Here is a 252,114-nt window from a genome sequence, read left to right as displayed (position 1 = left end):
AATAATATAACAAGAGAAGGGAAAAAGCGCGATTTTGAATGAGAACACAGAGAGCTCAGGTGCACCAGGTCAGGCTGCAAGTCTTTATAGAGATTACTGAAATCTGAAAAATTACAAAATGACAATAAAGATTTAGAAAAAGAAAAAAAAAAGATGGTATTTTTTAAGTGTCAAAGTATACTGGGTATACTGGTATATGGGTATACTGGGTACTATACTGGATATAGAACAAATACTATTCCAATTATCAGTAAAATGTGTTCCACAGACCCGTTCAGTACAGGTTTAGTTCTTAAACATCATTTAAAAGTGTACATTATCTTGTCTAGAACATTCAAGACCTTCCATCAATTCCTAAACCTTCAACCTCCAGAAAAAAAAACACCTTCAATTTAAGTAGTTTATACAGTAGGCCGGCTTGTTTCAAGATATTCAACCCATTCAGATCAACTGATCCTATAAAAGTATATTATTTCTACAGGGTGGAACCAATATTTAAATCCATAGGCGTTATATTCAATTTAGCTTTTCCTTTTTATTTTAGACCCAAGATGGCTTCTAAACGTACAACAGAAGATGGAACAGAACCAGGCCCAATGCCACCCGACCTCTCTCTTTTTACGTCAGTAGTCTATCAGAATCGTCTCAGAACGATCTCATACATTAATAAACCTTCATTGTTCTTGTATTCAATGCATGAACTTGTGCAGAAAAAGTAATTCTATTGTATTTATTGTTGCTACTCTTTGAGACCTTCACCCCTTTACCACGCACGCTCATGAAGCTCCAGTGCCCTGTACAGTAGAGTGACTATAAAATGAATTATATGGGGGCACACATTGGAATAATGCTCTACAAATCTTCCAGGTTTTTTTTGTAAAAGTCTGGAATATTAAAAACGGACAACTGCACCTTTAATGGATGTAAAGTATGTCAGTGGAGCTACCAAAAATTATTTAAAAAAAGGTTTTCTATGAGCCAACTGTATGATTTACATCATATATAATATATTATCTGATTAAATATATTAATAATAACTTTGATTAAACAAGGTTGTTGTTACCACAAAAAGACCTAAATAATACAAAAAGACAATCAGACACCATGCTGTGCTTCACAGAACTTCTAGGGGGTCCTTGGATTTCATTTTGAGAACCATTATACTAAGATATGAATAGTAAGAAATCGATATCGAAATACTTTCCGTTTCAGCGTTGTAATTACTATGGCAAAACTTATTAATCTATTTTTCTTTTCAAAATCATGGGATGATGCAAAATTTTTCACTTACAAATATTTTGCTAAATTTAGCTTTTCAAAGAAGGTACTATTACAACAATATTACCACAAAAGTAATATTTTCTCCTCAGACAATGTGAAGCAAAATAAATTTATTATTATGAAATTTAAAAAACCAACAACTAAAAACATCTTATAGTAACATCTTATCTTATATATACATAATATATTCTCAACTTTTAGTAATTGAATTACTTTAAGTAAATTAAGTAGAGTAATTTGATGCTTAATACATTATTATAAAATAATTATAAATGCTTAGAATACAATACATTTATTTGAACTTTTGACCATTGTTTGAATAAAAAAAGTTAATAAAAATGAGCTAAGGCTTATGCAGTGTTTTAAATGTAAAAATAATTATGCAGTGTATTAAATGTAAAAATAATAGTTATGTGGAAAGGATGAGACCAGGATGATACAAGCAGTAAGAAAGTGAAAAAGTGCAGGTGTTTATTGGCTATGCAACAATTACTACTATGACTATTACTACTACTACTACTACTACTACTACTACTACTAATAATAATAATAATAATAATTATTATGATTATGATTATTTTTATTATTGATAGAGAGCTATTTAATTTGACGTGAAGTTTCCTAATATTATTTGGACTGGACTACAGTAACAGTGTTGGAGTCTCACAGCTCTAGGCTCAGTGATTTGAGCTCTGAGCTCAGGTCATTTTAGATGTTCAAATATCGTAAGATTAAATATTATATTGTCCTGAGCTTGAACATATTATTTTGTTTTTTATACATTGTTTTCATCCAATCTACTTGTTCCAGAGTGGTTCATGGCCTCAGACAACTCCAAACCCATGAAGTTGGATTACAGTGCAAAATCTTTGGCCGTGTCAAGCAACATGAATTAAAATTAAAATAACAAACATACACAATATCATATAAAGTGAAATAGAAAGATTTTACTACAATAAAAATATTGCACTAGAGAATACAATTAAACTAAAGAGAGAATTTGCAATAAAATAAAAATTAAGTATAAAAAATATAAAAAATAGAACCATATATACTGTACATTAAACATGAGCAGAATGCACAATATGAAAGTATAAACTTTGTGGTGTAAAAATATAAAAATTTTAAAGTATAAAAGGGTAAAAAAAATGGTTTGTGGGAATGACAGTAAAAGTACAATTAACTCATAGAGTATGAAATGATATGTGAAGTAATAATCTAGAATGGATTCATTGTCCAACACATATATGCAGCTTAAACAAGGGGACATTGGTCAGGTGCTACAAGGTCCAGCCAGGGCCGACTGCAGCCCAAGGTGCAACAAACAAGCCCCGATGTTGCATTTTTGCACCTGGGCCTGATGAAGCCGAATGCGATTAGACACATGCAAAACAAATGCTTTTGTTCAGCCAGGACAAAACCTTTCCCCACTTCTCGACTCATTTTCCTCCAACACTGTTGCCATTGTTTCCTCTCCACTGCCTCTCGTCACTCTCTACTTGTTGGAGTGTTAATGAGGACAACGAGCTTTTCTCACTCCAGCAGCTTTCTAACACCTCCTAATGAGCAAGGATGGACATGGAGAGAGAGGAGAGTGGGTAAGTGGGAGAGGTAGATATCACTGGGAAGTGGAAAAGGGAATAGGGAAAGTTAAATAAGGAAAAGAGAAAGGGATGAGGCAAAGGAGATATCATATGCAAAACAGAAAAACATGAAGATTGTGAGAACGGGTGAAAACGAGGAACAGGGATATTTAGATTTGAAAAATCAAGAAGAATATAAAGAATAAAAAAATCTATATAAAAACAATAAAAATTATGTAAAATGTAAATGTAGGGTAAAAAGAATACACAAATAAAAATGAAAGGAGATGGGGTATGTGGATGGAAAAAAAATAAAGTTCAAAAATGAAACAAAAGGTTTAATGAAAATATACAGAAAAAAAGAAATGGAAATCTTCGCCTTTCTTGGTAGGAAAGGGAATAAAAAATTAACTGAAACAAAGATAGTAAATTTGAGAATGTTATTTAAACGGAGCAGTAATACATACTAAAAAGTGTCCTTCTGGTGATGCCTCCAGTTTAAAGTAGTTATGATATTTAACTGGAGGTCAGGGGAATGATGGGAAAGCTGAAACAGGTGCCCTCATCCTCTAAGCTTGGCTGCTCCTGGTAATTGGTGTTCAGCACCTTTTCTAATGAAGGTCAAGTTTTTTTCTCCTTCTCATTCTTTAGAGCCACTGAGGAGCATTATATAGCCAACTAATTGTAATGACTGCATCCTGTCAGAAAACACTAACCACAGACACCACAACACTGACATGGAAAGATGTTTGTAATGACTTATTTAGAGGATCACTGGTGTTGCTGAACTCCAGCAAATTGAAAGGATTAATCTCCCCACATACTGAGACCCAAACAAGGCCTGGATAAGAAACAGCTAAAAGGACATGCTTTAAATAGTGGTAATTTGACATCACAGTTTCGCTACAAAAGAAAATAACAATATAAAAAAAGATATTATAATAATATATATAGTATAGAACTGCGAATAAAGCGGTTTGCGAGTGTTCTGCAAGACAAGCAAAGATTTTTTTAAATAAATTTTGACTTGGAAAAACAAACAAGTCTTGGTTTACGAGTACCGAGTACCATGTATCACGCATGCGCTTCTTGTTTTGACGCTAAGTGTCACATGATCACAACTGAGCCAACAGTTTCTCTCCCTCTTGTGCTGCGGAATTGTGGGTAATCATCTCCCCTGCTGGGTCTCCCCTGCGCATCTCTTACTGGTATAATAAACATCCGTGTACGCGTGTACTGTTTACTATAACACTGTGACCACGTGTGTGTGTATAAAACATCTTTTATTTTGTGTCCGTATGTGTGTGTGTACAGCGTGCATGTAAAGCAAAAGCAAGTCTCATAAGAGAGGTTAAAGATCAATTTTCTCTCTCTGCTCAAGGGTCAGCCTGCTCTTTATGCATACACACACAGACCCCTCCTACTTTCGCCTTTACAGACACACAAAGACACACACACTCTTTCTCTCTGCTCTACACAGAAACACTGCTCTGGCGCGATTCTTTTCAGAAGTAAAGTGCAGGTGAATTTGTTTTATTTTAACCTAATATTTTGTGTTAAATATATTTATGTATTTATTATTTTCGCTGTGAAATGAATATTTTCCATTATTTCTTTTGGGAAACTTTAATTTGGTTTACAAGTGTTTTGGAATACGAGCCCGCTTCCGGAACGAATTATGCTCGTAATTTAAGGTTCTACTTATGATATACAGTAATGTGCAAAAGGGCTAAGGACTGAAGGACTATTTCTGTATAAATGTATGTGGTTGTATAGATACATGTATAAAAAACATCTAACTTAAGGCATGAACCAGTGTGCAGATAATGTCACATGATCAGGCTGGTGATAAGTATTTTTTTGATGCTGATTGCTGAGTGGTTGGAACAGATGAGAGGGAAAATGAGGTTGCTGCTGAGGTTGTTACATAAACAGTCAATTTTAAATGGTATCTTCAGTCACATTGAAACGTGTCCGAGTAAAACATTTCTTCCCATTTCTTTAATTTAGTCTACATCATTTAATGTTATTTTAGTATAAAAAAAAGTGATGGGTGTCTCAAGACCTTTGCACAATACTGTATATATAACCTTACCTATTAATACCTGTTCAGTTTCTGTAAAACTGAAGCTATGCTTCATGTCAATTATTAAGTTTCTTGAATTTTTTTTATAGTCATTAGATTTTTTTTAATACTGCAGAATTCAGATTTCCGTATCTAAATATTTTGTTTTATTCTCATAAACGTGGACACATTAACATTTTTTCCCATAAGACTTTGTCATTTTATGAAGACGTTGAGATGCTTTGAAGGAAATTTAAACCGATTACATTTGACTTTCAATACTTGCTAGTAAATGTACAGCATAATGTCTGTAATAAAAATACAATCCAAACAGCCTCTGGTCATCCATGCAGGGCATCGACAGAGACACGTTTTCTCAGTGCTCGGAGTCAGTGTATCACCAGGAGTAGTGGTGCCAAGCGACCCAGTACCCTCGCTGCCCAAGTTAGGGTGGAGGAGCACTGAGCCTAAGCTAACTCCCTCCAGGTGTGCACAGGCCTGCAAACAAAGAGCCTTTTCAATTTCCTGCATGAGAATGAAGAGGCCTTGGGTTTGGCACAAAATATTCATGGTAAAAAAGCAACACTGCTTGAGCAGGTGGTAATATTCTGTTACAGTGGTGCAGCCACCTTTGAGCCTCAATTAAGTCAGTTCCTTTGTTTTGGTGGCAAAAACAGGGACATTAATTAAAGCACCCGCAAAACTTATACAGGGCTATGAACACTCGTTTATAGTGTTTTGCCAGTTCCTCTACCCACTTAAAGAATGTTGGACCAGATTGGCACGATTATTGGTGAGTGTTTGATTTTTGGCCTCAAGTAGAGTACATGGAGAATAGTTACATTTATAACCAGACCACACACAGGGGCCTTTTAAGAACGCTGGATAATTTATATTAAATCTTATAATAATAATAATAATAATAATAATAATAATAATAAGTTAATCATTAAAAGCTTTTTACCTAAGACCACAAACTGAATAGAAAATTAACAATTTATTTTGGTCCATTATAGATAATTACAGTATATAACAGTTCATTCATTCAATAATTCATTCATTCATTCATTATCTGGAGCTTATCCCAGGGCACTTTAGATACAAGACAGAATACATACACCCCAGCATGAGGTGCCAACCCATCTCAGGGGACAAGCACACATACAAACTCACACACCATGGCCAATTTGGAAACACCTGCAAACACAGCATGTCTTTGGACTGTGGAGTGAAACCCACCAAGCATGGGGAAAACATGCACACAGACCATAAGCAAGATTTAAACTCCCCACCCTGGAGGTGCAAGGTGACAGAGCGAACCAATAAGCTGCCTATATAAGTAAATTTTTTGAAAGATTACGTTTTTATTTTCAGCTTTCTTTTAAATTGATCTATTTAAACCTTTTAAAGTCTGGTCATTTTTATTATCCATTACAAAATTATTTGCTTTAGGTAAGACAACTGTATAAACATTTTTATTCATTTATTTAGTAATTTTTGGAAATAATTTAACCCTTTTAAATCCCAGCTAATTATTTAGATTTAATTTGCAGCTAGTCATTAGATTTTATCTTTTAGTAATTTACAGTAAAACGAAATAGGAAACGTGTACAATTACAAAATGTCAAAATATCTCCCATGGTCAGATCCTGAGAGCTTGATTGGCTAAATGACTTAAAAGTGTGAAAACCTTCAGTAAGCATTACAGATAAAAAGCTTTTCCCTTATGGCTTATTCCCTCTTATTATTCATGTTTTTAATGACTTTTTGTGGGCTGCACAATGGTGTAATGGTTAGCACAAAGCCCTCCCAGCCCCCTGGGTTGAGGGTTCAAGTCCCATCTTTGGGTGTGTGCGTGGAGTTTGTATTTAATCTTCCTGCTTGGTAGGTTTTGCGGTTTCCTCCCACAGTCCAAAGACATGCAGATTATGTGACTTGGTGTTTCCAAATTGTCTGCAGTGTGTGAGTGACTGTACAGTATGTATGTGTGGTGTTGTGCCCTCTGATAGATTGGCACTCTGTACCTGACCCAAGTCCCCTGTAATGGGCTCCAGGCCTCTCGCAACCCTGTACAGGTATCGAGACAAGAAGGTGTTGAGATAAAAAGAACTCATTCAAACTGTAATTATGTAAATCAAAAGAAACCCCATACCACCTTTCCTGTGTGTGATTCAAATTTTTTAATGACATGCAATGTTTGCATCTGATCTAATAACAGTGTTCATTTTTGAGACAGGTTTAAAGTTCACTAAACAATTGAAGTGATGTTTAGATACGGTATGTTATTTTGTGTTTTCCTGTTTTGCGTTTTTGAGGACTTGTTGTAAAATTGACCTCAGTTTCCAGCATCCTTTTCTTATTCCTGTACTTCCTCCGTTGTGTCAGTTTCATGGTTTTTAGTTGTTTTTGTGGAGTGTTAAATGATGTCATGCATTATGTGCCGTTATACAGTAGTTATATGTAAGATGCTGGGTTTTCTTGTTTTGTATCGCTTAGCTTTAGTATAGTGCGATGCTCATGCTGTCTTGATTCATTGTCTGTTGCCTGGTAATGTTTTTTATTATACTTCTAATAAAAATTTTTTTTGGTTTTATTTTTTTTTGTTTTACAGTTTAATTAACCAAGCATCTATTTGTGTTCCTGATTCTTGTGTTGACCCTTTGCTTGCTTTTGGAACTTCAATGTTGTCTTTGCCCTCTCACTGATGTTTGCACATTGACTGAACTTGTTTGTTACAGGGGTAGCTCAGTGGTTGAGGCATTGGATTAATGCTTGGAAGGTCCCAAGTTCAAACACCCAAGTTGCCACTGCTGGCTTCTTAAAGCAAAGCCCTTTGCCCTTAAATGTATAATGAGATGAAAGTATAAGTTTGACGAATGCTGAATATGTATGGTGTGGGGTTCAGGGGTAGATCTGTGCTTAAGTTATGGAATAGCCTTCCAAATAATGTTTGGGACTCAGACACAGTCTCAGTGTTTAAGTCCAGTCTAAAAACCTATTTATTTAATCAAGCATTTTTGTAAATAGATTTTCCTTAGGTAAAGGAGCAGATCTAGGGAACTCATGGACGTAGAGTATTATGGTGAACTGGTTTGTTTAGATGCTGTCTTCCTCACTCTCATTAATCATTCAGGTTTGCTGACGGTGAGGTGATTGTTTGCTTTACATTTTAGGAAGCCCTCATGTCTGTGTTTCCTTCTGGCTCTCCCCTTTTAGTTATGCTGTCATAGTTAGTCCTACCTGAGTCTCTGCTTGCACTCTACACTAAATATACATTCACATTATACATGTGACCTAACTGTTAACTCTTCTCTTCTGTTCTCTCCCCCCCTCTTTCTTTCCCTCTGTGTCGTTCCTGAGCTGCCAGTGATCCAGACTCCCTCTGCCCTCCGGACCTGTCTGACCCATCCTGGTGCCCCGCTTCTGCTTGGAGATCTCGTCACATGTATACCCCATGTGTTTCTTTGGGATGCGTCTGGTGTCTGGGGATGATTCTCTCTACCTAGAAGACGGTTCTGGCCTTGACTGGTGTTGGCAGCTGTTTCTTTGCGGATTTGACAGTTCGATAGATCAGAACTGGAACTTCCTACAAGTCTACCTGGGTTTTCAATAACTACCTGGACTCCATATTAACATCAATTAACATCAACTGTTATGCTGAACTGCCTGCCACCTAACAAACTGTATGAATGCAGATCAATTCCTGCTCTCTGTTTCACCCTAATGAGAATGGGTTCCCTGTTGAGTCTGGTTCCACTCAAGGTTTCTTCCTATTGCCATCTCAGGGAGTTTTTTCTTGCCACTGTCGCCCTCGGCTTGCTCATCAGGGACTATCTGACCATTTTAATTCATACACATTCACATTCCATACAAACTTAAATAATTCTTTTGATTGTGTAAAGCTGCTTTGCGACAATGACAATTGAAAGCGCTATATAAATAAAATTGAAATGAATTGAATTAAGGCACTGTACAATGTTCTGGAAGGTCCCAGGTTTAAACCCCACCACCAAGTTCCCCTTGTTAGGCCCTTAAACAAGGCCATTAATCCTCAACTGCTCAGATGTATAACTGCCAAATGCTGTAAATGTGTTTGTACTGTGCCCTTTAAATGCCATTTTGTATTTATTTATCTGTGATCTTCTTTAAAACCCATGATAATTGCATTCATCTCTTTCCTACATTCATCATCCTAGGAGTTGAGATCCCCCAGCTCCCAACTTTAAACCTGGTAAGTTTTTTACTCTTCCTCTTTTCATTGCAGGGGTGCTTGCTATTACTCTTGCCTACCTTTTGGCCACATGGTTGGAAAAATGAAGCGGATAGGCTGGACACAAACAAGTCTCACACCGGGGCAAGGGGAATGTTAAACTTTGCTTGCCAATTACCTAGTTTCAAGAAAGCCAACCGTTTTATTATGTTTTATAACAGTTTGTAATGTAAAAAGATTTTTTTTTTTTGGGGGGGGTTTACAGGCTTGGTTAAATAATTAGAGGGTTATAAGCCACATTCTCCCTCTGTAAATTACGTCTATCTCTGATACTGTACATATACATTACGTTTCTCCATAAAAAACAAAAACATTTCAAGTGAATACAGTGTCCAGAAATATAAAATTGTTCATATACTAGTTACCATAAGCCTTAATGGCAGGTGAATGATTGGAAGTATTTTACTGTAATCCTAAAAAAATTTTTTTTTTTTAGCATTTTCAGGGGAGTAGGGAAATATTATCAATCTAACACTATCCCGAGCACAGAGATGCCCATGTTTACATAATGATGCCAGTTTTGCTCTCTTGGGCACAGAGATAGTTGTCACACCTTCAGGATTTTAACTTTCAACCTTCAGCTAATGTGTATTTATTTTGAAAACATCCAACATAAAGCCCAAATCTGCCATCAATTATCACTGGTGTCCTCACATACATTCTACAGTTAATTTATTGTGAGGTGAAATATGAATATATTTAATAACATTAAGCACTCATTACATTTTCATTCATGTTGTCCAGACGTAATTTAGATGTAAAAAAAAAAAAAAAAAAAGAGCAATAATCAATCTTTCAAGCTGTTTGTGGTGTTGTTAAGGTAAGAGTAAGCAGGAACCTGGAAAAGAGCAGGACACAAAATGTTAAACAGAAAATTTGAAAGACATTCACAAAACCAGAAAACACTGGAAACCACCACTTTTGTTACTTGAGGTCAATCAAACTCGCATTAAAATTCCTTTTCTGTTCATTCCAGTGCAAACGTATACACACTCATTTCTTTATACTTGAACAGTATACTGCTTTACTGTAACTCACTTTGAATAAAAGTTCTTGTTAAATTAGTAAATGTAATATATTTGTTTATAACAGCCATTAGAAGCCAGGGATGAGCTCACTGACCACATGGCGAAAGCTCTGGATGAGTAAAGTATGACTAAAGAGCTTTGTTGTGTATTATGAATAATGATAAGAAGATGCTCCTATTTTGCTTCTCTCACTCACTCTCTCACTCTCTCTCTCCCCCCTTTTTTTTTATCTGTTTGACATTGGCTGGGCTTTATCCTAGACCTTGATGAATTCTTTGGTGAGTCACAGCCAGCTGTGTCTTATTCACTAACCTTGAGCAAAACTTACTCAGACTTCACTTTCATTCTTGCACCTTTAGACAAATTCTTTTCTAAAGACAATAAAGTTGGAACAAGGATATACAGTGGATATAAAACGTACATATATATATATAAAACACACCTGTTAAAATTTCAAGTTTTGTGAAGTAAAATATAAGACCAAGATAATCTATTTCACCTAGAAGCTATACAGCTCAACTTTTATTTTTGTTACACCACTTAGTCTTTTTGGGTAGAAGCATGGTAGATCTTGACTTGCCAAAATTTTCCCACTCTTCTTCGTAAAAACGCTTTAAATCTGTCAGATTATGGAGGCATCTGCTGTGCACAGCCATCTTCAGATTGCCCCACATTTTCAATCGGACTCAGGTCTGGGCTCTGGCTGGGCAATTCCAAAACTTTTATCTTCTTCTGGTGTTGTTGATTTGGATGTTTGCTTTGGGTCATTGTCATGCTGAAAGAAGAAGTTCCTCTTTACCTATTCAGCTTTCTAGCAGTTCAACCAAGATTACCCCCCCCCCCCCCAAAAAAAAAAGAAAAACAGCCAAAAAGCATGTGCTGCCACCGCCATGCTTTACTGCCAGTATGGTGTCCTTGTGTTAGTGATGTGCAGTGCTGTTTTCCAAAATTTTCCACCTTGGTTTCATCAGACCATAACACAATTTTTTACATGCTTTTGGGAGAATTCAGTGTGTTTTGGCAAAATTTAGCCAGGCATGGATATTTTTCATCACCTTACCCCATAGCCCAGACATACGAAAAATACAGGCGATCGTTGCCACATGTACTACACAGCTATTTGCCAGAAATTCCTGCAGCTCCTTTAATGATACAACCTCTCTGAACAGTTTTCTTTTAAACTTTTCATCAATTTTTGGTCGGATGTTCAGTTGTTGGTAATGTCACTGTTGCCATATGCCACATGTTCTCCACTAATGATGACTGTCTTCACTGTGTTCCATGTTATACAGTATCTAATGCTTTGGAAATTCTCCTGAGTGACACCTTTTAACATTGAGATCCATTTTGCTATAAGATGTAACCAAGAAAATGTCAGGAAAAGCTCTCTAGAACAGATGAACTTTTTGGGAACTCTTTGGGGTTAAGTGGAGACACTTTAAATGATGACAAGTGATGACATAGTAAACTTTATTTCTGCAGCAGAGTTAAGTTTCGGTCTTGCTTTTCTGGGAAGGTCTTCAAGAGGGCCGCTTTCATCATACTTGATGGGTTTTGCAAATGCACTTGACTATACTGTTCTTGCAAGAACTATTTCAGAACAGCTGATTTTCATGTTGTATACAACTGACTGCTGTTGTAGTTCTTGTCACTTAATTACCTAATTTCATACATGTTATTGCATATTTTTGAAATATGAAATATCTGTACCTAATATCATGTATACAAATGTATGTAAATATGTATATTTGTATACATCCGTGAATGATGATCCCGGCCAAAGTGATTGGAGGCCACTCCAGGCATTCCCGTGAACATTGCAGTAAGCGGAATGACTGATGCTGGAAAATCGATGGATAACTTGTTGTGCACCCGACAACAATGCATATGTGTTGCTTAAAGACTTTTCCACATGTTTGGACCAAAGGAATTCCTGGGAGGCCAGTGTTTCAGACATAAAGCAGGCAGTTCAATTGTGCCTCTGGCATACTGAGAAAATTTTCTACCCTGATGGTATCCAAGCACTAGTGAAACACTGGGATATGTACATTAGTGTAGCAGGGGATTATATAGAGAAATGAAGGTAGTTTTTACTCTCATAACTGTGTTGTTATTTTGCACAATTAAAGTCTCAGTTTGAGTTTGTGCACAGATGCGACTATATTATAAGCATCTGTTTACTCACATAACTACAACACCTGTGAGACCACCTGACCTTGTGCCTCTCAACAACTTGTTCTCACTCTGAATCACTAGACATCTAAATTGAATCATTATGAAGCCATACAAAGCAGAAATGTCAAGAATACAAGTGAACAACAATAAAGGCTTTTTACTTTCACTGTGAAAATCTCATCATTTTGTTCAGTTTTTGATGCAACCCATTTCCCTTTAGGAAAGTGCAGACAGTCTGATTTCACCACAGTTTGATAAGATAACTTTTACAGTAAACCATTCCACTTTCATTTTGTCATCCACATTACAAGAAAACTCACTTATTCCAGTGCTCATGGAAACTGCAGCAGATAAAAATTTCACAGATATCAGCATAATCCACCATCTGCGGATTCGTGTGCATTCTTTGAAGGACATTTGGCAAGGAAGTCATCAGCCATCAGTCCTTCGTCATACATATTGCCACCAGTGCCATGCACGGTCAATCAATAGATCCCCAAAGTATCACATTGCATCCAGGAGCATAAGGCAGTGATTTCAAGGATTGAACAAATTTTATGGCCAAATATTATGTTCCATGGTGAATGTACAGTACTGTACTGTAGATCTCTCACAGGTGTAATGAACCTTTTAAACAAATTCACAACTTGCGAGAGCGAGTGAGAGAGTTCTTTTCATAAGTTCTAAAGTATGGCTAGATCAGATCTTTTACCTCACCAGCTTTTGTTCAACACTAAATTCCCAATCACACTTCCTTCCTCCCCACTACCACCTGCCCTTAAACAGATTAGAATCACTCTTCATACTTTATTAGTTCTTTGTAGTGCCGCAACCTTATCAGAATTGGATGAATATGACATTTAGTGACGCCTATGCATATTTGGTTATGCCATTAAGTCTGGTCAATGCTTCCTTTGTGTCTCAAGTATTAGTTAACTTCCTATGAGACATGTTTGACATGTTTGGTATCGTGTACATGGATGACTTTGTGACAGCTCTCTAGAACAACTTATACTAAATGTACAAACAATTAGAGACCACAGGTCTTTTTCAGGTTCAAATAGAAGAATGTGAGTTTCACATACCTACTTGCATTCCCATGTTCAAACAGTAATAAATGACTAAGCCATCAAAGCATCACAGACCAGATCATTTGTTACTTTGTTGCACGTTTTCATGTCTTGATCTAAAAACTTGTCTGAAATGCCCAAACCAATCATGACTTTCTGACTATCTCAAGGAAATTCTATTCCAATCCTAAATTATCCTGATTCCAGTTAATGTTGTAGCCATTCCCCCTGAGTACCAGCATTCACCACCCAAAATGTACAGTATCTCATCATCTTTTTCTCCTAAAATTTAATACACTTAAAGAGAAAGGATGTTTGGTGGATCATAAGAGCAGCTTTAGAAGAATGGCATCAATGGTGGCAGAAAGCTGAACACCAGTTGATAATATACATGGACCATAAGAACAGACTGCTTTGCTTGTCTTGGGCTATTTAACTTAAATTGTATTGCAACACTCTGATTGCATGTACAGTAATGACAAAGTAAGATGAATCTGTTAAAAGTTTTTGTGTTATGTTGTTAACTGGACAAAAAAAATATGTGGGTCAATGTTCAAGATGAACTGGGACATGTGATGAAATGTTTCATGAATGAAGGTGATTGTTTTTTTAATTGAAGTTCACTGTTCACTGATTGATAAGCACAGTACGTGATGAGAATATTAGCCGCAGGAAAATGTAAATTGAGCTATTGAGGTGACTAGCCTGTCTAAATGTCTCAGACTCCACTGCATTTATTCCTGTGAACATTCAGCAAGTAGAGCATCTGCAGTAGTGAGGCATCTGTCTGTGGGAACTGTACACACAATCACCCATGAACACTACTTGCACATTACCACATGTTTGGGCCACATGTTTGGGCAACTGTTCCTGAGTTCCTGGGAGGCCAGGGTTTCAAATGTGAAGCAGGCAATACAATCATAGATCGGTAACTTTGATGGTATCCAAGCACTAGGGAAACACTGGGATATGTGCCCAATTGTGGCAGGAAATTAAACAGAGAAATAAGGGAGGTTTTGTGTGCATAACTGTGTTGTTATTCTGCAATTTAAAAGTCCTGGTTTGACTCGAACACCCCTTGTATTTGGCTATTAAATTTAAATATGTAGGTGGCACGGTGGTGTAATGGTTAGCACTGTCCCCTTGCACTTCCAGGGTCCGGGTTCCTGGCCAGGCTGGATTCCAGTCTTTGTGTGCATGGAGTTTGCATGTTCTCTTCGTGCTTGGTGGGTTTCCTCCAGGTACTCCAGTTTCCTCCCACAGTCTAAAGACATGTACTGTAGATTTGGCTAATTGATGTTCCTAAATTGCTCATAGTGTGTGAAAAAGTGGGGGAGTGTACGTGTGTGTGCCCTGCGATGGATTGGCACCCCATCCAGGGTGTATCCCGCCTTGTGCCCTAAGACACCTGGGATAGGCTCCAGGTCCCCGCGACCCCCGAATACAGGATAAAGCGGTATGAGTGAGTGTAAATATGTACTGGTGTAGAATTCCATTAAATAATAAAACATTGCAGAATTTTCTTAGAAACAACAACAATGAATGTATGCAGCCTTCCTCTAACCCCAAAGGTATTGAACAGCCAAGTTTGCCTCTTTTTTTTTAACCAAGCCAAGCCAAGACTCATTGAAATTGCAATTACGGTTAGAGTACAGTTGGCATATAAAGGAAATGTTGATAAGATGTTTCCTGTGATCATGTTATGCTCTAGGCACAGTCTTGTAGTTTGTGCCAAATCTCTTAGAACCTGATATTATCATAAATAATGTATGCGGTCTTACCTAATAAACCAGGATTTGTAATGAGTCCTGTATCCCTGTTGGAATATCATTTTAGCAAAACACTCTAATTTATTATTCACAGTCTTCTGACAAATGTTAGTACTTTGGTGTGTTTTACAAAGTGTATGTATATGTTTGTTGAGCAGACTTGATTGTGTGTGAAAGATTCCACATTTCAAGCTTGGTTTATACTGTATCAGTGTCTGATCCTGTCCTCTGTGTCTCATCTGTCGCTTTGAAGTCAGCCCGGTCTCGCAACCCTCGCCTTTCTCACCAGTCCCTATTATCATCATGATTATCATGATCATCATAATCATCTCCGCACAGTTAGATGCTTGGCTGCGGGAGTGAGAGCGTTCTTTGTGTTTAAGATCTGAGCAATTTGCAAGCTCATTGAGGAAACCTGTTGCACAAAAGAAGCTTAGATATAGAATCTGTCAGCACTGTTTCTCACTGGCAACGTATTGACTTTCATACCCGATGAAATGGGCTGCTTGTGGACAGTTTGGGGGACAATTACTCTGCAAAATCTCAAGTTTAGCTTGAGTTCACGAAGCCAAGCTAGAGGAAAGGAGGTGTATTTGATGTACCTCTTAATAGTGATTTTATTTTTTCTTTGTGGTTTCTGTCTACACTCAAAAGGGAACATTACTGCTTTTGGACTCCTGTTTAACTCCTATTATAAGAACTTTTTTTTTATTTCTTTACCTTCTCACTCATTAAGAAAGCAAACAATTGCTGAAATTTTACTCCTCGTTTGGACATTTATGGCATTTGTCAGACGTCACAATATACATCATATCCGAGCACTTGAAGGTTAAGGGGCTTGCACAAGTGGCAGGTTGGTGGTATTGGGGTAAAACCTGTAGCCTCCCAATCTGTAGTTCAACATCTTAACTGCTGATCTACCCTTCATAACTGCCAGAGCCAATGTGAAGCACCAGTATACCATCTGCAGTACCTTTAGCACAAGTATGCATACTCGGAGCTTCCAACATTATCAACTGCCATACAGATAAGATTCTCTTTTCAAGATTCCTATCTATTCTCTTAATGCACCTTTTTACCCTGGTGGATTAAAGGTATCCTGTCCTCCAAATCTGGATATTGTCTCATCCCATTTTATTTTTCCAAATATTGTAACAACTAGATAATTATTACATCTTGTGGCTAATGCATTGCTAGCTTGTTTATTGGTGCTCCTTTGATGTACAATGCATTCTATGTGTATTGCTAAGCTTTATAATTTAGCTGCATGTATCCTTATTTGTAGCAGTTTGGTTTTATGTGTGTGGGTGACTGGGGGACACAAAAAACAAGGGTATGTGATACAACGTGCAACAATGCTACAAGACTTTCGCTCTTGCATCTTGTGTCTCAATCTCTTAAACGGTAAGGATAATTACAAGCTACATGCTCACAGCTTCAAAACTAACCATCTCAAGATAGTGTCTGGCTCAGACATCAGTTGGCAATGCCAAGGTTGACAAATTGTGCTCAGCTGGCAGATTTTAACCTTAGGTCAGAATCTAATCTGGCACAAAAAAATCAGTCCAAACAACTTCCTAGTTGTAATTACTCGGGCCTGGAGAAGAACAAAAGGCAGTCCAGAAATCAGGGACCAGACATCCTCCTTGCCCCTTATCAGAGGAGCTTCCTGTAGGTTCCTAATGTACTATGAGTTGAGGCACAATTTTCAACTCTGGTCTCAGGTCCAGTTTTGAACAGGAGCACAGGAGGTTCTACTTCTATGAGCTCATAAGTGTCTTTAAAATGCTGCATGCTTGCTGTGACAGCCAGTGTGAAAGTAGGTTTAACTTCTTCATTTAGGTCACTTCTTCACAGCTTCATACATTTCTTTAAAAAAAAAAAAACATTTCAGTATTTTACTGCCTGAAATTGAACGTCCCAGAACAATAAATCAAATATGCTCTTTCAGAGATGCTGTGTTTAGGAAGTAAAGATAGATGTTTAGAAGTATTAATTACAGAGAATCCCTGCTTGTCTGAGCTGCTGTCCATATTGTTATCATGAACCTTGACAACCCAGTCTGCTACATTTTTACCTGGAAGATTTAGCATCAAACATCTCCCTGCTAAAACCCCACAGCACTGGATATCAGTCAGTTTGCATTGCATTGGCGGAAGCTCATGTTCATGTTAAGTAGCAGTAAGAAAACTTCAAAACACAACACGTACAGGTCAGAGGCAGTTCAGAATGACTTAGAAGCAGTTAATATTGAGACAGTGTTGTTTAAGATGATGTAACTTTAGCAGATGTCTTTTCTTGCTGAAAGTGCTACCGTGACTGGTTTTGAATGTGGGTTTTGGCGAGCAGCTGCTCTCCCCTCTTTCCCATACTACCACTGAATCTTATAGTGGTACACAGTACCGGACTGCACTGGCTTATTTTCACCCATGGCTGCAGAGGAATTTAGGGATGGATGGTGTAATGCAACCCACAACATCAAATGCCTTCTGACACATGGTGCATAAGCTGGCAGGGTTTTCTTTACCGGTGTGGAAGGATTTTTTAAATAAAATTCTGATCAACTGTAAATTTCTTTTAATACCGCTGTAAATTTGTTAGTTGTGTTGCTGTAGATGTATTTGTAAATGTATTTCATGCTGCTCCACTCTTCTACTTGTACCATGAGTTTTACATTCAATTTTAAGCATTAATTTGCTTTATCAGAGAAAACTTCTGATAGAAACAGAAAGTTACATGTCTACTCTTTTGCAAATAACATGTGGATGTGGACCAAATGAAAATCATAATGTTAGTTTAATTTATAAATGCTGTGCAATATGGATCTATTCATAAACATTTACTGGACATTGCTTCAGTTAATCAATCAGGGTCAAGGCAATGACTAAGAGGTTTAAGAGAAATAAGTAAAAGTGGAAAAAGCGAAACTTGTTACCTTATTATGAAATCTTAGAAGGTCTAGGACGAAGATTAGTTATTATATCAGGGAAAATATATAAAAAAAATCAATCATCTCTAATGCTTATCCTGTACCATAGGAAAATACATATGCAAGGCAGCATACATCCTGGACAGGGTTTTCAATCCATCACAGGGCACACATTCACACACTACAGGCAATTTGGGAACACTAATCAGCATGTTTCTGGACTGTTGGAGGATACCAAAGTACCCCGCAGAAACCCACCAAGCATAGGGAGAACATGCAGACATGCTATGGTGGGACTCAAACCCTTGACCCTGGATGTGCGAAGCCACAGTGCTAACCATTAAGCCAACATGCTTAACAGACACCAGATCTACAGAGACCCTGATCAAGTGGTTACTAAAGGCAAAATGCTGCAGAAGAGCAAACTCATGTAAACCATCTCACACTCTATAACATGAACAAATATTCAGTAAATCTAAAATCTAATCTAACTGCTTAAATGTGTAACTAATGAATGTTTGAAGGTTTTTCAGCATTCAGGCTAATCTATTCTGTCCATCATGCTGCTGTCTTTGGTTTTACTCATTTATTAGCAGAACTTCATTCATTTTATTTATGCTGGAAGATTATGGAAAACATTGAAATCTGTGAGGTGATACAAGATGATTAATGTGGTTTGGTTTTTTTTACATGAAGGAGAAAAGAGATAAATGTTCAAGATAAAAGTTATCTTTGGGGATAAATGTTAAGGAATGTTACAAGAAACTTCATCCATATCTTGTACAATAGAGCATACTAGAAGAAGAGTAAAAAGTATTTTTTTCTATTTTCATGCTAGATCGGAAAGATACAAATGTTAAGGTAAATGAGGCACACGCACCCAGTCACCCACACGATGTACAAGAAAACATTTTACATTGCTTCATGGTCTAGTTCTGATGTTTATGTGACCATTGTAGGAGCTTTTAGCAGTGAAGGGGGGGTCAGCATGGGCACTCTGTGATTAGGCAGCGCCATATACATCAAGGTGCGATGCATTGCAATGCACCTTCATATCTATCTACCCAGAAATAACTTTTTCAGCAAATTGTGCTATAGTAAATGAAATTTACTTTCATTGCAACTGAGGCTGATGAGGAAATTACCAGTTTATAGCTGGTATGATAAAGTGATTACAGAAACTAATGTTGGTCCACAACATAAAAAAAATACTATAAATAGTTAAAAATCAAAATAGAAAAATGAATGGAATCATTGACAAATCATTGGGGTCAGGGGTAGCTCAGTGGTTAAGGCATTGGACTACGGTTCGGAAGATCCCAGGTTCAAACCCCACAACCACCAAGTTGCCACTGTTGGGCCCTTGAGCAAGGCCCTTAACCCCCAACTGCTCAGATGTGTAAGAGATAAAAATGTAAGTCGCTCTGGATAAAAGCGTCAGCCAAATGCCTAAATGTAAATCACTTTGGAGCAAGATGAGTAAAATAACTGGGATGGTTTTCCTCATTACGTAACATATTAAAATAGACGTCAATAACTTTTTTATTCAGTTATACGATATCTTGTTTGAAATTCCTCCATCTTTTAACTCTAGCCATCTAATTACTGGTTTAATCTTTGTACAAATGTGCTAAATGTCATTCTGGTGAACACAAGCCTTCATGAAAAGAACCTACCATTAAATAACATGGTCATCTCTATAACCCTTGACGTTACTCTGTCCATGTGGCCACAGTGGGCAACTGTTGGGGTGAAATATAGCCTGTTGGATTACATGTCACTTGGGGATGTAGGGTACACCAGCACCCCATTCACAGGGCTAAGGGAGTAGGCTTTATTGTGACTGCATGCTAAGGCTCCTTGTCAAAAGTGCTGCTCTAATGTAGCGTATTGAATGACTGAACACTGTTTACATCTCGCTTTTCGCCCTGAGAAGCTTGTAAGTGAGGGGCACCAGGAGAGAGCAGCCGTTTCTGAGCCACAACGTCAATGTCAGCTATTGTTCTTGCTGAAAGTGCCTTGTCTGCACAAACGATGTGTACATGATTACGATGGCATGACAAGGATAGCCGCTGTAATCGGGCCGACATTTATTATTCCCCGAAGCATAATGAGAAGGTAACTGACAGATAAAACGTGTTATTAAAGAGGAGAAAATAAATGGGGAGCAGTCTGTCTTTATGTATGATGAAAACCAAGCCTCCCATTGTCAGATTTAAGGTTTTTAATAAACCGTGCAGATGGGCAGGCTGGCATGTGTTGCATTCTGCTAGACTTTTAGTCTTGATGCCCACACGTGTTTATAATGATAAAGAATGAACAACTTGTTTTTTGTAATTGCAATGATCTGATTTTATTGGAAGAACAGTCCATGGATAAAAACGTCAGAATTAACATTAACCCACAATGTCATGCCATAACTGATCCACACCGTAAAACAAAGCAGGACCTCAAGTTTTATGTACAAGGGTACCTAGTTTGCCTAATATATTTCTTGATAGCAGGCTGTAATGAAATCACCCTTTCCTTAAAAAAACAGGCAGGATTCCAACTGGAAGTCCACTGGACCTATTTTGGAAGGCCTTTTTCTGAATCACTACTCTCTTGTGTGGGGAAACTCGAACCGGCCCTCTCGTTCTCTGGACCTCCATTGAGAGTGGCCAGTCCGTTTAGACAGCTCTCTGCATGAGTGCCTAACCCGGCTAAGCACAGAGTTCTCTCCTTCCCTCTTTTTCTTTCTAGCTTTCCATCTCTCTCTCTGTTATCCTTTCGATCCCTGGTCATGAAACCCATCCAGTCCCTCCTCGTGTTCATGCCCTGACTTAGTTATTGCTTTAGACCTGTGCTCCTTTGGTTCCCTGATGAAACATGTTCTCAGCTGGCCCTGTCAACCTCAAAGCCTGACTCAAGCTTTCATTCACACTGGTCAAATGATGGTGTGACTTGATATATTGTCAGCACATAGAGCCAAAAGACAAAACAAAATGTCATTTGCAAAAGGAGACAGAGAGAACAGACATCCGGCACTCATAACTTAGGGGTGATGAGGTAAATCTTGTTTCTGAATGAAGATCACTTGGAAAAACTTTTTTATAATCAAATAGAAAGCAATGTGTGTGATGGGAATAAGATGGCAGGAAGCATTTGAAAAAGTCCGACCACTACCGGTGGGAAATCTTGCAATTATTTGCCTGGCAAACACAGTTATTATAAAGGAGATGAGATAGTGGGAAAGTTGGCATTGGGCATCAGGCTTGACATGAATTCAGACAGTGTAGCCTTGATAATCAACCATGTTTGAAAGTCTGGGCAAGTATGAACACCTACTGTACCTTTTCACACTTATATTTCGGTTTACTTCCTCTGACAAGAAAACATTGTGTCGAACAAACGAGCAGACAAAATGGTTTGCATGTTGAAAGTTGCCTGAAGGAAGAAAAGCTTCAGTTTCTTGGCTCAGAAGAGGTGATCTGTTGAATTAAATTTTTATAATAACCCAAACTTGGAACCTGAACTGGATTGATGGGATGTGTTATTTTGTAACATCACTTTAATTTTTCACTGTTCATCTACCAGAGTAATAAGGAGTGCTATGGATTAAAATGCAGATGGGGTGTTGGGAGACGACTTCAGCACAGTTTTATTGAATTGTTCATCTTTGTCAATTTCCCATCCTTTGAAGAAATGAAATATTTCTTCTGGCATTGTGATTTAGCTGAGGTTCTCAGATCTTAGATTATCCTGGAGGTTTAGCAATATTCTATTAGATTTAGACTGAAAACCTTATAAAACACGAAATTGATAAATAAAACCATAGAGTTGTCACATTTAAATTCTAAAACTGTAAGACCATGGAACTGTCTCATTCCAAAAACGCTAAATGATTGACAAATTAGCAAGAGCTGAGGAGAAAAAAAGCACAGATAAAACATTGTTTTATTTCAGCCTGGAGATAAATTAAGTCACTAAATCTCAGTCCCTGATAAATATTTCCTTTTAGAATATTAATAAAAGGAGATGAGTCAAACAATGCTGGACATTTCCCTGAAATCATTGCAACACAAAGCTGAACAAGGGTCATAACTTAGCCCACGCTAGAAATCGTGTATCACTAAGGACATGTGGGACATGTACAACTGGTATGTTTCACTTTTTTTTTTTTTTTTTTTGCTTATTTAATGCAGTAATGACACCAACAGCAAACTAATACTGTTTAGATTTTTGCTGGGGTTTAAATCATAAACTAGCATAGTTTGGCTAACAATGAACAACAGAAACACTGAGCACATGTAAAATATTTCAGTATTAAACATTTCTAGGGATACTGCATAATGCATCAGTTAGTAATCTTATATTTTGTTGAGGTGATTGAAAAATTGAGTAAAATTTTTATAAAATTTTTAATATTTTTCTCCTTGCAAACTTTTAGTGTACATTTTATTTTAGTGTAATTTTATTCTAATGTCGAGTCTGTTTAATTTTATTTTTTAAACTATTTTATTTTCTGTTCACTGACATAAATCAAGCATTACAATACTTTTTATAGTTGTGTGTGTGATTAGAATTAGATTTTTCTATGGCAAATAGGCTACTGCTAATAATAATATGTGTTAAATGATTATATTTGTTTTTATACAATGTTATAATTTAGTGTGTATTTAAAAAAATGGAAAAGCTCTCCAGTTAGTAAAAAATGCAGCAGCTTGTCTTTTAACCCATCATACCTGTTCTTTACTCTCTCTGTTGCCTCCCAGTGCATTTTAGAATCCATTTTAAGATTTTATTGTCTGTTCTTAAGGTGTTAAATGGACTTGTTTTAAGTTGTTAAATGGACACTAGTCTATTTGACTGATCGTTTGACTATGCAAAATTGATACAGATGCTAAAGGTCTTCTGGACAGTGCTGTCTAGAGTTGCCCAGGTCAAGGTGTAAGCGTTGGGGTAATTAAGCATTTGCTGTGGTTTGCACCAAAATTGTGGAACTCACTTCCACCAGATTTACGGATAATAACAGACCTGGCCCTCTTTACATCTAGAGTCAGTAAACATGTTTTTACATGTTCGCTCTTGCATATCATTCCCACTAGATCCGGTTTTATTATAGGTTTTATTCATAATTTTTTATGTTTTACTTTTAAGCTTGTATAGCAACTTTGGGCAAGTACTAGTTGTTTTAAACTGCTATATAAATAATGTTTTGATTTGATTTAAATAATATAGTACTATCAATTTACTAAGCATACAGCTTTCTAGAAAAAAAAGAATTCATCCTAATTGACTTTGATTTGATTTTAATAATTTATATGTGACCTCAAATGGCATCCCAGGTTTATTTATTAATGAACATCCGAGTTGACTATCTTCTTTCATTTTTCTTTTTGGTTTGTTTTTCACTTTGTTAAACATTGGTGTCTGATATTAGTGATAGTGGGATGAGCGCTAGCTATATATATATATATATATATATATATATATATATATATATATCAGCTGGATCTGTTTAAGCAGAATGTATAGTACATATGAGTAACTGAGAGAGCTGGATGAACAGAATTAAAGCATTGCTGCATCAAAAAAACTTCATCATTCATGCAAATACTACGGCCAACACAGTTGCACGTGCACATTGCTAACCAGGTGAACAAATTGCCATGAAAATCAACAAAACATATAAAAAATGTTTCAATATAAACATACAGTATTTACATGGTTTGGTTTAAGTGACCTTTAACTATACAGTAGTTCGTAGTATAGACTCTGCTTGGGCAAAGTTCAGATATATCAGTCCTCTCATAACGCTCTCTCTCTGCCTTTCCAAGTTTCCCTTGTTGGTTAATGGTGCACCTGTCCGGTTCTCCTTCCATTAGTCCCACCGTATTGCAGTAGTGGATACACAAAGGCAAACAGTGTCCATGTCTCCAGCTCTCCTCTCTTGAGGTCTTTTATTCCTCTGTCCCAGCAGGAGGGAATTCCTACTGTGGCCTTTCACTCCGTTCTGCTCCAGCACGTCCTGCATCTGGCAAAGAGCACGAGCCCCCAGCCAAGGCTTTCACTCCCCAAATGAAGAACTGCTAAAAACGTTAGGGGAACAGGTGATTATGATAGGCCAACCAAAAGAAAAAGCAGCAGAAGGGTCACTTTTGTGTTTATGCAAGGGTGAGCCATACTAACCTATGAAAAGATTGGGATGCAGAGAAGTGAGAGTGACAAAGAAAATTGTAGTAACTATAGTATAGTGTTCCATTGACTCATGGACACATGTAGAAATGGTTTTATTATTATAAGTAATGTCTTTTTGATTATTATCTGTCTTACATGATCTTTATTGCTATACTACGTGCAAGTTAATATGGTCATGCCAATCAAATCGAGAGAGAGAGAGAGAGAGAGATGTTATCATGGTCATGGTATGTTTTTCGTCAGAAAGGTAATATTTCTGTCATCAATAACTGTTTTTGAGGAACACTGTGCTTAGCTAGATGAGATCCAACATCAATTACCACATACCTTATTAAGTTAAACAGCAATTTAGATGAGAATTAATGATTTTAGATACTTTAAGAGAGTGTTGAGTTTTCAGTGTTCCCCGAGAAGTAATGTTTAAGAAGTTATTTGACTGATTGATTCGAAACCACATCAAAGCAACCACTGAAACAGGTGGGCTGTTTGTAAAGGCTCAGGGAAAAGAGTATGTTAAAACCACAAGTCAGCTTTATACATTGATTTTGCTCATTTGATATATTCTTTTATTTGGCGTGACGTACTGTACAAAGAAGGTTGAGATAAAAGATCACTGGTGCTGTAAATCTCTTCAACCAATTTTTTTCTTTTAAATATACTTGCTAAATCATATTTGTGAGTTTCATGTTTAAATTAATTAAGTTCTTTATTCTAATAAGGGCTGAGGTGGATCTGCAGAGAAAAAATATTCTTGTCAAACATTGGTTTTATACACCATTTAAAAAATATAGCAACATTTACAAATTGCTGGTAAATCAGCTACTTATTGGGTAAACAGCATGATGGTTTTTTTGATAGCAAGATTTTTTTGTTGTAAGCATCAACTCTAAATTGGTCCAAGGTGTGACAGAGTGTGTGAATGTCCATGCGCATGGTGCCTTTTGATTAACTGGTGTCTTTTCCTTTACCTGGTATATTATTATTATTATTATTATTATTATTATTATTTCATTAGCATTGGCAAATCATAGCTCCAAGGGGTCTGGTTTGATCCTGAGCTTGGATTTTTATCTCTGCTGAGTGTTTGCTGAGATCTCCGGTTTCCTTCTGCCTGTCTAAAATATGCATTGCTCACTAGACATAACACTGATAAGATTTGCATGAAAAACTTATCATAAAAATGTACAATCGGGAGTGGAGATAAAACTGTAATTTTTAAGGAAGTAATAGGATTAATTAATTTATTCATCAGATCTATGAAAATGTGACCACTTATACTACACACCAGGCAGCATTATTATTATTATTATTATTATTATTATTATTATTATTATATGGTTTAGTCTTTAAATCCTATTTTGATTGCACAAGACTGCACCCAACAAACATTTCCCAAGTAATGTCAAATATACTGCATGTTTGCTATTCTGTATATCTGTAATATGTAAATAATTAACTTACATTTTGCATATTGGCCTGCATTCTTCCTGAAAGTTTACAGGATCAGATATTAAACTTGTGCAGTCAGGGAGACACTTTGCAAGTAAATGAGTTCAAATGTCAGATCTATAATGCAGTAACCAACATTAAGCAATTACATGTAAATACATACAACACACAGATCAGGTGACCATAGGCTACTGTTACATTTGACTCTTATTTGACTATACAGTACTATGTAAAATTTTTAGGCACATGCAAAAAAAAAAAATGCTGTAAAAACATCTTTAAAAACAATGAAATACTAAATCTGTGTCAGTACATTTGAATATCTATTTTTGTACTGTTCACATAGGGCCAGGTTGGTTCAAACAAGAGGAAATACCACATCAGTTAAAAAGTACTAAGAACCTGCTCTGCTGTAAAATGTACAGAAGTACAAGTAGTCCACAGAAAAAAAGAAGAGGATTTTTCTGGCTATCTATCTGACTGAGTTACTGATGAACAGTATTGTAAAGTATTTTAAAAACAACTACGGTTGACTCCGCTAATGAAAAAAATGATAACTGTGAGATTGTTAAGTTACTGAAGTGAACAGAAATGAGGCCCTGGACATGACTTGTTGTTAGTGGACCTGAGGCAAAAGGATTTGTTGATAGTGACACGATTTGACACTATTTAAACAAATGGCAAGCAGCCCCGTTATGGCTTTTTATTAAATAAACTAGCTAGTTGCTACCATTACTATCCTCTATACTACAATTAGTCTACGCAATTAAACATGGGCATATTGCATGTACAGAGATTACAATAAAGTTGAAGAACACTCCAAAATCTTATAAGCTTGTTAGAAAAAAAAGATGTTGTCATCGTTCTGTTCACAATTGTTTTGCTCAGTATGTTAGCAGGTTAAGCTAACATATAAGCTATATATGTTAGCTAAACCACGTTTCATCTTACCTCAGAAATCAATTACTTTGGTGCGCTAACCTATCAGTGCTGTCATAATGACCTGCCAAACATTTCTGTAAACTAGGATTAGTGTTGTACACACCTGGGATGCTGGTCTTCCATTAGTTATGCTGGTTCACCCAGCTAAACCAGCACCAGACCAGCATTAATCAGCAAGACCAATGCTGGTGGTAAGGTTCCATCAGCGTAGATATGCTGGTCGTTCATCAGTTATGCTGGTCCACCCAGCTAAACCAGCATCAGACAAGCACTAACCAGTATCACCCAGCATATAAATCATGGCCGAATTTTTCAGCAGGGATAGTTTAGGTCAGTGTATAGTGTAAGTGACAGCATGAATGCTTATGTTTAAATTGGAAAATCTATACACTTTTGTGGGATCGTCATCTAAAAAGACTCAAGTAAAAGCGAGTACAAATCTCTATTTAAACAGTAGTGAGAAAAGGTACAGATTTGTACAAAGAATGTAGTGAAGTAGAAGTAAAAAGTATTATTACATTCTGATCATTCTCCAAATAAAGTACAAATACAGTAAGAAATTACTAACTACACACACACATCACATATACAGTATATGTACTGTACAAAGGTTATACTTAAAAAAAGGATTCTAAAAATGTTTTTCAGTGTAATTATGATTTAAGTTTAATGTCATTTAAATACATCATAGATTTTTACATATTTTTTAAAGTTTCCCTTTCCCTTCCCTAAAACCTGGCCATGTAGTGATCATATCTTGAACTTGAATGAATGACAATGTGTAGCATTTTTTCCTGCTCTGTGATAAAGTCTGCTTTGCATACTCCTCTGCATGGACGTGCTGCACTGATTTAGCTTCATCAGACTCAGGCTTGATTGTCTCAACCTTTCCTTTTCCACAGAGATACAGACCTATGGACTGGGAGTTTCCCCTACGCTCATGGAAGCCCTGTGGTTTCTAGCGTGGCTCAGGATGCCGTCTCTACTCCCACAATAGGCACATTGTACTCTGGAAACATGGACCACAGAGAGATGCCATTGTTTTATCAGGTAATGTTACCTGCGATTTGATCGACGATAGCGCCTTGTGTATTTGTAAGAAGAATCCACAAATATATCAGCGCCTGGTCTTAGGCCACCTTGACTTCCCGAGGCCTGGCAGTGGCCCACTTAAGCGCCAACTTAAAGAAAGCAGAGAGGCTTTTCATTTAAGAAATGCATTCCTGGGAACTACAGTGAGAAAGAAAAAGAGAGAAAAGAGGAGAGGACATGGAAGAGCTTTGCACGAAACCCTGCCCGTGTTAAGGTGATACATGGCGTCTGCAGGAAAAGGACTGATGTCGTGCCAAGGCATGTCATTTAAGGTGTCTCTCCTACAGAAGCACATATGATGCCACAGAGCTCAGCATAGCAGGGGTGGGAATTTTTTTTTTCTCAAGTTCTGCCAGGACTTTGAGGAGGGCTGCTTACAATATAGAGACCTGTGAAAGAGACGACAACAGCAAAGAGGCATGATATGCATGAAACTTAATCACCTCCAGTGGCAGATTGACTCTTTCAGCATTCATTTTGAGATCTCTTGAGAAGTAAATGTAAATTACTTTAAAGAAGCTCGAGCAACAGTTGTACAGAGCAGAACCTGGTATGACCCCTAGCAAGGATATACAGTGGTGGCCAACAATACTGAGACAACATACAGTATATGGAATACCGTATTTGTATATAAATGTTATTTCCGAAAGACATTGCATGACTGGTGATAATAGACGGTAACAACAGGTATTGTTCTGTGTCCCAGGTTGTTCTAATAACCATTAATTACACTAACAGTTGTTCACAGCATGGGTGAAAATAGGTTGCTAAGGTCTGCAGTACTGAGGAAAGAGCAGCTGCCTACCAAAACCCACATTCCAAACCAGTCATGGATGAAGTTTCAGCAAGAAAACACATCTGATAACGTTGTCATCTTAAACATCACTTTGTCTCATTAATAATTGCTTCTAAGTTTTTCCGAATAGTCTCTGAACCATTTTGTTGTTTTATTACGCCTAACGTGAGCTACAAAGCTAACTAACTTCTAACAAAAGGCTAAATCCCTCTAATCCCTCAAATTCCTCTCTAACCTCTAATTCAGAGAACTACTTAGTGTTCGGGACAAGTGATTGTACATTCTAGCTTTTCCATTTTCATTTTCCATTTAGTGCTTTTTGGAATTCAAAACGGAACTCCAAAGTTAATGTAGCTGATATCCTAAAGTGGCAAAAGAGGCTTTACTCTCCTGACCTTTTGTCTACATACTGTAGCACCAGCAACAATTTAAAACAGCCTTCACCCGTTAATTACAGTCAGTCCGTCAGTCACCAGCTCCGCCAGTCACTGAAGGATATGTGTGCAGAGCAAAAGAACTGGTTAAATAAATCATAATCTGTTGATAATAAATGTGTTTATAAGCAGTTGTTTAAAAGCAATATCACATTTGAGGTCATGTTGCTGTGATGCCTACAGCACTGTGCACTCATCAGCTATGCTGATATTCATCACAACAGCACTACCTCTTGTGTGCTATTGCTTAATTAATAGTTCTCCCTGTGCACAAAACAGGTGATTTCACTAATTAGCCTACTGTATGCCTCTAATTCTTAGTTCATGAATGTCTACTTAAATTTTGAGCACTGGCAACTTTTACCTGGGAAGGCTCTGTTGTTAAAAAGGATAAACCAACATTAAGACCAGACAGCTGTCTTTGAGAAATGCAAACTATGTTAATACTAAAAAAAGAGGGAAAATAAAAGTCATTTCATAAGCCAATATTCCAGTAGGTAAGGCCTGAAAAAGAACAAAACCATGAATAACTAAGGAATTAAAGGGGTCCGCTAAGGAACCCCCAAAACAATAGTTAGTGACATTAGACATTTTAGACTTTAAAAGCAGAAATATATACCATAAGATGCTAACCAATCAACAGAAGCAAGAAATTCGGCGATTGGAATTTGTAAGGAAATTCAGAAAGAGCTATAAAAGTTCTGGAACAAAGTTTAACCTCTACCACGGAGATAAAAATAGGAACGTGTAGAGTAACAAAAGATCTGCTTATGGACAAGAACATACAAGCTCATCAGTCAAGCATTGGTGGAATTAGTGGCATGGTTTGGGCTTGAATGGCTGCTAATGGAGCAGACTCACTTATATTAATTAATGACATAAACTCATGATGGTAGCAGAAGGTTGATTTCAGAAGGCTACAGAAATTTGTTCAATCCAACTCCTCCGAATTGGATCGGATATATTTCTTTGTAAATGACAAATATAATGTTTTTAAATGGTTATCTTAAGCATGTATTTCACCTCCTAAGGAAACTGAAGAAAGAAACCTGTAAAAAGAAACAAAGACTGAAAAAAGCTGAAACTTTAAGTAGGTCACCTATTTGATTCTATTATTGCAAAGGGATATGAACCTAAATATTAAATATTGTTTGCTTTGAGACAGATATTTCATGTTTTAGTTGTTTAACATATATATAGATGTCAAATTACAGGAACGGAATACTGAAATGCTGTTTCATGGTAATCTTTTGATCTTAAGCCTGTTAAAAGCCTGAAAATGGTCTTTCCATTACAATCATTTTGGAGTGTAATGTGTTTGCAAGAATGTCTTTTATAAATTAATTCAGTTGGAATCTAAAACCTGGTCAGTACCTGTTTCAGGGAAAAAAAAAATGTTTTTTGTAAATCATAAAAAAAAAAAAAAAAGGTCATGAACCCATGGGAAACAGTGATTAGTGATTAGTATACTGGTGATGCTGAATAGTTGGAACAGATGAGAGGGGAAATGAGGTTGCTGCTGAGATTGCTGCATAAACAGCCAATTTTTAAAAATTTTATCTTTAGGCACATTGAAACCTGTCACAGTACATAATTTGTTCCCATTTCTTTAATTTAGTCTACATAATTTAATTTAATATAAAGAAGTAAGGGATGCTTCAAGACATTTGCACAGTACTGTACATCTGGAGATGGTTAGAAGACTTATTTACAATTTATACTCTTCTGCAATATCAGTATTGCTAAAGCCAATATCAACAATAATTTTATATATAGAGTAGTGTGCAAATATCTTGAGCCACCCCTTATTTATTCATTTATTCATGTCAAATTGAATTTAATTAAGTAAATCAAATTAGAGAAATAGGAACAAATGTTTTTGCCAAAAACGTGTCACAAATGAGAGCCAAAAAATCCTTTAGGAAACCTGGAGAATTATTCCTCAAGACTACATTTAAAAAAACAAGAATAATTGAACTTTGGAAGCAAAATATAAAGAAATGAGGGGCAGTGTCAGACTTTTGCACAATACTGTATATTGAAGCAAGCATACCACCTACTGAAGAAAAATAAAATCCTTAGCACCCTGAGCAAATATTTATTAAAATTTCAGGAGTCAAAAATAACTAAAAAAAAAAAAAAAAAAACACCCAAAACACAAATACTAGTTAAATATAATTAAAAATTAAACAAGGACATTATGATAATCATTTATTCACACAATACAATTTTGGGCCAGGCAAACAGCAGTTTATGTACATTCAGTAGTTGTTGTGGTGCATGGCGTGGAAGACGTTGAAACTATTTGAATCTGGAATAAGTGCTTTCCCGAAAAACACACCAGCACTTCAAAACTAAATGCACACATTTACACATACTGTAAACAAAATTTTAGAGACAACGCTGCCAAAATAAAAATAAATGGACTTAAATGAAACTGTTTAAAACCTGGATATACAGATCAAGATCGAAAGCATTCTTCGTTAATTCTTGTATTTAGAGTAAGATGAACAGCTCGGCATTACTTAAGGAAGAAATTTCAGTTGAGCTCTGCAAAAAATACAATAACCTCTTTTTATTTAAATAAATGGTCATTTTATTAATACATAGCTGAATAAAAATAAACACATCATCCAGCTATATACACTTCGTTTTAAATTTATTTAAACTTAAGTTCTGATTTACAACTGCATCACCTCTGAAATTGAGGGACTGTCCATGTTTACTCCCTCTTTAAATGTGTAATGAAAAAGAAGAATTATAAGGGACTGCCCTTTAAAAAGAATGCATGGCTGTCAATATTTTGAGCTTTCTGGGGTATTCTTATTTCAATATATTAGCATAACTGATTCTAATTACCAAATAAATGCTTGTGTCTATTCAATACTGGGAAAACCTTTTAAAATCTGGTGCATCTTAAAGAAAACGATGATGAACTAAAACTTAATTGAAAAAGTGACATCCCAGAGAAAAATGTGCAAGATGTTGAGCAACCCAACATTCCACCCATGTGAAAGGCACAAATGAATACTGTGGGCTTTAAACAGTGAGCGCAAATTTTTTTTCCTGCCATGTGCCAACTTCCAAAAGAACAATTATAGATAAATCTGATTGAGGGGAAATTTTTAATCAAACTGCCACAATTTCACTAATTGATCCCAATTAGTTTGTCAATGCATTTCAATTCTAAAAGTGATACAAAACAAATATTAAGACTTAAAAAAAAAAAGCACACATCAAAAAAAAAAAAAAAAAAACCTTAACACTTTATGATACAAGAGGTCATAGCTTAAATAATTCTAGAAAAATATCTGCTGTACATATGAGACAATTATATACATAGTGTAGAGTCCTTGTTAATGAGAGCGGAATCATGAGAAAACCAAAACTTCAAGTTGGAAAACTGAGGAGAACTTCAAATCACAGTTTTAATGCTTGTTTCACAAGTCAAATATTTTGTATTGAATGTGACTGCTAACTTGGTGTGCCTTCGAAATGTGCTGAATTGTTAATAGTTTAGGGTAAATAAGTAGAAGGTGCACAATTTCATTTTGTATGGAAGCTTAAATTCCACTCATCCTAAACAAAAGGGTCAGTAAGTTAGGTAAAAAAAAAAAAAAAAAAAAATTTTTTTTTTTTTTTCATCTACTATAACTTGAAAAATGGGGTGTAATGCGTTATCAGTCAGTGTGCCGGTGCAGCCTGATAAGAAAACCTGATTGATGTTTTGCAACTGATCACAAAAAATGCTTTTCCGATCACAAAAAATGTGGAGGCGTATATGAAATATGGAGGCATACATGAAATATGCATGTGAAATTAGTATTTTAAAATTGTTTTGGGGCATCTGCAAACTATCAGCTTAAATGCTTTTTTTTCTTCAAATTTTTATAGTCATATAATTTAATAATATTTAATAACACATCAAAAGTCATGATACTAGTTTAATATTAAGATCATCATAACATCAGCTTTTGACATCATCTTTAATTCCAACCTAATACTAGTACTGAAACTTTGCTCAAATAAAGAAATGAGAAACAAAAGCTGTGCTTCAGTGTCCATGACAAGTAGTTTGGCTATATTTTCAGATTAAATGACTAAAAAACATCACACACTGTTATAGAAAACAATGCGAGAACTGAAAAAAAAATGAGATGTTGCATAGTCTTAATTAGAGAATCTGTTCCTGTGCTGATGCCTGGAGTTTTTCAGGCCTCTGTCAGACATTGTCAAACTTGTGTTTTAAGTAGTCCTTCATCACCTTGGCAATAGGCAAGTCCTCCAGAAACTTTAAGCTTTGAAGACCTATGCACTGACGAATCTTTATCCGACACATGTCCTGCAAAGTCCTGGGTTGGCCTGGTAAAAGAGAAAACATTTAGTAGGGCCATTATTATATCTAGTACTTGCTTATACTTTATACTTGGGAAAGATCGGGATAAAAAAAATAAAATACTGTGAAATTACAGTTACTGATATAAATCTACATAGCCAGTCCACCTATACTCATGTTTTTTGTGAGGTCACTTTTAGTGCCACTTGAAGAGAAAAAAAAATTCCTATGTTATTAATAGAAGCAGCATCCCTTAAATTATTTTACTCTATTCTATTCTTAAATGTTAAGTACATACAGTACAACTGCACAAACTGGAGTGCTGTCTGTTTGCCATCATTTAAGAATGAAATGATTAGTGGCAACATTATCTGATGACATTTAACTTTCAACAGTTTCTTGGTACTGTGCCATGAGGGGTTGTACAGAGTTAGCACCTTTAAGATGAGAGATTAGATTTAGGTTTAAGCCTCACAGTACAAGCACAGCTTTAGAACCAGATTAACTGGATAACCTTTTTTATTATTACTATTATTACTACTAGTAGTAGCAGCAGTATTACAACTGTTTATTTAAATTTAACTCAGCCACATGTCTTCACTTTAGAGGACCACAAGTTGCCTTTCTCAGCCTCTGATTCCTGTCCAAAAAAGATCAGAGGAATCAAGGCCACTGGCTCTGTCCCTCCCTCTATCTGTTGTCTTAAAGATGTGAAGGAAGTCAACAAACGAGTTCCAGGAATCCAGCACACGCACTTTATCAGTTCTAATAGCTGAGCTCGTCCTGCCCCCACTCTGTGGCACAGACACAAACAGAGGCAGCTGGGAAAACCACTACAAAGGCCTGGATAGGACCATCTGCAGATGCTGTGTACTGTCACTCACAGGAGCTTAGAGAAAAAAAATCAGCAAACAAACTATTCAAAAATCCTGCCTGTCAGGCCTCAATAAAAGTGTTTTTTTTCTAATCGATAACCAGGTTGAAACATGATCCTGCTGACGGTTGGGCTTGAATAGACCCCACAGTGCATGTGGGGTTGAGACGGGCAGCTTTGATATGGTGATATCAAAGTTGAAGCAGAGCGCGGGAATGTGGCCATTGTTGCCTACTAGATCATTAGTGCTTCAGGGGATACAGCTCAGTTTTCTCACACGCTGGATTGTTCGCACACGGCAATGGGGCTTGCTTTGGCCTTGCTGAGACCACTGTTACTGTTGAGCTGGTCTTCGTTCTACTTATCAACAGTGCTTTCATTCTTTTATTCTATTTCTTTAAAGCAAGACAAACCAGGGGTACAATATATGCGTTTCTAGATTAATATAGACCTTAAATCATTACTATTAGTGTTAAACAACAAAGGTATTAACATCTAAAAGATTCAAAATCCATTGAGGATTTAGATAACTATAGAACTCAAACATTATAGAACATCCATTCCACCTGTTTTTTTATATTAATAATAATAATTACTACTATTAACTATTTTTTTCAAGGACATTTTTTGGGAATTGTCAATTTACAACACAGCCAGGTTTCTGGCAAAATGGCAAAATTGATAATGAGGAAAAACAATTAAAAGCGTTTTATTGAATGTTGTTCAGAAATACCCAAATGATTTCCCAAATAAATTTAGTGCAGTATAACAATCACAGCACACTATATAGGAGGATAATCACTCAGGGCTCAGATGTACAGCATCACTGTCATTTGTAAAAATAAATCAATCATATATCAATACAGCAGACAGTCTTATTAAAATGTTCTATAGGAAAGCAACCATTAAATGCTAAAATTTGCTAGCAGCCACTAATCATTAAAAGAATATACTTTTTGTACATGTGATCTCTTCATCTGTGTTGTGAACTATGAGTCATTGACCTACGGCTCAACTATAAAATAAGAAACTCAACACTGTACATACGTGTAACCTCCTGTAGGAAGTCGAGGCAGGGCCGGCTAGTGCGGGACATGCTGGCTGACACAGCGGCCGGTGTCTGGCCCTCATAGTTGCGCGTGTTTGTGTCCGCTCCATAGGCGTAGAGAAGCTGCGCACAGAGCACGTCGTCACGCAGAGCTGAGAGGTGAAGTGGCGTCTGACCGTCCTCCACACGTCCAAGGTTGGTGTCTGCCCCACGCTGTAGGAACATGCGGCAGTACGCGTGGTTACCCTTGATGACGGCGTAGCGCAGCAGGAAGCCATTCTGCACGTCGATGTTGGCGTGGTGGTCGAGCAGCAGCCGTACGCAGCTCGAGCGCTCTCTGATGATGGCCAGCTGCAATGGCGTAGTACCTTTGTCGCTCAGTGGGTCTACATCAGCATGGAATTCCAAGAGCAGGCGCACAAATGAGTCACGTCCATAGTGTGCGGCCACATGCAGTGGAGTCCAACCGTCGTTGCTCTTGGCATTAATGATGTCGCTGCGATGCTCCGATTCCAGCATAAGGCGAGCAATGCGTGCACGTCCGTGCATGGCAGCATAGTGCAGTGCCGTGAAACCCCCAATAAAGTCCTTTACGGTCGGGTCAGCTGTATTTTGTTGTACACACAAAAACAAATAACTTAATTCAAAGGACATGTTTACTTGCCCCTTAAGGCTTTAAGAGACTAGAAAACTAGGGATAGGAATCACCAGGGACCACATAATACAATATCAAGATACTCAGATGTCGATTTGATCTGTATGGCGATTCTGTAAGTATAATTTTTTAAAGATTTTATTACAATTACAATAAACTTGCCAAATAATTTGCTCCTAGAAATGTTTAAATAGTTTAGAGCATGCCACCTGTAGGATTATAGAGAAACAGCAACATTTTACCACCTCAAATGCAAACATTTATAAATAAAAATTAAATAAATGAATAATATTGATTTTGGAAATCAAGATGAATTTTCATACAAAAGAATTATGATAAGTAACTGACTTGATGACTTTTCCTTTATCTCTATTAGGACGAGATTAACTGTTTAAAAGCATGTTCTTTAACTAAAAAAAAATCAAGACTTATGGAGCGTTTATTTAACGCAGTAATGGTATAGCTTAATATTATAGCATGAAATTTTAAACATAATGATATAGCTTTTTTTTTTAAAAAAAAAGGAGCTGTGTCCTAATTTGTAACAAAAAGGCTTGACCTATAACAACTTTCAAAAATACAATGTATGAATATTTCACATTTTTACTTTACATTATACTTTTAAAGCAGTGGTCCATATACTGTCACTATTGCATACAGATTGTTTCCTCCTGTATTGCTTACAAATCCAGTTTCACAGCACCATCTAGCGTTTGGCCTAAATACCTGCACCCATAATAATCACAGTACATCAGTGTACATTTGATTCTTACGGAAAAAAAAACAAAAAAACATCATTTAACAATTCAGTTGGACTGTTTTCTAGAAGACCAGTTTCTACCCACCCAAAAACAAACAAACAAACAAAAGCCTACCTCCATGCTCGAGGAAGACACGGACACAGCGTTCCTTGCCCTTGGCGGCAGAGAAGTGTAGCAGTGTCCAGCCGTTGGCGTCCCTGATTTTGGGCGAGTAGCCCTGCTCCAGCATCTTGCGTACGGTGTAGACATCGCCAGCTGCCACCGCCGCCTGGATCTGCAGCTCCTCCTGCAGGTCCGGGTTCCTTCTGAAGTGATGGTTCAGCATCCTATCACATCGCGCAGCCACTCCTGCGTCCCTGGACACGGAAATACGAAGAAAGATACAAAAGCACATTAGGGGACAACACTGAATATCACTGAACACTGGAGAACACAGAACAGAATCAGACAGATTAGATAAAGACTAAAAGACAAGCTATGAAGACAGGTAGATGTAATCATGCAGGCTGAGAGATTTATAGACTGACGAATGCAGAAGCAGGCATAAAGGCAAGCAGACAGACAGAAAGATAGACAGAGGCACATATACACAGGTGGATATAAAGCAACCAGGCAGCTGGATAGATGCATAATTCATCCTGTAATAGAATACTGAGTCATTTCCTCAGGCAAACAACACAGTGTATCACAGTCGCATATAGCTAATAGAAAATAGCATCAGACAAAGAAGAAGCAAAAAATAATCTTTTAAGTGTGATATGCGGACAGAACACAGAGTCTCAAAACCGAACATGAGCAGATACTTGCTGACTTCTCTGTTAATGTGCTACAAACAGTCTCAGAAGAGCATAATGACTACAGATTACACACTCATTTAAGTCTGTTTTTCACTCACCAAAATAGCACTTTACTCTTCAGCCTAGACAATTATGCTTCCCGCCAACCAAAACAATGGGAATGGACAGCACATTAAATCGTCTGCTTGTCCCATGGGCTAGCTAATGGATTTATGATCTCCTTTCCATATTATGCTTTTTATATCATTCAAATGACTCAACCAACATGCACTGAAAAATTTACTAAAATTCAATATATTGCGATAAATAACATCAAAACATGTATTGCTTAATTTTAGAAAATGTAAAAAAGTCAAACAGAATTTATCTTCTCCCTTGTCTCTGATTTGCTCAGGTTTATGACATATTTTCACTCCATGCTATGTTGTGCAAGAAAATGAGGGTACTCTTTCAATGAGAGAGAAAGAGAAAAAACACAACACAGACTTTAAGGAAGATTTTAATCAATATTAGAGCATTTAAAAATACATCTAAAGCTACAAGGAGAAATCTTGATCAGCCGAAACATTAAAGCCAAATATCTTACTATAAAATTTTTATTACCTTTATTATATCTTATGTATATATTTTTATATTTATTTAATGATTTTGAGACATTTATTTGCACATTAGTGCATATTAGCTTGTTTTCATATATTCTTTTAAACCAGTGCCAGAAAACAAGATATAAAGCTCAAATATTCTGCAATTATACTAAACTTCCAATTGCATCATGATCAAATTAAAGAGTAAGCACTATGTCATAATAAATAAACAAAAAAAAATCATAATCAAGAAACAATTTCAATCCAATTCATGAGCGTTCAAAAATGTTGCCTGTAATGTAAGTGAAAAATTTACCCCTAATTAATGCCCAGCAGTTCGTAAAGGGCCTTTGTGTTTCGGGCACATTTTTCAGTCCAGCCCAACTGGCATCAAAGTTCTTCAAACCTCATCAAACTTTGAAAAAACCTGAAAACAAAAGAACAAGATTAAAGTTATTTAAAAAAAAAGGGAAAAAAGGAAACAACCCTTACTCTGATCATTACATTGTGATACAACAGCTCACAAAGCATTATTGTTTCTAAATTGCATTAAAGGGTCCTAACTTTAATTCAAGAAGCACAGGAGTCACCAGGTGTTGAAAGTTCTTCTGGGAATGGGTTTAATATATGAAGCTTAAGGTATGCAGAAGGGAAGAATGTTCATTACAAGGGAATGTACAGGTTGTTCACATGGCTCGACTTTCATTCATTAACCTTCAGTTACTGCTTTATCCTGGTCCAAGTCACAGGAGTTTAATTGACATTTTTCTTGTTTTCATCCAACTGTGATTGTTTAATAAATAACTGAATAAAATAAACAGGCAAGTACAACAATAATAAAAACTGCAGAAGCAGAGGAACATTTTAAAGAGCTAGAGTTGGATTAAACACTTTGTACAGCATGTGATAAAATGGTAAACTAAAGTGCCAATAGGAAACAAAACAAACTTAAAGTCATTAGGTAATCAGAGGGTAACTAGAGATGATGAGACAAGTCTTTAGAAGGGAAATTTTGCTTTATTTCCTAATCACTAAACTCTCTGGCTGCCTTCCATTCCACAGCATACTTTAAAATGTGTTCCCTACTCCCTGTGGAAGTAATGTCAGTTAAGAGAAGTTGCCTTGACAAAATTCCACCATTCAAAACACCAGTGCAGACACATCGGTACTTTGCACATGTCAAAAAAATGTTCCTGATTAAATGCTTTCATAATATTAACTCACATCTTAGCGGTTCAGCGTCAATGCAAACTGCCAAGTTGAAATCTTTAATTGGAATGATTTCAATCGGATTAGGATATATACAGAAATGTAAACGTAGCTACTGAGGTGGATATTTAATCTTATTACTACTGGAATATTGGGGTCCATGTAGACATAGGCACTGATATGGTATGTATTTATATATTTTTTTACTCTTGTAGGCTTAGTCACGCTAGTTTTGTTAGTGTTTATTAGTCACATACTCTAAGCATCATTTATGTTGTAGTAGATGGGGGAAAGAAAAACATTCAGTTTTGAATTGCAAATCACGATTCACATATCGGCACACCAACTTCTAAATAAATAGATAGCTAGATAGCTAGGTAGAATAGTGATGAACTGGTTGTTCATCTAGTTTCTAGAATTGGCTGGATTTCAGTTGAATTGGCCATGACCGGTGATCGGCCGATCTGCCTCAGATATAAAGCTGTATTAAGCGTTGAATCTTCCAAGTGGCCCAACACATTTAATGGTGTTACATTATTAAAAATCACGCACATTAAATGTCTTTAAGCTGCCTTTTTCTACTTACACTGTGAGCAAATTAGTCTAAAACCTACTCATTTCACCAGTCTCAAATCATAGCAAAGGCTAACTAGTCAAAAATTGTGTGGGTTAGAAGCACTGAATGCTCGCAACCACTCAACCCACACGGTCATAGTCAAGTTAAGTTTTGAGAATTTGGAGGCATTTGAGTAGGTAAACGTCACCATTTCTTTATAATCTTATAGGGTATCGACTCTGAACTATTTACACATTTTCATACATTGCAGCAGGAGTAAATTATTTCTGGTGGTTGACATGAGAAAATGTTAAAATTTGGAATTGTTTAAATGCTGGCATATAATTTTTTTAAGTTTATAGAATGGTAGTTTTAACTGAATCATGATATTGTATTGGGTGACTGGTGATTCCCATCCATACATCTTGCCCATTTACAGTAAATAATATGGACTCTTACATTTTGCTTAAATTAAAACTAAAGGGCAGTAATGACCTACATATTGTAGTGCTGACTCGGTTTTGCCTTTATTAACCAGAGCAGGACAGGTTAATCTAGAAAAAACCGAGTGTTCACATTCAGTATCAAGAGCTGCACTGTGTAACACTTGTAAACAGAAATGATATTAGGATTACAGAATGATAGTTTTTGGTGTCTTGGTTCCCCTCAGAAGATGTTTTTACAATAACCTTTCGGTAAATTAATCTAAATGGAAACCCTGCTTGTTAGCGATGCTCTTCCTGTCCTGTCTTAGCAAAACATACCGACCGGGTCATTTTATATCCGATTTATTTGTTAGTGTCATTTTGATTTAAGCGGAATAGCTTTCTATTTGAACATCCGAATATCGCTGGTCATTTAGGACATTTTGTTTCTCATTCAAACGTCATTTATGTCAAGAAGTAAAACCTTTGTTGCGCAATAAAAGGCTCAGATTAACGACTATAACGGCCAAACATCGAAGAAAGCCAAGATAGCAAACGCCGCTAGTCAGTGGCTGTTATGAATCAGGAGACGTTATGATATCTACTGCTATTTCCAACTACAAATCTGTCACTTTGTAAAGACAAATCTGACTAGAAGACGCCGCTTGAGCCGTTCGCTGTCATTGTAAGTTACAAAGACACTTCAGTTAGCTAGCTAGCTCCATCACAACCCAGCTAACAATAATGCAAACCCACCAGGCTAGTTGGCTAAATTAGCTTCATACTCAGAAGATGCTGAATAATATCCACAGGTGCGTGGCAGATCATTTAGAAACAAAAAATTGTGCTCGTACCTAACTGTATCTGGTGCGTTGTGGCAGCAGGGCCTGAAAAGAAAACGATATAAAAACTATTCAAAGCTTCATACTTGGAACAAAATGCAGCTAGCCAATTAGCCGTCCACTGTGGTGGTATAGGGTGCATGTAGCCAATCAGGAACGAAGAGGCGAGCCGTCAAACCTGCCTAACTGCTGCAAACAGCGTCGTATATTTGCGACCGTTGAAGACTAAACTGACTAAAAAACAGGTCTACATAGCACTTTAACATTTTAGAAAAAAAAAACATCTCATGTATATATTTTCTCGCGACACAAAATGTAACCTGGCAAAACAACACTCATTAAATATTATTAAAAAACAATCTAATACTAGTCACGCTAATTGTATTTGAAGTCAAGTGCAGGAAGGGAAATTCACTTCCGGAACTGCTACTGACGTCATCATGTGCGACTGTTTTCATTGCTCATGCTTTACAACTGTAGGGAAGAAAAATGTTTAGTATGATAATCTTTGTTAATCTGTAATTTAAACAACGGAAGTGAGAAGCAGGTCTTTACATTCGGATTAACTCCAGCTCTGCGATTTAGTCCTCGTTTATTTATTCACTTGAGTTGGACTTGAGTTCTCACTTTTTGTAAAACAATAGTGAAGTTCTGTTGAATGTTAAAATAGGGAGTAGAATCAGGGTGAAAGTGAGATCATTATGGACTTGACACTGGATATAGAAAGGTCACTCACTGCCAATTAATTTTATGCATGGCGTATTGTTAACTGGTGATCAGTTCAATGCCTTACACATGGACATGGATGGACAATATTTATCCATGGAGGCGGTGTTCACAGATTTACAGTCTGGCCTCGTTCCTGCTATGAGCACCGAGGAGCTCGCAAGTCAGATTTCAGCAGCCGTAAACCATTCTTTAAACATTTTGCTACAATCTCCACAAAGCATAACAAATAAGGACATAGAAGTGACTGGCATGTTCCTTACACTCGCTGGAAAAATCATCTGCATGCTGTCTTCAAAAAATCTGCTACGAGATGTCAGCATGTTCTGTGAAGAGGTCCTGAAGAGACTCTTTGGAGCCTCTAATATGGTGGCTCACCTTGTGAGTGAGAGCTTCCACAGCTGCTGGAAGTGTCTTCCATTTTTTTTTCCTGTTTCTTTGTACAGGCTTCATATTTAAAATTTTATTTGAGATGAGCATTCTTGTTGTGTTGGTGCAGTCAAGTTATATGGCCCTCTATAATATTTTATTTTCTTATTGTTGTAGGTACGTCTGATGAACTGCCAGGACAGGATGTTGTCTCATTTAGCTGCCAAATGTATGGCTTCGTTTGTCATATATGATGTCAGTAACAATGTAAGAACTTAACTCACATACATCTTGCATGTAAAATATTACGTGTGGATTCCGTGTAGAAGATCTGTATTCTGCAGCTCACATAGATAGATAGATAGATGTACATGAATTCAGGAATGTACTTTTTCCAAAAAGTACATAAAAGTAAAAAATATACAAGATACACCATATTAGCTCAATCTAGCTGCTGTCCATGCCTGTGCAACACATTGTAAGCAGGCAATAGATAAAGAAAAATTTGAATACTTTTTATGCTCCTCTAATGATTCGTCTGTTTTAAATGATTACTGTTGGTATTGGTTCGGGTCATTTATTTATGACCCCCAGGAGAATTGGACTGTTGAAAGAGAAGTCTAGTATGTTAGACACAAAGTGGACTATGCAGAAGTCATATTGGTACAGTTAGTGAAGTGAATGGTTTTGCACATTCTTTTGAAACTTTAGAGACATTTGTGTTTGTATGAAAATCCCGGACGTTTAAAAAAGAAAGAAAAAAAATTCTTATACTAATATTTGATGTAAATTTTAACGAAAGTTCTTGACCTTTATCTACAACATGATCGGCTGATCGGATAATTGTATAAACATGCTGGACTACATAGGTGTAAAGATGTTCCTAATGAAGTGTAAATTAGTTGTTTATAATAATTAAAACAATAATACATTCCTTGTTAATTTTCGTTTATTGCAGATTGGTAGCAACCACATGTGGAAGACTGCTTTCACAGAAACATTTCAGAGTACGGCTCCGAGCAGTGCCCTAGACACACACCTCTGGGCCCTAACGGAAATAATTAAGGGGATACTGAAGTTAGACTACGTTAACAAGCGAGGTACTGTAGCAACTAAAATGTTCATGTAATTTTACAGTTGTAGGTAACTTCAGATAACTCCGGGAAGTTTTTTAATAGAAAAACCTTTTTTGTTGCTTTTTTTTTCTGATTGAATACATTCCGATTTTGACACATTTTTGACAACTAATTTGTAAATAATGAAATTTTTTTTAAACTCCTTCTGTACCACCGTGGCAGCACGATGGCTTAGTGGTTAGCACTGTCATCTTGCACGTTCAGGGTCCGGGTTTAATTCCCACCTCGGGTCTGTATGCGTAGAGCTTACATGTTTTCCCCGTGCTGGGTGGGTTTCCTCTCACAGTCCAAAGACTAGGATTAGGCTTGTTGGTGTTTCCAAATTACCCGTAGTGTGATCATTACAATTGAGCGTTGAGCTAGCATCCCGACCACTATAATATGTTTTGTTTTTCTTTAATCCATAAATCAAATGTGATTTAAATATTTTTTTGCTCTTTTTATTGTTGCTTTTTCCTGCAGAAATTTTGATGAAACTTCTTGCTGATTTGGAGTCATCCATCTCTTCTTTGTATCCCAGACTGCTCTTCCAAGTTAATCCTAAACAAACTTATGTTTCAAGAAATGACACAGTCGAGTTAGAACTGAGTGTATGTGCACTTCTGGACCTTGTCGAAGTCCTCAATGCGGCGAGGTTGTGGCATGGCCTGTGCTCATTCATTCAGAGACTGGCGTTCCTTCAAACTTCAGCACTCCTCCACGTGACGCTCTCTGACATGAAGGAATTTGTAAAGAAGCGAGCATTGCTTTTACTAAAGCGGATTCTCATTCAGAAAGCAGGGGAAGAATGGGGTTTTGGCGAAAGTCACTCTAAAGAGCGTGATGAGGAGTATTCCACTGACTTGCTCATGATGGCTAATGCTGTGCTCCAGGAAGTGGAAGCTGGTTGGCTTCGTAAGTTCCATATCAAAACTCGAGCGAGTTTCTTTGGTGGGAACAAGGTGAATGTTTCTGATGGAGAAATGACCGATGCTGTGATGCTCAGGGCTGTGAGCCTGATTCTGATCAAGAGCCTGGAGATTAAAACTCGGCATGGTTCTACTCAAGGTGAATTAAATGTGATTTGACCAACCCCCTTATGTTTTTGTTATATACTACATAATATTATATATATATAGTATGTTTACCTCACTGTATGTATAATTAGGTAATAATGGTTCAGCAATCTTGTAGGAAATAGTGCTGGAAAAGCATCAATGTTGTATGAAAATATCATGGGATATTTTGAACAGTCACCAAACACAGTATTGTGTAAGGGTCACGAATCACTGGCAGAAAGTGAATTAATTGGTTTGTTCAGGCAATGCTGGGATTTATACTGTAAAGCAATTTGTTCATATAAGGTCAGACTGCTTGCCATTTCATGGTATGTTCTCCTTGTACTTGTGGGTTTCCTGCTGGTACTTTGGTTTAGTAAGTCCAAAGATTTGGCATTTCCAAAGTGCCTGTAGTGCGAGAGTGTGTTCGTGTATGTGTGTTTGCTTGTGTTCCCTGCACTTCGTCCAGTTTGTACCTCGCCTTATGCCCCAAGTTACCTGGGATAGGCTCCAGGCTTCCTGCGACCTTGTGCAGAATAAGTGGTGTAGATAATGAGTGAGAGAGAGTGCATGCCCTCTACATTATGATTGTGTTTTAATTTTAAGTCAAATTTGAAGGGTTATTGATTGGTTGGGTGAGTGACTGAGTGAGTGACTGAGTGAGTGACTGAGTGAGTGACTGAGTGAGTGACTGAGTGAGTGACTGAGTGACTGACTGAGTGACTGGGTGAGTGACTGGGTGAGTGACTGGGTGAGTGACTGAGTGACTGACTGGGTGAGTGACTGACTGAGTGACTGACTGAGTGACTGACTGAGTGACTGACTGAGTGACTGGGTGAGTGACTGGGTGAGTAAGAGACTGACTGAGTGGGTGGTTGAAGGGTAGATTGATAGAGTGAGTGACAGTGAGTGACTGAGGGAGTAAGTACTGTAAGTGACTTATCTTAGTAATTGGGTAAAAGGTAGATTGGTTGAGTGAGTGACTTGTAACCTAATGGCTAATAATTGATTAAGTTATTAAATACTCACTACAATACAATACAATACAATACAATACAAATACTGTTGTTCTGTACCCACCACTAACCAATGTAAGCCTGTAGGCTAATTGTCTACAAAGTTAGCATAATAATTACAGGACACATTTATAAAAATGAGTCATAAATGTAAGAAAGTGTCTTCTTTTTGGAGACTACAGTATATAAAGGATTTTGTCTTCAAGTGCCTGAAATGAATAATATTGAAAGCATGTTTAAGATCTTTGGGTTGTACAGTACTTCCATCCTCTTTGGTTTGTTTCACTTAACCCATAAATAAAGGAGGAGCCCTTAAAGATTATGTGGAGCCACTGATCTACTACTGAATGTTCCTTTCAAATAAACATTTCAATTAGAGCTAGTGTAACAAAGTAAAAACAACTTTATTAACCTACTGTAAAATATGGCACCTATTGGGCATTTGACGAAATGCAGTTTCCGACTTCCGGCAGAAGATGGCACTCTTACCATGTTACTCAAGCTCTTGTGCTTGCTGATGTTTCAGGAGCTCACCGTGCCCTTGATGTTTATCCTTACCTGAAGGAACTGCTGGGTTTTCTCCAGCAGCACGTGCTTCACAGGAAGGTGGACACGCATCCCTGCTCCTGGATCTTAGTAGTGTTTGTGGATCAGGATGATGACCTGATAGAATCAGCCAAGGTTTTGATTACCTTGTATTTACATCAGAGAAGGTGGGATATCTGGTGTATATTGATGTTTATGTGAATTTTAATATTTCTTTAATAATCATTCTTTATTTTTCTAGTTTAAGTTCCTCAGAGCCTGCAGCATGTGAGTGGGGCTGTAACCCTCACTGTCACTTTACGCTCCTACTCCGAAGTCTCTCCTTCGACCACACTGTCCTGCTGGATTTCCTCATTTCGGATGAAACCTGCTTCTTGGAGTACTGCGTCCTCTACCTGAAGCACTTACGTGACCATTGGCAAGACCTCTGTAATGCATGTTGTCGTATCGAAAGCTCTGAGGCAGAGACACATGTGATTCCAGTAGTATCGCAACGTTTTGATTGCCCTCAGTCTAAAATTGCTGGATTAAGGCCAAGTCTAGTGGATTATGAGTGCTCCGAGGATTCTGAGGATGAAGAAAGAAGCATGCCAAACTTCCAGATGAGAAAGAATGCAGAGGAACAAGAAGCAGAGATCAACATGAGAAAAGCAGAACTGACTGCGTCTAGAGCAGCAGATACGCTGGAGAAAATGAGCATGTTATTCACAGAGGGTCTTTCAGGGAAGGTCATATTGTGCCTTACTGAGTTAAGGACTGTTATCAGCCGACTTCACAGCAGAGGGCTATTCCCCTACAACCCTAGTTCTCTTCTTAAATTACTGCTTGCTGTTGAGAGTAAAGGTCAATTGGAAAACCCAACATCACTACAACTTAAATAATTAAAGTGTTTTCATGATGTACAGCAAAACATTAACTTCAAAGAAGATGAACTTCCTGCATAAAAACCCTGTTAACCAGAACAATTGTTATACACTTTTTTGTATTTCATGAAATTAATGTTTTCCAATGTTGTTTGAGACATATTTAAGAAATATTTTTATAATAAATATTTTAATTAATTGTACTCCGATTTCTTCCCACAGTCCAAAGACATGCAGATTAGGCTAATTGTTGTTCCCAATTTGCCCATAGTGTGTGAATGAGTGTGCAATGGATAGGCACCTGTCCAGGTTGTACCCCGCCTCGTGCCCAAGTCTCCTGGTCCTAGCGAGAGCGTATACAAAATAAAGCAGTACAGACAATGGCTGAGTGATCACAAGGTTATGTTTGTGTAATAGAAGGTAACTTAGAGTGCTGATGGAAAGTTTTTAAAACGGTATGTTTCACACTCATCTTAAAATGGATTTAAATCTATTTTCACTCTGACATTCACCATCTACTGTGTGATCTTATCCTATATACTGTAGACATGTTTGCCTTTCCTAATTATGTCCAACTAATTAATTTAGGCAAAGATTGATCCACTCAAGTTGTAGAAGCAAGTTGTAGATCTCGAGGACTATTTATAGGAGTATAATGCACCGGAGCTCAACTGCAACTGTCATAAGAAACGATCTGAATACTTAAATAGGATATTCCAATCTTTATTTTTTAAATAAAATAACAAAACACTTTAAACATCTCTGTGGAAAATTGCATGCTGAATGATAAGGAGGGGAAAAAGGATTTTAATTCATTTTAAGATGAGTACGAAACATAAAATGTGGAAAACTTGTCTGTGAACTTTACATCAGAACTGTATGTAATTGTATTTCAACCACCAAATGGAACCTACGAGGAATAGCCTCCATGTCGGCTGAAAGGGTACCTGTCACACTAGTCACACTAGGTGACCCAGGTTGAGATGGTGGTTAATTTCAGAATTCAGAAATGCCCTGATGCTGCATTTTGCCTGGCATTAAGGGACAACACTCACTATACAGAGAATGAGAATCACTCGCGGTTAATACTCCTCTATTGTGGATGAGAATCACTTTGGTATACCACTAGGCACATGGCTTGTAGGGAAGCATCTGCTTTATAAATTGACATTCCACTTTGTGCCACCCAGAAGGTAGACATGGCATGTGTCAAAATGCAGTTACTATAAATGGGCACTTGACCGTTGAAGGTAAACTGATGGACTAAACATGTGAATTGGTGACTACATTTATTAAAGAAGTCTTCTTTGTCATTTCCTTGTAACAATAATATGTGGATGAAGGCAGCATCAGGGTGCTGTTTATTTGAGTAAATCCATATATCATCATTAGAGTCTATAGAAGGATCAGGCACAGGCAGGCAGAAATAATCAAGGCATGTCCATAAGCACAATGAGGGAAAACAGATGAGGGCCTAATCCAGGAAGTACGCAGCCCAAGTAATTCTGGCTTGGGCTTAATGATACGAGAAGCATGATAGGACTTTGTAAAGACGCAAAAACAACAGAAGATATAAATACACAAACTAATCAAGGCAGAAGAGAGAACAGGTAAGTACTGGGATATCCACCGATCACAAGACACAAATAGGTCCAAAGGCACACTTGATTTGCAAAGAAACACATGACAGGAGAATCAACACAAAACATTTACCCATATGCAATTTTTGTTGCAACAACCACTGTAAGCAAGCTGAGGGGAAGTTTTCCAACACAGTAAAGTCATCTTTCTTTACTTTACGGACTTATGTGGTTTTGGACAGAGTAACCTCTTTATCACTTCCACCTAATGCTTCAGGGCTCTTTATGGACTTTGGGCTAGCCTGGGAACATGCATATAGTAGGTTGCTGCTCTATTTGGCCCTTGAGAAAGACCCTTTACCCCTTTCTGCTCCAAGGGAATGGTATCGTCCCCGAGCTTGCGCTCTGATTCCAAATTCTTAACTAGACAAAAAATGTGGAGAGAAAAATGTATTTAATTGGACTGTAATGTACTGTATACTGATTAGTCATAACATTAAAAACACCTGCCATAGAATATTATGTAGGTCCCTCTTTCGCTGCCCAAACCCCTTGAGGCTTGGTCTTCACAAGACCTCTAAAGGTGTGCTTTGGAATCTGGCACCAAGATGTTATCAGCAGATTATTTAAGTACTGTATGGAGAGATGCGAGGAGAGGTCTCAATCGATTGGATGTAGTCCAGCATATCCTGCAGATGGTCATTGGGATTCAGATCTGGGGAATTTGGATGCCAAGTCAAAACTAATTTTCATGCTCCTTAAACCATCCCTGAACATTTTTTGGTGTAGCAAAATGCATTATCCAGCTGAAAGAGGGTCTTGGTATTAGAAAATACTTCTTTAATGAAGTGGTGTACTTAGTCTCCAACAATGTTTAGGTAGGTGGTACTGTACGAGGTAAGGTTACATCCATATGAATGCCAAGAAGTTAAGTTGGCTTTTATAACCGAAACAGAACAGTGTGCCTCTATGACCAAGGTGCTACAGTACATACATGCAACATGAATTAACAGAAACTAACTAGCTAACTAGGACAGCTGACTATCTAAAAACCAAGGTTTCCTAGCAGAACATTGCTCAGAGCATCATGCTCTCTCTGCTTGTATAGTGCAACCTGGCACCATCTTTTTCCCAGGTAAGTTGCAAGTCACCTATTCATCTGTTATTCTTCCTTGGACCCCTTTTTTATGGGTAATAAGCACTGGATACAAGAAACACCACAATCATGATATGGTTCCGGTCAAATCACCCATTTTTTTGCATATTTGACACTCTTAAATGATTCAGATCATCAACAAATCTTTAGATTACACAAAATAGTAAATACAAAATGTAGTTTTTAAATGATGACTTCATTTATTAAGAGGAAAAAGCTGTCCAAACCTTCATGGCCCTATGTGAAAAAGTAATTGCTCCCTAAACCTAATAACTGCTTAACCTAATATCAAAAACAACTACAATCAACCATTTGTGATAACTGGCAGTGAGTCTTTCACATCACTGTGGAGGAATTTTAGCCCACTCTTCTTTGCAGAATTGTTTTAATTCAGCCACATTGGAAGGTTTAACCTGTTTAAGGTCATGCCACATCATTACAATCTGATTTAAGTACAGGCATTGACTAGCTCTCCAAAACCTTAATTTTTATTTAAAACTTTTTTTTTTTTAGCCATTCAGATGTGGACTTGTTGGTGTGTTTAAGATCATTGGCTTGTTGCATGGTTTAATCAACTGAAGTTTTTATCAATTATAGCATGTCATTTTGTTCCTGAAGCTGCAAAGCAGCCCTCGGATCATCACACTTACGACCACCATGTTTAACTGTTGGTATGATATTGTTTTTTTATAAAATCATGTGTTTGTGTGAACTTTTGAACTTTAGAACTTTTGTTTCATCAGTACACAGAATATTTGTCCAAAAGTCTTGGAGATATTCAAGATGTGTTTTGTTAAATGTCAGACAAACCTTTTTGGTCAGCAGTGGCTTTCATCTTGGAATTCTTTGAGGATGCCATTTTTCACTTTTATATTGTTTAATTATGATCACTGACTTTACCTGAAGCAAGTGAGGATAATAATTTGCTAAAGTCCCAAAGCCTCAGAAATGGCTTTATAACCCGTTCCAGACTGATACATGTCAATTAATTTGTTTTCCCATCTGTTTTTAAATTTATTTTAAAAAATATTTTGCATGCTTTACTTAGTCAGACGGGTTCTTTTTAAATGATTTCTTGATTTCTGGCAAGGGGGGAATTTTTTATATATATATATATATATATATATATATATATTAGTCAACTGAGCATTTTTATATATCACACAGGACCCTGTACATTAATTATTGAATACTCAACCTTGCAATGATTACGTCTGTGCTCATTATGTTTTTCCATTTATTCATTCAGTTTGTAGTATTAAATTTGCTAACAGCTTGTTACCAAGAATACATTTTATATTAGCAAAAGTGCACAGTAACAGTAGCCTGAGATTTGTGGTAGATTGGCTTATCTTTAATAAAAAATAATTTTAAAGATTTATTCATAACTTGTATTATTAATGGCGGCACAGTGGTGTAGTGGTTAGCAATGTCACCTTGCACCTCTAGGGTCCGGGTTTGATTCCCATCAGTGTGTGCATGGAGTTTGCATGTTCTCCCCGTGCTTGGTAGGTTTCCTCCGGGTACTCCGGTTTCCTCCCATGGTCCAAAGATATGCAGATTAGGCTAATTGGCATTCCCAAATTGCCCATAGCACGTGTTTGTGTGTGTGGATTGGCACCCTGTCCAGGGTGTACCCTGCCTCATGCCCTTAGCCTCCTGGGATATAGGCTCCAGTTCCCCGCGACCCTAAATACAGGATAAGGCGGTATAGAAGATGAGAAAGTGAGTAAGAGTGTATTATTAACACCAAAACCAGATATACAGATATTTAGCAAAATTTAAGAAAACTGTATACGGCACATTAATACTCTTAATTTTATTTAAGGAAAAAAAACTACTGTTAAAGAATGGGGAGTCTTTATGCAACTATAATCATTAAATGTTAATCATTAACATTTCCTGCCAATTTATTTGCATCAGCTGGAGCTTTCACTTTGGGTTTAGGGGACACCGCTATGCCTGTATACAGGATACATTCTTTATTTTAATGTTATGTTGAGCTTTTCCTTTAATTCTGCAGCACAGTGTTTCTTTTCTTAAAGTTATAAAATATAGTAATAAAAATTAAGCATAAAATGTCAGATTAAGATAACATGGTGAAAAGTTTAATACAGTTAAGCTATCAGCTTATCATTGTTCTTCATTGTTTTTTTTATAGTAAAATATATTTTATAATATTTCTTCTTGTTATTTTTAAAAAGCATTTAAAGATTGATACATGATATTAGGTATCATTTAGGTACTAATAATAATAACCTTTAATGTAAAATTTATTACATTTATTACACACCAGCTTATTATCCAGTTATTCATGTTAAAGTATCCAATAATTATAATTATAATCATAATCATACCAAAGAATACTCTGCATTTTATATTATTAAAAATATTTTTTATAACAATATGTATAAATATATATAATATATTATATAAAATATTTAAAATAAATAAAATATAAATTAAAATAATATAAATAAAAATATAATAAAATATTTTTTATATTTAACTTGATTAGAACCAAAATATGAACTAATTATTTTACATATTTTTAAAATTAAAATTATTACAAATATATATGTATTTTTATATAACTTTTGATATTTTTATAAAGAATTTAATAATCATGATACATGATATTATCTATGTATTAGGCAGTAATAACCTTTAATGTAAATCTAAATAATAAAAGCCCCAAAATTAATCTAAAATAATAATTTATTTGTAATGTAAATTGTGTAAAAGTAAAATAGAATTTTTTTTCATAGAAATAAAAATTAAGGAACTCAACATACACTGTCCATGTATCTTAAACACTAATTTTTTTAAATCAGTTTATTAACATTTTCTACAGAAATTTACAACCCGTAAATTGTATAGGCAAAGCTGTTCTATGTCTTATTAAAGTTTGTGAGATTTGCAGGAAAAAAAACTGTACACATGTACTTTATTTTAATTGAGTATAGCATATAGAAATGAAAATGTGGTTAATAATTCATTTAAACTTTAATCTACAATTTATATAAAATAAATAATAAAACGGTCATTATTTTTGCCTGCTACCTTGTGATTTTAGAAAACTTGAGTGATACGGAGTGTTATGATTTAAAAGTTGCTCTTTTAGTTGCTCTTTTTTTTTTGTGCCAGCAGACAAATTAGGACACATCACTCAGTTAAACCTGACAAAAAAACAACACAGAGGTTTCCTTTAGCCCATTTGGCTTCTTCCCATCAAAGACATTATTTGAATGTGTACCTTTTGTAGACATCCATACAGAACTTAGCATTCATAAATCAACATGCTTTCTATCAGTTTTTAGAGAATTTGGAACAGACATATTTAACTTTACAGTTTGAAGAAAAACAATTAAAAAAAGGTTTGTGAAGTTTATGTTGTTGAGGTGGTGTAAAGCATTATAGCTAAATAGTGAACATCACCATGGCATTGCTAATTCATTATAAAATACTTAATGTATAAGAAAATAGTAAACTCTGGGGTATTAGTGGCATCTTAATACCCCTGATGTACAAATAAAAAAAGTAATAGAGTTTGTTGCCAAAATTCCTGATATTTTAGCAAGACAGTGAACAACCTAGTCTAAGACTAATTCTCACATGGTGGATTAGCAAACTGTTTCCCCTAAGGGAAGCCTTTTATGGAAACAAGCTCCAGCTACAATTGGTCAATGCGTAAACAATGCTGCTCCTTTAATTAGCCTTTACAGGCAAACAAAGACCAGAACTGATGACTTCAGGCAGTCTTCTGAAAGCCTGGTCACAGACCAATAGCATGCTATGTGCTGGTGTAAATCATCATTGTTTAATATTATCATACAAACCAGATAGATGTGTTTGTAACCCCTTATTGCTCCAGCTAATTGTTCAGTTATTCACATTAAAGCATATAATAATAATAATAATAATAATAATAATAATAAATTAATAAATACCCTCATATTTAGTAACTAGATTGAAACTAATCAGAAAGGTATGTAATAATAAGAAAAAGAAATCTAAGTTCAGACTCACTGATGCCTTCTGGCAGTTTAAAAGTCAACTTATTAAACATTAATAGGTTGAATGAGGTTAATCAGTAATTGAGTGTGATGTCATAACATGAGTATGGATCTGCGACTCCTCTTAGAACAACACAACTCAGGTCCTTAATACCATATCAGTCAGTCATTGTAATGTCAGTGCTGTTAATTATTGGATTAGAAAATTTACACAGAAAAGACATACTGTAAAGACAAACACTGTTCTAGTAAACACCCTTACATTTCTCTATTCTTCATATAAGAAAAAAAAAACTTGCATAAAGACATGATGTCCTGTCCATATCCCAGGATACTTATCTTCACTCATACTAAACTCATCATACATAAAGATGCTGCACTGTTTGGCTTTAGTTGTATAAAGGTCTAATAAGAAATTTATAATCCCATTATCTGGTGCCATCCAGAAGAGGGCGGGTTGTTGAGGCTGTTTCTTACGAAACGCTCTTCCTCGTGTAATTTAAAGGAGTGTTTCCCTGCCACTTTCATCTCTGGCTTGCTCGTTTTCATGACTCAGTTAATTTGTAAAAGTGCTATACAAGCAGTCTAAAGTATACACACATACAAATACATCTGAGTTGAATTGAAACAGAAATGAGATTGCGCAATCTAGACTAGACCTTTGGGTACTGTATGTTTTTAATTATTATTATAATAATTATTAATATTATTATTGTGCAGCAACAGTACACAAACATTAGTGTGTGTGCGTGCATGCGTGCATGCATGTGTGTTTGTCTGTGTGTGAGTCAGCCAACATATCATCGCTTACCTGGGGAAGGTAGGGCCAGGAGGAGGAGCAGTAAGAGGGAGGAGGAAAAGAAGTCAAAGAGTTGTAACTAAGCTGGGTGTGCCTGTGAGGAATTCTAAGTGTGTGCGTTTCTGTGTGTTCAGAGCTGTGTACTTCTGTCATGCTCAGTTCACTCAGCGACCCGGCCTTCTAGACATACACACACACACACATGCTGAAGTGAAGACAGAGGAGAAGTATACTTCTCACAGTCTAGTGCTGCTCAGGCCAGGTAATAGTGTTTTTGGGCTTTCTCTTATTTAAAGCTGTCCCTTCTATCATCTTAAACCTTAATTTTATTTTAGGAAAAGGGACAAATGACAATAAAGGTAGACTGCAAGAGAGATTTTGTACTTTTCCCCCTCTTTTTCTAGGTGGAGAAGTTGTTTTATTTGATGCGATGGATTCTGGAGGACTGCTTGTTTTGCTAAACTTTTAAACCGACTTCCTGGATCTTGCACAAGAACTCGATATTTGGGTGCGTGTTTTTTTTTCATTCTCTTATTTACCTTCTGTTAGTGCTTAATGTCAGAGGTGATAACACCTACTTTCATGGTCAACCCCCTATAATTCCTCCTGTACAGGATTTTAATTATAGCATTCTCAGCCAGCTTTAATACCACTTCACAAAGCAACATTTGTGTGCCATCGGAGTTCTCCTGGGATCAATTTGGCACTGACAAAGCTCGAATGAAATATTTGATCTCATGTGGGTCAGCAAGAGGCCACACTTTGTCCTTAGCCTGTAGTTTAGGAATACACCAATTTATAAGAAGTCATACAAGGTGCTTCACTTTTCAAGATCATATGGATTTGTTCTCCTTTTACATTTTCATGCAGTACCTTTGTGTCTAAGTATGTGCGAATTGCTTTAACACTCAGACTGCATGTCTTTTAACCGGATTATTTAAACTGTACTTAAACTGCTCTTTGTCGTGTTCATTACGGCTGCTCATCGTTATCCTATCCTGCACAGAACCCAAATTCAAGGCAGAACGGTTCTCAGGATAATGGTTACTGAAAGGGAGGTAGGGTTGACCCGCATGTGTACACGTGGATCTACATGTGTTTAAACAGTTCGTACTCTTTGCTTTGAAAACTGTGTGCAGACAAACATGTCAATAGGCTGTTCCCTGTTGTGCAATCAAACATCCTGAAAGAGGAATCATTTTCCTCTGGGTGTTTTGCGTGTCTTAGGGATGTTCTGTTGTTCATAGCTGGTTTGGTTAATCTGATATCTGATTACACAAGTGTGATAATATTGTTTATCATGGTACATAACCTTTGTGTGTTCTATAGTTGATTCATGTGACGAAATACCAACCCATTGCTGTAACGCTATCTTTTCGGCTATCTTCCTGCCCTACCAGTTAAATGGGATTAGCGTCATTTAAATATTCACACGCTTTCAGCTATAATTAGGTTCAGCATGGATTTGGTGTAGTATTGCAGAACTGACCTTACTACTGATAGCGCCATCGACACACCTGGGTGTATTAAATTGTCCATTAAGTTTTGACCCTCCCTAAACACATGTAAATGCATGTAGGAGTTGGAGCCGTTCCTCAGCAAGCATGATGGAGGCTGGTATATGTATGTTTGTGTAATAATATGTGCTTATAGTTTTGCCTCAGAACAACCTGCATCACCCACTATCCATTTTGTTTTGGATTACAACAAACCTTTTGTTTTCTTTTTTTCCTTCAGTCAGCGGATTCTGAGAAGGTGTTGCCTTGAATAGCATTCTGAGAGTGTTTCGTTTGACCTAAACCATGACCTGAACTATTCGAATATTAACTCCTTTAGAGCCCCAGCCTCATTATCATGCCTGTAGGCGGTTGCTAGGATCCATGCTGTGTGATCATTGAAGGGGAAACTGCAGGGGAGTCTGTCCAAATATTTACACTGGAAATAAGAAGAAACTCCTAAGCTCAAGGCTGTAGATGTCAGCAGGCTGATGGGCTTGCATTCGGTGGATGTTTTATACAAAATAACTTACAAATCAACCCAATACAATTATGATAAAGGAGTTAAAATCGATATCAATATGTAATAAAACATCACAGGGTATGCTGTTAATGGAAAAAATTTTTTTCCATACCTCACAACATGATTAGATTTGTTTATTTATTAATACTGTACTTAGTGGCAATTATTTCTTTGGAAAAAGGCAGCACAAAGGGTTCATTCCTGGTATCACTGATATTATAGTATCTGTGAATATTATACATTCCCTTAACAGAAGCTACGTTTTTTTTCTTTTCCAAAATTAGGGGGGGGGGGAAGCTTGTCATTTAAATAGACCTATAGTAGAAAACCTTTTGACTTTTACAAAACACTGGAGAATCCATCTACAAGTGATTCCATTGCTAAATGCGGAGTCACATCCTTACAGCAATATAAGCCATAATTTACACTATTGCCACAAACCTTGTATACAGTATACATCCTAACCACTTACCACATAGTGACCTTTTTCCATGAGTATGTTATATGTCTCTTTACTTTGTCACTGTCAGTTTATGACCACATCATCGATGGAGATTTTTTAACTTGGTTCTCAACCAAGGAGTGACATTCAGATATTTAAAAACCTTTACAACTTGTTTTATCATGCGTACATCCACATCAGTGTCAGTGCTGTACTGAGAATGGTCCACGACTCAAATAACATCTTGTATTTACCTTTCTATAGTGGTCCCTATTCATTAATGTCTGAGGCAGTGAGGGCCTGACTGACTGGCTGGGCATAAAACAAATGGACTACAATCTAAAAATAGACCTACCAGATATATGGGCTTGGCTCCGTAAAATGACTAATGAATGTCTGTGCTTTTTAAAGCTTTTGTGTATAAACGTCTGATCACATCAGTTTTTTGACGCACATTCAACTTTCTCGTAGTAACAGTAACTAAGGACCAGTTACTGGTGTGCTAGATAAAAAGTAGATTACATCTTATGCCTAATGAATAACCCATAATGCATGTGTGGAATCTCTGATGGACAGATACTAATGCAAATTCTTTTTTCCTCCAGTGTAAGCGGGATGATTGGGACCATTGGCGAATGGTTTTGGTGGGACCGCCTCTGGCTGCCCGTCAACCTGACATGGGCAGATCTTGAAGACAATGATGGCAGGGTCTACACTAAAGTGTCACACTTATACATCACCTTGCCTTACTCAATAGGTTTCCTCATTGTGCGCTACATCTTTGAAAGGTGAGTTCAAAAGCAACTAGATGATAGATAAAGCCACAAGCAATTCCAGGAACTGTATTTATGTAAATTGTACTTTAAGGTAAACGTACAACTCTAGTTTTTTAAAGACAAGCTACACAAGAATAGCTGACTGTGCAACCTTGAGGCGACAAGATGGAGGGTTTGCTTTTGCAAAGCTTATGCTAATTAAAATTGTGAGCTAATTAAGAAATTCTCTTTATAACTACAATGAAGTTTTTCGCTAAACACACTTTCCTAAAAAACACAGCTTATTACAACAGGACTGTTGTTTGAAAATAATTGACCCAATTTACCCATTTCATAATCTTATTATACTGATAAACTATACTAAATCACCAAACTGCCTTCCTGATACTGTACCTCAATACATAAAAGCTTTAATGCCTCGTCTAGCTATTTTATAAATAAGGAAAGAAATTTAATATAAATAAAAAAATATCCGAATGTATTTTAAAATAGATAAACATCTATATCTTACCAAGTAGAATACAGTATTTTACAGTCTAACTTGTATATTGTAAAGTAATGCTAATTTTGTTGCTAAAGCAAATGTTAGCACTTAAGTGGACAGTAGTTGTGCTTCAAAAATTACATAGTGGTCTATATATAAAATTTGTGAAATGTTCATCAGTTACAGTACACTGAACTGTATTAACACCTGTGTAAATCTACTGTTTATCTACCATGTGTTACCTCAGACCTAAAGTAAGAGCAGCTTGTTAGCTAGTGACTAGCATGCTAGCTGCCATATACTTTATCTTGCTAGATAAGCAAAAATAAACTAATAATTAAATAATTACTAAGAAATACAAAGAATTTCTTTATGAGTTTGACATGTAAATTGACTTTCTCTCTCACTTTTTTTTTTTTTTTTTTACCATATGTATGTATGTATCTTAAATGCATGTACTGGAAGATTTTCATGTAACATGCAGTCAGCTAATAATTATGAAGATAATCTGATAATGAACATTTAGGAGCAACTTTTTACTTAAAGGCCCAAAATATTTCCTTATTCAACCTGTGGTCACAAAATACTCAATAGACTATTAGGCTACTCAGAATAGGGATCATTACTTCATGAGTAGTGATTGTCTGAGTTGCTATGGTTCTGAAAAGAATACTGCATATAATTGATGAGTGGTAAATATATTTAAAGTGAAATGGTTACCGTTAATAGTGTATTAACTGTTAGTCATATACTTTAGCAGCTACAGTAGTAATAACAAGCTGGCAACCTAACATGGATAGCAGAACGCTTCTTACTCTACATGTCAGCTAGCTAGTTACAGTAGCAACTACCCAGTTTGTAGGCTATATCCTGAGACATAAATTGTTTCACGTATGACAGTAAAATGATTTGTTTGCATGTCAGTTTAAAAATTTTTGAGCCCGTGGTGGGACAGGAGACTGCTTAGAGTGCTTATAGCAAGAATATCTCTGTTTATATCACAGAGCTGATTAATTGACAAAGCTGGTTGGTCAGAAGATGTTGATTAATGATCCATAATATGGAAAGTAGGGCCCGCTGATGCGTAGAAGATTATATTAATGTATTTGTTCTAATAATTTACTATTAATAATACTAATATTTATATTGGACTACTATTACTACATTTGTTCTAATAATTTACTGTTAATAATACTATTATTAATAATAGAATAATGTTCTAATAATATACTATAATTACTAATAATTTGAACTCTATAGCAGATGCATACAGTTGCATATAATTGTTGATATGGTGAATTTTTTTTTTCGATGAAGATGTCCATTTAGCATTTTTGAGAAGCTCTTCTCTATAGTTATCTCTATACCTCTTATCCTGGAGGTCTGGGGCCTATCCCAGGAGACTCAGGGTACAAGGACGGGTAGGTACACCCTGGACGGGGTGCCAGTTCATTGCAGAGAACAAGCACTCGCACCCTCCTTCTACCCATGAGTTCCCTGGGATTGGCCTTCAGAATAAGAGGTATAGAGAATGAGTTAGTGAGTGAGCATAATATCATGTTGTGATATTGGGTTTGTATAACTATCGGTTTTATTTAAAATTGTTTGTTCTTATGAGTGAGCATTTTTTTATACAAAAAATATTTCTTTTCAGGTTCGTAGCCACACCATTTGCAACTGCCCTTGGTGTGACAGAAAGGAACAGACAAAAAGTCCAGTACAATCCTGTTCTGGAAAATTATTTCAACTCCTGTTCCAAAACCCCAGGCCTGGTAAAGCACAGAAATTTTTTACTATAAACATCAATTATTATTATTTTTTAATAAAAGCATACAGCATTCTTCTTATAGTCAAAATAATGGTTAACGTCAAGATTCTCTTGACAGGTTAAATAGTTAAAAAGTTTAAGAGATGCAGCAGGTGGATTTCTTATCTCAGCAATAATGTGTCATTCTCACACATACATACTACTTTAAATTTGTGAAGAGCTTGTCTTGTCACCTATATCGGACTTTTTAAACTTTAATTTTTTATACAAATTTGCAAATATGTTTGGTATGCAGAACATAACTTTGCAAAAGAATCTAGGTGCTGCGTTCTTTGTTGTCATACTAGACATCTGATTGTAGTTGATGACAGACACACAATGACATCCAAAAGGATTATAATAACATTATTGAAAAAAATAATTAAAAAGTAAAATATTAATTTAAAATATTGTAATGCATATTTAAATATTCTATAAAATATTTATCTGAAATATTCACATGGATTTCAACAGAAGCGATTAGGCATGATCTAGTGATAAATCTAATATTTTGAAAAAATCAGTGCACAAGATTAAAATCACATACAAACGTGCCTACATGTAAATAAGGACATAATACATGATCATGAAATATTAAAATATGAATCATTTATGTTTTTTAAAACCTGTTCTGTTGGTTTCCGATAAAAAAAAAAACCAAACTCAGTTCTTAGAATGAACAAAGCTGCAGGTTTTTACTTGTTCAGTCATGTTCTGATTAAAGACAAAGGAACAATCAGTTCTGATTAACACGCTCCATTCCAGCAACATTTCAGCTGACTGTACACTTTTACTTTTAAACAAACTCACATTGTACATACCAACTTCTGATGCAGGCACAACTATTGAGCTGCTTGTTCATGCATATATATAATTAGCCAATTATATGGTAACAACTCAATGTATCTAGGCATGTAGTCATGTAGACTGGTCAAGACAAATTATTAACATGCAAACTGAGCACCTGAACGGGGAAGGAAGGTGATGTAAGTTATTAAGTTCTGTAAGTAGCATGGTTGTTGGTTCCCGATAGGCTGGTGTGATTATTTCTGAAACTGCTGAACTACTGGGATGTTCACACACAACCATCTCTAGGGTTTACAGAAAATTATTTAAAAAGGGAAAATATCCAGTAAATTGCAGTTCTCTGGGTGAAAATGCCTTGCTAATGCCAGAGGTCAGAGGAGAATGGCCAGACTTGTTCGTGCTGATAGAAAGAACAGAGTAACTAAAATAACATCTTGTTACAGCCGAGGTATGCCATAGAGCATCTCTGAACACACAACACATTAAACCTTGAAGCAGATTGGCTATAGCAGCGGAAGCCTACACCAGGTGCCCATCCCCCCAGCTAAGATCAAGAAACAGAGGCTACAAATTACATGGGCTAACTAAAATTAGGCAATAGAAGAAAAAGTAAAAAAGTCTGATGAGTCTGCTGCAACATTTAATTAGTATGAAAAAGAACCACGTATGTGTTTTATATGGTCTATTTGAAATACCTTATTTTACAAAACCCAGTAGTGAGTAGAATCTTGTATACTAAGACTAAGTGTGAATTCTGTTTTTTTTTTCCTTTTTTAGGCAGATGTTCAAGGCTTGTCAAAAAAATGTAGCATCTCCAGTAAACAGGTGGAGCACTGGTTCAGGAGAAGACGCAACCAGGAGCGTCCAGGGCTCCTGAAAAAGTTCAGAGAGGCCAGGTAAGTCTATGAGTGCATTCATTACTTTTTAAAACTTAAAATAAAAGAATATTAAACATGGAAGGATTTTGATAGAGTTGTGGGATTGATAGACAGTTTTCATAGTCACTATCAACACTAATATAGCAAGTTCTTTTTTAATTTATAGAAATGAATAATTAGCTTTTTTTTCAGTGGGATTGGAATGAAATCTTTAAATCCAATTGTCTCCCTTTTTACTTATTGAGATACCCAGGTTGGAAAATACTGTTTTTATTTAAAAATAATATATTTTCATGTGTCTTACTAAATAATTTTTTTAAATAATTTTTTTAAAAATGGAAAGCCTGTAGTTTTAAGGAGAATTAAATGTTAAACTTTTATGTGAGAGTTTTGCCCTGCCTATAGGCGTCAAGAAAGAATGCATAAGTATGTATGATGTGCAAATTTTGAGAAAACAGAAATCCTTTCGCAGCTAAATGCATGGGTACATTTTTATGGTGTGTCAGCTACAGATATTTGTAATTTGAAAAGTTGTTGCTAATTTAATTAGCAGACCACTGTACAGTATGTCTGAATAGATGAGAAGTGATAGGATGGATTCTGGTACTGTAATACTTGATGGCAATAATGTATTTTAGCGTGAATTCTTATCGCTGTGAAACTACTGCTGTATATGTACAGTTATATTAGACTCTTATTTTATAATTATATTTGAAGCTTAAAAAGGCCTTAATTTTTTTTAATCAAAGAATACCTATCCGCATGTTTGCTGGCTAACTTTCATGTCAGACATCAACATAGCTCTATTTCACATCAATGCCTCAATAACAGAGAAAAGCTCAAATGAACACATCAGTGCAGCCACAACTAGGGAAAAGACTTTTAATTCACCACAACCAAATTCATGTGAATGTCATAGAAACATTTATTGACAATGGGCAGAGTGAGGGATCTTACAGCAGGGTGTGGTGAGCAAATAAATAAATATACAGTGTTTTTAAAGCGTGAGTCTAATCGGTAATCTGGAAAATCTTTTAAGTAAAATTGAAAATAAGTAAAAAAAAAAAAAAGTTTTTGAATTTTAAAATATTTCCCAATACAAAGAAAGTCAATATTTGGTTAAGGTACTGTTTTAGAATGTGGTACAGAAGGTCCTAGGTTCAAACCCCATGACCACCAAGTTACCCCTGTGGGGCTCTTGAGCAAGACCCTTAACCCTCAACTGCTCAGATGTAGAATGAGAAAAATAAAAGTTGCTCTGGATAAGGGTGCCTGCCAAATGCCATAAATGTAAAGTAACGTCAATATTTAAATGTAAGCAAATTTGTGATATTGACCATGATAACAGCTTTGTAAAACAAGTCAGATTTTTAATTAGGTAATTAATTCTTAATTACGTCAATCTCATCAGATGACCCTCTGATGTGTTTTTAAATGGTTAAATGTATGTGTTCAAAGATCCAATATTACAATATTATTAAAAAATCCCAAGAAATTCCAAGAGATAAATAGCAGCCCAATCATGGATTCACATCAATGACTTGCTGTACTGCTTCCTTAAGTTTCTTCAGCAGTGAACAACTACCAAAGCTAGAAGACATATAATTAATTTTATGTGCACTACTGTCAAAGTGTTTTATCATGCGAAAAGACAGAAATTCTTAATTGATGGTGATGGGACAAAGGCCCTTAAAGAAACGAAGCTATTCTCCATGATGTAAAGTTAAATTGCATCTTTTAAAGTAGAGAGAAAAAAACACAGTTTCTCCAGGGATGAGAATGCTTAAAATGTTCAGTAAAAGTTAGTTGGTTTTATGCCTTTATCACGAGAAATTTCATACATCTATGAAGTCTGAGAAGTCCATACTGTACATTTATGAATGTCAAGAAAGCTGAGGTGGCTTGAAACCCACTGCAGTTGTTCTCATGAACATATAATACTCAACATTCTACATACACTAGACCTAGGTCCCTCTTTGCAGGTACTGTAAGCAAATTTGTGGTATTGACCATGTTAACCACTTTGTATAACAGGTTGGATTTTCCTTATTCATAATGTCATTTACATAAACATGTCCAGATAACATTCTGATAGATTTGATCTAAAATGGAACATCAGATTTTTATTAGTATGAGTGCACAATTTGATTGAAGATACAAAAATTAAAATTGTTATGGGGCATTTTTTAAATATTTGAATGTTGAGTAAAACTAGAAAGGACAAAATAGAAGCATTTCACTAGCTGTCTCAGACTTTTGGATCTCATTGTATGTGTGTAAAAAAACAAAAACAAACACATTTTAAACACAGGCAGCGTGTCCTTTACAACTTTTGCAAGTTTCAGATTAATTGCTTTACAATAATATTATTAACTTAATGATATACTATTATTTACCATTAATAATTCCACAGCACTTAAAACAGCAATTGTGCATGTTACACAAATCTAAGCTTTGGGTTATTCATTAAAATACTTCCGAAATATTTATGCATTAATCTGTAAATCTATTAAACATATCATGCTTAAAACAACTATTCATTGTCATGAGTCATCCATGACAAATTATTTAAAAAGTATTGAAATATTTTATATTAAATTATATTGTGTGTTCCACAATATACATCTGGTCCCATGTTACATAAAAATATTTACCCCACTCAACAAGTCAGTGTGGTTTTTTTCTAAATTCATAGGAAAAAACAATTGTCCTGTACTTTTTTATTTCTTCAAAAAAAAATTTACAGATATCAAAGTATAGCAAAGGTAAAAAAAATCTATGGTAAAAAAATAAAATTAAGAGAGTTTTATTGAATAACCCTTGTAAAAAATGAGTTTTATGTTTTTTATGATTTCATGATATGTTTTTTTTTAAATGGTTGAATGTACTTTTTTAAAATAAATTTAATGTTATAAATGTTTATTAAAAAACATAAGAAGTTCTAATATCCAAATAGCAGCCTAATCATGGGCTCACTCTAATGACAGTCTTTGTTTTTCCCTACTGCAGTTCCTTTCTCAAGTTTCTTCAGTAGTGAACAAGCTAGAAGACATATAATTAATTTCATGTGCACTGCTGTCAAGGTGTCTTATCATGGAAAGACAGAAATGTTTAATTGAAGGTGATAGTACAAAGGCCCTTAAAGAAATTAATCTGTCCCTGATGTAGAGTTAAATTACATCTTTTGAAAGAGAGAGAGAGAGAGAGGGGGAAGGAGGCTGATGAAGGACAGATTTGCTTAGTGGATGTAGTACTATATATAGAAGCTTTACGTATTGTAAAGCTATGGCAAGCTACAGTATCTACATCTACAATAAAGTAAATGCACCTTTAATCACAACTCCCTGAAAGCTCATACTGACCTTCTGCATTTGTTTTTCTACAGCTGGAGATTTGTTTTTTACTTAGGAGCCTTTATTGGTGGCCTTGTAGCCCTGTATGATGTAAGTATTTGGAGCTTCTTCTCACTTCATCCATTTATAGTGTCAACATTGCTGTAGATTGTTAGGCATTTCCTTTATTGTAAACAGACATGCATTTTATAGATGTTGAATAGACAACATCATGAATCGAGGTTTCTTTTCTTTGTTTAAATGACTAAAACAAAAGCAGTGTGGCTGGAAGCCAGGAGAGACATTGCAACCTGTGGCATCAACATTGGTGTCCTTTTAGGTTGTTGTAATTCACTAAATATAAAGGATGTCTTTTTCAGGGAGCACAAAAACAAATCCAAACTGACAAATGACACATCATGAAATGCAGTGATTGTAAAAGCTGGCTATTGTGAGTATAGAAAAATGATCATTGTTGAAACAGGAAACATATATACATACAGTATACTGCTTAAAGGATCCAGTTATTGGGGTGTAACACAAAGGCATTCGAATCCAAAGTGGGTGTGGCCTAAACTTGATAATCCTTTTTTTTTTGCCCCCTACTACTAAGCACCTCATACATAGAAAAACACCAGGGAAAGCCCAGGGATTGAAATGTCAGCAAGGTGTGTCTGGGACTGCATTATTTATTTAAATAAGCTTGCATAATTATTTTTGTTTGTACAGTACATGCCCACAAACATGGTTTTATTTTATGAAAATATAAACAAACCACTTGCATATTTTAACCACTGTGACGATGACCAGGAAGGTCAGTCACTCATCTTCTATCCGGCTTTATCCTGTATTTAGGGTTGTGGGGCCTGGAACCTATCCCAGGACATTTTGGGGCGAGGCGGGGTACACCCTGGACAGGGTGCCAATCCATTGCAGGGCACACATATACACAAACTCATTCACACACTATGGCAATTTGGGTACGCTAATTAGCCTGCATGTCTTTGGACTGTGGAAGGAAACCGGAGTACCCGGAGGAAACACACTAAGCATGTGGAGAACATGCAATCTCCATGCACAAAGAGACAGGAATCGAACCTGGCTGGTAATCGAACCCGGACCCTGGAGGTGCAAGGCAACAGTCCTAACCACTACACCACTGTGCCGCCTGACCTGAAAGCTAACATGTATAATCTAAATACCCAGCTAGTGTAAATTATATTATCAATCTTGAAACTGTTAAAGGTTTTATACAGTATCTCACTTTTATGATCGATTGCCCCTACATGCAAGTTTATAAAATGTGGCACATGTCTAGTCTTCACTAGATGCCATGCAAACCTTTTTGGAAATATTTAGAACATATTTGTTACGAACACATTATCTGTTCATTTAGAATAATGCATCACACTGAAAGCGTTCAAGTCAAACCGAAACTTGTGTTGAAATTTGTTATGAATGAAAGCGTGATACTGATTGACCTTTACAGAAAGAAGACTTCGATCACAGTATCCAGATGAGACTTATAGCAGCAGTAAAACATTTGAACGTTTTAAATAAGGCTGTATTTTTATGAAAAACAATTGGACAACTTGCAGAAAAGATGGGTCTGTCTTTGGCAACTGTGATTACAATCATTCACAAATGCCACTTGCAATTAGAGAGAGAGGGAGAGAGAGAGAGAGAGAGAGAGACAAAGAGAGGGGGGGGGTTGATGTTCTATGTTAGTTCTAATAGTCATTGGTGTTGTTACAGTCTGACAGGCAGATTAGGATTGTCACCACTATAGGATACTACTGTAAATGCGTACAAGAGCTTCATTTATGATACATCTGGCCAAAGATCTAATAATCTCACATCCAAATACACTTGGAGGCAATCAGTGAAGAAATGCATATTTTTATATGGAGCCACAGCTGGTCAAAATATTTAAGCATTTCAAGTCAATAATTAGGCTAAGACTCTTCCGAATAGCATGCATAGTGTACAGTAAAGCTTTACATGCTGATAGCCAACTTTTTTGTTCGAACCACACAACATGTAGCTCAGTCATCTGTTCATTTTCAGAATTTGTAATTTGACAGGACAATGTTTGATTAGTTTTTCCTCCAAAGGCATTTTGACAAATCAATAGTCAAGAATGTAATGCATCCCCTTAAAGCTTATTATTCTTGCTCTTGTATTTCACATACGTTCGCTTCCTTAATCACTGCCGATGATATTGTACAGTTTTGTTGGCGAATCAGGGTTAAGGGTTAAGTCCCAGTGCAAACGAAATTTAGGGTGTTTTATCATGTGTCATTTCTTTATATGATATTTCATGACTCTGGGGTGTAAAGAACTCAGTCCAAGCCTAGCTTTAAAGTGCTTTTTGTATTTTTACCTATCAAGAATGTTGGTACTGTTGTTCTTGGTTCCAAAAAAATAAAAAGGAATGCACTTTAAACCTATAAATAAGAAAAGAAGGGCTTTCTGTTTACTAGCTCGTTTATATAAAATTATAGTCAACCTAAAGAGAAGTAAACTAAAATACACCTGCGATTATTTGACATCTCTACAGCTAGTAAATGTAAGGTTATAAATTCAAATCCCACAATTTATGTACATTATTAACTTTTTTATAAATACAACATGCTGACTTTTTTAACATTTCCACATGCAAACAAAAATAACCCACATAAATTCCTGAGAAATGAAAAAGTAGCACAACAAGTCAAACAAGTGCAATGGAAATGAAAAATAAGAAAGAATATAAAAAGAAAAGAAAAGGAAATTGGCCCCAAAACAAGCTGAGAATGGTTGACAAATTTTTTAGCAGTTAATTTAATTAACAGAGCTACATTCTCAGGCTTTTGTGTCTGCATGTTAACACTTGTTGTCCTAAGCTCCCTCTTTGTCCTAAGGAAATCTGTAGGTCCCCAAGCCCTATGTTTTTGTCCTATGTTGCCAAATATGGCTATAGATATAGATATAATAGATATAGAATAAAATATATTTCTATTAGAAAACTAATATACACTGATTATCCATAACATTAACATCAAAACCACATATATGTTTGATAAGGAATCGTGTACATTGATACTACAAAATGTAGAGAAGTAATTAAAAATCACATGCTGTAAATGTATGCTATTACTGTATATTCTATTTAGTGTGGCTATTTTGCAGTACTATGTGACGTGGTTAAGTATAGCTTTTTGTAGAAATCAGTATACTTGGTTAAAGCCTGATGCAAAGCACAGAAAGATATCATACAAAATTATAAACTCTGAGTATATACTTCAGATTGTTTACTAATTTGGTTAATTCTTTAACAGCATAGCTGCTCCAGTACAGTTGTGCTAACTACAAGGCACTACAGGTGTGAACCTTACATGGTCAAAGGTTTGCAGCACTTGATCATCACATCCATATTTGGTTTATCCCCAACCCAAATTTTATAGAATGTCTTGGTATGCTGCAGCATTAACGTTTTCCTTTAGTGCAACAAAGCAGCCCAACCCTGCTCCAGTATGACAATGCCCCTGTGACATTCTCATAGACATGAGTTGCCAAGGTTCAGGAGGAAGAAGTGACCTGAATCACAATTAACACTTTGGGATCGCCTAAAATGTAGGCTGCACCCCAAGTTTCTGACTTCACTAATGCTCTTGATGGCTGAATGAGCACAAATCTCCAAAGTCATGCTCCAAAATCTACTGAGAGAGCACCTCAGGAGAGTAAGGGTTATTATTACAGCAAATTTTCAGGGGTGGAGATAACTGTTCATTTACCTCATTATTTTTACTTAGGTAGTTTTCATGTTCTGTTCTGTATATGTACTTTACTTAAATAGTGGATATGTTTTACTTTTACTCCACTACATCCTACATTAAACAGCTGTACTTTCTACCTTACTACATATGTACATTGTGTTATTTAATGCTAGTGGTTTGTAATATTTGTAGTGGTAATATTCCCATTGTTTAAAGAGAGAGATTTTACCATGACTTGAAAGCTACAGTGAGCTGATAAAAGCTTGATCATTTTGATACTTTGGAACTCAACTACTACTACTTTTTCTCAAGTAGAAATGTATAGAGAGGACTTCTACTTCTATCTGAGTAATATTTTATCTAGTTTAGCTAGACTTTAACGAAAGTACAGATCTGTATACTTTGACCACCACTATTCATTTTGCACCACATTACATCATGTAATCTGTAATTATTTTCCTAGAACAGCATATTCTTTGTATAGTAATACTGACTTAATTAAGCCTGCAACCTTAATATTTACAAGGTGGATAAAATTCATTTATACTAGAAATGGCTCCATACCAACTTTATGTAGGGCCAGGGGTAGCTCAGTGGTTAAGGCATTGGGCTACGGTTCGGAAGATCCCAGGTTCAAACCCCACAACCACCAAGTTTCCACTGTTGGGCCCCTGAGCAAGGCCCTTAACCCTCAACTGCTCAGATGTGTAATAAGATAAAAATGTAAGTCGCTCTGGATAAGAGCGTCTGCCAAATGCCCAAATGTAAATGTAGCCATTTCTCATTGTCAATTCTCACTAATGCAGTTTTTCACTCAACGTAATGTTATTTTCTTACTAATGTATACTCACATATTAGGTAGTACAATATCACCAGTAAGAGAATCGCATAAGCCTGTTGGTAATTACCAAATAATAAGATTTCTTGTTGAAAAGCAAGCTATTTGTCTTAACAAGGCAGGGATTTGCAGCATCTGGAACAATAGTGCTGATAAAATTTCATTTCCTTCAAATGACAAAACAAACAGAGGTCTGTCTTGGTTACTGTGGTCTTAAAAGGGTTTCAGATGATCAATGCTCAGTGCTTTTGTCCATGAACAATGTGTTACAGGGTAGGGCAGACATTTGATCACATCCTTGTTGTATTGTTCTACATACAAAGAGAAGTAATGAAAGGTACAATCTCTCTGGTTTCTCTTAACTGTTGACTATTTGTTTTTTTTTTCTTTCTTGATTTTCTTTTATAGAAACCCTGGTTTTACAATTTGCGAGAAGTGTGGATTGCTTATCCAAAACAGGTGGTTTTTTTTTTTATTAATGAATAAAATCAATTACATAATTTTGATTTTCTGTGTTTTGCATGAGAATTTAAGACATTAACATGCGTGCACAACCAATGGCACAAATAAAAACAAAACACATATAATTTTAATATTATATTTAATATCGAGCCAGAACCATATAGATGTTTATGTGATATCCAAATTTACAACCTCCTTATAAATAAACTCTATTGAAACTTCTTTTCAGGTCCAAACACAACATAACTGCAAAGTATATTTAGATGACAATAAAACAATGAACTTGGCATAGTTTAGTTAACTCTAAAGTCAGTGCCAGTGACTGACATCATTATTATTGACCACCTTAATATCACATGAGACCAATCTCATGCTGGACTGTCTATCATTTATAGTTATTGTAATAAAAGATCTTTTATTGGCCATATTTTGAACTTTCTATGAATTACGCATTATTACTATTATTATTATTATTATTATTATTATTAAGAATGACTTATTGCTCTGGTTATTTTCCCAAGGCAATGTTGGATTCTCAGTACTGGTACTACATCCTGGAGATGAGCTTTTACTGGTCTCTTCTTTTCAGCATCACATTCGACGTGAAACGAAAAGTAAGTTTCAAGCATGAAGGACATGATTCTTCTTTTACTTCCCCTCTTGCACTATATGAGAGTGATATATGACTATATAACTATGTCAAATAATAACTATGCCAAAGGGATCAGCTGATTACGACTGTTATTGTGTGGATAAACAATAGGGTAGGACACAGTGTGATGTAATTTTTGAAAGTAATACTGTTTGATCTGGACACGGTAACGTAAGGAGTCATCTAAGACATTATTCTGTGTGTTTGGCAATGACATGAGGTTGTTTGGATTTTAGACGATTGGTACTTTAAAAAAAATGAATGTTATAATACAGTTTATGCATATTTAACAATTGTATTATACTGTTTAGTGTAGTTAAATGAGATTATCTGAGGTAAATGAAGACTTAGGCATGTATTTATAAAAACATTTTTATTTATATCATATTAACTATAAGACCAAATGTAAACTAAAGGAGCATTGTATTTTTTTATATATATATATATATATATATATATATATATATATATATATATATATATATATATTTGCAGGACTTTAAGGAGCAGATAATTCACCACTTAGCCACTTTGACGCTGCTGGCATTTTCCTGGTGTGGAAACTATATACGAGTAGGAACATTGGTCATGCTCGTGCATGATGCTTCTGATGTGTTTTTAGAAGTGAGTGATACAGGCTAGTAAAGTCTTTTTTAATTATTATTAAAATAACTTATTCACAAACACTACAAATACTGAATTATTACTCTGTCTATTTGTTTATTATGTATAAGTACATCATATAAACAAAAGTATTTGACCAAACCTGCAATGACATTGTATCCAAATATACATATACAGTACTTAATATGGAGTCAGTGCCCCTTTTGCAGCTTCCACTCTTCTTGGAAGGCTGTCCAAATTTTGGAGTGTTTCTGTGGGAATTTGCACTCATTCATTCATTGCTCTCAATCCCTGTGAAGTTCATCTCAAGGTGCTCGATGGGGTTGAGGTCAGGGCTCTGTGCGGGTCAGTCAAGTTTTTTTACACTGAATTCACCAAACCATGTCTTTATAGTCGTTTCTTTTTGCACTGGGGCACAGTCATGTTGTAATAGAAAAGGGACTTCTTTAAACCGATGCCACAAAGTTGGAAGCAGAGCCTGTCTAAAACACCTGAATTCAATAATTAACAGGTTTGGCCAAATATTTTGTCCATATTGTGTATGTAGATAATTTTTGGTCTTAATGAACTATCTTTATCTGTCCAGTCTGCCAAGATTTTTAACTACGCCAAATGGGAGAAAACTTGCAATGGCATTTTCGTCCTGTTTGCAGTTGTGTTCATGGTGACAAGACTTGTTATCTTTCCATTTTGGTAAGATGCTACTTTAGCTGATGTGCCATATAATATATTGATATATGTATGTTAAAGGTTTTGAGAATACTGGTTGGTCAATACTTTCCAGTAGTTTAAATAAACGTTGCAATATCAGTGCTGTTTTACGATTATAGCATCTCTAAAATATCTTTGTTTTATTATTTTTAGGATCATCCACTGCACGTGGGTCTATCCACCTGACTACTACCCTGTTTTTTTTGGGTATTACTTCTTTAATGCTATGCTTGTCATCTTATTAATGCTTCACATATTCTGGGCCTACCTTATCCTCCGTATGGTGAAGAAATTTCTCTTTGGAAGTGTAAGTACTGCAGTTTTTATTTAATTGTTTAAAATTTACAGTATATACCCAAGATCAAGATAAGTTAAGATAAGATAAGAGAAGATAAAATTTTATTAACCAAAGAAGAATTTCTTGTAAAAAATGTAGTGCTCAGAATAAAAATTTAATACTTTAAAACCTGGCAACCTCAGACCTGTTAACTGCACACAGTTTATTACATTAATCAAGTTAATCCCGCGAATAGCAATAGCTCTTAAGCTTGAAAGTGAATCCATGCTTTACTTGAATGACAAATGCCTTCAGAATTTCTCTTAAGTGAAAGCAGCCATGCAGCTTCTTCGAACAACCGATGCAATTTTTACTGTATGTTTCAAGTTTCCCAGTACATTCGCAAAATTGATAGTAAATGGTGTAAAGGGGTTTGCAGATATAAGGATGGCCTTGATTTAAACAGGCATAAATAAGTTCTTATTTTTGGAAATGGTATTTAGTTCAACACTTTTAAGGAATGATTATTTTTACTTCCATTTGGCACTCATTTGAATAAAATAACCCTTCTATCTACTTAACTGCTTCCTACTGCTTGCATTGTTACTGGTTCCACCACTTTAAACAGACTTGTAATGAGAGATGTTGTCATCAAGACACCATGCACACAGCAAATAAGCAAAGCTGCACTGATCCACATGGACCATTAACCCTGCAAATGAATGCAAACATTTTGTGCAATGAGGTTCAGAATTTCCCAATTTTTAGACCACTATATTGCATTATTCTCGAATTTATCACAGCACCAGACATTTGGCAGACATCCTTATCCAGAGCCACTTACAGTACATTTTTATCACTTTATTTATCTGAGCACTTGAAGGTTAAGGGCCCTGCTCAAGGGCCCAACAGTGGCAATTTTGTGGTGATGGGGTTTGAACCTGGGACCTTCCGATCACTAGTCCAATGACTTAACCACTTTTTGCTTTAATGACAGTGTTCACTTGAGCTGGCATGGACTCCACAAGCTTGTACAAAATATGATCCATTTGGGATCAAATCCATCAGTATGTTGTCTGAACACATGGATCAGTAGAAGAGATGAGGCATGAGGCACATCTAATGTCTTGTACAAAGCACATGATATGGTCAATATCACAAGTTAGGTTAAATTTGGCCTCGCGTCTCCAGGGTTGAGAATTTGATTCCTGTCTTGGGTCTGTGTTTGTTGAGTTTATTCGTTCTACTTGTGTTTGGTGGGTTTCCAGCCCACGGAATAGACTCTAGACTTCCCATGACCGTGTACGGGATATGCGGTATAGGAAATTAGTGAGAGTGAGTGATTTATTGGTTACATTTTCTTACACATCCCATATTGTACTATTACTTTAGGTAAGAAGGTCCCCAAAAAGTGTGTATGTATGCTCCAAAATAAAAAAAACCTTGGATGATGTAATTTTATACCTTCATGTTTTTCTGTTTTACCTTCTTTCAAATGCTTTGTTTCAGTGTCTAGGTAAGTAAGTTACTACCCAACCAATGAGTGCACAGGCCAGGTTAGGGTATCTTATAATATGAGGTCACATTATGGAAAATTCTAATTGGTTTGTGTGTGTGTGTGTGTGTGTGTGTGTGTGTGTGTGTGTGTGTAATTTCATGTCTATAAATGACTAAATAGTAAATTTTGATAACTATGTCAAAATATTTTGATAAATATCTAAATTCCTATTTGCATGGGATTAGTATTATCTGGGGACCTTGTGTCATTTAGAAATTACACCGTACTGTACATTTCAATTTTGTGTGGCGCATTCGAACGGAAGCAAAGCCTGCGATTTTACTCAAATTTACTGACTTCATGTCAAAATGATCATTCATTTACATTTAGGCATTTGGCAGACATTCTTATCCAGAATGACTTACAAAAAGTGTAATTCAATTCAATCACTCTGCACATTGTATTGTTGTATGGTGTGTAGCGATATGACCCAGCACCCAAAATACCTTCAAAGCACTCCAACGCAGCCTCCATTCTTTGGTGAATAAGAATGCGTGCAGAAACCAGAAACCTTGAAAAAATGATGTACGACCCCACCAAATGCTGGCCAAATCACAGAAATGCTGATTTGCACATAGTATGGCCATGGCCAATTCACATGGGATTAAGATCACAGACAACCTCTGCAATTATTACAAATGACTAGAGGTCCAGAGATGATAATAATCCCATGCGGAAGAGCCTTTTGTTTATTTCCAGTTTTAAATAAAATGTGAAATTGCCAGATTTTGGATGTGATCTCAGTCTTTTGGACCCCATTCTACACAGAAGATGTTTTTCATTATATTACGGTATTATAAGGGCTGAGACTGTTTACATAATTATTATTATTTTTTCAATCACTGATTCATTTTGTCACTATCTCAAAATGCATTTTCTGTTAAAATAATGGTTCCTATTTTTCATGGCATGGCTGTGAATTTTAACTCCAATCCCTGTACTGAATGTTATAGTATGCAGTTTGCAGTTAATCAGCTGAACATGAAGATGAGATTTCATGCTCATGTTCCATTTCATTGTCTCTTATTAGTTTACCACATGTGTCTTTTTTTCCCTCTGAGAAATTTTGTAAAATCTTAGTAATTGGGATGGAAATACAAATCTGCCAAAAGCACTTCCTTGACATTTGTCTTAGTCATAACCTGATAATGATGTGTTATTGTTTTTTGTACTGTAATACAGGGACTGAAATCTTGTATAAACATGTCTGCCAGAGGTGCTGGCCTAAATTTTTTGTGGTTTTTCTATAACAGGAAATACATATTTGAAAAGAATTAAGGAGGATAAGATTAGTTACATCTTTAAAAAAGTAGTCTGAATGGTTGAAGATTTTTGCTCTGGTGATCAGACTTGGACAAAGTACAGTACAACTGATCATTTAACTCTCAGTTTTTAAGTTCAGTGCTTGATTGGATTAGGCTTTATAAAAATAAATGACACATAAGAAGTCTCATTGGGTTTTATATTTTACAGGTAGCTTTTAAAGGTTTCTCCCTTTTTTATGAGACCATGAAGCCAAATCTCACTGTGCCATTTATAATAAATAATCTATTTACAGTAGAGAATCCATTTTAGTAGGTGGCTACTATTTTTTGATGGCTTCTTATGCACAATAAGTATGGTGGGGGAAAAATCTCTTTGGAATGTCTGTTGTAGAGAATGATGAGTGATGCAGTGGTGCAACCTGAGGTAAAGTAGGGTTCACCCAAAGTTGTTTATGCTTCTGATTGTCCAGTAGTTAAGGTTATATAAGCTGCATGCTGGTGTGGCTTTGATAGTGTTTTTTTTCTGTTCTCATTTGGAAAAAGGTTTAAGATAAAAGTTTTTAAAAATGAGCCCTGAGTCACCACTGCCCATGTTCTGATAACAGTTTGTTTTTATTCCTTGTTAATATTTTTTTTTATTTGTTACTTACTAATATATTTTTTACCTATTTATAAAAAAAAATGTTGTAAAACCTTCATAAGACAAGTTAGTTCTTGCTATTACTTATGTTATAGCAGGTATATTTTTTTATTTCTTCTTATTATTTTTCTTAATAATAAACTCGCATATTTTATGAATATTTTAATATTAATATTATATAATTATATGATGACATAATTATATTATATATTAATATTAGGCTCCGACAATGTAAAGCATCCAGCATACAATAGAACTAGTTGTTAGAACAGACGCAACCATTTATTAGGTGTTAAAACAAGGACATTAATGTAATAATCTGATTTGAACTGCAACTGGCATGCCTGTCAAAGCTGCTATTTTAGACAATTAATCAACACTCGCTGACCAATCCGGATTGAGAATTGAGAACAGTGATGTGGTTATATTGTGGTTAATTAGTCTCTTAACCACTAAAACCTGATACGCATTTAGCAAACATTTCTGTTGACTATTATAGTCTGCCCTGTAATTGTTTTGACCAATGAAATCAGAAATTTGTAATAATATCCACGTATTTTTTCCTTTTCACCCTTTCAGGTGAAAATGCTATTAAACAGTGCCAGCTCATTTCCTGGCCTCTTGTTTTCTTTGCTGAGTCATTTTCGTGTGTGTGTGTGTGTGTGTGTGTGTGTGTGTGTGTGTGTGTGTGTGCATGTGAGTGAGTTTGGTTAACAGACTGCCTAGGTGCTCAGTCCCCGATACAGTAACCGGATATTTTTAAGTTCATTCCTCAAGGCTGTTTTGATTTGTATTTTATCAGTTTTCATGATGGATGGTAAAGTGATTTCCATATCAGGTCTAACTGAGTTTGTTTTTTTGTGAGTATTCCTGCTGGAAATGTATTTAGTTCAGTTATTATATTACAGTGAAAAAAGTTAGCTCACAGTTTTAAAGCAAACAATACGGCATTTATTATATCTTAATTATTTTCATAGTTGGCAGGTATTTTTTTTTTGTTTATTTTCCTATGTAAATTATATATATATTGGATTGTTTGCCAAAGGCCTCAACCTAGAGTACCATTCAAAAGTTTAGTCACACCAGTCAAAAATTTTGACACACATTTGGATTTATTTTTTACTTTCTAGAACAATACTGGATTTTTTTCAAAACTATAAAATAACACATATGGCATTGGGTAATGAAGTAACAACAGTGACAGACAGTTGTTATCTTAAGAAATGAAGGTTAGCTGTTCTGGAACAGTTCTTGCAAGAACAGTTTTGTCAAGTGCATTTAAAAAACCCATCAAGCACCATGATGAAACTGGCTCTCATAAAGACCACCCCAGGCAAAAACTTCTGCTGAAGAGGAGAAGTACATTTAGAATTAGAATAACCAAAATCGCCAGCTAACAGCACCTCAGATTAGAGCCGTAAAAAGAGCTCGACACAGCATAAGTAGAAGACACATCCGAATCTCACCTGTTGCATATTTTGGCTGCCTTCAGCATTGTTTACAATGTAGAAATAAATAAAAACCATGGAATTAGAAGGTTTTTCCAACTTTTGACTGGTGGTTTATGTTTTGTTATTTTGCTCTAGATCATGATATACGTGGAATGAGAATTTGGACTGATTTGAGGGTATCCAGTTAAAACAACTTTCAGAAGATTGACAATCTTCATTTTGCCAGATAAAATTGCACGCCTGTCTGTGCCTACATTACTGCTTATCCATGGGAATGAATTTTTCAGCTTGTGCACCAGTGACATTCAGTGTTTCAGACTCTATGTTAATGACAGGACAGTTGTGAGCTCAAATCCCAGTGCTGTCAGAATCACTTTTTATGAAGTCATTTCAGTTTCACCTCCTCTGCTCTGTGCTCGGATTGGATTTTGTCACACAAATTAGTCACTTGGCATGAAATGTCCTAGAATTAATAATAAAAATAAATGTGAACATGTGATGATGGATAACACTTCGACAGCTTAATGATTGTTCTTAAAAACTACACTCAGGTATCATTCATTATATTGTGGATTCTTTAACTTTGTCTGAATATTATAGACTATTATATAAAAGATATGAAGGCTACAGGGAAAGTAATGCCAAAGTGGGCAAAAAAATTTCATAATCTGACATAGGTCATTCAAATTTCGCAAAAGAAACTCCCATGCACTTCCCCCATTCATCATCATGAACAGCATAGTGGCAGCAATAGAGTCATTCTGGTTCCTGGTCACCATGACCATCTCTCAGGACCTGAAGTGGGATGATCACATTGATTGACTCCATTGATAAAAAGCCCCAGCAAAGGTTTTATTTCCTTTGCCAGCTGAGGAAGTTCATCCTGCCACATGAGCTCCTCACACAGTTCTCCACGGCCGTCATTTGGTTCTGTCCAGAGCACTTCAATCACTGTCTGGTTTGGCTTAGCTGCAAAATCGGACATCAGAAGATTACAAAGGACGGGTCGGACTGCTGAAAGGATTATCAGTGCGCCGCTGCCCACCCTTTAAGAACTGTATAAATCCAGAGTAAAGAAAATGGTTCAGAAAATCACAGTCGGAGACAAGAACAGTTTTTTCCCATGCAATTTACCTCATAAACACTTAAATGTTTTTCCTATTGTGCAATTACAATATGTGCAAGAGGAGCAATTCTGTGCAGTTATATTTATTTGATAATACCCCACCTCCCTTTCCATTTGTTGTTCTTTTTTTTTGTTGAGAATTTTATGTGTTGCTGTCATTTCCGGAACCTTCTGTCACAAAAAAAGTGCAAGTGTATGGATTGTACTTGGCAATAAACCTTTCTCGGATTCTGATGTTGGTAGAATAACTCTTCCTCTAGAAAATTGGACTACGTTTGACTTCACTGCTGGTTCCCCCTACTTTAAGTGTCTTATATCATCTGTGCACATTCTCTTGTCAATGGTGTCATCTCTGTAAATATTCTGTAGCCTTCTGTGGATGTCGGACAGCCAGAAGCTGAACAGTTTTTGGTAGTGGATTGTGATTTTTAGACCCAGTCCATCCTGTGCCTTGTATAGCCAATGCATTTGTTGTATTTATGCAAAAGTTCATCCAGTTCAGTCAGTCTGATATTATCCAGGTCTGCAGTTTGGCATCTTTGGCCCTCTCTCTTTCTCTAGATGCTATTAAAATAAACAGTGCCAGGTCGTTTCCCTGTCCTGTTGTTCTATCTGCAATGAAATGGGTGAATCATAATGTGTGCGATCATACTGGCAAGAAGCTTGATCCCTGATGATTACAGTGGGCAATGTGTGCCAAGTTGAATGACCTCACCTTGTAAATGCACCAAAATCCTGTTGCTCTTAAAGTGGTAATTAGGTGTGATTGAATGCTCATCAAACTGTATACAGTTGTGTTGCTGGAGTTACTGGTTATTCCCTTAGTCTGGTTTCTAAAAGACACTTACATTAATTATTCAAGGCTGTTTTGATACAGTGCACTTGAGGTCTGTTTTATATGATGAATGGAAATAGAAATAAATTGGATAAGAAAACTTTTTTCCCTTAAGTTTCCACCTACCCTCAAATGTAACTGATTACCCAAGACCTTTTAAAATGTCCCCATCAGGACAGACCTTTGCACCTTTCATTTTGGACTAAAGTTTCAAGGATAGAGTTGTCATGAAATCTCACTTAAAAGCCCTCTTTGGAAATATGCTTTACACCACAACTGGTTGTTTAAGCAATTTACATGAACTTGCTGGTGTGATTTCATAGGATTGATATGACATTAGGGACTGCAGGTGTGAATTGGTCTGAAACCACCAGGGCAAACATGCCAGGGCATGTAAGTGCAATCTAGTGAGGAGCTCATCAAGTCCCAGTTAATTAGTTGTATGATCAATTAAACACGCTGCATAAGTCCCACGCCAATCAAACATAGTTTGCTTCAAGTTGCTCCTAAATTATATTTCAAGCCTTCCTTATCTTTACCAAATCATCTTCAAAAGATGTTCAGGCAACTAAGTCTTGACCTGAGGAGTATAATTTCTTCTCAGGTGAAAGAAAATCTGATAGACAAATTAGCGGTGGCATTTGCTATTTAAGTGGCGGTACACTGACAGGCCTTGATCTGAGGAGTACCGATCCACTTTCAGCTATAGATAGACTTCTAAAAATTGATCTAATGTTTTAAGTGTAAATAGACGACAGAATCTGTAAGTGGATGGATGGATATTTCTTTCTTTCTTTCTTTCTTTCTTTCTTCAATATCAATAGTATAGACTATTTGATTAATAGATTGCAAACTTGGAAATTAGGAAAAAGTAAAAAAAAAAAAAGCAGTAAAAGCCAAAAAAAATGTAGAAAGAAAAGACACTCAGAGGGAGAAACTGAATGGGCTGTAAATAAATAGGACACTAAATTTTGATGCTCTATCAGCGTCACAGTTATAGGTTCCTGCCGATTCTTGACCTGGAAAGTGCCCTAAGCTGGAGATAGATCATTGAGACTGACTGAGTGAGAACTTAGATAGTGCCTGGGATAAGGTTAAGGTGAAAATTCAACATGAAATAGTACTTGTATATACATTACATGTGACACATGCAATCTAGTGTATGCATTGTCTGCTTCTAAATATAATATGTGCAACAGAGGTCTCCCCATGCTTGAATTGTATATTTTGTAATGGTGCTGCACAATACAGGTAATAATGTGCTAAAGGGTAACTCTCCTATGTAGTCAAGCATGTTCAGATATTTTAGCAAGTTGTAAAGGTTAATTTAAACAAGGATTAGTCAGCACATTACTTATGTAACATTACTTAACTAGTTAAAATATAGTTTTTGTAAATTGTTCCTCCTTTTTTTGACAGTTAACCAAAGATGAGAGAAGTGACAATGAAGAAGAAGAAGAAGAGGAAGATGAGGAAGATGAACGAGAAGATGAAGGACAAAAGAGGATACTTGGGGACCATGATGGACACTCAAAAGTCACCAATGGTTGTGGAGCCAACCATCACTAACTGGACAGTTCTGCAGTTTTTCTTGCTGCTGATGACTGAAGGAACCTAATGAAGTTTGTTTTTATTTTTTAGAAGAAAAAATAGACTCCCATGGTGTTTGTCCTCAACTTACTTCATATTATGTGAGAAACATTGATTTATTACCATCATAAAAGTGCCAGAGACCTGAGCAGAAACACACTTGTATCTTTCAGCAATACAAATCCAAACAAGTGCTTGTTTCTTTTTCCTTAGTGCCAATAGAGACTGATTGCCTTGGCTCCTCCATTGTGACCACACTCACTACATGAACCACAAACTTAGCAAGAATAAAAACATCCCAAAAGGGGAAAAAAATCAATTGTGCCTAATCTAATCCTCATTGTTCATTGGAACACAATGCAACAGACTGACCTGGAGGCTGCTGTGGCTCCTCTGCTGTTTTACATCAGTAAGATGAAATCACAGATTTTTTTTTTACCTTGCTTGAAGACACTATAACATCAAATCGTCATAGTTCAACATCCTCAAAGCTCATAATGTGAGGTCCAAATCTTGTGTTTAAAATTTGCATTGTAAAAAAAAAAGCAAAAAGTTTGCTTGTTCAGCTTCATGGAAGAAAACCAAGGCTAATGTTGCTAACGAGTAAGTGAATCTAAATTATAATAAGTTTAACATGTGCAAATGCAATGTGTAAATATTCACCCATTTGCCTAATTGTAGCTCTATCTCGGTTTGAAGTTTCTTACTTAATATACTGTTGATAAGTGAGAGTGTATAAGAGAGCTGAGAACAAATTAATGCTAAAGGAGAACAAGTAAAAGTAATTGAGATGTGTTAGACCTGAATTACACTGCCTGGCCAAAAACAAACGAAAAAAAAAAAAAAAACCTAATATTTCATTCAGCCACCCACCTTTAGCTTTGATAACGGCAGGTAATTTTTTTATGTGTAAAAATAATTTTTCATGCTCCCACAACCATCAGGGAACAAATATATCCATTGATGGGATAACCCAGGCATTTACATAATAAGCTGACTTCATTTTATTGCCTTATACTGTAATGTTGGTGAGTCTAGACCTGGCCAACTGAAGCAACCCCAGATCATAACACTGCCTCCAGAGGCTTGTACAGTGGCTATTATATATGATGGAGGCATCGCTTCTTGTGCCTTCCTTCTTACTCTGATGCACCAATTGCTCTGGTATTGGGTCAGTCTTGAGCTCTTCAGAGCACATGACCTTTTGCTCTAAAGTCCCATCTTTATGCCCCTTGCCAATTGAACTCCCACCTTTTTTTAAATAAGAGTCTTCTTAACAAGTGGTTTTCTTATGGCCATAGCTGTTTAGGTACAATTCTAATTCGATTTGTATGTGGAAATGCTCTCACTTTAACTATTAAACATGCTTGATGAACACCAATAATTTGACCCTTCTAAAAGGCTTTTTTTTTTCTTTTGGCCGTGCAGTGTTTTAGTTGTTTTTAATGTTGATGTTACAAATATTGAAACACATGTATGCTTTGACATTTGAAAAAAGTGGTCACAAGAAAGATTTTATCTTTGAAATTGTGACATTTTGACTACAAAGTATTTTGTTTTAATAAGAAACATGTTTCATTAAAGAAATTGTTAGGGGATTAATTTTATCTTAAATTTACTCACTTGATGTAAAATCAAAACAAGCAGTTTAATGGAGATAAATCATGTAAATCATGTCAAGAATAGAAATAACATTATTTGCTGAGGAGCCTTAAAACAACCTTTGGGTGATTTGTGTCACTTACTTGGGGGCAGCCTAGTATTCAGTATTAGTATAGTATATTCAGTATTCATTACTACAGTATATTCAGTATTCAGTAATTCATTATTATTATTATTATTATTATTATTATTATTATTATTATTATAAAACTAAAGCTTTAGAAGGAGACCTATGTGAACATGAAGACACTCCATACAGACATTACCCTGAACTCAAAATGCTCTGTGAACCCTAAAGGTATAGGGCAGAAGAACTATGTTAAAAGTGGGACAGTTTGCGGCACATTTCAGATTGATCATTTGTGCTGTGACAAGGGTTGGAAGAGTGAGTTTACATTTCAATATGGGCATAAAGCCAGTTTAACAAACCCTACAAACCTTGATTACTCAGCTGTATTATTGGATTTTCTTCTGCCCCACTTGTAAGTCCCTTTGGATGAAGAAATCTACCACAGGCATAAACTGAGAAATAAAATCAGACCATGAAGTGTGTCTCTAGACCTCTAGAGGGAGCAATTCACCACAATAACTGTAAAATCAAGGTGACAGAAGAATGCTTCTGAATTTGTTCTTGCTGTAGATTAAGGTTCCCTTAGACATTTCCCTTGTCTTGGGGTAAGATAAGCTGTTTGTGGTACTGTAGGTGGCGTTGGGTATCTCTTCCCAAAGTGTGACCTATTCAGAAATCTTTTGCCTGATTGGACAGATTTATTTTAGTGTCCTTCATCAGCAACATTTGAAAAAAAGACAGCTCTAAGAAAGATTCAAGGACTATAGATGGACTCCTGAAAGTCATTAATGGCTGTTGTGCAATGATTACTGTACATTATAGCCTACCATTGTCATGATTACTTTTGTTTTAATTTTAAGAAGTTCCCCTGATTGGTTACATAAATGTACTATCGTTTATACAAACATGTTTAAATTATGTTGCAACGTGTCAGTCTGACAGACCTTTTCTGTGTGTGGTACATGGACAGGCCTTTATTTGCTATGATTTAGACAATCAGTGTGGGAGCTGAACTCTTAAGCTGGACACTTCTGCCAAGCTTCTCTCTTATAATGGCCAACTCATTCATGCCAGCTGCTTTTCTGGCTCTCAGACATAGTTAAAGGTCTCCATGGCAGCTCTGCCAATTAAAAAGAAAAAACAGAGTGCTCCAAACAGGATTCAAACCCTCCGACCCACTTTACAATCAGCCAGGGTTCTGTTCTTCACCAATTTTCCCAATCTGTACAATATAAGGGCTCATAGGTTAAAGAATCTAAGAGGTATTTTGTCTTTTTTAAGTGGTAAACCTTATACAGTATATTGAACAAAACTAATGTGTCAATGTTTTATACTTGCAAGTCTCCACGTTGTCTCAAAGTGCAGCTTATCCATAACACTTTTCCTGTTTTAAATCTAATTTTTATCTTAGGCTCATTGATACCTCAGGCTTTCTACCAAATTTTTTTTTAATTAAAATTAAAATGTCAGGGTCAGAGGTGAAGTGAAGATAGTTGGACCCAACTTATTATAAAGTTTTATAATCCAAAATACTGGGGCTGTTGGCACTAAAAAATAATATCCTGTTCTGTGTTCGTTTTATGCAGTTTTCTCCCCCTAGATATTGAATGACATCATAAAAATGAGTTGATGTGTTGAATGATGTGTGTGTTAGACTGTCAGTAAATGTGATAAAACGGTCATCAAGTCTAACAAACATTGATGGCTTGTTATGTATAAGTGCCTATTTTACCACCTCTATATTTAACTCAGGCGCCTCAAAAGCCTCAAATAGCAACGCTCCCATGCCTTTGTGGTTTTACAGCCTTTTCTTTTGATTTTATTCTCATTGGTGCTGTAATCTAAACGTCTGCATGTGAACGCAGAGTTCTTTGGAGTAGGGTCAGAGCGGGATTAGTCCTGTTTTGAGTGGCTTTGATTTCTCTTTTTTTCTTCACTTGCACAGCTGCCAAAGAGCCCTGGCAGCTGCTGTGAATGAGCTGGCCACGATAAGAGAGCAGCTTGGCAAAAGCGTCCAGGTTGAGAGTATTTGATAGCTAGTGATTTGACATGACTTGACAGATGAGCCATGGCAGGTAGATGCTGCTGTCCATTCATGTTAATGATTTTTTAATATAGTGTAATAGGAATATGTAATAGAAATGTCATTTCTTGTGTTTCTGTCTTATCTGACTTTAAGAGTTTGACCAAAAGCTGGAAAAATGCATACATACTTAAAAAGATATTTATTCATATACACTAGATGTTCCTATATTTGATATTCACATTATATCCTGATTACTGATACACTATATGGAAAAAAGTATTTGGAAAACCTGTTAATGGCTGAATTCATTTGTTTCAATCACCACTTGAACAAGTCAACTTGGACAATGATATGCTTCCAACTTTGTGCCAACAGTTTTGGGGAGGCGCTTTTCTATTCCAACATGACTGTGCCTCAGTGCACAAAGCATGCACTATAAAGACATGGTTTAATAAGTTTGGTGTGAAAGAACTTGACTGGCTTGCACAGAACCCTGACCTCAACCCCATCAAGCACCTTTGGGTTGAACTGGAGCGGAGATTGTGAGCCAGGCCTTCTCATCCAACATCAATCCCTGCCCTCATAAATGCTCTACAGAATGAATGGGCATAAATTCCCACAGAAACACTCCAAAATCTTTTGGATGGCCTGCCTACAGAAAAAGAGTGGAAGCTGTTATAGCTGCAGAGGTGGGACCAACTCCATATTGAAGTCTATGTATTAGGATAAAATGTCATTGTAGGTTTAGCCAAATACTTTTGTCTGTACAGTGTATGTTTAAATGATCACGAAGGTGGACATTTATCATGCAAATAAGTCTGAAGTATGGCTTTTTCACATGAAGTGAGAGAGCCTGTGGTATACTTATAGTTATTGTATATCGATATACAGTGTAGGCTATACACCGTATAACTGAAGATCTACCTGTAGCCTGAACCTCATCAACACCTTTCGTCAACACTCTACCTGTCCATTATTGGAAAAAGAAAAGAAAAAAAAAACACACACACATACACATGACAAGCACTGACTATATTATCTTGATTTTGGTCTTTTCCCAACATTGTGTATTTATCAGGTATTGTTTACCATAGACTTATATGTGAGTGACACGGCAAGGAAGATCAAACTGCATACTGTATTAAGACAAAAGAAACATACTCAAAAGCAAAAAAAAAAACCCTGCTTAAGCCTCCTCCTGCGGATTAAAACATCTGCTTTCACTACTTCGACTGTAACTGCAGCGTGGAAACCACGTGTACGCGTTCCGCCCACCGCTGGAAGTGATCGCACCTTTGTCCAATCAGCTCTCAGGAGTCTGTTTGCATAAACCTCACTGGCCAATCCCGTGTCGATGGGCGTGTCCTCCCGTTCGGTTTTCTCGGCTTGCTGCGGCGAGTCCTTTCTCCCAAAACTTTGCCTGACTTCTGCTCAGTTTGCTCTCGCTTCTCCGGCAGTGATGTGTAGCTACAGAGCTTCTGCGCTTCTGCTGCCACTTTTCCTGCTTTCTGTTGGACTGAAGGCGACATTAGGTAAGAACGTTGCAACTGCTTTTTTTTTGCGCCTTGCTGCAGAACGTCAGATTTGCTGGAGCACTGCATTCTGCAGCACCTTCTTCTAATGTGTCAAGCGTCTGCATGGAGCGACATCTTCCTTCTGTTCGAACATCTGCAAGGATATGTTTATCTAATGCATTTGCACAAGTTTCTCCATGAAGAGCTTTAGGCAGTGTTTTTGCATGCACAATTCAACTCCAATTGCCTGTATAGAATAATCTCCTTCTCTATCTACACCTTCTTTCAATTCCTCTCGATATAAAAAAAAAAAATCCTACTCACCTACACTCAATCCTTATGCCTCCATAATGAATCTCCTATGTTCCCTTACTACCTCTACAATAATACCTTCCTGCCCCCCTTCTGCTCACTCCTGTGCTCAGTGCTCCTGCCTACAGATCCTCTTCTATTCACTCATATTGCCTCTATAATCACACCTACTACCTCCTGTCTGATTCCACTCTGCTCATTCCTCCTGCCCTATACTCACTCCTCCTGTCTCTCTAATAATGCAGAACAGTTGCCTTTATATCACTCCTACTGCCCCCCCCCTTTACTGCTTTTCTGCGGCTATAATATTCCTTCTGCCTGCACATTAATCCCATCCTGCCTCAATTTACTCCATGCTATTGTCTCTATAATCAATCCCCTCTGTTGCCTCTTTATTCCTACTACCTCTGTAATAATGCCTTCCTGCTCCCTCTCTGTTCACTCCTACTGCCATGTACAAGTGAACCTACTGCCCCTACTGCTTCCCTAATAATCCAGAACATGCCCCTTCTCTGATTCTTCTCCCGCATCCTGCCTTTGTAATCACTCCTACTGCCTACTGTATAACTACAGTTTTTGCTCATTTTGTTAATTCCTATTGGCTCTGTAAATGTCCTTGTGCTCGTTTTTTACTCAGTACTCATTCACTTACTCATTCATTGCCTACACCACTTCATTGTGTATACAGGGTCGTGGGGGGCATGGAGCTTAGGGCCTAGGGCATGAGGCGGTATTCACACACTACGGGCAATTTAGGAACGCCAGTTAGCCTAGTCTGCATGTCTTTGGACTCTTGGAGGAAACCGGAGTACCAGGAGGAAACCCACCACTCACGTGCTGAACTGGCTAACAGTGCTGACCACTACGCCAGCGTGCCATCCTGCTCAGTACTGTTGCCTTTATAATCCTCTAAGCCCTTCAACAAATGCTAATTTTGCTTCTATAGTTGCTCCTGCTGCCTCTATGCAATAATCTGCTGCCACTTCACCAGTCGCTGCCTTATTGGTATAACATTTTATCAATCTCCTATTCTCTACTCATCTGTATTGCCTATTTATACACTATCTGGATAATAATGATAATGCACCTGTAAACTGGTTTTCTCTACCCAATATACTGATTCATTCATACTGTAGTCCATTTATACTTACCACTACTGACTCTAAAATATTCATATGTTGTCTGTACTCACCTACTTCCTTGATACCTACTTTTATTGCTTCTCTAATAGGCTACTACTGTTGCCTCAATAATAATAATAATAATAATAATAATCGCATTCACAATTATATTGTCTTTATATTCATCTCACCACTAATCTTTCACTCACTAGTGCCTCTACACTGTTGCCTCCTGATTCCATAACAATACACTTCTGCTCACTCTGTGCACATTCTTGCTGTTTATACTCTATACTCAGCCCTTTTCTCGATGCACTTGCTCCTACTGCTTCTCCTATTTTCGGTATTCTACTCTGCCTTTCATTATTCACTCCTACTTGCTCTATACTCCCTTCTGCTGCCTCTGTAATAATGTTCTCCTGCTCCCTCTTTTTCATAGTAGTCCACTCTTATACTCTCTGTACTCATTTCTGGTCATACTGTATTCATACAAAATTTGATATCCAACAACATCTGATAAATGTTATTTATATGGTAATTAGAATTTCTTAACATCAACAGCAAAAAAGCCAGCATAAGACATTTTTATAACGTGACAAGGGTGTCATGGTGGCATACTGTAGTGGTTAAAACTGTGGTCTTACACCTCCGGGGCAAGGGTTTGAATACCACCTTTAGGTGTTGGCATGTTTTCCTAGTGCTTGGTGGGTTTGCTCCTTGTACTCTGGTTTTCCTCTTACAGTCCAAAGACAAGCAGATTAGGCTAGTTGATGTTTCCAGATTGCATGGAGTGTGTGTGCGAGCTTGTGCCCTGTGAAGCACTGGCACCTTGTCCTGTCTAATGTTCCAAGTTCGCTGGGATAGGCTCCAGGCTCCAGCAACCCTATACAGGATAAGCAGTGTAGAGAATGAGTGAGTGAGTGAATAATGTGACTGTAATTTTTTTTATCTGATATATACATCATAGCACATGATTGTGTTGTGTGGCTTAGTGGTTAGCACCTCCAGGGTCCGGGCTCGATTCCTGCCTCAGGTCTTTGTGCATGGAGTTTGCATGTTCTCCCTGGGTTTTCCTCCGGATGCTCTGGTTTCCTTCCAAAGTCCAAAGACATGCAGATTAGGCTAATTGGTGTTCCCAAATTGGCCTGTAGTGTGTGAATGTGTGTGCCCTTCTATGGATTGGCACCCCATCTAGGGTGTTCCCCGCCTCATGCCCTAAGTCTCCTGGGATAGGCTCCAGGCCCCCCACAAACTACTATACAGGATAAAGCAGTATAGACAATAAGTGATATATACTGTAGGCCAGATCTTGATGTCTCCTGGGTCGTGCATTTGTTTAAATTTTAATCCTGACTATACCATGGTTGTCCATACTATAGCAAAATCATTTACACAATTTGGTAAATTCTCCACTATTTCTTATTTTATACATGCAAGTAGTAGGTATAAACCAACACAATAGAAGTAAAAATTATTATCGTCTTTAGAACATTATTGTTCTTATATTTGTATTTAGATAGTTAGGAGGCTAGGCTCAGATGTGTGCTAAGCTATGACATCACACCCCTGGAGCAGAAGGGTTTAAGGCAGTTTCTCAAAGAATTAACAAGGGCAGACTTGGCATGTCCAGGGCTTAAAATGACAAACCTCATCATTCAGTCACCTAAGCCACCATTTCCCAGTTATTATTATATATCACCATTGACGTTTCCAATTATTATTACTACACCCACCAATTTGGTGCAGGATTTAAGCTTTAGAGATAAACGTATTTAGAACATATAACAAAGACAGTGGTCGTCTTACAAAGACAGCTAAAGTCCGTTATGCCATTAAAGGAATGACCTTTTCAGGCTGGGCAAACACATAAACGTACTTCCTTTTAAAGGATGTTAGTTGCAGGAAACTGTGAAAAGCCTGGCACATACAACTGCCCTTCATGAGAAAAAAAATAATGTTATTTACAGCTTTATAATAGTATTGCAGCTACTGCAGTATGAAAAATATTATGCTGTTATAACTGTTATCACTGATCAGGTACTACGTTTCTGAACAATGTGCATAGATGGTTCACCAATAACTGTCAACCCCACAGTCAAGAAATTGAGAATAGTGCTGAGTTTTAACATCTCATAACAGTGCTGTCCCAAACTGAAGTCCTCTTTCCCTTGTCCTCAGCACGCTCTGTAGAGTACGAGACAGATGTAGTAGTGCCCTCTAAACTGCAGCAGGAGCAGGTGGAACTGATTTGGGAAACATCCCGGTGGAGCAGAGGGCGCAGGAGGCGCTCCGAGTCCCAGCATGGTCACCTGTTCGTGTCATTGCCTGCTTTTAGCCGAGAGCTTTACCTGGAGCTCCAGAAGGATGAGGCTTTTCTCGCTGAGGCCTTCATGGTCGAGGAGAGAAGGCCGAAAGAGAACGTCCAGTACGAACCAGCTTTTAAAGGACGGGTCTGTTTCTACACTGGCACTGTTTTCAATCATACAGACTCGTTTGCCTCGCTGGATACTTGCGGCGGCCTGGTAAGTAAAAAATGCTTTGGGTTACTGGTTCGCCTCTTTTTGAGGGAACGTTGTAGACATTAACGCATTTATGTTTTATTGTTGTTCTTTGTGGAGAGTTTTAGTCATGCTGGTTAGATTTTATAATAATAACGGGTTACTTAAATTTATGGTCAATATCAGTCAAAATTTCAACCACATAACTGTTAAGCATGATGGATATTTTCCTTAATGATGAGAAATGTTTTTTTTTTCTAAAAACGTTCTATCACAGCACACCCTGTGGGGGCACGGTGTTTTAGTGGCTAGCACCGTCGCCTTGCACCTCCAGGGTCCGGGTTTGATTTCTGCCTTGGGTTTGTGCATATAGTTTGCATGTTGCTTTTTGTGTTTCCTCTAGTTACTCCGGTTTCCTCCCACAGTCTTAAAACATGCAGATTAGGCTAATTGGCGTTTCCAAATTGTCTGTAGTGTGTAAATGAGCGTTTGAGTATGTGCATGTGTGTGTGCCCTGCTATGGATTGGCACCCCGTTCAGGGTGTACAGTACCTCGCCTTGTGCCCTAAGACTCCTGGGATAGGCTCAAGGCCCCCCACGACATCGAAAATATGATAAGGCGGTATAGATGATAGGTGAGAGTAAGTAAGTACATCCTGCCATGTTTTATTCCTGACGTATTTGAAGTATATATTTTTATTTAATTGTGAACTTAAATCAGGGAAATTTCTGCTTTACTTGAAAGAGGTCATGCTAAGTGTGTTTACTAGCTGCTTCTATATGAACATCTTCTTTTGTCATATTCAGTAGATGTGTATTTCAGCATGTGGATGTTAAATTAGTCATTTATCATTTTCTGTAGTTCCTAGTCATTTGGAGAAGTGGCTACACTTCACAGCTATTTTGCGATTTTATTAGTATAACGATTTTATAAATATCACAATTAAATATTGTGTTTTTCCCTGATCTTGTTTCAATTTTAAACTTTTAAAAAGTTTAATGTAGCATGCTCCCTATAACATTAGTTGTTTTACTTAAAATCAATGGGCAGCATTTACACGATACAAATTAACTTTAAGAGTTTAACAGTTAACCGAGCAGCACGTATCTCTGTCATCCCCCATAATTTAGCAAATAATTGATTCCTACCACACAAGATGAAAATAGCAAATAGTAGTGTACGTCCTGTAGAATTATAAACAAATTGTGACATTTTACCTCATCAAATGCCTTTGAAGTCTCAAAAAAACTAGACAGTGATCGCGTGCGGCTTCTAACGCGGTCATGCTGGGCTTCTAATGTGTACGATTTTAGACTAATTTGCGCTCGCTGTGTTTTGAGAATTGTGTAAGCTGTATAATGAGGGGATTTAAGACTAATTTCCTCACAGGGTTTGGAGAAAAATGCAGATTAGAGGCTTTTAATGTGTGCAATTTTTAATTATGTAAAGCCAAAAAAAAAAGTGTTTGTGTTGCACTACTTTGAAAGCTTGGAACAGCGCTTGGTACAGAATCGGTTATATGTGAGGCTGATCAGCTGATTTGAAAACCAGCCAATTCTTGTCACTTGTCGATTGACTGGTTCATCTCTATTATAAACGTAAATAAAAACAAAAAAATATATATTTTGAAGTAAATCAATTTTTTTCTCATTTCTAGTAATCAGAATAGAACTTTTTTGACATTAGCGACATTAGCAGTTCTGCCCATTGTGATGCATTTAATCTGCTGAAAATATAACAGAAGATGAAGTATTTTTATCCAATTTGAAAGTTACATTTGGCTCTCCACTTCTTTTCTACTAAATCCCCCCTTTCTTCTTTATGTTTGGTTACAAAAATTCAGTTCCGTCTATGACTGGTTAAATGTCACACATATAAAATGGGGAGACAGGCAGTGCTCCTTCCTCAGCCAGAGACCTGATCAGGTCAGATTCTTCCAATTAAGGTGTTTACATGATGCATTTCTGTTCTGATTGGGAAATTATTCACATTATTAGTGGAATATTAGGATCCATGTAAACACTCCTACTTGTAAAACATCTTTGCCAGCTGGAAGCCAAAAATCATTTGTGTATAACCGTTACTAATGCTGCTTTGTAAGGAACAATTATGTTTAACATTTAAACATGCACCTATCGGTGTAGTCATGTAATAAGGAACCAGGAGCGCATCTTAGTAGCAATAGGGGGAATCCTGCTGAGTGACACTGAGTGTACAAATTTCATAGAGTGTAGACTCTCAGGTACATGGAGCCTTTTGGCTAAGTTGAGAAAAACCCCAGTGCTTGATTTACGTAACTATCGCTTAATACTTCCTAAAGTCTTATAGTGTTTTGTTTTTTTGTTGTTTGTTGGGGGCGGGTTTGCGTGCCATTTAGAGTTTAGCATGTTTGTAAGGTAGAACTGTGTGCCACTTGTTGTATTTGTCATGTAGGAGACAACTTCCTGGCTTAGGTCCAGTAAAAGCCAGTTCTCTCAATAGAATGAAGTGCCATCAGCCTGACGACTGAATGGGACGAGTAGCACCATTGTGACAGGCTGTAGCTCGATTTTTGGCTGGGCCTAAAGGTCACTCTCACAACTCCAGCTCAGCTCGCAATAATTTTCCCTCCACCCCCCACCCCGCTACTGCCCAGGCTTAGTCTGAATGCTTAGACACTGAAAAAAGAAAGATAAAAGAAGCGAAAATAGCGGATGGTGTGTGTAAGTGCAGTGAGCGGCAATTGAGAAAGACGTGCATGGTTTTAAGATTGCAGAGTGTGCTCTGGAAACATTCTTAGCTAGATGCTCTTCACCTCTCTGACTCTGCTCTAACTGTCTCACTCACTTCTAACCCCTGCTGTACACTCCATATTGGGCCATTGTAATACAGTCACTCTGGATCCTACAACAGTGACAAACTTGGCTTTCTCCGCACGCTGTTTGCATTTTCCCTCACCATATAAGCTCTGTCAACCCTGCACTTTTGGAAAATGAGGTCATTGTCGTAACAGGCAATAGAGGCTCAAGCTTTTCTGACACTCTCTGCATGGTTTGACGAGGAGCAGATCAGCTGGAGATCAGCTGGATGTTTTGACTCTCGGTTCCAGATGGAACTCGCTTCTTCCAGACCAGCAGGTAGTTGGCAGATGGAAAATGCAGGTCACCATTTGGGATACGCATGGATGTCTGAGTGACAACAATGATCAATTACAACAACACAACAGTGCATGAATGGACATTGGGGTTGGATTAATAATTGTCTTAATACCAGGATCCTTCTTTGTTTCTCATTACACATCTCATTTAATTCAAGAGCAGGAGAATGTGCTGCCGTTGTAATCCAGTAACCGTGTGTTTCTGGGAAAAGAGAAGAAACATTATTGAAAAATTGGAAGTGAATTCATCAAGTAAAGAATAAACGTGTAAACAAAGTTTTATTAGTAATGCTTGTTATATTAATGTCAACGTAAATAATTATACAGTATATAAGATTTATAAAAAATGTAAATGTAAATATAAGATAAGATGTATAAGGTTTAATTGAGTAACGCTGCTTGTCAAAACATGCCAGTGTCACATTTTGCATAAAGCATGCTTATTATAATCTTGTCATGCTCATCTCATTTTACTTTTGTGATTATATATATATATATATATATATATATATATATATATATATATTTTTTTTTTTTTTTTTTTTTTTTTTAGTTGCTTTTAGATACAGGGAAAACTTGCCATGACTATATACAGTAACAATGAGGCAATATTGATGGTTTATCTTGTGAGTTTGTGAGGGCACAATGTGCTCCTGGTACCTCTGATATGATTGTTTTGTACTATATACAGTATTTGGGGTGCCATGGATCACAAAACCCCCAGATTTAGATTGTATAACTGGCTTTGGTCACCGATCAAATCATTTTTTATATCAGAAAAAAAAGGGAGTGGCAAATATAATTTTCTAGAAGAGTGATTAAAGCAAGAAATTCTTTATCTTAAATTAAAACAACATTTGATATGTCCAATTTTTAAATAGAATTAATAACAATTCTCAATAATTTAATTATAGTGCAATATGAGACATGTTTTTTTCTTTTACTTTTATTTAATAATGCGGAAACAGCCTTTTTTCTATTTACTGTTGTTCAAAGAAAGAAGGTCAGTACCTTCAATAATTATAATAGTACGTTCATTACATTTGTAACAACATGTTAGGCTAATTTTGGTCAAACAGATGTGCTACAGTGTGTGGTACAGCTAGCAGGGCTATAAGTATGAGTTCTAGTACAGATGTTTTTATTTAGACTAGTTTTTACTGAAGTGTGAAGGTTTGCATGAAGCACTGCATGGGAAACTTCATCACATGATCTGGCAACCCTGACCTGTACAAAACAAATGGACGAAAACGAGAGTTTGAGCAAGTGAAAATAGAATTTGTGTGTGTGTGCAGAAATCGGAGGGTTTTTTTGCTCAGGAATGGGCCCAAATATAACATACAGTGGCAGGGGAAAAAATTAGATACCAGTTAACTGGTGATGGGCTTATTTATGCCTTATCATCAAACTCCTCAGAACGCAATCGAACATACTGTATGTGGGATGCACTGGACAAACATGTCTAATTCATGAAGGTCTTACTCCGCAATCACATGCACACAAAGGATCTGCTCTTAACCTTCGGACACCACAGCACACCCTATGCACTCAGTAAGTGTGGCCCAGAGTCTTACATCACATAGGATTTGGGAGATCATAGACAGTTCATTCACCTTAATACTAAGTCCAGGCTTGTTTATCGTAAAAGTACTAAGAGTACTGCTGTTTAATAATAATAACAACATATACCTTTTTTCACCATTCTATTATTTATATATCAAAAATGAAACCAAAAAAAACAAAAAAAAAACAAAGATGGGTGATACTAAGTACCTTCATAGTTAGTACTTATTGTACCTCTGATTGCTCAGAGAAATACGACAAAAACAAAACAAAACCAAGTGTTACTTCTCAGACTCTACAGGTTTCACTGAGCATGTTAAATATTAAAGACCATGACAGCACAATTAGAAGAAGACTGAACAAGTGCGGTGTGTATTGAAGGTTTGCCAGGAAGCATGGCGGAGGCTTGCAAAACTGCATCTAAACAATGCACAAGACTTCTGGATGTCCTATGGACAGGTGAGACCAGTGCTATGTTTGACGAAAACTGAACAGCATTTTAGCGGAAACCCCTCATACTGATTATCAAGCAAGGCTGTGGAGGATGATGATTTGGGCTTGTTTTGCAGCAGGAAATGAGTACTTTAAGTTATTAGTGTTAAAGGTGGGTCTACAAGCTATTGAATCATGGGGGCACGTACAGTATGCGTAGCATTACCCACAAATTTTTGGCTTCATTTTTGTTAAATAATAATTGCACAGTGGAAAAAAATATGTTGTTGTTAATCTGAGGTTGTATTCGCCTAATACTAAGACATGCTCCTATTCGATGATTTTTTATTATGTGTTTTACAAAAAAAATTAAAAGGAGGGGTATTACTTTTAGATTATGACTTGCTTACTTATCGGGTAAAAAATTTTAACTTACTCAAAGTCACTGTTGATGACATGTTGCAGCTCCATTTTAGACCATGCTTTTCATATTTTTGTTCATTTCTGTCTTCAATCAAAAGTAATGGTCCCTTAATAGCAGGTGGTACAGAATCCTTGGGTTTGACCTGACTGAAAATCTGTGGTTAATACCTGTACCAGGGACAAGGCTTATTTCAGTTACACACTGTCAAACCAAATCTCTTTGCTTATCTGGGCACAAAAACATCCGGCAACTTGACACTACCCGGTGAGAGATTAGCAATAACCTGGCCTAGGACATTTAACCTTTTGCTTTTGAGGTAGAGGAGTTTATAGCTGGCTGTGAAAAGGCTAACTTACCAAGTGTAGTACAGACCCGTATAACAAAAAAAAAAAAAATGGAATTCTCACATAAATGGAGCAATAACTGTTATTTATTGTGCAGGTCTGGCTTATAAATTTCTTCTGGCTCATATAGTCCACTCTGAAGATCCACCAATTGATTGGCCAGCTTGCTCAAACATAACCAGTGTGGTGCAATAATAAAACATTCATACTGTCCTCCGGAGATCGCATGTTTGAAACTCACTACAGCCATCCGGGGTGCGCTCTCCCATCAATCCTAGCCAATCATGTGTGTCTACATTATTTCCACTCTTTACAGTCTGCTCAGACCAGTAACCTGGAGAAAGGCCTACTGTATATCCTGTGCAGTTTGGGAGAAAATGTATGATTTATTCAATAATTATTGTGTTTTATTGTAAAGATTAAACTCGGATTTTAAGATTTTAACATTAAATTGTAATTTAATTGAATTTTTTTTCATTGAAGAAAATTCCAGTGTATGCTGTAAATGATCATCTTTGGGATAAAAGGAAACAGAATTGATATAAATCTGTGCTGGCAGGTCAGACTTAAAAAATAAAAAACGGAACTCTGTATTGGCCAAGAAAATTGCACATTTCTAGTGTACAATCTGATTCGGTGAAAATGGAACTTTATTTCGTTGCTCTCACTATGAGTAAATAAATATATAATACTTGTTTTCAAATTATTTGTATTAGACATCGTTACCTCGTTATCTAGGCTCAAAGGTTACGTTCACATTAGAAGCCATATTTTTTTATTCTGATTTTTTTGGTTTAATTGAATTTACATGCCATAATGGTTCACATTCATAATACAGAATCAGAATCGGGTTTTATTCACCAGGTGTGTTGACGCATACAAGGAATTTGATCCCGGAGTACGTAACAGACGTACATAAAGTGTACATAAATGAATGTGGTGGTGCAAGTAACTGGAGTGTCCATCAGATATAATAAGTAGTGCAAATAGCAGGAGTGTAGAAGTAAGAAGTTTTTTAAAAAGCATGTTGGTGCTTTTATAGAGCGGATTGCATATAGTCCAGTTTAACTGTTTATGCGGGTGATAACATGAGCAAAGACATTGATATGTTTTTGCTCATGTTACTGTACCTGTCTTTTTAGTCTGGTAATATGAACATAGCCATGAAGACATGATTAAATCCTTCATTATTCTCTTATTCATCTCTTAATGATAGCACAGTTATACAGCGAAACAATCGCTCACAACTGTCTATACCTGGAGACTATCCCAGGAGACTATCTCAGGAGACTTAAGGCATGAGGCGGGATACACTCTGGAAGAAGTGGCATTATATTGCAGAGGACACACACATACGCACACTATGGGCAATTTGGGAAGGCCAGTTAGCCTAATCTGCATGTCTTTGGACTGTGGGAGGAAGCCAGGGTACCCGCAGGAAACCCACCAAGCATGGGGAGAACATGCAAACTCCATGCACACAGACCCGTGGTGGGAATCAAACCTGGACCCTGGAGGTGGGAGGCGATAGTGCTAACCACAAAACCACTGTGTGGCCTATAGAGAAACAATTACTGTTTGCTGAGAAATAGTTTTTCCCTCAAATATAACAGACAGGTCAGATTTCGCTCGTAGCTAGATTATTCAGTAATGTAAAACAACCTTTCAAAGAGAAACCAGCATAGAAATAGTAAAGAGAGTGAACTCACACATAATATGTGTTAATATAATGATATCTAATGCATCAGCAATGTCAATTTTAAGCTGCTGTTCAGGACATTCTTTTTGCTACTATGCTCATGATACAGTATGTGATTTTTAGCTGAGATCTAAGGGTATGTTCGAGACTCATAAATATCCCCTGCGAGAACAGAAATCAGTTGCTGCACTTCAAGTTGCCACAAGCATTATCCGAAGCCCTCGAGTGTCAGTGTGGCTGGAGGAAAAGAGAAAAGAATCCTGCTCTGCTAATGTCATTTGCACTGCTCTCCCTCCACAGAGACGGCCATATTGCTATATATATATATAAATAAATAAATATATATATATATATTCTACCTGGAACCCATGCTTGGTGTGTGTGGGGTTTGTCTGTACCTGTCGGGGATAAAAGCGCATGCTTTACAACCCTTTTTCACCTTGCCTTGTCAGCACTCCTGTCTTCTTTTTCCTCTCCTCCTCCCTCCCGCTTCACACCCGCCTCGAGGCTCCATCGTTCATTCCTCGTCCTTCCTTTCCATTATCCGTTCATCTTTTCTCTTTGCTGTCTTCAGATAAATGGATCCCATAAGGTGGTGGGCAAGGCCACGTCATTTAACAGGCAGCAGTTTTGATGCTGACATGCTGACTCAGGGGTTTGGGCCCAATGTGAGTTTTTGGTTGAAGATGATCTTTGAAGACCAGGGGATTTTATTAGTCCCAATCCTTACCAAGAGAATTGCATTGTGACCTGGATGTAACACAATCCCATATAAGATTCCTTAAAACATAGCATTGTTAGTGATAAAGTTTGGAGAGGCTGCAGATGGAGGGATGCACCACTATTCTTGTGCAAAAAATGGCTTGTTTCCAGCTAATACAGTTAGATACGAGACATACAGAGATACGAGGCTGTATACTGTCTGTGATATCAGGGACTGTGTGTGTGTGTGTGTGTGTGAGTCGAAGGGACGGAGCTTGGATCACTCGCTGCAGGCGTCCCTCCCCCTGCATGTGAATCTCATAGAGAATGTATCCAGCATAAACATCAAAGTCAACGACACTCCTGTGGTTGTTCTACTAATATCAGAGGAACCGTAGATAATAGAGCTTTCTTGGATTTCTTGGATGTTATGGGATGTAAAGTTTCATGTGTGTATTTCAAAAGACAGACAAAGTGCAGGACAGCAGTTTGTGCAACATGGTCCAAAAGCATTTTTTCACTGCATGTACATTCCCCGATGGCGCCCCTATTAATAATGCCTGAATGACAGCTCGTGGTTATATTCTGACTTCAATAAAAGGTTGTGCTGTGCTGCAATTTATATGATAAAGATTTCTGCATTAGCATTTTTAATTAGCTTATTTGTTATATGCCCATTTGGTAGTGTATTCATGGTAAATGTGGTACTCGAGCACATACAGCGCTTATTACTTTATACCCAGAAGTGAAAGTAAACTATAAGTATGCTACTAGCTCATCCAGGTTTAATTGGCATTGCCATATCTACAGTGATCAGACAAACAAAAGTACTTATAATGTAATTCCACGTCTGCTTTTTTTCCTGAACAAGATATTAGGATTGTTTGAACAACATAAGGTCTTCAACGTTAAAGTATACTGCTTTAATATCATATTCTGTACATGAAATGCTCCTCCATGGTTTAACTCCCTTCTGTCTTGTGTGTTTCAGACTGGCCTGGTTCAAATGGGAGATGAGACTCTTTTTATAAAGCCCGTGCACAAGGGACTCGAGTCTTTCTCTGGTGGTGAGCACAAAGTCGTCAGACAAAAGCGTTCTTCTGACACACCGTCTGCACACGGCAGCCCAAAACACTGCCAAATCGTCCAAGGTGAGCGGCCTTTTGGGATGGCTTTTTCTGTTTTTAACTGAAAAATCTTTGTAGTCACGCGAGTGTCCATGTTGTTTTCACATTCCAACTCAGGAAATGAGACCGTCTGATGAACGTGTGAATGCTATAATTACAATTGCTCTAACGGTCTAGTGTTAGCTCGCTAAGCTGAACATGCTTAAATGACAGTGCCTGAAGCTAAACGTTCAAAGGCTAAAGTGTGGCCGTATTTTACAACAAAGGATTCCGACACAGCGACATGCAACAAATGTCTTTCAAAAATTGGATGTAAAGCGGGAAACACGTCAAACCTAATGAACCATTTAAGGACACACGGGAAGTTAAAAGCACAGGCATCAGCTGGCGGTGTGTGCGTCCCCGGCCCGAGTCAGACCAGACTTGCAAAGTCACGGGAGGTGTTGGGTTTTGCCAGATGAGGAAAATGTGTTCATACTTTTGCTAAAGAATTGCTGAAATTTAAAGCTGGTTTGTAGCATACCAAGAATACCAACTACTTTGCTTATTGGTGATAAATTATTGTAGTTGAGTTAGGTAGTATGTAAATTTGTTGTGTTTGTATTTACGAAATTACTCATTTAATTGTTTCAATAAAAAGCCGTTCTTTAATGTTGTCCAGCATTTCGTTTGTCCCAGATGACCATTTTCAGAAATTGGTTCTTTGAAACTTTTAAAAACAGTTGCCAAACTTCAGGAAACATACTGAACTTTTAAGCCCTGCATCGAGCACAAATCTCAGAAGTGAAAGCACAATTAAAGCACAATGATTAAGCTACTGTAGCTTTACCTCCTGATCCAAGTAAAGTGTATTTCTATTGCTCTCTTTTTGTTCAGGGTTGTCAGTACACATTTACATTACATTTACATTTAGGCATTTGGCAGACGCTCTTATCCAGAGCGACTTACATTTTTATCTTATTACACATCTGAGCAGTTGAGGGTTAAGGGCCTTGCTCAAGGGCCCAACAGTGGCAACTTGGTGGTTGTGGGGTTTGAACCTGGGATCTTCCGAACCGTAGTCCAATGCCTTAACCACTGAGCTACCCCTGGCCGATGTGTCAATCCAAAACGCAAACACACAATCCAGACAATTTGTAAATGCCAGTTAGACTAACCTGCATGTCTTTGGACTGTGGGAGGAAACTGGAGTACCCGGAGGAAACCCATCAATCATGTAAGAACATGCAATCTCCACAAACACGGACCTGAGGTGGGACTCAAAACCTTAACCCTGGAAGTGCGAGACCACAGCATGAACCACTATACCACCATGCCACCATAAAATGCTGCAGTGCTTTGTGTTTTATTCACCATAAATAAGAGCGTGAGAGTCAGAGAGGTGAGAGGTGGTAATATACTGTATATTCAAGCTATGGCAGATGTAAAGCTAAATATGTAGGCTTACCGGTTCAAATTCCTCTGGTAGTGACGAGACTGGGTATGGGACACACCTGAGTGAATTTTAGTGTTTCCAGTCTGATTGTACCAGCATGATTCTTGACAACAGGGGGGCAGAAAACCTATAGGAACCTCACGCGTACAAAAGGAAAACATGCGGAACTCCATGCAGAGAGTAACCTGAGCTCTGGAGCTCTGAGGCAGCGACACTACCTGCTGCACCAGCATTTCATACAGTAGACAGAATATTTTAAATTACATAGTAGACATGGACATTTCAGTTTTTTGAGGAGCGCAAACAGGAACAGTAAACAACTTGGGTACAATAACCCGAATGTTCAGTTTCGCATCAGCACATATTATTGGTCCCTTAAAAAAGTGTCAAATTTAAGCGCGACATCACTTTCTCTTTTTCACTCTTTGGCTTTTATTTAGTCGACCATGTGGCCACCATAAACTGCACCCTCAATGCTGCAAAACCAGGTCCTAATTCTCACAGAAACAACCACCTGAAGGGGCAACAATCACCTAAATGTTGGCAACATGTTTGAATAGATTGCTTCCATATGTCCGTATCAGGTACAGACTAAAAACAGGTACCCAGACTCTTAAAAAGAGATGGAAATTAAAGGAATAAAAGAAAGAAAGAAAGAAGGAAGGGATCAGAGCCAGTTGTGTGGTTGAGTGGGGTCTGTTTGATTGTGTGCAAATGTGGTTGGACTTAACAACTCCGCAGTGAAACTCCAGGTGCTTTAGTAATTCCGCTCTAACCAGCACCTGGCATCTAAAGAGAGGCACCAGAAGACAAAATTTGGTGTGTGTGTGTGTGTGTGGGGATTATTTCCTCTGCTTCCTTGTATGTTCCAGGCTGTTTCAAGATCTCCTCCCTGTCTCTCTTTCTTTTTCTCTCTCTCTCATCTGCTTATTTGTTGAAAAGTTGTGAGAGAACTTCATCGCTAAAACCCCCACCACTACCAAACCACACCGTCCCTGGAGAAAGATACCGACTGAGACAGACTGTATATCCATTAAACTTTGTTTCCTTAGTACTTCAGAGGCTTTCCGATGCATACGCGCGCACACACACACACACACGCGCACACACACACACGCACACAGTCTGGATGTGTAGAGGAAGCTCATGTTACACCGAGGACAGAGTGGGAGTGTTAAAAGCAACAGAAGGAGGCGATCTGCGGCTCTTGCCTTCTCCTCTCGCAATCTCTTCCATCTGTGCCGGTGAAATACGGCCGCATTGAAACACCGGTCGCATTGGAACGCCGTTATGCAATCTGTGGAAAGGGGTGCGCTCGAGCCGTGAGCACACACATGCAAGTCAAGCAGCAGCATAAATCTGAAAACATCTCAAGTAAAATGCCAGTCCGTTTATTTACATTTTTCATCCACTTGCCAGATGCTTTCATCCTAAGCAGTGTATACATAAAGCAGGATGTGATCCAAGCATGAAGTCCGACTGGGGGGTAAAGATCTTGCTCAAAAGCCCAAAAAGCCTCCCAGGCAGATGTGGGATTTGAAGTCCCGACTATTGTTGTCACTAGTGACGATATACCCTCCATATACTTATTTGCCTGTGGTGTTATGATACTCCCACTCTGAATGGAATAGGAGGAGGCAGGTCATTTAAACAAAGTGAAAGCCTGACTGGAAGGACATGCCGACTGGGATCAAAAAGGAAGAGAGGGGTGTGGTGTTGCCCCAGCAGACCCAAGAGAAGCAGCGGACTCGTTTTTCGCCTGAAGGAGATAGCAGGCGAGGGAGTGGACCTTGCATAATTAGGTGTGTCTGCTTTAGTCACAAACTCTGTCCACTCGGTTTGAATTGCACTACATACACAAAGGGTTCTTGGTTTATTCTGCTTACATTTACAAGCCCGAATCTGAATCCTACTTCATATGAAAGTACAGCTTAAAAGGTTCAAAATAAGGAGAATGCTTTGAGGCAGCTGAAAAGAGGAGTGTGGTTTTTGGTGCAAGAATCACTCATTCATTGTCAATACTGCTTATCATATACAGGGTTGAAGGAGGAACATAACCAGGGAACCGGGGGCACGAGGCAGGTTACACCCTTTACAGGGGTGCTCGTTCTTTACTGGGTATTAAAACACATACTCGCATATGCCGGGCAATTTGGAAACAATGATTGAGCTAGCTTCACTTTGTGACACCAGTAAAATAGATTGTCAAACTGCACTCAGTATCTATACTGCTCAACTTGCTCAGGGGACAATTTGGAAACACCAGTTAACCTAACCTGCATCTTTGGACTGTGCGATGAATAGGGATGGGAATTGAAAACCGGTTCTTGTTGAGAACCGGTTCCTAGTGTTTCAATTCCTCGGATTCGTTTGCAAAATTTGCAAACAATTCCCTTAACGATTCCAGTGGGCACGAATGACGTCATCACGCGCATTGCGTAACTTACGCACGTTGCGTAGCTTACGCTCAGTCAATAGTAAGCATGGCGCCTAAGCGGAAACAAACGCTCAAAAGTCTTCCAAATGAGAATCGATAATGGAATTGGAATCGTAAAAATCTTATCAATTCCCATCCCTAGCGATGAAACCAGAGTGTCCGGAAGAAACCCACCAAGCACGAGGAGAACATAAAAACTTTGAGACCCAAGGTGGGATTTAAACCCTCAACCCTTGTGATACAGGGCCATAATGGCTTAAACCTACACCACTGTGATGCGGGTGCAAAACTAAAAGAAGCAAAGATGGAGAGAATGGTGATCAGATGGACACAAAAGGAAAAAAAGAAACCTTAGAAAGGTTTAGATGTAGAAATTATATTGTATTTTTTTTTATCTGACAAGTGACTTGACAAGTGATGGACACTCCAGTCAAAGTCAAATTTAAAGCCAAAGAGTTCAGGGTCTTTGGAAGGCTTAGGAGTTGAGCGATCACTGGCTAAGATTACAGCGAGAGAAGCAGTACGAACAGTCAAATGCTGAAGAGAATAGAGGCTTCTGTTTCATTTCTTCAACATCTTTCCAACAAAAAGGTTTTAGTCATGGCCAATTCCCACCCTGTTGTATTTGTCTACTCTATCCCTTCTACCAGGCTGAGTGAATGACGGCTAACACGTCAGGCCTGATGTTAGCCTGATCTATCAAGAAGCTTCATAGGACAGCTAACTGTGGCGGTTGAGACTGTTCTATTCTGTTTACACATGGATGTCATGTTCAGAAATGAATCAAGGATGGGTCTACAGGATAATGTATTATGGGGGTACCTAGTATTTCCCATTTTTCTTCCCTTTGGCTTTATTTTTTGTTAAATAAATAATGGCACGGTGAAAAAGGTTATATTTTGTTGTTTTGTCTGAGGTTACGATGAGATGTTTTCAACATGACATCCATAGTTGGCTAGCTTCTTATTAAAGAAAGAAGAGAAGGAAAATAAGTCCTGCCCAGGAAGTAAGGCCGGTTAAAGTTCTCCTGTGCTTGGATGTCTGTGGTAATCTCCTGATGATTGCATGAAATTTTAGACAACTTCATCATTAGGTAGACCATGTCAGCATAACAGGACTCAACTGTCTAATGTATCAGGGCCAAATCTGTGAATGATTGTTTGAAAAGCGTATTGGTCCACTTGGCGGACAGAATCACAGGAATGTCTGGTGGCATGACTAGTTTGGAACTGTTGTTAGATTGAGGCGAGCAGAGTCAAGTATTAGGATTTTTTTTTTCTCGTCCAGGGATCTTATTCACAGATCAGATGTGCTCCATTTCTTTCTTCCACCGAGTGGCTTAAAGTAAAAAGTCCAGTGTTGGCAGCATTATTTAAATTTTTATTGCTGCTTCTATGAAGCATGGAGACTTTTGTGGTTTTTACATGCCATAAGTGCATTAAATCACCTTCTGAACTGAAGTGAAGTTAAAAACCGAATTCAAGAGAAAGTGCATCTCAAAGATTTGTTGTAAACATACTTTGCTACACTCATCTCTGAAATTCATCATTGTTTTTATCTGGCATACAGATATCTATCTTGTGTAGTCACAGCTGTGGGTAATAGAGCCAACATATTTGTGATGGAGGTGGAGGCTGGGTTTTGTGATTTGAATCACTATGAGCTGCGGTCTGCCTCCGAACCAGACGGAATCCCAAAAATGTTGGAACTTTTTCTGCGACTTACCCTCATGAAAATCTAGAACAACTTCCAATTCATCGCCGCCCATTCCTTTCCTTTCAGCTAGCTCTCTGTCTTCACGCCGACTTGGACATTTTTATTCCACTCACTGGCTTTTTGGCCTTCAAATAGTAGACACGTACAAACACACACACACACACACACACACACACACACACACATACACACACACACATACACACACGCACTCGCACAGACACACGTTATGGAAGCTGGAGCAGGACTACGGTATGAAGTGCACATTGCTCATTTTGTGCATACCTGTAAGTCTGTTTTAGAGCAAGGTTCTTGGGTTTAGTTTTTTCCTACTTTAAGTACACCTGATCAACTAATTATAGTGTTTTTATGCATTGGATCAGGTTGGGGGAAAAATATGCAAGGCGATGTGTCCACAGGACACACAGGTAAGAACGCCTGATTTAGACTCATGCACTCAGTTTAGCTTCCAGACCAAGGACTCATATGAACACAGACATCTAATAAGACACATTCCAACACACACCATGTATTTCACATTCTCAGCTTTCTCAAAATTCTTTTTATAATTCATTCTCTATACTAATATCCTGTACATGGTCACGGGAGGCCTAGAGCCTATACCAGGGGACTTAGGGCACGAGGCAGGGTACACTCTGGACAGGGTGTCAATCTATCACAGGGCACACAAGCACACACTATAGGAAATTTGGAAATGTCAGTTAGCCTGATCTGATTGTCTTTTAATTGTGGGAGGAAACCAGGGTACTTGTTAGAAACCCAGCAAGCACAGTGAGAACATGAGTGCTAACCATTACGCCAGAACACAATTTTGACCTTACGAAATTCACTTAAAAATGGGATATTGTTGCACAGAGGCAAGGCAGGAAAAATATTAACATGTTCAGAAATCTAAATTTCAAATTCAACATATTTTCATACTCCATACTAAATTTTTGTTTGTTTTATGTTTTAGTTAAAATGATATTCATGGTCTCTGTACTACAGAAATCATAAGACCTTAAATGCAATATGTGTAAAAAAAAAAAAAAAACTTTAAAAGGGATTTTCTATTGCAAATAAATAATTTAAAAGAGCCAGCACTATCCGAACACAGCCTCATTAGATGTTTGTCGTGAATGTCAGCATGCATTTAATGTCATAAAAACAAGGTGACTATGACTATGAATAGAAAATGAACAGCATTTCTGCAAATAAATTGCTTTAATACAGTGACTTCTGTTGATCCAGTATACTGTTAATATAGCTGTCCTCGTATCACAGCGCCGCCTGGGACAAGTAGATTTTGTGTCCGAGCTCTAATTTCAGTTAGAAGGCAATTTCTTTTTTTCTTTTTTTTACTTTATATTTTGTATAAATAATTTTTATAGTAATATTTTTGTTGTGGAACGAATCATTGGAGTTTCCATAATTTCTTATGGGAAATTCAATTTGATATACGAGTGATTTGATATACAAGCATGCCTCTGGAACAAATTATGCTCGCAATCCAAGGTTTAACTGTAATTACACGGACAGGCAGCACAGCATTCTGTGCAGTAGGAGTGAATTAGGTGTGAAGTTTGTCTATAGTTGTAACAAAATGGAGAATAAAATATGTACTGAATGAGGATATTTATAAAATTTTATAGTAAACAAATTCCATTGGTGCCTAGGTATGTGCTAATATTTTATTTTATTTGTTTATATATGTTTGCAATCTGTCGGATGGTATTATGAGTTATACAGTACTGTGGAAAGTCTTGAACCACCCTGTATATCTCTAGCTTTGCTTCCAAAGAGCAAGGTTTTTTTTTAATATGTAGTCCAGGATAGTTCTACTGGATTCCTGGAGGTCCTTTCTGGATCTCAATGGCTCTTTAATTTTCAGTCCAATGCCTGTACCTGACCGGTCTCAGAGGAAAATCTTTGTTTGTTAAGCCGCACAGTAACCTATAAATTATTCAAGCATGAAAAAAAATCAAACTTATAGCTTGAAGCAGTGAAAAACAGGTGCAGATGATGACAGATGATCAGGCCGGTCATTAGTACTGTATACTGCTAATGCTAACTGCTGAGTGGTTGGAACAGACGAGAGTGGAAATGAGGTTCCTGCTGAGGTTGTACATAAATAACCACTTTTAAAATTCTGTCTTTGGGCACTTTGCAGCCTGTCACAGTAAAACATTTTATCCTATTTCATTTAATTATTTGATTTAATTTAATGGAAAGCAATGAGGGGTGACTCTGTACTTCTGCACAGTATTCTACATGTGTATTTTATTCCTCAGAAGATAAGGTGATTGGTTATCCCATGAGCCATTTAATGATGTTTATTAACGCCTACCCATTTTTAGGGAAGCGTAAGGATCGGCGTTCCAAAAGCGCAGAGGATGCCCGTGGGAGGAGAAATGCCATCAGGATGAGCGGCGATTACACTGTAGAGACGGTGATGGTGGCCGACGCAGACATGGTGCAGTACCACGGAGCCGAGGCAGCACAGCGCTTTCTCCTTACTGTGATGAACATGGTGCGTTCCACACGCTTAAACACACTAATAATAACTAATTTATATGTTACTTTACACTTATTGATGGCTATACTGTAGATTTCTACGTTATTTATTTCATTGGAACAAACCAATTGAGGCAAGCCTAAAACAAGGAAAAATTATTCTGATGATAACATTTTAATACTTTAAGATACGGAATTAAGTTATTGATTAGGTTGATGCGATGATAATAAGTTTTGACCTGAGATACAGCTGTTCAACTTTTTTTTAAAGCAATATGTTTTGTGTAAAAGTAAGAAAACAACAATCAGATAAAGACTTTTCAAACTAAAAATCATGAAACTAGTTATGATAAACTGGTTAATACACTTTTAATGTACCAATGTATTTTCTTGCTGTTGCTTGTTGGGATTTAAATAGTATATATACTCTGTGGTGTTTGGACAGAGCTTTCTGTAGTCACAGATATACAGATCAGATTCAAAATTTACTGCTGTGGATGAGATCGTGTCCGAACAGTTGGTTTGTGTTTCAAATCCCAGGCCTGAACAAAGCTCATGAATGATGACCCAAGACCCTTTATGGTTGGAGGAGTTGCACAAGCAAATCCAGATTTTAAAGCACATGTTTATAAATAGTCGATAAATCTGTATAATCTTGAATCTTTGTTCTTTACTACACAAATCACGATGAAATAAGGTAAAGTCACACACGCTTCCTCACGGCACATTATTCTCAGAGGCTGCTTTTTTCAGTACATTGAAAAGCGGAACTGCTCTACCCTCATACACCGGCCATATGTCGAAACCCCAATGATATACAGTACCGTGAACATTGCACTATACCATTATGCTGAACAATGAAATTACTGCAACAGTGAACTCATAGCGTATTATTCATGTAGCAAAATCTTTATTTAATGATTTAAAAGTATTTATTCATATTTCTGCAAATCTGGAATTGGAAAGCAATGCAATAATAAGAGAAAAAGCTTAGTATCAGTGTAACTTTACCAATGCTTTGTATCCCACCTAAATTTTGCTGCTACATCATATTTACAGTCATTGTGCCACATAAACATTAATAGAGGTGACAGTGGCATGGAAAAACTCCCTGAGACAACATGATGGAGAAACCTTGAGATGATCCAGAATCAGAATATACTCTTCTGAGTGGCACAGGGTAGTGAAAGTGTAAATCATTATTCTGTGTAGGTATTTAGTCAGTACTGAGTTTGTTGAAAGGATGTTTAGTATGTGCATAGTGTGAATAAAAGGCTTGGAGTGAGTACAGAATATTCTTTACAGGGCTCCAGACGGTGGATGAAATGGTCACCAATGTGCCTAATGCTTTTATTTTGCGACTAGTCTTATCCAGACACTGATGATAATTAGTAATGATTATGTTAACACACGGAGGTCAGCAGCTCTGGAAGATCAGAATTTTCAAGTGCATTTGCAAAACAAATGTGTGTATCAAGCACCATGATGAAACAGGCTCCCATGATGACCGTTCCAGGAAAGCAAGATTTAAACTTACCTCTGCTGCAGAGGAGAAGGTCATTTAGAGTTACCAGTAACAAAGATCACCAATTAAAAGAACCTCAGATTAAAGCTGTTATGAACTGTTAGAACTATGGAATGTTTCAACCTCTGACTGGTAATTTAGCTTAGCTGGCCAAAGTTAGTCAAGCTTTCTGACCAACTTTCTAACAACTGACAAGAAAACTAAATGGCCAGATAAAGAATAATCTGACTTTTTTTTCTCGTTCAAACCCTGGGTCCTCTTCATTAAATCCTAATCGATACAGAGGCTGGTTGGAGCAGGTGCATTGGTTGCTCAGTGGTAGAGTTCTCGCCTACCATGCAGTTTCATTCCCAGCCAATACACAAACCCAAGCTACTGGATGCAACGTCGGTCCCAAGCCCGGATAAAATGCAAGGATTGCGTCAGAAAGGGCATCCGGTGTAAAACCTGTGCCAAGTTGTGCGGATCAGTTGGTCCGCTGTGATGCCCCCTTAATGGGAGCAGCTGAAAGACTAACAACAACAGAGACTGATTTGGGCATTAAAAGTTTGCAGGTACAGCCATCTCTGCTAGACTCCGCCATCATTATTAGATAATTCTAACAAAGCACAGCCAAGTTTCCAGTATCCATGGCTCCAGTTTAAATCAGCGTGGGTACATGAATTCACTTGTTTGTAATGTTAAATTTTGGCTCCTTAACATTTTATTTTGCCCCTAAATATTTCAGGTCTTAAATAAAAGGCTCCATAAGTCTAGGTTCACTGTCCTTATAACTATCCTTATCCAGTAAAGCAAGATGAAACTCATGCGACTATTTAAAAGAAATGCAAATAATTAACGCATCAATGTGGGACCATGTAAAGCAGAATAAAGTGAGAAACTCCTGCTGCTGTGGATGGTCCCACATACATAGTTGCACATCTAGGTAGTGTATTATATACTGCGGTGTTTGTCTGGCTTGTTGTAAATGTCACGATGAACTGTGCCAACTTGCACTGAGTGGATCAGTAACACCTAAGCTTAAGCACATCTAAGCTTATCTTAACGTAATCTGCTTTCCCATGAACACACACCTGCAGCGCTGGCCAGATGAAGTGCCTTTGAAAGCGGTGTGATGATGGCGTGAGAACAGAGAGAGAGTGAGTTTCAGGGTTTCTACATCACACACTTTTTACAACTACCTTGGCAAGCGGTTTATCTGAGTTAGAGCTCAGCTTCCTTTTTGCATGCGCGCACGCTGGCACGCACGCACACACACACACACACAGATTATACTCTCAATGGCATAATGGCTTCAAGGTTCATGAGGGAATTGAATAATAGATTCTTTTTTCATGTCCTTGAAAGTGGACGAGACCTTAAACTGGTTGAATTTCCACAAGCCATTAATCACTTTGGAATTGATTTGGTTTAATGTAAACATTTTAACGGCAGCACTTTATCCTCATAAAATTTGTCAGATGAGGAAATATTGTATGTAATGTTGGACAAATTCAAATGATGAGCAAGTCTAAATAGTGGTTAAGCTACTTCAGCAGGAGTAATGTTGGATTCTGGTAAAATAATAACTTTTGGTCTTCAGTGTGTGTATGGCACACTTTTAGTAGACAATGTACTTTAAAACTTCATCTCTTGAACTATACTGAATATGAAAGAATGCTTTATTATTTTTTTATACTAAACTGTAATATAAATAGTGATCATTTTTGTTGACTGCCTGACCTTTTGCCTGATTACGGTTTCTAACTTTTACGATAATTCTTTTCGCTTGCCCATGCTACATTTTCAATTTGAACAACGTTAGTTTGTGTCCTATGGATATTTATTACAATAATTATCTTATCTATTACACTTTTATGATATAAGCATATATCTTGCATGAATTAACCTGAATAATTGCAGTTGCACAATTGATAAATAACTGAGCCAGGCCTATTTTTCTATAATAATAATAATAATAAAAATAATAATAGCAGCTGTAAAAATGTAAATATTTATAATAAACCTGTTAAAGTATTTTATACTTATGCATATTATTTATGCTTATCCTTGAACGATGACACTACTGAGTTCCCCTCGAATCACATTCCTCTGCAACAACTTGCTTGATTATTAGATATAAAACCATTACACCTAACCTCATGGCAATGTAGTGTAGGTGCTAACATCTATGTCAGAATCTTAGTATCACAGCACCTGCATACATTGATTAGCCACAACATTAAAACCAATAACATGAAACTACCGAGGTTTTGGGTTCCCCCTTGTGCCACCGGTGCAGCTCTGGTTCCTCCAGCATGGCTCCACAGAGCACCAGGATGTTGGCAGCGGATCTTTCGGGTGCTGTGGGTTGCAGAGTGAGATTAGATTGGACTGGTCTGTCCTATGGTTTATAGTTCAGATTGTGATCTGGGGAGTCTGGAGGCTACAGTATGTCAGCAGCCTTGGGCTCTTTGCCTGTTAAGCCACATACAGTACAGTATGCAGCAGGCTGTGATCCTTGGGAGCCTGTGAGGTTGTCACCAGTTGGGTGGTGTGTAGTTTGTAATCAGTGTTGGTAAAGTCACCTGGTGGTGGTGTTGATGTTATGTCTGATCGATGTACGGTACACTACAGTCTGCTTCATGTAATTGATACTCATGTACTGAGGCTTTGACTACACTATGTGTTCCAGAATCCCACACTTCCATGGCACACTTAGTGACTCTTTCCATAAATTTGTATAGTGCCTTATAAGATTATTCCCTACACATCAAAAACTGGGTTACATTTTACTCTACATAATGCATGAACACCAAGATTGTACAAAAGCACTTGTTTGTCCATTACTATCTGAATATGATAGCAAAACAAACACGGATATCTCACCTACTGGATATCTCAGTTAGTTCAAAGCTTTGGCAATTACAATCCAACTGTTCTTCTCACGAGTTTCCATTGTTCTCGAGAGAACGTATTTATTTTTTGTTTTGTTATTAATGCTCTAATGCTCAAAATGAATTCAGGCTGAGTAGTGCTTAGAGTCACATGGGAATTGTAACTTTAATGTTTATTTACAGTACAGTACCAGTCTATGGTTTAGACACAAGTTTGAATTTATTTTCTACATTATAGAACAATATTGGAAATGTTTTAACAATGAACTATGAAATAACACATATGGCATTAGGTAATTAAGTAATAACAACAGCAACAACGACAGTCATTTGTTACTTTAAGACACAGAGGTCAGCTGTTCTGGAATAGGTCTTGCAAGAACATGTTTGTCAAGTGCATTTACATAATCCATCAAGCACCATGATGTAACTGGCTCTCACGAAGACCATCCCAGGAAAGCAAGACCAAAACCTATCTCTGCTGCAGAGGAGACGTTCATTTAGAGTTACCAGCCTCAGAAATCACCAATTAGCTTCAGCTCTGATAAGAGCCGTTATGAAGGCTTTACAGAGCATAAGTACAGTAGCAGATGCATCTTATCTCTGCATGTAGCCTTTATCATTGTTTTACAATGTAAAAAAGAACTAAAAAACAAAACAAAAAAAAAAACAGGAATTAGAAAGTGTGTCCAAACTTTTGACTGGTAGTATACTTTTGTCATGTTCTACACTTTTTATAAATAGGCTATATTAAAGGGGATCTCATTCAAACTTCAGCAGGCTGGCCAAAAAAACTGTCAAGATACAAGAAATTAGTATTAGTGGCCATTGCACAGTTCTGTGCCAACTGTCTAGTTTTAGATTTTTCTATAATCAGGACAAAAAAACGTTTAGATAACTATGGCTTCTCTTGTCAGATTATTAGATAAAAAATATGTATACCTGACTATGTGTGATGGAAAATTGGAGCAGTGTAGCATCCATGCAGTCATTCATTTATCTTCCGTGACAGTTATATCAGAATATTCTGATAACACTGGAAGTGTTGTGGGAATACATTCTGGGGAGGCTGCCAGTCCACTACAGAGCACTGTACATTTACAAATTCACACACAGATTTTGAGTCATGAGTCCACCTACTGTACGTGCATTGTGGGATTGGGAAGAAATGAGAAAAACCCACACAGAACACAGGGAGAACGTGATCGATCCAGGGACTCTGGAGGACTGCCGTCTGCACCACCATGCTGTCCTGTACCATGCAAAAACTAAATTGCTACATCTGAGTCTTCAGTTCCAGTACATATGGGTGTAATGATGTCATTTTTTTTAGAATCATTAAAATAACCCCTATAGATTAGGAGCATAGCAGGTCTTTCATACTCATATGCAACGAACACACGATGATGCACTGCATTGCAGTAAATCTGTATAATCTCAAATCTTTCGGTTCCATACAGAAAAGTATCTTTGTTTTAGTCTCCTTGTAAAGATATTCCACTGTTATAATAATAAATACAGCTAACTGATGCCATGACTCAACCCATACTTAACCCCAACCTGACCTCAGTACCTGAAAACTTGTTAGATTTTTAAATAAAAGCTTAAGTTTTGGTTTTAAAAAAGCATGCTTTTTTTCCCTCAAATGTATCTTCAGAGCTGTCAGCTATTCATCAAGTAATAAAAACATGCAACACCAGCTTTTGACAAAGTTTTCTCCCCCTGACACAAAGCCAAAATATCTCTCATTCATGTTTAATTCGATTGAATTCAGCTTCGAAACTTAATCTGGAACACTACGTTACTCTGACAACCATTCATCAGATGGAGGGGAATGCCATGCCACAGGACTCATCATTTCCTCAAGAGTTCCTCTCTTTCCAGCACCGCCTTGTCTCCTCAAGGCCTCCTCCGTAGCTCAGGCATTGTTCTCACGTCTCAGCCAAACGAGGACGAGGCAGGATATGATTTAGCTCAGACCTTCACTCGTCCTTCCTCAGCTCTTTCACTCCTCATTGTTCGAGAGCAATGAGGACACCATTGCGGAAAATATTCGTCTTTTACATGTAAATGCACTGATTTAAACTTTCTCCTCAAGGTCCTTTTTCCCAGATGTTAATTCTTTATTCTGTCCACTCATGCTACTTATTTGACCTTATAAATGTAACCGGCTGTGTCTTTTTTATCTAGAACCGTCGTAATGTTTTTTTAATCTAATTCGTCTGTCATCGTGTAAGAAGGATATCTTTCTCTTCTCTTGTCCTCTTTTTTTCTTTTTCTACCTTCTCCTCTTTTCTCCTCTCTTCTCTTTTCCTTTGTTCTCTTCACTTCTCTTCTTCTCTTTTCTCCTCTCTTCCCTTTTCCTCTCTTCTTTTCTTCTATTTTCTCATCTCTTCTCTTCTTTTCTCATCTCTTTTCTTTTGTTCTTTTTGCTTCTCCTCTTTTTTCTTCTCTTCTCTTCTCTTCTTTTCTCCTTTTATTTCTTCTCCTCTTATCTCTTCTCTTCTCATTTTGATTAAAAAGATTCCTACTAAAAGTCCTACTTCTTTATGACACTTAACATTACCCCACCTCTTTCTCTCTCAGGTATATAACATGTTTCAGCACCAGAGTCTGGGAGTAAAGCTGAACGTTCGACTCACCAAACTTGTCCTACTGCACTCCCGCCCAGTAAGTGTGACCTCTATCACCCCTCCTGACAGACTTGAACTTGTGAGCTTGTCATGCTCAATAAATCTTTCCATTACTGCAATCCACTTTTCTTCCTGATTTAATCGTGTCTCAGGCCTTACTTTGGGGTTTGCTTGCTTTTTGTGTGCTTCTTCCCCTCTTGCTTTTTGATTGCTTTTCAGGCTAAAGGTTTTAAAAATAATACTGAAGACTAGAAAGGCTGAATGTTGCATCACTGTCAATAATAGTGCACAACCAATAGCATAAAAGAAGGTTTTTCCAGTATAGATTATTCCCATTAACGGCTACCAATCACGGATATCAAAGAATATCACATAAATCCTTCCATAAACTTTCTACTCATGTGAAGTCTTGGAACAGCTGATCATGCTTTTATATAAATATGTTAAGATATTCTTATGAGTATTGCCAATGTTAATGCTTATTATGTTCCACCTACCACATATTAGTGTGTCATGTTGATTGAGTTGAGGATTGAAAGAACAAGGTGAGAAATTATGTTTGAGTTCGTGCTGCATCGGCCATGTTGATGACATTTTTTCCAGTGTTATTGGGTTCTTAAGTTCTAACTAAAAGATATTTGGTTCTACTGAGACGTGTCACCAGCCAGAGGTTCTGTATCCATAAGCCAACAGTAGGTTACAAGCCATGGGACAGATTAAAGCCATCTTTTCCTCTTGGAGCACAGGGTCAGTTATTCTCTGGCTTCTCATGGATTTGAACTCATGATCATCTGACAATTGGGAGAAACCTTAGACAGATGGATGACTTGGAAGCCTCAGACATCATCCTTAAAGTTAAAGCCTCTCTCTTTTTTTAAGCTTGAATTCTTGGGACCAAATGAGTAGTGGGCAGCTTTTCAGTACTCTTTGTAGCATGGACGTGTCAAGGTTCTCTCGCCTTTTCACGTCAATAGAATCCTTGTTGACACTTTAACGGCTGTTTCAATATTTCGTTCATCTCAAGGAAAGTTTGTTAGATGATTCCTTGGAGGAATCAAAGGAAATGCAAAGAGACAAGGAAATTTCTTTGACTACATCGTTCTGGCATTATGTGCATTCTAACTGAAGCATGTGCTGTTAATTACGTTGCTATTATGGTTGACATGATTGATACCATAAGAGAGTGTCGAAGGTGAGAGACAAGAATTACAATACAATATAGATAAGAAAAGTGGAGTCAAGATTTGCCGAGATGAATCCTTTCTTAGTAAGTCATCAATAACTGGTACCTTGCCATATGAATGCCTTACCTTAAGAACTTAAGAAAATATTGCAAGAAACTTTCCTCGGCATGCTAAACATTTTTGGGATATGAGCGACTGAGTTGCACCGGTTGCATGTACATCCGGAAGTCGTTCAAAACTTGTTTGCGCCAGTGGAAAGCCAATTTTAAAAATATTTTGTAAAGACATAGCACCATGGCTTCCAAGAATCTTATCCAGGCCAGCATCAAGAATAAAAAAGAGCCACTTTCAGTTTAGTTGGAAATTGGTCATATTGGTAATATTCTCTTGGATGGCTGGAACGGATTATCTGCATTTGCATTTTTTTTTGTGTGAAAATGCAGTTTGCAGTACGAAATTCTGCCTTAAGAACTTGCCTCTTTAACTGATTTAATTCATTGCCGGGGTACCACTGTACTGTATAAGGTTAGTTATTTCATTAGCAAAACGAGAAGAAAATAATTTTGGTCATTGTTTTCCAGGATAGCAGGATGTGTTATTAGGTAGTCTTATGCTGCACATATGCTGCAAATGCAAACAAATCAATCCAATTCATGTGCATTATTTGTATGAACTCAAAGTAAAGAACAATGTCTCTGCCCAATTCCATCTTTAGAAGAGGCTGAAGGTCGGCCATCACGGAGAGAAAACACTTGAGAGCTTCTGCCATTGGCAGCATGAAGAATTCGGAGGGGCTCGATATTTAGGAAATAATCATGTCCCAGGAGGCAGAGATGATCCACCACCCATAGACATCGCAGTTCTGGTCACAAGGTATGAATCATTTTTTTTTTTTTTTTCATTTCTGCTGAAGTTTACGTCTGCATTTTGTATGACATTTCTCATTTTTCCCTGACGCGCTTTTACTTTCCTTCATCATTTCACTCCTTTGATACTCGGCCTCTGTCAACACTGAGATGCATTTAAAGGATTAGGACACTTTTTTTCCCCCAGTTTATTAAGCCCTGACAAAATTCAGCCCCTTCAGTGGGTCAGTCATTATGGTACCTAATGCGCCTTTTAATTAGTAGTCCGTCAGCGAGGCAGGTTTGTTCTCAATCTTCCTCCTTTACCGCTCCAGCCAGTCGCTTCTGGCAGCCAAAATAGTTTGCTCTTGGTGTCCCTGTGCTCTGATAATAATCACAAGGTAATAATGCAGAAAAGAATTCTTTTGTTAAGAACGGGGCAGTCATGTTAGCCTGTCATGTTAGACTATCCATCTTCCTGGACATAAGGATCTAGCTTTTGCAGACGGCAGTGATAGACAGAGGGGGCTTTTGTTTCTAACATTGCGGGGTTAAATATGATCCACTGTGTCCAGCATAAGGGCCTCGCTGTGAGAGGATGCAGCGTGCAGGATCAACATCTGTCAGAGATCTAATGCCAAGATACTTTGGGCGGCAGGAATACAGGCGAATTACAGTGTGTCAAGGTGCACCGTCACTTTTTTTCTCCCCTGCAGCAAACTGTCTGCAGTCATTACTGATGAAAATCCTCACAACTAATTATTATAGCGTTGTAAGTCATAATCAATATTGTTTTTTACTGTTCGGAACAATATAATTAGACTTTGAGAAAAGATAGTTTGATTAGGCTAAAACAGTGTAATTCGAACCGTAGAGTTCATTTTTGTGTGTAATTACCTCAGTGCAGCCTGTCATTCGAAATCAGAGATAATAATTGAAATATGCAGTACAGATGGACGAAGGGGGCACACCTACACTAATTTAGCCCAGATTTCTGGCTAAATAGTGAAAAACCCAAACAACAGGGTTAGTTTAGTACAGTACATTTAAAAGACTATGTCTTCCAAAAAAATCTTAGACATACATAACTAATTTAAATCATGGTGCAGATTTATGCCAGATGAACCACAAAGAACAAATGAAAATGAAAATGCCTTCAAAAATTGATTTGTTAAGTACACCACAACACATTTGTGGTGGTCTTTAGCTGGCAAAAGTATGACATGTACGGTATGTTTCCAGTGATTCAGTCATTCGTCTCTGAGATTGATGCTGTGTAACTGGAGATTGGCGGAAGTGTCTTTGATTAAGTCTGAGACTGAAGGATGTGTCTTTGAGTCTAAAGGAACCCAAAAGAAACATCATTTCAAAGCTTCTAAAAAAGGAAAAGACCCTTGTTGTCAATGTTGGCTTATGTTGTGGAGATGGCTAAAATTCCGGGTAATTCGGTTTTTCTCGCACGGTTCAAAGACATGTACTGTAGAGTAGGCTAATTTGCATTTGTGTGTCCTGAGATGGATTGAAAACCTGTCCAGGGTGTACCCTGCTTCATGGCCAGAGACCCCTGGGATAACCTCCAGGCCCACCACACCCCTGTACAGGATAAACTGTATAGAGAATGAGTGAGAGAGGGGATGTACAGTAGCCCCAATTAGTGTTAACACACTCTTATGTAAGATCATTACTCACTCACTCACTCACTCATCGTCTATACTGCTTTATTCTGTATACAGGGTCGCGGGGGGCCTGGAGCCTATCCCAGAAGACTTAGGGCACAAGGCAGGGTACACCCTGGGCCAATCCATCGCAGGGCCCACACACACACACATACACTCACTCCCACACTACAGGCAATTTGGAAAAGTCTGTGGAAGAAAACCAGAGTACCCAGAGGAAATAAGATGATTTATGTAATACAGTGTATTTTTTTTATACAGTGTATGTAAAAGGGTGATAATAGTGAATATTTTTCTCCAAAACTTGGGTAGATTCCTATCCGCCACACACGAGACCCAGCTGACAAAGAGCCGGAGGCTGTCATCTTGGCCTCAAGCTCCCCAGATCCCAGTACGATCGAGCACACTTTGGATGCACCAGACAAACAAGTCTGATCCATGGTACCACCCAAAGTATTGGCTGCCAATGTCCTGGTGCCAGACACCACAGCACACACTCGGAGGCCCCGCAGAGCAAAGGGAAACGCAAAAACGAAGTGCTTTTGATGTTAATGGATTAAATGTCATCGCTGATCAATGTGCGAGTCGTACCTTTATCATTGCATTTGTTTCCTTAATATTTGCCTCTTATAGATTCAGTTAAATTGAGATGAGAATCTTGGGAATCCTCGTTTTCAGCACAACTTCATGGACCTCATCACCTGTTAGTCCATCCAACATCAGAGCTCAAAATAAGATTTTGGTTAAGTTAAATTACAGTGTTAGGGTTTACCACTACTGCCCACTTGCAGCATGACCCTGCCAAGAGGAATTAGAAGGGGAAGCAGAGTAGACGGATTTAGCTTTGCACCATCTGTGGCTCTGCACTCATTGGTGCTGGTGAATGGAATATAAATGTCCAAGGCATGCGAGCGCTTTTCATCCACCTCCTCCTCCTCACAGTATCTTCTCATACTCACTGATTGTAGTGTTTGAAGCGAATTTAAATCATGCTAATCTTTTTAGTATGTTCTGTGCGAATGTTTCAGTGAGCAAGGTAGAAAAGAGGAAGAGCAAACCTCGGTGGAGACTTAATGCGTGTTGGAGTAATGTCCTGACTGCTGGTGAGAAGGAAAACAGCAGATTTTACGAGCATCTCAGATGTCAAATGTTTTCGAGAGGGAGATGCGCAGTCTGGTATTGATTTGGCAACTCAAAGCGATACAGCCTTTGGATCTGTTTGAAAGCTGTCTAATGGATGACAGGAGTTAAGGGGGTGAGGGGCCATCGCTCTCTTCTTAGAAAGTTTCTGGATTGTATCCAGACCTGGCCTTGGTCCCGGTAGAGGTGCCTGTCTATGGCTCAAATGTTCTTTCTCTCTTTCTAGTTCTATCACTTTTCGTGTCTGCGTATCTTGCCCGCTGGCCTGTTTGCGGTCATGTGTCGTTTCAAAAAGATGACATGAAGCTATTGACACCTTGCTAGGTCATGGAGCAGCAGGTCGTGGGAAAATGGTGCCTTCAGGACTGTCCGCTTTTCACATTTCAGAGAATTAAGCTGATTTTCAGCCTAAAGACTTTGGCTTTACAGGACCACCATGCTAGCATGAAAAAAGTGGTGGGAAAATGAGTTCCAACTTTCAAGTATGATATTTATTTGAGATATTTTAAAGGTATTTCATGGATGTTAAACAATCAAGTCTGGTGGTACAGACGGTACAGAAATAGTTGGAAAATTAGTTGCTCTGTTTTGCTGGGTGGTTGATTTGTCTTTTTTTACCGGCCTAAAAATCTCACTTACTTACATATAATATTGAACAAAAATGTAAATATGATGTTACAGTAGCGTAGTAGTTAGCACTGTGGCCTCCCACCTCCAGGGTTAAAGGGTTTGATTCCTGCCTCGGCTCTGTGTGTGTTCTTGGTGAGTTTTCTCCGGGTACTCCGGTTTCCTCCCACAGTCCAAAGACATGTCGAGTAGGGACAAATGACTGAGTTTCAATTGGATGCCTCAAACAGAAAATGAAAATTCATACTGATTTAATAATTCTTACTATATTACTGAGGATATGGAAATGTTCAAGAAATCACACAAGTGGGTCCCTTAGTTAAAAAAACACACCTTTTTAACTACAGTGTATAACATGGGGTTAAGAAACATACCCGCTGTCATGCTTCACACATTTCTGTCCTTCAGTCTGTTGAAAAATATGTTAACATAATGTCTGTTTTTGTCTCTTTTTTGTATTTTTTAGGACAGATTTTTGTGTCCACAAAGATGAACCTTGTGACACTGTTGGTGAGTAACTGCATTACATGATTCTTGTACTGTATTTACAGCTTGAATGACGCAGTGCTAAGATTTCAAGCTCCTTCTGTTCTAAAATGGCAAAAATCAACACTGGTGTGGCGTCAACTCGCAAATTCTTCTGCTTTCTTTTAAGAAGAAGTTTTTTCTTCTTATTCGTTCTTATTCAAGTGCAAAGCCGGACATATGAGTTTAGGAGGATGGATAACCAGTGGACAACTCATACATTTCTTAAGTAAGCAAAATCTGATATACGCTGCCCAGTCCAGTGTTTTCGATTACCTGAAAATTGAATTGTCCATACATAAAATTGATAGCTAGCATGTAACATGTATGTCTAACTAGTTAGATAGTTAGTGCATAAATACAAAGAAATATACTGTATGATCATGTAGCATGTCGTGTTTGCACCGTTGATTAAAAAAACAGCAAGATTTTGGCCAAAGTTCTGGCTGGTTAATGTGTTCTTTAATCTACACATCACACCAGTTGATTTGTTTAACCTACTTTTATGCTGGGAAAATCTGAATTAAAACAACAAAAATCCCAGACATAAAGTCTGGGCTACTAATTTTTCCATTCTTGTAGACATAATGCTGAGCTTTCATGACAACCATGCTTTTTATGCATGTGTGGTGAGCAGTGGAAAAAAAAAATCATCTTTGTTATCTTTACACTCAAGTCGTCCTGTTAGAGCTTTATAGAGTACATTGTGTTACGCCGACAAGACAGCCATCTATAGAAAATCAGTCTCACATCAAGGAGTCTTCATTTTAAACATGTGCTCCAGTTGCACCCCTTAACAATCTGTACTTAGGTTCTGGTTTCATCACCATAAAGGTTCAGGATTTATGACCAGATTAGACTAAGCTACTCCCCAGCAGGAATTTTTAGTTAACAAAATGTTGTGGTTACATTCATTTGGCGACATTACAGGGGTTGGGTCAATGCCGGTATTAGGTTGTATTTAAACATTAAGTTGATTAAATGACATTGGAACAACAGTGACTACATGATGATGCATTAACTTTGAATAAATGGCCCTAACACAGTGTTGCAAAAAAACGATTTTGAGACTATATTAATACCATACTGATAGCCTGACTCTAAACACTGCAATAATAACATTGCATGCTTACTACTGAACCGCAAAGAAGAAATAGGCTGTTGATGCTAGTAACTACATACATCCCAGGAAGCCACGCAAAAAATACTGGACACGAGAAATTTGTGGAAATATTATATTTGAAAACAGGCCAAACAAAAAAGAAATCTAAATGTCGAGATTTGTTTTGTGAAGGCAAATGCGACACAGTTTAGATTCTGTGCAAACACCATATGACAGTACAGTAATTGCAGTGGATTTGCTCTAACTTTGGTAGGATGTAAAACATTGTGAATAACATTTATGAATGAAGATTGAATTCAGTCTTGTGCCACCAGGGCAGCTCTGCCCCCTCTGGGCATGACTCCACAAGACCTCTGGGCATGTGTTGTGGTATCTGGCACCAGGATGTTAGCAGTGGATCCTTTGGGTGCACTGGGTTGCTGGAGAAGGCCTCCATGGGTCAGATTTGTTTGCTCTGCACATCCCCTGGGTGCTCGATTGGATCGAGATCTGGGGAATTTGAAGGCCTTTTTGCCTAATAATGCCCCCTGCACAGCAAGCATTGACTTTTTTTCATCGATTTGTGCTACACTGGCTTTTGTGTGGGATTGGACTTGACATGCTGGTCTTGGGTCCCTACAGGCATAAATAAGCCTTGGGTGCCCATGATCCTATCACCATATAATTGCTAATTAGTGTTCTTCAATTTACCGGGCGGTTGTGATAGTGTTGTAGCTGATCAGTGTACTTTGAACAACAATGCTGTCAGCCTTCCTTCATAAAACAAAGCACACACTATTCCTAGCTGGTGGCAGCTGCTTCATTCACGACCCCTCTGTGGGGAGCATTTGGAAACAGTGAATAGTTTTCCCTTACTGCACAGAGAGACAGATGTCTCAAACTTCTCCAGTCCACCCAGTCTGTTCACAGAGAAAAATCTCTGCACTCTGAAATGTGTACGTCTTGAAAATGAGGAGTTGCACACTTGCCACCACTTTTTCCAGAGCTGTTCCCCATGGATTAAGAGATGTGTAAAAAAAAAAAAAAAAAGAGGGCATTGGTTGGAATCTGGCATTTCTAATCGCATGTAGGAGCATTGTTTGGAGTGTACCCTTCTAGAAATGTGTGAATAAGAATAGGGTGAAGGCAGAGAGTGTCTTAGTTTGTACAGTGCAAGCACAAGGGCTTAAACCAGCTAAAGGAAAGCATTGTCGGAACCTGAGACCTCGACTCGAACATAATTGACATGGCATGATGGAACCGGTTCAGTCACAGTGGTGCTATTATGCAGACACAAAAACACAGCGCTCTTGAAATAGCTTGTCTGCATGGACGTCTCTGCTTCTGGGTGGCCAATTTTCCCTAAAGGGAGGAATGACAGACAGAGACGCAGCCGACCTTCTATAGTATGAGACCGCTAACATTACCCTGTCAGGACACGTTAAACAAATCCAGCCATTTCCACTTCATATTCCCACTACCTTTGTTTCTACTTAAGACATATATATTTTGGATGATCAGGATTATGCTGTTTGCCAGCTGTTTTACTCTATATGGCAGTCTACATAGAGTTTAGAATAACAGCTTGGCCCTTGTCTGGCAAGACTCCATTTGAATGACAACAATCGAGGTAAAGAGCTAAAAATTCACTAAGGCCCCATCATGGAACAGGACCAAAGCAATGAGCTCATAGATATCAGGTGCTGGAAGTGTTCTCTTAGAAAACACATGACTCACATTTTATGCAGCAGGCCATTTTTTAGTAGTGGACTGATTGAGTTTGACTGTGAAATCTTTTGAATTTTAAGTGGTAAATTGGTTAATGTTACTGTTCCACAACAAACAACAATATCTTTTTTAAGAAATCCAAAACTCTCCGCATGCAATATTTTCCATGACCTGCCTTTGCATGCTGCATATTGGTTCTTCTATTTTTTGACATAATATATGCATGTCATTGTTGCTTGCTTAATACCTTTAATACATCGTTTAATAATTCAGGTCTGCTTCATTAAAGAATGCTGAAACCTCTGCAATGAGTTTTTACATTTTTAGCCAATGCACACATGCAATTAATTTTCTTTAAATGATTTATTCCCAGGAAACATACAGTTTAAGATGATTTTAAATCTAATGAAAATTGAGTATGAATCTTGCACTATAGAAAATTTAATTAGCGAGATTCCTCCAGTCCTTGAAATGGAGAAAAACACTGTAAAACAACAAACCAATGAATGATTTTACAGTTAAACATACAGTAGCTTCCCTTTACACTTGGATGTTATTTTAACTTTATACACTGTAGACTATTTTACTAAAGCTCATTGCATGACTTGTAAAGTCATGCAACCACAACCATCAAGTTGCCACTGTTGGGCCCTTGAGCAAGGCCCTTAACCCTCAACTGCTCAGATGTATAATGAAATGTAAGTCGCTCTGGATAAGAGCGTCTGCCAAATGCCCAAATGTAAATGTAATGTAAATGTAAAGGTATGTCTATCTTTTTAACCCCCCAAAAAGGCAAAACAATCCAATAATTATTTAGAGAAAGTTGATTTACAGTAATATGCTATAGACAAGTAACATTGTAGAATGTATCACAGTATTGAACATTATTACTGTAATTTAGTGTAAATCATATGATAATTGACAATATTGTAAAATGTTGCTTTAAACATTATTGCCCACATTAATTGGCGCTCTGGTGATACGATTATTTTAAAGATCCATCCATCTCTTGCCTCCCCACTTATCCTGTGTAGGGTGATGGAGGTCCTAAAGCCGATCCCGGGGAACTCATAAGGCAAGGTACACCCTGGTCAGGGTGCCAACTAATCACAGGGCACATGCTCAATCATATACCATGGGCAGTTTGAAAATGTCAGTGTCTTTGGACTGGTGGTGAAATTGGAGTGCCCAGAGGTAACTCATGGCGGTAAAACATGCAAACTCCATGCACACAGAGAATTGGCAAGATTTGAACCCCCAACTGTGGAGGTTGTAAGGCAGTAGTGATGACCATTAAGCCACTCTGTCAGTTAAAAGTTAAATATATTTATATTTAAATTTTTTTAAATTACAAATACACCTTAAAAGTGCTGAGGGTATGGATTGCAAATTAAAAACTGAACAGTGGTTTTGGAATGTACTACGATTATTGTTTTGTCTGGTCAACTTCATTTCATGTGTAAATATATTCTAGATGTTGTAAAAAAAATGGGATGCACAAGTGGACGAAAGTTTACTTTTACTTTAACTGGAAGTTTTTAGTTAAATGGATAATATCAATCTGAAAAGCAGGGTAATAGGTTTTTTGTAACCATTGCAGTGGGTGATGTCGTAAAATCATCTACTGATTTATGCAAATTTTTTCTTCAATCCTGTGACCTTTTAATCTATTTGATATACATTACAGAGTAGGCTTCAATTAAAGTCCTTAGCTTTTCACAGTGCATCACATAACTAGAAGAACTGCCACAACTACACTTAATTGATTCACAACCAAGTCACCAGTCTGAGAATTTCTGGCACAACCTGTAAACTGCAGTGAACTAACAGTTTGTGGACGAAGAGTGGATGAACATTTTGGCTTTTTTTGTTGAATTTGTTAAACCTTTGTGTCTATAGTTAGTCAATTCCAATTACTTTTACAAAGCGTTGTGCGTCTCTCACACTACAAAAAATTACATTTTAGCACGTGAAATATTCTTGAATCTAGCTAAATCTATGGTAATTTCTAAAATAAGTTTCGAATATAAGATCATAATGTTATTTCCAGTCAAAAGTTACTAAAATTATAGGTGAAATATACTGTACAGTATATCCTCCAATATAACAAGAAATGTTTGCTTGATTTGATTAGAAATAAGCTTTACATTTCTAGCCTTATATCTGGTTTGCTGTAATCTTATTTTAAGAAAGTATAGATAAATTGAACTATAATATTAAATATTATTGAACAAAATATTTCACTTACTAAAATATATTTTTTTCAGGGGCACAACCTAATATTTTTAAAAGATCTAGATGTCCACCACAGTGAACATGTACCTGAATGACGAAAAGCATTTATACATCAAACTAAGAGCTTTATTGAACGTCACCTCTTGTGGGGCCCTTTAATCAGGCAGATCTCACCGCCGTAATTACTGACTGAGGAATTCCCCTTTTCACACTAACAGGAAAGATTTTCCAGAGTCGGGAATGTCTCATCATTTAGTTTTTAAAGATCAAAGCTATCTACAAGGAGATGGGGTTTAAATAAGGCAAGATAAGCTCACCCCTGAGGGTGCTAGTCTGTACTAGATGTACTGTACATGTAGACAGCTGTCTGGGTCTTTAAAATCATTTATCTAGCTGTGTACTTTTTGTCACAAACTGATGGTCAAATCAGATTTGGTCAAGTATAACCTGGTATAAAAATTTAAGAAAACGATTAATTTTGTTAGGGCGCAAGGGAATTATATAATTTCTTCTTCTGTTAAAGCGATTTGCCGAGTGTCTCAGTGACCGCAAAATAGCTGTAAGGTTCTTAGGGTTTCTGAATAAAATCTTGTTTTGGGGGTCATTTAGATGGACTGTTTCGACAATATACAGCTAAAACTTGATATTGGTGCTAAAAAGTGTCTTAACTAGGTGAGAAAGTAAATTTTCGGATGGAATCATAACACAATTTTTCATAATACTTAATGTTTCTTATCTCCGGATCCATGCTTTATTATTGTAAATATGCATACACATTTATATTTTTATCAGATAAAAAAAAACACATTTGCTAAATACAATTTCATGCCCTTTTATGTAGTGTCCGTAACGTTTTTTAATAAAAATATTTTAATTATATTTAATTGTTAATAACTTAATTGTTATTCAGATGAAACTTTTTTAGAAACCAATTTAGATTTTACATGAAAAGACATAAACATAAAAATTTTTTACCATTGTTACAGCCAGTTCTTCATTTGTTTTTCAGTTATTGAGCACAACTCTTCAGCTGAATAGGCTCAAACTTAATTGACGTTCTTGTAGGAGGTCACACCTCAGCCGGTATGTGTAGTGCAGCAGGCTTTGCTCTCTCACATCAGAGCCTTAAAGAAAACTATTTAATTTTACTTTCTAAAAAAAAAACAGTAAAAACTCTCCAACACCCTGATATAACCCTGGCTGCTGAATTCTTTTCACACACTTTAAACTTCTTCTGATTATCCTCAATCCTAATTACTTACTGTGTTCACTTATGTGACCTACTTTATAATTGGTGTAAAAAAAAAAGGATGAACTAATTTAATCATTCCTTTTCCCTTGTCTGAGTATGAACATATCGTAACGCAGATGAGGATTGTTCGGTTCCAGCAAGAGCCTCTCTGTGTACCACATGTCCATTTTACATCCATCATGAAGCAGTGATGTACTTAGCTGCAGCTTGCTCCTGAAAGCCTTTTTAAACCCGCGTGAGCTCCCGTAATGCAAACATACAAATATGAAGTTAAAAAGTGGACGAAAACATCTGAGAACACAGAATTACAAAATATAAAGGTTAAAAATACACTGGAAAGGAGAGTCAAGACACCTAGGCCTCTGGGGGCCCACACAACATTTCACGAACAACCTTTGATCAGCACTTGAAATGAATCACATTCACCTTTTCATGTCTTGCCAGTGACATTTGGGATTTGAGTGTAATAGCTACAGCTTCCTTTCCTCTGGTCTTTGCTTCTACTTAGCATATAGGGAAGAGAGTCAGCCCTGGGAAATATAGTGCAACACAGGACATGGTGTAATCTGACATTTGCTTCAGTGAAGCACCTCCCTGCTTTCATAAGCTCCCCTGCTGGCTGGGTTTATCCTGAAGTTTCCTATTCTGTGAAGACTGTTAGTGCTGACGGTGTATGAGGCGTCAGCATAATAACCTCAGGCTTGCGACCAGGCTGTCAAGCTGTTTGGAGCACTTTGGTCTTCATTTTGGCAGCTTCTTCAGAGTGACTCTAGCTGTGTGTTTGTGTTTTTTTACATTCATGCAATTTTACATTCATATTAATTCACTTGGCTGATGCTGAAGTGACTAACAAATAAGGCTGAACCAAGTCCAGGGACAGCGCAGTGACATCAGTGGATGTCCACAACAAAGATTTGGTTGTCTCTCTGACTAATTCCCCCGCACCCAGCGACTGGCTTTTGATGGACGTCTTTCTCTGGGCATTTTTCAAATAATGGATTTCATGGTGCGCCGCAGGAGCTTCAAAGTTTGGGATGTTTTTTAATAAGCATGATGGATACTTTTCCAGAACTTGTTCTTGTAGCTCTTTGGTCTTCATTGTGCTATTTGTTTAGTTATGCTTTCCTAGAACAAATATATTTATACTGAGATTACGTGACACATTAATTGCACACAGATGAAATGCATTAATCTAATTAAGTGTTTTCTGATGGTTACTGGTTTCACCAGAACTGATTTTAGTTCTGTAATGGGGTAAATACATAGACTTTGTTCACAAGCCTTTACAAGCCACATCGCTCTGTTCAGATTTTTTTTTGTCAGATTAGATTTGCATGTTGTGTCAACCCACGTTTATAATTGCAAGTCACTTTTATCCGACTCTCTTGTGAACACATCTGTCCTCTAAAACGGCACACAAGCGCTCACCGATTTTTGCTCACTTTGCTGGAGTTTAACTACACGGCTTAAAATTTCTATTGCATGATCTTCACTTTTGAAAAAAATATATTGTAGATGTTTTTTTCGGTAATATTTTCATTACATAAACTGTGAGTGGCAGTTGTAGTTATTTGGTTATAGGCTTGGTAATGCCTTTAATACGTCATTACAGACTTAAAGTAGAAGTAAAGATGACAAGTAAACAATATTGGCATTTATTTTACTACTAGCGTACTGACGGGTAAAGAGTTTGTAGAAATAATTAAAAGGTTGAAGCTAAAAATTAGCTGATCAGCATGTGGAACATAACTGCCTATAACTTTCCTTCAACTAAACATTTTGGTTTAATTTATGGTGCAAAGGTTTTTATAGTGACATGCACCATTTTTTTTTTTTTTTGAGTATGCCATACTATGTCGCGCTTTTGTTTATGTTTGTTGATGATTGTGGCAATTCATAGATGCATTTCCATCGTTCCACATTTTCGGTGTATACATGGTAAACTATCGTATTGATTGGTTCTAATATACAGACAAAACCTTTCTTTTTATTTATACAGATAATCTAAGAATACAGTTTGCCAAAAGAAAGGAAACAACAGTCTCTAAAAATTTCATTTGCATAGTCAATCACACCTCCAGTGTGGAACCAACCCTGTGCCTTCCCTTCTGTGAAGCTGCACCTAGCACTTTGCCTTTTTCAAGTGTCTCTAATTATGGCAGACATGTTGCTCTAATCAGGTTAAATGTCAGCCAGCTGAGTACTTCAGTCCTGAGAATGAATGGCTGCATTAAACCAGGCCTGTTTCTAATTGAAAATGCCACAAGAAAATATTTTGGTCTGTATCTCATTTATTCATATTGTTTGTTGAAAATGTGCATATTTATACCTTTGATCGATACATTTAAAGCAGACAGTGTGATGCTAAATCCCCCTAAGAAAATAGTTCCCTCTTTCTTACATTGGAGAAGCTGTTTCAGGCTCTACACTATATGTCGAAAACTGGTTAACATCTCACCATCCCACTTTCAAAACTTTTTTACAGACTCTCATCCAAACCCCCCCCACCCTTAGCGTACAGGGGCACTGTCATGCTAGAATGGGTTTGAGCCCCTTAGTTCCAGTGAAGGCATCCTCTACTGTTGTGTGCTTCCAGCTTTGTGGTAAGAGTTTGTGAAAGACCCACATGTTGATGTGATGGATAAGCATCCTCTAGCCTTTGTCCATACGGTTTAGTTAAACTCCTTTAACAGTGGGTTTCCCTTTGAGAAAAGGTTCCTTTTAATAAAACGATCCAAGTAAAACCCATTTAAGTGGTAATCATCCAAAGAACCCTTTTTCTCTAACAATGCGATTCAGTAATGTTAACACTGTTAGATTGCCATTAAAAATATTTTTTGAGGAGCAGGATGCCACACCTTCATAATCACAAAGACCACACTTCCTTTGTTGGAACTAATACATATAATGTGTGACTGTTGTTTAAGGTTTTTAGTAAGGCTGCCCTATTATTATTATATTTTTGAAAGTGCAAAAAAAAATTTGGTGATGCAGGTCATACCGGTGTTTCATACTCTGTTCCCTCCTCTTCACTGAGTAATCCAACCAACAGTTTTCCCAAAATTACCTTCTTTTCTTTATTATTCAGAACAGGGCAGCTATATCACCCTGATTTATTTATTTTTGATCCCCCCCATCAAAACATATGGCCAGGTGTTCTGAGCAGTATGGACGAAATCGCCCCACGGAACAAAAAAGCCTTTTCTAATTATGAGGATGCGATTGCTATCTATGTGGTACCACTTTGTTCCTCTGCTCCTCCCATAGTCCAAAGACATGCAGGTTAGGATAATTGGCGTACATAAGTGTCCTGTGATAGATTGGCACCCAAGGTGTAAGCTGCCTCGTGCCCTAAGTCTCATGGAATAGGCTCCAGACCCCCAGCGGGCCTGAATACAGGATAAAGGTGTATAGACGATGAGTGAGTGAGTGTCCAAAATGAAAAATACATTTCTTCTTTAAAGAACTGTTTTATCAATGCAACGTCACTCTCATAGTCATGTAGTTATACAGAATAATGGCATGGCTATGTTTATCTATGGCACTCAGCTTGCCGGCTTGTGTCTACAGCCGGAACACAGCGGTGCGGATGTTTCCTCCAAATTTTCAATAGTATTGTTCGAATAATGTTTAGTGTTACTTACCTACACATGCAAGCAAAAGGATATTCAATACACATGTTTCTGACTACAGGTCTGCAGACTAATTCATGGTATGAAAACAAAACAAAAAAGAGGAAATGAATGATATTTAGCTTGGAAGAGAAATGTAACCTAATTCATCCTTAACTGTTCTGAAACTAAATGTTAATTTGAAATCTGTTACCAGTTAATAACATTATTTTTCTTTTTATGGAGCCCATTAGCTTTTATTTATGTCATACCTTCAAGCCCCCAGATGTTCAGATCAACATAACGCATGATTTAATTCAATATATCACTTTACACACACCGTGCAGCAGAGGCTGTCGCATCGCATGGCATCAGTTCTTGGCTAATCTAAAGCTGTACTATAAATGAGTTGCTAATATAACATTTAAATTAACGTTAAACTTTACATAGGCCACAAGGTGGTGTAGTGGTTAACACTACACACCTTGCACCTCCAGGGTTCGGGTTCGAATCCCAGCCAGTCTCGATTCCTGTCTTTGTGTGCATGGAGTTTGCATGTTCTCCGCATGCTGGGTGGGCTGGGTTAACTCTGGGTACTCCGGTTTCCTCCCACATTCCAAAGACATGTAGGTAAGGTTAATTGACGTTCCCAAATTGCCCATAGCGTGTGAATGGGTGTGTGAGTGTGTGTGTGTGTGCCCTGCGATGGATTGGCACCCTGTCCAGGGTGTACCCCGCCTCGTGCCCTAAGTCTCCTGGGATAGGCTCCAGCCCCCACAACCCTGAATACAGGATAAAGCGGTATAGAAGATAAGTGAGTGAGTGAGAGTGAGTAAACTTTACATTAGGAATAGTTTGGAGTAGATAGAAAGACAAGTGTGTTGGATACTCATTGCAATAACATGGCATGTATTGAGTCAGACCACAATTGTATGGAAACAGCATGGTGTTTATTTTGAGCATAATCATAATCACAGTCTGTATGAGTGCAAGGAGATATAAAAGTGGTGTTCAAGTCAAACCATGCCTCAAATCTCTTGTGTAAAAAGTCTCTGAAATTCAAAGGCCTTTAAAGCACAGTAAAACACTTGAATGGTGTAAACGCTTTTAAAGAAGGTTGTATGTCCCCGAAAGACTATTCTGGCCAAGGTGGCTCAGAGCCATTTGCAGTCTTTGAAGTACATTTGTCTGTGGGAACTCTACACACAATCATTCACCAACAACACTTGGAAATTACAGGGTCTCGGCTGGGAGTTATTGCCAAATCCCTCGTACAGTCCTGACTTTGCTCCAAGCCATTTCCACATATTTGGGGCATTAAAGGAGTTCCTGAGAGGCCAGCGTTTCAGATCTGACCATTTAGATATAACATTAACACAATAACGTTAAGTATCAATTATATACCACTCTAGGCTCATCCCTGCCCACAGGGACGAACAGCCCGTCCATCCTGTCTGATCCCACAGGAAAGACAATGTAGCAGAAACCAACACAAAATGAATCACGCTGACTACAATAGAAAGGCACCAGAATACCCAGTGCGCCATAGTTCACAATGCATAGGGTTCAGCAAGCATAAAGCCCAAGGCTGCTGACCCAGCCTCCAGATACCCCAGATCCCAATTCGATTGAGCAGCCATAGGATGAATCAGACAAGCAAGGCTGATCCACATTACCATGACCTACAGTACAGCACCGAAAGGATCCGTGACTCCAGGCACTTAAGCACACACTCATAGGGCCTTGTGGAGCCACCTTTCGAGGGGTCAGAGCCATCCTGGTGACACAAAGGGAACCCAAAACACAAAAAATTAGTTTTAATGTTATAGCTGACATCAAAATATGAAGCCTTTCTTTTTACATACTGTAGCTTAGGTCTCTAATTTCCCAGTTTAAGAAGAATTTTTTTTCAGTAGGACACACTGGCCTCGTTCTGCACTGTTTCTCAATCAAGTACGCACACACACGTACATCTGTGAGGTCATGGAACATGGGAAAGAAATGGTCCACTTGCAGCAGAGCTGCAGCTTTTTGTGAGCTCATTCAGGGGCTCGTCTGCCTAAAACCCCCTCCAACAATGTCTCACCCCAAAGACTTCCTGAGGCTTTCTTGTCTTCTATGCAATTGTGACCTAGTTTGATTTTTAGGAAAACTTTCTTTCTTTCCTTTCCCCATGAGATTCAGCGTATTTATAAAAATGAAAATCATGCCCTGCATTTTTAATGTGCCCAGGCATGAAAGAAACATGGCAGAGCAAAGGCTTACTCTGTGTAGTGTTATTCATTAGTTATCTCATTGCCTTTTATGAAAGCAGCTGGACAACATTTTTACTCCAGCAGAGCGAGAGAGGTTAGAGCAGGAAACAACACAATGAAACAACACAATGCACATTTGAATACTTAGGATGAGATTTAAAAAAAAAGTAATTTATATTTGGTGATTCATTTGCAAATCTGATCAGATGGTGTTGATTTATTTCTGTGACCGCATCACTGGCAGTAGATTAGGCTGTATTTCAAATCTTTGGTTAATACTAATCTTCTCGTTCTAACACATTAGTGAAAACTCATTCACAGATGTTGAACAGTTAATTTAAGGGTATTACTTGGATCGTTTTATTAATTTCATTACAGTGGGATTAGGTTTTAAAGGAGTCTTCGGTGTTAGAGCTTCGTAATGGTAATGGTCAGATGTTTTTTTCCCATCACTGGGAATTCCTCTAATCACTTTTAGAGGAAAAAAGAGAGAATAGTGAAAGTAAAAATGTTTATAGCTGCTAAAACATATAATTGGTCCTTAGGACATCCCAAAGCATCAAATGCTATCCTTAATGGTTAAAAAGCATGATGTGTATTGCATAGTGGGCTCTGTACAACCTCACTTGGTCAAGTCTAGACTCAGCAATGTAAAATGAAGTCAGCTAATGACCTGAATGTACTGAATCACCAGGTTATCGCATCTCCATTTTGCATCAGTCCGGTTGCATCACGCCATGACTTCACTGATCATTTGCCTTTTACACCATGTCCTGTGGTTTATTCATTGCTTAAGGCAACTTACTAAATTGCATATGATATTTATTTGTTCATTTACTCAATCATGTTCAGTAAGCACTTTATCTTAGACGGCGTTGTTGTGGATCCTGAGCCAATCCCAGGAACACTGGGTGTGAGACTGGAATCCCACAGTTTGGGTGGGATGCCAGTTCACTACATGGCACCATGCACACAGACATTCACACTCATTCACAAGGGCAATTTTTCTTAGTCACTTAGTTAACTTTTGTTTTTGTACAGCGGTAGAGCATGTGTAAACCAAGATCAAAGATCAAACCAGAGACACCGAAGCTTTGAGGGTTAACTGACACAACACCATGCCACCCTTGCACATAATGTACTATGTATACTAACTATTTTGTGTCCTGGTTGGTCACACATTTTGGAGATTAATAAATCATTTAAATTACTTGCACAACTGCATGCGCTGGGATAATTGCATTTGGAGTTGTTTCTTGGTAGTGGCCCAGCTGACTCATTCTTCCCCACTGCGTGCGTGTGTGTGTGTGTTTGTGTGACAGTATGTGTAAGGAGGTGTGGGTATAGGACACTCCTCAAGTCTTCTCACCAGATCTGCTGAGCAAGCACATTTAAATGCCAGAAGCTGAATATAACCCTAGAAATTCAGTAACAAATATTGGGGGGGGGGATCACAATGTGGGAAACACTGTTCAGCTAGATGTGCAGATTCTGATCTAGAAGTGCTGAGTAGGACAGAGTATGCGATCACACACTCCAGTGAATTTACTTCATTGTTCCCAACTTTAGGCTTCAAAAGTTTTGGGCTTACCAAATCCTGTGCTCTGCCACAAACAACATAGACATGCATTACCTCACGGCCTGCAAGTGCCAACTACTGGGGTGTGTGTCTGTGTGACTATGTGTATGTACGAGGGAGAGGCTTACGCTTTGCTTTTCAATGTACTGAGTAATGTAGCTATAGGGAATATCATGGCGTGAGGAAGTATGCATCAGTTCACCCTGGTTTATTATGATTTGTGTGTTAAACAATAGAAAGATTCGAGATTATTCAGATTTATTGGCCGTTTATAACAGACTTTGGAATTCGTCCTTGTTCATGGCTGTGTGGTTGTGGGAACAGTATTTCTTGAATCTTGGTCTTGACTCAAAGCTATTTATGTATGAGATATGGCAGCGTGATATATTTTCTGGTAAATGTTATAACAGCATAGGCGCCTGGAATATTACAAATCACATCGTGAGTAGAGTCGGACTTTAATCATGAGAGTTTCTGCATGTCTGTGAAAGTCAGTTTTTTATATGATCCAAAGTAATTTGGTAAAAATAACACAGGCAAGTCTTGATCCATCAACTTTAAGGCTTCACCAGCAGATTCTAATCACAGGACGGAGCAGGATACAGATCTACATTCTTATGACATGTATAGCGTTAGAAAAAAAACTCTAGACACACGTGTTTTGCATGTAACGTAGCAGCCGGTTTAGAGGGTGTAATATATGTAGATGAATGTTAAAATGTGCTTTTAGATTGCATGATTGTAGAAGTCAGGGATGGAAAATTCCTAAATTTATTAGATAATTTACAGGCGAATAACATTTCCAGTGTGCTGCCCTGTCTCGTGCTTTGTTTGCCTGGAAAACCTCAATGTCTAGGCTAAAAAGTGATAGTTTTTAATGTAATAACATACGGTAAGGTACGCTAAGGTTTAAGGGGAAGTGAGAATGTAATTGTTATCCTCTTGTGTCATTGCCAGACATTTAAGCTATGACCAGTTGAGTCCTCTTCTTGAATCACAAGAAACGTCTTCATTTCAGAATATCTTCTGCATACAAGACCTAGTGGCTTGTGTTAAGTTTAGACTAGACTAGATAGATTGACTGTGAGTCTGGTGATCAGTCACATGACAGAGCATGAGGTTGATTGGAATTTATAGGTAATGAAGTAGAAAAGTGCTCCATTTAACAACCATGCCGGTGTGAAAATTCATAATATCCTTCTTAAAAATATTAGCGAAATACAAGGGGCGTTTAAGTCAAGACTGGTACTGTTAAATTTATACTTTTATACTAAGTATATTTAGGTTTAAAATGTTCAGATAGGAAAAGCTAATGCTTTAGACAATGCATACATATTTACATCATTGGGCAATGTAGCTACATTTCAACACCTCTTTTCTAGTATATTTTATACCATACCAAGCCGAAATTTATTACGGAATTATTTATTACGAGTTATGAGCAATGCCTCACCCTCAAGAACTACATATTGTTAATTCCTGTACAAATATGTAGCAATAACCACTTAACTGGATGGATCTCTATGATTCCACATGTCCAATGATTCACGTTTAAAATGTCCAACATTAAGTCATTTCACAAACGACAGCCCTGTCCTGACCAGGACCACATAGAAACTGCAGGTGAATAAATACTTTAAATGCTTGACAGTAAAAAAAAAAAAAAAAAAGTGAACGTTAAAGTTTTTAAGATAGAAATCTAGATTTCTTTACAACTTATTAATGAAGACAGGTTGATGAAGAAAGTATTATTTACAGCTGATATAATTTAAGTGATAACAGTAACGAATTGTTCAGCAAACAAATCAACTAAAAAAAAAAAAAAGTTTCTTAATAAATCAAACTATAAACAGCTATATACATGTATTTATTAGCTTGCTTCTAAAAAGTTGAAGGAGAAGGTAGGTACTTGGGACAACCAGGGTATTTTTGAAGGATAATAATTCCCACAAGCCACTTGTCACAAGCTCTGTGTGTGGTCTTTCAGCTTTGAATTGTAGTGCTGCTGTACAAGGCTGTGATTGTCATCACGAAGGGAACTCTCAGGCAGAAATCTGCATTAATTAGGCCAATTCAGTTGAACGCAGTGTAAAGTCTTTTCATGGTTCATTGAATGGGATTTGGCTCATAGTGTTTTAAGACATAATAAAAGATACAACAGAATCAAATCATGGCCTCAGGGTGTGGGGTCAAGACCGGCTCATTTTATACCTGGCTTGCACTTTTACAAGCTTTGCACCCTGTCTTAGGTTTTGTGTGTGTGTGTGTGGTTGTGTGTGTGTAAAGTCAACCTGTCAGGTGGTCAGTTAGTTCCATTATGGTATTTTTATTTTTTAGATCTTACATTATGGTTGATTACTGACTCTTATCTTCTAGCAGCTGAAGCGAGAGACTGAGAGACTTTAATACCAAAGCACAACAAGCAACACATCATTCAAGAACAGTCAGTGTGGCGCTTTGGTCTAGACCAGGAAGTACAGACTGGGTGGAAATAATTGTAGCCCTTAAACAACTATGTGGGGATTAGTAGTAGTGTGGATTTTATGAAAGAATGTAGGACATCTGTTTTCCAATCAGCCTGCTGTTTGTGGGTGGTAGTGTTTGGTTGTTTCCTGTTTACTTTCAAGTTTTCATGTACTTATTCAATGTAATCTTTCACACAACAGGTCTTTTTGACAACATACGGAATTATTGGCACCTATGCACTTGCCTTTTTTAACCAGGTGTTTATTGTTTTGGATATTTCAGTAAATTCAGCAATCTCCTTAGTTGTTGTCTTTGCTTGATATACTGTAAGCTCGTTTGAAATGGTGACCTTTTCTTTTTTCTTGCCTAAGCAGCATATAAGATTACACAGATGTAAAATCTTTGTTCGCCATTACCTTGAGAAAGCCCAAAAAACATTCAAAACTAAAGAGGCCAATTGCATAAATTAGATTATTGGAAAATATGTTTCGAAATACAATTCATTACAAGAACCAGAACTTTGCAAGCAACTAAATCTGTGAGCACAGAGTAAGGATGATTGTGAAAAAATAAAATTATAGTTTAAATTGCCTACTTGGTTGAGTCTTCTAATCTGGTTTTAAAATTAACCATTAAATAAATGAGGTAAGACCTGGCTTGTACATGTTAAACCTGGTTTTAACTGAGGTTAGCTATTTAGCTAGCTAGGAAAAAGTAACTTAATATACATACAGTGATATAATATAATAATAACTTAATAATAAGTTATTTGTAACCAAATAGGTTAACCTTTAATTCATGTCAAAAATGCAATTTCATGCAGAGTTTCTTGTGCATTTTTAAAAAATTTCTTGCAAACTGCAAAAATGCAGTTTCTTTTTTACTTAAAATCAAAGTCGTTCAACGATTCGGCAAAATCACGTCACCATCTTTGGCACAAATGGTCAAGCAATTAAGTTTCAAACTTGAATTTAAGTAGAAGGAAATTTGTAAAAATTGTGAAATTTTACAATTTGATAAATGTTAGTATTGTAAAGAATAGTATGAATGTATTTATATCTGCTTTTGAACAAGAAAGTTTTCTGGCCATGTGTAATGCCAAGTCCATTTCCACAGGATAATTTGAGAAAATTTTTCCTTTTAGGAATTTAGGTTTCTGGTTTGGATTCTTGGTAATGAGGAAGAGCATGTGCTTCTACCACAAGGTTTGGGCAAAGAACTATGTGGTGGGTCTGATCTTTTTAAAGGATTGGGTTTGGTGTTTATGCAGTATAATTCACAGTTTCGCCCTATCCAATATCTACAAATCCTAAAATTGTGAATGTTTACAGTCACAGGCGCACATCTACACATTAAGAGCAATTCACAAAATGTTGGTTAAAGTTTTCTTATTATACTATGATGTTTTATAATACTGCTGTATATAGTTTCGACCCATGAGGCAATAACAGTTTGATACCACTGAGTCTGCTACAATGCAATGTACTGTAGTAAATGTGATGAAGGTAAGGCCTGCTTTAAGGATCTTTTAAACCTATTTATTATTTTTATTTTATTTTATATTTTATGAATAGTTGGGTCAGGGGTAGCTCGGTGGTTAAGGCAATGGACTACGGTTCGGGAGGTCCAGGTTTAAATCCCGCGACCACCAAGTTCCCCCTTTTGGGCCCTTAAGCAAGGCCTTTAACCCTCAACTATTCAGATGTAAAATTAGATAAAAATGTTGCTCTGGATAAGAGCATTTGCCTTATGCCTAAATGTTAATATGAAAGAAATCACCTTGCTAGCTTTTTTAAACACATTAAATAAAAAATAATTATCATATTTTGCACATCAGGTGTCTGGTGTTTATCCAAAGTTTCACTGATTGCTTATTTTAATCATTGCCATGATACTTTAACCCAAATAATATGAATTTTATTGCCTTTTTACCTTATTTTTAATTTCCCCACTGACATTAAATCTTAATAGACATTTTCCATAACATTTTACTCACTGTATGTACCAATAAACAGTTACTGTATATAACCTTTTAGTGTTCCACTGAGGAACTAAAGTTTATGCCTGTGTTTACAGTTACACTCAAATTTAAGTTACCAATTTGTCGTAACATTAATCTTTTACTGGTTTAATTGTTAGTATTTACAAAGGGTTTTTTCAGTTTCGCTAGTTAACAATACAGAGAGTTAACCTGACAAAAAGTGCACTACTGCACTACTGGGGGCAGAAAGCTAATTTAATACCAGTACATGGCCAATTTCACTGCCTTTGCATTTCATTGCACACATAAAGAACTTGAAAAATAAAAGAAGGATTGTTAGGTTTGAAAACATCATAATCATTGATAATTTCCCTGCTTTCACTGTTTGGCTTTTTAATTACTGCCTTGATGTGCATTTCAAGTAGCGCAACATCTTTAAACAGCAATCACAGTGTGTGTGTGTGTGTGTGTGTGTGTGTGTGTGTGTGTGTGTGTGAGAAAGAGTGTTCTAAGCACTTCAATTTGGACACGGTATCTGTCCACATCATCAGTGTGTGTCTTTCAACCAGTCCTTTTTTAATGTAATTTATGACTATGTTTTATTCCCTTTGTGTTAATTCACAACATATGGTGATAATTCATTTGTCTAAAGGAAATTTAGCCCATACGTTTGAGTGCTTAATCCAATCTTAGGTGGATAGATGTTATTAGATAATAAAAGAAAGATATGAAAATAGTACCTGCTTTTTAAAGAAAAAAACTAAAAAAGGGGAACCTGCCTTTTCACACAGTAGAACTCTGATCTTAATAATGTTGCAAACTCTGAACAACGTTCATTTTTCTCAGTAGAAAGTCCTATCCATCATACAGTACACGATCTATCAGGTCCAAACTGGCTTATGTCACTCACTCACATGGAGCCGAAAAATGATATGCATGCACGGTTATCCCAAATGAAAATGTTGAAACTGATGCTTCTTTCTATAAAACCATCTGGGTTTCATTTTATTTTAATGTCACTGATTAAATATATGATGGTCCCAGGCCAAGTGAGGCATTCTGGGACAGGGCCAGTGAGAGACACAAACCAGGTGCCTAAATGCAGATATGCAGAGATGCGACAGCCTTCAAATGTCACTTTGTTGGCCAACTTAATGACTGATGCTGCGTTAAACTAATGAGTCCTTTTGAAGAAGCTTTGTTACAATACCAGATGAATTGCTCCTTCAACAAAAGTCTCTGCTTAGCTGGGAATAGAATTCTATTGGCGTCAGCTAGCATCTTTTTTGGTTGTGGTGTATTGCGTCATACAGATGAGAAAAAGAAGCCTTTTATCTATTTTTAAGATTTGTCCCAAAAGGTGAAATATATTATTGTGAATTATATTGCTAAATGTGAGAGCAAAGAGAGCAAAGAGCGACTACATGACATATTACACTCAAAGAGCAGGTATAATGTTGTGGAATATAGCTGAAAACAAAATTAAACAATTTATTCCCTCTAAATAGTGAGAAAGTTTTCTGAGCACTACTTAAAACTAATATTAAATTATTTCTGGCTCAGCAGAGACTTTTATGTTACCATAAAAGCTGAAATGCCCCTTCAACAAAAACTCTGCTTAGCTGGAAATAGAATTATCCCATTACTGACAAGAAACGTCATCATATTATAACCATAATATAATCATCATAATAAAATGCCTTAAGTATGGCTATATAGTATGACTTTGCATATGCTTTTAACTACTGTATGCATATGCATACATAGGATGGCTTCATGTCCCAAATTCTAGCATCGTCTCTCAAATCACTATGCGTAATACTTTGGTAGTTTTATTATTGTATTATCTGTACTTTCTACTTTACTCTATTTGCACATGGCAGTGAGTTACATAACCAGAGTGATGTGAAGCATTTGAAGCGGTAATATCGACACCTGCTGACTAATATACATAACTGTCTGGTTTGTCTTCCCTCAGTATACTGCTCAGTCATGTAGCAGGTGTTTGAATTCTGCATGGAGGTGGTTTTAGAGCGTTTGGAAAGATGCAGGGAGAGAGATAGAGAGAGACTATCTCTATATTACTTAAAGGCTATTGTGAGCCAATACAAGCAATACATTTACTACTTAATTACAGTACATTTAAATGTAAGTACTTTCGTACATTATTTCTTAAGTAACAATGCAAATTGAGGACTTTTACTTTTCTTTGAGTAATATTTTACATGGGATATCTTTACTTGTGTACTTGGTCCACCACTTGTTTTACTGGTACAAATGAAAATCTTTTTAATAGATTTTCTTTATTAGTGAATATATTTAAATGTTAAAATATTTTTTTAATTTGAGACAGCTCATGACAACCATCACAACAGTGTTGATGAAGTTTTAGCAGAGCTCGTCATAGTGTTTTACATCGCTATACAAGAAATTGCTAAACATTATACAGTTCACATGGAATCCTGACAAAGAAAAATATAATGGATGTCACTTTTAATCCTCCAGATGTACATGAAACATGCAGGCAAGAATGTAAACAATGCTGCTCGTATTGCTGCTGCTTCTGCATATGCATGCAAAGTCATTCACCAAGTATAAAACAGCCTTTATCCATTTTGTTTGTTTGCCTTAATAAATAAAATAAATGTTTGTTTTTTTCACAATTTCGAATTTATGTCTCAAAGGTTGCAGTTATGCTTCTTATAATACTCCACATATTATACAAGTTAACATGGGTCTCAGATGGTCCCAGAACATATCTGTTGATGTTTTAGCTGAAATTCCACTTATCTTATCCATGCCTGAAAATCTCTCAGTCTTAATCGTGCTTCAAATAAGCTGATTCAGTAGCTATACTTACTGTATATGCCTATCTCTTTGGTCGGGGGAAATCGTTTCCATTAGAGATTCCAACATCATGTAACTGTTTACATGAACAACTGATCTGATAATATGGGAGTTTGAAACTTTTTTGACATGTGCAAGTTGTTCTGCCTGCTGTGAAGCATTTAATCTGCCAGAAATATAATAGGAGGAAGAAAAAAAAAGAAAAGTTTATTTTCTCCCAACTTCCCATCTTCCTATTTGGCCAGTTGTTGACAGTGGTGAAATTGGAGTATTAGACACATGTATAACTTTTATTTTATTAATATGATATTATTAAAATTAAGTCTGAAGGCCTTTAAACTTTTTGTATCTGCAACTTTGACATTGAAATAAGTATAAGTTGTAGAATTTACAGTAATATTATAATGTCCCAATAATATGGAACAAGTGTTAAAAGATTAGGCCAGTTGTTGCATCATGAAAATTCTACATGGCTAACATGTAGATTCTAATGTTTTTTTTTTTTTTTCAAAAAATATTTTGGCAATATGAATAGCACAGTTTAACACAATACTATGATAAAGTTGTAAATGATAATAAAATAGTATGGATTTTTTATTGATCAGCATGTGCATTTGCAACATAATCCATATATCAATCTGCTCCTTTTTGCCACTTTTTGCCACAATCCTCTTCATATGCAGTTACTTCTGATGATATATTGCCTGTTAAATCATGCTTAGGACAGCGTTATTAAGAAGTTGTGCAGGTTGATGGTGGGCGATGCAGCAACATGTCTGTACTTTGAGGTATGCTACAGTAGGTTTCATGGAGTACAGAATGCCTAAAGAATGTTTCTTAACATGAAAACCTTCATAAATTAAGAACTAATTGTGTAATAATTCAAAGTGTCAAATTTAAAATTTAAATCCGTTTCTTTAAGTCAGCAAATCGATTCAATGTATTGATATGAATTTTAGGTCTCACCATTTAGTCTTCCATTCACATAAAAAATGTAGGTAAAGGTTTTGTGTTGAAGTTTTGTGTTAAAATTCTCTCTTGAAGGAAAACTTCTTACTTCATATCAAGGGTTCTCAAACTTTTTAGCCCTAGGCTTACTCGCAGGTCTTTATTATTTTTATTCAATGACAGAAGTTGACATCAGAACATAATTTTCACCTAAGTATCTAAAAGGTTGTATTTGTAAATTCAGCTCAACCAAGAATGGTGGAGGGTTCTGAATTCACAACACGTCTATCAGGGTTCTATCGGCAATGCAGGAGAGGTCAATTAACTAATCAATAATTTGTTAAGCCTAATTTATCCAATGACAGTAGCCTAAATGTGGCTTCCCCTTCTGGCAAGAGTGGAATAAACAAACATTTCTCTTGAGAGTGCCCAGATTGAAATACTTTATGCTGTAAGCCATGTACACCAATCAGTAACAACGCCAACATGCCCATTAAGTGAACTGAATAACACTGATTATCAATTATATACTAAAGGCTAGCCTGTCTGGTTCGATCCCACAGATTTGACCGCACAAAATCACATTTGTGTGCTATGTTCCATCCCCAGAAATGAACACTTTTTAGCAAAACGTTTACAAAACCTCCTCCTATGGCATTTCTTTGTTAACCCACACAGAATAATCTCTCCCACAAATAATGAACTTGCATTAACACATCTGGTGTTATGCATGTAATTCTATGTTGAAATTGCTCCTTTAAATGATCTAAGTGCTGTATCTTTACAGTGACCACTGTGGCCTTCACATGATCCCACAGATAAAAATAAAGTGGGCTTAGATCAGGCTGTCACAGAGGCCAGTCCACTGGGCCTTGGTAACCAATCCAAGATCTTACAAACTATTGATACAACTATCACTATACTGTAGATCAATAGTTGTTTAGCTGTACTTCTAGTTAAACTTCAGCGAAAGCAAAAGACAGGTTAAAGTTTAGTTCAAAATCCACTAATGGTGCAGATAATATAACCCTTTAATCATTTCAACAACAGTACCAATGAGTCATCATCACTTTAAATGAGGCAAATGAATATATGCTAAAGGGTTATCCTCTCGTTGCGGTTACCCTGGCTGATGATTCACACCAGTGTAATTGGCACATAAATGGGGTCAGTATTACAAATCTCATAAGCACACTAAGAATGAAAACCACTCATCAAGCCTTTCTAGTGAATTTAGCAGTGTCCTTGACACTAGCTTATTTTGCGTGATCAGTGCTAAGAACATTTCTTTCTGGGGATGAAAAGCAGGCTCATCTGAGGAACATCTGGCCTAGAAAAGGGGAGTGAGAGAAAAATAATCATGGCTGTAGAGTTTGACAAATTGTAAGAAAAACTTGTGGAAGTGTGAGGTCTGTGCTTTCAAGATGTAAGAAAATACTCTATCAGGACTGTTTTTTCCCCAACAGGTATTGCCTATTTAGGAGGTACATGCAGCGCAAAGAGGAAGTGTGTAGTAGCCGAGGACAACGGCCTCAACCTGGCCTTTACCATTGCCCATGAGCTCGGACACAGGTGAGTCCACAAACCACAGAACAAAAAGATATGAACTTCATACTTTTTTTTACTGTACAGAAAAAAAGATCTTATTTAACATTATACCACACAGATGCTAGTACTGTACCTATTAAACAGTCCATATAGGCAGCAAAGGTGACACTTTCAGTGATAAAAGATGGAGGATGCATAAATGAAATTTATTTACAGTGGTAGAATGTTGAATATAGTAGTAGCTGTAGTTTAATATAACAAATGGGGAAACCTTTTTAGTATGAGCTTTATGAGCTTAACTTTTGATTCATTAATTTCTTAATGTCAAAATATACTGCACAAAATTTTTTTAAAGAACAATTAGTCCTGGTTTGACTTGAACCTTACATACACATATGAGGGGCGTTCAAGACTAAGTGTTTCCTTAATTTTTTTGAGCAGTAGAGTATAAAAATGAAAGAAAAAAATTATGAGATGAAAAAAGTGGGGAGAAAATTGACCTGAAACATCAGATAAGTACGTAAATGTAAATGACGATGCTTGGTTGGTGGTATAAGCTCCTGAATGCTCAGACCATTTACAAAATTAAGGTTAACCCAAAAAGAATTGGTTAGCTTTCTCATGTTGTTTCTTACTATAGCGTCCCTAGTGGCAGCATAAAGGACTGCGGTTCTTGCTTGCATTGGGTTACAGTAGGTTATTTCAGGTCACACCCTCATTAACACAAAAACGTGCATAACTGTCCTTCTGTAGCTAAAAGTGTCTGTGATCTGTTTACTTGTGTGTACCATCCCACCAGGACCAAGACAGATAAAATAATGTAAATTGAAGTATTGTGGTTTTCATTTATTTTCTTATTATAACTAGATGGTGTTTTATTAGTCATTATGCATTAGAACAAGGCTATACAACAATTGTACTAGCTAATTAACTACATTAGCTTACATGGCTATCACTAGGTTATTAGAATTACCTTATTTTATTTGCACTGATAGGATTTTAAAATATCTATAGGCATGAACTAATCACTAAATGTTTTTACCTTGCAGTCATGTCTGTTGCTTACCTAGAATTGCATTTTGCTAAACTTACAGACTGAACAGAATACAATATCTCTGAAGTTGTGACTTAATTACTGAAAGATTGGCTAACACCTTTAAGAAACCCTAAAAAATGTTAGGCTTTCTCAGCAAACGCCAGCACTCGTTATGGAAGAAGATTGTGCTAACTGATTGCCTCTGGCTTTTTATAATCGTTAGCATTTTTGGCTGAAATGTTGCCTTAAACACATTCTAAATTTGTCTTTGTGTGCATAAGTCTTTGATTATACTCCCACTCTTCTCTCTCACACACACAAAAGCTATTCATTTGTCCTCTGTGCCACATTTTGGCTGAAAAAGTTAGCCCTTTATCCAGTCCAGGCTCTATTTTGACGTAGGTATTACTACTTTTTCCACAACCCTGCTGTCTCATTATCTTTCCCAGACTGAAGAAAGCCTCCTTTGATACACTAGCATTGGGCAGTCTACATCAAACTCACCTGGATATGTAGCCAAGTTGTATTAGCATTAGCGGAGGGCTTTGTGGCTATGCCAGTTGTGTGTGGAGTTATCACAGCGAGTGCTTTAAGACCTGTCATTAAGAAGCTGGCATACAACGAGACCGACTGGTGCCGAGATGCAGGACATGCTTGTGTAGCCAGTGCCGCGGTTCTAACACACATCTCACACCCACACAAACACACACAAGCCCCCATTGTGCTCACTCTGTAAAACACCTCTTAAAAGTGAATATTACAGGTTTAAGTGGAACTTTATTTGAGCAGTGTGAAAAAAACTACGGTGTAGTGTAGCATGTCAGAAGATTTGAGTGTTAGCATTTCACTTGGATTAGCCAGCGAGCTATATATGTCGACTTGACATTTACATGCTCAAATACACTTGAACAGGCAGCACACCTTGGCAAATTCTTTTGTCTTCAGGAGGTTTGAACTAAAACCCTTAAAAACGTCTGTTGTTCCTGTCCAATTTAGTGGAACTAATTGCTTGAACATTAAGTGTCAGAGCCTTAGAAAACAGATTACTGTAAAATATAGCCTGAACTTTGGAGAGTAGCCTCCGTCTTTCATTACTTTCTCTAATGAACATTCCATTACTCTGCAGTTCGTCACACAAGAGCAACTTTTTGGATCCATTTAATGATCTTTGTTTTGAAGAGTTGTTGAAAACAAAATGTGTAATTATGGTTGGCGATCATAAACTAGTAATCCATGGGTTTAGAAATGAAACATGGTCATACGGGGAAGGCAATTAAATGTGAGATCTTGTCTTGTTTGTGCAAGTTGTTCATTAAGCAGATGCATTTTTTTGTTTCTGTGAATTGTTCTACATTTTTGTCAACCCACAGTGATTGGTTTTATTTTTCCAAATCAATCATTTGTCACATTATGAGTCAAAAGTAAACATTTTGATATTATTTTTACATTACAACATTGCAGTACATACTTAACCTTTTGTTACAGTTTGCTAATTTTTTGTAGTATTAAATTTGACTTGAATGATTCACTCTATCACTCTATGATATGATTTACTCTATAATTAATATTATCTTCATTTTTGCAAATAATTGCATAATGGCATCAGTATAAAAAAAGTAATGTAGCATAGCTCCTTATTCTGTCCTCTGCATTTAAATGCTTTGGACAAAAAGTGAAATTGAACTTTCATTTCAATTCTGCCATCATGCACCATCCTGCTTTTCATCTTGTAGATAAATTGTTTCCTTTTGGTTGATTTCACTTGGTATGACATATATTGTATGGGATATTAAACCCTCTTGTGTCCTGACTAAAGACACCTGTATACATGCCGTAAAGGCAGGCAAACCTACCACAGTTTTCCTTTCAGTTCTTATGGTTTTCACACAGCTAGAAACATATTACTCTATAGAGATTACTTTCTGCTGCTAGTTAACTCTTTGTCTTTATGTGTTAGACTGGGCTTAAAATCAGTTTATCTATTCTTGTTGGTATTAGTGACAACAGTCTCGCGTTGGTGAGTTGTCTTCCCACAAAGCGTAAATTTTGGTTCATTGTTCCTTGAGCTTTCTAGATATGTCCCAAATTGGTTATCTTGTGTATAACCACTATTAGCAAGGAAGTAACCTTAGCAAAAGTGAAGTCTGCCTTTCACTCCAGTCCTCGGGAATGTGGCACAAAGTATGCCTTATCTAGTTGGGAACTTTTGAATTTTCCATTTTAGCAAAGCACTGGCTACGCCTGTATTTTGCATTTTGTCACCAGCTCAGTTGTTCATCCCTAGAACGGTGGGTCTTTTTTGTGGAGAAAGTACTGGGAAAAAACATAGTTCAACAACAGGATCCCCTCCTCCCCGAGGCAGCATCACCAGCTTCCCAGTGTCTGACGACAAGGAGGCCGAAGTCCCCGCAAAGTTTGCAGACCAGATAGATTATGTGAAAGGAAAGGAGGACTGGGTACCCCCGGCAGTGCTTGCCCCCCCAAAAAAGCTTTAAGCAGCCTACTTTTCAAGACTATGATGCTTCAGACATATCTGAAGATGTTTGGCAGAGCTTGGCACTACTTCAGATCAGGACTGCGACAGATTACATTCTGCTTATGTCCTGTTGTGCGACTCTTTTTCTCGGCAGAGGAATAGTGAACATGTCGACGCACTGAAAGGCCCACACTCTCAGAAATCCCAGTCAGAGACCGGGACATCTACTTTAATGAATCAGTATCTGCTGAGTGTCACTTGGTGGCCTTGATGGACCATTCAGGGGAAGTCTGAATTTAGAAAGAAACAGGCTGAGATGTTAACATTATTGCATGATGAAAGGTGAAGCCCAAACAACCTTTGGCTCGGAAAATGACCATCCTGTGGCCCTTTCCCAAGAGACCATAGCCAATGGGTAGTCCAGGCTCCTTTTCAGGGAAACCACAACTTTACTCCTCCCTGCTCAGAATCTGGAGGGAGGCCGCTATGTTCTGTTCAGGGGATCAGTCCCAAATGGTGTTGGACTTTCCTAACATAGTCTCCCAAGCACAATTCCCTCCTGTATATCTTGAGTGACAGATGTCTCGTCCAATTAGCGGTAAGCATTTCATTCGCAATCTATACCTACCTTTTCCGGTTTGTATCGGACTGGCCGAGAAATGCAATACAAATTAACAAAACGGAAAAAAAATGTAACAAATTCAAAACCAAATTAACAAATCCAAAAACAAAATAACAAAACCAAAACCAAAACAACAAAACCCCTCCCCCCCTCCAAAAAAAATAGTTTTGGGTTTTGTTATTTGGTTTTTAATTTGTTTTCCGTTTTGTTAATTTGTATTGCACTTCTCGGCCAGTCATATATTAGTTATTTTGTTTTCCGTTTTGTTCATTTGGTTTTGAATTTGTTATTTTGTTTTGGGTTTTGTTATTTTGTTTTCAGTTTTGTTAATTTGTTTTGCACTTCAGGGCTTTTTGCACTTTGGAAAAGCAAACATAAAGACATATTCCCATGGAAAAGACCCTCGTAAAAAGACCCTCGTTCACCACAATGTTGATGTGACAAGACCATGATAGGTCCTACGTGATACGAACATCGAGGTACTGGCAGCTGTCTCTGCCAGCCAGAGGTACTGCGCTCTCATTGACAATGGAGGTCCTCTCCTGATTTGTACTAAAGTCCTAACTCCTTTGTCTTGTTGATGTTCAGGACCTCCAGTTCTCCCGGTTTATAATCTCCTCCAGGTAGTCTGTCTGACTGTTGTCGGTGATCAGGCCTACCACAATGGTGTCATTAGCAAGCTTGATTAAGGTAGTTGAGTTGGTAGTGGCCACACAGTCATAAGTGTCCAGTCAGTCCCAGGTCCCTAAGCTTGGTGGCGAGTGTGGAGGGAATTATAGTGTTAAATGCTAAACGGTAGTCAACAAACAACATTTCATCATAATTCCCCTTACTTGTGTCCACGTAAGTAGGAGTAAAATGGTATCATCTGTCGATTAGTTTGATTGGTATGCAAATTGTAATAGGTCTAGTGCATTAAGTAATTAGGAGATTATGAAGTATTTGACCAGCCTTTCAAAGCACTTTATCACGACCGAGGTCAGGGCTACAGGGGTTAAGGCTGGTAGGATCGCGTTTCTTTGGGACAGGAATAAGAATGGGCTGTTTTGAAGCATTTGGTGATTACTGATTGGGACAGGGAGAGGTTGAATACAGATGCTAATCTGGCCCTGCTTCTTTCCTTGTGTTCACCCTCCTAAAGGTTCTCCTCACATCATGCCTGGAAATTATAAACCTGTTTCCCTTGTTGGCATTCTTTATTTGTCTGCAGCCATTAACACAGCTATGTAGCACTGCTAGCACAATTAGCATTACTAGTGCCGCTAAACTGTTAGCCATAGCCTCAAACTGACCACGTTTTCATTCTGCATGTTGGTGTTTTATAGTCCGTTATTGTCCTTAGTCCCTGCCACAGGGCTTATTCATCCATCCATCCATCCATCCATCCAGTCTTGAGGCATATAACCAAACACAATTTCAAACATACATAAACAACCAAACTAACAGACCATTTCTTTTGTTTGTTTTTTGGCCAAAGCATTCTACTTTGTTTTTTTATTTAGTATGAATAATCATAAAATAGCAGCACTGCAGAGAATAGGTCTGTGTTGTATTATTAGGGCCCTCCTGCTTTAGAAACTTTTCATGCTAGTGTGGTCAATGTTACTAGTTTGGCAGTGATATTCCTGAGTGTGTTTACAGGCCTGCTCTTTTAAATCGTCTGCATGCACATTTGGCCTCCTTATGTGATGCCATAACAGGCCTAGTGCTTCTGTCTAAAACTCAGAGTACATACAGCTGATTGAGGTCTCTCGGGAATTCCGTCTAAATGATCCCAAAGTACTTATTATTATTAATCGTACTGTTTTCATTAAACATCTCAAAGCAGAATGTTTTTTAGGACTTTGAACAAATCATATTTCCATTCAAAGTCAAAAGACTGAAGCATCAGACAGTTTCTTTTTTCTATTCAATAGAAAAGAGCAGGATTTTAAGAACAATTCATTAAAATTCTGTTTTTTAAATATTTATACCTGCCTGGATGCATTACTGGACAGTTTAGTAGGACATTCCTTAATGTAGTCTCTTAATGCATTAAAATAGGTCCTGAATATTATTTTACTTTTAAAATAATATCTCTAATGTTTATTCAGTGAAATATTTATGATGGTTATTTAATCAGAAAACAGTTAACTGAGTAACCTGACTTCTTAATCAACACTTAGTCTCTTAACTAATTGCATTACTAAAGTCATTTTGAATTGCAGGCTCATCCTTGCTCCCTGACGGGGAATGCCTCGCTATTACTTTTTCTGACAGTTTTTCTAAATTTCCTGTTTATCCAATTTTGGATTAGACGGCCCCTTCTTCCTAAATTTTGCCCTTATTCCCATAAAGAAATGTTTGGCTGGGTCTCCCTGAAAAAAAGTTATACCTTTTCCAAGTCATGAGGATCTGTTTGGTACCTCTGCTAAATCACTGTGGTCACCTGACTCCAAGCTTGCACATATTTCGTCAGAAGGGAAACAGAGACATGGTACATCGAAGGGCTCCAAGAACCCCACTAGATTGTTAAAAATAATTTTCATCAACACTCATTGACCTCTTCAAAGGTTGTGAGGAGAGATTGTGAATATATCGGTAGAAGGATGCTGAGGTTGGAACTGCCAGGCAGGAGGTCTAGAGGAAGACCAAAGAGGAGATTTATGGATGCAGTGAGAGAGGACATGTTAGTTGGTGTGAGAGAAGAGGATGCAGAGGATAGGGTTAGATGGAGGCAGATGATTGGCTGTGGCGACCCCTGAAAGGGAACAGTCGAAAGACAAAGAAGAAGACCTCATCATTGACCTCTTTAAAATAGCCCTGAATTCAGTGCAAAAATCACTCCCTAGACGTTAATAAGTTTTGTAGAGTGGAAATACATTGAAAAAGGCTTTTGGACTGAGTTGGGTCAATAAAAAAAATAAATAAATAAATAAAATTAAAATTTACCTTCCACAACTTTAAAGCATAAATTATGCAAAGCATCCACTTGCAAACAATCTAAGAAACAAAGCTCTAGAACCTACTATTTCTCTAAAATATCTAAAAGTAACACATGAGTCTTGCTGGCTTTGAAGCTACATTCTCTGTGGGATTATAATGTGGGTAGGTTCCTGGCCATGGACTCTTAGTTATCAGTTTTGCCTCATGGCAGGGTGCTCCATGATGCTGAAAAATGCATTTTCGTCACCAACCTGTTCTTGGATGGTTGAAAGAAGTTGCTCTCGGAGGGTGTTTTTAAGCCATTTTTTATTCGTGGCTATGTTCTTAGAAAAAATTGTGAGTAAGCTCTCTCCCTTGGCTGAGAAGCAACCTCACACATAAATGGTCTCAGGATGCTTCACTGTTGGCATAACACAGGACTGATGGTAGCGCTCACTTTTCTAATCCGAACAAGTTTTTTTATGGATGCCCCAAACATTCATGGGAAGGGGATTCATCAGAGAAAATGACTTTACCCAGTTCAGTCCAATCCCTGTATCTTTTACAGAATATCAGTTTGTCCCTAATGGTTCCTGGAGAGAAGTGGTTTCCTTGCTGCCCTTCTTGACACCATCTACCAAAGGTTTTCGACTCACTGTACGTGCTGATTCACTCACACCTGTTTGCTGCCATTCCTGAGCAAGGTCTGCACTGGTGGTTCCCCACACCTAAATCAACTTTAGGGGGAAGTCCTGGCATTTGCAGGATTTCCTTTTGCGCACTGAAGCCTTCTTTATAACAATTTCTCTATTTGAAGTTCTTGATAATCCAACAAATGGGTGATTTAGGTGTAATCTGACAAGCAGCAATATTCTTGCTAGTGAAGGTCTATTAAATATAATTTCTATTATTAAATATAATGGTGTAATATCTTCTTGTTACCGACAAGGAAGAAACCCTTGCTTGGTGGGTTTCCTCCAGGTACATCGGTTTCCTCTCACAGACCAAAGACCTGCCGATTAAGCTAATTGGCGTCCCCAAATCGCCCATAGTGAGTGAGTGAGTATATGTCCTGCGATGGATTGGCACCCTGTCCAGGGTGTACCTCGCCTCGTGCCCTAAGCCTCCTGGGATAGGCTCCAGGCCTCCCTGGACCCTGAATACAGGATAAAACGGTAAAGCAGTGTTTAAACACTGCTAGCTGTTTTTCCCCTCTATAAATTGTCTTAACACACTGCTGTTAAAAAAAAAAAAAAATCAGTGAAATATAGACTTGTAGGGTTACAGGAAGCTTTTTTCTGCTGGTTAAACATTAATTTTGTGTTTAAAGCTACAGTGTTTCCACATATGTTTCTTTTTTTAAGTGTTTCAAGTTGTAACATTATTTCCTATAAATTCAATGAAAGAATCAGTTCATACTTTTCCTGCTTACGTGAAATGTAATACTTTCCATTGACTATAACATAAAACCTCATTTCTGTAAAGGGCTTCTTATTGCCACCATCTTATGTCACTCATTTAAAACAACACTCGATTGCTAGGTTTCTTTTTCATCTATGTGACAAAGCATCTGGTGACCAGGCATTATATGGTATTAGATAATTAAGTACTGTAACAACAACAGTCAGTGGTTGAGCTTTAAGACAGGAAGGTCAGCTGTTCTGGGACAGTTCTTGTAAGAACAGTATTATCAAGTGCAGCCAGTGAGTCAGTTTTTCATGGAATGCCCAAATCTTTTGCCCGTTATGCTTATGCTTGTTCTTAGCAGCCAAGGTAAAACATATTCATGATAAATCAGTTAGAAGGATGATAGAGGCACAGAGCCACATTTCTTAATAATAAAATAAGGTATATAAGAATATTCCAGTCCGCAGAGTAGCTCATTTTTAATACATGTTTTAATAGTTAGGTTTTATACTCCCGGTTGAGTCCTCTGATTTTTACTGCTTATATTTGGAAAAATGAGACACACCCTAGAACTCCACACCCCATTCTTTATTAACTTCTAGTTTTGGCCATCTTCTACAGTAGTTTGCTTTTTTGCTTGTTGCTTTTAATTTTTGGAAATGTATGTCAGGGCTTGAGTGCTCTACTCTATTTGCGCCTGGGAATCTCTCTCTCTCTCTCTCTCTCTCTCATTTCCTCAGAACACATGAGTCTTCCGACATGATGTCAGGATTGGTGTGCTTACATTTTCTTGTTTTAGGGGCAGTAAATACTGCTCAGGGTTGGTGGTCAGTTACTTGTCCCAAGTGCTATGATCTGAGGATGTATGTATGTGTGTGTGGCTTAAAGGTGTCATTTTCCTTTTCAGCATGGGCATGAACCATGACGATGACCATGCTGCTTGTACAGGCCACTCGCACATCATGTCAGGAGAGTGGGTCAAAGGTCGTAACCCTAGTGATCTTTCCTGGTCCACCTGCAGCCGTGACGACCTGGAAAACTTCCTCAGGTGAGCAATCGTTCCCAATCTCATGCTTTACGTGCATATGGGGATGCTTTAACATATGGGGACTTTAAATCGAACCCTGGTGCGTTTTCTCTTCCATGCACTTATAGATGGGGAAAAAAGCAATAACACACAGAGCAGAACAACTGGTCTGATCAAGGTGCTCTCAGTCCAGTTCTAAGTGAACTCTAGCATGGTTCACTTGCAGTGAGAAAGCAATTTGACCCTTTAACCAGACTGCAGGAAGTAAGCTAAAAAAGACAGAGCCAGAATGTAGTAGGAACTTAACGTGTTCTGGGTATTTGAGTAATGGACTTAAAGTTCGGCGGGTCCTGTTACAATGCTGGGGGTGTTTAAACACGGAACATCTCATAATCTCAGACTGATCAAGTATTTCTCACTATAGACAACGTTCTCTATCCAATGTATCTTCGAGAAATTTTGCATCATCTTTGAAATAAATCATTAACATTTCATGATGTTCATCCATTAGGTTTTAGCTATTTAAAGGTTTCCTCCGGCTATTTGGGTTCCCTCTCACAGTCCAAAGATATTCCGGGTATTGACATGTTCAAATTGTCCACAGTGTGTGCCCATAGTGTGTGTAATTTTTATGATGGATTGGTACCCCACCTCATGCCTCGATTTCTCTGGAAAAGACTCCTGGCCTCAGGTGACCCAGTACAGGATAAGCAGTATAGAGAATAAGTGAGTAAGTATATAATAACACAAAGAAAAAGAAAAATTTTTGCAAGTGATCCCAACTTTTGAGCGGTAAGTGTATTGTGTGTGTGTGTGTACGTGTGTACGTGTGTGTGTGTGTGTGAATATAGGCAATATCTAACATAAGTGAACACTCTCACTGTTTGCTCGTTTGGACCGGCCTACCAGAAATGCTGAATTACTTAAGCCATTTTAAGTTTGAACATGTCTGATAGTTGGCAGTCAAAAAGCAAGGATCTTTTAACCTCGGATTAAAAGATCTATCCATGGAAGCCATGGTGTCATTTAGGATTTTTTTTCTCATCACAAGCAGTAGAAAACAGTTTGTATTCCACCATCTCATTTTTTGCTGATCTTATCTCTCAGGCTTTAGGGTCTTTCCAGGATCCAACAGCCTTTAAGAAATCCTCACAATCTTGCCAAAGCAAACCTAAAGCACATGCATGCATACACACACACACACACACACACACACACACACACACACACACACACACACACACACACATACTGTAAAACCACACACATTTTTCTTTCTATCCTCAGTTGACAGTATTAATTAATATAGCGAGTTGATGCCATTTCTACACAGAAATCTAACTCCGACTTAAACCTCAGCAGCCAAACAGAACCCTTTTAGTTTGTTTGCAACTCTTTTGTTAACTTTAACTTGTTAATGTTTCCCTCTCATAAAAGCTGTAGTTTTGGTTAAATATCAGTTTTATGTACGTTACACACACAAACACACACAATGTTCGTAGACTCGCTCAGCATGGCAGTGATTTGTTCCAGTATCTGCTTTACTTTTAATAATTTATAATAGAGGATAATAAAGAAGTATAAAATGCTAGAGTTGTCCAGTTTCTGACAGAACTCCTGTAGTGTGCTGATTTCAAAACCCCTTGTTATATCTGAATTAGAAAAGCAAGAAATGAAAAAGAAAAAAAAAAGAAATCAATACCAGATAAACAACTGGTTTGCAATGTTGGGGTTGTGGCCTCATGTGGGGTTGAGAAGTGGATGGTCTTACATGAGCTTTTTTATGTTCTAATAACGTTTGGCATCTTTAGTGAGAACTGTCTAACTGTTATTGCATCATGCCATCCATTTATTTATTTATTTATTTATTTATTTATTTTCTCACAGATGAACAAAGTGCCAAAAAATCCATTTCAAAACGTGATATTGGTTTTCACTTAGATTCTTAATTTGGTGGTGTTGAATTTTCTGCAATGTCTGATTTGCCAATCCCAAAGCCTCTCAACTTCCTGTTAGTGATTGTGTTTGACTATACCTGGTAGCTGCAAAGGGTTTGTTTGACAGAACTCTTCGTATTGACCAAAACATAGTACAATACAAGTCCAAGTAGCTTAGTCCAGATCTAGCGTGTATGGAGTTTGCATGTTCTGCTTATGCTTGGTAGGTTTGCTGCGGGTTCTCCAGTTTCCTCCCACAGTCCAAAGACGTAAAGGTTAGGCTAATTGACATTCCCAAATGAATGACAGTGGGGCATCGAGCTGACAATGCAACCGCTTAAGTAACAGAGACGACAGAAACTGCGGATATATCTCCAGGGTGGGGAGTATTCGTCGCCCAATGTGATGGATGGATATACAGTGGGACATTGGATTGCGAGCATAATTCATTTTGCTAGAGTGCTTGTATATCAAAACACTTGTATATCAGCAAATTTCCCCCCTAAGAAATAATGGAAACTAAGGAGATTCGTTCCACAACCAAAAAATATTCAAATAAATTTTTTTTATACAAAATATTAAGTAAAAATTAAAGAAATTACCTGCACTTTGCCTTTGAAAAGTGTAGTAACGCAGAGCCGACAGTTCTGTAACTTATGCCTTTACTGACAACAGCAGAAAGGCATAAAATAGTTATAACAAAAAGTAATGGCACACATGCTCTCTGCTTCCCGCGTTCAGTTGTTTGTGCTCTGCTCCGTACCAATCCTTATCATTACTCACTACTGCCATCTAGTAGATAGGTGGGTTTATTGTTAACCTATCCACTAGATAGGCAGTAGTAATGGTAATGCGTAGTTTTCATGATTTTTATTCGTATTGTAATGTACAAACAATGGCAATGGGATGAACTTGATAATAAATGTTTTAATCTTGAAAGTTATAAGATATTTTTAGAATTGCGGATTGTTAAAGTGGTCTGTTATTCCTATTATTTTTGAATGTAGGAATAATTGGAGGTTAAAGAAGAAGAAGAGGCTGGGGGTAGGGTTATGAGAATTTAGGCCCTAAAAAGCTAAACTCACAAATCACACTCATCTGAAACCTGTCTGGATTTGGTCTGGCATGCTTCTTAGACACCTCATGGTCCAAAACTGACATGATTGAGCAGGTATAATGTGTAATGGCATAATAGAATTTTTATAAACCTTTAAAAGCACTGACAGCACTGCAGTGTCATAGAATTGATGCCAGATTTATCGAGCACATTCTATCCCACCATCGTACACCGTGATGAGAATGTCAGCGATGGTTAAAGGTGGCGGCGTCTGCGCGCCGCTGTCACTCAATGCTGTTGTTTTCTGGTATCATAAGCCAGGCATTCTCAGGAATCTGCCCTCTTTTTCTTTATTGGAACATCTTAGCTCCGTGCGAAAGTTTCTCAGAGAAATGCAGTGGTGTGAGTATGTGAAATCTCTGAAACAAGCCATGTTCTTGTGTTGTTTTTTTTTCCCTGTTGCGGATATTATGTCTTGTTAGATTTTGAAGATAAGCATTTAAAAACGGGAAAGTAAAAAAAGTACCGTATGTGTGATATTTGTTTATGTATATCTGCTTACGTTTTTGTGTCTGTAAATGGTTGCAGTGATTTTGTAACTGAAAAAAACTAAGGCAAGGGTCAGATGTGTTCATTCACTTTGATCATGTCTTATATTTTCCTTTCTAAATAAAGTTTTTTTTTAATAGTAATAATTTATCTGACCCAGCTCTTGGCTTAACATTGACATTTTGTGTGATTTAGAAACAGAAACTTTTTTCTTTCCCTCAGGTCGAAGGCAAGTTCGTGTCTGTTGCACACAGACCCACGGAGCCGATACCTGGTGCGTCTCCCCGCAAAGCTTCCTGGCATGCACTACAGTGCAGACGAACAGTGCCAGATTCTGTTTGGCACCAATGCAACGTTTTGCACCAACATGGAGGTAAGTGGCAAGACTCTCTCACTTTCCTTTATTTAAATGTATTCTTTAAAGTTACCATTACAATATTTGGCAGCAGTAAAGCAATCTAAAAATGATAGAGGTGTCATTACTCAGACAGTCAGTCAATTTATTACAAGAGGTTTGTCTTGTTCCAGTTTTTGGTTTTTGCTTGTTTCACTTTGCTTGGAGAGTACAGCTCAAGGTCAGAACCTTGGGAAAATCAGTGTACTTCAACACTGCTAATTTTCACTCTATGGCCCATTTCACATTTGTACTCGAATGCTTTTCTATGCTCAATTACACAGTTTCTCTGCCAGCAACACAGTCATTCAGTCAGTCAGCTGTCACAGAGAAAAGGCAAAAAAATAACGTGTAAAAGAAAGGAGTAAGTATTTAGAGGTTTCAACATGTCTCTTCTAAGTCTAAGGACCTAGACAGCAGTACTACTGTACTATACTATTGACCAAAAAGTGGTGGGTTCAAAACAAATGGTGACCCAAAACTCCCAACCCTTAACTGATCAACTCTGACAACATTATTAGCAATGTTTTGTGTTTTATATGTTTGATTTTTTTCAAATAAACTCTTTTTGTTATTAATGCTGCGTGGCACTGTAGTCTAGTGGTCATCACTGTGGCCTTACACATCCAGGGTCGGGGGTTGGAGGCCTGCCTTTGGGTCTGGGTTCATGGAGTTTGCATATTCTCAACATGCTTGGTGAGTTTCTTCCAGGTATTCCGGTTTCCTCCTTAAGTGGCTAATTGGCATTTCCAAAATGCCTGTAGTATGTGAGTGTGTGCATAATGTACTTGTGCCCAGTGATAGACAGGCAACTCATCCAGGGTATATCCTGTCTTGTGCCCTGAGTCCCCTGGGATAGGCTCTAGGCCTCCCACGAACTTTATAAGCAGTGAACGAGCGAGTGAGTGAGTCAGTGAGTGAGTAGTTGAAAGCCATTAAGGCATTATTCACACTGCATCAGTTGCTTGTGTGTGACATAGTGGCATGTGTCTCTGTAAAAAAAAAAGAAAAGAAAAAAAGATCACTGTATCCTTCTTTAGATTCTACAGTACCTCATTTCTTTTTATCCATAAGCATGAACAAAAAGTTTGAAACTGTCTGCAGTTCATTTCCTTGTTTATGAAATGTCCATCGTGACACATTCTGATTTTCCTTGAATACTTTCCATTTCTTTTTCACACGCAATCTCATTCTTAATGCCTTCCAACAGGGATTTTAGTGAAGCTAGCGCTTTGAAAATCAGTGCTTTGAAAAGTGTGTTTATCATTTCCTACTCATCAGGTTTTATAGTCAGCTTAAATATGCTAGAACTATTGAATAATTGAAATGGAAACCTTTGTTTGAATAAAGGTGTCTACTAACTAAATAAATGCCATATGATTTATAAGTACCCAGTCCCTATACTGTATCTTTACAAGTTTAAAAACGTTTGCCATTTTCAGTGAGTACTTGGTAATTGTTCTTGCATCATGTCAGCCAAATGAAATGACCTTGTTTATTTTTTTTGTTTTTTTTTACAGGTGCACAGGCTGTCAAAAAGTCAGTTAAAATAACAATATTGGCCTTTCAGTGTTTTCTTTTATTGGATTGTTTTGTGGAAGAATAATGTGTGATTAGGATCTATGTGGAATGTTTCATCTTTAACCTGTGTCTGTGTGGGTTTCTTCTGGATTCCTTGATTTCCATTCAAAAAAGATAAAATAATAAAAAGGTAGATAAATTGCTGACTGCATAATTGCTCCGAGGGTGAATGATTAAATGTCTCATCCAGGCTGAATTCCTATCTTGCCACCAGTATTTCTAGGTTAGGCTCTAAATCCACCATAAAGATGAATGAATGGATTTAGCAGCCCAGTCTTTTCCCTCTGTAAGGACATTTAAAGGTTTTGTCTGAAACCCTATAACAGAAGGTTTAAGTTTCAGAAAGCCCCTTCCGAAGTTAAAACCTCTACTGTCTAAAAAAACCCCTCTTTTTAAATGTACTGTATGTACAGTACAGATAATCAGTCTTGCATTTATCAGCAATCAGAGAGAAGATTGTGCAAGACAAAAAAAAAAAAAAACGATCCCCAGGGCCACTGAATAGGCAGAGCTTCCAGCTTGTTCTTTACTTATTTCATTCCTTACCTTGGTTTTTGACTTCTGAGGAAGAGTAAAGGATGTAAATCTTTGGATCTGTCCTGCTGACAGCTTTATAGGACTGGAGAAGTGTATAGTCAGGAAAAGGTTCCCTCATCCCTTCTTTCCTTCTTCCTTTCCTGGTAGGGAACTTTTATTTTGTGACTTTGGTGTTCCAGCAATAACGCACTAAAAGAAGGTGTATTTTGTGTGTCAGTGAATCATGTAATATGCATCCTTCGCGTTGGTGCGAGCAAATCTCAAGCAACTAATGATTGGTTAATGACTAGGATGCGAAAGAAAAGTGACAGTTGGATAGATATGACGAGATTCAATGGATCTCTCATGCACGGGTTGTTTGACACAGATACCATTCTTGCACAGGTTTACGCTGTTTCTTGCTTTTAGTTCCTATAGGTCTCCATTTGGACTGGGCTCACATCTAATTAAAGAAGAAAATGTAATGGAAATGTACAGGTTACGTGTAAAGTGGTGTGTAAGTCATGCGAGTGAAGGTAATTTATGGAAGTAGCCAGGAGACTAGGATGGTTTATTGTTGCTGAAGGCTCCTAGTTGGACTAGAGCCAAGGTTATAGTTACTTTATACATGAGGAGCAATCCATTTCTGGTATTGATAAGACAAGAGAAATCTCTTTTGTCATTATGGAATTGGTTTAATGGCCTGATCTTTGTTGGTGCCACTTTTTTAGCTTTTTTTTCCTTCAAAATCAATGGAAGTAGTGTATCCTGTAATGTAACTCAAGCAATAACAGTCCTAATAGATGAATTGTCTGACTTCAGTTACTTTTCCTTTTCCTAATATAAGTGATGCACAATTACGTTCCTTTGTTCCTTAATTCACTGTTTCATGATTATCAAGTTTGTTACCGTCTATGAGATTTAATAAAAGGGTTTAAATGCCAGAGTGATGCTCAGGAGCCCCTCAGGCAAGGAAAGGATATGGAACATGAAATATTTCACACACCTGTTGTTTAAATGCTCTGCATTCCAGTGACAGAAACTTGGCAACACTTCTTCATCGAACTGTTAGTCCTAACTATGGAATAGCTAAAAAAGTTATGCTAAGCTAACCCAGGTGGTTGTGTGATTTCAGCACCTGATGTGTGCAGGCCTGTGGTGTTTGGTAGAAGGAGACACGTCTTGTAAGACCAAACTGGATCCACCTTTGGACGGAACAGAGTGTGGCGCTGATAAGGTATTTGTTTCTGTGAAGCTGCTTTGCGTCCACAATGTCCATCATCAAAAGCACAATACAAATAAAATTTAATTGAATTTAAACTATACCGGTATTTTTGGTAGTAACAGTGTTCCTTTGTGTGTGTTCCTTACCTTGTGTGTGTGTGTTAGTGGTGCAGGGCTGGTGAGTGTGTCAGTAAGACCCCGATCCCTCAGCATGTGGATGGAGACTGGAGTTCATGGAGTCAGTGGAGCATGTGCAGCCGGACCTGTGGTACTGGTGCACGATTCAGGCAGAGGAAGTGTGATAATCCTCCGTAAGCCTCCTGAAACACACACACACACACATACACACAAAATGATAAAATACAGATGTGTGTTGATTACGAATGTAAGTTACAGATCTGGGGGGAAAACGAATGGTTATGACTATAACCTCTGTTCCCTGAGGGAGAGGACCAAGGTACAACACATAACGTATGATATATCACACCCTCTTGTGTACTGGCTGAAGCCACCTATATTCATGCCATGAAGGCAGTCCAACCTGTGGTGGCATAGGTCTAGCCCCGCCTAGCCATTGTCACCAAGGCGGGGCTAGACCTCACCAAGGTTGACTCTCAGTTCGACAGCCGTTCTTCGCCTAGCTAAGCTGTGGGGCGGGGCAGCAATGTGTTGTACCTCGTTCCTCTCCCTCAGAAGCAAAATGAGGTGGGCAGAAGCTATAAAGTTCAAAGACCATAGAGCTATAATCAGTGGAAACAACCTTAGGTACATAGGCTGCGTTTTTTTTTTATACTTTTAAACCATTAACTTTTAACTTTTAAACCATTAGTTTGTAAACCATTAACAGCAAACTGTGTACAAGATGGATGCACTGACAAAGCATGGAGATCACCCACCCGAAGCGCTCCCAGATCTGAGCTACCACCAATGGGTGCAACCTAGGGCTGTGCAATTAATTAAATTTCGATTTCAATTTCAAGTCTCAACGATCACAAAAATGGTGTAATCGGAAAAAAAACGATTATTCCCTTTTTTTTTTCTGTTTTTCGAGCTGCATTCTGACGCACGCGCGCGCATCCGCACTTTCGCCCTTCCAGAAGCCCGAACTCTCTCACTCTATACTGTCAGCGAAGAAGTTGTGTATGTATGTGATATCTGATCGCATTTAAAAATCAGCGCGAGTGAAAATGGTAGAAAAAGAGCGGCCACAGAAGTCTTTGGTCAACAAAAAAGGTAGAAGCAATTCTGTTGTTTGGGAACAGTTTGGATTTGAGGAAGCAGACGTGGATCAAAAACATTAGGTGCAAGATTTGCTAAGCGGTTGTGTCGACAACACAAATCTTTTTAACCATTTAAAATTTAAACACAGACCAACATATGACCAACTAATAAAGAAACAGAAAGAATGACGAACAACCCCCACAACATCCTCGGCAACACAGTCATCTATTAAAGACACGCTCTTTAGTGCAACTCCGTATCCATCCAGCTCAGAAAGGCACAAAAAAATAACAGATGCCGTTGCATACTTTTTAGCCAAAGACATGTGCCCTATTAGCGCGGTTGAGAACGAAGGATTCAGGAAAATGATAAATACTCTGGACAAGCGTTATGCTTTGCCATCTCGACACTATTAATAATAATTTATAATTTATTAATTATTTTATTTAATATTTATATTTTATTTATTACTTGTTTTCAAAAGATTGTGGAAGTGCACTACATTGTTGATCTTGTTTGCCTTTATCTGTTTTATCTGTCTTAATCTGTTTTAAGGAGAATTCACTGTTCTGTTCAATAAATGCAACATATTTCCAAAGTCAATAAGTAATTGTGTAAAATAATCGTGATTATCATTTTTTCCATAATCGAGCATCCCTAGTTCAACCTCCATTCTTTCACAAGTGGGCCCCCACTGGAGGAAAGGTCCGCCCCAGATTCAGGTGCCTTAAAATGTGAGTGACCCTGAGTGACAGAAGATGAACACTGGACCATAGCAATAGTGAATGAGATAGTTTCAGCAGGGGAAGTGAACGAGAGGCACCACAGCGATCATAGACGTCATTATTCCCATTAACTGTAGAAACACTTGGAAACGAAGCTTGGCTGATAACGGTGAATATCTCTAGACCAAGAAATGAAAACTGTTGACTCGGAATCAGTGAGCTTTTCCGCATATTTACTAAGAATCCTGGAGTCTAAATGTGAGACAGAACTAGCGCTGTCTCTTTCTCTGCCTGCCCCCTTGTCTCTTTCTCTGCCTGCCCCCTGCCTGCCCCCTTGCCTGCCGCTTTTAGAGCCTATTCGTCTATATAGGCCAGTATGTGAATGCCTCTTTCCCAAAGAGGAGACAGCGCCGCCTCTACACACTTCTTGAACGTTCAGGGAGCTAGCGAAAGGCCGAACGGCAGCACCAGGTATTCGTGGGCCACACCCTCAAATGCAAACCGCAGAAATTTTCTGCACGGAAAGATCGCTATATGAAAGAAGGCATCCGTGAGATCGATCATAGCGAACCAATCCCCCGGGTCTATTGCATTTAGCAGTTGCCTAAGTGTGAGCATTTTAAACTTGTACGCTCTTAAAAATGTGTTCAATGTTCTTAGGTTTGTAGTCCTCTCGCAGACCTCCCCCTTTCTTCGGAATGACAAAATAACTGGTGTATCAACCTAAAATCACTTCCGACGGATAAACCACTTAAATCGCCCTTTTGCTCAGAAGAGAATTTATCTCCTCCCGCTACCGCTGCGGTGTTGTGTGACACCATGGTGTTGACTACGGAAGAGAAGCGCGGTGGCCTTGTGCAAAACTGTAGCTGGTATCCCATAGCGACTGTGTTTTGCACCAATTTCGAGACACTCGAGAAAGTGGGAAGCCAACCAGCTCACATTGGGCACCAAAAGAAGGCTGCTGCCCCCTGGCCTTTCGCCAGAGTGAGGCCTAATGGATGGCAATGGGCTTTTTTGTTTTGCAGTGTTGTGAACAGGAAAATTTTTTTTTGGTTTTAAAAATTGGACACAGTTTACAAAAAGCACCATTTCTGGGCCAATTGAACCGTAAACATTGAGGACACTTGCTGTAAGTCCCTGAAAATTTTTCAACCCCAACTGGGGTTTATAACTTCAGAAGATAGGGAAGTGCAATTTGGGACTGATTCCCTGAACATAACATAGCAGCCTCTTGGGCGGCACTGAGAGAGGAGAAACAGCATCTCCCTGCTGCTAGAGTTCCTCTCCCTTTAAAATCTGAGCTAGGAGGATTGAGGATTCTTCCTCATAGTCTCTGATTTTTTCCGGGGGTCCATTGGGGGCCCATACTCCAGGCCGACTGCTGTGGGTTTTGCCTAGGAGGTTGCTGTTTTACCGGGCGAGAGCCCGAGCTAGCTGATGGCTGTGGTTTTTTGTGAGGGGGCCGTGGAGTGGTCATTTTTGCGGGCCTGTTTGGGCTTTACCTCTCGTTGCTGAATGATGTCTCGAATGCCTCAACCTGTTTTCTTTTCAAACTTGGCCTGAATGGCATTGAGTGACTAGCCAAACAAACCCTCAGCAAACAGCGGTTCATCTAGGTAGATGGCCCTGTCTCTATCTGGGATGTCTGAGAGCCATAGATGCCTCTGTGCTACCACTTCGCTCGCCATCCCCCTGTCGAGGAAGAGCCGAACAACAAGACACGTGCAAAATTTAGTCTGTCCCGGCCTTGACCTTATTAAGCAGTGTACATTAAGCGGGCTCTCCTAAGGCACCAGTGAGCTAAGCTTTGCCAAACACATTGCCTGATAAGTCTGAAGCAGCGTAACGGAATTGAGCGGACAAGTGGTACCTGCTTGAGCGTGAGAAATTTTCTCCAGCAAAGATGAATCTACAGTGTTTGGACAGAAGGACAGTAGGGCCAGACACTCCATAATTATGCAAGGGTGCAAGAAAAGCAGCCAAAGATAGCTCCATTGGCGGAGAGCTAATCAGTACTGCTTTCTCAGCTCCGTCCACATCCAAATACTGTCCGTAATTGAGCACTGTAATGCGGGTCGACAGCGGCTTGCTCCTTGACGATGTTAACTTACCGATAAAGGCGGAAAAGATGGGCAAGCAGTTTTTAACCGTTGTCGGTTCAGGAGAGGGAAAACTTCTGAGCGTGCTGTGGGCAGGGCCACTCTACCTCCAGCTTTTCGTCCGCTCAACGGTAGAGAGCAAAAAATGAAGTGTCACCCCAAGCAGCTAACGCAAAAGCAGCGGAGCTCTGAGCAGATGGCAAAATTTGTTGCTCGTCCTCCAACAAGCCATGCATTTGCAGACCGATGTCGCACATGTCATCATCCTTTAAGGCACGCTGATCACCACCTGGCTGCTGGCCAAGCACTGTAGGAGAGCTCCATCAACCCCTCAAAATACCCCATTTGGTCTGCCCAGCTAAGTGCGTGGAACGCCGGAGCTGGCAATAAAGTGAACATGACTCGGACTTAGCTAGCGCTCTCCTAGCGTGAAGAATTCCCAAACAGATGGGGCATGCTTTGTGCTGGTCCTTCTCGTGCAAAAAAAAGCCGCATCCCTGAGGACAGGGGCGAACAGCGGACTTCTTCGCCACATTAGCCTTCATGCTTATACTAGCTAGCACCGTTAGCACGGCTAAACAGAAGCCAACCAAACTGAGATGTGCAATACTGATAGTGCACTTAAAGTCAGCGCTCCACGGGTAGACGACTCACTAAATGAAGCTGTTGTCACTAACACCAACAAGAACATTAAGCTGATTCAAGCTCAGTCTTATAATGTAAAATGTAGAGTTGACTAGCAGCATCCAGAAAACTCCATGGAACAAGGTGTTCACAGCGAGCTAAAGAGCATAAGAACTGAGAGTCAACCGTGGTAACGATGGCTCATAATGTAGAGTTGACTAGCAGCGGGGCTAGACTTACGTCACCACAGGTTTGACTGCCTTTACGGCGTAAATATAAGTGGCTTTAGCCAGAACAGGAGAGGGTGTGATATCCCATATGTTATGTGTTGTCCCGAGTGAACCGACTGAAAGGGAACAAGCACAAGGGGTCCCTGTTCCTGTCTGTTCTGCTAAATGAGGTGTTGTCTCTGACCTGTCTGTCCCAGTATAAAGGTGATGGTATCTGTACCTGTCTGTTGCAGTAATAGAGCGCGTGGTCTCTGTCTGTCCCATTATAGAAAAAGTGGTCTCTGTACCTGTCTGTCCCAGTATAGGAGGCAAAATCTCTGTACCTGTCTGTCCCAGTATAGGAGGTGTGGTCTCTGTACGTGTCTGTCCCAGTATAGGAGGCAAAATCTCTGTACCTGTCTGTCCCAGTATAGGAGGTGTGGTCTCTGTACCTGTCTGCCCCAGTATAGGAGGTGTGGTCTCTGTACCTGTCTGTCCCAGTATAGGAGGTGTGGTCTCTGTACCTGTCTGTCCCAGTATAGGAGGTGTGGTCTCTGTACCTGTCTGTCCCAGTATAGGAGGTAAAATCTCTGTACCTGTCTGTCCCAGTATAGGAGGCGTGGTCTCTGTACCTGTCTGTCCCAGTATAGGAGGTGTGGTCTCTCTACCTGTCTGTGCCAGTATGAGATGCATAGTCTGTGTACTTGTCTGTGCCAGTAAAGAAGTCGTGGTATGTGTGCCTGTCTGTGCCAGTAAAAAAGGCATAGTCTGTTTACCTGTTTGTGCCAATTAAGGAGGCGTGGTCTGTGTACCTGTCTGTGCCAATTAAGGATGCATGGTCTGTATACCAGTCTTTGCCAGTAAATGAGGTGTGGTCTGTGTACCTGTCTGTGCTAGTAAAGGAGGCAAAGTCTTTGTACTTGTCTTTGCCAGTAAAGCAAGCATGGTCTGTGTACCTGTCTGTGCCAGTAAAAGAGGCGTGGTCTGTATACTGTACCGGTTTGTGCCAGTGAAGGAGGCGTAGTCTGTGTACCTGTCTGTATCAGTGAAGGATTCGTGGTCTGTCTACCTGTCTGTACCAGTGAAGAAGGCGAAGTCTGTGTACATGTCCATGCCAGTAAAGGAGGCATAGTTTATGTACCTGTCTGTGCACATAAAACAAAGGTTTTAACCAAATTAACATCAAACTACTTGCTCAACTCTGTCACGTTGTATATTACTGTATATTTAACTTGTATGAACATTAATTGTACTGTATATACTTTCAAGCCTACACTATATAATTGTCCCTGGTACAACTTAATGCAGAATCCCATAACTAGCACACTATAAACAAAACAGTTCTTTTAAATCCCTGTTGAATTAAAGGTACGTCTTGAACACCCCCTCATCCTGCAGTCCATAAACATTCTCTACATCATGTGTAATTCCTGCAACACTGCTCTCTGAGGACAGTAACAGTCACGACTCACTCCAAACCTGAACTGCTCAATGACTTTGTTTGGATTCTGGCAGAAATTGAATTCTCTTATTACAATGCTGATGGTTTTGACACTTTGAGAGTTAATTCAAAATGGCAGTGAGCCTGTTGGCGTGTGTGTGTGGGTGTGTGTGTGTGTGTTTGGTATGAAAACTCAGGATGTAATAATTCCTTGGAAGAGTAGAAAATCCTCCTGTTGCTCTTTGCCAGTACAGGATGCATCACTGTAATAAGAGGTGGTCCAGAGGGTTTTAATACCGTATTATCAGGATTAGTAGCTTATGTTTTTCCTGCATGTACTATGACATAAAACAATACAACATTGTTTTTTGTGTAAATATAAGAAGCACGTGATGAAGTGAAATCACGTTTGATTAGATACATTCTTGGCAATACTAAGCAGCCTGCAGCTATATGGGGGAAAGGTCGTCGAGTTACATGCTGTCTACCACCTTGTCTGTGCTGTCTCATTAAATACAATGCCTGAAACATTAATACAACTTATAAAATAAAGGAAATTATATATTAATAACATCTCATACACACACTCATTTACCTGCTTAATTCCCACACATTTATTTGAACCTGTTGACCATTTCCTCCAGGGGGTTCGCATGGGGATTTTGGCTTGCATTGATTGGTTGTGTGTGAAAACTGTTTTCAAACCTGAGTGGAGTCCTGCAAAACTGATTTCTCTTTCACCTGACAACAATAGTTTCAGGCTTCATGTGATCTCAGGTGTGACAGCACAGTGTAGGAAATTGATTTGCTCCCAGGCACTGGGCTGCGACTAAGCTGATTGGTTCAAGTTGGCATGCTACTTCCCAGTTCAAATTTTGTGCAGAGAGACACGCTATGGTCTGCAGGTATAGTGAAATATCTCATAGATAATGTCAAATAATAATAATAATAATAACAGTAATAATAATAATACAGTAATAATATTTTATTTATATATCGCTTTTAACAATGATCATATTTGCAATACAAATGTATAGATAATAATAATACTATAGTGTAAAATAACATATTTTTGCATTCACCTGGTGACTTTCTACACAAGCCCATAATCCAAGAGCAAAAATTATAAAAATATTCCCATTTATGTTCACTCTAAACTACTTACAGCCATCCAAAACAAATTTAGTACCTAGAAACCTTGTAAATGTGAGGGTTGCAAAGTTGACGGCCGCAGTGAAGTGCACGAAGAGTAATCGCTTAACCCAGGTCTCAACCCCGTCTGCAGCTTTTCAGACCCCTGGATTATGGTCTAGTCTGCGGTTTGTCTGTGTGTAAAGAGAGAGGAAGCCCCTGGGCCAGAAGAACTTGTTCCAGCATGGCTGCAGTGGAAGACTAATTCTACTTCTATGTGGTCTTGTAACAGACTGACAGAGTTATAAGGTTTTAAACAGAGACCACTTCCTCTAGTTATAGGGCCATCACTCTAGAGAGCTACACACAACAGGAATGACCATCCGGATCACAGAGTGCGTGGACCAGATATTCAGATCCCAACCTTCAGTCAGGTCTCTCAGGAAACTCTATTGTACAGTACATGCTGCATGACCACAGTGGGTTTTTTTTCTCTCTCTTCGTTTCAACTAAAGTGAAGTATTCTTTGGCTAAGGAACCTTGCTTGAATATTGTTGGCCTTTGTTAGTTTATGAAACCAATAGAGAAACCCCAATTGAACCCTGATTAAAACCCTGTTCAATTTTCCCTCTAAATGTAGTTGATCAGCATTAGAAGGTGTGGCCTCTGAACAAGTCAGGTTTGGGAGCTAAATTATTATTTTTTTAATTGTGCACTAGAGATATAAGGCCAATATACAAATGTCCTTCTCTGACTACCTTCAGTTAGTAGAGCAGTTTAAAATTATTATTGCTCTTTGATGCCTTCTTGATGTGCAGCCTGCCAATATTAAAAATAAATATATAATAAAGATAAAATATACAATATATTAATACATTAATAAAAAATTGATGTAAAAGACGAGGTGGCTATGTGAAATATGTTCCTCAAAAGAGGTTTTTGTAAAAAATGTAATTAAATGTGGTGGAGCAACATAAAAAACAAACAAACAAACAAAAAAAATTTTGTTTTACCCAAGGGTGACATATTGTATTGTAAAGAAAGGAATCTATTCTAAAAGTGTCACATAAACATACTGGTCTGGGCTGCTCATTCTAACACCAATGACTCAAGATGCAAAAATCATAAATTGCCTAAGTATCAGTTACAGTTATTTACACCCACAACGATGCCTGGGTCCATTAAGATTTCCCTGTGGCATATGCCGGTGTGAGTTTATGAGTTTAAGTGAGAATATTCATTATACAATGGCTTGATTTACAGCCACAAATACTGCTTCCTGACACTTCTGTTTAGCGGATGTAATAAAATACATATATTAATAACAATAATAAAAACAAACGCTATCCTAATCTTCGAAAAACAGGTCTTGTTCCAGACAACAAATCCAGGGATTCCTGCTGCTTAGAAATCATGTCTGCCTTTTAGTCTCATTGATGGAGGTGTGGCTTTTGTACCTGTCAGGCTCAATAAAGGAGGCGTGGCCTCTACTGTCAGCCTTGTTGAAGCAAGTCTGGGCCCTTATGTTCCAGGGAAGATAGTGTGGCCTCTGAGCTTGTCACTGCTCGTAAATGGGTATAAGATTGTCTCTATTAATTTCAGTAAAATGAAGTTTTCAATTCAATTCAATTCAATTTTATTTATATAGCGCTTTTAACAATGGTCATTGTCTCAAAGCAGCTTCACAAAGATGAAAGAAATTCACAAAAAAAAAAAAAAAAATTAAAAAATAAATAAAAAATAATAAATAATAATAATAATAAATTGTGTATGTGTGAGAAAAGTGTCTCTAGATAATAACGAGATGAATGAATGAAATTTCTCTGATGAGCAAGCCAAGGGTGACGGCGACAGTGGCAAGGAAAAACTCCCTGAGATGGCAATAGGAAGAAACCTTGAGAGGAACCAGACTCAACTGGGAACCCATCCTCATTTGGGTGATAACAGATAGAGATGATATAACACCATGTGTGTTATGCAGCTGAGAGTACAATATAAACAGAAATTATTTAAATTAACATGAAGTCCAGTTCAGCATAGGGATGAGTCAGTAGGTGCAGAGGGCAGATGGGGTCTGGCTCACTGGGAGCACAGGAGCAGCATATGTAGCTCCAATCATAATAAGGCAGAATCCAGCTGGAGCTGGTCCTTCTCTGGATGCCTCAGGATCCTCACAGGGTTGGCCTTTGTCTACTGAAGCTCGTACAATCTCCAGATGCCTCGGGATGGGTAGAAAAGTACAGAACAGATGGAGAGAATTAGCGTAGTTGCCATTCAGAATAGATGTACTGAAGTATGAAGTTATGGGATGAGTTACGTGCATGCCAGATTAAAGAGATGCGTCTTGAGTCTACTTTTAAACTGGGAAACTGTGTCTGAGCCTTGAACACTGTCTGGAAGGCTATTCCAAAGTTTTGGAGCTAAATATGAAAAAGCCCTGCCCCCTTTTGTAGATTTTGAAATTCTGGGAATTACCAGAAGTCCAGAGTTTTGTGATCTTAAGGAGCGTGGCGGATTATAGCGTTTTAGAAGACTGGTTAGGTATGAGGGAGCTAAACCATTTAAAGCCTTGTATGTAAGTAATACTATTTTGTAATTAATTCTAAACTGAACAGGTAGCCAGTGCAGGGATGATAATATTGGGGTTATATGATCATATTTTCTGGATCTAGTGAGAACCCTGGCGGCTGCATTTTGGACTAACTGAAGCTTGTTTATTGAGGATGCAGGACAACCACCTAGTAATGCATTACAATAGTCCAGTCTGGAGGTCATGAATGCATGAACTAGCTGAACAGGAGACATGTCCTCTGTACCTATTAGTCCCAGCGATGGAGGTGTGGCCTCTGTAACTTTTAGTCGTGATCATGTAAGCGTGTCCTTAGTGTCGGTAAAGAAGGTGTGGCCTCTCTACCTGTCGGTTGGACTGAAGGGGGTATCATTAGTTTCAGTGAAGGACGTGTGGCCTCTGGGCTGGTCATTCTTACTGAATGAGATATGGTTTTTGTGTCTATTAGTCAAACCATTAGTAACCATAAAAAGCTATAGTTAGCTTGGGCCTTTACCTCAATATTATTTAAAGTTCAGTGTGTGTGTTTGTGTGTGTGTGTGAGATGTCAAACTGACTTGAGGCAACAGAGTAATCCTACTTTAGTGTAAGTAGTTCGAAACTTAAAAACACAAATATTGTCACTCATATGTGTGTGCATACATTAGACGTCATTAGAAGTAATTTTGTGTTGTGCTGTGATGTTTTAGACCTGGGCCTGGAGGGAAACAGTGTCTGGGGGGCAGTGTGGAGCACAAAGTGTGTGAGGGTCCCCCATGTGCCAAGGGATCACCTACATTCAGGGACCAGCAATGCCAGTCTCAGGAGCGCCAGACAGGCAAGAAGAAGAGCCAAATGTGGACGGCTGTTATAAATGATGGTGAGAACTCTCTGTCATACACACACACACACACACACACACACACACACACACACACTCTCTCTCTCTCTGTCTTACATAATGTTCCCTTGAATTTATGCATGCTCTTGTTAGTCTGTTGCCGACAGTGATAGAAAGCAACATGCCAAATAGTTTGCTTTATTACGTATTGCTTACACGAATATGCATATGTCACTATTTTTCATGTGCTAGTGTTGGTTAGAGTCCCTCCCAGTGTCAAGGGACTGCTGTAGATTATATGTGTCAGGCACGAGCCATACTTTCCCTCCTACTTTTAGATTTTTTCTCATGACAAAACAAACAACACAGACATTGCATCATCTTATGCCATAAGCCCATATAATATGCACCTTCATTTGTCAGATATTTATTTGCAGTCCATCTTTCACGTTAAGGAGGGTCAGAAAAAAAACCCAGATTTGGGACAAATCCATAAAGCCAAAAGAAGTCTAATAAGTCATGACAGTCAGTTCTGTTAATCATGAAATCTTTCTAGAGTTAATATTAACTACTTACAGTACAACTGGCACACAATGCAGCCCCACAAATATGATGTCACGTCACTTATCCTGCATATTACATGCTGCATTCTCTACAGACACATGGACTACTTCAGATTTGCCCAAAATAACCCTTATTATTTATTTCCATGAGACTTCCATTATCATTCAGGACTTTAATTGTATCCCAAAGTAAATTTATATTTACTGAGTATGGGATTTTAATGAGGACCAGGCAATGTTTTTTTTTTTTTTCTTCTAGTCTTCAGCTGTCCAGTTTCTGTGAGTCAGTGTCCTATCAGATTCCTGCTCTTGGCTGACAGGAGTAGAACTTAGTAGAAGAGAGTTCTTCTGCTGTTGTAACTCATCTGCCTTCAGCTTGATGTGCTGTGTATTCTCACTGTAGATCATTATCTGCTCACCACAGTTAAAAAGAGTGCTGGCTTTAGTTACGGTTCTGTAGTGATTATTTTAGTCAGCTTGAACCAGTCTCACCATGACCACTCTCTTCAACAATTTCAATGTATGTTTTTAGAATTGCCAATGACTGGATTTTTCTTTGTTTGTTTTTTCCGCTATTTTATGTAAACTCTTGAGGATGTTGTGCGTTAAACTCCCTAGAGACCTGCATTTTTGCAAGTACTCAATCCAGTCTGCAACCAGCAACCGTGCCACAATTTAGATCACATTTTCCCCAGTTCTGTTTGTCGAACATTAACTAAAACTCTTAGCATGTACCTGTAGCTTCTCGATTCTATTCCTTTCTGTCCAAAGACATGCAGGGAGGCTAATTGGCGTTCCCTAATAGCCCATAGCATGTGAGTGACAGTGTTTGTTTGCCATGTGACACCCCATTTAGGTTGTACCCTATATTTTGCTGCAAGTTTCCCGAGGCCTCAGGCCTCACGCGACCCTGTACAGAATACGTGGTATGAAGAGTGAGTGAGTAAGTAAGGGGTTTATAAAAAGCTTTGTGAGAATACTATGAATTTTCATGGGGTGGCATACATATTCTATGGTTTTGTAAGGCCTACAAGAGTTCACATACTGTAGGAATCTTATTTATCTTTTGCTTATCTTTTCATTAATATCCGATTGCTGAATGGATTGGAGATTTGAAAAAACAACAACATTAAACCGAACAAGCTGCCTGCCTAACAAGGCTCAATGCAGTGCAGATAAATTGACACTATTGATTAGGGCTAAAATGATTCCTTGAGTAACTCGAGTCATTCGATTACAAAAAATGATCGAGGCAAAATCTTCTGCCTCGAAGCTTCTTTTAATGAATTTTAAAAGCTTGTGTTATGTTTTTTACGGAATTATTTGTTTGGCGTGACACAGCGCGCTTCTGAATGCAAACCGCTACTAAACACAGACAAAGAATTATTATCAAATATACTGTATTATTCCTATTATAATTAACCCTAGACTTGTGGCAAATTAATACACGAAAAGTAAGACACGTAATACAAATTCTCATATAATGTTTATTTTGGGCACATTTATTTTGCAGGGGCTTGTCATGTACAGTAATACAAAAAGGTTTACACTGCATATTGATAGAGATTATGTTGGGGGGGCAATCCGTGGCAGGGAGGCATTTTAACGCACAACAGTGTGCCTTAGTTTTTTTGATACTTAAAGTCATTTGAATACTTAGTTATTAGTTTTTGCATCAGAGAAAAGGCTTTATAATAAGAATGTATGGCACTGTAATGCACTTAATTCATCTCAGTTAACTTTAAGCTATTCCTTGTATTGTGAATAATAACACTGTTTATTTCTGATAAAATACTGTATGCATTTAAAAAAAAAAATTTTTTTTTAAAAAGAAACCAATTAATCTTTGTTTCTCTTATATTTTTTTATATTGCTGTTTAATTAATTAAAATGTCATTTTATCCGATTATTCAATTAAGTTTTTGGTAGAACTCTCGATTACTAAAATATTCGATAGCTACAGCCCTACTATTAATGTTAGCTTGCAAATAATAAATCTGCTGTGAAACACACATCTGGTAACTAATGTGACGTACATCAGACTTTGGTCGTCAAGGACTCTTCAGAGGCTTTTTTTTTTCTTTACATGTCTTAAATTATATTCATCTCTTGATTTTTTTGCTCTGTAGGATGTTTAATCCTATTTTGATCTAGCTGAATTTCACTAGAGGAAATTATTTCAGCTGTCCACCAAATGTCAATTTTCACTCACGACCCAGGTTTCTCATAACAGGATGAGGAATAAAATGTTTATTTGAAATGCCACTCCCACACACACACACACACACACACACACACACACATTCTTATATTACTATTCTTGTGCGCTTCCTTGTGCAGGTCCTGTCAAAACTCCCACTTTCTGGTAACATTACAGTAAAAAAACAAACGTCCACACACACACACACACACACTTTTTTGCTGGTCTTAAATCTTAAATCAAAACCAACCTGAGACTTCTAAATATAGTCTCTTCTATTTACAACTGACTCAGAATCCTCCATGCACAGAGCTGAGCTTTTGAGAGGTAATGACTTTGCTTGAGGCAACAGTGGCCTTCTGGCAGTCTTGGGATTTGTACTCACAACATTTCGGTGTCTGTTGAGCTTTTTTTGCCCCAGATTTAAGCTAAACTTCATTGTTGTCCTGTTCTGTATTAATATTTCTGTTATATTATTTTATCATGCCTAAAGCACACAATTAATGTCAAATCCCAGGGCACTAAAAAGCTTGGCAGCTTGGTGCAGACAAACCTGCCCATTGAGCTCAAAGGTCTGTATGTTCAAGAACCACTTCACATCAATTACGTCTGTTTGGCCAGGCTTTCATCTTCGTTTCAGGAAAGCACTTGAAATAAGATTGAGTGCACCTGTCAGAGAGGCAGTCCCAGATCTTGTCAGCTCACCCGCGTGCAACCAGTAACCACAGCAGGTTGAGATTTAAAACAGGATTCAGTATGAACAGATGGACTAAGGAGTAAAACCTCCCTATGCTACATTGTTATCACTCAGTAAGTGTGTTTCTCTTAATTTGGTTGGCGAGAATTTACACACACAACAGATACAAATGCACAAAACTACATGCTTAACTCGGGTATTGTGGAAAACTTTGGACCTTGTTTTAGTTAGAATTTGCTGTATGTACTAAATGCTTGGTTTGATATTTTGGACTTGCACTGGACCTCCATCTTCCTTCAGCCCCTTTACATTGAACTTTAATCCTGTTTCTGTCAGCAACACTCTATTTATGTTAATACACAGGTACTACAGTGTTTGTTAGTCTAGCATTAATTGTTGTCTCAGTGTATTGGGGGCTAGACGTATAGCCGGTGTGTCAGAGGGAATAGGGCAGCTGAACATACACAGCAGTAAGACAGCTACTCTCAACCTGGAGGCCAAGTGGCAAAAAGCAACAGCCTCGCTATTTCAGCCCCACAATACAGACCAGGTGCACTGCACGTGATTACAGACACGTGACCAGTGGTGGCCACTAAAAAGTTTAATAACTCCCTGAGATAGGCCACCCATCTAAAGTGCAGCTACTGTACAAACATACAAAACCACATCCAGGGGACATGTCCAGAAGGGGAGCAATGTACTTCATGAAACAAAAGTGGAGAAGGGCTTATCATAGGTTGTACAATAAGATAGGTTGAGGTTCTGGGCTGCACTGGATGGTATAGAAACATCAAAGATAGTGCAGAGAGATAGGCTGATGCCAATAGCAAGGTCACAAGCTAAATCTAATAGCAATGTATGCCAAAGATGAACAATTGACATTCGAGCCAGAGGGCGAGTAGGATAACTTCAGTGTTGAGACTGCTTTAGGTTCTGAGTCTGACAAGAAGGTATTTGCTCCCCTGAACCCATCCCTTCACCACCCTGCCTGGCTAAAGACTCGATTTTGGCTTGTGGCATTGCTACCTCATCATTCTGTGCTGACCTTCTGTGGCTTATCTTTCTTGTGGTTGTCTTCTAGACACTCATGCTGTATCTTTACTATGTGAATAGTAATTTACTTGAATCTAAATGAAATATTTTAGGATACTGGATTTTTGGATTTCATGAGATATAAGCCATAATCATTCAAATGAAAACATTTAATGCTTGAAATAATTCACCTTCTATGTAATGAATCTAGAACATATGAGAACTCCCCTTTTTGAAATAAATGATAAAAAACAGCATTAAATCTCAATTTTTAAATGTCTATAAAAATAGCAGGAGGTATAAATGGCCGAGCATATCTGACTTTTGGTTTTTGCCTGTTACCATGTGACTGGTAAAAAGAGGGTTATTTTTAATGTTTGATCAATCAATCCATCAGTGTCCATAAATCCAAAAACACATTAGATGGTATGAAGTAAAGACTGGGACTGTCAGCTTTCTAGCAAAGATTCCTGGATTTATTTAATATTTTGGGCCATGATTTCACCAATATGATCTCAAACAAGTTTTAAAAATAATGTTTTTGCTGTCTTTCCCTATCACATCCACAAAGTTTGACATAAAACAATTAATTTTTCTAAAAAAAAACCTAGCCTATTGACTGTCATAATAAATGAATGAATCTAACTAGTTAAAGCAAAACCAGTTCTTGAAATGATTTGTTGGTTTCTTGTGTCGTACTTGATTTGGACTCGGACTTGACTTGGCCCCAACCTCACTTGTGACTCCAGTTTTAAGAAGTTCTGAAATACATGAAAGCTTTCTACTTTCTAGTCCTATTCTTCCTCATAATAGAATCTGAATTATAAACTGTATAAAAAAATAAATAAAAATAGAAAGGAATGCATTATAGATACAGTGTATAGCGGTCTCAGCTTTTTGACCCCACAGTATATAAATGATCATGATTGTTTGTGTGTGTGTGTTTTCTCAGAGAGGCCGTGTGCTCTGTACTGTACGCCAGTGGGCAGGGATGCGCCAGTGCTGATAGCCGAGCGTGTGTTAGATGGGACGCCATGTGGACCCTACGAGAGCGACTTGTGTGTGCACGGCAGGTGTCAGGTACTGTACTGTACTTTTTCAGGCGGTCTAAGTCCCACCCTGCTTAAGGGACAAATGTTTTTTGTTGTATAATGGATAATTATATATACTGTATTTGAACTACTAACATGTTATTTTGGTCTTATTTCTCCCGCTTGTGCTAAACTGGTAGCTGTAAGTTTCATTACACTTAACCTAAAGAAGCAAACCTAGTCACATAACATATCTTGTTATGGAATTTACAGGGTTTTTGTCATATTTTGATAACCAATTGACTAATTAATGCTGCTGCAATGCTATTTTAAATTTAGGTGGGAAAGCCATTAAAGTCTATTAAAATGGCTTTCAGTGTACTAACTGTCATATAGCTGCACTCAAGATGCTCTGTTTGCATGATGATAAGAGGTTCTGTTAATCACTGCTGGCTTTAAATAGGGCACACATACGCACACAACTACACACACACACACACACACACACACACACACACACACACACACAATGAGAGAGGTTAGCAGCTCACCCACAGTGCTCACTCTTTCCATAGCTGAAACCCTGCTGACTCAGTATTTGTAAGTGTGTGTGTGTGTGCATGTGTGTGTACAGTGTATGTGTAAACTGTCCTCCACTAATGCTTCATTTGTTAACAATGGACATGTTTGTCTCTGTCTGTCCAGTCATGTTTGGCTGCAGTACAGTACTGAATTTTCGAATGCTTTCTGCCCACCGGTCCACTCCACCCTGGCTTTTTTCTCTCCCTCTTATTCACACACCACACACACCAGACACACCAGACACATACACGTGCAGGCTTTCCTTATCTGTTTCTCACTATCTCGATGTCTTCACTACATTCATAAAAGTTGGTAGAGAGACATAGAGGAAACGAAAAGCTGGAGAGGAATCCTTAAGGGTGAAGATACTGACAGATGTTCTCAATGTAGCTGGTCCACATGCTGAGACAGCACACACACACACACACACACACACACACACACACATATACACACACCGAACACATGTTGGAGGTCAAACAGATGTGTCAGTACAAACAGAATTTACATAAAGGACTGCAGTATACAAGTTATTAATCATTTATGTAAGAAATAAAACAATGACCATGCTGTTAAATCATCATTTCAATAAAATAATCAGTTATATGGGGAGTTATATCATTACCACTCTGGAGTAGATTATATTCCAATAATAGCACTTCCTATCATGTCTCAAAGTTTTTTATTCCTCGTAAATAACAGAAATGCAAATGCTTGCAGATGGCTAAAGAAGCAATTTGGTACTTGTTATATCTGGTATTAATAGAAGATTGGTCTCTAGCATTACTGTAAATAAGAACACACACAAATAGGCATATACTGATCAGCCATAACACTCACACCACCTCCAGGTGAATTCAATAACATCGATTATCAATTATTTACCAGTAACTTGTGCTGGGATCATGGGCACCCAAGGCTCGGCGGTCCTGTACGAACCCACAGAAACACCAATGTAGCACAAATTGCTGATAAAAGTCAATTCTGGTGATGAAAAAAAGGCACAAGACATCCACTGTATCATAGCCGGTCACGTATGGCGCTTAGCAGTCAAAAAGTTCATGGCTGTTGACCCGGTCTCCAAACTCTCCAGATCTCAATCCAAACGATCATAAACCATGATAAGATGGCACTCTCAGATAAGATGGCATTCCTCTTTATAACTTTATTGATAACTCTAGCAAAATACAAAACATTCAAAAGTATTTAGCAATGTGAATATTTTATTGAGCCGGCACAGTGTCATAGTGGTTAGCACTGTGGCCTTGTACCTCCAGAGTCGAGGGTTCATGGAGTCGAGGGTTCATGTGCATGGAGTTTGCATGTTCTCCTTGTGCTTGGAGGGTTTCTGTGTGTGTGTGTGTGTGTGTGTGTGTGTGTGTGTGTGTGTGTGTGTGTGTGTGTGTGTGTGATGGATTGGCACCCTGTCCAGGGTGTACCATGCCTTGTGCCTAAAGTCTCCTGGGATAGGCTTTTCAGGCCCCCACGCCCCTGTACATGATCAGCGGTATAGACGATACATGAATCTTCTATACAAATAAAGACACAGGTTTTGTCTGTGCATTTCATTCATTCAATTCTACCTTTTCATTTCATACATTGGAGGACGTAAAACCAATCTCACAAAATTCTGTCTGTCTGATGTCTGTTTGACCAAATTTACTGAAACATTTGCAGTACTTAGATATCTACCTGTAGTTTAACCTGCACCATAAGTAAAATCTAAATGTTGAGTAAAAGCGATGTTATGACCAGTTATGTGGTGGATTTTATAATCTACTTTAAAATAAGCTACTAGCTTAATGTAAACACACACCTGCAACAACAGATATTAATTAGAAAATCTGAACTGAATATTTTCCCTGGGATTAGTTCATATTTCCACAGCTGAAATAACAGACCTGAAGTGGTATAAGTGAATTTTAATGCATTTTAAGACAAAACCTAATCTTTATCTGTTCTACTTTTCCAAATTCTCAGCTGTGATACACTCTACAGTATGTTTACACTCTCCGATTACCAAACAGGAAGTGTATTTGCCTGGCGATAAAAGAAGTACAACTTAGCTTAAACTTTGTTAAACATTGTTGGTATTTTCTTCTGACCTGATGCTGGTGGGACTGCCTTTGACAACGTTTTTAAGAATCATAACAGGAAATCAAAACACAGCTCCCATCTTACTAACTGAAAGGCGGCGAGATCCGCACAATGTTACCCAAAATTCAGCACAGTCTACCAAAGGGACATTTAGCTCTACCCAAAGATATTAAGCTCTACCAAAGAACATTTAACTCTACCAAAGGAAATTTGGCCTCATAAAAGAACATTTATTACAGAGAATATTTAGTCCATCACATGACATTTAGGTCATTAAATAAAGAACCTTAAGCGAGGATACTGAGTCTACCAAAAAAACATTTAGCTCTACCAAAGAAAATGTCGCACTACCAAAGAACATTTAGCTCCACAAAAGGACATCTATTATAGAGAACATTAAGTCCATCAAAGGACATTTAGGTCTTTCGCAGGAAATATCATGTATTAAAGGACCTTAAGCTCTACTGAAGGATACTTACAGTAGTCTACCAAAAAAGTATTTGGGTGAAAGACCAATTAGTTCTACCAAAGAACATTTAACTCTACCAAAAGACATTTAATTTTAAAGAACATTTAGTTCTGAAGGATATACAATATCATGTGACAAAGAACTTTGAGTTCTACCAAAGTATATTTAGTCCACCAAAAATCATTTAGCTCTACCAAAGAAAGCTTAGCCCGACTAAAGACATTTAAAGGTACCAAAGGACTTTCAGTCTACCTACAAGCAGTTTAGCTCTATCAAAATAATGTATCTTGTGATGAACATACACACATACACACACACACACACACACACACACACACAAAAGTTCACGGACAGATTCAGTCACATAAACAAAAAGATAGAAGACACATGAACTTTCGTGTGTGTGTGTGTGTGTGTTCATCACCAGATACATTATTTTAATAGAGCTAAACTGCTTTTTGGTAGACTGATCAAATACTTATTGACCTCACTGTATATATATATATATATATATATATATATATATATATATATATATATATATATATATAATACATTTCAATAAATTACTTTCCGATTCCGATCAACCACTAAGTGGCTTACAGCTCTCTCTCTCTCTCTCTCTCTCTCTCTCTCTCTCTCTCTCTTGTTTAACACATTAGCACACACGGAAACCCCCCTCCCGTGAGGTCATTTCAAAGGCTTAGTCTCCAGTCTGTAGTCTGGGTGTGCTACAAATCCATATGCATTCCCAGTTTAGGGCTTTGTTCCTTAGAACTATGGAGTGAGTGCACACTTTATTGCATCCTGCACTGGTTTGCTTTATATTTTTTTTCTCTTTAGTCTTCCTATCCAGCTGATTCACACGAATTGAAAATTTTGGATGTCTTGCAAAAAGTTATACAACCACTTGGGGCCTGTGTGTATATATATGTGTGTGTGAGAGACAGAGAGAGTTGAGGACAGTGTTCAGCAGTTGTTTATAGTATCCCATTTCGTTCATGATGTAACAGATTGGAGATGATCTCTTTAATCCCTATTAGCAAACCAATGACAGGATGTTTATGACTTATTTAAGCAATAAGTAAAACTTTTGATGACGAGTGTGTCTAACACTATAATACTTGCTATAATATGAAACTAAAGGAAGGTCAGACTTCCAGAAGCACCAGATTTTCTCCTCATTATGTCTTTTGGTGCATTAGAGCAACAATCAAGCTGTCGCCAATGTATGGATTTGGATATAGTTCTGAAAAATAATTTTAACATCTGAAAACAGTCCTCAATCCAGAAGTGATCTCATAAAATGTGACTTCACTCCGAACTTAAAAAAATTACCCTGGCCTCTCTGTTTGTTTCCATATACAGTACAGAATATTCTTCTGGTGTTTAAGTACATACATCTGGGGCCTCTAGCATTTATAGAGGTCCTGCATGAAAAGAAACAGAACTTTGTCATGTGGCATCCCAATGACTGTTTACAGTCCCCTCTGAAATTTTTAAAAACAGTAAGGCCAATTACTTTGTTTTTGTTATACCCTGAAGATATTTCGGTTTAAGTATGAGATGGTGCAGTAGATCAGAACCTCAGCTCTCTCTTTTTTAAATGTATAAATAGATGTCTACAACTAATGTAACAACTCAAAGTAAACGCAACAACTTAGAGCATGGCACCTTTGGTGGCAGACTATCCATTTTTTTGATAAACAAACAGTAATGGACCAGAATTAGATGAAGAAGTGAATAACACTTAGAATATGATTGTACCCCTTGTGTGCATCAACAAAAATCACTAAGCCAGTGATTTCTGTCGGTCACCTGCCAACGGGTCACTCTTATAAATTATGGACAGAGGGACATTATATTCCAAATTTGGCCTCTCATAAACACCAACTCCAGCACTACCAACACTCACCCACCCTTAGGTCTAATACAACATGGGCTCTTGTCCATTAGACTTGTAGTGACACACAGATACTGTAAAGTGTTATAGTCCCATCCAGGCCATGCTCTGTTTTGCATAGATGTACTCAATGTGATTATTATCATAATCATAATATGTGATCATAATAATAGAAACAGTGGCTTACCCACATGTACTGTATAGCTCATTTTATTGTTACTTATCTTTGTATCTGTGGTCTATAACTTTTTTAGGTCTATAACTTGTTCTACTTACTAGCGTTTAGGTCCAAAAGCAAGTCAGCCCTGTTTTGATGCGGAGTTCACTGAATATTTCAACATATAATAAATGAATATTTTTTCATACATGTACTATAGCAATATAGTTTTTAATATACAATTGTAATTGTTTTATGTTAATACAAACACATTGCATTGTCAGAAACATAAATCAGTAAGTAAATTGTTGTTCTTTACCCCATTTAAGGGTCAACCATAGGTTTTTGCATGGGCTGGGGTCAGCTGTAACCTTTGACTCCCCCCTGACAAATAGGCATTGATGGAGTGAGTGTTTTAGGTCATATTACACAAAATTCTTTCCAATTAGATTAGATGCATTTAAAGTGCAACTTAAAATGATCTACTGTAATCATACCATGTTCTCAGAGTCTTTTGATTCATGTCTGTCTGGATGAGCATTTGCTAGCTGGCAAATCAGAGTTATGTAAGCGGAAGTAGCTAATGTGAGGTAACAAAATTAGTAACAATACTATAATATTGTCATTATTTACACTCAACATAACATGTCACTAACGTGTTTTTCTTAGGGTCACACCACTGTTTAGTTCCAATCCATTGTGTGTGTATGGAAATTCTCTTACTTTCACTATTAAGCCTATCTCTGGTTTTTACTGTTGATTTTTTTTTTAAACATGCAGTTTTACCAACTGTTTAAGTAATCTCCTTTTTCTGACCACATTTTTTCTACAGGTCAAATTTCCTTAGTTGTTTTCTTTGCTTGATGTACAGTAGCCCAATAATTTTGTCAAATTTCTCTGGTCAGGCAGTGTATAAAACACATTAACTGGTATTGAGGTCAGCTAAACTTGAAAAAATGGCAGAACACTATTCCTATATGAACAATTATGTGGAGATTTGTAAAATGTCTTTAAAAATACACTTTGCTCCGTCTCTGTCCACTCAAAAGAGGGGGAACAGGGTTCTATATTGTACTTCAGCCAGCCACTAGAGGGCCACAATGGAATGTTAGCATTACTTTTGATTCCGTAGTTGACATTCACTTATAAGTACTCTTGTCTTTGTGTTGCCCAAAATACGCTTCCATGGATCCAATACCCTGCATGGATGCACATCCCTCAAAACTGATATTTTTTCCTTTCCCCAATGACTGTATTATGCGTCTGCCATATGGTGCCTTCTTCTTTAAGTTTTTTTTAATTATTATTTGTGTGTCTCATAATTACATAGACATGCATTTTTACATATTTTAAAGAGTCTGTTCCTGCATGATATTAAAGCAACAGAGATACAAATGCCTATATTGTTAGTATAGATTTTGAATTATGAGTTCAGAAAGAAATAGTAAATTTTGGAATAATGTATTTATATTAGTTTAAATCCATGCTATAGTGTATATGGGCAATGTAAAAGCTACTTACATGTGAAATGCTATATTAGTGTATAGCAAAAGGTAAAAATCTCCAAAGCAAGCTATTTAAGAAATTCAAGAGGCACAAACAACTATGCAGGCAAGTAGTCAGTAATAACAGATGCAGTGTGATAACTGTGCTGGAGCTTGTTAATACACACTGAGACAATAGTGAGATTCTACAATAACAGGGTTTATATACATAGAGAATAATAAGAGCCAGGTGAGCTTAATTGACTGAGCTGGTGACTAGTAGACCAGAAAGCAGAGAGCCAGAAAGTCTAGCCAGGAGCACAGCTGGATTGAGAAGCGACTGGGAACATAGGTTTTCTAAGACAGTGTTCTTCAGATGTGAATTACTGAGTTAGCTGGATAAAATGTTTTGAGTATTTGACATGATTCTGGATTATTTTGTTGAAACTGTTGCTGGACCTGTTGCCAAGAAAAGAAATCCTGTTACAAAGAAAATGGAGTTTACAAGTCTGTTCAGTTCCTGCAAAATTTTTTTTACCAATCCTGGCAATTATTACATTTGTTTCGACTGTAGTTTCAATAATTTCTAACAAACCTGATTATTTCAATGTCCTTAACAATAGAAGAAACATTTGTCATTTTTATGTACACTAACCGTGACCATGATAAAGTATTCATGCATTGCGTAGTATCGAATGCCATTTAGTGCTGCATCCACACGATGGGAAAAATATAAATTTCTGTGACTTCAGGGCATCCTGGTCTTGATGCGCATTTTGACCTTAAGGCTAAACTGGCTTAGGAGCTGACTTATTTAGATTTTGACACACATGCAACACTGCCCCCTAGTGTACACGTTTACATTAGGTTCACATTAGGCAATCATTTTGCAGACGATGGCACATTTGTAGACTCACAGGTGCGGAAATACGAGTTACAGTAAAATATATAGTGCTTTTGGCCGATTCAGCAAACGTATGTTAGCTCGTTTTTTTTCATTGACAGACATCATTAAATAAATAGCGAGTCAGCGTTACATAATAACCAGCAGTCGTCATTCAAACAGGGCATAGTAAATAAATTCATTTGACAGAAACACATTTTTATATCTCAGGCTTCTGCAATAAGTATTTCAAATGCCAGTATTTCAGTAGAGGTTAACAAATAAAATACTGTATTGTGCCTCTGTATTTGTTACAATTGCAAGAACCGTTACTTCTACATGGTAATCTCTTCGTTTACCTTACTATTGTGAGCCTAGTGTCAGAATATTTACCATTGTAAATGTGCTGTAATCAAACTTCTATTTTGCTTCAGAAAATCAGCTGTGACGGCATTATCGGCTCCTCTGCCAAAGAGGACCGCTGTGGGATGTGTAACGGAGATGGCAAGTCCTGCAAAATTGTCAAAGGAGACTTCAATCACAGCAGTGGCATGGGTAAGAGGCATACAGTGGCTAAATATGAGTCTTACGCCAATGACCCCTTCTTATATTTATTGATATGGATGTTTGGTTTTGTTACTGGTGACATCTTTTTGTCTGATGTCTTTTGTCTGATCTCTTGTTTTAGTTGATGTAAGTTTGAACATGAGACTTAAAAGATGTCAGATTTGGTTGTTTGCGTCTGTTGATCTTTGTGTGTATGCTTGTGTGTCAGCCTCCTTTGCATTCTGAAATACCTGTATTTATGCATAGATAAAGTGTCTCTGTGTCTCTCTCTCTGGCAGCTGCTGAACTTTCATGACCTCCCGGTAGAGTTCAATAGAAAGATACCTTCGCTGTCAATCACACTTGCTTAAAAAAAAAAAAAAAAAGACGCCAGAATCCTAAGGGCAAACATTTTGAGTCCTTTTTAGTAAACACACCATGAAAACAGTTGTTTTTAATTGCATCATTTTGGCCCCTTGCTTAGGCTATACCCACCCAGGAGCAGTGAGCCTGAAGAATGCAAATGTGAAAACAAATTGATTGGATGGGAAAGGACGTGGGAATGCATAAAAGGAATTCACTTCTGGTAGTGGTCTGATAAAAATTAGCTTCATGCCGAGTTCATCTGGGGGAAATCTTGACGGCATGAGCTACTAGAAAACATGTATTCTGTGTTCTTAATTAAATCTAAAGTGGAGGAGCTGTTAATTAAGTACCTGTATGCTTTGAACTTTAATTATACTGTATGCTTGTTTCTCACCCTCAAGAGAGTCAAAATGTCCCACTTCTTTGAAACCCTATGCTTTGGCATGTCTGAATTCATTCCCTATTCACAGGATATTGTATGCAGGTATCAGCTAGTTTGTAGTGTAGGCTGAACTCTCACTGGACAATTATATTCTCAAAATAGTTCATTGTATTATTACACAGAGTGCACCATGAATCAAACTGATCGGGGATGGACAAATCACTACCTAGGGAAACTAGGATAGATTTTGTGTCCAGGCTATTTGTCTCTTTGTTGTTGTTGTTGTTTGTTTAGAAACAAGTAAGCTTAATAACCTACAAGAAATACTATAACAACGATAACTTTCTACATTTTTTAGTTTAGTTTATTTAAAATTTAGATTTGAAATATGACCAGTTTGACAGCAAAACATAATACAGTATATGCCTTTTTCAGACTTTTTTTTTTATTCTGGCAAATTGTTTTTCTCTGGCATATACTGTAAGATTGTCCTATATATATATATATATATATATAAAATATACATATACATACAGTGATCAGTGAAGCGAAAGTATCAGCTGGACAAATCAGCAGGTGTACTGAGTGAACTACATTAAATGCATTTTTTTGAGAATATTGAAGTCAATCAAAGCTTAGCCAGTTTCCCCAACAGTCATGGACTACAGGTATACATTGCTTAACATATGCAATACGTTCTGTGAAACTGAACTCAATGTTGTATAAGGCATTCTCACAATGAAGAACATGACAGAATAAGACTTAGCAGGACACAATGTGTCTTGTACACAACATCTGCACATCTCTTGTATGTTGTAATAAATGATATATTTCAGGGTAAATTCCTTAAAAAATATTCAAGTTGTGCTTTTTGGCTTCCAAATGCAGCAACCTGTGAGATCCTAAAGTGTAATTTTCTGTTTTATATCCAAATCTACATCACAATCTTTTGCTCCTGCTGTGACTAGCTCTGGTTTTGCTGGTCTTTGAAACCATGATGCCATTACTGTAATATTTTTGAAAGATAATTAAGCAGAAAATTTTAGTTTTATCATTGAGATAAAACTATGGGAGGTCAAGTTACAGCATTTTGCAAAAATTTAACTCTTATAACGAAAAAAATGGATATATTGACACAAAGAAAACATGCACAAAGTATTCTCTATAGGTTTTTCAATACTATAATAAAAGAAGAACTCGTTTTGCTGTCGAACTGTTCATGTTTAAACTTAATTTGCTCCAGGATGTGCATTATACAGTACCTCGATGATCTAACTATAGCATAGGGCTGTAGTCAAAGTAGTCTCCAAATGAAAGCAAGACTAAAATGAGCCAGAAAGAATGAAAAACCTCAAATCTGTTTTATGAGGCCAGACTTTTTTCCCTTAACTAATGGGCTTCATTTGTGTATTGCCCCAACAATGTTTTCTAAAGGAATTAACTACGTCTTCTTAAACTGTGCATAAGGAAAAAAGACCAAGTCATAAAAAAGTCTTTTTTAGTTTAAAACTAAATATCCAAGACAAAGACAAGTACAAGCAAAAAAAAAAATTCAAAAAATGGCAATAATCTAAGACAGGTTCAAGTCAATTCAGACAGGTCATGTTCACAATACCAGCCTGAAGTTACTTTAACTTTTTTTATTGGGTGACTACACAAATCTGATGTTTTTCACATCGGTCACTTTCATATGGTCCCAAATTAGATATATATCTGGTATGTGATCTTGCAATTTGAATGGTCAGAGTGAAATTCATGTGACTTTTATCTTCCATGTGCATGCATAGTGTGCTGATGTCATCAGTCAGCACCGGCAGTGCTGGGATTAGCTACTAAAACAGCTAAAGCAAGCCATCTGGCTTTCTTCCTTTTTCTGGACTTCAACAAATACAGCTGACAAAGTGCTTGCCATCCTCCAAAGCAAAATCCCAAGCATATTTTTACTAAAATCATAAGTATTGTTTTAAAATATGTCATGTTTTAATCTAGAAGAGCTGAGCAAAGATGTATCGATGTGCACATGCACTGTCAATCAAAATTGAACAATGTGGCTTTTAATGTGACTATAGCCAAAATGTCCCAAGGCTCGATGATGTCATATAACTCGAATGTTCACTATATGCAGTCATCTTCTGTTTAAACACACTGAAAGCAAGTAAAGATGCTAGCTAGAAATAATGACTAAACACTTCGTCTCAGAGCCAACATTTTATTGAAGACACAATCAGAAACTTTGTAAAATTTGGTAATTTTTAAAAAATGTATTTATTATTTTTAGGATGTAATAATGCAGTTATGGGCCATAACCAACTTGCCACATCCTATTATATTATTTTATAATAGCTACATGTTTTCTAATGGTGAATTAGGTTTCCAGCCGTTTAAACCGGACATTGGAGATTTTACTTTCCCTGTAGGTAGTTAATATACAGTCTGTATGAAATTTTGTCCCCTAACCAATAAAAATGTTTCTTTGTTTTTTTTATTTAATTTTTTTATCAAGGTTAGCCAGATAATATCCAATATTTAGTTTGTTTTTGTTGCAGCAGGGTCCCAGTAATGCGCTCCCAGGTCTGCCTTATTGCTGCTAATAACAAAGTGAATACTTTGTATTGTTAATAGTAAACATTTAAGGGAGAGAGAGAAAAATTTTAGACACAGCTTGTCGGTTAGTACCCGATTAAATGTAAGATTGTTAGGTTGACTACTTGGGTGTCTGGCAAATATAATAAAAGAATCATAAAAACAAATCTGGAAAAAAAAATCGCTTAAAAAGCATTAGTACTGTGTTCTGCATTGTAGTATCCCATTCCTGTGGTAGAGGACCATAAATCCTTCATTCACTATACAACCACTTGGCACCCAGCTGTGTGAAATGCACTAAATCCCACACAGTTCCTCATAAATCAGCACTATTGCCATTTCAGCAATAAAACAGGTGCCAACTGGTGTCGTACCAAAACATGGACTCTTTGGTATGCTGCCCTGTTTGTTCAGTGCTTCTCTTTCCAACACCATAATGATTATTCTGTCTGAGCAAGTCCCAGAGTGCCAGGTGTTATCCTGTCCTATTAATGTACGTTTTTATGTTCATACAGATCATGATATATCTGAGCAAAAAAGAGAATGATCTCTAAAGTGAAGTGAAAGTGTAGATACTGTATATAGTATGCTTATCTGACATCAATATCCATTTATTTATTGAATAGCTATAATCTGGTGGCAAAGTGGTTAACACTGTGGTCTCGCACCTCCAGGGCTAAGGATACGATTCCCCCCTAGAATCTATGTGCATGTTCTCCCCCGTGATTTAGAGGGTTTCCTTCGATTATTTACCCTACCTTGTTCCCCGTGTTCCCTGGACTAGGCTCCATCTTCCTCGCCACCTTTTACAGAATAAGCAGTATAGAGAATGAGAGAGTGAATTTTTCATATTTAGGAAATACTGTATAGTCGACAAATTGAAGACATAATGTAAAAAATAAATAAATAGAGGCTTTGGTTTTTGACAGTTTTTAATTTTCTCCTCTGATGCTGGACCTATGGGATACATTCTCAAGGATGGCAATAATTCTAGCATCACTCTGATGTACAGGAGCAAGAGAGAAAGGTCGTCCCTCCCACCCAGAGAGCAATTATGCCTTCTATTTTCAGCCACAAATGGCTGCGGCACTGTCAGGATTGAAACTCATGAGGATGTAATCTAAGACACATGCACCGTTTGTGAGCTCATGCTTGTTTTCTTACTGCAATTTACCACCTCACATCACCAGTTTATTTTTCATGCATATTATAATTGAATACATCGCAAATAATTCACCCCACAGTACTTTAGCTTAGCATGCACAACTGAAGATACTGTGATAGTATAATTTAGGAAAACTGCACAAACAGCAAGTGCAGTAAATATAATAAATGCATTAGGAAGCATAAATAAATACACAGCGTGCGATTTCTCGACAGAACAGAAGGAGCATATGGGGAAAACCAGCCAACGTGAAATGTGTGAGTCTGATAATCCTGATTGCAAATTGTTTGAAACTGTTAATCATAATAGTAGAAGGGTTGAGCAATGTGTGTAAAATCATTCCCAGCTCCTCCCACTTGGCCCAGATTAATAATGATTATTATTCTTACCAGAGATCCAGGAATAACAGACATTCTCTTCCTGTGCAAAGTAACTGATTCAAAAATCAGTTGACCTCGGCAGCTAAGTGTGTTCGTCCTCGTTCCATGTGTGACTGTGTATTTGCTTGTGTCTGTGTGTTTCTGCACATCTGAATGGGGATTTTTTTTTTATTTTGAATGCCAGCATTAAAGTACAGGAAGAGATCACTGACCGTGTTCGGTTCTCTGTTTCCCAGTCACCGCTAGCCATTGTAAGAAGGTCTCTACATGTGTGATGTCAAAATCCAGGGCTCTTCCCAAGTGTTTCTCATGTAAGACGCATGCTTGTGCATGGACACGTGGGTGTGTGTTTGTGCATCTTTTGTGTGTAACCCAGACATATTGACCTATCATATACTGTACATTCTCACTGGTGTCTTCTGGGAAAGAGAGCTAAAGTACCTAGTGGCACTAAATCATAGTCTGATCCATCCACTCTAACACTGTTTCACATGCTTCTTCTTCATTTGGGAATGTCAGTCATTCAGCCCCGATGCATGTCATGATCTCATCGTGTTTCTTCGTTGCCAGAGCTGATCTAAAATCCGCAGCCATATTTTTAAGTATGTACAGAGGCATGTGCTGATATTTGTATACAATATATCTGTATGTAACAAGCAGATTTCGGAGTGGTTTAAAGGGTGTGAGTGTGTTCTCGAAGCTTATTTATAAAAGGCTGTCTAAAGGGGTGAGCCGGGTTATTTACATTGATCAGCCAAACAGTAAAACAACCTCACTGGATATCTCATTACATGGGCACCTGTCAAATCATGCAGCAAGTGAACATACTATACAGTTCTTGAATAATTAGAAGCAGAAAAAAACAGGCAAGCAAGATTTGACAAGGGCAAAAATTGTGATGGCTAGACGACTGCGTCAGAGCATTTCCAAACCATAAGGTCTTTGGGTTCAAAGAAGGACAACCGGTGAACCAGTGACAGGGTCAAGGATGCTCAGGGCTCAGTGATGCGTGTGGGAAGTGAAGGCTGATCCGACGGATGAAATACTGTAGAACAAATTGCTGAAAACCTTAATGCTGGCTATGATAGAAAGGTGTCAAAACACAGTGAATCACAGCTTACAGTGTATGGCTTAGCCACAACACACCCAAACTGGCAAAGTGTCCATGCTGACCCATGTCCACTGCCAAAAGCATCTGACACATAAGCTTTAGAACAGGACCATGGAGCAATAGAATATAGTCTGGTCTGATGAATCATGTTTTCTTCTACATCACCTGGGCTGCTTATGCTTACCTGGGGAACGGATGGAGGACAAGTCAAGAGAGGCAGTTTGATGCCCTGGGTCCTGCCTTTCATGTGGACATTACTTTGACAAGTAACACCTACCTAAACATTACATTAGATCAAGTACCTCAGCAGGATAATACGCCCTACCAAAAGATTTTTTTTTTTAGCAACGATTTGAGAAACATGATAAAGAGTTCAAGGTGTTGATTTGGATTTGCAACATCTTTGCAATTGATTGAGCACCTCAGTGACTTACAGGACTTAAAGGATTTGCTAACATCTTGGTGTCAGATACCACAGCACACCTTTAGAAGTGTTATACTGTACCTCGACAGGTTAGAGCTGTTCTGGCAGCAGAGCGGGACCTTCCTGATATTAGACAGATGGTTATGCTGTTATGGCTGATCAGTGTATGTTATTCCAGACCTGAGCTATGCAGGATAAGGTCTTAGGACCAACCCTAATAAAAAATATAACATATTATTTTGGCCATATGAGACTGGATGCTATAAGAAAATAACCAACGATGTGGTGTGTGATAAGGCCTGGTGCAAAATGGAAGTGTTATCATCTTAAACAGTAATTTTCAGAAACATCAAAGTGTTGTATTCCTTTTAGACCATAGTGATCTGCAAACTTTTACAATGCATATATGAACTCAGGTTATACTTTTTAAACATTAGAACACAGCTTCTTAAAGCACTGACACACACCTTCCCAAAAACGTTGTTACTATGGAAACAAATATTATTTAGTAGGAAAAATAACGAAAAATCTTCTATGAGCAGTTATGTCAAAACTTTTACCTAATAATGTCAAGTGCTTATACTCCAATGTAACCATACTCAATCTAGAGCTCATGGTGATGCTCTTTGACTGCTGCTATGGTGATGTTTGAAAATATCAGCATATGTCTATGTACTGTATACATGTAGTAACTTGGCGCAGGGGCTGGAATATTCAGCATTCAGAGTATTTATTTAATTATTATTATTTATTTATTTATTTATTTGTTCATTTTATCCTTTTTAAACGTAACCCCTTAAAGTCACCTGAAACTCATTATTTTAGTATGCTAGTAGAGCAGATTTGCTCCTGTTTTTTTATTTGGGACATTTGTCTTAATATTGAAAATATGGAAGGCAAGTGCTATTTTGTCAATCAATTGCAGCATGACATGCTTCCTAAGAATATTATATACAAAAAAACATCAAACTATTTGGCGATCATACAAGGTTTTGAGTGACTTTAAACTGAATGAGGTTTACAAATGTAAGTGTGTTAATTGGAGGAATTTGATCAGCTCAAACTGTTCCGAGAGTCTGATCAGAAACTTTAAAACTGTCTCTTGCTGTCAGAATGGTGATGCTCTTCAGGTAGGTGGATTTGTCAAGTATGAATGTTTGGGTTAAGTGGTGCAAAGGGCTTGTGGAGCTCTCAGGTAATGGATTTCTTTTTAAAACAAAAACTTTTTGTGGTGGGTAGTGTAGCAGTAACAGCATGCTTTTGATTAACTGTGGTGCGAACACATTTTGGGCTGGTCTGGAGCAATAATGAGAAACAAAGCAGCTTGGGAGGCGCACAACAGCGGATTTAGTTAACATAACCGCCTCAGTTCAGCAAATAATCAGGCAGGTCACCTGTGCCACAAACCAAACCAGCGAATAAGCCCTTTAGTAAACATTATTACACAAAAACTGTATTTGTACAGAATGGTTTGGCAATAGAATGCAATTTTGCACTTGTGATAACATCATGGAGAAACCAAGACATGGTTTGTGTCCTGCACTGTCCTGTTTAGTTTTGCATTGGAGACATGATTGCTTATTCAGTTTACAAATGATAAAAGTCTCACCCATAATAATTCCTTTAAACGCATGCTGTCATCTTCATACAGGTTCTTCAAACTGTATTGTAGGAAAAGTAATAAAATGATTGGTACGATAGCTAAATATTTATAATTTAAATATAAATGTGGCATTATCATAAGCATAGCTTACAGCTATTAATTAAAATTCCACCGACAGACTTAGGGAAGCTTAATCATTGCATAACTGGGATTGTTGCATACAAAATTAACTGAAATATGCATGTACCGGTATATAATAAATGTATAAAAAATATAGAAATAAACCGATCAGCCATAACATTAATTATCAATTATATACCAGTAAACTGATGACTGCATCATAGGCTCATTTATGCCTGTAGGTAACGAGGGCCTGCCTGTCTGGTCTGATCCCAGCGAAAAAACAACGTAGCACAAACTGTTGAAACAACAAACTGGTTATGATAGAAAAGTATCAGAACGCTCAGTAGCTGGCCATGCATGTGGCTCAGCAGGAAAAGAGTTGAAGGTTGTTGATCAGGTCTCCAAAATCCTCAGATCTCAATCCTTTAAAGCATCCATGGGATCTATGGAGGCTGCGCTGCAACATGCAGCACTTAAATGATCTGCTACCAATGTGCTAGACACTACAGCATGCTTTCATGTTTCGTAGAATCATGCCTCAAGGGGTCTGAACTGATTTGGTGGCTGAACCTACAAAAAATTAAAAATAATAGTTTAATATTTGAAGCCTTTAAATGTTATGGCTGATAGATTTATATTTTGTGCAAGGTGCAATGGTATTAGGTTGATAAGGTGTATGTGGAAAGCAATACAGTGGAACCTTGGATATACCTTGGCATAATTCGGTCCGGGCTCGTATTCCAAATCACTCATAAACCAAATCGAATTTTCCCATAAGAAATAATGGAAACTCAAATTATACATTCCACAGCCCAAAAAAAATAAATACATAAAAATAACTAGCACAACATATAAAGCAAAAATAAAACAAATTAACCTGCACCTTACCTTTAAAAAAAAAGGCAAAATAAATCCGACAGATAAGTGTTTTCGTTTGTGCGCGCAGCACTAAGATCCAGCAGGAGAGACGGTTACCCACGATTCCGCATCGCAAGAGAGAGAAAAACCATTGTCTCAGTTGTGATCACGTGATGTTCAGCGTCAAAACAAGAAGCCCATGCATGATACATGACACTCAGTACTCGTAAACCAAGACTTATTCATTTTCCAAGTCAAAATTTATTAATAATCTTTGCTTGTCTTGCGGAACACTCGCCAACCGTGCTACTCGCAATCCGAAGTTTCACTGTTTTCACAGTATAAAACAATGCCATAGTTCCTTTTTATACTGTATATATCCTTGTTGTGTATAAAACATGCATGCAAATTTCACTACATGTTTGTGGAAAAAAAAAATAGTGTGAGTAAAAAAAATCATATCTCCAGTGTTAAACTAGAGGTGGTTTAAAGGGAATCAAACATCGTTTTCTGGTATGTGAGCTAGCCTGATTTCTAGCATCTATTCTGTCACCTCATTTTGATCTGCAAGGGGTCATTTAAATCCCTCTTTACACTGGAGAACATGTGAAGAGTGTCATTGTCCATATGCTTACCAGCTTCACTTTCCCTTTAGCCACAAGGTCAGATTGGAATAACCCCATCAGCTTTCTGAAAAAAAGCTCTTTCCATGCCAGTTACACTCAATCCAAAAAGAAGCAATCATTTCTTAGAGTGCAATTTCTCTCCATATTTACTTTTCACTATTTCTAGCGAAATCTCTGCGAAAAAACTGATTCATTTTAAGCTAAGCATGATGATGTTATTGCTTTGTTTTATCATTACTGCCCAAACATAGTGTGGCACGGTCTTGTTAGATGGAAGAATTTGTGCTTGTGTGTTTATGTTTGCTTGTGTGCGGGAGAGACTTTTCTGGTATGAATCGGAGCTTCCCATCTCATCAGCCTCTTACTGAGATCCTAATTTGACCTTTACGCTGTATTTACACTACAAAGTGACGAGTTTATCTTCTGTGGGAGTTTGGAGACTGCTTCTGTTGTCACGTGTGCCTGTAGCCTTTTCAGCCTCTCCAGATTCTTAAATGTCATTTTTGTAATATGCAAATTTGTAAACAGACTAGGGTATACCATATACATATTTCTATGTTGCATTTTGCATATGTTAATGCTCAGAGAAAATATAAAAACATAGTTGTATGAATAACTAAATGCTAAATTGGAATAGGAAAACCTACACCGCTGGACTGAAAATGTAAATGTAACTTATCCTGTAGCTTTGTTGTCTGTTAACATGAACATAGGTACACCTTTTTAGTAAAATGTGAACGAATGCAAAATCCTAAATCCTAGACTAAATTTAATTTCCTACAACCTTGTGTTTAGTTAGTATTCAGTTTCTAAGAGATGGTTGGCTCCGATTGGCCTGGAAATGAACATGACATTATCGCTTAACATTTGTGCACATGTGTGCATCAATCAGCCACAACACTATGACCACCCAAGTAATATTGAGTAGGTCCCTCTTTTGCTACTAAAACGGTGATGGGCAGTGTGTTTTGACACCTTTCTATGGGAACCAGTATTGCCCTTTTCAACTATTTGAGCTGCAGAAGGTTTTCAATTGGTTTGGACTACACAGGGCATCCTTCATTCCCCATTAACACACCCACTTCCAGGTGCAATTATAATAAGATATTGTAACTGTGACTGTGAATGGTTACAGAGTCATGGGCAGCCCAGGGTTATTGATGCATGTGGAAGCGAAGGTTGGCCCATGTAGTCCAATCCAACAGAAGAAATTGTTGAAAAGGGTCATTCTGGTTCATGAAAGTTGTCAAAGACTAAATGCATGGCAGTTTTGGTGGCAAAAGGGGGTACCTTCTCAATATTAGGCGGGTGGTCATAATGTTATAGCTGGTCCATGTGCAGTATAAACGTGATAACCTTAACTTTACCTGAATCCTTTAGAAGGGTCCAAAATTCTGAGTCCACTATCAATATTTAAAATTTAGATTTAATGTCTGTGGATCATTTTACCAGCTTATGATTAATATAATAATAATCATTTACATTTATTTGAATAATATACTGTTTGCATGTTGTTGTTTTTTTAATGACATCACATTAGCTTTTTAACACAGTGTCGATTGTCATCATTTCTTAACACATCGTAACGTAATATTTTGTTGTGATGTGCATTATCATTGAAATGTTTACAACTTCAGGTTTATTTTAATCTTAAATAATGTTACCATTTTTGGTAGTGGACTTTTGGACCCTGTTTTATGATGTTCTGAAGTCTGCTCTCCTGCTTTCTCTTTTATTTTTTTCCCTGAAGGTTATATCGAGGCGGCTGTCATCCCTGTAGGAGCGCGGCGAATTAAAGTTGTGGAAGACCGGCCATCGCACAGCTTCCTGGGTAAGTTCTTGTCTTACTGTAGTAAAGACCAGACAGACCCACCCTGCCCTTTAAGCTCACAGTAGTGGGAGATCCCTGTCAAAAGAGATGATGGCATGAATTTCAGTGTTTCTCTAAGCTAGACGGATTCATTGATCTGCTGCCCATCATTTTTGTGACACACACAGAAATGACAAGCTTCCTGTCAGTCCCAGGAATAGAGGTGTGTCCTCTGTGTCTGTCATACCAAGCAAAGGAGGTGTGACCTCTGTGTTTTTTGTTATCTAAGTGAAGGAGGTGGGCCTCTGTGTCTGTCACAAAATGACGGTAGTATGTCTTTAGTATCTGACCTACAAAATAAACTAAGTGTGAACTCTTTATGAAAGAGGCACAGCCTTTGTAATTGTCATAAAAAGTGAAGGTGGCCACCTTCAAGTCCTCAAACTTTACCTTTATTGTACCATTGTACTGCGTCATACACTGATCAGCCATAACATTACAGTATGTCCACCTGCCTATTATTAAGTAGGTCCCCCCCCATTTGCCACCAAAACAGTTATGACCTGTGTGAGTAACTTTCTATCCCATGTGCCACCCATGACACTGTGTCAGTTCACCGACTTTCCTTTCTTGGATCGCTTTTTGTACGTCCTGATCATTGCAGCCTGGAAACCACAAGAACTGCAGTTTGGGATGTGCTCTGACCCATTTATTTAGCTACTACTATTTGGCCATCCTAATACAGTAGTACATTTCCAGAAAAATCAGCAAGCATAAGTGTTTGAGTGACCAACTTGTGATGGCTAGAGAGCTGTGTCAGAGCAGCTCCCAAACTGTAGGTCTTATGGGATATTTTTAGTCTGCAGTGGTCAGGACCAAACGAAAGTAATCCAAGGAAGAAAAACTAGTGAACTAGTAACTGGGTTATGGATGGCCAAGGCTTACTGTACTTATGCACATGGGAAGCGCTGGCTGGCCCGTGTAGTCTGATCCAGTAGGAGCGCTAGTATCGATCAAACTGGTTCAAAAGGTATTTGATCAAAAGGTTAATGCTTGTTCTGACAACACAGTGCATCACTGTTATAATGGCAAAAAGGGGGAACCTGCTCAATATTAAGCAGGTGTTATGATGTCATGGCAGATCAGGGTACATAAGCATTTGATTGTTTATTTTAAGCGAAATGGCGGCTGCTTTAATCCCAGGTTGCAACTTTAACCACATACCTAATGAAGTCTGATGTTCTGCATCAGTTTCTTCATTGTCTTAATCAAACCTTAATCAAAATATTTTTAAAGGTGCATTTTTGTAGAGGCTTACTATGTGAAGTGAGATATACATAGAAGACAGTGCTAATTAACATACGAATTTTTTTATGCTGTGGATAAAGAAAATGTTTGATAAATCTGTGGTGGAAACAGATGGTGGGGAATAAATGATAACTGAGTGACTGTTTGTTCCCCTATGACTTTGGCTTGTTCGTTTTAGATGATGTCATGTTATTGCACTGGTTCAGTTGATGAAAACTCAATGGGATTTCTGTATTTTCTTTGCCAACTTTCTTACAATTGTAATAAGTTGTAATAAGAATGAGAATTGTATTACATCTGGAAACGCCTAAAAAGCCGATATTGTTTGGTCACTTATCAGCACCATGAACATTCTTGTGAGTTCAGTTGTAGTGTTTAAAGACAAATTTAAGTGGTTATGACTTTGCTTTACTTCCTTAATAACAGAACACTCAGTTGCTTTTTTTGAAAAAAAAAAAAAAAAAAGCCCCAGAAGCAACATGAAAGCCACCATGTCCCTTTGTGGAGAAGAACATCTGTTCTGCACAACACGCACATACACACTTAGTGTGTGGGCAAAAATAAATTGTAGGAAAAAAAACAAAGCTTTTTTTTAAAATAGCTTGAATACTGTGCCACGTTGTACTGGAGTGACTACAGAGTTGTGCAGAAAGGTATTGATGAGTAATTTCGAAGAAGGATGTCAATTACAAGGCATTTTCAAGTTCAACAATGGCCTGACATGAGAAGTGAATACATTTTGGATGAGATGCCAGTTTATTTCACTACACTATGCACTACACTCAAATTGGAAGTTAGCATTGCCACTTTACCAACATGCATGCTGTTGTACAGTAAGTGAGAAAAACTGAGAGAACCCAGAGGGAAAAACTCATGGAGATGGAGAATGTGAAAAACTCTGAACTCTTGAACTCGAGGTTAAACTGAGAACATTGCAGCTGTGAGACAGAGTCATTATGTGCTGTACTACTAGGCCGCCCATGAAAGTTACAATATGTTTAATTTTTCAACTGGTAGTTTACAGCCTTTGTAATTAGAATTCTGGTAAATTAAGATTTAGAACTCTTTTAACCACATGGTCCCCGTGATAAAATGCAAGGATGCATTCTTTAGCCACAACATTGGCTATTATTGTGGCCAAAATTATTTTCCCGCCTTAATAATATTTATTAAAAGTTAATACATAAAATAACTCATGCTGTCAGTCATATTTTGAGCTTAAGTTTTTATTTCAGCACAACTCTATTTATGTGTAAAAGTAAATTTTTTAAATTCTATGTTAGGTTGTTTTTTGTGTATAAAAATCATCTCAACCCGTAAGGTCTTAGTGTTTGGAGCTCTTAGGCAAATACGATGTTTTTTTTTGTTTGTTTTGTTTTTTTACCGGACGTCCTCCCTCAGATGCCTTAGAATCTGGCAGTAGAATTCAATATTGACAGACTGGTTGAGCTGCAGACCTGCCTCACATATTTTGGTCGTGGAGATGTTGGGCTCTTCCCCTGTGAAGACTCTCTTTTTGTTTCTTTGTCTCAAGGTTGTACCCATATACAGTACAGTACTAAACCCAAGTTTCATTACTGGTAATGTTCCTCAACATGAAGGCAGGTCATCCATGGTGCGCTGTTGGGGTTTTTGGCAGACTTTTTTACAACATTGCTTTAATTCAATGAATTTTTTGGGCATCACTCACATTTGCCTCTAGGTATGCAGAGGTACTGTATAGGTAAAGAAGTTTATTGTCGACTCAATGACTATATGGATATAAAAACAAGCCTTCCTGGCTTGTGGACTCCTCCACTGCCGTGCTTGACAATGGGTATGAGGTATTTCTGCTGAAATGCTGTTTGGTTTTCACCAAACATGGTGCTGGGCAAGGCCAAACAACTCTACTTTGGTCTCAACTGTTCAGAGGGCATTGTTTCAAGAGCCTTGTGCTTTGTTCACATGTAGTCTTGTGAAACTTGTGCTTCTTTTTAGACAGAAGAGGTTGCCCCTGGCAACCCTTCCAAACAAACCATACTTGTTCAGTCTTCTTCTAATTGTGCTGTCATGGACTTTACCATTGAACATGTTCAGTGAGTCTCTGAGCATTGAATGGTCTGACCTTGTAATTAATGTGCTAGGCTTCCACTCCAACTGTTTTGAATGTTTTTCCGTTGTGAATAATCTTTCTCAGGGTAGAACGTTGAACTCCAAATTATTTGGAAACAGTTTTATAAACTTTTTCCAGATTGATGTGCAGCAAGAATTGCTTCTCTAAGAACATTGCTTATGTCTTTCCCTTTTGGCATGGTGTTAACACAAATTTGCACAATGCTCCTGACCAGAAAACTGCTAAAACTTCTGTTTTTTTAGAGAGATCTGCACACCTACTAATGATCAGTTAATCATGTGCTGGTGATTAGCAGCACCTGGCTGCAACTTACTCTCTTACTAATCCTTTGGAAGCAGTAAGGGGGTACTTAGTATTGCTCGCATGTTTTTTTTTTTTTTTTGGCACAGTGAAAAAGTTATATGTTGTGCACTTAAGGTTGTATTTGCTTAATACTAAGATCCACGATGAGCAGATGTGTTTATGTTAAAAACATAAACACATCAAAAGCAAAGACATTAAAAACAAAGACATTAAAAACAATTGAAAGAGGGAACGCAAACTTTTGCACATTCCTGCATAAAAAGTTTACTTTTATATAAAAAAGGGTGGTAGCCACTCTGAGCCCTCTCCTAAAAACAAAAAGTGTCATCATGTTATGTCTAACAAGGTTGATGACATAGCTAGATGAATCTTAGACTATTCTTTATGCTCAGTATTTTAAGCTTCTTTATATTTTTTGTTTTGCTCAAGTGGACTGCCTAATTTAATTTCAATCACAGGGTTTCGACAGAGATTCAATCTGGAGAGCGAGGTGATGACTGCAAAACATAAAATATTTGTTTCCTTAACTGTCAGTTTTGATTTAGATATGTATTTGGGGTCTTTATTTTGATGAAAGCTCTCCCAGCAGGAATGTACATTTGGGAAAAAGTTTTGAAGTTAATTTGACAATTTTGTGGACGTTGGGACAGCGTTGATATTAGACATTTTTGAAAGTTTGAATTACTTTGATGAAACAAAATTGGACTAGATTTGAATACATAATGATGGATAACATAGAACAAATGCCTCACACAGAGAGTAGTGTTGCAAAAATGAATGACCCCTTAAACAGCAGAGAACATGTTGCAAGTGTGCGTACATGCAACAGAAAATAACAACAGTAATTTACTGAAATTGGAAAGTTGTGTGAATGGATGTTAATCGGCATAAATGCTTTAAATAAAGGTTACAATTTTGCTGTTTGAGGTTTTATTCGCCACCTTGTGTTTTGGTTCATTGAATGTTATCTCAATGTCATTTTACCCCATCACACCCAGCCAGGTTCCAACTACGTCAAATAAATATGGTGAACGCCGTAAGAATTTATGCAACTGCAGGAACGCAGTAGAAGTCAGTAGGGACGTACAGTAGTGTTTTCTTCCTTGACGTAGAGCTCTGACATTTTTTAGGCATGTCTTCTGAGAATGTGGTCGAAACAAGACACAGGAAGATCTTAATAATAGTGTAATATTGATGGCATTGACCAGTTAATTAACGTACTACAAACATGAGTTGTCATTGAGGTGTCTCTGGGATGTTGCTTCATCAATAGAGCTCTTACAACGACCTCCTCAGGCTTGTGGTATGACTAAAGTATGTCCATGCCACATTGCAGAAGACCACATTTAGATCATATTACAGTTTTCAGGTGTTTAACATGTTTATGGTTCACATGCAGCAGATTATCACTGGATTCTTGTCACATCTTGAGAATTTAGCTGTTGGATCCAATTCCTCACACTATCATTTCATGATGAAAAGCACTGCATGCGTCTCATTATTTATTCCACCTCAGCACAGTAAATGCTTGATAAGAGCATGATGCGATTTGGATGGACATATTTATAACTCGGGTCAATTTCATTGGCTCTGGTGAGCTTGTGATCATGTGCATGATACTGTAGAAAATAAGTGACAACATGATAGACGCATTGATAACATGCAAGGGACATGGCTATGAAGTACTATGATAAAGGCACATTTTTCCATTTGGACATTTCACCCCATTTCCTCTGTGCTCGTCTATAGTTATTAGACATGTGAGATTGGACATGTGCCCTGACAGTGGATGTCATCATGAAGCCTTCAAGAGTATATTACAGCAAGCATTCAGCTGGGTTTAGGTTGCATCTGGATCAGCTGTGTCATAGCTTTAACCTCCTGGTAGAGGAAATCAAATTTACTACTAAAACGCCATCGTTCTCTATGAGAAGGTGTCTTGTGGCAAAAATACAATGAAGCATCGGCGATTTCAGTGACTGGCAGGTGCTTATCTTTGTATTCAGTCTTCAGTAATGGCTTATGCTGATTTCATTTTAGTCTCATGTGACGAAAACACATGTAATTAATTATGCTTGATGATATTTAGGATCTGGGTCTTGGGAAATTGTAACTGCTCCAAAAATGTTTACTAAGGGGATAGTAATGCTTAATTATATTTTAATATCTTCTGTTTCGCATGTGGCAACGGATGATAACAAGCTTTTACACTAGAAAAAAATTAGATAATTAAAGTTCCTAGAGACTGAGAACATTTTCACATGCGTTTTTTCTGTCTTTTATAGAAATTCTTTAGGGGGTGTCCGTAATTTATTACATATGGTTTTAAGAGACAATACTATTATTTAAAAACTTTGTTTTTGGACTAGATCAAGAACTTTATTTCAGCCTTAACAGTCAACAGTATTGTAAAGGTTTAAACATATCTGTGAATTCAATACCGAGCATAATGAAGGCCTGTAAGTGAGCATCGGCTTTCGAATATTGCAGCTGTAAGGTTTTATATGAGCCACATGAGTGCAAGCAATTAACCCTTATTCCCTGTTGACCCTTTCAGCGTTGAAAGACTCGAGCAAGAGATCCATAAACAGCGACTGGAAAATCGAGTTGCCGGGGGAGTTCGAGCTCGCCGGCACCACTGTTCGCTATGTTCGCAGAGGATTATGGGAAAAGATGTCTGCCAAGGGGCCCACTAAGACTCCTCTCCACCTCATGGTAAATAAATTAAACCTTACTCTACAGCCCTGGGGAACAACCTTCTTTAATGCATTTGTTTACCCAGTTAATGTATGGAAGCTGCTTTTAATGTCAAGTTCAGTTTATTTATGATTGTACCAGGGTTTCAAGCTTTTATAAAACGGTGCTTGCTTCAGTTGCTTGTTTTTCTAAAAGCTTTTTTTTGTATCAAGCATGAAAGTCAAGAGGCACAAATCAAGAGGCTTGTGGTTGCGTTCATGAGAAAAAAAAAGTACAACTTTGTATTTAGAAATGCCACTTGATCCAGAATAAACATACTGATTTATAGACAAACAGCACATTATAAACAAGTAATGCTTGATGCAGATCTTCTGGATCAGCTTTTTTTCAGTGTCACATACCAAGATTACATTATTGTGATATTATACAAGTTACTGCTCCCTTTACATTTTTTCGTGAGACATTGGATGAAAAATCACCAACTTTACACCTGGATTTAGTTCTGTTTTGCCTTAAAGCTCATTAGGAACAGTCAAGATACAATCTACAGAGCACCCCGCAGTCAAGAGAGCCAGAAAAGCCCGAAGGAACTTCATGAAGTGCTGTATTTAGCATAATAAAGAAATCATGCAGGCTTTAGTGGATGTCAGATTCCACACAGCTCCCTCAGGTTATTCTTAACTTCAAATGGTTCAAGTGTGTTCGACCTTCTTTGGAATATTTTAGCTTAATAGCAGATGAGATTAAGTGACTCTCAGGGGGGCTCTGGTGCAGGTAGCTCCGACCTAAAACAAGTGAAGTGATCTAATCCACTTCTGAGCAGTAGGTTGTTGCCGTTTAAATAGAGACGTCATGTACTTACACAGCAAAGTTTTCATTTAATTTCATTGTAAAATTGTATTTTAACATCTACTCAGACAAGCGGCCTGGAGGATGAGTGGTTAGCAACGTTGTCTTGTCCCAAATTTCCTGTAGTGTGTGAATTAGTCATGAGGCAGGGTAGACCCTGGACAGTGTACCAATCCATCGCAGCACACCCTTACAAGCTCCTTTACACTCTACAACCAAGTTCGCAGAGGAGACCCAGCAAGCACAGGGAGAACATGCAAACGTCACGCACATAGACCCGAGGCTGGAATCGAACCCGAAACCTGAAGGTGCAAGGCGACAGTGATAATCACCGCAGCCGCCGTGCCACCCTCACTTTTACTATGTTGTCAAAAATTTATAAAAGTAAATAAATGAGTAAGTTCTACTTAACATTATATTAGTCTAATAATATTCTACAAAAAACATTTTTGAAAAATGTTGCATATGAAAACCGTTTCTAATGATAGCAAGTTAGTTCCAAGAATTGCCTATTAATGTATAAATTGTCAAAATAAAAAAATAAAAAAATTAATGATCTTTGTTTAGGGGACTTAGCAGAGGCGTGCTCAAAGATCACAAACCTGCCCTCAAAGTTCACAAGCCATTAGCTTCCTCAGTGCAGACTGTTGGCGTTGAAAACAGATTGAAGAGGAGATTATCGCACTTGCTTGTGTTGTTTGCCTCCAGCCAGAGTCTAGTGCCATTACTTGGACATGATTACAGAGAATGGATGAGTGCACTTCTTCTCTTCCTCTTGGCAATGACTTCATCAGTCCATGTCGAGCTGTTCAGTCACAAGCTATTGGAGTCTGTTTACTCCTCTAACTCTGTCCCTTGATGAAACAGTGTCTTTTTAAATTTGATTTAATTGAAATAGAAACTGTTTAAGGGGAAGATGCTGTGATGGGTTTGTGCTCTTAGCTCTTGAGTGATTAAGTAGGAAATATTGTCCCTTTTCTCTCAGAAACTACAGGGAAGTTGGACATTTAGCTAAGACTGAGATTCAGTACTAAAAGGAAGTAGGTTGTGAGTTCAAATCCCAGGGCTGCCAGAATAAGACGAAATCATTTCTGACGAAATCATTCCTGATCAGCTTAAATTTTAACTTTGAACAGACAGTAGAAACCACCACAAAGCAGTCGTACAGAAATTATGATGGAGATCTGGCTATTACATAATGAGCAAACCAGAGGCGAGTGTGCTATGAAACAAATACCTGAGATGACATGAGGAAGAAATCTTGGGGAAAAGCCAAACTTAAAATGGACCTCGTCCTCTTTTGGGGATATAAATACTAAATAATGGGATTCTAAATTATCATAGTTGTAGAAATGTGAAGGATGCCAAAATAAACTAATAGGTTTTCAACTATGATTTAAAGATTAATTCTGGGTCTAAAACTAGAAAACTAGTACGAAGGTAAATTCAAATTTAGGAAAATGTTCTGTCCCCAGATCACGGCTGTAGGTTTCAGTACAGAAAATAATAATCTCCATGCCCTATTTAGTTTAAAGCGGGCATGGTGGATCATAATAGACCAAATGATTGCCCAGGCACAGTGGGGCAAGATTCATACAGTGTGTTATTGATCTTTACAAGTACTTAATTAGGAGGTAGGTCTTTAGTCATCAGCTAGGGGACCAAAATACACAGCTATGGATTATCAGAATGGCAGTGGAAGCTAATACCATGTTAACAAACAGTTTTAAGGTTGAGGTATACTGTATCTACACATACATACTGTACATACAGTATAAGGAAAGAAAAACAGTGGACCTTATGGAACATAGAGTCTTATTGAATATTATTTTGTAAGGATACATAAATATTTGCAAGCTGATTTCAGTCAGGCAAATAACCCAAAAAGTGTTGTTCCTTTCACAATAATCTTTTTGTCTAATCTTGAATATTGTGGTCGATGATATGTAAAGCTACAGATGTGGGAGTGTTAATGTTGTCTATGTCTCGACATCAAATAAGGTGAATGTCAGATTTTTAATTAGGACTTTGGTAAGTTCTCATTTTAAAGATTTACCTACATGAAGAGTTTTTTAAAGCTGCTCAGTTGCTTCTAGTAGTATTTAAAAATGAGAATGTTACAGATCATTAGATTTTGAGAAAAGTCAGTAAGATTAATTGAGACTCTTATAACCGGAGTGGTTTTACAAGACTTCTCAGTGGGTGCCTTACTGAGTGGGATAAAACGATTGGGTATGTAATTCCAAGAAGACTGCTCCACCTGGGTGTGTGACTAGGCTGCTAAGTTGTCACAAATTGAAACTGCTGTGAGCATTTTAATGAAAGAGTTGGGGGCACACTTTCTCTGTCTACGGCACTGAGGCCATCCTTTACTCGTTTACAATCTATACTCTTTTTACATTCACTAGCTCGCAGTAATGTTTGGATACAGTATGTCCTTCTAAAGCAAAGTCTTCTTTGCCAGAATAGCTACTATACTAACTTCCTTTTATCACAAGCAAATCTATAAGTAATAATAGCTAAACACACATGGTGAACAATTGAAGATGTTCCCCTATATGCAACAAGGCTTTATTATGTATTTTAATGTTTGATGTCTTTAAAACAGTCCTGTCCATCATTGCACACAATTTTAGCACTTGCCTATCATGTGTGTAACCACAGACCTTTTACTACTAACATGTTGGCCTGAAGGTGAACACAATGATAGAACAATGTTTGGCTCTTATGTAATCCACAGTTTTTAGTTTATCTTATCCTCCATGCTGAATGGATTTCTTTTTGCATTCATTTTATTTCCATATTCTCCCACCTTTCATCCGTATCCTAGGTTCTTATGTTCCACGATCAGACATACGGAATCCACTATGAATACACAGTGTCTTTGAACCAGTCTCAGGAGAGCACCACAGAGACACCCAGAGAACCTGAGCACCTGTATCTGTGGACTCACAGCGGATGGGAAAACTGCAGTGTGCACTGCGGAGGAGGTACAAGATAATAGACAAATCAAAACATATCTAAAATTACATTGTATAAATTGCATTTAGTTTTCTATTGGTAGAGAATGGGAATCACTTTTAGAGATGCAAACAAAATACAGTAGAAACAGTAGAATTCCCATGCACATGCAAATTCTATCTAATCTACGATTTTTAGCCAAAAAAATCCACATCCATGCATCCAGCACATCTATGACAAGTATGAAAACCATAACGCTAATGCATTACATATACAAATGTGTAACATAATGCATTATATATACAATTGTGGCAAAAATAAATTTCCTAAAGCAACGATAAAAATCCATTTTCATGTATTTGCAGGTTTTCCAAATGTAATTGGAGCAATAGATTACACTCACTTAGTCATAAAATCACCCTTTCAAAGGAAAGTTGTCTAGTCCATATCGCGATTTGGGAGTATTTCTTCATGTAAATGCGTGTGGTCGGGTCTGAAAAGAGAAATTTATAATGGATTTATGAATGTCCATTGAGGCATAATAAACATCTGCATGTGTGATAAATTTTCTAGTTCACGGAATTATGCACAGAATAAAACATAAAATTGTCATATGCATGCTTTGATAAATGAGTGGTGTCGTTTAGTTGCCAGAGCAATCAACTCAAACAAAGTTGTTTGCATGGGCCACTATAAGGAAAAGGAGCCATGAACAAAGCCATTAACAAGGAATCAATGGTCCATGGCTAAAACATATGCTGCAGCTGGAGCAAAGTGTAAGAAAGTTAGCTGGATTGCCAGTAGCTCTCTTTTGCAGTGCATACTTGTTTTTTTTTTTAGTGTTTTGTTTTGAACATAAAGGGTTTGAAAGGTTACCATTTATTTATGGAAAGCAAGAATTGTGGGCTCATAATATGGGATTACTCTGTAAAAAAGTCTGAGAACCCTTGTCTAATCACGATCTGATAACAAAAGTCTTTTGTTTTTAGTTTTTAGCCTCTATTCTAATTTGCCAGGGCAGATTTGCTGTACTTGTGAACACACATGCTTATGTAAAGCAGCACAAAGTCTCCACCTTTTCTCTTATAGATGTGTAAAACCGTACATTATTTATGGCAAAGGACAAAGGAGGAGGTTCGAGGCATTGTATACTGTATTTTTGTTTTCTTATAAGTGACTGATTTAAACACAGCAAATTTTTTGTTGTTTAGTTGGTATTTAGCTAGACGACTACTTTCCGCCCCATCTACCAAAAATGTGACTGTTGCCATGTTTGTGCCTTATCTTACTTTGTTCTTTCCACTTTTGATTTGAATATTATGGCTTGCAGCCTGCAATTCCTTCCTTGCTGTGTAAATAAAAGTTTTTCTTTCTTTCTTGCTTGATAAATTACAGACTGGCATAGTTATGCACTGCGCCTGGTTATATATTTCTTAGAGTTTACTCTTCAAATTTCTTTTATATATAAATTATATACAGTATATATCGCGCCTGTTAATGTTAAATTTTTTTGTAAGCCATTGTTCTCGATTGGCGCAGTGGTAAAGCGCACGCCCTATCATCCGGAGATGCTGTAACCTCTCGCAGCCGGTGGTCTTAATTGCCCAAGCTCTCCCTGTGGGGAGGGATGAGAGGTTCTTAATATGAAAACTTTGCAGAGACGTGAGCCAATCGAAATCAAGAACATTTCTAATGATCGTGCTACAATATGTTTTATAAGCATTATTTTAGGTTATTAGGTCTGAAATGTTGATATTTAATTGATTTGCCTGTATCTAAACATGCTGTCCCATAAATGTCACTATGTACAGTAATATGTTTTTAAATTATTTTTCCCAGTGCATGCAGAGGATGCACAGGGATGCATAGGGATATTTATTTTAGTAAATAATATATAATTTTGTGTATTTGACACTTTTTCAATTCTTAGAGCCTATGACCCTCAACTTATGACCCAGGAATCTATTAAAGTCTGGTATCAGGAATTATTTTTTAATGCAATCGCAAGAATCAAGAAGAGAAGAGAATTCTCACTGGGCACTGTCTAATTTTTATTATTAGTTTTCCATTATTACCATAAACATACCAAATTGTTTGTTTTTTCGCTTGTTACCTGCTTCCAATCTGCTTGTAACCAAAAATAGCAAAAGGTTTCTTATACAGAGGTGCAGCAGAATGTGGTTGACAGTCTTTCTAAAAAGACATGTCACTCTTCCATGTGCCACAATTTTATAGGACTAACCCCAGTCAGTGGAAAAAGCAGATAAGGTTTCCCTTGGAACCGAACAGAAGTCTTTGACCTGACAGTTTTAGACAAATGAGGTCTAAAATGTCCAGTTCCTTGAGGAACTCTAGATATTATTTTAAAATTCCTCTACATTTTTAAACATGATTAAATGCATGCATAATTTTGGCACAAATTTTTCTCATACAGTATTGAATGTTGGGAAAGCTGTCATCTTTAACAAAGTGAGGAGATCCAGATTAGAGTCTCTGAGCTGTGAAACAACACCAGAAGAAATTCCTCATCCGTAAACGATTTAGGCCGTTTGCAATAGCACAGCTCGTTTAGCGATTGTTATTGAACCACTGGAAGGAACAAATGTGTAAGAGTGTATGAGATTCGATTAGTAGCTTTGTGAAGGAAAATGGAACTGAAAGCAATTTAACCTGTGTCACACGCTCTGATCATGCATCATGCAAGTCGTGTCGAAAAAGCCGCCAGGGTAACACACACAGCGCAGGAGAGTTTATATGTAGTGAGCTTCAACTGACCAGAATGGTCTTGCTGCATTTGCCCAATAAAACATTTAATCAATATCATAGAAGAGGGAGTGATGTGCTGGGTATCAGCATGGCTGTGATGCAGTAGTAAGAACGCAGGTGCGGGTTAATATTGCTTTTAATAACAGTTCAACAAAAAAAATATATATAATAATAATTATATATTTATATATATATATATATATATATATATATATATATATATATATATATCAACATATTGTTTTCTTTGTTTAACCAGTTATTTTGCTCCACCTACATGTGTCCTTCCGTAAAGGGTTAGCGACCGAGAGTTAGTGACAGGGGTGAAAGTAGTTTTCCATGCCTGTACTATGTACAAAAGGTGGGGAGAATAAAACACAGAGGCGGTGGACCATCCTGTAAATCTCAAACGTTTCTCTTTATATATACTACTTTATAATATCAGCTCCGGTAACTTGTGGGTTCCAGGCTTAAATAGTGTTAAATGGAAAGCTTACATAGTGCCCTAGGGTATACAATCCCTTGTCCCACAAAAAAAAAGTAGGGCCCTTGATCAGGGGTTGAAGAGCGATGATGGAATCAGCCATGTTTTAAAAGCTAGTTGGCTTAGAAGCAATTATTAAATAGACAAAGTGACAAACGTGATCGGTTTTGAATGTGGGTTTTAGCAGGCAGTACTCGTACCATAAAAACCTATTTTCACCCATGCTTTTGACAAACCGTTAATGTAATTTCTGTTAATTAAAATACCTTAACAGTTTATCACGACCAGGGAATGTTTTCCGTCCAATCAGATTACTTGGTTAAAACTAAGTGTTGTATAAATTGTTATATTATTTTACATAATGATAAATTCATATATATATATATATATATATATATATATATATATATATATATATATATATATATATATATATATATATACACACACACACACACACACACACACACACACTACTCACAATAAGTTAGGGATATTGTGAGAGACTTAGTGGATGTCATACATACGGTGTTAGTTTCACTTCAGACATTTTCGGAATAGGGAGGCAACTGTATTGGGTTGATAGACACACCTAATTTTATGTTTTCCATGTAATGGTCTCATTGTGTACAGGTGTGCCTTATATTGGGGCCAATACAAAAAGACAACCTTTTTCAATGTGGCATCAATTTTAACATTCGGTGGGTATAAAAAGCTGGTATTCTCAGTAAGTCATTCCAAGTTCATCATTCAAACAGCCATGAACACACAATGTCACTTAACGGACAAGCAGACCCACCTGGCAATGGCGCGCCTTCAGGTCGGTGGCAGGCAGTTAGATGTTTCTTGCGAACTTGTTGTGTCTCGAAGTGTAATCAGCAGACTAGCATCAATACAAAGAAATACTACTAGAGTTCATGACAGACCCAGGAATGGAGCCCCATGAGTGACAGACCGCAACGATGACCAGTACCTAAGGACCAATGCACTCAGACATCGTTATGCAACTGCATCGCAGCTGCAGGCCCGTTTACGAGATGCGAGGGGTACTAGGGTTTCCAGACAAACCATTCGCAATGGACTTCACAGCTTTGGCTTGAATACCAGAAGACTGTTGCAGGTGACTACACTGACACCAAGACACCACCATGAACATTTGCAGTGGACACAAGACCATTTGACCTGGACAATGCAGCAGTGGTCTATTGGTCATCCTGTTCGCAGTGCTCTACCATCCTGTGTTGCTGGAGAAGGCGAGGTGAGCGATTCGCTGAGGTCAACTTGGTCCCCATGGACATCATAGAACCCATTATCATCCCCTAATTCCGCCAACACACCCCCAACTTTCTGTTCATTGATGATAATGCTCACCACATCGTGGCATAATTGTCACAGCTCGACTTCAGAAAGTTGGAGTGCCTCATAAGATATGGCCATCAATGTCCCCGGACCTGAACCCCATAGAGCACGTCTGGGACCAGTTGAAGCAGACACTGGATGATCGTACCCCACTACCACGTGACCTGGCAGAACTGCGTGTAGCACTTGCGAAAGAGTGGAACACATTGTCTAAGAACAACATCATAAGTCTAGTGAGGAGCATGAGACGTCGCTGTCAAGCTGTCATTGCGGCAAATGGTGGAAACACCCACTACTGACATTGTCAATTTGGGGCTATCCCTGCTATTGTCTAAATTTTTGGGGTAATAAATATTAAACTAATTTAAAAAAATGGCGTTTCTTCTCATACATTATTAGTAATATTAAGGGGGACATTTACTTATTTCATTCAAATTCAGAGAAAAAAGAAAAAGCATTCATGTAAATAACAATATCCCTAACTTATTGTGAGTAGTGTATATACATTGTTGTTTCCCGGTGAAATCTAGTTGTCTCAAGATGTCTGGAAAAATGTTTTGCCTATAATGCCCACTGGGTACTTCCTGTATATACATTTGCATACAATTATAAATTAATTTCACACTTGCTTCCTGCCATCCATATTTCCTTGAATTTCATTTTAATGATATGTAACCCTTACTTCTTTATTTTATACCTCTCTCCCTCCCTGTTTTTCCTTGAATTCTTTTAACACTTTCTGCTTTTTCTTTCCTGCCTCCTTAAATTTAATTTGTATTTTATTTAAAACTCCTCCCTTTCTTTTCCCCTTGTTTTGGCTGCCAGTCTATTCCATTTCCTTTTCAAAAGGTGAAATTCATGCTCAAATAGTTTATTGACGATTGACTTAGTGATTGACTTTGGACATCCTTTCAATTAGATTGGATTCAGTTTTCTGTAAAATGGCTGACAGAATGTTTCTAGAGACTTCTAAGTTCATTTTGCTGCCACCATCATGAGTTACATTATCAATTAAGATTAATGACCCTGTTCCAGAAGCAGCCATTCGAACCAAAGCCATGGCACTGCCTCAACCAGGCTTGACAGATGAGCTTTTATGTTTTGGACCATAAGCAGATCTTTTCTTTCTCCACACTTAGGCCTTTCAATCGTTTTGGTAGAGGTTAATCTGAGGTACAGAACAGGTGTAGCTTTGTATTTTGTATTTGAATTCCAAGTTGGCTTCCGATTTTTATTGCTTTCAGTATGATCTTAAATGTCTGTTTCTAAGGTCTTTTTAAAATGGTGGCTTGAGATTCTGTCACCCGTACCTTTTTTCTCATAGCTCTCACAATGTTTCTGTCATTAACTGCTGTCGATTTACTCGCCCTTGTTCCCTGACTGGTTATTAGGACAGTTCACCAGTAGTTTCTTTTTCCTGAAAAAAGATATCTGCCCCATGTTTGTGATAGATTTGTCCTTTTCTCTGCTTCAAAATGGCTTGCTTTTCTCTCATCTCTCACCAACAGTTTTAGATTCTTCATGTTGATTTATCCTTTCAATAAAAAACGCTTTAAACAATCAAAGCAAGTTTGAACAATTGCTTTAACAGGCCACATGTGAGAAACAAGAAACACTTTTCAGGAATGTGTTCCAATATTTATGATCCCTTAAAAAGTTAGATGGTCCAAACTAAATTTTTTAAATATATCTAAAGGTAAATATTAGGAAATTAAAACAGAATTTTTTTCAGTAATTTCATATTGATGTCAGAACCAAATGTCTTGCTTGGCTGTTCCAAGGACAGTTAACAAAAATGGTTGTGGTGGATCGCTGTGGACTGAATGAGGGTGAATGTGAAAATGAAAAAATTTCAAGCATTTAAGGTACAGTAAGATATTAGTAAAATATTTTTTTCGAGCTAACCTTGAAATCTTGCAAACAAATAAACAAAATTACATGGTAACTACAAAACGTCAGCATTTATTAGACCAGTGAGTTTGCAGAGCTTTGCTGAACTTGTAATTTCCGAATTCTGCAGGATGGTGTTACAGTTTAGCATGTTTTTTAAAAGGATTTGCTGTCTAGCCACATGTTCCCCTGTTGAATTACATACATTGCGTGTCTAGCCAAATGCCATTTAATAATTCTCAAAGGATCGAGGTAAAGTACAGTAACTTGAATTTTTGACATGTGCATGAACAGGCTTTGACAGTGTGGAGTAAGAAGAGCCACCTGTGAAAACTTTCCGCCAGCCATTGCAAACATTTGGACTCATATGTGTCAGTGTGTTATTGTCTTACATTATTTGCATCTCACATTCTATTCTGACGGTTTTCCCACAATCAGTTTCATAGAGATGATGCCACCTTCAGGGAAAATTCAGTTGGTTTATTGTACAGCATTAATCTATGACACTTTGTCTGTTACCTGTATGTTGATACCATGGCCTTAGTAAAGGGAAGTGAGGGCAGGGCTGGCTCAAATGGTTAATGCGACTGATTGGAAGGTCGGGGGTTCAAGCCCAAAAGCTGCCAGTGTTGAGCTCTTAAACAAGGCTGTTAACCCTATCTTCTCCAATGGCTCTATATCCTGGCTGACCTGTTCTCTGTAAAGTAATTAAATCTTCATCTTAGAAGGTGAAAATAAGTAAATGCCATGCACTGGCTAAATATATAACCATATCAGATCAATTAGCTGAATTTACGATAAAAAAATGCTTATAATTGCTTGAGGTATGGTATAAGGTATGGATGAGGTATGGATGGTTGAATAATCTGCTTGATTTCAACCTTAGCTTCAATGTGTTTGTTTTTTTTCGCATTAAGAATAAACATTGTGTACAAAGGATGGGTTTTAACATTTTCATTCACTTTTATGTGTCTTTTCCAGGAGAAAGAAAGACTGTGGTTTCCTGCATAAGGATGGTTAATAAGACAATGACGCTGGTAAATGAGAGTTTCTGTCACCCAGAAAACCGGCCTGCACCTCAAGTCCGTCATTGCAACACACATCCTTGCCAGTATAGGTGAGTGAGGTGCTTTAATGAAAGGCATAATAGAAGAAGTAAGAGTAAAAGTAGAAATGTGCATCTCTTTTCCACTCTGATTCAATATTGTGATAAATACATTTAAAGCAGCTGAAAATCGAATATGAATTGGTTTATGGCTGTTTTATTGCAGTGTGGGAAATGTATTTTGATTTACTGTTAATTAACCAGTTGTTCGGTTACTATGCCTTCTTTAAATAGACTGACATGACTCCTTGATGGGACTTCTTGGTGTAGAGAATTCTCGCCACTTGGTTGTTACTAAAAAACAAAGAAGCCATGCCTCCTTGGTTGGGACAGACCAACAGCTTCACTGAACCCGAGAAGTGAAAAACAAAGAAGTGCCTCTTTGGTTGACACCGCTAGGCAGAGAGGCCACACAACCTTGGTTGAAATGAGTGCAGAGGCCATGTATCTTTGATTGGGACTGACAAGTAAAGAAGCCATGCCTCCTTGGTTGAGACTGACTGACAGAAAGGCCATGCCTCCTTAGTTAAGACTAACAAGCAGGGAAATAGCATCTTCTTTGCTAGGGTTAACAGACAGATACATCCATCACACTTCCTTCTATGGGATTGACAGGCATAAAGGTTACATTACCTTGGTAGGTACTGACAAGAAGAAAGTCTCCCTGCTTCCTTATTTTAGACAGGTAGACAGGGCAGCAACATCCCATTGATTGAGACTGGCAGGCAAACAGGGCTCGAGTACTTGGTTTTCTCTATTACTGAATCAGTATTATCAAGTAATATTTTTCAGTTTTTGATTACTGAATAAAATGAAAGCAGTTTTTTGCTGATTGAATCTTTTGGACGTTGTGTTAATCTCATATATCTTTGATGTAAATTGAGCCCTAAATATATCAGAACATGTGTACTGTTGAACCGCAGAAATTAAGACTGTGATAATTAGTTATAGTCTGCTATTTTTGTTGGAGATCACGTACGGCTGTGGATGTGGATAATGTCCAACTGTTGAGATGTATATAAATGGTGGTGCTAGTCTTGCCAAGTCTATGCTGATTTGGAGAGACGCTCATGAAACTATATGGCTGAGGCAAGTCACATTCCAGAGCTTTGTCAACAGAACTTAAATGAAACCCGGTCCAAGGATAACACATAGCAACTCTTTATAAAAAGTACCTATGCAAAAGAATGGATCAGATTTGCGTGCCCATTATTGCTCAGAAATAATAATACTATGGTCCATTTGTATCTGAATCCAGGCTGAGGACATTATTGAATCATCTGCTGTTGCTGAAATGAGCTCCCAAAGCGCACTGGTTCACTCGTTATACTTGTCTTTTATTGGACCAGTGTGCGTCTGCAAAAAACAGATTTGTGATTTACATTTTTTACATTTAAGGTCTCATTGTTGCACTTTTAACATCTGTATCCTAACAGATGGCGTTACCATTTATCATGTTCTTTAAAAAGAACCACATTAAGGTTAACTACTTTTTAACAAAGTAAAACTTAAAAGTATAGTAAGTTATTTAGCGAATAGTATGCAATAATTCCAAATAATATAATTCAAAAAGTTGTTACTTAAGTCTGATTTTGTCATATATATTTTTCAAATGCTATTAGAAGAGATGATGACATTTTTATGACAGTTTTTTTTACAATGCATGGTCTATAATTTGTTTAGTCTGGCACTGTTGGTCATAACTCCATAAAAAAAAAATCTGTTTGTTATCAATACAGGCTTATTTATTGAGCTAGTAAAAACAGCTTCGATAGAGGGCCAGAATACATTCTCAGTTGATGTGTTTAGTTTAGATGAAAATAGGGTTTAGAAACTAATAGTGCATTAGTAGTGCTTAGCATTGCAGGGACAGTTTAATTGTATGGGTTGGCTGTCTTGGATCAGTGGATAGCATCTTAAAGAACCTACAGTAGGCAGCTTGGATTGAAGAACATAGAGCCTAAACATGAATTCTGATTTTTGTGAGAGTTTGTTTAAGTAATTTATCTCTGGGGATCTTCTTAATAGTTGCATTATGTTATGGTTTTTAACACACCCTCTTATGAACACCCTTCCCTTTGAGAGACTTATGTTGCTGTCTTAAAGTTCATTCCATCTATACACACAAAAAAATCAAAGTTTCATTATTTGGTAGTGACAGCTAGTTATGTACTGTAATTATGTAATTACTCATTCAAATATACTGGCCATTATGCTATTGTGACTGCATAGCACTAGTAAAACATACTTCATATTTAAGCGGATGACCATACGTTTATGTTTTTATATATATAGTGATTTTATATATGATATATGTTTTTATATCATTTAGTGATTTTATCCCTTAAAGGCATGACAAGCATGACATGAGCTCAGCAGAATAGTGTTACCAGTTTTATGTTGCAGAGCATATCTTGTTATAATCAAACATTTAAAGCCTGAGTAATCTGGAGTTCAGACATGAAAAATAGCAATTAAGAACAGGAAAATATGTGCTACCAGAAACTTCAAAAATGTCTATAGTTCTACAGAGAGGCCAAAATCAATGTAGCTGTCTAGCCAAGTGTTCCCCTGTTGAATTACGTAAACCAAGTGTCTAGCCAAATACCATTTAACCATTCTCATAGGATTTGAGGTACTGTAACATGAATGGGAAGAAAGTGTGAAGTAAAAAGAAGAGACACCTGTGAAAACTGTCAGCCAGCCATTAAAGACATTATGACTCATTTGCCTTGTTACCCTGTGTTATTTATGCCACTTTACCATCACTGTGTCCCCTGTTCAAAGTGTCTGTTTTTTTTGTTTGTTTTTTTTTTGTCCAACATTTAAAGCCTTGGTTGCAAGAGATGTACAAAGAAATCTTTATATAAGAGAAGGAAATGAGCTGCCTGACAATATAAAATCCAGAAAACAATAAAAGCAAAAAAAAAAAAAGTAGTGCAGTCCTTTTATAGACTTTAAATTGGGTTTAGGTTTATTACAACATCAGATGCTCGGAGAAAGAAGAGCTTCCCGCAGGTTCCAGATGTTTCCCTGGTCCCAGTTGTGGCGTCACTGTTGAGGTTATTATAGAAGTTTATGCTCTGACACTATTGTTTTTATTCTCTGATGGACATTTAGTGATTTATTGCTTATTAAATCATACAATCCATGACCTTCGTGTGACAGTAGAGAGATAATGGTCTTTGCCATATTGCACTGGGTGGATACTGTCACTATGATTTAGTGTGGTTCCTTAGAGCTAATTATTATTATGCAAATATGTCATGACATATGCTCTTCATGAATGCAGTTGCATCACCCAGTAGGCCTTTTTCTTATCAAAGAGAAATCCAGGACAGCTGGATGTAAAATGTATTCGGGTTTCTTCAAAAACTGTCAGTATGCTTGTCATGGGTTAGTCAGAGGCAAGACACAGGCAGAGCCGACACAGGCAACTCCACACTTAAGATCAATTCACTCACTGGCCACTTTGTTAGAAACCCTTTCTTATGTGTTCTTATGTTTACGTTGGCTTGGATTTCACAAGATGTTAGAAAGGTGTAGATGTCCAGTATCAGGTGCACGTTCATGTGCTCCTCCACCTAAAGGTTAGACATGTTGTACATGAGGTACTTTTCTGCTTACCAGGGTTGTAAAGTGTTGATTTTTTTGCAATGCTGTAAATGTCATGTCAGCTCCAATCGGTCTGGCAACTCTCCTCAGACCTCTCATCTACATGGTGATCTCCCTTGCAGAACTTGTCTTGTATTCTGAGTAAACTCTGGAGAATGTTGCGGCTTAAAATTCTGCAGCTGCTGAAATGCTCAATCCACAAGTCACTGAGATCCTGTTTTCTCCATTCTGATGTTTAATGCAAACATTACCATAGAGCTATATATCTGCATTTTTTCCTGGTGAAGCTCTTCATAAACTGCACATAAACTAATACAGATATAGCTATAGAACAACATCTGGCTGTGTTAATTATTACATAAGTCTGCCGGTAAACTATTATTTTTTATTTGGTGGCCAGTGAGTTTATTGACTTCTTAAAAAAGTGCTTCCACGACTTTTTTTCTTGTAGCTTCTGTGTGGAATTCCAGTTGACTGCAAAAGAAAGTTCAGAAATTTTACATTTTTCTCTTCTTTTTTTTCCCCCTGAGAAGTACAGTACTGTCTTTTGTCAGCAAACTTTAAATATATTACGCAAACCTTAAACATTGGTAATTAATTATAAAGCGGAGTCTCAGAAAATAGAAAGTTTGTCTTTTTTCTGGAAATTAGTTTGTGAAAACCTTCAAGTCATTTTTAAATGTCAAGGTCACACACCCATTAACTTAATGCAGCCTTTGCATGCTTGGATTTAAAATGCCAGGCTTAGTTTGATGATTGGAACAAACTGGAGCCAGAAGGAGCAGCGCACATTTCACAGATACTGTATTTGTGCTGGTCTCTGGATCTGGATCAACTTCCAAGGCTGGGGTTAGAATTAAGGAATTGCTTTGGTTTGCTCTATATCCTGTCTACAGTAGGTGCAAGAACTGTCCTTTTCTGACAGTTTCATTAATCCTTGCTTTATTTCCTCTCCTCCTCTCTCAGATGGGTGGCAGGTGACTGGGGTGAGTGTTCAGTGACATGTGGAAAAGGTGCACAACAGCGTGAGGTTGGCTGTGTGTATCAGCTTCAGAATGGCTTGATCGTCAGCACACGAGAACTGTACTGCCTTAGTGCGAAGCCGGAGAGCATTCAACACTGCGAGGGACGCCACTGTCTCACTGCGTGGGATGCCACCGAGTGGAGCCAGGTTTGAAAATGTCCTTCCAGTTTTTGCAGGTGCTATGATGTAACATACTGTAAATGGACGACTATGCAATGGGATGACAAATTTCTTGCATTTTGAAACATTAATTTAAAAAGGAGTGTTGTAACTGCTGCCACAGCACTTACCTTACAGCGTACCAGTACCCACAGGAGAGTGGCATAGAATATCGCAAGCCTCATAAGATACATTAATACAGTAATGGCAATGATGAAACATAATTAAACATTTAATTTAAATGATGACCATATAGATGGACCTCTAGGGCAGTTTTGTCGCAGCAGGGCAAAAAAGAGTGTGGTGTGGAAAGAAATGGATTATATTATCTAATACATTGTGAAAAGTAATCTTAAAAGACCAGCAAAGAAGATGGTCCGGACAGCTGTGGTCGTTGCATTGTTGGGATTAAAAAATGCGATGTTAGGGCAAACACTTTAGAATGGCAGGGGCTGAGAAAAGCAGCAGATGGGCTAGAGTCAGTAGTTTTATGCATGATTATCTAATTAAACAATCATGTGACATTTGGCACAGTGCATAAAAATTATGCAGGGCCATCTTTCTCCAGTTTTCATCTGCCACGTTTTGGAAAGTCTGTGTCCACTGTAGAATTAGATGTCTAGCCTTAGATCAGATGACATGAGTGAAAGCTGATGTGGTCTTGCGCTATTGTTCTAGAGTCTTGTTTCATCCATTCTTTCATCATGTTTTCATGTTCAGAGTAAAGAGTGGTTACTTGAGTTACCATTACCTTCTTGTTAGCTTAAAGCCAGAAGATCAGAAGTTTCTAAAACCACTCAGTCCAGCCTGTCTAAGGTCTATAACTGTGCATTGACCTACAGCAGTACAGATGTTTCTATTAGAAATTGACTGTCAGTGTGTGTGGTAGCCCTACACGATCGGCGTATATTACGTATAATGGGATGTCACTATAAGAATTTAGGGATATATGGACCATATGTAACTGTGATTCTTTAGGTTGGCCTGTGGAGGGCACTGTGGTAGCTTTTGCTTCTGACTTTTTCTCTCTCTCTTTCTTTCCCTCCATTCTTCTCCATCACTTTTTAATCTGCATCCAGGATGTTGTATTCTATCCACTACATTAAGAAAAAAGCTTCCATCATTGGGAAACTAGTTAATAGGACACCATAGGGGTGGCATTTAACGAGTCTGTTTTCTTTTCCTTTTTCTTCCTTGTTTTTTTCCCTATTCTTCTTTCTGTTCTTTTTCCTTCTCTTTCGTACTGTTCTCTCTCTGTCTATGGCTCCAGTGTTCATCTAGTTGTGGGCGGGGCATCAGGAAAAGGACAGTGACATGCACAAATCCTCAGGGGCTCTGTGACCCTGCCTCCCGTCCCAACCACCAGGAGCCATGCGAGGATTACTCAAAATGCTACGAGTGGAAGACAGGAGACTGGTCCAAGGTACGCACAGACATACACACACACAAACACACATTGATACATGCAATTACTTGCACTTTTACAGGGAAGTGTAGATTAATTTATCTATGAATACACCTTAAGCTAAATTTCAAAGATAAATAAGCTTGAAGGATGCACAAAAACAAAATTGTTCCCTTAGTCTCCCATAGCTCCTGACATGCTCTTCAGATATTTAAATCTATAGTCACAATTTCCTAGTATAAAGATAAGATAAAATTAAAGTACATTTGTTGAATTAAATAAATGGACAATATGTAGTCATGATACTAAACGCACAGGCATTTATTTTAAATGTGCACGAAAGAAGGCTTCAATTTACTAAAGGGTGTAAATATTGGAATGGAAAGGTGTCATGTGAGTCCAGGTTTACTCTATCCCAGAGCAACTGGTGTACTGTAGCAGGGTAAGAGGGGAAGCATATGACACTTTTCCATTCCAATATTTACACTCTTTAGTAAATTGAAGCCTTCTTTTTGATTAGCTTCACTAACAAAAAAAGTAATTCCAGATGAAGCAATGCACTCAACATGCCTCTGGAGGCAGTGTTATGTTCTGGGGTTGCTCCAGTTGGGCAGGTCTAGACTCGGTTATATTATGTGGCAATAAAATGAAGTCAGCTGATGAGGTCAAGGCACTGAATGAAACAGGCATATTCCAGGATTGTACTGTAATGCCAAGGTTCGTCAGGCTCAAATTGTGAAAGCTTTGTTCTGGGAGCATGAGGAGTATGTTTTAAATTTGTACTATTTTGGACACTGATAAGGTACAGTACTGTAGGATTCTAAGTTTAGTGCTATCTACTTGACTCAGATTAATGTAATGCTTGCATCTAGTATTGTTGATCCTGTAGTATATTTTGTAAGAGTTGGTTGGTACATAATAATTAGTTCTCCTTAGTGGATAATTAAGATTAGTTTCACTCTCTTAGGTGCAAAATGTGGGCAGGGCAATGACTCTGGAATTGCCATTTCCTTGAAGAAATTGACATGCTCATAAGTCTTTTTCCCCAGTGATAGCTCTCCTTCACTGTCCTCTGAAACTTCAGCATCCTCTCTGACAAGTGCTAGTCCCATTTAAGTCTCTCTCTTCTTAATTCTTTCTCACTGACATTCAACAGCTGCACTCTCACACCCATGCAAGGAAATTCCTGGACCTGGACTTCGGTTGTCCCTCTGTAGCTACAGATATCAATGTTGGACAGTTTCCTAACTTTACAACAAAAGATATCCTACAAGTCATCTCCTCCTCCAATCCTACCAACTGCCAATAGTTTTCAATCTCTTCCACAATGCTCCAAACAATCTTACAAGGTTTTCTGCCCTTTATTACAGCTATTATCAGTGGTTCCATAACATCTGGTCATGGACCAGCTGCATGCAAGAGAGCAACTCCCATCTTGAAGATTTCCACTTTGGATCCAGCAAACATTAGCAACTATTGAGTAGTATTACTTCTCTCTGGTCTTTCCTTGAGCGTACTTTTTATAATCACTTGTTTCTTTATCTCTTATAGCACAACCTTTAAGATCCTACCCATTCTGCCTTCAAAAGGTCATCTGTCCTCATCCACCTTGACCTTTCAGCACTGGAGGAGATATGAAGGGATTCATATCTCCTCCATGCAGACTCTACCCTGGTGTTCCACACAGCTCTTCTGTTATTCTGTTATAGTTGATCCCTTGGTGAGGTCATATCCACACATGGGTTTTAAAACCACTGCTACAGTATGTTGATGACACTTAATTTACCCTCTCCCTCCCTCCCACAGACACTCATGTCCCCTCTCAGACCTCTGCATGTCTGGAAGTTATGTCAGCTCATCAGCTGAAAATTAATCTCAGAAAACTAGATTGCTGGTTACCCCAGGTGATTTGAATTTTCCATTTAGGAGCTCAAGATATTCCTGATATGATCATACCTCCAGTCACTGCACACAACCCTGGGGTAGCAATTGACAAGCAACTGTTATCTTCCTCGCACATTGTTATGCTCATATGGTCATATTGACTTTTTCTTTACAACATTATTCAATCCACACAGGCCACTTACTGTATGTGCTTCTTCAGTGTCTTGAATAGACTACTGAAACTTGCATCTGGCAGGTGTGCCACTGTGCTCCACTTGACCTTTGAAAACAAGTCATGCAGCTGCATTCGGGATTAGTTGCATTCTCCCACAGCACCCCATTACTTTGACCCCTCCATTGGCTTACTATACTGTACCTGCCTGCATCACATTTAAATCTATTGCCTGACTGCAAAAGCCAAAAACAGGCTAGCACCCAGTTACCTCAAAGCACTCCAAGACACCATCATACCCAACACAACACCATGCTTATTCCAATCCTTTAACACTGCTCGACTGGTCCCACCATCTCTCAGGGTACTGGTAAGGCATGCATCAAAGATCAGTTCTGGTATCTACTGTAGGTGGTGGTACAGTATGAACTTATTCTAAATATCTAAACAGCTGATCAATAAAAACAACTCTAATAAAATACAACTGTATTTTATACTGATTGGACTGTAAATGTATATCAAAGTCACTTCTCAGGCAACAAATAAATATGAAATGAATGATTTGGGTTTTAACTTAAATAAAATCAAAATGATAGGACATGCTAGACATGGGAGATGCACACGAACAGAGAGTAAAGATACTGTTAAGAGTACACAGAGTCTAAACCCCACTGAAAGTCTTTGGGATGTGCTAAAGAAGGCTTTGCAACCTGCTTCGACTCTGCTGTGATCAGTATAAGACCCTGAAAAAAAAATTATGCAACTTTGAATAAAAATAAATATGATGATGTTTCATAAGTTTGCTAAAACATTGCCGTTGTGAATTTGCACCGTAATCAAAACTAAAGGTGGTCCAGTGAAAATTAGTGTGTAGCTTTTTTAATCCAAAGACATAATGAGAGAACATTAATAGTAATGGACAGTGCTTTCCATAAACCAATATATAATAATAATACAGCAGCATGTCCACTTTATTTTCACCTCATCTATGCCTTAAGTGTTGGCTATTTTAATCCACACTTTTATAACTGAAGTGCAAACAGACAAAAAAAAAAACTTCAGCACCTCAATATGATGACTGTGATAGCTTCTTTGCTAATAATGATTTTTGTGGCCAAAAAAAAAAAATTAAATAGAATCCCATTGGTCTAGATAGCCGAATCTCTTTACACGCAGGCTCGAAAAGCTGTGGCCAGTTTTCACATTTGCTGCATTTGCATGAGGGGAACGTGCACAGATGGGGATGTAGAGCGACTTCATTTTCACCACTATTGTTTCAGTTCAGTGATGAAGATAAAAAGATGAAGCTACATTATCTGTATTATCTAGAATATGACTGTACTGATGGTACCAGCTATAATCAAAATCCTAATTATAAGGGAAGTATAATTTTTCTTGTATGCCCCTCGGAGCATGACTTGTTATCAGTCTGCTGGAAGTGCATCCTTTGGATGCTGTGGGTTGCAGGGTAATGCCTCTATGCCTCTATGGATGCCTTTATGGCCTCGTATTAGGATCTGGGGGAGTCTGGACTCCAAACTTTGAAGGCCCTATGCATGGCAGCCAGTAGTGCACTGGATGTTCTGGTGCCTTTCTGTCGTGGCCAGCATTGACTTTTTCCTGCAAGACGAGCTCCATTGATTTTTCTGTGGGATCAGACCAGAGAGGCTGGCCTTTTCTCCCAACAGGCATAAATGAGCCTTGGGTCAAAATGATCCTGTCACCAGTTTACTGGGATATAATTGCTAATTGATGTAAATTGGTTAATGTTATATTGTGTTAATGTCATGGCTGATCATTGTATATTCCTTATGTGATACATTTCTCCTTATTATTTATTTCTGCTGAAATAATAACGCTGAAGGTTTAGATTAAATTACTAATGAAAAAACGAAACTCACCTGTCTGTTTCAGCAAACATGCTGAAGATTAAGTCCTAAAAAGGCACTATGTAGATGTTTTTACGGGCTCATGTGTGCGAGCTTTTATTCCAGAAAAAGACATGACTGCATAAATAGCAACACTAAATTGTAGGTGTGTTTTAAATGAAAGTGATGGAGATATCTTTTAACCAAGCCTGTCAGACACACACTTGTACATTTCAAACTGCTACTAATTAAGTGCAAAAGCAATGGAGGAGATAAAATAACAATGAAATTATGGTTCTACACTTTAAAGAGTGTCAAAAATGAAGTTTATGGTGAATGCAATTTCTGGCAAAAATTAAAATAAATAAATAGCCACCATATTAATTTAAATAATACATACTTAAAAGTCTTTGATTGGATAATTACTGCAATGATTAATATGGGTCGATTTATTTGGCCTCCACCAAGCAAAGAAAACAACTTGGGAAATTACTGAATTGAGAATTAAGAACTAACTTCAGTTAGTTGAGTTCAACTAGGAAGTAGTAGTAGTGGCGGCTCGGTGGTCTAGTGGTTAGCGCTGTCGCCTTACACCTCCAGGGGGCAGGTTTGATTTCCGCCTCAGGGTCTGTGTGCATGGAGTGTGTGCATGTTGTCCCCGTGCTTGGGTTTCCTCCAGGTACTCTGGTTTTCTTCCACATTCCAAAGACATGCAGATTGGGCTAATAGGTGAAATTGCCCGTAATGTGTGAATGTGCATGGGAATAAATACAATCATCACCATTGGCCTCAACATTTCCTAGTAATAGTAGTAGTAGTATTTTTTAGTTTGTATTGACAACTTGATGTTGTAACGAAACACTAAATTGAGGTGAAATTTTTATATGTATTCAGAATTTTATTTTGTCATCCTTCTTATTTTAATTTAAGAAGATAATTGCTGTGCTATTTGTTTAAGCAGTGCATTCTCCTGCAACGAAAATGTGATGACAGCTTGAAAGATAATCTGACAAGCATTTATCTTCTGTACTTCCAGCTCACTGTAAATTGATTCATAAAATAATTTGGTCTTCTCAGTTTCTCCAATTATTATGTCCCTCTGATATTATCTGTGAATAAAGATTATCTCAATGGACCCTAGAACATCGAGGCAGCACCACTACCCACTGCGCCACTCAATGAACTTTATTTAAAATAAGAATCGACAAAGGTGTCTTAATTTTGCTGTCGGTTCTTGTATAACAGTGAGATTGTACAGTAATAACACTCACTGACAACCAATTATAAAGACACATACTGTAGGCGACTTGAAATCCACCCAGCTGCCTCGTTTAACGTTTTAATTAATCTGTGTTGTTGTACTGCTGTCACTTTTAGCCATTCCCATTCCCCACATTTCACTGTCCCTGTTATACATTTAATCATTAATTTTTCACGTTTTTTTCATGCTGTCATGCTGTCATGCTGTGAGCACGTACAGTGTTAAACAGGAGCTGGTTCTCCACAGCTAGTCTTTATGGAATTGTATGTAGCCCTTGATGCAAAGCAATGTGAAAAAAAAAAGTTATTACCATGGTAATTAAAATGTTCTACTTGATGAACATGCTTGGTACTGTTAAGGGTGCAACTCTCACTCACTTACTCTTCGTCCATACCGTTTCATCAGGTATTTCAGGAGACTTAGGCCACTAAATGGTAGTGCCAATCCATCCTCAATTACAGTATACTCTATGGGCCAAATTAGCCTAATCCCCATGTCTACGGATTGTGGGAGAAAACCCACCAAGCACAGGAAGAGCATGCAAACTCCTTGCATACTAACCTGAGGCAGGAATCGAACCCGGACCCTGTAGGTGCACGGCGACAGTTTCAACAAACGTCAATTGTCAGGAATAACAGATGGTTGCAAATGCTGACCCTCTTTATTCACAGTGAAGAAGTGCAGACAAATGATGCACACTAAATTAGGGAACTATAAACTATGACCTCTGGCAACAAACACAAAGTACACATGACAGATGCAGTATGCACAGCAGAACAGCTAACAACTAGAACAGGCACAAAAGTGCAACAAAGACGCAATGAAACACGGAATTTAAGTACACGGAGGTAAACAAGAATCGTGTTGTTTCAGAAATAAAATCAGAAACAGTTCAAGCATGCACATGATGACCGACATACTGTATGACGTGTCTCAGTGTCTGATAGTTGATGTATTCCAGTGCTTTTCTGATGCTGCCATGACAGCAGTATAAATTAACTATGTACTAAGCAAATGCAAATAAGAGAAGTATTATAAATGGTTCTACTTTTTATAGTTCTTGCATAGAGGGAGTTTCATTGAAAGCAATTAAAGTGCTACAATAATTGTACTCAGCATTATTTAGCCTGCACATTTGCAGAAACAAGAAATTTTCAGGGTATGATCACGGGGTAAGGGGTTACAGCTACTGTACAGTAAAAGGTAAGGATATGAAAACACTCTGCTGCTACCGTTATCATGTAACTGCTGCATTTGCTTCTTATATAACCAAAAAATCTAATCAAAAAGGTACTTTAATTTCCTTATTGTGGGAGTAGATATGGATTCACATATAGGATTTTTTTTCTTCAACTTGAGTTATTGATGCAACAGTGGCACAGTAGGGTATGGCTAGGTTTATATTTTATACCTAATGAAAACATTAAGAAGACAGTAAGAATGCCCCAGAGCATCTAGATGTTGGCTACAGCTTTTCATCACTCTTTATGTTTCAGCTTTATGTTTCTGTGATAGTGTAATAGTGTGTATTTATGTAGCTATAATATGGATCAGCATTTCTAAATGTACCTTTTCATTTTGAACCCTTGGGCAAAAAAAATAAAAAATAGAAAAACAATAAATGAAGATCAAGCCCCTCGTTCCTGTCCTCATCACTCTCTGCATTTGAGAGGGTTATAATATAAGCATTTATGAGCAAAGTTTGAGTTTAAAGGCCAGCAGAAGCCTTGAGCTTGTCCCATGTGTCGTTACAGACATACTTTACAAATACAGCTCAGTGTGAGGAAACTCAAAAAAGGAGGATTATGTTCCCTCTGTGCTCTAAGCACTGGAGCATGGTTCAATTTCATCCACCGCAGAGAAAGGAGGCGCAGGCAGTGGAGATGTGTTGATCCCAAGCAAGGTTGAGAAGGACGGGGCTCTGGTTTCACATTAAGGTAAAAACTGTGGTTTCGGGTCAAAAAGGCTGGGAAAGGTTAAGTTGCTCAAATCTGGGTCACACTTCTATTGACTTTTTTTTTTTTTTATCGGAATGAGGAGATGTATATATAAGTTATATAGCTATCAGTTTAGCACTGGGAAAAGGACCTTAGTTAGACCATTGCTTGAGATGTACAGTACTTCATTTTGACAGGTAAGTTGTGGAATGGGGTGGAAGACTTTTGGTGGTCATAAACTCGGACAGCCTACTCCTATCCACTATTTCCAGATAGTTTATGTCTAGCTTACGTTGCATGAAACAGCTCAAAGCAGCAAAGCAGCTAGAGTTTGATAGAAATCTTTGGTATATTTTTATGTGGTGCGGGTTAGAGAGCCGCACCATGGGATGTAATAATATTTATAAGAGCTTGGGTAGCTTCACAGTCTCCTCGAGATCGAACTCTCACATCCCCACTGGACAAGTAAAGCCTTACTATGGGCTTATATGTTATTTATGTGTTTATTTATGATTTTTAACTTGGAACAAGAGCACACACTTGACAAGTGAATGTAGACTTGCCCTATCACTTTCCCTGTGCTACCTAATGATCACAAAAAGTGCGCGGGTTCGCCTAGCAACCGTGCGTCTATATGACGCTCTGTCTGTTCAGAACTCCGTGGGGTAGCCGCCTGCGGATCTGCCTGTTCTGAACAGTGCAGGATGTTTTCTTGCGCTCTTCCCCTCATGAGATCCGTGTTGTTACATATATAAATTACTTTGTGTGTGTGTGTTGGGATACTTCTTAAGAGCTTTGAGATCTTTGGTTTAATTACAAGCGGTTTCCTCTTCCCTTCAAAAATATTCATGTACAATACTGTGCAAACACAAATAAATGCTGTAAAACAATAAAATGTAAATAATGAAACAAAGTCAGTCCCTTTAGTTCCAGGTGCAGTTTGTGCAGTTATGTAAGGTTATGTATGAGCTACCACGTTTTACTGAGCATCCTACAGAAGTTCTTCTGAGCACTCTGACTGTTACACCTCAGAAGAACTTCTGTAGGATCCTTCCTTTTTTTTTTAGAATAACCAAAAGTTGTATTTATTTATTTATTATTTATTATTATTTATTTCATTTTATATATTTTTTAAATCAGGCAAGAGAACACTATTGTTTCAGGCTCAGGAACCAGAGAATCAGATACTGTATGGAAGCCAGCATGTGCGAATCCCATCCTTAGACCTATACAGTCCCAGCTGATAAAGTAGAGAGGCACACGAGAGTGGTGCTCATAACATTTTTTTTTTTCAGAAATATCGATAATATTAGGCATAGCTCAAAGGCTAACTTTGTTGTTTTATCTTTTCTTGTGTTTAATGGCGTCTCACAAACTAAGTTGGTGCATACTGCCACCTGGTTTATCACAGAGTGTAGATACAAAAATAATGTGAATGCTGGCCAGCGGCGAAGTGGGGAGGGCGTAGCAATTTTTTCCTGGGAATGGTGGAAATCAATAATGCCTAATGTGAAAACGCCTTTGGAGATCCATCAGTTTAAAACTCTAAAACTTGGTTAAGAAAATGGTAGGTCCTTGGACATCATTTGAAGACTGTCAGAAAGGCAGCTGCTCAGACACTCCAGAACAGAGTTTTCATGCATGCCTTCCTTGTATTCTGAAAGATGTTGGGGCCTGTTACACAGTGCTAAAAGATCAGAGGGAGCGTGGTGCAACTGGCCTGTTCTTGGCTTTAAAAGCAAGAATCAGTCAGTATGTTTGCATAGTTAAGTTGAGCTACGGTTATAGCTATACTAGGCCATTTACTTGGACGATGTCCATGTCCCAGTAAACAATCATGGCAGCGGAAATCAATTTATTGAACAAAGTATGTCCAAATTTCCTGCAATAGGTGGTGATATGCTCTATTTCATCTTATTTATATGTATTATACATATGTATATAGGCTGACCTATAATTCCACAGGCTGAAACAATTGAAAAACAAGTTGGCCTGACTGACTTAAATATGAAGTGGGAAGAGACAGGAAGCCAATTAGGGATGCAATAATGGGGTGATTTTAGCATTCTGGATCAGCTGCAGAGATCGAATGGTGCACAAAAGTAGACCTAACAGGTCTCAAAATAAAAGACCAGACCAGCACTCAGATAATGTTTGTGGATAGAAATAGACTAATCGAAGAGCCTCTGAGTGGCACAGTGTTAAAGTGCTCGCCCTATTATTCGGAGATCATGAGTTCGATTCCTGGGAGATGCTGTAACCTCTCGCAGCCGAAGGTTGATTGGTCGAGCTCTCCTCCGAGTGTGTTATGCCGCCCCAACGGTGCGTGAGCGAGCTGTTCGGCTGGCGTCACGTGGTTCGGTGGAAACATGTGATAGTCTTTGGCTCTTTTGGAGTGGTATTAGTGGCCTTAATGTGGGAGCCCCCTAGTGACTGGGAGCAGTTTTATGAACCTGTTGTGTCAGTGACCAAAGGAATAATCATAGAGTTGTCCAAGGAGATCACAGGATTCTGACAGGGGAATGAATTACTATATGTAGGAAGAGCAGCAGTTCGGGTTTGTTGGGATTAAGACTTTACAAGTAAATTATTTTGATTGTGAATTTAGCAAAGTTAGCACAAGTCAATAGTCTAAAAGTCTTGATGTGGTTCTGGTCTCTTTGTAGATGTTGCATACATTCAGCCCAGCTGAGCTATAAAATCTTTTATCCATTTGGATGATGCAGAATTTTTTTATTTTTCCATTGATTTATGTATTGGAATTCCAAGTTTGTTCAATTCTGTGAAACATATTGTGAGTGCTGGAAACAGATCACACAATTAGATGCTACATTTGTCAACTGGATGGGAGAATGAAATTGATTCAATTCTGCCAGCAAAATTATATAATAGTTATAATTTTACAGACTCTGTGTATTATCTTTTCAATCTGTGCATTGTATACAACAGCAGTTGGCAATTAATTCTGTGGGTGTGTTTTTATTGATTTTTTTTTTATTTTTTGGAACCATGGGTATGAATATACTCTTTTTGTGGATTTTGTTGGTATGATGGGTTAGACCTAAATATATTACCATTTTACAGGATTCATTCAATGATTATAATTACTGGCAGAAAGGGCCAGTTAACATTTTGTTATGAAGATTTAAGGATCGTTATTAGACTTGCCAGCGCAATTTACATTAATTTGCATGTCACTGTCAAATAGTTGAGTCCGGAACAATGCACACTATATAAATATTGTAGAGTTTCAGTTGCATAGTGCTTTTCCAATTAACAGTAAATTTAATTATAAAGCAACTTTACAGAAATCCATATACATGTTTAGATGTCTAATCAGGAAGGCAGAGGCAACAGTACTGAAAACAAATGTTCTTGAGATGAAATGAGGAAGAAACCTTTAGAAGAGCCAATCCCTAAAGGCAACCCATCCTTTTTCAAGTTGACACTGGGCAGTTGGATCGTTAACCGATATGCTTTTAAAATGTGTACATTACAAAGTCATAGTACTAAGTGTGGTGAAAGGTATGAGCATGTTGTGAATCTTGGTATTGGCACGGCACAGTCTGCTTAATTACTGCAGTAATACAGTTTACTAGTATCCAAGTGAGATTATCCACTGAAGCATGGCTAAGACCTGGACATAAGCTGTTTTGGGGAAGTGTAACTATTTAGGGTATGCATGTGTGACTATCAACAGCAGCAGAAACAATTCCTCCTAATGCATGGCACTGTTAGCATTTTGGCTGTAGAAGTTGTCTTATTAGAATGTGGAAATGTTGATGCAGATTTGTAATGCATTTGCAATTTCATTTAAATAAATTTATTCATCTGGTGCCATGGGTGGATTAAAAGTAATTTCACATGCAAAATGTTATTGTCTAATGCAAATAAACAGGCTGATAGTCAGAAAAGAAAGGATTTCACAAGAGGTCAAAAAGGACAAACAGATTTGCCCCAGGTGCCTTCATTTACCAACCTTAGTATGGAGCAATACCCACTGTTTAATGCATAGCATTTTTCTTTTAGAAAGTTTCTTGGCTTTATCCTAACTAAAAGCTCAAAGATCTTTGAAGCAGTAGTATATCCCTTAAGACTAGTATTCATCCTTTCAAAATTGAATCTGAGATTCAGACTTGGCTTTGATCAGTAAAATAGACGTTTTTATGGAACACTTTAGTGCCACTGTGCCATGCCACTTCAGCTTATTAATGCATTTAAAAGTATGAGCATGCGCTATACTCACACACCACAACTGTTCAGATGGTTTGCTTGAGTCTCACTTTTTTTTCTATGTTTCTTTCATGTCAGTAGAGACCGACACACCTGTGAATTATTACACCCATTATGCTGATTTGATTTTGAATAGGCCATTGTGGCTTGTGCGGGGACATGCACATTTGTAAATGAGTTTGTTTAGATCATGTGCTACCACTCAAATTAACAGTCTGTGTTTGTAGAATATCATCTGGATATCTTCAGCAGAAAGGGCTTGAAAAAACATGGTTACATTTACATTTGGGCATTTAGCAGACGCTCTTATCCAGAGCGACTTACATTTTTATCTTATTACACATCTGAGCAGTTGAGGGTTAAGGGCCTTGCTCAAGGGCCCAACAGTGGCAACTTGGTGGTTGTGGGGTTTGAACCTGGGATCTTCCGAACCGTAGTCCAATGCCTTAACCACTGAGCTACCCCTGGCCCACAACAAAGTTGTAGAAGAAGAACTTCAGTGATCTGCACACAGCATAAGTAATATTATTTGGCATTAAGTGTACAATATTTACCAGAGGTGGAAATTAAGTATGTTTACTTTATTACTGTAATTAGGTTTTTACATATGCAAAATATGCAATAATCTTCTTGAACAGTTAATGTTGAGATGTTTCTGCTACTTATGATCTTTAAAGCCTTCATAACGGCTCTAATCTGAGGTGCCTTTAATTGGTAATTTTTGTGGCTGGTAACTCTAAATGAACTTCTCCTTAGCAACAGAGATGGGTTTTGGTCCTGCTTTCTTGGGAAGGTCATCATGAGAGCTAGGTTCATCATGGTGCTTTATGTGTTTTCCAAATTACTGTTCTTGCAAGAACTATTCCAGAACAGCTGATTTCATAGTTTTTAAAAAAAAAAAAAAAATCCTAGAAATCTGGAAATCTTTTCAATGTAGAAAATGAATACAAAATTGTTTCCAAAACTTTTGACTGATACATCCAAACTCTTTTAGTGGTACTGTATTTAATGGACAAAGTTATTTAGCCTGCAGTTTAAATTCTTAGTGAACTTTTAATGCATTTGAAGAAAAGCCAGCATTTATATCTTATGCATTAAGTGCTCATTTGTGTTTAGATCTGCCAAGATGTAAAATTAATAGAATCTGTTCCAGGTTTGTGGATGTGCATGTTTATTAGTGTGTACTGGAACAAGCTGATTGGGTTAAGCTAATGTGTTGCCTGTGAATAAAACCTCATTGGGGAGTTGGTTGAGCATGAGCTTGACAAGCACACTCATTCTGCCATTTTTCATCTGTCTGTCTCAGAGGAAGTCCACTGATACATTATTCAGGAGACATTTGTTAAATAAGAACTGAACAGCAAAGACATATTTCACATTTCATTTAAATCATGGAATTGTTTGACAGTCAGTAATATTTTCACTGCTACTACATACAAAGAGGTGGTTATGGTTTAATCAAAGTATATATTTTTATGGAAGAAACACTACATTGCCTAAAGTATGTGAACAGCTCATATAACTTTTATATACAGTACAGACACTTTCCAAACTTTCAGTTTTACTTAAAATAAACTGATTTACTTTCAGTGGAACTAAGGGACCATCAGAACAGCTTCACTTCAATGAGAACTTTTAATTGTTTTATTTTATTTTCTAAATGCCATTGTATGCAGTCAACACTGAATTAATTGTAACCTTTTGGCAGAAGGGGTTGTGTCTAGCTTTATACCTAACATCTTTATTGGTAATCTGTCTTTCTTTGTCAGTGCTCATCATCCTGTGGGAAAGGGCTTCAGTCCCGCGTGGTCCAGTGCATGCACAGAGTGACTGGTCGTCATGGCAGCGACTGTCCCACAGTCCTAAAGCCGCCAGCATACAGGCAGTGTCATCAGGGGCCATGCAATGAAAAGATTAATGTCAACACCATAACTTCACCAAGACTAGGTAAGAAAACCACTTCCTATATTCAAACTAGATTCCACGTACCTTATTCAATTTCTATGTGATTTTTCTTTTAAATATTACACAGATAAAAATTTTTGCCTTAAAACCTAGACGCATGATGAATATTTATAAAGTGTATCTGATCCTGTTTCATTTTGTCAGACAGTACAAGGACAGTTAAAATCAGACTGCCAGATCAGAGCATAAATAAACATGTTTCAACGTAGTTGGTAATAAGATAATTAATATAGTTAATCTATCACGTAACCTTTTGGAAAAAAGGGAGAAAGATTCTTAAAGCGGTGAAGGTCATCATTGCATTGTGAGATGTTTTCCTCAGATTGGAGAGACAAGGCTGGAGAAAGGAGAGAGAGTGTAGAATGCTCTAACAAATGATGCAGATGTCCTTTTGAGTTGTAAGACGTTATAAAACCATGAAATTTATTTTAAAAACCTGTATGACAAGCTTCATCAACAAGCCAATTTAAAAAATCTTATTTAAAATAAAATGTTTTCATATTGGTTACTTTTCCATACACTACATTAAGTCATATTTTATTTCCCTAGCATTTAAAACAAATATGAAATCAAAAATATAAAGGAATTCTTGGTTAAAATTACTTTCTGACTAAGATATAACTGATTTTTATATTAAAGCATTGAAGCACTTGTGCTCATACAGCGTTTGTATGGCGGATTCTCTGCATAATCTAAGATTAAAAACAAACGGATAAAACACTGCATGTGTTTAACAAAGAGAAGTCTATAACTGTTTATGTGGTAATACTTGAAGGTGTCTCTAGTGTCTTTGTTTTATAACAGTCATAGTGCTTTGTAAAGATTCCCAGAACATGAAACACTTCAAGAAAGAGTTTTAGGGTTCTCAGCAGAATAAAAAGCCGGTATTTATATTATAGAGTGTGTGAGGGATATAAAGTAAGTGTATGTAAAACCTTACTGGAATTAACTTGTCTTGTGTATGTTCTGCAACATTAAATCTACTTATAAACCATGGAAAAACCTTAAATTATTTATTAATAAACTAAGTTTTATGGCAAATAAATAAATAAAAATTCACAGCCATTTCTGTATTTTATTTAGACTAACACACTGCCACCCTACCTATTTATGGCATCTTAACATGCAGGTACAGTATAATATAATATTTCCTTGAACCACTTAATATGTCCTCTTCTTTCATTTGACAGCGGCCCTGACGTATAAGTGTATGGGAGATCAGTGGACGGTGTACTGTCGGGTGATCCGGGAAAAGAACCTGTGCCAGGACATGCGCTGGTACCAACGCTGCTGCCAAACTTGCAGAGACTTTTATGCCAGCACAATGGCTCGCGAAAGTTAATGAGACTGGCACTTCTTTTTACATAGCAGCTTAATTTTTATGTCCTCTTTTTGTACTGTCATAAATGACACTGTGTATATTGTTATTAAGGATTATTGGATTTTAAAGCAGTAACCGGTAAATTGATGCACATGTCAGAATTTTCGAATGGGAAGCTTTTGACTTGAAAATAGTGCAAAAGGTCTATGACTTTTTTGTTTTTTTCATTGTTTTGCTCTAAACCAAAGTTGAAAACATGAGAGGCCATTGGAGATGACTTCTTCAGCATAGCAGCTTGGCTGTTGTACAGTAAGCTGACCACTTAGGAAATGATTGGGCTTACTTTGCTTTGTAAAAGCCACTGGTTGGCCAGTAATTGCAGTACTGAGCAATGAGACATTATTGTTCAAATATTCATCCTCTAATCTCTTATTTCTTCCACATTTCTTTGAGAGATCCATTAATGTCCATTAAGTGCCTTAACAAGATTGTGTGATCCGTAATGCCCTGGTTTATGGCATCAGTTGCACCCTATAAGCTGTGGGCAAGCCATTGTTGTCTTAAGAAAAAACACCTATAACTGCTAAATAGGGCAAAGTAAAGACTTTTGAGAAAGGACTTTACATTTGGAACAAAAACTAAATATACACAGATGAGCCATACCATTAACACAACATAAAAAAAAAAACAGTTTTAATACTAACCAATTAGTAAAACCATCAAAATGCACCCAGCAGTCACTCATGCAAGTGGGAATTAAAGGCCAGCCCAATCGGTCTGATCCCACAGAAAGGCTAATGCAGCACAACACGCTGAAATCCTGGCCACAATAGAAAGGCACCAGACCACCCAGTGGTCTTCAACCCAACCTCCAGTCTCCTCAGATCAAGTCCAAGCTATGGAGGGTCCACCCCTTAACCCATAGCACCCAAAGGATCCATTGCTAACATCCTGGTGCTAGATAACACAGGTCACTTTAGAAGGCCTGTGACTTGTCGTGTTTGATGTGCCAGAGCTGCCAAGGCAACACCAGAGGAACCTACACAGTATGGGCCATAATGATTTGTGTTGCATGTGTTATGGCTGATCGGTGTATGCCCAAGAGCAGCTTGGCCTTATCTGTGCACATACATTGGAAAAGATTCTAAGCAAACTTGCTGGTGCTATACACATACAAAGGTGGCAACATTTACAGATTTGACCCATTGATGTGGTAAAGTGTAGCTGAAAACTTTACTTTTCTGCAGTTAAAGAAATGATTATACCAAATATAAATAAAATTCAGCAGATGAATTCAGTTCAACCACCTAAAGGGGAAATGACTGAAGTAGAATGACATTCTCTTGCTTACTGTTATGGTAGCTTTATTTTATTTTTTTTGCACATTTTATCTAGGTGATGTTTGACCCATGGTTTCACAAGCATCTGTAATGTTAACCATTAGAAACCAGCTGGGTGGTGCTAAAATCCCTTTGGTGTAAAACCAAATGGGGAGCTTCATATTAAGTAGAAATTGCTACTTGAAAGTAGCCATCACACCAGACCTTTACCTCACCCTTTGCCACACATTTGAAAAAACAACAACAAAAATAGCCATCTCACTATCGCATGTGTTTCTTTTTGCTTACTAGGAGTTCCTTGTTAGAAAAGCAGGCACCTTCGTACATAAATACACTACAGACTACCAAAACCTTGTTTGCTAATTCCTCTTCCAAAGTCAAACTGGGTGTGTTAAAGTAGAGAAAACACTGAAATTTGTAGAATGAGGTGTTCTCAAGGACCAGGTTGGAAGCCTGGGGTATATCCTCACTATTAACAGTTAAAACTTCTTGTAAGCTGCAAGGAGGCAACAGTGGCAGTGAACTTTTTTTTTCATTAACAAAGTCTATTGAGATATTGCCACTTATTTCACATCTGAAAAAATACTATAGTTTATAATATGAATTATTATAGTATTTACTATAGTGTTTTTTTACTCTATTTTAATATAGCAATTACTACAGTAAGGTTCAAAAGCACTATGGTATTTACTCTAGTATATAGTTGTATTTACAACAGTAACTACCACATGCCATAGTAAACTGTAGTATTTACTATAGTAATTACTAGACACCCATAGTAAACCTTGGAATTTTCTAGTGTAATTACTACACACCGTGGTAAACTGTAGTATTTATATAGTGATTACTACATGCTGTAGTAAACTGTATTATTTTCAGCTGTAATTACTACACACTCTAGTAAACTGTAGTATTCAGTACAGTAATTACTACATGCTGTAGTAAAATGTTATTTCCGGCGGTAATTACTAAAAACTGTATAAACTATAGTATTTACTATATTAATTACTACAAGCTGAAGTAAACTGTAGGTTTTACTGGAGTAATTACTACACGCTGTAGTAAACTGGAGATTTTTACTACTGTAAATGGTACATGCTTTAGTAAACTATAGTACAGTATGTACTCTAGTAATTTCTACAATTTGGAGTCAACTATAGTATTTATTTTAGTAATTACAACAGACTGTAGTAAACTGTAGTTTTAACTACAGTCATTGACTACATGCTATAGTAAACTGTAGTATTTACTAGAGTAATTTCTACATTTTGTAGTAAACTGTAGTATTTAATATAGTATAATTCAGTATTTTACTATAAAAATACTGTAGTAATTTTAGTACAGTAAAGTTAAAAAACACTACAGTTTTTACTATGGCATATTCCTTTGGTTTTATACTTTGTTCCGTGTAATGTTTTGGAGACTAAGATCAACCTACTAAAGACTTGACCAATTTCTGTCCCACCTTTTTTCTTTGAGATTTCATCATTGTCAGCACATTTGTCAAGCACCCCTATTTAACAACTTCTTTCCATGCCTACAGGACTTTAACTATATTCATACTAATGTATTTCAATTTGTATTTCTAGATTTTTATTAAGTACTGTTAATGTTTGCTACCTTTTAAAAAGAACATTGCACATTTTTTTTACATATGCAAGAAGAGTTGATGTTTAATTAGCTTATACTACCCTTTTCTGTTTCTAGGAGTAATTCTCAAAAAAGAAAGCGATTACAATGCTTTACAATGTTATTAAGCAAAAATTGCCACGTTTTAGAAAAAAAAAATTTCTTATCAGTACAGTGATAAGTGACTGATTTTACACTCTTTTAGGCTCACATAGCTTCATTACTTTTGATCACAGGTGTAAAATGTGAACTTTACAGGTTTTTACACGACATGAACATTTGTGTGTGTGTGTGTGTGTGTGTGTGTGTGTGTGTGTGTGCACATCTCGAAAGTGTATGAGTGTGTGTGTGTTTTAGATACCTTGGCCCCTGTTTTCTCAGGCAGTGCAGGGTTCATATGGTGCTAGACAAATTTCACTACTGTGGAATTCAACAGGTTTTTTTGTTCTTTTTTTTTGTCCTGTTTTTCTTATGATTGTTCTTTCATATGTATTTTCTGACACTTATGTTTTGTGATGATTATTTAATACTAAAATGTAGCTACCTTACTATTTCAGAAATTTCAGCCTATTGGTGCAAAATTGCTTCAGTTACTGATATGGTGCAGATATGCATATATATTCCAGTACTGTATTTCTTTAGTTGCACACGATTGGTACATAATCTGCATTTTTTTTAGTTTTTTGTTTGTTTTTGTTTGTTTTTTTGAATGGTGCTGATTTGGTTACAAATGTTTAAATGGTTATACAAAAATAAATGAATCTTATAACACATGGAATGTTTCCGTAATTATTTGCTCCTGCTTAAAAAGGTTATGCAGACTTGCTGATGAACTGTCATCTTAAAAAATAATAATAATAACACTTGATTTTGACTATGATTAGCCAAAAGTTAGGCCAAACCAGAAAGTTTAATTTAGTATTAGACCTGGGCACCTTTTCCACATTTGCTGAGTTTTAAGCACTGGGGCAAATGTAAAACGGCTGATGGTTTTTTGCTTGACAGGGAGTGGGACTCTCTGGGCTATGGTTGTCATGTCAACTGCTTCTCCCATCTGAGCCCTGGATTTCGCCAGTTTCTTCAGAGTTATTCTTGGCCTCTTGGTTATTTCTCCGAATAATGACCTCCTTACCTGGTCATTGACTTTTCATAGATAGGCTCCCCTGGGCAGGGTTTTGTTTTAAAGCTGAAATGAATGGTGCTCAAAATATTTATAAACAAAAAAAAAAAAAATTGGATTTGTTTTGATAGTTCATTTCTTTTCATGATGATGTTTGTTTAGATATGTTTGCTGAGGCCTAATAAGAAACAAGTCATATTTATACTGACACTTCGGTTAGACCAGTGGTTCTCAAACATTTTCTTGTCATTTTTGTCATTCCCCACTTAAGGTGGTGGGCGAATTTTCAAGCCCCACTTGTCAACAAAATGATAACGAAAACGGCCAAGTGTACTATTTATTGAAAAATCTATTTTTAAACCAGTAAGATCAAATAACACCAAGTTCAAAACAGATAATATACACGTGCAATTGTTATAACAGGCTTACTTTGTCACTTATCTAGAGCTTTCTTTTAAAGAAGTCGAGTGGCTTATTAACGTGACTGGGGTGTGTTGTCGATGGGGTGTCTTCCTACTTTGTCTCATGCTGTCTGCTGCCAGCGGTTTAAGACACAAAACACACAGAGGTCTCTCCTCTGCCCCACCATCCCCACCATGAATCCAAGCGCAACATAGGCTTCATCATGTTTTCCTTTCGGCTGGATTTTTGTCGATTAGGCTGATGATGCTGAATCACCTGCTTATTTGTGGTCCATGTAACAAATGTATCCATTGATGTTATTATGCTCACTACATACAGTATGCTAGACACAGGTGCACTCCATTCAACTGCTGATTGTGACTGCTGATGTTGCTAGAACTAATTTATGCATTTCAGTGTAATGGAGTAACTAATCATTATGGTTTTATGCTTTCTGCTTGTGCTGTGAATCATTTTGAAAACTGTATTGATCCCCCAAACAAACACTTCAATATAATCCACATTATTTTGTGTAGATTTGTGTAGTCTGATCCCAATTAGGTACATCAGTATTATAACTTCATTACTTATATTTTAGGCAACTTCCACTTTTACTCCCCCACATGTACTATATAAAATGTGTATGTTAACATTTCCAGTTTATTATTTGTTAGTGCACGAATTTGTGTTGTTGACATAAAGACAGTTTTTTGCCAACCACCTATAGGGCAAGAAAAATGTCCAAGGAGCAAATTCCTAGACCAACTATGAAGGCCTGTGGTGACCGTTGTATTTATTCCCATTTTGTGCCACCGTGGTAGGAACTCTGTTTAACATTTACACGCACACAACTACAGGCCATTTGGAAACGCTAATTAGCATGTCTTTGGACTGTGGGGGGAAACCCATCAAGCATCAACCCGTCCTGCAAACTCTATGCACACAGACCCGACACGGGAATCGAACCCAGGACCTGGCGTGTGTAACTTACAATATAACCATTTTTTTTTTTCCGTTTTTATTACTTTCAAGATTATTAGGTTTTCATTTCAGTTACATCTTTTAATTATGCAGAAAGACCCAGATGAAATATGTGACTCATTGGGTGTAAATTATATGCACCAGAAACTATTTAATAAGGTAAATATTTGTGTTAGAATTACATATATCAGTTTGAGGAATCATGGTTCATGTTTACAGTATAATAGGTTTATTTCTCTTTTCTTGCTCAATAGTACTCCTTGACCATGGCATTGGGAACACATACAGTAGCATGATATGGAAAGCAATGAGCATGCTTGTGACAAATGGCCATCTGGCTCTCTCTCTAACATGGTCAGCATAACAGATTCAGGATGACACTGAAGGACTTTACGAGAAGGAAACTTTCACCTTCGGGGGCCTGACTCATGTATAATGCATGGTTTTTAGTTGCTTATATTCTAATGCTATCTAATTCTTAGTTTCCTGTTTTTACTCTCTGCACAATACAGGCATTAGTGTTAAAGCATGTGATGGGGTATAAAACAGTTTTATAGAAAAATAAATAAAAATACCTTAGTTGTTTCATGTATGTATATTAAATAAAAAATGTCAAAAATCTTCAATAAATCACATCAAAACCACATCAAAATTCTCCGTTCATGCTTCATTAGATACTAGATAACAGTCAGTAATAATAATTATAGATTAAATATTGAGTTTGATATACAAAAGATGATCTAGCGGTGTAAGAGATAAGAGAGCGAGTGATTGATGCTCAGCCTTTTCAAGCAAACCAAATATGTCACTTTATTACCTCTAATAAATGAGGTCTTCTTATGGTTAATGCTCTATAGCACTGGATAGAAAAGGGGCTTTTTCAAGCTCATACATAAACTTAATTGAAATGTTCTGCTCTAAAGCATAAGGCATCTTGCACACAATGCATTACATTAGTCTACTTATCCTGTTAATTAGCTTGACAATTCTGCTCAGACTGTTTTGGATCACTCATCAGTTTTGTTTTTCCAATGTCTGACTCTGTTAATACTGGTTTTTTTATTATTATTATTATTATTATTATTATTATTATTGATGAAGGGTGTTGAAACAAGCTCCCAAATCATGCACAGTATCAGATGGGCTACATGTTTTTATTTAATAATGAATAGCATGCCTTATCTGCATTTTATACTTATGTTTAATGTTGCACATAATGTAACATCACATACCTTATAACAGACTTAAAGCCCCAAATTTTCCCCTGAGAATCAACAAAGTGCATTCCATTACCTTACTAGTCTCTTTCTTCTCCCTCTACTCTGATTGTTTCAAACCTCTAATTGTTTTAAAGTGCTGACACTTGGGACACCTTGTAAAAACACTACATAAAAAATCTCAATAAAAAACCTATAAACACTTACATGTATTCCTGAGGTGTTTATGTGAAGTGTCTTACATACATGTCCTTTGTGTTAGTTGCTACTGTACTCATCGTCTATAATGCTTTATTCTGTAAACAGGGTCCCAGGGGGCCTGCAGCCTATCCCAGGAGACCTGGGGACATGAGGCAGGGTACACCCTGGACAGGGTGCCAATCATCACAGGACACACACATACACACACTCACACACTCATTCACACACTACGAGGTATTTGGGAATGCCAATTAGCCTAATTTGCAGGTCTTCGGACTGTGGCATTAATGTGGTATAGATGCTAGTGATAAAAAAAAAACTTCCTAACTGTGTTTGACTGATGTACTTGGTAATCTAGTAACCAAGTGTAAGTATCTATCCAATGACGGAAACTTCAAAGCACTTTTTATAAGTCGCTCTGTATAAGAGCATCTGCCAAATACCTAAATGTGAAGCAGAGAAAAACCATCAAGCACAGGGAAAACATGCAAACTCTATGCACACAGAGATGGGAATCAAACCCAGACCCTGGAGGTGCAAGGCAACATTGCAAACCACTAAAACACTGTGCCACCTACTGTAGAAACTATAACTATTTAACCTATTACTACATGTCATGCTGTGTATGTGACCAATAAAATGTTAATAAAATATGGCATTAGCCTTCAATACCTTAAACCTTGCAGTCTGACTAACCGTACACACGTTATAGTTGAACATCACATGTAAGATTCAGTCCCAATTTTTTGTTACAATACCCTTATCACTGGTGAAAGATCTACAATACTTTTCACAGGAATAGTACAATGCTGGTTCAGGTAATGTTCCTTACTTCCAGTAAAGGAACATTTTAATGCATAAACATACTACAAAGACATTCTAGACAACTCTGTCCTACATTTTGGGGAAGGCCCACATTTTAATGCAGTGGTCAGGTGCCTACATAAATTTTGTCATATAGTGTATTTTTGCTGTTCCTATGTAGTCCTGTTCCTTAATCAATCCATTGTTGCAAAATGTGCAATCCTTATGCCATAATGTAAAAGAGTTTAATCCAGCAATTCTAGGATTTAAACATACTGTAATGGCAAGATTAATGTGTAATCCCACCTTTATCTACATCTTTATCTCAATTTCGCCTCTGTAGCACTATATACATTTGCTTTTGTCCTTCCTTGAATAGATCGTGAAAAGAAGAATGATAATCTTCTTTAAGATGATGGGGTGACATTTACACAACGTAGATCCTTGTTAATATGTCAAGGGATTCTATTAGTGGCTGAACATAAACTAGATGGCTTTAACCTAAAAAAGCAAATGTCACCTCTGCTTAATAGACCGTAAATAACAGATCGCAGTGAACCTAAGACGTATTTATCTGATAACAGAGGCCGAATTTTAGGTTCATAATTTGTTTAGAATTGTTGCTGGTTTTGAACAAATTTGTTACAAAGTATTACGGGTAATTAGCAATTAGCTAAAGTATTCTCTGCCCCATACACTCAACTTCCTGATTAATAGCACTAGAACTAATAGCACTGGCTCACTAGATGGCCAGCTACTTAAATAAGCATGTGGAAGCCTGAGAAAATCATTCACATTGTCAAATGTTGACATTTCTATTAAATGGAATTTTGAAAACTACATGCTTTCAGAAATTGAAATAAATAGCTTATTTATATGTACCCAAACAAAAGACAAATTCCAGCTTTTAAAAATTAAATGTGGTTTTACAGTCCAAAGTTTTCACTCCAGTTCCAAAAGAAACACTTACTGTAGCTACCAAAAGGTGCATCTACACTTATAATTGGAATAACAGCCCAATTGAAATAAAAAAAGACAGCATGTAAACACCACAATTAGAATAGCCTGACCTTTTCCAGCCTGATCGAAATTCATTTTTTATCAGTGTGGAGGGGTGGGGTTATAAACCAGGGCCTGTATTCACAAAGCTTCTTAAGCCTAAAAGTTGCTCCAAGTGGCGAAATTCTATGAAAATTCTTTTCTTATAATACATTTTCTTAGAATTTCCCCTTAAATTTAGGATTTAATCTTAGTAAAGATAAAAATTATTAACGAAACATCTTAGCCCTAAAAACAGCTCCTAAGGTAAGAATTAAGAGTAGAGAGGAGGACTTTTAAGAGGCTAAAGAGTTTCCATGGCAGAGGACAAAATGGCCGGAAAGAAGAAATATTCTTCAAACACTAAATGTAAATGTTCGGCTCTCTTGTTCTTGTACTTCCTTCCATCTCTCTTGGATTGTTACATACCATCCAAAAGTGCAACTTAAATAGACTGTCCTGCAATCTAGTAAATTGGTAAAAGGTGAGCAATTTTGCTTCCATCAATCTAAAATGGATTACATGTAATAAAATCAGTATGGTAAATAAATGTAAGAACTTAAATATAGTAACAAATGCATGGAAATTGATTGCTTTAAAAGTACACACATTTTCAACAATGGCTTTTTTAATTATCTTTAAGATATTGAGCTTATAACAGAAACTTTGCGTAAAGTAGCCTGTAGTCATGATTATACACTTTCTTTATATACAAACATTATGATTTAACTGTCTATTCTATTATAATGTACTCTAGTTTCATAAAGGACACATTTCAAGACCTTTGCAGAGGTCAGAGGTTTTTTATCAACCAATCACAGTCCTTGAATTGCTGCATCTTCCCTAGCAACATGGTCAACCACACCCCCTTCCTAAGATAAAGGTTTTTGTACTTTCCTTACTCAGAGTTGCTCTGAGAAGTTTTCTAAATCACTTTTAGTCTAGGACTCCCAGCTACTGTAGAACTTTTTAAGCTAAGATAGGAGCTCTCTGAGAGAATTCTACAGTAGGAAGCTTTGTGAATATTCACCCTGATCTGTTCAACAGGCAAATATTAAAACACTTGATTCGATTGGTTCTCTCTGGTCAAAATAAAGGTAATCTTTCTGCACATTTTTGCCCCACATGGAGGTAACAACAAGCAACTTGACGAGTTTCTGGGTGTGAAACCTTGCTATCATTTCTCTATGAGAACAACTCTCTTCCACCTTTCTTTTCTTTCATCCACTGGATGTCTGTCTAAGGAAGGGACACCAATTAGCTCGCCATTTCCTATTATCTAAACAATCATAGATGAGACTGAATTCTTGTAGCCAATCATTACATTGACAGAATTGTTGGACAGCCTAACATAACCTTAAAGTTCTCAAAAAATACTTCTTCTTCTTTTTCTGTATTGTTCTTTGCAGTTAAAGTGCTTCACAGCAGGCAGAACCACTTTGTCCATGTTAAAAAAAAAGTTATATTTTGATTAAATGCTTTGAGCATATTTCAGCATTCATGTAAACTCTCGAGTTAAACTCTCTAATCAGAATGATTTAAATCAGATTGGAGAAATATTGTTCACATAAACATAACTAACTGTTTTGGACATTTTTACACAGACTGCCCATTTTAACTTCTCCATTTGTTAAACTGACACTTTGTGCACTTGTGGATTTTTAATTAGGACTTTTCATGTCACATCAGTAAGTATGTTATATCCACATTTTTGCCTATTTTTAAATGGCGATCTGCTATATGAATGTATTATTATTATTTTTTTCATTTTTCCATTTTTTAAGTATTTATGATTTATGATCTTACAGAGCAGCACTCCACTACTCTGCAGGGAAGGAGACTGCAAAAGCTGACCTTTAACAGAGATAGCATTAATGCACTTCAGTCTTAATGCCCTTCCTGATCGACAGACCACAATACCTGAGATATTTGTTATTTTTCCATGCCTTGCAAATAAAAATAGCTTGTGACTCAACTTTATGTCAGGCTGGAAACAGGGAACACAAGTGTAACACAATACAGTGAACACAATAAATAACTTTATTATTGCAAGCAAACAACCAAAACATACAGTACAATACTCTATAACAAACTCAATCATTAATAACCAATAACAGGCACTCATCACACAAGTGATAATCAAACCGTGTAAAAGTGATTAGGCTAGAGTAGGTCAGCAATAAGGAGAACAATAAACAATAAAGAAAAAATGGCTTGGTACTAGTGACTAGTGCTAAACAACACAATGCATATATTTTTCAAAGTGTGTATAACCTCGAATTCTTTATATACCGTGGCTGTGAGTGAATGAGGGATTGAGTCTAAGGGGTGTAATCAGTATTTATGTCAATTTAAATGTGTGAGCTTGGAGTTGAACTACTTGGTAGCCATGTTTATAGGCCACACAGATTTGGAGTTGACTGATAAATGACTGGCCACAAAATTTGTTGCTATGTTGGATGTAAATAAGGAAACACTTAAGAATGTTTGATTAGATCATTACTGCAGTGATTAATATGTTTCAGCTGAGAGCATTTCTCTTAACCCTAATTGGTGCAGTGAGTAGCTTATTATATCTTAATCAACCATGAAAAAAGACATATCAGAAAGGTGTGAAAGAAATATTTCTACTCCAGAAGGGTCAAATTATTGCTCTTCATTAATCAAGCAACAAAAACAACTAAGAGTATCGCTGAAATTGGTGCTGGAATTGGATTTAAAAACTAGGCAACTCATTATTGCAACCTAGAAGCATAGTGCTGAAACCATCAACTTTGTGAAAAAAAAAAAATTGGTGGAAAGAATTATGAATGACTCAAAAGTCACTTAAATGCTTGATGATGTTACATTGTAAAAAAAAACATCTACAGTAATGTAAATCACAGCCATGTTTAACAGTGAAAGTTTAACCGTCATTTCCACATGCACAATAGGACAAGAACTTACACGGATAAACAGGTGTGTTGCCAGGAGAAAACCACTTGGTAAGGCTAATTAGAGGGGAAAAAAGCTTTATTTTGTTTGAGTGCATAAAGATTAGACTTTACGTCAATGGAAAAAGGCCATGTGGTCTGATAGGTTTAGATTGATCTTATTCCAGAGTGAATAGGTGCGTCATGGTAAGAAGGGATAAAGCATAAAACATTGCACCCATCATGCATAGGGAGCCAGTGTTATGATCTGTGTTACTTCATTTGGTTAGGTCTAGGCTCAGAAACATTATGTGGCAATAAAATGAAGTCAGCAGACTACCTGAATGTACTGAATGACCAGGTTATATCATCAATGGATTTTTTTCCCTTACCTTGTGGCAAGGGTAGAGTATATTCCAGGACAATGCCAACATTCGGGCAAGATTCATTAGGCTCAAATTGTGAAAGAGTGGTCTTGTGAGCTGGGATATTTTACACATGAATTAGTCACCACTAAATGCTGACCTTAAACCCACGTAAAGTCTTTGAGTTGTACTGAAGAAGTCCTCCCATCAACAATACAAAATCTCAACAAAAAATTATTACAGCTCTGGACAGAAATAAATGTTGTAACATCGCATAAGCTTTTTGATTTATAGCCAAAGCAAATGTATGTGGCCTAATCAAAGCTAAAGCAGGTCCAAGGAAATATTAGAGTGTGTTATTTTTTATTTTTTTTGGCTGGGAAATGTAAGAGAAAAAACACACATTGCCATGAAATAGCCCACAATATTTTGTCAATGTATACTTATTGACCTGATACTTCACTCTGCCTGATGCATTTTACATTTGTTTGAAGTGTGGAGGCATAGAGTATCTCCTTAATAATAACAGCATTCTAGTGAAGTGCAATATTTGTTCTTTCATCTCTGATAAAATAAGAACAAGTCAGAGCCATCTGACTCATGAACAAATGCATTAGGCTGAAAAATGCTGGCAGGAGACCATAGTCAGTTGATAGTTTCGGCATTTCGAGGTTATTCATCCTACATCAAGCATATGCTTTCAGATGGTTCGAAGGCACTTGATGAAGGCAAATCTAACACAGAATTAGATTGTGTGCACCAAAAAAGATTTTAATATTTGTCATGACTCAGGATCGTGATGGAACTCAAGGATAGCACGTAGGAGTGCAAACGTAGCATCTACAGTACATCTTAGAAAACCTTCTCCATAAACTGTTTATCATTTGTTCACGTGGTAGATTATTTTATACAAAATTATTAACAAGTGAGACAGAGTTCAGTCCAAGTGTTGATCGACTTCCAAGTAATCCACAGATTTTAACTGATAACTTTCTAGTTATTAGTATAGAAGCTGATCAAACATGCCGTTGATAAAGCACAACAAGTTCCAGCACAAACCATGAAACAGCACCAGATTGAGCGACCAGATCCCACAAAAAACGCTGCTGTATTGGAATCATGGCTGATGATGACGCATGGGTTAATGAATGGCATGCTTGATTTGCCTATTATGAGAAATTAGAAGTTGTGCTTGCATAGCTGTTTGTGGAAAGCAATTAGTCTTAATCAGTCAGAGAATGTTAGTCCAATCAGAGGATGCCTTCTCCAGATGGCATTCCAACACAGAGCAGTAATCAAGGGAGCGGAGACTTTTCATGCTTAGAGCAGAAACATATACACACACATACATAAACACACACAAAAAGTAACCTAAATTAAGCAACCTGTTTTTGACATTGTGTGTGAAAGTTATATTCATTACTCAATACAGTACCATGGGCAGGTAGGATGGATGAATAAGTTAACAGACAGGCAGAGGCATACTTTATTGATCCTATTAGGAATGTTGGATTGTTACTGTGTGTAAAAAGTGCAGTGCATGAAGTAGAAGAATATACCTCAGTCACAAAAACAAATCATAACAAGCATATATTAATATAAAAAATAACTCCCAACTTACCCCAGATAATAGCAATCGACAAGATTGATTTTCCACCGTGCTCCAGACTCCACTGTAGGTGCTGTGGTACACAGATATTGCCTATAATTGTTGTAGTGTTTTGGATTAGGATACTTGGGCTACTGTTAGTTACCATATTTGTAGTTTACCAAAAGCTATTAAATGTAGTTTTTAATAGTCATATTTTGTGGAGCCACAGATTTTACGTAAGCATACATATACATACACATATGGTACATAAGGCTATGTTAGCATTGAATGCTTAACTTTTAAAAATTGACCCTTGTGTGTGTGGCCCAGGCCAAAATAAACTGTTTGCAGATGACGTAAAAATGAGAATATTCAGTATAGCAGTATGCAAATTAGGACTGGGTATACAGTAGGTATGTTCGATTTTCTTTGCATGTTTATGTATTACAGACTAGCTCTGCCTCCTGGTTTGGGTGGTTTTTTCTTTCCCATGAGTGCCAAAACAGAGGACGATCATTTTGCATCATGATCAAATGCATGGTTCACAGGAGATGTAATGTGATCATCAGTTGTCGTTAGTCTTTCAATGGCTTAGTGTGAAGGGCCTGAAAAGCCAATTTCACTTTTTTGTCCATTACTATTATATATTTTTCATAAAAGTCGTCTTATAAACTGCTGTAAAGCGAAATGTTTTATGTAAAGTAGTGATGTTCCCAAAAGCTGAAAAACATTATATGACAATCATTTTTATTTATTGAAAGGATCCATGTTTTATCCAAGCCTACTTATTGTGCAAAAAGATTCTACTCTAATCTAGTGTTTCCCGTATAACCACCTGTCAATCAAACTTTTGTCCATTTGGGGAACAATATATGTAAAAAAAAAAATCTAAAATAGTGTGTCGTTACATTATCTCTCTTGCATTTATTCTTTTTCACACAAACACTTCTGAATTAATCACACCTCTCCTCTGAGCTGGTGTCAGCCATGCATCACACTTTAAATGAGAAGATTGGTTTTGCATTAAGGAACTTTGCCATTGCAACCTTTCTCTCTGCCACTACTAACATTTATTCAGGCAGAGATGAGTGTCAACATCCACTTTAAATTAGGCAGATGGGGACATATTTGCTTACTCAGATCCTTGCAGATTGACACACACACACACACACACACACAGATTTTTTTTTTTTTAACTAGGGTGTTCTAGGAGAATAGCTTCCTTGAGCATGTCAGCTCTTTAAGAAAGCAAGGATGAACAGCTCCACCCTTCTCCTTATTTTACGCACAAAACGATCTGTTCTCACAAATCAGAACCTCCACTGTTTATGCTTAATTCATTATTGAGGATTTTTCTCCCAGAAATGCAGACTGCTACATAATGCATGTGGGTGGTGTATAAATGATGCTACAAGGTCAAGCTTCTGGTTTTTGTATCCTGAATCATGAGCTGAATGTTTATGCTAGATATCAGAAATGATGAATTTATAGCAAGCCTATTGACCTTTTGCATGTGACATCAGAACGTCTGTCCGCCATGGTCCTGCCCAGTTCTGAATAGCAAAAGGGACATTACTCAGGGACATTACTCATCAGACGCCAATACACAAACCCAGTCACGGAAGCATTTTTCAGCTAGAAAAGATATTTGATAGATATCTGTTGTTATGTCTTCTTATACCACTCATTGTCTCTTCAGTAACTTAGTAAAGTTGTTCCGAAATGCCTTCTAACACAAACCCAAATCCCTCTCTAACCCCTGCTGAAGGATGCTACAAGGTGTGTGAAACAAGGCACACCCTACTGTACGTAGTGTACTAGCTATTAATTAGAAAGTTTGAAATGTCAGTATAATTTACTGTAACATGCAAATCATTTTGTGAAGTGTATAAAGCACAGCTTTACTTCTCCATCCATTTTCACATACTTGATTCTCTTTAGAATGTGTTGTGGTGGACTTCACAACTTATTATAAGGACAATCAGAGAATGTCAAGTCACTCTTTTATCTGTGGGACAAAGTAACAGGCAATAATCTAGTAGGAAATCAGGTAAACTCTGAAAATACATCTTAAACGTAATTATCTGTAAGGGTCCTCCACTAGAGGTCACTGTTTTTATTTTGTAGTTTTTGTTGGCCGACTCAGTTTCCCAGCAGGCACCTCGGTCAGGTGATGCAGTGCACACCTGAACCGAGGTAGCCATCAATCTATAAATAGCTGTTTAGACTGGGAAACTGGGTCGAGCATTTTTGGGTAAAACCACTGTCAGTTATGTGGGCATTTTGGTTTGTTTTTATTTGTTTAATTTGTACTTTGATTTTAGTTGTGTTAACTTGGGCTCTCTTATTGGCAATGTCTCTGTGTATGTTTTGTGTGTCTGTGTTAGTGGAGCTGATTCGGTCCTGTCCTCCTGTGTTCTTGTGGTTAGCTAGAGCAGGTAAGCAGTTAGGTGTATGTGTGGCTAGGAGCATGATTAGCTAAATGCTATGTTGAGTTTATAGTACAGTTACAGTACTAGCATGCTTCTAGCCATAGCCCTTCTGTGTCTCTAGCTATCCTGTGTTTCCTCTCCCCCGAGTTGCCCAGTGAGCCTAGCCTTTAGGTGTCCCCTAGCCTAGCCTTTGATGTGTCCTCAGCCTAGCCTTTGATGTGTCCTCAGCCTAGCCTTTGATGTGTCCTCAGCCTAGCCTTTGATGTGTCCTCAGCCTAGCCTTTGATGTGTCCTCAGCCTAGCCTTTGATGTGTCCTCAGCCTAGCCTTTGATGTGTCCTGAACCTAGCCTTTGATGCGTCCTGAACCTAGCCTTTGATGTGTCCCCTAGCTTAGCCTTTGATGGTCCCCTAGCCTAGCCTATGATGGTCCCCTAGCCTAGCCTATGATGGTCCCCTAGCCTAGCCTATGATGGTCCCCTAGCCTAGCCTTTGATGGTCCCCTAGCCTAGCCTTTGATGGTCCCCTAGCCTAGCCTATGATGGTCCCCTAGCCTAGCCTTTGATGGTCCCCTAGCCTAGCCTTTGAGGGTCCCCTAGCCTAGCCACTGGGTATCCCTTGTCTGTGTTTCCTCCCCCCCTAGCGTCCCAGTGTGCCTAGGTTTAGAGTGCGGTCCCTCCGGGCTTCGGAGTAACGACTAGCTTGTGAGTGCTGCC

General features: G+C 37.6%; 4 protein-coding genes across 11 annotated transcripts; 3 read left to right on the top strand and 1 right to left on the bottom strand.

The window, feature by feature from the left end:
- Positions 1 to 31,705: 31,705 nt before the first annotated feature.
- asb7 (ankyrin repeat and SOCS box containing 7) lies at positions 31,706 to 41,293 on the bottom strand. Of its 2 annotated transcripts, none has more exons than XM_053513481.1 (5): positions 41,163 to 41,293; positions 38,435 to 38,545; positions 36,852 to 37,093; positions 35,321 to 35,926; positions 31,706 to 33,425 (listed from the first exon to the last, which is right to left on the bottom strand). In XM_053513481.1, the coding sequence occupies exons 3-5, from the start codon at positions 37,060 to 37,062 to the stop codon at positions 33,286 to 33,288; spliced, it is 957 nt and encodes a 318-aa protein (XP_053369456.1). In that variant the 5' UTR covers positions 37,063 to 37,093; positions 38,435 to 38,545; positions 41,163 to 41,293; the 3' UTR covers positions 31,706 to 33,285. The 2 variants fall into 2 exon arrangements, with proteins under 2 accessions (XP_053369456.1, XP_053369457.1); XM_053513482.1 differs by having other exon boundaries at positions 41,237 to 41,287.
- lins1 (lines homolog 1) lies at positions 40,843 to 47,015 on the top strand. 2 transcript variants are annotated; one of them, XM_053513480.1, is made up of 6 exons: positions 40,843 to 40,993; positions 42,423 to 42,512; positions 43,204 to 43,345; positions 43,844 to 44,428; positions 45,961 to 46,147; positions 46,222 to 47,015. In XM_053513480.1, exons 2-6 carry the CDS (start codon positions 42,432 to 42,434, stop codon positions 46,859 to 46,861), a joined length of 1,635 nt encoding a protein of 544 aa, XP_053369455.1. In that variant the 5' UTR covers positions 40,843 to 40,993; positions 42,423 to 42,431; the 3' UTR covers positions 46,862 to 47,015. The 2 variants fall into 2 exon arrangements, with proteins under 2 accessions (XP_053369455.1, XP_053369454.1); XM_053513479.1 differs by lacking the exon at positions 40,843 to 40,993 and adding an exon at positions 41,592 to 42,257.
- Positions 47,016 to 54,528: 7,513 nt separating this feature from the next.
- Positions 54,529 to 82,391, top strand: cers3a (ceramide synthase 3a). 2 transcript variants are annotated; one of them, XM_053513310.1, is made up of 12 exons: positions 54,529 to 54,656; positions 54,799 to 54,902; positions 57,461 to 57,643; positions 59,770 to 59,887; positions 61,507 to 61,625; positions 64,993 to 65,050; positions 69,944 to 69,994; positions 70,519 to 70,611; positions 71,145 to 71,273; positions 71,860 to 71,966; positions 72,138 to 72,291; positions 80,556 to 82,391. In XM_053513310.1, the coding sequence occupies exons 3-12, from the start codon at positions 57,471 to 57,473 to the stop codon at positions 80,703 to 80,705; spliced, it is 1,152 nt and encodes a 383-aa protein (XP_053369285.1). In that variant the 5' UTR covers positions 54,529 to 54,656; positions 54,799 to 54,902; positions 57,461 to 57,470; the 3' UTR covers positions 80,706 to 82,391. The 2 variants fall into 2 exon arrangements, with proteins under 2 accessions (XP_053369285.1, XP_053369286.1); XM_053513311.1 differs by lacking the exon at positions 54,799 to 54,902.
- Positions 82,392 to 85,914: 3,523 nt separating this feature from the next.
- On the top strand, positions 85,915 to 237,808 carry adamts17 (ADAM metallopeptidase with thrombospondin type 1 motif, 17). Of its 5 annotated transcripts, XM_053512460.1 has the most exons (25): positions 85,915 to 86,016; positions 89,610 to 89,953; positions 99,222 to 99,381; positions 107,303 to 107,475; positions 114,447 to 114,530; positions 116,393 to 116,550; positions 120,432 to 120,475; positions 143,961 to 144,066; positions 153,395 to 153,535; positions 157,280 to 157,430; positions 158,082 to 158,147; positions 160,684 to 160,785; positions 160,938 to 161,083; positions 171,484 to 171,653; positions 177,059 to 177,186; positions 185,147 to 185,267; positions 190,371 to 190,445; positions 196,630 to 196,710; positions 202,971 to 203,128; positions 206,790 to 206,949; positions 214,401 to 214,536; positions 219,106 to 219,310; positions 220,593 to 220,745; positions 233,852 to 234,029; positions 235,238 to 237,808. In XM_053512460.1, the coding sequence occupies exons 1-25, from the start codon at positions 85,944 to 85,946 to the stop codon at positions 235,387 to 235,389; spliced, it is 3,465 nt and encodes a 1,154-aa protein (XP_053368435.1). In that variant the 5' UTR covers positions 85,915 to 85,943; the 3' UTR covers positions 235,390 to 237,808. The 5 variants fall into 5 exon arrangements, with proteins under 5 accessions (XP_053368435.1, XP_053368438.1, XP_053368436.1 ...); XM_053512463.1 differs by lacking the exon at positions 114,447 to 114,530; XM_053512461.1 differs by lacking the exon at positions 158,082 to 158,147.
- Positions 237,809 to 252,114: the final 14,306 nt, after the last annotated feature.

This window comes from Clarias gariepinus, chromosome 15, assembly GCF_024256425.1.
Source record: "Clarias gariepinus isolate MV-2021 ecotype Netherlands chromosome 15, CGAR_prim_01v2, whole genome shotgun sequence".
In the NCBI taxonomy this organism is placed as follows: Eukaryota; Metazoa; Chordata; class Actinopteri; order Siluriformes; family Clariidae; genus Clarias; species Clarias gariepinus.
This window is presented reverse-complemented; position numbering and strand designations above follow the sequence as displayed.

Coding starts and splice junctions, on each gene's coding strand:
- asb7 (XM_053513481.1), bottom strand. CDS start 37,062: ATGCTGAACCATCACTTCAGAAGGAACCCGGACCTGCAGGAGGAGCTG. Junction 35,927..36,851: donor TGTCTTCCTCGAGCATGGAG/GTAGGCTTTTGT, acceptor AACAAAATACAG/CTGACCCGACCGTAAAGGAC. Junction 33,426..35,320: donor CTTCCTACAGGAGGTTACAC/GTATGTACAGTG, acceptor CTCTTTTACCAG/GCCAACCCAGGACTTTGCAG.
- lins1 (XM_053513479.1), top strand. CDS start 41,901: ATGCATGGCGTATTGTTAACTGGTGATCAGTTCAATGCCTTACACATG. Junction 43,346..43,843: donor AGACTACGTTAACAAGCGAG/GTACTGTAGCAA, acceptor TTTTTCCTGCAG/AAATTTTGATGAAACTTCTT. Junction 44,429..45,960: donor TCGGCATGGTTCTACTCAAG/GTGAATTAAATG, acceptor CTGATGTTTCAG/GAGCTCACCGTGCCCTTGAT.
- cers3a (XM_053513311.1), top strand. CDS start 57,471: ATGATTGGGACCATTGGCGAATGGTTTTGGTGGGACCGCCTCTGGCTG. Junction 59,888..61,506: donor GTTCCAAAACCCCAGGCCTG/GTAAAGCACAGA, acceptor TTCCTTTTTTAG/GCAGATGTTCAAGGCTTGTC. Junction 65,051..69,943: donor GCCTTGTAGCCCTGTATGAT/GTAAGTATTTGG, acceptor TTTCTTTTATAG/AAACCCTGGTTTTACAATTT.
- adamts17 (XM_053512460.1), top strand. CDS start 85,944: ATGTGTAGCTACAGAGCTTCTGCGCTTCTGCTGCCACTTTTCCTGCTT. Junction 157,431..158,081: donor CGTTTTGCACCAACATGGAG/GTAAGTGGCAAG, acceptor TTACACATCCAG/GGTCGGGGGTTGGAGGCCTG. Junction 185,268..190,370: donor CAATCACAGCAGTGGCATGG/GTAAGAGGCATA, acceptor TCTGTTTCCCAG/TCACCGCTAGCCATTGTAAG.